This window comes from Oryctolagus cuniculus, chromosome 1 (assembly GCF_964237555.1).
Source record: "Oryctolagus cuniculus chromosome 1, mOryCun1.1, whole genome shotgun sequence".
Classification (NCBI taxonomy): Eukaryota; Metazoa; Chordata; class Mammalia; order Lagomorpha; family Leporidae; genus Oryctolagus; species Oryctolagus cuniculus.
The window spans coordinates 33140486-33428843 of record NC_091432.1 but is presented as its reverse complement, the minus strand read 5'-3'; the positions used below and the strand labels follow the sequence as shown (position 1 = coordinate 33428843).

Genomic DNA, 288358 nt, shown 5'->3' with positions numbered 1-288358 from the left:
AATGCAATTTGCTTAAGGTTTTCTTCATGAAAGGATATTATATTTTATCAAATGCTTTTTATGCATCTGAGATAATCATACATTTTTTGTTCTTCAGTTTGTTAATGTGATGTATCGAATTGATTGATTTGCAAATATTGAACCATTCCTGCATACCAGGAAAAATCTCACTTGATATGGGTGAATGATCTTTCTGATATGTTGTTGGATTTGATTAGCTTATATTTTGCTGATGATTTTTTTTTTTTTTGACAGACAGAGTGGACAGTGAGAGAGAGAGAGAGAGACAGAGAGAAAGGTCTTCCTTTACTGTTGGTTCACGCTGCAATGGCCGCTGTGGCCGGGGCACTGTGGCCTGTGCACTGCGCTGATCCGAAACCAGGAGCCAGGTGCTTCTCCTGGTCTCCCATGCAGGTGCAGGGCCCAAGCACTTGGGCCATCCTCCACTGTACTCCCGGGCCACAGCAGAGAGCTGGCCTGGAAGAGGGGCAACCGGGACAGAATCCGGTGCCCCAACCAGGACTAGAACCCGGTGTGCTGGCGCCACAGGTGGAGGATTAGCCTATTGAGCCGGGCGCTGGCCTATTGATGATTTTTACATCTATATTCATCCGGATGAACTATTACAAAAAAAAAAAAAACTAATAGATTTCTAATTAACAAACATGTTTCAATTCTATTTTCTATGACCTTTTTGAAGTCTTCACATAGGAACTAGATAGCTCAATCCAGAGTCAGGGAGATGGGAATGAAGATAGAAGTGAAACCTGGGGAGCTTTCCTAGATGCTTCATCCAGATGCCCAGATGGGTGCAAAGCCACAGTTCTGTGTGGGAGCACACAATAGAGGGTGCTGGGGGAGACTGGGCTGGAATGTAGAGTGCATGTGCAGGGAGCAGTGTCGTCTGAGTAGGTAAGATGAGGCCAGCTGGGACACCAGAGGCCCACAGGCAGGAGCCCTGTGAACAGGACAAGTAAACAGGTCTAGAGTTTGATGAACAAGCCTGCATCCTTGTAATCAGTATGACTCTCGGAGGCCTGGTAAGTTATTTTTGTTGTTCAGCCACCTGCTGAGGTATCAGTTTCAGCTCTGCTGCTTATTAGCTGCATGGCTTAGCAAAAATTATATATCCTCTCTGTTCTTTCATGTATTATCTGTAAAATGGAAATCATAATACATACACCATGCCATGGTTTGGATATGGTTTAGGTTTGTCTTCAAGTCCTCTTGTGGTGAGAGTGTGGTCCTGAGTGTGGCAATGTTAAGAGGCGGTAGCAGAGGGGGATGTCATCAAGTCATCGGGGCATGCTTTTTTTTCTTATTGAAAGATTTTTATGGTTAATTTTATGTTGATTTGACAAATCATAATAGTATACTTTTATGGAGTATGTGGTGATATGTTTGTGATACATGATGATTAAGTCAAGCTGATTAATGTGTCTGCCACCTCGCTTGCCTATCACTTTTTTCCCCCACCTTCCATGAACTTATTTTTTACTTGTATATATCTTATAAATACAACATTAGGAACATAGTAATTCTTCCCACCCACTCCCCCACCCCATGATTATCTTTTTTTAGAAAACTTTTATGTAATAAATATAAATTTCAAAAGTACAACTTTTGGATTATAGTGGTTTTTCCCCCATAACCAGCCTCCCCGGGGTATGCTTTGTAAGGGATCAATATGGCTCTCAAGAGACCCTACTTGTTCTCTGGTTTCCTGTCTCACCATGGCCTCTTTGCCCAGTAGTGATTACTGGGCCAATGTCTTTATACGAGCAAATGCCCTTCTTCAGTTCTTGTCATTCTAACTGTTGGCTTTGAATCCACCCACCATTCTTCCCCTGTGATGTGCATTATTTTAACAACTGTACTAATGATGAAGGAATAAAAAGATAGGAGGGGCCAGCGTTGTGGTGCAGCAGTTTAAGCCATTGCCTTCAATGCCTGCATCCCATATCAGAGTGCCATTTTGAGTCCCACTGCTCTGCTTCCAATCCAGCTTCCTGAAAATTACTCCTGGGAAAGCAGCAGATGATGGCCCCTGTGCCCCTCTACCCATGTGGGAAACCCACATGGAGTTCCTGGCTTTGGCCTGGCCCAGCTCTGGCTCTGGCAGAAAAGAGGTTAATTGTGACCCACGGTTCTGGAGGTGCAAAGTGTTAGCTGGTGATGGTCTTTGTACAATACAGAAGATCACATGGAAAGAGACAAGGAGTGCACACATGTATGACTGCTTATAAAGCCATCAGGATTAATCACAGGGCCCCACCCTAATGACTTTGTCTAGTCATGGTCACATCTTTAAGGCCCTACCTCTAAACGCCATGGCCCAATTAAGTTTCCATCCTCTTCATATTTTATAATGGGGATTAAATTCCAACACATGAAGCCTTAGGGAACACTTCTTGCACTTTACTAAACCCCAGCACCATTTGCGTTAGGATTTTTAAGTTCCTGAACCTCTCAAGCTTTTTCTGATTATCATTTCCTAGGCTAATTTCTCACCACTCCTACCCCACATGAAATCCACAGATGCCCAAGTCGCCTGTGGCCTGATGACGGTCAGGCCATCACCACTAATGGGCTGAATGCAGCTTTCACAGTGAGCTGTGCAGGAGCAGTGGTTCTCTGTTGCTGCCACTTTCTGAGACCCTCCATGAGCTCAGGTCTCTTCCCAGTCCTCAGGTTACTGAGCTCCTGGGCGCCTTGGACCTCTTGGCCATTTCAGTTCCTCTAGCTTGGCAAAATAGAAAAACTGGAGGTCAAGCTTATCTCTCAAATAACTTTTCAATGTGTCAGGAGACTTACATGCATCCTTATCACTTATGTGTTCTTATCTTGGTTATAAGTCAGGGTCACTGTGAATGTTTTAGGCAGTATTTGAGAGGGGAAAGGCAGTTGATCATTGTGGGAATAGAAGACTGAGCTGTACCTAAAAGCAGATGTCTTTTCTCATTAATGTAGGAAGTTCTGTGTGCCCAGATCTACTCGTCATTGCTTGGGAGGTGGGTAAGAGATTTCGGTTCACCATCATTCACTGATTTACACAGCAGAGGTTAAGTGCCCTTGCTTATGTTAATCTCACTTAATCCTCAAAGCACAGCGAGAGGTGATCTTACAGGAAGGGAAAATGAGGCTCAGAGAATGGAAGCAAATCACCCAAGGCCACACCACCTGTGAGAGGCAAGCACCAGCCTTCAAACCCCAGACTGATGGGGCTTCTCTTTCCAGCTCAAGTACAAGCTCCTAATGTAAGCAGGTGATGAAGCAGTCTCTAAGCCCAGGGCAAGGCAAAGGTGACCGGACAAGAAAGGTCCATGTGGGAGAGCTTCCACCTTTGACTAGGAGATGATGCTCTCAGTTGCCAGGAGAAAGTGGGTAAGCATTTTATTCAGTACCTAAAAGATGCGATAATGGGGATGGGGATTTTCCTTTTTCCATTTGCTCAAGAGAGTGACCAAATCCACCCTCATCATTCAGACACACACGCGTGTGCAGGAGAGAACTAAAACACCAACTTTCAATGAATGCTTACTGCAGGAAGGCAGTATGTGAAGTGTTTTCCATAGATGATTTTTCTCTTAATTTTTGCTTCAACTCTGTGAGGCAAATATTAATATCTCCTCTATTTTACAAAAAAAGAAACTGAGTCCTTTAGGGTCTTTAAGTATCTCACCTTCAATGCACAAAGCTTATGAGAGGCTTCACCCAACTGGGCCAGAGCAGTGCTACCAGTTTCCTGCAGCTCAGTCCACACCATTTGAAAGAGTCTGTGGGGAGCAGCTCGGACTAGACTGTTACTGGAATTAAGACTTATTCTATGCATCTGCTCTCCCACAATATGGCGCTGGGAGAGAAGTAAACAGCTTCCGCACAGCTGCCTCCAGTTCAACCAATTAACTGTAGGACTTGCTCCTGATTGGAGAGCAGCGTACTCGGCGTGTGGGCAGCCGAGTTGGGATTGGCGGAGGAGGACTATAAAGGAGGAGAGAGACGGCATGCACCGGGAACATCTATGGGGAACATCTAGCTGAAGGAACACCCGTGCAGCCCCCGAGAGAGCCGGCCGGCGGTGTGCCGCTCCCCTGCGGAAGTGGGGAATGCGGCCAGGGGGAACTGCCCTTCCACGGAGGTGGAAGGGATAGTAGCCAACCCGGGAAGAACCAGCAGCAAACCCGGGGAGGGCCGAGCAGACGAAAGAACAGCGCAGGGTTCAGTGTCGTTCCTCCACGAAGAGGGGGAGCGACAGAGTCCTCTTGTAGAAGTGGATGCTCTCAATCTTCCCTCCTGGGTGAATAAGTTGACAACTTTCAGGCTGACACCTCGAACACTTTCAATCCAGTCATAAAATAGATACCTCTATTGGCTCAGGAATTTCACTTCCAGTGGCTTTTCCTAAGGAAGTTATCTGGTACATGTGTGCCAAGGTTAATGTGTACATTATGTTTTGCGCATATTAGTTGTTATCATTTTTTGAAGATTTATTTATTTATTTGAAAGGTGGAGTTAAAGAGAGTTGGCAGGGGTGAGGGGGTTGGGGAGAGGGAAAGTCTTCCATCCACTGGTTCACTTCACAAATGGCTGCAATAGCCAGAGCAGGACAGATCTGAAGCCAGGAGCCAGGAGCTTCTTCCGGGTCTCCCATGCAGGTGCAGGGGTCCAAACACTTGCACCATCTTCTGCTGCTTTCCCAGCCATAATAGAGAGCTGGATTGGAAATGGAGCAGCCGGAACTCAAACCTGGTGCCCAGATGGGATGCTGGCACTGCAGGTGGCGGCTCTACCCACTACACCACAGCGCCAGTCTCGTTGTTATCAATTTTTTAATGTTATGTAAGCTAGACAGGCTAGATGCATTATGGTACATCCATACTAGAAATTCTGTGACATCATGAAACATGTTATAGAAGAATATTTGGTAGCAAGGGGACACTAATATGACACATGATGTGAACAGAAGCAGATGATATCCTGATTGTGTAATGAACATACAGGGTAAACAATATGTATTGGAAAATATTAAAAGAAATGCACTAAACCATGTTTAATTTGCTTCAAGGCTGACAACAGACCTTCTTCAGCCAGAGGTTCCCTGCAGGGTATTCGTGAGGTTCCATAGGGACCCTGTCATCCTGTTGCACACTGAACAATGATCAGACTTCTGAATCTGGGCAGCAAATCCCAAAATTATGCTGGTCTTCTGACCACGTATGCACCTTGGCATTGCTCATCACACTTCACCCACACAAGTCCTTTTATGTTCTTCACTTGTACCCACTCAACCCTGACCCTACTCCTATGCAAGGCCTTTACATGTGTGACTCTTCTGCCTGGAATATCTCCCCCCCACCATGACTGTCTCTTTTCTTCAGGTCTCAGCTTAAATGTCCCATCTTGAGGGGCTCCTTCCATGACTGCCAGCTGTAATGTTGCCAGCCCCTTTTATTCTCTCACATCCTGCCTTTCTTCCTTTTCAGCACTCATCATGATTTGCCATGATACAGTCATGTGTGTTTGACTTGTTCAGTGTACAGTTTCCTATAGCATCTAAGCCCCATGAGGGTAAAATTCACACCTATTTTATTCACCCTGGTTTACCAGGTGCCTACTGAAAAGCTATTCATGGTAGGTGTTCAACAAATATGTGATGGATGAATGAATGAATGAATGAATGAACAAGGTCAACAGAAAACTATTATTCCTCTACCTAGAATAGTGCCGTGCAGGTTTAGAAGCTTGTTGGAGAAGGAAGACAGGGGCCAGGCAGAAGGTGACTATAATCAGAATAGCATACAGTGCATGCATGATTCATATAAGGAAATACTTCACTTATCTCCAAGACATTGTCTAAGAATGGCTCATTGGGTTTGAACTGTGTCCTACATCCTTCAAATAATATGACCTGAAGAAAAATATCACTGAGCACAGGTCCCCCATTATTCTAAGGGTGTCTGGGGCCAGGGATGTGGGTCAGTCTGGAGCCAGCAATGCTGCTCTCTCAGCAAATTTTTTTAAAAAAGATTTATTTGTTTATTTGAAAGGCAGAAAAACACACACACAGAGAGAAAGAGGGTGGGTGGAGAGAGAGAGGGAGAGAATCTTCCATCCAGTGGTTTACTCCCCAAGTGCCTGCAATGGCCAGGGCTGGGCCAGGCCAAAGCCAGGAGCCCGGAGCTTCACCCAGGTCTCTCATGTGGGTGCAGGGGCCTAAATCATCTTCTGCTGCTTTCCCAGGCATGTTAGCGGGGAGCTGGGTCAGAAGTGGAGCTGCTGGAACTCAAACTGATGTCCATATAGGATGCTGGTGCTGCAGGCGGAGAGTTAATCTTCTACACCACAGTGCTGCCCTATCTCAGCAAATTTTGACTTTCTTCATTGAGCAAGAGGAGAGAAACTGCTCTGCTATGGTCCCGGGACTTCTCCAGAATCTTCCAGGGAGTAGTTCTCAAGGAGAGCTCATCATGTCGCCTGAAGGACTGAATGAAAGACTAAAATGAGGGAAAAGGGAATGAAAGAACAAATCACTTTCATGCTAGAGGAGAAACCTTGGGGGGTGGGTGTTTGCCCTGGTAGTTAAGATGCTGGGTTGGGTGCCTGCATCCCATACTGGAGTACATGTGTTGAAGTCCCAGCTCTGGTCCCAATTTCAGCTTCCTGCTAATGAGCACCCTGGGAGGCAGCAGGTGATGGCTCAAGTAGTTGGCTCCCTGCTTCCACATGGGAAACCCTGATTGAGTTCCTGGGTCTTGGTTTCAGCCTGGCCAGCCTCAGCAGTTACAGGCATTTAAGGAGTGAACTACCAGATGGGAGAACTCTCTCTCTCCCCCACCCCCTTCCCCCATCTCTCTCTCTTCCTACCTCTCAAAAAAAAAAAAAAGTTATGAAAAAACAATAGAAACTGAGACTGGTGCAGTGACATACTGAGTTAAGCCCCAGCCATTGGTGCTGGCATCCTATATGGGTGCCAGTGGGAGTCCTGGCTGCTCCACTTCCAATCCAGCTCCCTGCTAATGCACCTGGGAAATCAGCAGAAGATGGCCCAAGTATTTGGGCCTCTGCCACCCATATAGGAGACGCGGACGAAGCTCCTGGATCTTAGCTTCAGCCTGGTCCAACCCTGGTGGTTGAGACCATTTGGTGAGTGAATCAGTGGATGGACAATCTCTCTCTCTCTAACTCTGCCTTTCAAATAAATAAATCTTTTAAAAAAGCCAGAAACCATAAGTAAACTCCCATAGCAGCTTTTAGAGCAATTATGAAGAAAGAAAACATAATGCTATACATTAAGTTAATGATTTTTTTCCCTGCAGATTGGAAAAATGGCAACCATATCTGATTCTGGAAGCAGAACATGTACTGCTAATTCAAGACCCATTAGTATGCCTAGGGAGTGTTTGCAGGCATGATACTGGGCATGCGAGGTGGGATCAGGGATGGCATAAATATTTTCCAAGCTCCATTCAAACAGCAACTTCTGTCTCCAACCAGGCACTCTGTGCTATCAGTTTTTCCAACAGTTGATGGCAAATTCACCTCATAAATCAATCTGTACAAGAGGTCAGAGGCCAGCCACAGCCAATTAAAACCTCTCTGTAATAATTCATCCAAGATCTGAGTACGGATTTTTTTTCAAGTCCTAGGAGGCTCTTGTTTATTCTGATCAGATCAGTAGAGGAAGAACTAAATTGGGTAGAGCCGCATTTTTCTCTTATCCCAGAGTACAAACTGAAATATTTTTATAAGGGAAGGAAGAGGAAAAGGAAAGGATAGAAGAAATGGAGGCACTTTTTTTTTAGATGTATTTTATTTATTTGAAAGACAAAAGTTATATAGAGAGAAGGAGAGACAGAGAGATCTTCCATCTGCTAGTTCACTCCCCAGATGGCCATATGGCCCAGGCTAGGCCACACTGAAGCCAGGAGCCAGAAGCTTCAACCGGATCTCCAGTAGTTGCAAGAGCTCAAGTACTTGGGTCCTCTTCCCCTACTTTCCCAGGCAATTAGCAGGGAGCAGAACTGGAGCAGCCGGGACTCTAACTGGGCATCGCAGATTGTGGATTTTCCCACTGTGCTACAATGCTGGCCTCTGGAGGCACTTTCTGTACATGGAGTCAGGCTACTAAAGCTCTCCCCACAGAGAGACATGCATCTAACTGCTGTATCTTTGGAGAAGTTCCAGTCGCACCTGTTTGTGAGCTGAGTCCTGTCAGTGTTGTGTCCAAAACATACTACTCAACTACTATTAAGTGTGTGTCTGTGACACATAAGACACTGTGGAAGGTTGGAATGAGTCCAGGAAGGTTGTTGCTTTTTAGCAGACTTCAGATTAGAGGTTGCCCAGGTGTGAGGGAGTGCTGGAAAAGCTGAGACTCGGTAATGCCTGCTCTAAGTATGCCAACATCCTGCTCTACACACGCCTAGTCCGAGGGGCTCAATAGGCCCCAGCACTCTCCGGGTTGCATATTAGCAAGGTCCTGATTTAATCTCTCCTCCAGACAACCTCAGGCACACAAGCAGGACTTCCTGCTACTTTTTAAAATGAAATGTGAGGCAGGTCTTCGGGCTAGTGATTAAGATACTGGTTCAAGTACTTGGGTTCGAGTCCCAGTTCCACTCCTGATTCTAGCTTCCTGCTAGTGCAGACTTGGGTCCCTACCACACACAGGGCAGAACTAGATGGGGTTCCTGACTCCCTAGCTCAGATTTGGTTGTTGGGGCATTTAGGAGTGAACCAGCACGCCCTCCTTTCCTCCCTCCCTCCCTGTTTTTCTATCTCTCAAATAAAAATTAAAATACTGAATTTTCCCCTAATTATATGTATTACACAGAGACATATGTAATATACTATATGACTTTAACGATATACACTCTCTTATTTGCTAGAGACTTGTGTTGATCATGGGCAATTTACTTTCTAAAAGTCTTTCTCATCTGTAAGATGGGTGCTAATCATAGTCCCAACTCAGTATTATGTGGCAACCTAAATGAGATGTTTGCCAACTCCTAGTGTGCCCTCCAGCCCCAGAGTGCCCGCTTGGTGCTGGCTGTGACTTAACCTGAGACTCTAGGCCCACTGCAGCACTCTCTGGTTGTCAGCTCACTGGGTGTCCAGCTCCGCCTCCCAGCCCCAGGATGGGCAGATTCTGACTGATCGCTCCTGGTGCCTGCAGTGACAAGAGCTGGAGGTTGGAGCTGAGGAATTGCAGGCTCCTGCAGGGGAGTAGCCAACAGCTGGGCCTAGCCTCTTCTGTGGGGCAGTGCAGCCCAATGAGTAGCTTCTACCATCTCCAAGGAGTTCCATATGGCACCACTTACTCCTCCCTGATCAATAAGTCTATGATTTAACCCCTCTGTTAGACGGTTTTGGGCACATAAGCAGACCTCCCAGCCTCAAAATGCTTTATTCCTAATAATAAATATGAAATATTTTTATACCCTTATAAATATATTTATTATAACTATCTGAACAGATAGGAGATGTGTAAAGGAAAAATTGGGGGCTGGCATCATGGTATACTGCTGCTTGCTATGCCGGCATCTCATTGGAGCACAGGTATTAGTCCTGGCTGCTCTGCTGCCAATTTGGCTTTCTGATAATGCACATGAGAAAGCAGCAAAAGATGGCCCAAGTACTTGGGCCCCTGCTACTCATATGGAAGACCCAGATGGTGTTCCTTGCTGCTGTCTTTAGCCTGGCCCAGCCCTGGCTGTTGCATTTACAGCCATTTGGGGAGTAAAGCAGCAGGAGGAAGATTGTTTCCCCATTTCCAACACACTCTCACACACACATGTTCTGCCTTTCAAATAAGTACACCTTTATAAAAAGAAAACAATTATAACAATTTGAACAGATTTGGGAAGTACAAAGAAAAAGGTTAACAGCCTCTGTATCTCCACCCTTTTTCCTATTTCCCAACTCTACATACCCATCCTATGAGCCAGCCATTGGCCATTGGCTTTGTGATTATCCTTCCATGACATAAAAGCAGTTGACTCTTGATATCCACATATTTCATATCTGTACATTCAACCAACTAAACATATAAAATGTTTTTTTAATTCTAGAAAATTCCAAAAAGCAAAAACTTGAATCTGCTGCATGCCAAATACTATCCTGAATCCCCCTGAATGAAGGGATGTATTGAGTATTAAAAGTAATCCACAAATAATTTAAAGGGAGAAGGCAAGTGTTTGGTGCTATAGGTTAAGTCCACCCTTGAGATACCTGCATCCCCCATCAGGGGGCTTGGGTTTGAGTTCCAGCTCTGCCCTCCATTCCAGCTTCCTGATAGTGCCTATCCTGGAAGGCAACAGGTGATGGCTCAAGTACTTGGGTCCCTGCCACCAACATGGAAGACCTAGATTGAGTTCTAGGCTCCTGGCTTTGGCTTGTTCCAGCCCTGGCTGTTGTGGACACCTGGGAATTAAACCAGTGAATCCGAGATTACTCTTTCACTCTGTCTCTCCGCCTTTCAAACCAATCAGTAAAAGTTAAAGTACAAGGGAGGATGCACATATGTAATATGCAAATCTATGCCATTTTATTCAATCTCCCATGGATACTAAGGGATAACTCTACTTAAAAGCATGAGCACATGCAATCATACAGACCTATCACCAGTAGTACTCTATTCTTTGCTTTCTATTCCACTATGGTCCAAAGGACTAGGGGGAAATTTTTCCTAGCTATTATTTAAAATCTCTAAAGAAATCTGTGAAGTCTTTACCCTAGTTCTATAGGACAGTCTGTGAAATGTAGTAGCATTGTCTTCCTTGCTGTTACCTTCTTTGCAGTTTCATCCCAGGAGGTCCAAGGCTTTAGATTCTGAAACCTTGTTTGGGATGAGGAATGTTATCAAAGAACTCATAACCCATTTCTGTCTCATAGGAAATTCTTGTCTTCAGTTTTTCCCTAGGTTTTGAGGCATGCTCAAAGGAAAGCTGGTAGCAAGAGACTCTCTCCCTCTCTGGGATATCTCCATGACCACCAACCACATGGCCCTATCTGGGAATGAGGAAATGTGTGCCATTGTGCAAATTTTGCCCAGAAAACTCCATAGTTGCTGTGTGTAAGAGAACCAGTTCCTGAGCTACATCCTTCTGAAAGCACCTCACAATAGCCAGGCACACCCAAGACACTGAGCTGTTGGAACAGCTGTCATTTAAATGAAACTGGCTGGGGCTGGCACTATGGTATAGCTGATAAAGCCGCCACCTGCAGTGCCGGCATCCCATATGGGCACTGGTTCGAGTCCCGGCTGCTCCACTTTGATCCAGCTCTCTGCTATGGCCTGAGTAAGCAGGCCTTGGGCCTTGGGCCCCTGCACCCACATTGGAGACCTGGAAGAAGCTCCTGGCTCCTAGCTTCAGATCGGCTCAGCTCCGGCCATTGCAGCTATCTTGGAAGTGAACCAGCAGTTGGAAGACCTCTCTCTCTCTCTCTCCCTCCCTCCATCCCTCCCTCTCCTTCTCCCTTTCCCCCCTCCCTCTGCCTCTCCTCTCTCTGTGTAGCTCTGACTTTCAAGTAAATAAATAAATCTTAAAAAAAGGGCTGGATGAGTCCAAGAGGAGGCTTAGAAGTCACTTTTCTCATTAAGTTCTAGAGAGTTCCTGAGAAAATAAACACAAAAGGGAATCCTGTCCTATACACAGGCCTCTAGAGAGGAGGGAAGCAGGGAAGTGCCTCCTTGGTCATGGCCAACCCATTGTCCTCTCTTTTTGTTCTATGTGAATCACCTACATCATAGGCGAATAACCATCCAGAGAGATGAGGATGTTCTTGGAAGAAGGGATTGTCTCAGCTCTGCTAGGGATACCAGATCCCAGCACATCCTCACCTCTGCCTTGTGCTGGTGCAAGAGTATGAAGGGACAGAGCTGAGTGATTCAAGATAAGCAGTAAGAAGAAGCGATGCATCTTGGGAGAGAAGAGTGCTGTGACACCAAGTTGAAGCCCCCAAATCCTGCCTGGCACTAACAAGGATGAGGAGGTTCCTTCCAGCTAGAGACAGAACAGCCTTCACAGAGTTATTTATCACTTGCCCCCTGTGTTTATCATCGTGTGAGAGCTGTGCTTATGGAGGCAAAAGAGAAATCGGAACACTTTGCGTGGGATTTGTAAGCGTTCTGGAGTCTGAAGAGGACTACAAAGCGGAAGTGGCATGGCGTGGAGACCCTCACTGGCAAACACACATTCGTATTCTCTAGTCACATTCTGCATGTGCTTATCTGTTAGGTTGGGAGCTTCTGAAAGACAAGGTGGCATCTTCTTCCCTGTGTGTCCCGTCCCAGCTGTCTTCTAACAGGAAGTGAGATTTATGAAGCAGAAGTTCAATAAATATTGGTGAAATGAACTCAGTCAGAGAACAGAATCAGTAACAACACAATAATCTTCAAATAATTTTATCTGGAGTCTAGGAACTAGACTAGCCAGGTACGAGGGAGAGCAGAGCAGAAGTTAAAGGGGAGGTTCCTGCCTGTGGTCACCCCAGTGGGTGGGGCAGGGTAGCCACCTGCTGTCGCCAAATGCGTGCCCACCTATTTTTTTTTTTTTTTTTGGACAGGCAGAGTGGACAGTGAGAGAGAGAGACAGAGAGAAAGGTCTTCCTTTGCCGTTGGTTCACCCTCCAATGGCCGCCGCGGCCGGCGCACTGCAGCCGGCACACGCGCTGATCCGATGGCAGGAGCCAGGAGCCAGGTGCTTCTCCTGGTCTCCCATGGGGTGCAGGGCCCAAGCACCTGGGCCATCCTCCACTGCACTCCCTGGCCACAGCAGAGAGCTGGCCTGGAAGAGGGGCAACCGGGACAGAATCCGGCGCCCCAACCGGGACTAGAACCCAGTGTGCCGGCGCCGCTAGGCGGAGGATTAGCCTAGTGAGCTGCGGCGCCGGCCCGCCTCCACCTATTTAAAAAGTTTCTCACCAAAATGTTTCTAGCATGGTGGCCAAATATTATCCATTCCCCATGTTAGACATGAGATTTGAAATATACACACACATACATTCACATACATGAGGGAATCTTTAGACAATTTGTGGAAAGTAAGTATTGCAAAAAAAACAACTATATACATTTTCAGGATTTTTTGGGGGGGACCAATTCTGTTTTTCCATAAATTTTCAAAACATTTTTATGTATTTGAGAGACAGAGGTAGAAATCTCTCATCTGCTAGTTCACTCTCCTAAATGCTTGCAATGGCCAGTGCTAGACCAGGCTAAAGCTGCGAGCCAGGAACTCAATTCAGGTCTCCCATGTGGGCGGCAGGAGTTCAATTATTTGAACCATCACCACTGATTCCCAGAGACTGCATTCGCAGGAATTTAGAATTGAGAGCCAGAGCTGAAGATGAAGCCACTGTCCTCCAGTACGGCATGGAGGCACCTTAACTGGCATCTTTTTATTGTATTTAATATTTATTTATTATTTTATTTTATTTTGGATTTATTTATTGATTTGAAAGTCACACACACAGAGAGAGGGAGGGATGGAGGGAGGGGTGGAGGGAGGGAGGGAGGGAGAGAGAAAGTCTTCCATTATCCACTGGTTCATTTCTCAGATGGCTGTTTCATATCATCCAGGGCTGGGCCAGGCCAAACCCAGGAGCCAGGAGCTTCCTCCATGTCCCCCACATGGGTGCAGGGGCCCAAGCACTTGAACCATTCTCTGCTGCTTTCCCAGGCGCATTAGTAGGGAGCTGGATTGGAAGAAGAGCAGCCAGGACTCAAACTGACACCCATATGGGATATCAGTGCTGCAGACGGCAGCTTAATCTACTACACCACAGGGCCAGCCTTGTAACTCTGTATCAGAATTTTATAAAATGAGGCCAGCGCTATGTCATAGTAGGCTTAGCTTCTGCCTGTGGCGCCGGCATCCCATATGGTTGCCAGTTTGAGTCCTGGCTGCTCCTCTTCTAATCAAACTCCCTGCTATGGCCTGGGAAAGCAGTGGAAGATGGCCCAAGTCCTTGGGCCCCTGCACCTGCATGGAAGAAGCTCCTGGCTCCTGGCTTCAGATAGGCCCAGCTTGGGCCATTGTGGCCATTTGAGGAGTGAACCAGCAGATGGAAGACCTTTCTGTCTGTCTGTAACTCTGCCTCTCAAATAAATAAATAAAAATCTTTAAAAAGTTGATAAAATTTATTTATTTTTGTTTGAAAGACAGACAGAGACAGGGAGAGACATTCCATATGCTGGTTCATTTCCCAGGTGCCTACAGCAGCTGAGTCTGGGCTAAGCCAAAGCAAATATCCTAGAATTCAATCTGGGTTTCCTGCATGGACGGCAAGGACCCAGGTATGTGAGCCAACGTCTGCTGCCTCCCAGGGAGGGTGTTAGCAGCAGGGGTTGGAAGCAGAGTCAGGACTTGAACCCACACAGTCCAGTGTAGGATGTAGGCATCCGAGTGAGCTGCATCTTAACCACCAGACCAAATGCCTGCCCCTCTATAGTATATGCTGCTATTGTGATAATGTGTCTAATACTTCATTTCCCTGCTTTAAAAAAGAAAATAGGTTTACAGGCTTCATGAAGAATCCTATGCTTGCTTTCTCTGAACATGACCTAGAAAAAAATAACAATGGGAAGTCCCACAGTAGTAGATAACCGAAAGAGATAAAACTTCTCTGATCCTCCAACCACAGCCCCATATTTGAACAACGAAATTTAAATTCTTTGAAAACTTCAACACTTTGTCACCAGTTCTGGCATTTCCAGGGGCGGGGGCGGGGAGTGCACCACTTGATAATGTGCGATGATTAAATGTGTTCTTTTGTTCAACTCTGCCGTGGGATATGGGAAATGAAGACTCCTGAGGTTCCTCAGAAATAGAGAGACGTAGGTTGGGGAAACAGTCTGAGGAACGGCTCTGCTTTTTGGCCAGTGCTGAGCTCTGCTATGGGCATGAGGAAGTCCTTGAGAAGTCTGACCCACTCTGCATTTCTCAAATTTGTGCAAAATTCCTTGGAGAGACTGATTGAAAAGACACGGGTTTCAGTGAGAAATGCCCAGGGGAGACTCCGAGGTCCTTTCCCTCTGATTTACTCTGGTTCTGTTCATAATGGATCTTGGAGGATTTTGCTTTCCATTGCTTTGCTTCACCTCACTACCGTGATTGCTTTTAGAATCTCGGGATGCTTATTCGGGTATTAATCAGCTCTTTTTTTCCCAAATTAGAATCACTTCAGAAGGTTTTCCTCCCGGCTTTATTGAGGTGTAGCTGACAAATAAAATTATATAGATTTAAGTTGTAGAACATGATGATTTGGTATGCTACAATGGTTAAATCATCAACAGAGTCAAATTAGTTACATCTATCACCTCATATAGTTAGCATTTTGTATATGGACACGTAAGACCAATTCTCAGTGAATTTTAAGTAAACCATATATTAACTGTTTTGCCAAGCACTGTGTCATAAACCAATTTTTTTTTTTGGTCAGGCAGAGTGAACAGTGAGAGAGAGAGACAGAGAGAAAGGTCTTCCTTTGCTGTTGGTTCACCCTCCAATGGCCGCCACGGCCTGCACGCTGCAGCCAGCACACCGCGCTGATCTGAAGACAGGAGCCAGGTGCTTATCCTGGTCTCCCATGGGGTGCAGGGCCCAAGGACTTGGACCATCCTCCACTGCACTCCCTGGCCACAGCAGAGAGCTGGCCTGGAAGAGGGGCAACCAGGACAGAATCCAGCGCCCCGACCGGGACTAGAACCCAGTGTGCCAGCGCCGCAAGGCGGAGGATTAGCCTAGTGAGCCGCGGTGCCAGCTTCATAAACCAAATTTTAAGATGAGTGACAGGGCTGGCGCTGTGGCATAGCTGGTAAAGCTGCCACCTGTAGCGCCAGCATCCCATATGTGCGCTGGTCGAGTCCTGGCTGCTCTACTTCTGATCCAGCTCTCTGCTATGGCCTGGGAAAGCAGTGGAAGATGCCCCAAGTGCTTGGGCCCCTGCACCCACATGGGAGACCTGGAAGAAGCTCCTGGCTCCTGCTTTTGGATCAGTGCAGCTCCAGCCATTGCAGCAAACTGGGGAGTGAACCAGCGGATGGAAGATCTCTCTCTCTCTCACTTGCTCTGCCTTTCCTTCTCTCTCTCTGTAACTCTGACTTTCAAATAAATAAATAAATCTTACAAAAAAGATTAGTGACAATCACAGTGGGGCTGGCATTGTGGCACAGCATGTGACAGCACCACCTGCAATGCTGGCTTCCCATGTGAGCAACAGTTGCAGTCCTGGCTGCTCCACTTCCAATCCAGCTTCCTGCTCATGGCCTGGGAAAAGCAGTGGGAAATGGCCCAAGAGTTTGGGCCCCTGCTACCCAATGGGAGAGCTGAGTGGAGCTCCAGGTTCCTGTCTTTGCCTTGACGAGGCCTGGGGAGTTGTGGCCATTTGGGAAGTGAGCCAGTGGCTGCAAGATCTCGCTCATTATTATTGTGCCTTTCAAATAAAACAAATTACATAAAAGTATAGAGGGAACTTAAAGTGGATTGTAAACACTGTTAAATAAATAACATAATCCCACAGAAGGGATGGAAATGAAAAAGAATTGACTGATCATAGAAAACAGTGTCTCGATGGGCTGCTGTCAGACTATGGAGAGAAAGAACTATGCGTAAAAGTTAGACTTCATAGTCAAGGTGTTTCTCACTAAGTATTTACTAGAATTGAACAAGTAAGAAAATAGGTGGCAGATAATCACAGTCAGATTTCTCACCGTTGCAGACAGTTGCAAATTAGGAAAGGAAAAAGGTTAAAGTGAACTCTGGTGTCGGATAGGAATTGGAATTGAAGCTATCAATATGGATATTGACATATAACAATACACAATATGTGTATTGTTATACACACGTGTATGCATATAGAGAGAAGTGTAGATGGGACTGATGGTGGATATACATGCTTTGTGGATAAGTAATTTTGCAGCTGTATCATCAGGGAGGGCCTAGAAGCAATGATACCCCATCTCAGTAGGTGCAACTGGTGTCCAGATCCTGGTTTCTAAACACTATTGCCAGAACTGGCACTGTGGCATAGTGTGTAAAGCCGATGCTGTGACTCCAGCATCCCATAAAGGAACCGTTTTGTGTCTTGGCTGCTCTACTTCCAATCCAGCTCCCTGTTAATGGCCTGGGAAAAGCAGCAGAAGATTGCCCAGGCCCCTGCCACCCAGATGTGAGACCTGGATGAAACACCAGACTCCTGGTATCAGCCTGGCATCAGCCTGGCCCAGCCCTGGCTTTGTGACCATTTGGGGAGAGAACCAGCAGATGCCTGCTGTGCCACAGCACCAGACAGTTGAAAATTCTCTTCTCTCTCTCTAACTCTGTCTTTCAAACAGATAATTAAAAAAAAAAAAACACTAGTCCCAATAAAATGAAACAAGGCTCCTTAGAGAATTGGCAAGGTTAAGGGTAGAGAAAATTTGAGGGTAATTTCAAAGGTTTATGGAAAAAGGAATCTAAAGAGAAGTTTATTTTGGTACAAAAATTTAAATCCATACATATGAGGATTTAATGTAAAATATACATTATGAAACAACTATACATGGATTTCAAAATTTCTGCACCAAAAATTGTTTTTAACTTTAAAAATAAATACATAAAATAAAAAAGAGAGATTTATTTGTTTGTCAAGCTGAGTGACAGAAAAAGAAGAGGGGGGCTGGTGCCACGACTCACTAGGCTAATCCTCAGCCTGAGGCCCCAGCACCCCGGGTTCTAGTCCCAGTCAGGGCGCTAGATTCTGTCCCGGTCGCTCCTCTTCCTGTCCAGCTCTCTGCTGTGGCCCGGGAGTGCAGTGGAAGATGGCCCAAGTGCTTGGGCCCTGCACCCACATGGGAGACCAGGAGAAGCACCTGGCTCCTGGCTTCGGATCAGCGCGGTGTACCAGCTGCAGTGCGCCAGCTGCAGCGGCCATTGTGGGGTGAACCAACAGCAAAGGAAGACCTTTCTCTCTGTCTCTCTCTCTCTCACTGTCCACTCTGCCTGTCCAAAAAAAAAAAAAAAAAAAAAGAGGGGAAGAGAGAGAAAAAGAGAGGGAGAGAGAGCTTTCATCTGCTGGTTCACTCCCCCCAAATGGCTGTAAAGACCAGGGCTGGGCCAGGCTGAAACCAGGAGCCAAGAGCTTCTTCCGGGTTGCCCATGTGGGTGGCAGAGACCCAAGTACCTGAGCCACCTTCAGTTGCTTTCCCAGGTGCATTAGCAGGAAGCTGGATCAGAAGCAGTCCAGGACTGGGACCAGTGCTGTGATATGGTATGGCACCATGTGTCACAAGCAGAGGTTTAGCTTACTACATCACATTGCCAGCTCCAACAGCTAACTTTATCAAAGAAAAGGCTTATATTAGCTCCTGGTTATGGAGCTTTATTGTCAGAGGTCAGGCAGGCATCACTGGTTTGGCATTTAGGGATGGCATTCTTTCTGGCAGTGTGCCAAGGCAGCACAGGGCGTCATGGGAAGGGGAGCATGTGTGTCTTGTTTTTGTGTCCATGTGGGCTCTTAAAAGTCACCATGATTTAGTCATGGGATCTACCCAAATGATCCAAGCCAGTCTACTCTCCTCTCAGATGCTGTACCTCCAAACACCATCACTGGATTAGCTTTCAACCTTCTTAATAACATTAACATAAGACTTTGGGGACCAAACTCCTGAGTCTTGGGGATAGACATACAAACTATAACAGTTCTATTACTTTTCTGGAAAGTAATTTGGCCCTATATATCAATATTCTAATGATGAAATTGGGGTGTTGAATTCCTCCGTTACTATTGTGTTAGATTCTATGTTTCCCTTTAGATCCATTATATTTCTTTTAAATAGTTAGATACCCTGTAATTGGGTGCAAATACATTTATTATTGTTGCATCTTCCTGTTGTATTGATCCCTTAATCATTACATAGTGCCTTTCTTTGTCTCTTTTAACAGTTTTTGTTAAAGTATGTTTTGTCTAATGTTAGGATGGCTACTCCCACCCTTTTTTTGCTTTCTACTAGCATGAATATCTTTTTCCATCCTTTCACTATCAGTCTGCATGTTTCTTTGTTGATGAACTGTTTTTCTTATTGGCAGCAAATAGGTGGGTCTTGTTTTTTAATCCATTCAGGGCCGGCGCAGCAGCTCACTAGGCTAATCCTCCGCCTAGCGGCGCCGGCACACCGGGTTCTAGTCCCGGTCGGGGCACCGGATTCTGTCCCGGTTGCCCCTCTTCCAGGCCAGCCCTCTGCTGTGGCCAGGGAGTGCAGTGGAGGATGGCCCAGGTGCTTGGGCCCTGCACCCCATGGGAGACCAGGAGAAGCACCTGGCTCCTGGCTCCTGCCATCGGATCAGCGCGGTGCGCCGGCCGCAGCGCGCCGGCCGCGGCGGCCATTGGAGGGTGAACCAACGGCAAAGGAAGACCTTTCTCTCTGTCTCTCTCTCTCTCACTGTCCACTCTGCCTGTCAAAAAAATAAAAAAAAAAAAATAAAATAATCCATTCAGTCTGTATCTTTCAACTGGAGAGTTGAGACCATTTACATTCAAGGTTACTGTTGATAAGTAATGACTTGACCCTGCCATTTTTCCATAAATATTCCTGTTGTTTGCTCTGGATTTTCTTTGTACTTTTACTGGGAGATTTTCTGCCTTCATATTCTTTCATAATGGTGACTATCTTCCTGTGTGTAGCACATCCTTAAGCATCTTTTGTAAGGCTAGATGGGTGGTGACAAATTTTTTCAATTTCTCTTTATTATGGAAGGTCGCTATTTCACCTTTATTCATAAATGAGAGCTTTGCAGGGTACAGTATTCTGGGTTGACAGTTTTTTTTCTCCTAAGATTTAGACTGTGTCTCTTCATTTTCTCCTAGCCTGTAGAGGTTCTGATGAGAAGTCAGCTGTGAGTCTAATTGGAGATCTTCTGAAATTAATCTGGCATTTCTCTCATGCACGTTTTAGAACCTTTTCTTTATGTTTTCCTGTTGTTAGTTTGACTTCAATGTGTGGTGGTGAAGATCTTTTCTGTCATGTCTATATTGAATTCTATGTGTCTTGTGTACTTGGATGTTCCTTTCTTTCTTCTAATTAGGGAAATTGTCTATAATTTTTTCACTGAATAGGTTTTCAAATCCATTCTTTGTTTCCATACCTTCAAGAACTCCTAAGACCTGTATGTTGGATCATTTGATATTATCCCATAAATCTCTAACACTGTTTTTAATTAAAATTTTCTAATTTCTATTTGTCTGAGAAACTTTCAAAAATTTGTCTTCTAGCTTTGATATTCTTTCTTTTGCCTCAGCAAGTCTGTTAAGTCCTTCTGCTGTATTTTTTACATGACAAATTCTTCATTTCTAATATTTCATTTTGATTTTTCTTCAAAATCTCAATTTAATGGAAAAATTTTTCATTCATGTCATGTATGGATTTCTTTAATTCAAGAATTTGCTTCTCATTGCTTCTGAGTAATCCTATGATTAATCTTTTGAATTCTGTTTCAGGCATTTCATCAATCTCTTTATCTTTACATTCTAATATTGAAGTGTTGTGTTCCTTCTTTGTGGGGGGGGGGGTCATGTTGTCTTCCCTATTCTTGTTTTTTCAATTTTTGCATTTATGTTGAGGCATTTGTGGATATACTTGTTTTTTTTTTTTTCCTTTGATAGCTTTTATCTTTGGACTATGCCTCTGTGGCTTAGTGGAGTGTCTGCTCTTTGAGTGAATACCCAGAAGTTGTGTGCTGGGTATGGCCGGGGAGCACTGGTCCATGCCCCAGGGTGGACAAGTGTCCAGGGTGACAACCAGGTTGGATGTGGGAAATCTCATCTTGTTACCAGAAAAGAGGGTATTATCACCTCTGTCAATGTAATCACACCCTCACCTCCTCTCTTCCAAGGAATAAATTTTATTTTGAAACTTATCTCCAGTATTACCAGGGTAAAACTAAGTGGATACAAGATCTAAATGTAACAAATAAAACAAGAGAATCAGTACAAGGAAAATGGAAAAATCCCTTTATAATCTATAGGAAAAAACCTTTCTAACTAATGCCCAGAAGCAATAAAGCATGATAAACCTGAATGGATTAAAAATCTGTGGAGAAAAAACTGTAAGCAAATGACAACAACAACATAAGACAAATGGTGCAAAAAAAAAAAAAAAAAGACAAATGGTGGTGGTTGGGGGGGTACTATGGGTTGGATGTGCGTTGTCCCCCAAAGCTTTATGTACTGGAAGCTTGGTCCCTGGTGTGGCAGTGTGTCAACATGGTGGAACCTTTAAGAGGTCAGGTCTCACAGAAGGTAGCTAAGTCATGGGGTACCACCCTTGGAGGGGATTGATGGCAGACTCCCAGGGAAGGTTGTTGTAAGTGCACAAAACAACGTTGCAGAGCAAATCTCTGGAACTTTACTTTACACCCATTGGCTAGAAGCTTCCCACTTCCCCTCCCCCACACCCCATCTTTAATAGCTCCACTGAGCCTTCACAGAACACCAGCGATCCAAGATCTCTAGTCTGCTCCTTGTGATAAGTCCTGTCCTACCAAAAACTGCCAGAAATCGAAAAACTTTGGTATTGCTTTATCCCCAGAATTAATCAAGGGAGTAAAAATTCCAGAGAAATGTTCCTGGTAGAGTACTCTCAACTTCTCATAAGCAAGAGAAAAATAAATATCAAAGAGTTAAGCATTCTCCTATAAGAATAAAAATGTTTAGTATATAGCTATTCACTGATATTTTAATTGAATATAATCTTTAGTTGAACTTCTAGGAAACTTTTTGACAAAGCGGCTGTCAGCTCACACACATATATATGATGTAAAGCAAATGACTGTAGACTTTTATGTAAGCTTTCCAGTAGAGGCTACATAAGGAAATGTCCTGCAAAGGAAGATGTGCAGAAATCTTCTGCTACATTCTTTTGTTTGGATGCAATTACATTTTGTTACCATTATTCATGGTGTCCAGTGTGTGTGTGTGTGTGTGTGTGTGTGTGTACAGGCAATAGAAAGAATGGCCTTGTTCCTGGCACTGTGTCATTTCATTTCTGGATGCTCATTCATTCCTTCACTTGCTTGGTTCACATTTATTAAGCTTCTGCTGTGTGCCTGGCACAGGACCAGGCCCTGAAAGTGTTGGGCAGCACTGTGTTGCCCAGCAGGGGAGATGCTTTGGTTAAAAGTGTGGTTGGCATTAGTCTAAGACTTGCTCCCAGGAAACCTCTGCCCCCAGCTGCTTGTGAGCACAGGAGACCCACGGGCAGGGGTCCAGAGACAGAAGCTGGAACGATCAGGGAACGGCGAGCTTTGTCTGAAATCTAGGGTTCCCAGGACTGTCATGCTGTTGGCTTATGCAGTTTTCTTTTAATTTATTTTTATTTATTTGAACTAATTTCAGATTTATTTATTTTCTTCTTATGCCTTTCCTGCCATAGCCAGGTGTGTGGTTTGTAGCTAGGGGCGGTGTGAAAGTGCTCTGAGTGGACTGGCTGTTAAGATGGCCACATCCCACAGCCCAGATCTTCCTGGGAAAGATCAGATGGGCGTCTCTGCAAGTCAGTGCTGTTTTTCCATCACCCAGGGGACTGCTGCGGAACGCCGCCCCCAGAGTTCATTATCTCAGCACTTCATGTTTTGTTTTTGTTTTTTCAAAATACAGAAAAGTAATTAGAAGACATCATAGGCAATAACCTCTGTGCCAAATTACCTTGTTTTAATTTGATGATGCTTTTGAATTGTTCAAGCTCAGATAATTAGTTTAAAAACTGCCAGTCTCTTGATAGGATTTTTTTTTTTTTTTTGGAATGTGCATGCCAAGTATTATAAGGAGTGTTTTCCACAGTAAAATGTTAACCCCCAAAGACACACAGCGACCACTGGACCACTGATCTGCTTCAAGTATTCGAAAGATAATAAGCCATGAGGAGGGAATTATTGCCTGGCCAGCCTCTAGCACTCAAGGTTTCTTTAGTGACATTTATAAAACCCCATTGCTTTAATCAGACCATAAGAAGACCGAATCAGGTTTCAGATGCGTTGGGAGTTGATAATTGAGCTCATTCCTGAAGGGCCTCAGGAGCACGAAAGCACTGAAGTGCAACCATGGAAATTAGGGATTTGAATAGGAGAATCATGAACTTTGGTAAAGAAAACATTCCCCACCAGGGGTGCTCATAGAACAGCTTTGCCGAAACCTAGTAAGATTAACGAGGCCAAAACTAAGGAAAACACCGAGAGTCTGGCTTCCTATGGGAAGAAAGAAGGAAAAGGCAGGGGAAAGACCAACCTCATTTACTGCCTTGTCTATGTCCTTAGCAACCCCCGTGGAGGGGCCCGGCACTGCCTCCCTTCTGGACAACAGAATGCGGCGTCCAATTCTTCCTCTGCTGATGGTAGGGTTTGCTGTGAATAGTTGGCCTCTCTAAATGAAACCAGAACGAAATTCCTGGCCATCTTTTGTAAATGTTTGTTCTCCACAAGGGCAGGGTGGCTTCCTAAGGGCCAAGCTGGCTGCAGTTCTGAGCTAGCTTAGAAAAGTCAGCCCTGCCCTTGAACTCACACAGCCACTACAGCAGCACACACACAGCACATGGCCCACCCCAGCCTGGGGCCCTGCGGTGCAGCCCAAGCGGTCCCTGCGCATTATAAGCAGTGGCCTCTGTGTCGCTCTAAGTCTCGGCCACGTGTGAGGGCAAATAGCACGGGGAGACGGTTAAAATCTACTTTTTGCTGATGTAACCTTAGAGGATGACCTCATGACCCATAGGCACCACAGTTAGGTGAAGGAGTGGCCAAGTGTTAATCTTATCTGCCTGACAGTTGAAAGCCTCTGGGGCATTTCATGGAAGATGGATCTGTAAGCCCTGTGGATTCTGCTAATGTTTCAGACTACTCATTTATATTTTAGATTTAACGTGTTCCTGGCATGCCATGGGTACTCAGATGGTGCTTGTTAAAAACATAGATTTGGTTTTGGGTTTCATGAATATGCACCTTCGTCCCAGTACTCCATCTCTTCTCGAATGGTACCCATGTTTTAGAGTCCAGATCAGGTATGGTAAATAAGATTTTTGCCTTTGAAAATTGTTTGTTGTAACAGTTGGGGCTCCCTATAGGAATTTCAATAGTCCCAAGGCTTTGAGGCAACATAGAAATGGGATAGAAAATATTGGTTCATATTTGGGTATTGGTGCTATTGCCCCAAACCTGAGGTCTTTGTAAGAAAATTATATAAACTTTTTACTTGTAGTTCTCTATTCCATTGTGTGATCATTTTATTCTAGTATGGGATTCAGAAAACTTACACATGTTACTTTCCAAAATCATAACAACATTTGCAGAGTTGAATGTATGTGATGGATCAGGGAGAATGGACCGAGGGTCTCTGTTCACTTCTTTAGAGCTCCCTCAGGACTTGCCCTTTGGTCTAAATTCTGGTCCATTTTGCAGATTAGTGTGGATGCTCCTGTGACCTCTCAAGACCTCTTGCAATTGTGAACTGAGTTTTGTCAGTTTTCATGCCAGATGTAAGAATAGTTTAAATTTTTTAAAGATTTATTTATTTATTTAAAAGTCAGAATTACAGAGAGAGAGGGTGGGGGAGTGGAGCTTCCATCCACTGGTTCACTCCCCAAGTGGTAGCAATGGCCAGCACTGCGCCAGGCCAAAGCCAAGAACCAGGAGCTTCTTCCAGGTGTCCCAAGTATGTACAGGGGCCCAAGCACTTGGACTATCCTCCACTGCTTTCCTAGGTGCATTAGCAGGGAAATGGATTGGAAGTGGAGCAGCCAGGACTTGAACTGGCGCCCATATGGGATGCCAGCACTGCAAACAGTGGCTTAACCCATGACATCACAACACCGGCCCCAAGAATAGCTTCATTTTAAAAGCACCTCAGGAGCCAGCACTGTGGTGCAGTGGGTTAAGCTACTGCTTGTGATGCAAGCATCCCACATCAGAGTGGCAGCTGGAGTCCTGGATGCTCTGCTTCCAGTCCAGCTCCCTGTTGAATGTGCCTTGGGAAGCAGCAGCAGATTGCCCAGTGCTTGGGCCCCTACTATCCATGTGGGAGACAAGGATGGAGTTCCTGTGTCCTGGCTTCAGCCTGGTCCAGACCTGGCTGTTGGAGCCATTTGGGAAGTGAACCGGTAGATGGAAGATGAGTCAGTCAGTCAGTCAGTCTCTCTCTCTCTCTCTCTCTCTCTCTGTCACCTTCTCTCTCTGTCACTCTGCCTTCCAAATAAATAAGTCTTAACAAATTATAAGTAAGCACCTCAGTAAGATGCTACAGTCCTCTTATCCTTGGTTTATGTGTTTAACAGTCTCACTTTCTTAACTCGTTATCAATATTTGGCTTTGTCCGCTCTGCATTGCCAAACCTACCAATTTTTTGTCGTGCTTAGACTGCCTTTGCATTCTATTGATTCTACATTTTCAGTTGATAGAGGCACGAACGTATTCCAGAGCTGACTGCATTGTTGTCCATCTTTTCTGTTCATCTTAATGAATTCAGAGAAAGCTAAGTTGAAGTGGCCCTTGCTGGTTTGATGGTTTAGGAGTCTTTCCTGGTCCTCGGATCCCCCAGCCTGTCCCTGGCCGTATCACTGAGCACGCTGAGCAGTTTCCCGGGATGTGGACAAATCCCCTCCTGCAGGGTGGCCTGTTACTCCCAGTGGAGTCCAGCTGAGCTGTAGAGACTCACCCGAGCTGTAGATGCCGGGGAAGGACCGTCAGAGGTGACTGAAGACCACATGCACAGGAGTGAGAATCCCATAAGCACAGGTCCTAGGTGCAAAGATGACGTATGTGTATGAAAAACAGAAAAAGCAACACCAAAGCTTGTGTATGGTGAATTGGAGGTCATATGGAATACACCAGTGTCAGTAGGCTTTAGTTGTAATATGCAAGTCTGTCCTGCACAGCTTGCTACAAATGATGGCATCAGCGATGACAGAACCAAAAACTCCATACTCGCGCGAGGGTTCCCCAAGATAGGAGATGAGGTCAAATCCTATTTCTGGACTTCCTAGACTGACTAATCCTTGCCTGGTGGTGTTTAAATAAGGTTTCTCCACCCTTGGTGTATCCCTTCACATCCTAACATCTGCCTTCCCCTTCCTACCCTTGGACAACTTGGCTTCCAGCATCCCTAGGAGAGGTTCGCTCTCCAGAAACTTCCAGGTCAGTTGCTACCTCTCTCATGACCTCTAGACTTTTGATTTAAGACCTAGAGAGTCAACCTCCTGACTGTTCCCTCTCCTCCTCCCTGCTACCTGCTCCTTTCTTGCTTTATCCCACGTCCACGCCTGCCTCATGCTCTCTCCATAGTCCGCGTGCTCCAAGCTGCTTCCAGATGCTCCGCACCTGTGTCGGGGCACCAAGCTCACAGCGCATTTCCTCACCGTGAGGACCAGGCATATGGCAGGGTGCTCAGAGAACCACTGTTGGCTTGGAAGCACTGTGGGAATTAGAGCTGCAAAATCCACACATGTTCTCAGGAACAACCTGCACGATATTTGGTGGTTTTTAAATTTGCTTAAAGGCAAGATCTGTGTAAGTCAGAGACATCCTGGCCGAGTGGCCCAGAAGGGGGCTCCCAGAGAGGCAGATCTGAAGGGGCTGCTGGTAGCAGGGTTTTTAAGCACAGTTTGGGGGAATATAAAAACTTGACAATGAGGTTGCCAGTCTGTTACAAGGCAAGGACAAAACCCAGCAAAAGACCTGACCTGTATTCTTATTTGCCGAGGGGTGAGATAGGTACCTTGTTTTTACAGTAAACTCTGAGCTCAGAATGATGGAATCATCACTCCCTTGCTATTCTAGTGGTACAACTGGAAGCTCTCAAGGAGTGGGACCAGCACTTTTGACCTTGCTAAAGATAACTTCTGTGGGGGAGCAAGCATTTTGTACCCTCAATTTCCACTGGGACCAACCTGACTGCCTGTTAAGCAGCCTGACTCCTCATAGCCCCTCCCCGCAGAAGAATGGATCCTAACTTCTATGAAGGGGCATAATATTTGTTGGCAAATAAACACCAACCACCTCTGTGGTAGTCCAATCAGTTTCTTCTCAGAACACCACCTCCTTATTTCTGAGCCATGCAACTCAATATGATGTTATATCACTTTGTGTTACTTTTTGCCTCATGAATATTTTACTATTCCACCCCCAAAGAGTTTTAAAATTCTTGAGGAGCAAGAATAGTGTTTTGCATTTCCTTGATAAATGTGGCCAGTTTCCCAAGAGTGTTGCACACATGTCCAGTTAGTGCTGTGGGTTTTTAGCACTAGGGCAGAGGGTATGGAAGGTGTCTCTTTGTTGATTGGTTTGTGGCACTGGAGCTAAATGCTACCTCTGAAGTTGTGGCTGAAGTTAGAAAGCCAGGAGGCTGAGCAGGACAGCACTCCCACGTCCCTGGAAGGCACCCAATTTCACAATTCTGGACAAAAGGGCAGCCCTTCCTGCCTGATGAGATAATTAGACTGCTCGCTCATTTGTTAATTTGGTGAATTATTTTTGAGTCCTGAGTACATCCTCTGTGTGAGGAAATGTATTCTACATTATCGAGGACACACAAAAACTTTGAAACACAAAACCTGGGGTGCTCTCGCCTAAATTACCATTGGATAAAATCCTCAGGGAAGCGCCCCGGGTTCTAGTCCCGGTCGGGGCGCCGGATTCTGTCCCAGTTGCCCCTCTTCCAGGCCAGCTCTCTGCTATGGCCCGGGAGTGCAGTGGAGGATGGCCCAAGTACTTGGGTCCTGCACCCCATGGGAGACCAGGAGAAGCACCTGGCTCCTGCCATCAGATCAGCGTGGTGCGCCGGCCGCAGCGGCCACTGGAGGGTGAACCAACGGCAAAAGGAGGACCTTTCTCTCTGTTTCTCTCTCTCACTGTCCACTCTGCCTGTCAAAAAAAAAATCCTCAGGGAAGAAACTTGTGGGGAGGATTTGCAAACAAAGGGCACCCCGAGTCAGTACCCGGACTGCTGGCACAGGCCCCTGGCCTTCAGGCAGGGATGAGCTGTTCTGGTGGAAGAAGTCCAAGATGAGGCCCTTAGAACCGGGACTGCAGAACTCCCCTCTTCATTTTGTAGCGAGATGTCCAAGTGTTTTAATAAACCAGGAGAAAGTGGGAGGAGTGGGGGGAAAATTATGTACTTGCTGCTATTGTCTGAGCATGGCTTGTCCTCTCGGAAGCTTGTGTTGGAGTCGAATCCCTGTTGCAAGGGAGGAAACTGAACCTGACTGTGTAGAAGTCAGATTAATCTGGGGTGTAGACGTGGAGTCTTTGGAAGGTGGTGAGGATTAGCTGAAGTCTTCAGGGTGGGCCTCCCTGTGATGAGTGCTGGTGGCTTTCTTCCAAGAGGGATACAGACTGGCATATAGGTACCTGTGTGTGTGTGTGCTTTCTGTCCCACTATGTGGTCCCTCCTCCCACCAGGAGGCCATAAACCAGGAGGCACAGTAGCCAGGGAACCCTCAGCCTCTAAGGCCATGAATAGCTAAGTCTCTTTTCTCTGTGGCATCCAGCCTCAGGCATTTCATTGTACTAATGAGAAATGAAGTGATATCTCATGTATTCAGACCCCTATCCTAAACTTATTAATTTTACCAATGATCACAAATCTCATAAAAAAAAGACTTAAAAAAAATCTCTCTCACTATCCCATATATGCCAATAAGTCAGCTGCTGGGAGTGTTGCCCACTTCAGCCATGGTGGGAAATAGATGTTTTATCCATTCTTTTGTTCATTGGCTTGCTCTTTCACATAACCATTTGTTTAACACATGTTTAATGAATATATTCTATATGCCAGGCACTGGGCTAGGACCTATGGGTGATATGAAAATGAGGTACAGCCTCTGGCATCAGAGCCAAGCTTCCGGAGCCAGGAATTCAATCCAGGTCTCCTAATGGGTAACGAGGATCCGACTACATAAGCGTCACTGATGCCTCCTAGGGTTGCATTAACAGGAAGCTAGAGTTGGGAGTTGAGCCGGGACTCAAACCTGGCTGAATATGGGATGTGGGTACCCCAACTGGCATTCTAACAACTTGGTCAAATTCCTGCCCCTAGACTATACTTAAAAAAATGTTCACAGGGCATTTGGTGCTGTATTTAAAATGCCATTTGGAATGCCCACACCCTGTAACACAGCCTCTATTCAAGTCCTGCTTCATTTCTAATTCCGGCTTCCTGCTGAAGCATACCCTGGGAGGCAGCAGGTGATGACTGACGTACTTAGGTCCCGTCCCCCGTGTGGGAGACCCAGGTTGAGTTTGCAGCTTATGGATTTGGCCTGGTCCAGCCCCAGCTGGTGCAGACACTGGAGGAATGAACCAGCAGACTGAAGAGTTCTCTGTCTCTCTCTCTCTCTCTCTCTCTCTGCCTGTCAGAGTGGTTGACATTAAATGGGAGATGTTATCAATTCATTTATCTTATTCAGTGGGCAGAGAAATACAGAGAACATTCATCTACTGGTTCACCTCCAAATGCCTACAGCAGGCGGGGCTGAGCCAGGCCAAAGCTAGGAGATGAGAGTTCAGTCCAGGTCCCCGACATGGATGGCAAGGACTGCAGTCCCTGGGCCATCACCTGCCCCACACAGTGTGCACAGTAGCAGGAAATTAGAATCAGGAGCAGGGCCAACACTGACCCCAGGCACTTCCCTGTGGGACACGGGCATTTTAGGCCGAAACCTACTCCATCAATTTTTATTTTTAAAAATGAAACAGAAATATTAATTGTAATCAGTTCATAAAATGTCTTTTAAGACAACTTTATTGGGGTATAATTTACCTACAGTAAAAGCACCCATTTTAAATGTACATGAGTCAATAAGTTCTGACATATGTGTACACGTGTCATCAACAATACAATTATGCCACCGTAGGTTTATATCACCAAAAATTCCTTCCTGCCCGCTGTAGTCAGACTAGTCACCCTCTGGGCACTGGAGCCACAGAAGTATCGGTTTGCTTCCTCTTCCTGTAGGAATGTTTCATCTGTTCTCGAACTTGACAGAAATGGAATTGTACAGGTTATAGTCTTCTGGATTCAGCTTCTTTCGTTCACCATCACACACTGAGATGTTTCATGTAGTCATTCATTCCACTAGTTCTTTTTGTTGCTGAGTCATATTCCGTTGTGTGGCTATACCCCAAGTTTTTATTCATTATTTTCCAGCTTGGGGGCAGTTCTAACTAAAGCTTCTATGACTATCATGTACAAGCTTTGTGTTGACAGATGTCTTCATTTCTTTTGGATAATATCTAGGAGCAGAAAGGCTGGATCAAGTGGAAAATGAAAATTTAACTTCTTAAGAAACTGTCCAACTGTCTTGCCAAGTATCTGTATTATCTTATACCTGCATACCAGCAGTGTATAAGAGCTGTAATTGCTTCATATGTATTCACACTTGGCATTGTGAATCTTTCTCAGCCATTTTAATAGGTATGTGTTATTCTCTAAATGTGGTTTTAATTTGCTTTTCCTCTGATAACTATAGACATTGAGTATTTTTTCATATGTTTGTTGGTCACTAAAGTATCTTCTCTTAAATATTTTTTAAAATTCGAGAGAGATGTGGCTGGAGCTGTGGTGTGGTAGGCTAAGCCTCCACCTGCAGCACTGGCATCCCATATGGACACTGGTTCATGTCCTAGCTGTTCCTCCCGATCCAGCTCTCTGCTGTGGCCTGGGAAGGCAGCGGAGGATGGCCCAAGTGCTTGGGCCTTTGCACACACGTGGGAGACCCGGGAGAAGCTCCTGGCTCCTGGCTTCGGATCGGCCCAGCTCTGGCATTTGTGGCCATCTGGGGAGTGAACCAGCAGATGGAAGACCTTTCACTCTGTCTCTCCCTCCTTCTGTCTGTAACTCTGCCTCTCAAGTAAATAAATAAAATCCTTTAAAAATTTTTTGAAAGAGAGAGAGAGATACAGAGACAGAACACATCCACTGGTTCACTCCCTAAATGCCTACAATAGCTGGGGCTGGGCCTGGGACAGAGCAAGGCCAGGGCCAAGCCAGGAACACAATGGGTCTCACATGTGGGTAGCAGCAACCCAATCACTTGAGCCGATGCCTCCTCGAACCTGCACTCAGGAAGCTGGAGTCAGGAGCTGGAGCCAGGAATCAAACCCAAGCACTCTGATGGGGATACAGTAGTCTTAACTGTTAGTTAAACACCCACTTCTGCATATCCTCTTTAGTAAGGTTCCTATTCAAATATTTTACCCATTTTCATCTTTTTTTGTCTTATGTGTGGGTCTGTTTCTGGATACATATTTTATTCTATTGATCTATATATCCATCATTATGTGAAACCTACACTGCCCAGTTAATGTAGTTCCATCACAAGTCTTTAAGTTAGGTAATGTCTCCAATGTTTTCTTCTTGGTAAACTGAGAAAGTCCTATACGACTTGGTTTGATGGCAATTCTGTTGGTCAAAAGCAATATCACAGCTGCCACAGATGCATGCACACTACATCCACACTTTTCTACAATTAAATTCCCAGTTTAATACGAGAATTATTTCTACTTCAATATTGTGTTCTACAGGTATGATCATCAGAAATATAAATAATTTTGTATGCAGTTTAAAAAACTGACTTTACAATATTCACAATGATAGCATGGGTTTCATCTTTGACCAAATGAACTTTCAGATATTTTACTCTGATTTCATGAGTTGAATTAAAAAGTGAAGCAATTATTTTGGGAGAATGGACATTTTGATGATGTTGATTCTTCCAATCCATGAGCATGGAAGATTTTTCCATTTTTTGGTATCCTCTTCTATTTCTTTCTTTAAGGTTTTGTAATTTTCATCGTAGAGATCTTTAACGTCCTTGGTTAAGTTTATTCCAAGGTATTTGATTGTTTTTGTAGCTATTGTGAATGGGATTGATCTTAGCAGCTCTTTCTCAGTCATGGCATTGCTTGTGTATACAAAGGCTGTTGATTTTTGTGCATTGATTTTATATCCTGCCACTTTGCCAAACTCCTCTATGAGTTCCAATAGTCTCTTAGTAGAGTTCTTTGGATCCTCTAAGTACAGAATCATATCGTCTGCAAAGAGGGATAGTTTGACTTCTTCCTTCTTGATTTGTATTCCTTTGATTTCTTTTTCTTGTCTGATGGCTCTGGCTAAAACTTCCAGAACTATGTTAAATAGCAGTGGTGAGAGTGGGCATCCCTGCCTGGTGCCAGATTTCAGTGGAAATGCTTCCAACTTTTCCCCATTCAATAGGATGCTGGCTGTGGGTTTTTTATAAATTGCTTTGATTATATTGAGGAATGTTCCTTCTATACCCAATTTGCTTAGAGTTTTCATCATGAAAGGGTGTTGAATTTTATCAAATGCTTTCTCTGCATCAATTGAGATAATCATATGGTTTTTCTTCTGCAGTCTGTTAATGTGGTGAATCACATTGATTGATTTGCGAATGTTGAACCATCCCTGCATACCAGGGATGAATCCCACTTGGTCTGGGTGGATGATTTTCCTGATGTGTTGTTGTATTCTATTGGCCAGAATTTTATTGAGGATTTTTGCGTCTATGTTCATCAGGGATATTGGTCTGTAATTTTCTTTCAGTGCTGCATCTTTCTCTGGCTTAGGGATTAAGGTGATGCTGGCTTCATAGAAAGAATTTGGGAGGATTCCCTCTTTTTCGATTGTTCTGAGTGAGATCCCAGTGGAAAGAACAGGTCTTCAAAGAGGGAGGTGCCTTTCTCTGAAGGGAGGAGAGAACCTCCACTTTGACTATGACCGTGTCTAAACAAGATAAGAGTCGGAGAACTCAAGGGGCTTCCATAGCCTTGGAAACTCATAACTGGTGCATAGGGAGATTACTGATGCCATAAACAGGAGTGTCAATTGGTAAAGTCAACAACAGGAGTCACTGTGCACTTACTCCTCATGTAGGATCTCTGTCCTTAACGTGCTGTACACTGAGGCTTAATGCTATAACGAGTACTCAAACAGTATATTTCACTTTGTGTTTCTATGGGGGTGCAAACGACTGAAATCTTTACTTAATGTACACTAAACTGATCTTCTGTAAAAAAAAAAAAAAAAGAAAGAAATTATCAATTCCCAACTTGACTCTCACTGGGATTAAACATGACAATAGGTCTGATCTGATTTCATCATCATTTAAAAAAAATCATCTATTATTTTTCACTTTATGTTTCTGTGTGGGAGCAAACTGTTGAAATCCTTACTTAAGGTATACTAAGCTGATCTTCTGTATATTAAGATAATCGAAAATGAATCTTGATGTGAATGGAAGGGGAGAGGGAGTGGGAAAGGGGAGGGTTGTGGGTGGGAGGGACGGTATGGGGGGGAAGCCATTGTAACACATGAGTCGTACTTTGGAAATTTATATTCATTAAATAAAAGATTAAAAAAAAAGTGAAGCAATTATTAAAATGAATTTGAGTTTCTATTCTATTGCTTAATTATTTGTTTGGAAGGCAGAGAGAGAGGAGAGAGAGATATCTTTCATCTACTGCTGCGGTTACCAATGTTGCCTTCTAGGGGCACACAATATTTTAAAATAGCTACAAACTTAATGCTTCTTTAGCAGATTTCCATCTCTAGGTTTTAGTCAATGATATCATTATGGGTCTAATAATAGGAAATGTTCACAAACATTGAAATACAGAAACTCAGTATTTAATTTTTTCATCAACCCAACCTTCCTGTCTCCCTCCCTCCTTCCTTCTCTTCCTCCTTCTTCCTTCTTACTCTGTAGTGAACTCTCTGTTATACTGTCCCTGTTCCCCTCTGTAGAACTGGGGCACAGTTCCCCCGGCTGCTGGGAGTGTTGGCTGTGCTCACACGGTTGCTTCTGTCTCCAGGAATTTCCTGGCTGAAGCAAGCTGCCTTCTTCCAGATCACACGCCCTCCGTGGGGCAGCCTGCAGGCAGGGGTGGGGAGCCTTTTTTCTGCCAAGGGCCATTTGGATGTTTAGAACATCATTCGTGGGCCATACAAAATGATCAACTTAAAAATTAGCCTGCTATAGATTTATTGAATTCCGAGTCCCGCCTGCAATTGTGTTGGCAGGGCCAGACCAGATGACTTCGTGGGCCTTCTACAGCCTGTGTGCCAGACGTGCCCCACCTGTGCCGAATGGCAGATTGTGATGAAATAAAAAGATCCCACTTGCTTCATTTCAGAGCAACCCTGCAAGACCTTCCCAGCTCCAGGACCCCCTCATGGGATCAGTAGAGGCCTCCGCTGTGTACCCAAGTCACAGTTCAATTTCTCTCCCTGTCCAATCCACTTCCCTCCCTGCTCATAAGTGTTGTTCCCAAGAGCACTCCCCAGTAAAATTCTTGTAGCCACTTCCACTTCAGAGTCTATTTCTTAGAAATCCAATCTAAGAAATCTAAGATAGCTTTGGGACTCATTGCAACATTTAAAAAAAACATTGCCAAACAATGAAAAAAATATGCTATTTTCAGTATGCAGTAAATGGTAACACTTCGGTGTTAAGAGTGTTCAGATAAGACTCAATACTGTTTGGTTGCACTGCTCAGCCTGTGTTTCCTGTACATGTACATGTGATCTGGAGCTTCCCCATTTTCCTCTAACCCAGTCTGTGGGTGGTCTGACAGACACAATGGAAGGCCAACAGGCTCACTGCAGGTAGAAGAAATTTGCTGTTGCCAGCTGATTCTGTCCAAGGTGGTTTTGCTTTTGGTCAGCAAGCACTCTGCACGCTGTCCAGGGAAGGAAGGTGCTGACTGCTTTGCATCTTGAAAAGATCCAGTAAAGAGAAGAGGGTTAGCTTCCAGAGTCTACCATGTACTAACATCAAGGTTACATCCATTGCCCATACAGTATAGCTCACAATGAAGCTGGATGTTCAAAGTGGAGGTGTGCCCAAACCAACCCCGTTTTTCATTCCACTGTTAATAAAAATATGCCCTGAGCAATGAATGAAACATCTGGCACAAATGCTGGTTGAGAAGCTAGGAAAATTGACATAAACTGAGTGTCCAGAGCAAATGAATACACGTGGCCACCCTAATTTAGAGATAATGGAATGTCACTGAGGCTGAGTGCTCAAGAATGTTCTTTTGGGGCCAGTGTTTGGTGGTATAACGGGTTAAGCTGCCGCCTGGGACACAGGCACCCCGTATGGGCACTGGTTTGAGTCCTAGCTGCTCCACTTCCTCTCTAGCTCCATGCTAGTGGCCTGGGAAGGGTGGCAGAGGATGGCCTAAGTGCTTGGGCCCCTGCATGCACGTGAGAGACCTGAAGGAGGATCCTAGCTTCTGGCTTTGGTCTGGCCCAGCCCCGGCCAGTACAGCCATCTGGGAGTGAACCAGCAAATGGAAGATCTCTGTCTCTCCACTCTCCCCTGTCTCTCTGTAGCTCTTTCAAGTGAATAAATAAGTATTAAGAAAAATGTTCTTTTATACCTGTAATCATGAAGGGAAGCAGGACTGCCCTTGGTCACACCAGTAGAAACCAGAAGCTCAAAAGGAAACTAAAATGCCCTGCTCTGTAAAATGCCCTTGAGCTATCATGGAAGTTATTGACACCCCATAGCACAGTCCTGGTAACTATTCTGTGGGTGGAGATCTCTACTGATGTAGGGTGTATAATAACCAAGGCCTGAATGATGCACCAGCTGTGCAAACTGCCCAGGGTCACCTGTCAACTCCCAGCCTTTGCATGATTTGCACAAGTGAGCATTGCCTGTCTGCAAGTTACAGGTGATAACATCCATGGCCAGTGTGAGCAGACTCAGGCTTAAAAGGGGAAAGCATCCATTTTAGGAAAAGTAGATGTAGAGCCGGCGCCGTGGCTCAATAGGCTAATCCTCCACCTTGCGGCGCCGGCACACCGGGTTCTAGTCCCGGTCGGGGCGCCGGATTCTGTCCCGGTTGCCCCTCTTCCAGGCCAGCTCTCTGCTATGGCCAGGGAGTGCAGTGGAGGATGGCCCAGGTGCTTGGGCCCTGCACCCCATGGGAGACCAGGAAAAAGCACCTGGATCCTGGCTCCTGCCATCGGATCAGCGCGGTGCGCCGGCTGCAGCGGCGGCCATTGGAGGGTGAACCAACGGCAAGAGAAGACCTTTCTCTCTCTGTCTCTCTCTCTCACTGTCCACTCTGCCTATCAAAAAAAAAAAAAAAAAAAAAAAAAAAAAAAAAAAAGTAGATGTAATCGAAGCGGGAAATGTGTCTGGGGGAGTCCTATCTATGTTAGGAAAAAAGGAAAAACTTTAATGTGGGAAATCAAGCTGCGTGTGGTTTGTCAACACAGGTTTTGGGCCTCTGTTCTACACATTTTAATTGCTGGCTGCTATGGTTTCAATACAGTTTGAGTTTGTCCCCCAGACGCTCATTGCACTCAAAGGTTGGTGCCTAGCATGGTGATGTTAGGAGGTGGTGGAATCTGTAAGAGGCGAGGTCTGGTAGAAGCTGGAGTGGGCATTGTGGGGCATCAACCCTGGAAGAGACGGCTGCTGGCTGGTCTTTTGGAGTGAGCTGGTTCTCACAAGGGCAGGTTGTGGTCAAGTGAGACCGTCGTGTTTCCTTGCGCCTCTCCTGCATGTGGGCTTCTCCCCTTGCATTTCTGCACCGTGTTGTGACGGAGCCCCTACCACAGGCTGTCAGATGGGACTGCTCATTGACTTTGAGCCTCCCAAACTGGGAGCTAAATAAACCTCTTTTCTTTAAAGTGATCTTAGGCATTTTGTTACAGAAACGGAAACTGGGGGAATACAATTGTTTAAAATCAAAAGCTTCGTGCTCGCTTCGGCAGCACATATATACTAAAATCAAAAACCTCGGTAGCCACCTCTAAGTTGTACTCTCAGAAGGCTAGGGAGTAATGTTATTTCACAGTCTCAATTAAGTTTAGAGAGTTAGCAACTAAATCTTTTAACCATAATAGATACAGATTTGCATGTTTGTGCAAGAGCCTTACACGTTTTTCATCTTTATAGCAGCCATATGGTGTTGAAAGAATTAAGTAATATACACAGATACAGAGAATACAGGGGTGCTTGAGAGCCGACACCTATAATTTGCTGTTAGGGTCTGTATTTGGAAGCACCAGACATAGTTATGACATTTCAGAAGTGCACACAGTTCACTGGAAAATTTTTAAGCAACCATTCAGACATCTGTTCGGGACTTGCCTATTTGTTATTCGCTTACTCAGTAAGCATTTGTTAAATGTCTACTATTTTAACTCTTCTGACTGAGGCTGGCCAACATTATTTAATCACACCAACAAATGATCAATACAATTCTGTTGTTGCATCTGGCTCCTTCGAGCAATCTTAACTGAGTTGGAGAAACCATATAGTAATAAAAACAAAAGAAGAAATTAGTTTTTAGATTAAGTGAATTCATTCCAATGTTCAATTTCCAGATAGTAATTGCCATTCAGAAATGCCGGCAGGACACAAGAAGCTGTAGAGTCAGAGAAATGTGAACATTAGCACCACAGCCAGGTCAGTTATGATGTCATTAAATAAAACCCACACTCACAGAACCCGAAGCCAAAGAGACCGTAAAACAGCTGAGTCCTTCCCCGTACAAAGACCAACTGCATCTGCCTTCAGAATGAGCACTGGTTTTACCAATGAGAGCGTATCACGGGTGTATTCCAGATTACAGGAGTATAATCGGAAGTTCTAGGGTTTCGTAGAATATATTTCATGCATGTATTAATATAAAATAGTGTTAGCAAATAGAAGCATTAATGAAGGAGTGTAGAAATAAAAACATCTCGATGTTCACAACCCTTTCTGAGTATAGTGGGTTCAAGACGATGTATATTGTAATCCCCAAAGTGAAAGAGTAATGATTAATAGTCATTTGATAAGTGTTGGTGAAAGCTTTGGGTTTATGTCTCAGCCACTGGGAAAGCAAATTACACCACTAGCCGAAGCACAAGTTCTCTCGCAAAATTGAAAGAGGTTATAATCTAGCTGTGAGTTCACAGGAACATTTAAAAAATCCTTGATGCTACATAATTCTGTGATGTTAATGCATATTTTGAAAGGAGTTCAAACTACTGGTTATGATTACCCTAACAAGACTTTTGAGACTTCTCAGGGATTAGATACAAAAGAGAAATTGAGATAGAATTACTGAAGAAACCCTGTTACAACCTAGTGGAAGTAATATTCCTCCATGGACATATAAATCCATTTAACATGTATTGATTTTTTCATTGTAGGGTTGAGCTGCCTTCTTTGCCTGGGGTCCTGTGTTTTACCCCCTTTCTGCCCAGCTTGTCTCTCACCTGCCTGATGTCGCTGGATCAGTTGGCGAGGAAGGGAGCTGTCTTCTCCCTTCTGTAGAGGGAGTGGCTGGAAGTAAGGTCTGGGGCTTGGCCAGGAACCACCAGAGTTGCGCAGCTGCAGAAGCCGGAGCTCTGGCCTCTTCAGCTGAGCTTCTCTGTGACGCTGCACCTCCATCGTACCCCTGTCTTGGTCTTCAAGGGGCAGTGGGCTGTGGAAACAGAGTTGGGGCAGGATCCTTTGCTGCAAGCATAGAGGGCCCTGTCTTCTGGGTTCCCTCAGGCCATCTTTGGGGTCCTTGTCCCCCTGGGCACCCCCTTTCTGCCCAGCTTGTCTCTCACCTGCCTGATGTCGCTGGATCAGTTGGCGAGGAAGGGAGCTGTCTTCTCCCTTCTGTAGAGGGAGTGGCTGGAAGTAAGGTCTGGGGCTTGGCCAGGAACCACCAGAGTTGCGCAGCTGCAGAAGCCGGAGCTCTGGCCTCTTCAGCTGAGCTTCTCTGTGACGCTGCACCTCCATCGTACCCCTGTCTTGGTCTTCAAGGGGCAGTGGGCTGTGCAAGCAGAGTTGGGGCAGGATCCTTTGCTGCAAGCATGGAGGGCCCTGTCTTCTGGGTTCCCTCAGGCCATCTTTGGGGTCCTTGTCCCCCTGGGCATCCCAGCTGGCCCTTACCTTTGATGACTCTCATCACAGAAGCCCGGGCTCACTTTTGGTTTTTGATCTCTTAGTAGAAACAATAGAGAGAAACTAGGAAGAGGGAATTCCGTTTGCTTGGGTTAGGTGGGGGAAAAGATTTCTTTTTGAAAAAACTTAAAAATACTTTAAAGATATTTTAAAAAGAGAAGTAGCCATTTTCAGTGATCACTGGATTGTCTGAATTTCCCAAACCTTTCTCTTTTTTCCCAGTACCTTGTTTTTATGTTAACGTAATATTAATATAAGGAGAACAGATTTAGTGTAGTTCATAGATACAGTTCTAGAATATACTGCTATTTCCTTCCTCTTCCTTAGCCTTCCCTTCCCACCATCCCTTTCCTTTCCTTCCTTCTTTTTTCATTTTTGAGATAACATATATTTAATTTACATTACAGCCAAGGGCTTAATGCTCCACTAAATGATCAACCAGTAAAAAATGAAAAGACCCTAGTTCAGCGGGTGCATAGGCAAGGCTATAAACAATAATCAAATGGAATTATGACCATTCCACCCATGTACTGTACATTTTTAAATAATCACAGATAATGAAAGCTATAGTAGGATAACATTCTTTACTTTTTAAAAAATAATTTGTGTATTTGAAGGAATTAGAGAGAGAGAGAGAGAGAGGTCTTTTATCCACTGGTTCACTCCCCAAATGGACACAACAGCCAGGGCTGGGCCAGGTTGAAGCCAGGAACCAGGAGCCTCATCCAGTTCTCCCATGTGGGTGCAGGGTCCCAAGCACTTGGGCCATCCTTTGCTGCTTTCCCAGGTGCATTAGCAGGGAGCTGGATAGGAAGTGGAACCAGCACCCATAAGGGAGGCTGGCACTGCAAACAGTCACTTAACCCACTGTGCTACAGTGCTGGCCCCAGATACAATATTCTTAAACATTTGTTTGACAAAGATATAAAACAGAGTTTGACAAAACTGTATTTGTGCAGTACTGATACATACAATCAATTCTTTCTTTTTCATTTGTTTTTGTTTTTTTAAATTTTAGTTACCACATATAAGGGAGAACATGCAGTATTGTCTTCCTGTGTCCAATGCAGTATTTGTTTTTCTGTGTCTAACTTGTCTCACTTAACATGATATAGTTCAGTTGTTCCATTTTGATGCAAATGATAGAATTTCATTCCTTTTTATAGCTGAATAATATTCCCATGTGTGTGTGTGTCTATGACATTTACTTTATTCATCTGATAATGGACACCTTGGTTGACTCCATATTTTGGCTTTTGTGAACAGTGCTGCTGTGAACATGGTGGTGCAGGTACCTCTTTGATACCTTGTGCTCTAGTCTTTTGGGCATATACCCAGGGATTGCTGGATCATATGGCAAGTTTATTTCTAGTTTTTAAAGAAATTCCCATACGTTTTCCACAGTGGTGCACTAATTTACATTCCCTCCGGCAGGGTATGAGTTTCCCTTTCTCCCAATCCCCATTTGTTACTCTCTGTCTCTTGGACAGTAGCCGTTCTGACAGGGGCGAGGTGCCGTCTCATTGTGGTTTTGATTTGCATTCCCTGACAGCTAATGATGTTGAGCATTTTTTTCATATATTTGTTGGACATTCATATTTCTTCTTTCAAGAACTATTTATTGAAGTCCTTTCCCCATTTCTTAACTATATTGGTTGTTTTTTGTTGTTGAATTTTTTGAGTTGTTGATATATTCTGGATATTATTCCTTTTTTGGAAAGGTAGCTCACAAATATTTTTTCTCATTATCTTGGATGTTTCTTTACTCTATTGATCATTTCCTTTGCTGTGCAGAAGCTTCTGAGCTTCATATAGTCCCATTTGTATAGTTTTGCTTTTGTTGCCTGTGCTTTGGGGGCCTTGTCCAAGAAGTCAAACCTTACTCCAATCTCTTGGAGTGTTTCCCTTATGTTTTCTTCCAACAGCCTGATAGTCCCAAGTCTTAAATTTAAGTCTGTGATCCATCTTGCATTGATTTTTGTACATGGTAAGAGGTATGTCTCTAACTTCATTCTTCTATATATGCACATCCAATCTTGCCAGCATCATTTATTAAAGAGATTATTCTTACTCTAATGTATGGTCTGGGCACTTTTGTCAAAAGTCAGTTGGCTTCCTACATCCATGGATTAATTTATGGGTTCTCTATTCTGTTCCATTGATCCATGTGTTGGTTTTTATGTCTGTTTTAATTACTATATCTTTGTAGTATGCTTTGAAGTCAGGCATTGTGTTCCCTTCAGCTTTTTCTTTTCTTTTCTTTTTCTTCCTTTCTTTTTTTCGGGGGGGGGGGTCAGGATCACTTTCACTATTCTGGGTCTTTTGTGATTCCATATGAATTTCAGGATTGATTTTTCTAATTCTGTAAAGAATGTTGTTGGTGTTTTGATAAGGATTGCATTGAACGTGTAGACTGCTTTAGGTAGTGTAGGTGATTTTAATGATATCAATTTTTCCAATCTATGAGCAAGGAATATCTTTCCATTTTTTGTGTGCCCTTGCTGATTTCTTTCATCAATATTTTATAATTTTCGTTGTAGATATATTTTACTTCTTTGGTTAAATAAATGATTATTTTTCTGGCTAATGTGAATGGGATTTCTTTCTTGATTTCTCCTTCAGTAAGTGCATCATTAGTATATAAAAAGCTATTTTTTTATTTTGTAACCTGCAACTTCACTGAGTTGGTTTGTCAGTTCTAATTTTGGTGTTTAGGCTTTTCCGTCTACAACATCACGTCATCTGCAAACACGGACATATTGAATTCCTCCTTTTCAGTTTTGATGCCCTTTCTTTCCTTCTCCTTCCTAATTGCTCTTGCTAATACTTCCAGCACTATATTGAATAAGAGTGAGAGTGGACATCCTTGTCTGTTCTAGACCTGAGGTGAAGTGCTTGTAGCTTTTCCCTGTTCAGTTTGATTTTGGCTGTTGGTTTGTCATATATCACCTTTATAATTTTGAGGTATGTTCCTTCTATACCTATTTTTTAGAAGGTTTTTATCAAGAAACTTTATAATTATTATTTATCAAAAATATGTTTTATAATCTTAAAAGTTATTTGAGAGACAATCTCTCTCTCTCTCTCTCTCTCTCTCTCACACACACACACACACACACACAGAAAGAGAGAAATTCCTGTCTATTGGTTCACTTATCCTGTGGTTGGTGGCTGGAAATTTTCCCATGTGGGTGGCAGGGACTCAACCATTTGCACCATCACCTTCTGTCTCTCAGGGTTGCATTGGCAGGAAGCTGGAATTAGGAACACGAACTGGGAATTGAATCCAGGCACTGTGATTTGGAAAGTGGAAGTCCCAAGCAACATCTTAATTGCTAGGCCAAGTGGCCACCCCTATTTTATTACCTTCTGGTTAATTCTGTACTATAATATACTATGTAATTGTAATGAAAACTTAGTCCAGAACAAAGCTTGTACTTTAAAATTACAATTTTTTTCTATTTAAAAAATTTAAAGATATATTTATTTATGGGGACGGCGCTGTGGCGCAGTGGGTTAATGCCCTGGCCTGAAATGCCGGCATCCCATATGAGCGCTGGTTCAAGACCCAGCTGCTCCACTTCCTGTCCAGCTCTCTGCTATGGCCCGGGAAAGCAGTAGAAGATGGCTCAAGTCCTTGGGCCCCTGCACCCACGTGGGAGACCTGGAGGAAGCTCCTGGCTTCGGATGGGCACAGCTCCAGCCATTGCGGCCATCTGGGGAGTGGACCATCGGATGGAAGACCTCCCTCTCTGTCTCTGCCTTTCCTCTCTCTGTTTAACTCTGACTTTCAAATAAATAAATAAATCTTTAAAAAAGAATTTTAAAAAAGATTTATTTATTTATTTGAAAGGTAGAATTACAGAGAGGCAGAGACAGAGAGAGAGAGAGAATCTTCCATCTGCTGATTTACTCCCCAGACAGCCACAATGGCTGGAACTGGGCCAATCTGAAGCCAGGAGCCAGGAACCCCTTATAGGCCTCCCCACACAGGTGCAGGGTCAAGCACTTGGGCCATCTTCCACTGCTTTCCCAAGCCATAAGCATAGAACTGGATCAGAAGAGGAGCAGCCGGTACATGAAATGGCACCCATACAGAATGCAGGCACTGCAGGTGGAGTCTCAATCAACTATGCCACTACACCGACTCCTCTATTTAAATTTATTTATGTATTGTGGTGTAGTGGGTTAAGCAGCTGACAGTGACGCCAATGCCAGCATTCCATATGGGCATTGGTTTGAGAGCTGGTTGTTCCATTTCCATTACAGGTCCCTTCTAATATTCCTGAGAAAGCAGTAGAAGATGGCCCAAGTCCCTGTGCCTCTGTATCCATTTGGGAGACCTGGAAGAAGCTCCTGGCTCCTACCTTCAGCCTGGTACAACCTCAGATATTGCAGTCATTTGGGTAGTGAAGCAGTGGATGGAAGATTCTCTCTCTCTCTCTCTGATAGTCTTTCAACTAAATAAAGAATTTTTTAAAAAGAGGAGACAGAAATGATACAAAATTTCTGACTATTAAGGAAGAGTGAATTTATGTGTTCTTTAAAATGATAATGGAAGCACACGATGCAACATTCCACTTACACAGGATGAGTAACTTCTGGAGATCTAATGTATAGCCTGGCAACTCCAGTTAAGGGTACTGTATTGCACATTGGAAATTTGCTAAGAGGATAGAACTTAAATATTCTCTCCACACACATACACACACACACACACACACACACACACGGGTGATGTGATGGATGTATTAAATAGCTTGGTTGTGGTTAACAGTTTCACACTGTCTATGTATTTCAAAATATCACATTGTACACCTTAAATCTACACAAATTTAAAATTCTACTTCCACGAAAGTGTACCTTACTTATACCTCCATAAAGCTCAGAGGAAAGAAAAGAATGAGGGAGGGTATAAAATTATTGATGTATCTAAATTCCATTGGATACATTTAAAAGGGTGATATAAGAGATTTATTATCTTTATTATGTTTTCTTTTTATTTAAAAGGCAGACAGAGACTGTGGGCGGGAGATGTGCCATCTGCTGATTCACTCCCAAATGCCAGCAACAGCTTGAGCTGGGCCAGTGAAAGTCAGGAGCTGGGAACGCAATGCAGGTCTCCCCCTTGGGTGGCAGGGACCCAACCACCAGAACCATTGCCAGAGGCTGCCTTAGCGGGAAGCTGGAACGGGGAGTCAGAGCTGGGACTTAACCCCAGGCACTCAAATATGGGGTGCAGCTGTCCCAAGGGGCATCTTAAAAGGAAAGAAAATTGCTTATTCAAAAGGCAGAGAAGCAGAGAGAGACACAGAGAGATATCCCATCTATTGGCTCACTACCCTGTAATAGTTGAGGGCAGACCAGACCAAAGCGAGGAACCAGGAACTCAGTGAAAGTCTCCCACAGAAGGGGCAGGGACCTAAGTACTTGAACCATCCCATGCTGCCTCCCGGGCTGCTCACTGACAGGAAGCCGGAATCAGAAGTAGAGCTAGCACTCAATTGCAGGCATTCTGTGATGGGATGTGGACAATATAAGCAGGATTTCAAACACTGTGCTACCTGCCTGTTCCAAGAGTTTTATTTTAGTTGTCAGTGTTTATAATAAACCAGAAGTTATATCCTGTAACTATGTAAACTTATGATAACACTTTGTGATGATTCAGCATAAATTGTACAAGGGAATACATAGTTTTTCAAAATAAGGGGTTATTTTGCTTATTTGTAAGGCAGAGATACAGAGAGAGAGAGAGAGAGAGAGAGAGAGAGAGAGAGAGAGAGATCTTCAATCTGCTGTTCACTCCCCAAGTGACCACAACAGCTGTGGCTAAGCCAGACTGAAGCCAGCAGCCTGGAACTCCATCCGAGACTCTGACACAGATGTAGAAGCCCAAGCACTTGGGTCATCTTCTGCTGCTTTCCCAGGCACATTAGGAGGGGTTGGATCAGATTAAAGCAGCTGGGACTAGAACAGAAGCCCACAGGGATTGCTGGCATTGCAGGCTGACCCTTAACCCATGGCACCACGATGCTGGTGCCTCGAAATAAGTTTGATAGGCATGAGAATAAAGACACTGAGAGATCCCTGCTGTGCAATGTCACATCCATATACAAAAAGATGAAGTAGCACTGCCAGGAAAAGGGGTTGGGGGCTGGGTGACCTGTGTAGGGCATGAGCAAAGACTGAGACACCTGGGAGAGGCTGTTAAGGGAGAGATCCAGCAGATAGCAGAAGCCCTGGTAGTTGACTGATGCTGGGGGTGAAATGTTAGGAGAAGCAGTGCCTTGCCTCTAAAGATGGATCTTAGAGCCATAGGTGAGAGGATGCCCTCAGGCCAGGATGGTGTCCAACTAGGAGTGAGAGCAGGGAAGGGAAATCATGAGAGCCAAGGGGAGAAAGTTTCAGAAAAGGGAACTGACAACGGTGCCCACTGGATATAAAGGTAAAAGACTGCTGGTGAATGTGGGTAACTGTGGGGAGCAACTCGGACTAGACTAAGTTACTGGAATTAAGACTTATTCTATGCATCTGCTCTCCCACAATATGGCGCTGGGAGAGGAGGCAACAGCTTCTACCCAGCTGCCTCTCACCAACTTGACAAGCTGCAGGAGCTGCTCCTGATTGGAGGAGAGCAGCGTACTCGGCATGTGGGTAGCAGAGTTGGGATTGGTGGAAGAGGACTATAAAGGAGGAGAGAGACAACATGCACCAGGAACATCTAAGGGGAACATCTATCTGAAGGAACACCTGTGCAGCCCCCGAGAGAGCCGGCCGGCGGTGTGCCGCTCCCCTGCGGAAGTGGGGAAAGTGGCCAGGGGGAACCGCCCTTCCACGGAGGTGGAAGGGACAGTAGCCAACCCGGGAAGAACCAGCAGCAAACCCGGGGAGGGCCGAGCAGACAAAAGAACAGTGCAGGGTCCTGTGTCGTTCCTCCACGAAGACGGGGAGCGACAGGTAACAAGCCTCAGATGGCAGCTGAAGCAAGAGAAGTGGTAGCTTAGAAAGTCAGAGGGGGGGGCCGGTGCCATGGCACTGTGGCTCACTGGGTTATTCCTCCACCTGCAGCAGCGGCATCCCATGTGGGCGCCGGTTCTAGTCCCAGTTGCTCCTCTTCCAGTCCAGCTCTCTGCTGTGGGCTGGAAAAGCAGTGGAGGATGGCCCAAGTGCTTGGACCCCTGCACCCGCATGGGAGACCAGGAGGAAGCACCTGGCTGCTGGCTTCGGGTTGGCACAGCGCCGGTCGTGGGGGCCATTTGGGGAGTGAACCAACAGAGGGAATACATTTCTCTCTGTCTCTCTCTCTCTCTCACTGTCTGGAACTCTGTCAAATAAAAAAAAGTCAGAGGAAGAGCCAAACACCCACATAAGCAAGATAGCAGCAGGAACTTGTGCAGTAGCCCTGCAGGAACTTGTTCCTTGATGCACTGGCATTCTGCAGCTCAGCTCGAACCACCCCAGTCTCCCTATTTCCACCCAAATCCCAAACTTCTGGGAGACAGGTCCAGCTGTGGGTTGGGTGCCTACTCTTGAATCATTAGCCATTGCCGTGTGGAATATAACACAGTGCAGAAATGGCCAAGGTGGGCCTTATCCTGGAAGAGGGAATTATTGTGTGAGCAGGGAGTCCCGCACGGGGGTCTGCTGCAGGCCCTTGGCAAGAGAAGAGATAGGGACAGAAGGCAAACCGCTTGCTCAAAGAAGGAGTGGGAAGTGAGAAAGGGGCTGTTTTGTTTTGTTTTTTATTTTGTTTGAGGAATACAACTTCATGAATTTAATATAATCAGACTTGGGAACATGATGATTTTTCCCCCCGCCCACATACTCCTGCCTTTCTTCCTCCTCCGTCTTCTTTGCATTCTTATTTTTTACAGAAATCAATTTTCAGTTAATTTTTATACACATAAGATTAACCCTACACCAAGTAGAGTTAACCAATTAGTATGAAGAAAAAAAAGAAGAAGAAGAAATAACGAAACCAAACAAGAAACACATTGTTCCTCGATGGTCAAGGCAAGGGCTGTTCAAAATCATTGCATCTCAAACTGTCAGTTTTGCTCCTATAGATTACATTTTAAATACTATGATAGTTACTACAGATCAGAGACCATATGGTATTTGTCTTTTTGTGACTGGCTTCTTTAACTAAGTATAATGGTTTCTAATTGCTTCCATTTTGTTGCAAATAACAGGATTTGATTTTTGCTTTACTGCTGTGTAATGTTCCAAAGTGTATATATATATATATATATATATATACCATAATTTCTTTATTCAAGTCTTCAGTTGATGGAGATCTGGGTGATTCCATATCTTAGCTATTGTAAATTGAACTAAAATGAACATGGGGGTACCAATCACTCTTTCATATGCTGATTTCATTTTCTTTAGATAAATTCCCAGTAGTGGGATTGCTGGGTCATATTGGTAGGTCTATATGCAGTTTTCTGAGGGATCTCCATAGTGTCTTCCACAGTGGCTGTACCAGTTTACATTCTCACCAACAGTGGATTAGGGTACCTCTTTCCCCACATCCTCACCAGCATTTGTTGTTTGTTGATTTCTGTATGAGAGCCATTCTAATGGGGAAACCTCATTGTGGTTTTGATTTGCTTTCCTTGATGGCTAGTGATCCTGACACATTTTTTCATATGTCTGTTGGCCATTTGAATTTCCAGTCTTGAAAAACGCCTGTTCAAGTCCTTTGCCATTTCTTAATTGAATTGTTTGTTTTCTTGTTGTTGCTCTATATATCTGTTTTTGTGCCAGTACCAAGCTGTTTTGATTATAACTGCCCTGTTGTACCTATTGAGGTCTGGCTTTGTGATGCCTCCAGCTTTGCTCTTATTGTTTAAGACTGCTTTAGCTATTCAGGGTCTCTTGTATTTCCATATGAATTTGGGCATCATTTTTTCTATATCTGGTATTGCATTGAATCTATAAATTGCTTTTGGTAGTATGGACATTTTGAACATGTTGATTCTTAAAATCCATGAACATGGGAGATTTTTCCACTTTTTTATGTCTTATTCTACTTCTTTCTTTAATGTTTTATAATTAGCATTGTAGAGATCTTTCATGTCCTTGGTTAAGTTTATTCCAAGGTATTTAAATTTTTTTGTAGGTATTGTGAATGAGATTGATCTTAGAAGGTCTTTCTCAACTATGGCATTGTCTGTGTATGCAAAGGCTATTGATTTTTGTGTGTTGATTTTCTATCCTGTTACTTCACCAAACTCTTTTATGAGTTCCAATAGTCTCTTTGTGGAGTCTTTGGGTTCCCTATATATAGAATCATGTCATCAGCAAATAGGGATAGTTTGACTTCCTCCTTCCCTATTTTTATCCCTTTGATTTATTTTTCTTACCTGAGGTCTCTGGATAAAACTTCCAGGACTATATTAAATAGGAACGGTGAGAGTGGGCATCTTTGGTTCTGGATCTTAAGGGGCATGCCTCCAATTTTTCCCCGTTCAGTAGGATGATGGCTGTGGGTCTATTTAAATTGCCTATATTATGTTAAGGAATGTTCCTTATACATCCAATCTGCTTAAGGTTTTCATCATAGAAGGGTATTGAATTTTGTCAAATGCTTTCTTTGCATCAATTGAGATAATCATATGGCTTCTGATCTTCAGTTTGTTAATGTGGTTTATCACATCTATTGATTTTCAGATGTTGAACCATCCCTGCATATTAGGGATAAATCCCACTTGGTCTGGGTTAGTGACCTCTCTGATGTGTGGTTGGATTGCCTAGTATTTTGTTGAGCATTTTTTCATCTATGTTCATCTGAGAAATTGGTCTGTAGTTCTCTTTCTCTGCCATATCTTTTTCTGGCTTAGGAATTAAGGTGCTGTAGGATTCATAGAAGGAGTTTAGGAGGATTCCCTCCCTTTGAATTATTTTGAATAGCTTGAGAAGAATTGGAATTAGTTCTTCTTTAAATGTCTGATAGAATTCAGTAGTGAAGATATTGGGACCTGGGCTTTTCTTTGTTGGAAGAGTCTTTATTGCTGATTCAATCTCCATCATGGTCATTGGTGTGTTTAGGTTTTCTATGTCTTCATGACTCAATTTAGGTAGGTTGTACATGTCCAGGAGTCCATCCATTTCTTCTAGGTTTCCTGGTTTGTTTGCATAAAATTCTCTGTAGTAATTCCTAATGATTCTTTTTATTTCTGTGTGTTATCTATTTCTATATTTCCTTTTTCATCCTTGATTTTATTGATTTGGGTCTTCTTTCTCCTTTTTTTGGTTAGTTGAACTAATGGTTTGTCAATTTGTTTATTTTTTCAAAAAACTAGCTCTTCATTTCATGACTTTTTGTATTTTTTTTGTTTCAAATAGGTTTACTTCTTCCTTAATTTTAATTAATTTTTTCCTTTTATTAATTTGGGATTTGGTTTGTTGTGGTTTTTCTAATTCCTTGATATGCATCAACAGCACACTTATTTTGTGACTTTCCATTTTCTTGATGCAGACTCTAATTATATAAACTTCCCTCTTCACACTGCTTTTTCTGTCTCCCATCAATTTGATATGAGATATCAGAATCAGATATCATTTTTCATCTTCATTTGTTTCCAGACTTTTTTATTTCTCTTTTGATTTATGACCACTGTTCATTTAGTAGCATGTTGTTCAGTATCCATGTATTTGCATATGTTCTGAGATTCTTGAGTGGTAGGTTTTGAGCTTCAATTATTGTGATCAGAGAAGGTATATGATTTGATTTTGATTTTTTTGAAATTGCTGAGACTTGTTGTGTGGTCTGTTCTGGGGAAAGTTCCATGTAATGCTGAGAAGAATGTGTATTCTATCACTGTGGGATAAAAAGTTCTGTAGATATCAGTTAGGTCCATTTGGTCCATAGTGTTGATTAGTTCTGTTGTTTCTTTGTTGATATCTGTCTGCTTGATCTATCCATTGATGAAAGTGGGGTGTTGAAGTCTCCCATTACTATTGTATTGGAGTCTCCCTTCAGATCCATTAACAGGTTTTTCTAAATAGCCAGGCACCCTGTAATTGGCTGCATATACATTTAATATCATCATGTCTTCCTGATGTATTGATCCCTTAATCATTACACAATGTCCTTCTCTGTCTTTTCTAACAGTTTTTGTGTTAAAGACTTTTTTGTCTGATATTAGGATGGCCATGCCTGCCCTTTTTCCCCCCATTAGCATGGAATTACTTTTTCTATCCTTTCACTTTCAGTCTATGTGTATCTTTGTTGGTACAATGTGTTTCTTATAGGCAACAGATAATTGGGTCTTGTTTTTTTAATCCATTTGGCCAGTCTGTATTTTTTTTTTTGATAGGCAGAGTTAGACAGTGAGAGAGAGAGAGAGAGAGAGAGAGAGAGAGAGAAAGGTCTTCCTTCCATTGGTTCACTCCCCCCGCCAAATAGCTGCTACGGCCAGTGTGCTGCGCTGATCCAAAGCTAAGAGCCAGGAGCTTCCTCCTGGTCTCCCATGTGGGTGCAGGGCCCAAGCACTTGGGCCATCCTCCACTGCCTTCCTGGGCTACAGCAGAGAGCTGAACTGGAAGAGGAGCAACCGGGACAGAATCCTCACCCTAACCAGGACTAGAACCCAGGGTGCTGGCACCGCAGGCAGAGGATTAGCCCAGTGAGCCGTGGCACTAGCCCAGTCTGTATCTTTTAACTGGAGTATTGAGGCCATTTACATTCAAGGTAACTATTGATAAGTAACGACTTGGCCCTGCCATTTTCCCATGAATATTCCTATTGTTTACTTTGGATTTCTTTTGTACTTTTACTGGGAGATTTTCTGTGTTTGCATTCTTTCATGATGATGGCTTTCTTTCTGTGTTTCTGTGTGTAGCGCATCCTTTAGCATCTTTTGTAGGGCTGAACACATGGTGACAAATTCTTTCAATTTCTGTTTGTTATAGAAGGTCTTTATTTCACCTTCATTCATAAATGAGAGCTTTGCAGGGTACAGTATTCTGGGTTGACAGTTTTTTTTTCCTCTTAAGATATGGACTATACCTTGCCATTTTCTACTAGCCTGTAGGGTATCTGATGAGAAGTCAGCTGTGAGTCTAATTGGAGATCTTCTGAGAGTAATCTGGCATTTCTCTCATGTGCATTTTGGAATCTTTTCTTTATGTTTTACTATGAAGAGTTTGACTACAATGTGTCAAAGTGAAGATCTTTTCTGGTCATATCTGTTAGGAAATCTATCTGCTTCCTGTATTAGGACATGCCTTCTTTCTCAAATTAGAGAAGTTTCTGTAATTATTTCTCTAAGGAGGTCTTCCAGTCTCTTCTCTCTTTCCACACCTTCAGGCACTCCTAATACCTGTGTGTTGAGTCATTTGAGAGTATCCCATAAATCTCCAACATTGTTTTAAAGTTTTCCTATTTCTTCTTCTTGTTTTTGGCCTGACTGTAAAATTTCCAGAGATTTGTCTTCTAATTCAGATATTTGTTTTCCTGCCTCACCAAGTCAGTTGTTAAGGCTTTCCACTGCATTTTTGTTTGATCTATTGAATTCTTCATTTCTAATATTTCATTTTGATTTCTCTTTAAAATCTCAATTTCATGGATAAAAATTTCATTCATATCATATATGGGTTTCTTTAGTTTTTCGATTTGCTTCTGATTGCTTTTGAGTAATCCTATAATTAATTTTTTAAATTCCATTTCCTGCATTTCCTCAGTCTCTCAATCTTCACATTCTAATATTGAAATGTTGTTGTGTTCCTTTGGGGGAGTCATAGCATCTTCCTTATTCTCATGTCTTGGATTTCTGCATTTATTTTTAGGTATTTGTAGAATTTTTTTTCCTCTTGGCTTTTATCTTTGAACTATACTACTCTGTGGCTTAATAGAATGTCTATATCTTCAATGAATATCAAGAGATGTGTCGTGGATGTGGCCATGGAGCTCTGGATGGGGCGAATATCCAGGGTAACACTTAAGTTGGGCATGGTATTTCTCCTCTGGTTACCCAGATGGAGAGGAATGGTCACCTCTGTTGGTGCAACCACCCCTCACCTCCTCCAAGCCGGGGAATGCCCAGGAGTTAGCCCCCAGTGTGTTCAATACTCACCTGCGCTGCTATATGAACCACACATATCATCTGCACAGTCCTTCCTGTGAGCTCAGTTCCCTCTGCTGTGAGCTGCCCTAGGCAACCAAGGAGCTCTGAGAGTGTGCAGCAGCACTCTGATTGCCCAGAACCCAGCCACACCCTGCCTCCTCTCACAGTCACAGTGTTTCTCAGTCTCAGCTCTCAGGGTCAAGGAGAGATGGGGCAGTGGCCAGTGGGGCCACTCTGCCCTGCTAGCCCGTTCTCTCTGTAAGGAGACTGAGGTGTTCCCAGAGCCACTGCCTGTGTGTGTTCCAGCCTGCTGATTCAAGTCTGGTCTTCCCAACCAGATTCCATGTCAGTGGGGAACAGGGTTTTTCTCTCTGTCAAGACCTAATAGTTTACAGATGTGCAAAATATCCACCAGCCACACCATGCTTGCTTCACGATTATTCTGGGTGCATAGGAGAGTCCCACAGGCAGCACTTCCCTTCCGTAGGGATGACTCCCCCTCCTCTCCTATTGCAGGGTGTGTGCAGCTGGCACAGTGGAGACTGTCTTCTTTGGTTGCCCTTGAACTGCTGTGGTTGCCCCCCTGACTGGGTGGAGGGCAAGCCCAATACTCCTGGGTGCGCACACACGAGCTGGAGTAGCCGCTACCTGCCTGTGTCCAAAAATGGCGCCAGTCCTCCCACCGCTGGCTGCAGGTCGCTGTTGTAGCAGGGAGAGGGAAGAAAGGTAGACATGCTGCTTTTTGGATGAACAGTCACCCTGCTGTCCTGAGGGATCTCAGTTGGACTCAGAAAGGTGCCCTCCCGCTGTATCAGCAATGGCGTGGGCCAGCGCAATCTGATCCCACCTGAATTGCTGGGGCAGGTGCCTTCTTCCCCATCCAAGGTGCACCTTGCTGTGTGTTTGCACCTTCTACACAGGTCTGGGCCATTTCTACCGCTTTTGCAGGATCTCCCACTGCAGCTTTACCCTGAGAGCGTACTTTCTCCACTTGTTTTATGTTACTTTTGCCCAGCTTAAATCAGACCACCTTGTCACTATTCTGCCATCTTGGAACCCCCCTGAGAAAGTGGCTTTGAAGACCTTGGCCATGATGGGGCTGAGGAGTCAAGGCGGTGAACAGATGGAAGGACTGCATTGAGGGAAGGTGTCAGCTTTGACCACCAATGGAACATTCTGTATCCATCCAGTGTTCCTCCTTGCCTTCCCGCAACTTAACGATTTGGTCTTAAAATTTACCTATAAAGTTTATTAAAATATTTGTATTTATTTTCATCTACTTGAAAGGCGGGGGGGAAGGGTGGTCTTCCATCTGCTGGTTTACTGCTCAAATGCCCACAAGAAACAGGACTGGGCCAGAATGAATCCAGGAGCCAGGAACTCTATGTGGGTGGCAGGGGCCCAAGCACTTGAGCCGTCATCTTCTGCCTCCCAGGATGCATTAGCAGGAAGCTGGATGGGAAAGAGAAGAGCCAGGACTCAAACTGGCACTCTGACACCCACTGAGCTGGAACACCTGCCCTATCTAAGGTTTCTGACCTATAAAATAGAGGCCATAAGGTGATGGAGGGGAAAGAGCATATACTTTAGAAGTCTATGATGTGGGGCCGGCGCCATGGCTCAATAGGCTAATCCTCCGCCTAGCGGCGCCAGCACACCAGGTTCTAGTCCCAGTCGGGGTGCCGGATTCTGTCCCGGTTGCCCCTCTTCCAGGCCAGCTCTCTGCTGTGGCCCGGGAGTGCAGCGGAGGATGGCCCAAGTCCTTGGGCCCTGCACCCCATGGGAGCCCAGGAGAAGCACCTGGCTCCTGCCATCGGATCAGTGCGATGCGCGGGCTGCAGCACGCTGGTCACGGAAGCCATTGGAGGGTGAACCAACGGCAAAAGGAAGACCTTTCTCTCTGTCTCTCTCTCTCTCTCTCTCACTGTCCACTCTGCCTGTCAAAAAAAAAAAAAAAGTCTATGACATGGGATTGGGCCTAGACTCTGCTCCTTAAGAGATGTGTGACTTTGAGCAAGTCATTTAATTTCTAGAAGCCTCAGGTTTCTTATATGTGCATTGAGAGTACTTAGAATTGTGGAATGGTCTGATTATAAAACATGTGTAATATTTAAACTGTAAAGATCCAAACAAACAGCATGTTGTAACATTCACAATAAAGATACTAATTAGAGTTGGCACAGAAAGCAACAGCAGCAGCATTCCCACCCAGAAGGAAATTCTATGTACCTGTTAGTCTAATATTTTTGTTTTGGAGAGCCTAAAGCTTTGGAACTAGAACATAAGTAATGATAATCTAATCAAGCTCTCCTATTAAAAAGCAACTGATGCTCAGAGACAGTTAGTAACTCATCCGAGGTCACACAGCTAGGAAGTGACAGGATCAGGACTGACCCAAGCTTTCTTGACTGTAATCTTATCCTCATTCCTCTTAGCATGCTACTTCTATCTGATTTATATACTTGAACTATAGCATGCTATTTCTGGTATAACGTGATATTTTCTCCATCCTTTCCATTACAGTGAAATCTACTTCTTTGCAGTACAAAGAGGTATTGTAGTCTCAAATGGGAAGAGAAATTCCTGTTAGATCAGAGTCCTGGTGCACATGTTTGGCACAGTGGGTAAGATACCGCTTGGGACACCCACATCCCATATTTGAGGCTCTGGGTTCAAGTTCTAGTTCCACCTCTGATTCTAGCTTCCTGCTAATGCACACCCTGGAAGGAAGCAATGATGGCACAAGTACTTGAGTCTCTGACACCCACATGGGAGAGCGAAACTGAAACCCCAGTTCCTGGCTTTGGCCTGGCCCAACCCCAGCTATTGTGGCCATTTGGGAAGTAAACAAATGGAGGGAAGAGCTCTGTTTGTCTCTGTCTCTCTACCTTTCAAGTAAAATGAAGATAAACAGGTTAAAAATTGAAAAGAAGGATTACGGAGCCCTTGACTTCCAGTTGTGGGGATAAAAAAGGCACATGGCTACCGCTAAAAGGAATGGTTGCTCAAGGCAAACAGCAACCTCAGAATCTGAGGCCTTTTTGGGAGCACAGGTCTGACTCTTGGCAGGGTCAACATGAGAGCTTAACCTTTTAAGACAGATAAATTGACTTCTTGGAATGCCCCTGTTTAGTGGACCCATAGGGGTCTTTTGGATGAGCCCCTTGCAAAGTGAAGCTCGGTCTGCTTTGTTTCAATTCTACACGGTCTCAAGATAACCTCAGACTGGATCGCCGTAAAGCCAAAGCCAGCAATAGAAAACTCCGGCTGTCAGCTCTTTGACTTGGGAGAAATAGCTGTCATGTTCATTGCAACATTACTCGTACTTATTGTAGTGAAGTTTGGAGTGGACTGCATATGTAAAAATTAAGGAGCATTTGAAATAAATTATGATTCATTTATAGGAAGAAATATTGTGCATCCAATGAATGTGATGCTTTCTTAGAATCCAGGCATCTTATATGACTAATTTTTAAAGTGACATATTTTTTGATGAATGTTGGCACAGTATTGGCACAGCCTCAGTGAGATCTTGCATTGGTCCCTTCACCGTGTTTCCATTTATCAGGCAGCCTAGCCGGTCCATCCTGTGGTCTCTTAACCATGACTGCTGCAGAAAACTGGGTTCCAACAGAATTCATGGGGATTTGGGGCAGGAGGAGGGGTATAACTCTAGAAGTCAGTTGCAATTCCTTTTTAAAAGTTTATATATATATATTTATATTTTTATATATATGTGTATATATATTAATTTGAAAGGCAGACACACACACACACACACACACACACACAGAGAGAGGTATCGCCCACTACTGATTCACTCCTGAAATGTCTGTCTCAGCCAAGGCTGGGCCAGGTCAAATCCAGAAGCCTGGGACTCCATCTGGCTCTTATATATTGGTAGCAGGGACTCAAGTACTTGAGCCAGCATCTGCTCTCTCCTAGGATGCCCAGATTGGAAGTGGAGGAGCCAGGACTCAAACCAGTCACCTGAAGCTGGGACTTAAAAAGTTGCCCCCAAGATTTCAATTCTTTAAGTATACCCAAAGATGTGACAATTCTTGAAGGGTCAAGAGAGCTATATCTCTATATGTACCTTTTGTAGGCTAATTAACTAATTTTTCCAGTCTATGCTTTTTCAGCTTCTAATTCTGAGACTGTAACAATGGTACTAATAAACTCAGAGAAGCTGTAGTCAAAATGATGGTAATAACAAGTTTTATTAAGGATGTGGGGAAATTTGTGCCCTCATACATCGCTTATGGGACTGTAAAATGGTGCAAGTCATGAATAAACAAGCACAATATGGTGAATCCATACAGTGGAAGATTACTTAGCCATAAAAAGAAATGAATCCCTGCTGCTCCTCTTCTGACCCAGCTCTCTGCTATGGCCTGGGAAAGCAGTAGAAGATGGCCCAGGTCCTTGGGCCCCTGCACCTGTGTGGGAGACCTGGAGGAAGCTCCTGGTTCCTGGCTTCAGATCAGTGCAGCTCTGGCCATTGCAGCCAATTGGGGGGTGAACCAGAGGGTGGAAGACCTCTCTCTCTGCCTCTCCTTCTCTCTCTGTGTAACTGTGACTTTCCAGTAAAATAAATAAATCTTTAAAAGAAAAAAAGAAATGAAGTATTGACATATGCTCCAACATGAAAGAACCTTGAAAAGATGATGCACAATGAAAGGAACCAGTGAAAAAGGCCACCTGTTGTATTGCTTCATCTGTGTGAAACATCCAGAACAGGCAATCTATAGAAACAGAAAACAGATCAATGTAGGGTGGGGATATTGGGGGGAATGGGAACACTGCTAGTGGGTATAGAGTTTCTTTTGGGGATTATGAACTGTTCAAAATTGATTGAGATGATAGTTCCACAACTCTGAAAATACTAAAAACCACAGAATTCTGTGCTTTAAATAAGAGAATTGTATGGTATATGCTTTACATCTCATAAAGCTGTTAAGAACTAAACTCAGACTGAAGTACTTCCAATCAAATGCAAGGTCACATACATTGGGAAAGGGAGTACTTGTTTCTTTACTGAATTTGAAAGGTTTGAGGTGCCTTAAAGTCAACAATTCAAATGAATGCAAAAAACCATATATGGAGCCACCAACAAATAGGAAAAAAACTGAACCTCAACTTAGGTTAGAAGTACAATACACCTAGACTGATTTTTAAGACACCATCAAACAGTGGGAGAGCAAGTAAGTATAATTAATTAAGCTAAATATAAGCCAAAGAAAAATAATTTAAACTATCACAGGTCAATGGGACACCATAATTTTTGTGGTGTTTACTGAAACCAGCTCTGAGATTGCCTTAACCAATTGATCCTAATTGCCTATCAGAAGTGGATGCAGTTTTGATATATCTTTTGCTTTAGTTAGGAGAAGGAAGACATTCCCACAGAATAATCACATCCTTTTAAAAATTGAAAACGTATGTTCTAACCACGGTGGTCCTATAAAAATATAAACTCTTACAGGATTTCTTGATTCATTGTCACCCTTCGTTTGTTCCCTGAATAAGCAGAGTCTTCCCAGCCTATGCAATGACTGATAGCTTTTTCATAAAAGGATATTTCATAAAATATTGAAATGTAGCCTATTCTTACCTGATAAATGCCTGAACCTCTAAACTTTGAACCCTCATTGGCCTTTGTTGCTTGTGACCTTGTTTAAATGATTAATGTTCTTTTAACAACTGCAAGCTTTGGAAGGCAGAATACATTCACTGTGTGTAGATCCTTTATGTGAGGCCAATGAAATTGTCCAAATGCGAAACTGCTAATAATATGTTCCCATGTACCCAGTTGGATTATTTTTTTTAATTTCAGATACCCTGCTAAAGGCCAGGGATTTGTAAGTTATATATTTTTGAGACTCAGGCTTTTTATTTTAAAAAATTGTAAGGATTCCGTTTGTTTTTCAGTTTCTGAAAAAAGTCTGAACACTATGCTGACACAACTTATATACATCTTTAAACTCAAGGTCAATGAAAAATTAGAATTACCTTATCACACGTTTCAATTGTTACTTTATTAATGTTGTGTAGCAATTTGTGATATTTTGCTGTTACCATCAACATTGGTGAGTTATATCATTATTGAGCTATATGAAGTCTCAGTGCCTCCCACCCCAACTCCATTCATTACCAAAATTCCCAACTTAAATATAAGAGGCCTGCATTTCCCAGGAGTCAATAAAATTAATTTCAGGGACTAGATAGACAAGTGGACTGGATCTTTCTTGAATTATATCCTCTAGGAATGGTGAAGACATAACATTTTTTTCTCATTAATTCTTTTTTAAAATTTTTTAAAAGATTTTTTTTTATTTATTTGAAAGACAGAGTTATGGAGAGAGATAGAGCCAGACAGAGAGAGGTCTTCAATTCTGCTGGTTCACTCCCCAAACGACCACAACGGCCAGAACTGAGCTGATATGAAGCCAGGAGCAGCCAAGAGTTTCCTCCTGGTCACCACGTGGGTGCAGGGGCCCAAGGACTTGGGCCATCTTGTACTGATTTCCCAGGCCGTAGCAAAGAGCTGGATGGGAAGTGGAACAGCTGGGACTGGAACCAGTGCCAACATGGGATGCTGGTGCTACAGGCTGGGGCTTTAACTTGCTGCACCACAGTGCCGGCTCCTCTCATTAACTTTATATCAGCTTTGAAAACATAAACCAAAGGGGCCTGCACAGCAGGTTAACACCCTGTCCTGCAGTGCTGGCATCCCATATGGGTGCCGATTCTAGTCCCGACTGCTCCTTCTTCTAATCTAGCTCTCTGCTATGGACTGGGAAAGCAGTACAAGATGGCCCAAGTCCTTGGGCCCCTGCACCCACGTGGGAGACCCAGAGGAAGCTCCTGGCTCCTGGCTTTGGATTGGCACAGCTCCGGCCATGCGGCCAATTGGGGAGTAAACCAGTAGATGGAAGACATCTCTCTCTCTCTCTCTCTCTCTCTCTCTCTCTCTCTGTAACTCTTTCTTTCTTTCTTTCTTTCTTTCTTTCTTTCTTTCTTTCTTTTTTTTTTTTTTCAGGCAGAGTTAGACAGTGAGAGAGAGAGAGACAGAGAGAAAAGTCTTCCTTTTCCATCGGTTCATCCCCTAAATGGCCACTGCAGCCAGCGTGCTAAGCCAATCCGAAGCCAGGAGCCAGGTGCTTCCTCCAGTCTCCCATGCAGGCACGGGGCCCAAGCACCTGGGCCATCCTCCACTGCCTTCCCAGGCCACAGCAGAGAGCTGGACTGGGAGAGGAGCAACCAGGACAGAATCTGGCTCCCCAACTGGGACTAGAACCCAGGGTGCTGGCACCACAGGTGGAGGATTAGCCACATAAGTCGTGGCGCCAGCCTCTAACTTTCAAATAAATAAATAAATCTAAAAAAAAAAAAAAAAAAAAACAACACCAGAAAAGAAAACATAAACCAAAGAAGAAGAGAAGGAAACAAGGAAGAAAGGATGGAAGAAAAATTAGTTCTGTTGGCCTACAAAATATTTTATGAGCCCAGTGTTCCCTGAAAATGTTCATAGCAAACAAGTTAAATTAAGTCTTTAGCAACTTGCTTGATATACATCATTACTCCTAGTGGGTAAAGAACTATTTGCAATTCTGAAAATGAATGTGTTTGGTAAAAGTACATTTTCTTATGGTTATGGTTAAAAAAAGATGCTTCTCTTTATGGATAAGAAGGAGCTGGGCTTATCAGAATTGGGGAGCACAGCCTGATTGTGAAAAGCTTGTCCCCCAGGAAATCCACGAGTGATTATATCAGCACCACTAAGCATCCCCACCTCACTAGGATCCACATCACTGCGTGTAAGGTTTTTGTTCAGCAATTCACAAAAAACTATTACTGGAGGTAAGTTTCTTTTTCTTAATGGCTCCAAGGTTAAAGTTGAAAATACCAACTTGATGTTGTGCAGAGATGTGGACATATTGAATGTCATTTCCACGTTTTCCAGTAAATCATTTCATTATCCATAATAATAATCTTCACTGGCTTCACAAATAATTGCTTTGCTAAACTTAAAGGAAGTCTGATTTTAATTTGCTATCTACATCTACATTCTCATATTCTTTTTATAGATTTTTTTAACAAGTTATCAGTAGAATCTTCCTTCACTCAAACATAAGTGAAAGTTTTATCTATCTTGAGATATCGCCAAAATAATTTATTGCTGAGGAAACAAAACCTTTTGTCTCAAAATATATTTCTTCCCGACAGCTGTGGTATTTCAGGGAAAGCAGCAAAGCTATGATGGCCTGGACTGCAATCAACTGTTCTTAATAGGAAATTTTACAGACTTTTAATAAGATATCCTCAAATAATTTATGGAGAGAGGTTTTGAAGTGAAGAGGCATTGTTTGGCAATATGTTCTTCCTCTAATCTCAGGAAATTTAAATAAAAGAGAACTCATTTCCTCTGAACTCAGCAGTTCTCCTGAAGAGAAAAAAAAAAAAAGATTAAGGAAAACACCTGCTACAACAATCCAAAGACATGGGTTACTTGTTTCAGACCAAATTGTGCTGGGACAAACAAGCAGACAGATACTCCAGGTCTCCAGTGCTCTTGTAGACTCCCTGATCTGGGACAGGTTAGGAATGTCCACTAAGGAATCCGCACGGACAGGCTTGTTTGAAAATCATCAGAGAGATGTCCTCCGTTTACCACATGTGAGCCTTAATCCCCAGGCACTGTCCTCCCCTTGGACTGGTGGTTTCCGGTGTGTCCCCTAAGACGAGCCTCACCCACTATCTAGCAGTTTTCTTGACATTCTCTTAATGCTATTCTTAGTTCCACCCCCATTTAAAGCTTCTGTGTTCATCATCTTTGAGGTCCTGTCATTTTGATGGGGGCTTTGCTTGCTTATATTGGTTTTCGTTTACAATGTTGTTGTTCTCGCGCTTAACGGTGGAACCTGAAGCTCCCTTTACCCGTGTTTGTAACGAAAATCTCATCATCATCCTGTCATCACATTCATTCCATTTCTTTCCTACATGGGACAGCTGATGGACTAGATCTGTGTCTCTCATGCTCTAGTGTACAACGTACACACAAATCATTTGGGCCTCCTGCTTTAAACGTGGCTCTATCTTAGTAGGTCAGATTTGGGGCCCGAAGTTCTGCATCCCCAGCAAGCTCCTGGATGATGCCAAAGCTGTTGGTCCCTGGCTCACACTTTGAGTAGCAAGGACAGATGATATCTTCCAGCTTTAGATACCATATCCTGGGGTTCCAATCGAGAGCCAGAGAATGGTCCAAAATTCTGATTGAAGAAACTTAAAAAAATTTGATAGCCACATTTGAAGGTGCTACAAAAACTTTTTGGAAAAAAATTGAATTAAAAGAAAAAATTGAGATCTATTCATTTATTTGAAAGGCAGAGTTACAAAGAGAGAGGGAGAGAGACAGAGACAGAGAGATTGAGAGATTGCTTGCTTGCTTGCTTGCTTGATTGATTGATTTTTCAACTATTGGTTCACTCCCCAAATGGCCACAACAGCCAGTCAGGGCTGGGCCAGACTGAAGCCAGAAGCCTGGAACTCCAGATGGGTCTCCCATGTGGGTTCTGGGACCCAGGGACTTGGGCCATCCTCTGCTGCTTTGCCCTGCTCCACGTCCATTAGCAGGGAGTTAGATTGGAAGCAGAGCAGAAGGGATTTGAACCAGCGTCTGTATGGGATGCGGGCACTGCAGGTGGCAGCTTAACCTGCTGTACCACAGCACCAGCCCTCCAGGCCCAGCAAAACATTTTTGAAATCCATACATAATTTTTTCATAATATGGATCTTTCCACAGACTTTTTGAAGTGTCATTATGTATTGCCCTTCTTCAGGAAATGCAATCAAGAAAAAAAAAAACCTAATAGCAATTGTTAGCAATGAGTCTGTTGTTAAACATGTTTTTGCCCTAGGTTAAGAGAAGATTGTTTTGCTCCTTTTTATGCCATCTCGTTCTTTCCCTCTCTCTCTTTTACAATAACCTTGACCCTTCTCCTCCACACATTGGTTGGTCAGCTCCTGTACTTACATAAATTTTGCCTTCATTCATCAACTATCATTCAGAAACTCACAGCCATACTGTTAAGAGAAAAGAAAACTAGATACCAAGCTGTGCCTTTGATAAGACGTACAGAAATGTACTCAAATAGCTGTCTCCTCAAAAAAAGATGAGAGGCAGTGTAGATTCAGTGTGTATGTTCCCCTGTTCTGAGGCTTTAGCTACCAAGCCAGGAGAGACCAGTACCGACTCATTCCTACATCATTCATAGAGTATCTGTACCTAGAGTTGGATGATTCTGAAACCTTCAGCTAAATCATGAATCAAAAATTTCTCCCAAGTTTAAATATAATTGACTAGCTTAGAATCCGTTGTTGTGGGTTAGGATTTATGGCTTTTTTTTTTTTTTTTTTTTTTTGACAGGCAGAGTGGACAGTGAGAGACAGAGAGAAAGGTCTTCCTTTGCCATTGGTTCACCCTCCAATGGCTGCCACGGCTGGCGTGCTGTGGCCGGTACATTGTGCTGATCCTAAGCCAGGAGCCAGGTGCTTCTCCTGGTCTCCCATGGGGTGCAGGGACCAAGCACTTGGGCCATCCTCCACTGCACTCCCAGGCCATAGCAGAGAGCTGGCCTGGAAGAGGGGCAACTGGGACAGAATCCGGCGCCCCGACCGGGACTAGAACCCGGTGTGCCGGTGCCGCTAGGTGGAGGATTAGCCTATTGAGCCACGGCGCCGGCCAGATTTATGGCTTTTAATTCTTTAAAGTAAGAGCTCCACTAATTTAGAAAGGTGGAGGGAGCGGGCATGTAGCACTGAGCTGAGGCATCCTCGCCTCCTATCAGAGTGCCTGAGCCTGCATCCTGCTGCCACTTCCGGTTCAGCTTCCTGCTGTTAGGCACCCTGGGAGGCACCAGATGATGGCTACGTATTTGAGTCACTACCGCCCGTGTGGGAGACCTGGATGGAGTTCGGAGCTCCTGACTTTGGCCTAGCCCAGCTCCGGCTGTTGCAGGCATTTGGGGAGTGAACCAGCTGATAGATAGATCTCTGTCTTTTGCCTCTCAAATAAAATGAAAAAAAAAAAAATAAACAAAAATAAATGGAAAGGTGGGAAACTGATAGCTCAGTTTTCTGACATCTCTGTTCTGTTTTCGGTAGTTCTCAAAGGCCAGATGAAGGACATTGACCCCTGTTTCCCTCTGTAGAGGAATACCCAGTTTAATGCAAGATTTCAAGAACGTTCATGTTACACTTGGTAAATGGAAGTGGAAAGAATTTTAAGATCTTTCAAGAAATTACTTTCTGTAAGATTTCCAAACCCATTTGCATAAGCCTGAGGTCAGATTGTTTGAACTACTCAAGACCAAGGGTGGTTTCCGTAGTATAGTGGTTAGCATGTTCGCCTCACTCAGAGACCAAAACAGCTAAGGTCTGGCATAAGCTCCAAAGCCTTCCATAGGTACAAAAAAGCAAAGACAAAGACGGGGAATGGGCAGTGGGGGAAGGTGAGGCTAGGGCTGAAAGTTGTTGTCTCTTTCTAGGGAGGTTCCCTTCGGAGGAAGAATCAGAGCGCTGAAGGAGAAAGGCAGTAATCTGCCTCCCAGTGCAGCCCATCCAGTGGGGCAGCAGGGTAGCTGATGGTACAGACAGGTGGCCCTCAGTCTGTTCTTTCTTGGGCAAAACAAGCGGTCCTGAAATTTGTGACTTAAAATGATCGTTCATGTTTGTATTCTGTCTGTTTTGTGGGTCAGATGTTTGATCAGGGCTTCATTGTTCCATTGCAGGTGTGCAGTTAGTGGATGGGCCCATCTGTAGGGTCCAAGGGGCCTTCGCACACCTGTGTGCTGACTTGCCTGTCTGGGTGACTGTAAGGCTAAGCTCCACTTGGCTTGTCAACCAGAATGGCTTCAAGAGTCTCCTGCAAGGGTGGCTCGAAGGCTTGGATTTTAGATGAGCCAATGTGATCACCTAGCTTTGTTGTGTCTAAGTAGTTACAAGCCTGTCATATTTAAAGGGCGGGGAGAGGCTGGTGCTGTGGTGCAGCAGATTAAGCCACCACCTGGGACGCTAACATCCCATAAGGAGGGCCTGTTGGAGTCCAGGCCGTTCCACTTCTGACCAGCTCCCTGCTAATGTTCCTGGGAAAGCAGTGGAAGATGGCCCAGGAGCTTGGGGCCCTGCCACCCATGTAGAAGCTCCAGCTGGAATTCAGGCTTCAGGCTTTGGCCCTGACTGAGCCTCAGCCATTGGGGCCATTTGGGGAGTGAACCAGTGAATGGAAAATATTTCTGTGTGTGTGTGTGTGTGTGCCACTCTGCCTTTCAAATAAACAAATCTTTCAAAGAATAATAAATAAAAGGAGGGAACATAGACTCCCACCTCTTGATGGAAGAAGTATCAAAAAGTTGTCATCATTAAGATGATCACAACAGAAAATCCATGAAATACTTCTGGAGAGGTGGAGTTCAGCAGTTAACTACCAGCCACTATCGTGACGGCAACTCAAGGGAATCTACCTGGTTTTCCTCAGTGCCTGGGAAAAAGGATGAATTTGAAATAAAAGCTGCCTACCCTTAGTCACGTTATAGTCAGATGCAGAAAATCAGTCCTTTAAGACTTTATTATGGCAGGTGCCACGGCTCACTAGGCTAATCCTCCGCCTGTGGCGCCGGCACCCCGGGTTCTAGTCCCGGTCAAGGCGCCAGATTCTGTCCCGCTTTGTTCTCTCCTTATGTAAGATTGTAACCATCAGAGGAAATAGGACACAGGATCTCTCTGTGCTGGTTTTGCAACTTCCTTGTGTATTTACCATTTCAAAACAGAACAATTTTTAAAAGATAATTCATGGCCAGTGCCTCGGCTCAGGCTAATCCTCTGCCTGCGGCGCTGGCACACCAGCTCCTAGTCCTGGTTGGGGCGCCAGTTCTGTCCCGGTTGCTCCTCTTCCAGGCCAGCTCTCTGCTATGGCCCGGGAGTGCAGTGGAGGATGGCCCAAGTGCTTGGGCCCTGCACCCCATGGGAGACCAGGAGAAGCACCTGGCTCCTGGCTTCGGATCAGCGCGGTACACCGGCCGCAGTTCACCGGCCACAGCGGCCATTGGAGGGTGAACCAACGGAAAAAGGAAGACCTTTCTCTCTGTCTCTCTCTCTCACTGTCCACTCTGCCTGTCAAAAAAAAAAAAAAAAAGACTTTATTATTCAATTTGGCAAAAAAATTCAGTTACTTTTTAAAGATTACTCGCTGCTAGTATTTTATTCCATTGCCACCTACTTTATGAAGAATGCAAATATTGGTATCCGCTGTCAGTGACATGACAATAGTGGACCTCTTGCTAATAGCACTATGCTGTTAGCTTATAGTAAAGTACTTTCCACATTATATTTTTATTCAGTTCCCTGAAGAACAGATAATGATTGGACTGCAAAGCCTTTTGTTGTCTGTGATCTTACATATTACTGGCAGCACAAATTATTATTTTTAATAGCAGAAGTCATAGTTTGTTTAGTGGTTTTGTCTCAGATATCATCTTCAATCCTTTGCTTACCATTCCCCAAATCCTGTGCGCAGCTTTACAAGTAGATTACTATGTTATTATTATTAGCTAGTACAATAAATGACGGTCCGTGGAAAGTGTGTTGAAAGGAAATGATAGAAAATGAGATCCTCACCGTCCAGTTTTTTCTTTTCTACTTGGCAGCAGCTGAGATTTGCATGAATTAATAAAAGTAAAATTGGGAACAATTTGTAAGATTGAGGGCCTGGGACAGGTTGTCTCGTAAAGAAAATGCACTGTTGCACCATTTTATGGGTGCATCTTAAGCACTTGATTCTCATAGGTAACGTATGCCCAGATAACCTCTCTCTAGGCTTTTATATGTATGTCAATTAAATATAAGTGCACTTAGTGAATGCCAATAGGAATGGGGTTTCTTCTGGAGTGGTGAAAATATTCTGGAGTTAGATAGTTCTGATGGTTGTCCAACTTTCTGGAAAAAAGTACTGAATTGTACACTTTGAAAAGATGAATTTAATAGTATGCAGGTTATACGTTAATAGAAATAGAAATATACTTTTAATAATGTGTGATCCTTATAGGAAATGATTTAACAACTGAAAACCTTTAAAAATATTTTAATTAGCAAATGAAGTTCTTACCTGCAGTATGTTGTCACACACCATCTAATTTATATTTTCTACCACATGTGTTGACGGTACCAGCAACAGTGGGTATTAAATTCTGCAGTCAGGAAAAATTAATGGTGAGTTAATCTTTGCCACTTGTCCCCACTTACTGTCACCTCACTGAGCCACACTCCCTAAACTGCTCATTAAAATGTCATGGAAAGAATGTGACTGGACCTCTTTGGCCTCGCTCTAATAAGACTATCAGCACTACCAAATCAATATGTAAACTCGCATTTTACATTTTTATTGACTGCTCAAAGTAATGTTAGCTTGGAAACTCATTTGAAGTCATAACACCAAAAAACCCACTAAACTGAAAATTACCACTCATGGGTATTAGGATTTGTTTGCTTGCCTAATATGTGTAGCTTATTTTTTTTTATCTTTTCTCCCTTTGAATGGTTTTATCCATATTGAGGCTCACATTATGTTGAAATACAGGGTTTTTGTTTTTTTTTTTCCTAAATATCAGACTTGTCATTGAAAAAGGCCACACTAGAATGCCTGCCACTAACGAGTGCTTGGAGCATATGACAAGCAACTAAAGTACTGAGACGGTATACACGGAATTTAAATTCCAGGCATCCATTTGTAAATAAAAGTCCATGAATTAGGTCATCAAAAATAGATCATCAAGGTCACCCCAGAGTTACAGCTGTAATTGAGTAGCCCCCAGCATACTCTTCCACAGGGCAGTACATTTTGCCAGTGGAGATCATAAATGCTGGATTTGCCTGGGGAACTGCTCAGAACACTGAGAGAGTAGGTCCAGGTCCTCATGCAGGACAGCAGCAAGCACCTTGCTGTGGGAGTGGGGACCAGGCGGTAGAGTTCATCTGGGCCCTGCTGTTGCTTATGAGGCTTCCTCCCTTGTTCTCAGGCCTCCAATGTGTGCCTGCACTCACACTGTCACCTCTGGCCATGCCCTCTGCTCCCAAATTAGTCCTCCCATATCTTGCCATCAAAGCTCCGGTTTCCTCCATGACCCCTCTCCAGAGAGGTCAGAAAAGTGATATGGAATTTGTACATCGCATTGCTTTGAGAACTGCCCAGCTCTATGCAAATGACCTTTGTTATTGTAACGCCATGTCAGTATCCACATGGTTTATGTGCTGAATAAGAGGCTGCCTGTGATGCTGCCTTGACCCGTGGAGTGGCTCTGTAATGGCGCAGTGGAAAGAGGGAGGAAGGATTTGGGGAAGTAGAGGGTTCCCTGCCAGCCAGCCGTAAACCCCATGGTACAGGTGCTATCTGTCCTGTGGTGTTGTCAAACATAATCCTGATTTCATTAATTTGTAGTGAGAGACTAAACTTTGCATCTTTAATGCTAAACTGCTTACACGGGATGGAAGCTATCCATCTAGCATAGAAAATGCTGACATTTCACTTCAGTGAGTTTGCATTAAGAGTTCGTTACACCGGGATGTTTGTCATCCAGACGTATCCTTTCTACCCTGGCTCTTGAAATCATCCACCCCACCAGGCGCGGCACCCTAGCTCTTCCTGAAAGGAAGCCACCAGCAGTAGGAGCCTCTGAGACTCCCTCATCTCTTGTGTGACCATTCTGTGGCCTCGGGTTCTAAGCTCCATGTTCCTACTTCAGCAGATGCTACGCCCCCTTCTGTGGGAAGAGCCACCTGCCATGTTCCCCTCTGGCCTCTGAACTTCGGGTTTTCACAAGGTTCTAAACTCTGCTCCTTCTTCCGAGTTTGGAATCCCACTTAGTTTCAGATGGGAAACTCCATGCCCGTAGAATTCTACAGGGACCAGCAGCCCAGTCTCTCAGCAAAGCGGTGAGAGAATCACAAAGGAAGAACCTTGCCTTCAACACCAGTCATTGTTATCCAAGATAGTAATTTACTTTATAATAACTTACTTAATTTTGTTTTGCTGGGACAACTGAGGCAAATGCTTCTTCATTTTCTAAGACTTTAAACTCCATTGAAGTAAACGTGTAGGATGCTGGGAACGTGACACATCTTCGCGTGTCTTACACAGGATGCACATTCCATACTGGGGACTGGATGCCTCACATTTAACTTCAGGGAGCGATTGTCATGTACCATCGAAGCCCAGTGTGCAGGCAGCAGTGAAAATAAAGAATGTCCACGATGTCTTCTACAGAAGATACCTCTGGATGCTTCGTCAATCAAGGTAAACACGGGCAATCCAATGTCTTTCCAAAAAGAGGACATTGCTACTGCTATTGTGCATTGTGTGTGCATGGCTGGGGGCCGTTCATTTACAGGGGTTACGCATGGACACTAGAGCCAGTTCACCAAACAGAAATGCTGAGAAGAAATCTTTCTTCTACCCTAATCCGTGTAGCCTCCAATTTTCAGATGGTTAGCAAGGTGGGTTAGCACTCAGCCTCTATCCAGCCTCCTTCCAGTGGTGTCCTTGTGCAGCAAGGGGTAGAAAGCTGAAATGACACTTCCTAGGGTCGCTTCAAACCAAGTGTATCGTGTCCTAAGGTTGCCACAAGAAATCACCAAAAATTACCTGGCTTAAAACAATGGAGGTGTGTTCTCTCACAATTCTGTAAGGCAAAAGTCAAAAAGCAAAAGGATATCGGCAGCAAAGCTGAGCTCCCTCTGGGGGCTCCAAAGGAGAAACTTCCCAGGCCTCCTCCAGCTCTGGTGGCTCCAGGCATTCCTTAGTCTGTGGCTATATCACTCCAGTTTCTGCCTCTGTCTGCATGGCCCTCTCTGCTCTGAGTCTTCCCCTCTGGTGTCTCTTAGAGGATACCTGTCACTGGATTTAGGGCTCACTGGGTAATCTAGAATGACCTCTTCTTGAGATCCTTCACACATACACATCTGCAAAGACCTTTTTATTGTGAAGTCACATTTGCAGGTTTCAGGTGAGCATGGCTGTGGGGGAGCTACCGTTCACCCGCAACACTAGGCTTTCTGGATTTAAACCAGGTTGAGTCCATTAGGGGGCCCCATAGGGAAGCTGCAAGGCAGAAGTGAGAAGGGTCCATCTTTTCTCCATCCTGGCTGAAGCTGTTGGCAGTCTCCGTTAGGAAGACCTGGGGATTTACTGAAGCAACTTAGCAGGGAGCATCCTCACATCTGTGAAGGCTGAAGGAAGACCCAGGGCTGTGCAGTGGCTTCTTGAAGTCACCAGGAGCCTTGTACCTGAAGTCACCAGGAGCCTTCCGATTCCCACTATTCTGAGTCTGCTCTTTGCTGGTGTTCCAGAAGTTACTCTGGAACCTACAATTTGAGTATTTCACTCTCTGTATTCCATCATCTTATGCTTAAAATAATAAGCCAGTTCTGTTTCCTGTAACTGAACCTTGGCAGTACTTTCCCCCTTCACAGCTGAAAATAAATTTTTAATATTTGAGATAGTATCATTTAAGATAGTATCAATAAATTTTTATTTATTTCCATTTTATTTGAAATGCAGAGAGATAGAGAGATATCTTACATCTGCTGGTTCACTCCCCAAATCCAGAACTCAGTCTGGGTCTACTGTGTGAATGGCAGGGACCCAAGCACTTGAGCCATTATCCAGTGCCTGCCCGAGTGTACCAGCAAGAAGTTGTATTGGAAATAGGGGAGCCAGAGCCGGCGCCGTGGCTCAATAGGCTAATCCTCCACCTTGCGGCGCCGGCACACCGGGTTCTAGTCCCGGTTGGGGCGCCGGATTCTGTCCCGGTTGCCCCTCTTCCAGGCCAGCTCTCTGCTATGGCCAGGGAGTGCAGTGGAGGATGGCCCAGGTGCTTGGGCCCTGCACCCCATGGGAGACCAGGAAAAGCACCTGGCTCCTGGCTCCTGCCAGGATCAGCGCGGTGCGCCGGCTGCAGCGGCGGCCATTGGAGGGTGAACCAACGGCAAAAGGAAGACCTTTCTCTCTGTCTCTCTCTCTCACTGTCCACTCTGCCTGTCAAAAAAAAAAAAAAAAAAAAAAAAAAAAAAAAGGAAATAGGGGAGCCAGGACTCAAATCAGGCACTCTGATACAGGATGTAGGCATCCCCAACGGTGACTTAACCACTGCACCAAATGCTGCCCCTGAAATAGTGTACCATTTCAGATTGAGCTTCGTCCTAAGTCCTATTTGGCTCATGGTGACTAGACCCCAAAAAATCATTTGAACAACAACGCACTATATGTATGTAATGAGTATCTGTATGATATAGTCATAGTGAATGAATGTTGCTATACATTTGTCAAAACCCACACAATTTTACAGCACAAAGAGTGAACCTTAGTGTATGCAAATTTTTAAAAACTCATCCAGGAGGTGGAGGGATCCTCCAGCAGAATGTAACTGAATAACAGAACTCATTACAACTGTCTGGAATTAAGCAGTGCAGTGAAAGGTGCCAACTAAGTCACCTTGAAAATGAGTATATTCTGAAAAATCAAAGACAAAGGAACACTTTTAAATGTCATCTAAAATTTCCTTTGAAGTAAATATTGTTCTTCTTCATTCTCATCTGAGACATTCAATGTAGAAGATAGAGAATCCTGCTCTTTTCTCATAAATAAACTACATATTCTCAAAAATGTTAACTTTGTTCCTAAGCTAATGCAACAGTTTTTAAATGGTGGCTCAAAGGCCCAGCTTAATCTACAGATGCATTTTGTTTAATCTGCCCAGAATTCTTTTAAGAATATTGGAATTAGTTGTTTATCTGTTTAGATCAGAGGATTACATATGAGAGATAGGGATTTCCAGGTTTTTTTTGAAAATAAAAAGCTCTAACAAGATTAAGCTCAGATTGGCTAACAACATGCATGGCAAGCAAGCATTGCTGAGCCAAGCAGGCAATGTGTTGGCCCCTTTGGGCAGGGCTCGCTATCAGTCTTCAGCAAGCCCACAGCACTCAGGTAGGTAGTCTGCATGCCCCTGTAGACATCTGAATTTGCAACCCCTTAGATAATAGGAACATGTAGGGTGATCCTATGAATGGCTGTGGAGAGAAGGGAGCCTGGGGCTGGTGCTGTGGTGTAGCGGGTAAAGCTACTGCCTGCAATGCCAGCATCCCATATGGGCACTGGTTCAAGACCTGGCTGCTCCTTTTCTGCTCCTGCTCTCTGCTATAGCCTGGGAAAGCAGTGGAAGATGACCCAAGTCCTTGGTCCCCTGTACTCTCAAGGGAGACCCAGAAGAAGCTCCTGGCTCCTGGCTTCGGATTGGCCCAGCTCCAGCCAGTGTGGCCAGTTGGGGAGTGAACCAGTGCATGGAAGACCTCTCACTCTCTTTCCTCTGCCTCTCTGTAACTCTGCCTTTCAAATAAATAAATCCTTAAAATAGAGAGAGAGAGAGAGAGAGAGAGAGAGAGAGAGAGAAAGGGACACTCTCCTCAGTCTCCTTTCAGCACCCCTTCCCCATCTTTCCACTTCACCTTAACCCTGTTTCCCAAAGCTTCCTAACTTGTTTCCTGTTTTCCCAGAAAAAAAAAGCATTGTGTGACTTAACATGGCAGCCTTCTCATCTGCAGAGAAAAGTCTAGAAAAAATGATGTGACAAAGAGCAGCAGCCCATCCTTCCTGACATCCTGGGCCCCACAAGGCGTGCTCTGGGCGACGTGAATTCACGTCCCTCCTCTCCCTACCCACTGGCTGGGTCTCAGGTGCCTTCTCAGTAGGCAAGCTTGAGAGAGGCATCTTTGATTCAGAATGGAGTCTTTCTTTCTTCTCATGGACAGAGTGATAGTGAAACCTACCAACTAAGGAGCCTCAAGTGTTGAAAACTGCCCGTTAAATTTATTGGTTCTTTGATGTCCCAATTCATGGCAGACTCTCATGGTTATTTTGCCAGAGGAAGTCAAGGTCATCAAGTTGTGTGTTTTTTAATGGGGATTGATACACTTTTATGAAAGGAACTTTGTGGAATTTTTAAAGAACATCCATCCCTCTTCTTCGTAAGTGCAGTGACCTCGCCTTGGCCCCTGGAGGCTGCTCTACGCCAGGGTGAATCTGCTGCTCTCATGAATTGCACAACCCAGCTGACAAAGTATTCTGACTTCTTCACCTAACTATCAAAAACTGTCATTTATCCAAGAGAAGAAAACATCATTATCAGCAGCCTTTCTCATCCTGATTCTATGGAAACCGCTGACCATATATAGGAGAAATAACAGGCAGCCGAGGTTTCGATGGGGGCATTCATCTTTGCTTGGTGATAAAAAGTTAGCTGTGGCTTGGGAACTCACTACACGCTTCATTGGCAGAAAAGCTCTCTTTCTGCTTGAGAGCGTGGGTACTTCTCCTGTGCCTCCCCTTGCTAGGATGAGCAAAAACAATATCATTTTCCCTGATAGCTGCTGAGTTGGAAGTGAAGGATTATTTATTTAAACTTTTGAAGCATGAAGCAAAATGCAGCCAGTGTGTTCTGCGTCTGTCTGAGAAACCATAAGTCACAGAGAGGAGTTTACGAAGCGTTAGGTCAGCAGGCTGATTCCCACTTTCTCATGTAAACCCCGCAGCGGAAGGGTGCAGCGCCCGCCTCTGAATCCTCATTAGGAAGCGAGTTTCAGCGCCTTCGTTCCCACCACTGCACACTTCTGTTACCGCTCCTCTCTTCACAGCACTACGTTTTGAATTATTCCACCACCAACTGTTGGTGCAAAGCTCTTTATTTAAGTGCTCATAGTCACTGTTGTTACCAAGAACAGTGGATCTGAAAATCTTTGCCCCACACCCATTCCACTACAGATGCCACACAGCCAGCCAAGCGTTTGCCAAGTCCCAATGCAGGAATATGTCATTGCTCCTGTGTTTCGCACCTGCCTTACCAAGCATGGCTACCTGCTATCAGACCTACCTCCTGCAGGGGACCCTCCTGTCTCCAGAGCTGCTTGAGCCCAAGTTCAAGTTGCTGAAACACGTGAAAGGTGAAATGCAATACCTGCCCTATTCCCTAGTCCCTCTACTTTCTCAGATCTGCACACGAGTCCTTCACCAAGTCCCAGTAGCCGTCTAACTCTCCTCATTTCTTGTTTTCTGTTGCACTCTACAGTAGATGGCCCTACCTCCTGCCTTGCATTTTAGGATGCGGTTCTGTATTCATGTCCTATTGGTGCTCTCACAAATTACCATAAATACAATGACTGAAAACAGCAGAAATGTATTCTCTTACATTTTTGAAAGACAGAGTTCAAAATCTGTCTTCAATTCAAGGGCTGGCAGAGCTGGTTCTTTCTGAAGGTTCCGGGGAGAATCTACTCCATGCCTCCTGCAACTTCTGATGGCTGTGAGCATTCTTGGATCTGTGGTCACTTCCCTTTCTGCTACCAGGGTCACGTTGCCTTCTCTGATGTGGCCAAATCTGCCTGTAACCCTTTCCTAAGGATACTTGAGATGGCTTTAATGGTTAGTATGGCTAACCCAGGGTCATTTGCCCATCTCAAGGTCTTTAAGTTAATCACATCTGCAAAAAAAAAAATTTTTTTTTTGGTCAAATAAGGTGGCATTCACAAGTTCTAGGGAATAAGATGTAGACATCTTTTTTGCAGGAGCCAGGGGCACACATTTGGCATATCACCAGTGCCAAGTGTACATCAATGGTATTACTTATTTCCTTCTTGGTAATAGATTTTAAAATTGGATGTTCTAAGAAGACAGTGCCTTGTCACAGCGAGAGTTCCGTAAGAGAAAAGTTTTCAGGAATCTAAATGGGTGATGTTCTTGACAGTCAAGGATCTTGATATATGTAGCTAGAAAAAAAAAAAAACTTTCAAATTCAGAGATGTCCTGTTGCCTCTAGTTCTCAGATGAGTTGCGTCTAAAATGACCCAAATTTCCTTAGAGAAATGGCCGGTTCCAGGAGTAAGAAAGAAGGTCTACAAGATCAGCTTAACACTTTTTTCTATAAAAGCTGGATTTCCTTCAAAGGTTTCTGAGGTCTCTTAAAAAGACTCAAAGGACAACCCACAAAAGCTCCTGCTGGCCAACAATCACAGTGTTTGCAATCTATCAAGTATGTAGAAACCCAGGAGTCGAAACTCATATTTAGAAGCACCTCCCTTCTCCTCTGTGGAGAACCAGCTCACTGCACTACTTTAAAATCTGTCACATACAGGGAAGGAATCCTAGTTCTGTTTTTTTTTTTAAGGTTTTATTTATTTTATTTGAAAGACAGAGTTAGAGAGAGAGAGAGAGAGAGAGAGAGAGAGAGAGAGAGAGAAACAAGCCTTCCATTTGCTGGTTCTCTCCCCAAATGGCCACAATGGCTAGGACTGGGCCAGACCAAAGCTAGGAGCTTCTTCCAGGTCTCCGATGTGGGTGCAGGGGTCCAAGTATTTGGGCCATCTGCCGCTGCTTTCCCAGGTATGTTAGCAGAGAGCTGGATTGGAAGTGGAGCAGATGGTTCCAGTGCCTATTTGGGATGCTGGCATTGCAGGTGACAGCTTAACCCACTATGCCATAGTGCCGTTCCCAGAGTCCTACTTATTAAAAAATAAGCTAGACCCTAGAATTTCTCTTTATAGAGTTATTTCAGCTGACAAATAACAGAGCTCTAGAACTAGAACTAGGTAATCCCTTATCAATTAGTGTATCTAGATAATGAGGAGCCTTGGCAGCTAATATCACAAAAATTATACAACCAGGCACAGGTGCCTACTGATAGAAGGACATGCTGGTACGCCACCGCCTATACAAAATCTGTCCAAAATGAACTTGATCAAAACTCTAGACCTAAAATAATTAATGTATAGAAAATATAGAGGAGAAAGGAACATGGCAAACATGTGGTTTGTAAGAGTCACACTTGAAGTATTCTACAGAACCAAAATTGTGTGAAAGAAAGAGAAGGAGGAATCAAACACTGACACATAGTCAGTCACAAGATAGATTTCTACTTGCATCTTTAATCAAACGATCATAAAAACCTAACAAAAGACAACCAGGAAAATAGAAATTGTGACTAGATACTTGATGATGTTAAGGCAATATGATACATTTTTTAAAGACTTATTTTTTTTAGAGTGGTTCATAGGTTTACAGAAAAATTGAGAGGAAGGTACAGAACTTCCCCATACACCCCCTGTTCCCACACATGGGTAGTAGAGCCTGCCTCATTATCAGAATCCTCCACCAGAGAGGTTCATTTGTTACAACTGGTTTACTCAAACAGACACATCAGTCCCTGGCTTCCATTAGGGTTCACTGGGGATGTCGTGCATTCTGTGGGACAGCTGTAAAGTGTAATGACATGTACCCCTCATTGTAGTAGCACACAGACTTCACTGCCTTCAGTCCTCTGTGCTCCTCGCCAGACCCTGCCAACCTCTAACCTTTTGACAGTCTCTGTAGTTTTTTCTTCTCTAGAATGTCAATAGTTGTAATCATATAGTGTGTAGTTTCCCAGAGTGACTCTTTATTAAACTGGACAATTACCATGTCTTCTTTTTTAAAAAAAAATTATTTATTTGAGAGGTAAAGTTACAAAGAGAATGAGAGACAGAGAGAAAGGTCCTCTATCTGCTGGTTCACTCCCCAGTTTGCTGCAAAGGCTGGAGCAGGGCTGATCCAAAGTCAGGAGCCAGGAGCTTCTTCCAGGTCTCCCACACAGGTACAGGGACACAAGCACTTGGGCCATCTTCTACTGCTTTTCCAGACATAGTAGAGAGCTGGATCAGAAGAGGAGCAGTCGGGATATGAACCAGTGCCCGTATGAAATGCCGGTGCCTTAGGCGGAGGCTTAGCCCACTACGCCACAGTGCCGGTCCCCAGATTGACTTTTTTCAGTTGGTAACATGCATTTAAGTTTCCTCCATGTCTTTTCATGCCTTAATAGTATGTTGCTTTTTAGCACTTTAAAGTACTCCATTGTTTGAACATAACATTGCTTATTTATCTTATCTAGTCACCTATTAAAGGACATATTGGCTGGTTCCAAGTTTTTGGCAATTATGAATAAAGCTGCTGTAAACATCTGTGCTCAGGTATTTGTGAGACCGTAAGTCTTCAGTTCATTTGGATACATAATCCTGAGGAGGTCATAGCTGGCTGGTTCATGGTAGCAATATGGTTAGTGTTGCAAGAAAACACCAAACTGTCTTCCAGAATGTACCATTTTGTCTTCTCACCAGTGATAAATGAGAGTTCTGTTGCTCCACATCCTCACCAGCATTTGGTGTTGTCAGTGTTCTGATTTTGGCCACTCATACATGTGTCGCGGTATCTCATTGTTGCTTAAATCTGCATTGCCCCGATGATATATGACTTGAAGCATCTTTTCGTATACTTATTTGCCATCTGTACATCCTCTCTGGTGACATGTCTATTAAGATCTGTATAAAAAGTTTATCTGTTTTAAAGTCAGATTACAGAGAGAGGGAGAGACAGAGAGATCTTCCATCCACTGGTTCACTCCTCAGATGGGTACAATGGTCAGGATTAAGCCAAGCCAAAGCAAGGAGCCAGGAGTTTCTCCAGGTCTTCCACACGGATGGCAGGAGCTCCAAACACTTGGGCCATCTAATTTGTCTGCTTTCCCAGGCCATTAGCAGGGAGCTAGATCAGAAGTGGAGCAGGCAGGACTTGAACTGGTGCTCATATGGGATGCAAGTGTTGCAGGCAGCAACTTTAACTGCTACGCTATTACACCAGCTCCATGTTAAGATCTTTGACCCATATTTGAAATAAGGTTGTTTGTTTTGTTCATATCATTGAATTTTATGATTAATGTTTTAGGTGTGATAAGTTTAAAAAGGAATCCTTATCCTTTAGAACTGTATACAAAAATATTTCTAGCAAATGATACCATGTTTGGGATTTGTTTCAAAATAATTTGGAATGGAGTGAAAATCAATGGATGAAACAAAATTGGACATCAGTTAGTAACTGTTGATGCTGAATGATAACTACATAGGAATTCATTATATAATTCTCTTCAGTTTTATATATATATTCATATATATGTGTATACACACATATACACACACTTGGGTTTTTTATATTTGTTTTGCATTTAACTTAAACCTAATACCAATTATACAACAATACCAACACAGATCATTCAGGACATTTTATTTTCAGCTATACTAAGTTAAATCTCATTAGCAGGGCTGGAGCTGTGGCATAGCATGTAAAGCCACCACAACCCATATGGGTGCTGGTTTGAGTCCTGGCTGTTCCACTTCCAATCCAGCTCCCTGCTATGGCCTGGGAAAGCAATAGAAAATGGCCCAAGTCCTTGGGCCCCTGAACCTACATGGGAGGCCTGGAAAAGCTTCTGGCTCCTGGCTTTGGATTGGCCCAGCTCTAGCCGTTGCACCCATGTGAGAAGTGAACCAGCGGATGGAAGATTTCTCTCTCTCTGCCTCTCTGTAACTCTGCCTTTCAAATAAATAAATAAATCTTTAAAAAAATCTCATTAGCTGCAGTACATTAGTAGTCCGAAAATTCTCCATGGAATTGTTAGTAGGGAACATAAGATCCCAAGTTCAGACATTAGAACACTAGCTAACTATTTCATACACCTTATATTCTACATGAATTTTACTTGAATGTCCCACTGTGCTTTGTTATATATTAGGTCTAGACATAAGATTTAAGCATGTTATAAATCTTATCAAGTTCATAGATTGCTCTTATTACCTGTTCTCAAGTAACTTGATAATATTTGAGACCATAAATCTCATATTGGTTCAGGCCCTCTTGTTTCTTGGCATTGAAGAGAAAATTTCAAGTGAAATTCAGTCTATCCTCCTGATACAGACTTTTGTTAGGAAGAAAGGCCAAAAGGTATAAACAGTGTTCAGGATAATAGCATGCTTATTAAGCTGTAATGATCCTCCAGCTAGGGCGGGAGCAGTCCCCTAGTAGGCACATCACTCTCTCAGTAAACCAGACTCAACACCTTGGAGTCAGTGTTAATGTAAGCCCTGTGATCTTTTGGTTAGATATATTTAAAATCTTGTTGTTGTTGTTTTGAGATAGAGAATTCCCATGCACTTGTTTACCCCCATCCCCCAAAATGCTTGCAATGCCAGGGCTGACCTGAAACAGAACCAGGAGCTCAGAATTCAGCCCAGGTCTCCTGCAGGGAGCAGGGATCCAATTACTTGAGCCATCACTGCTGCCTCCTAAGACCTTCATTAGCAGGAAGCTGGAGTCAGGAGCCAGAGCTTGGATTTGAACCCAGGTACTCTGCTGTGGGATGCAGGAGTCTTAACTACTAGGCCAAATGCCTGCTCCTTGGTAAATATTTACTGAGTGATTAATCTGTGTTGGCAATGAGGGAATATAACACATTCCTGTCTGAAAATAGCATAAAAAAATATCTAGCAGTCATTTGATCAAAATGCTCATGGGGAAATATTGATCAAAAGGTAGAAGCTTTCAGTTACAAGATGAACAAATGCTAGGGATCTGCTATATGGGATGTGTAGTGATTGATGTGTTAACTTAGTAGTGATAGTCATTATACAATATATATGTACAGCAAATAATCACACTGTACACCTGGAATATAAACACTCTTTGTCAAGTATTTTTAAACAAAACTTGCTTTAAAAAAGAAAATATCTGGGACTGGTGCTATGGCATAGCAGATAAAGCTGCGGTCTGCAGTGCAGGCATCCAATATAGGCACTTGTTAGAGACCCAGCTTCTCCATTTCTGATCCAGCTCCCTGCTGATGGCCTGGGAAAACAGTAGAAGATGTCTCAAGTGCTTGGGCCCCTGCACCTGCATGGGAGACCCGGAAGAAGCTCCTGGCTCCTGGCTTTGGATTGGCCCAGCTCCAGCCATTGCAGCCATTTGGGGAGTGAACCAAGGCATGGAAGACCTCTGTTTCTGTCTCTTCCTCTCTCTGTCTGTACCTCTGCCTCATAAATAAATGAATCTTGAGAAACAAAGGAAGGGAGGGAGGGAAGGAGGGAGGGAGGGAGGAAGGAAGGAAGGAAGGAAGAAGGAAGGAAGGAAGGAAGAAGGAAGGAAGGAAGGAGGAAGGAGGAAGGAAGGAATCTGGTCGATGCTCAATGGATGACCCCCTAGTTCTCTGGCTTTTGCATGTCTTTGTTACCTTAATCTAATTCTCTTTATCTGAACCACCATCCTGCATGGCTGCAGGCGACTCTGCCCCTCTCCAAGAGACATGGGTGTGCAACAACAGTCCGGGGCACAGACATGGGCACCCATCTGCATGTCTTGGCTCCTTACTCCCAGAGGGGAGGTTTTGAAAGTTCTGAGCTGCTGTTTCCTTCCCTGTAAACGGGACAATCATCGAATCTCATAAGGTTGTTCCTACGCTTAGAGTCAGTATCTGCAGCAGTCTCAAAAAAGTAGCTGATATAAGAAGGACCACATGTGTGTTTACTGTTGTCACTGCTATTTTTGTGGGAACCCCACACCCATCCCCGTCATTGCTCATCGCCCCTTACTTTCCACAGCTCCCTTCTGTCTTATCCACCTCTGCAGGCTGCCGCCGCCTCCATCTCAGGCTGCTGCACAATTGCTTCCTTTAATTCCCTGGAGCCTGGCTAATGCACAGCTCTGGTGTTCACGAAAACACGGCTAGAGTCCATCCAGGACACTTTTCAGGAAGTCACCTAGAGGACGTCTCTCTGCCCAGCCCTCCACCTTCTGTCGGGTTACAGGAGATCCCTGCGTCCTCCCCAGTCCCCAACCCCAGTGAAGTGCACCAAAGTCTCCCCACTGGCCCCAGCAAGTGAAAACCCTGTTTAAAGAATGTTGTCTACAGCAATATCCCCTGTCCACATTAAGATTGCCTTTTCCAGCCCTGGCCATTGCATCCATTTGGGGAGTTAACCCAAATGGATGGAAGATTCTCTCTCTCTCTCTCTCTCTCTCTCTCTCTCACTTTCAAATAAAATGAACAAACCTTAAAAAAAAAAAAAAAAAAAAAGATTGCCTTTTCCATTGTTAGGCAAATCCATTCCACAATTCATGCTGACCTGCGCTATCCCAAAGCAAAATGCTGTGGTTTGTTTAAAATAAGGCATTAACTTTTGGAAAGACGGAGTGCATAATGCAAGCTAGTATGAAATAAAGCCTTCTATCTGGTAAAATGTTGTCCTGTTTCCTCTTTCTCCCTCCCTCATCAGAGGGAGTGGAAGGACAGCTGTGTTTTTTAGCAAATCATCAATTCCTTCAGGCACGTTCCATGGCTTTCTTGTTTTATAAGGAATCTCGGCTCCTGTAGTCTCTTCCCCTGCCGTGTCTGGCGTTTTCCCCTTGGATTGGATTGTATGTCCACGGACTTGGGTTTTCTTTGGATATGAACTTGCTTTCCTTTCCTGGAGGCATTGCACCTCTCCTGGCATTGCTTTTTCTATTTTCCATAAAACACCCCTTGGTGTGAGGGCAGCACAGTGTCAAAACAGGCTTTCGGGACATTAACGCATGATCGGGTTTTGTTCTTCTGGGGAGACGGGAATGGGGAGGTTCACCTACTTCTCTCCGTGATTCTTTGTCCTTTCCTAAACCCATCTTCCCAAACACAGCACAGCTGAAATAACAAGAGCACCAGCTTGCATTTTTACAGTACCATCTACTTTTCAAAGCGTTGTCATATGTCTTATCTCGCTTATTTCTCACCAGAGTCCTATGAGGTAAGTAGAGCAGATAGGGGTCGTCTTCCTTGATAGATGGTAAAACAGAGGAAGAGAGAGGTTAAGTGACTTGCCCAGTCTCTCACCACTCCAGTCCATCTGCCAGAATTATCTTCCTCAAAATAAATATAAACATGTCATTCCCCTGCATAAAATCATCAACAGGACTCTGGCTGTCTGCGGGCTAAAGTGCAAGCTCCTTAGTGGGGCGTGTGCGCCCCTTCACGTCCTGGCCCCCTGTCCTCAGCAGCTTCATCTTGTGCCGCTTCATCCCTCACTCCCTGCTCTCCCCCGGCCACACAGAACTCCTGCCCGCCCTCACCCGCCATCAGCTCTCAGCCTCTGGAAATGAGGCTTCCTCTGAGCCTGGACGCCCTTCAGGGTCCACTGCCACCTTCCAGCCCGAGAAATCCCTTCCCAGTCCCCTAGCAGTGGGCCAGATGGAACCTCCCCTCCGGTCTCAGGTCTGGTTTCCCCTTTGCTGGGGAAGTTGGCCTCCAGGACAAGTCAGCAGTCCCTACGCTGCTCTCCCACTTTGCATGGGATTTGTCACTATGATTTGCTAGTTTAATCAGTCATCTTGTTTCATTTCCCTCTGCTGGGACAGAAGCCTCATGTGGGCAGGGACCTTGGGCAGGTTGTCTCACTAGTACATCCCAAGCGCCTGGAACCGTGTCTGAGACATAGGAAGTGTGCGGGTCATGAGAAAAATATGAAGTGAGCAACAGCAGTTCTGTACCCAGGCTACATGGATAAAGCACAGTCCCTTTGGAGAGAGAGAGAGAGAGAGAGAGAGAGAGAGAGAGAGAAATTAAAGTAAAGCATGACAACCCACAGTGTGTCAAATGCAGCCAGAGAGGAGTTCCCTGAAGCCTGCAAAAGCTGAGAACACAGACAAAGAGATGCAGCCAGGACAGGGGCTGGGAGAAAGCAGCAGACGAGAAAGGCTGAGGCTCTATCTGGAGGCCGATACACGAAGAGAGCCTTGACAGCTGCGTGCAAGGCATCCAAGTTCAGAAGGAGGTGGGGAGAATCTTCGCATTCACTGTTTTATAGTTTGATTATGGAGTGCTTATGGGAGTAGGTTCTAAAACCAGAGAGGTGATATCTGTCTATGTGTGCATTCAGAAAGGACCACGTAAAATGTGTGAGTAACTTGGTGGTTTCTGTCTCCAAAAAGACTACCCTTTAGAATCCCCTTTCTTTGTCAGGAAAACCTGCAGGAATGATGAACCCTGACGGTCCTTGTGTAGAGACGGTCCTTGTGTCCGGGGCTGGGGCATTTCACCTTGATCCCTGGGACTTCAGAAGAGGCTCCCGGAGCACATGTCTTGAGATATTAACCCTGCTCACTCAGGAAGCTTCTGGATCAGCAGAAATTTGATCTGTTTTCCTTTATGAAAGCCCTTGCTTGTGCCCTTTCTTGGTTTGGAAAGAATTTTCATGGCTAGAGGTCTATTCAGCTAGAGGTGAATTGTGGTATTTGGCTTCATCTCAAGAGAGTAATATTTTTGTTCTTTGACTGGCTCAATGTTTAGAAACCCTTAATGAGTATCAAGCGCTATGCTAGGCTCCTTGCTACAAAGACAAGGAACTGCAGGCTGTGGTTGCTAACCAGCTTGTAGATGGGTAGGGAGAGGCAGACATATGAGGGGGCTCCCAAGAAAATGTGTTGTGCAAAAATTCTGCATGGATTTCCCAAATGTTCCGCACCCAAATAAATGGATCTTCTGGTTCCATTTTCCATAAACTTTTTGAAATCCCATGGAATAATAGTGTTGTTGAGCTCACCTGCAGAAGTTTGGGTAGGTTGTAGGAGCCAGAAAAGCAAGTGGTGCTTTGTTCGTCTGAGCGAGGGTGACAGGGAGGTGGGCATGGGGTAGTTTGAGCTGAGTTGTGGAAGTGTGTCCATCAGCAGAATGAACACAGCAAATAAAGTGAGAGGGGAGCTTGAGCAAGGACTTCAGGATCTGAAATAGGCTGATGTGTTCAAGGAAATGCAAACTGCACAGTAAGGCTGAACTTGTACATGTGTATGTGTGTGGGTTGTGCTTGTTCTATATGTATGAGTGTGTACATGTATGCATGTATGCATGTATGCAGCCACTAAGGAACTTGAGAGTTTTTTATACAATGCTAAAGAGCTGTAATTTTATTCAGTAGGCCAATATTTCTCAAATTGTGATCCAAGGAGCACTTGCATTAGATTAATTTAAAGCTTTCTCATTGGGGAAGTGGCACAGTGAGTTAAGCACCACTTGCAACAACAGCATCCCATATCAGAGCCCCGGTTCATGACCCAGCTGCTCAACTTCCTGTCCAGTTTCCTGCTAATGTGCCTGGGAAGGCAGTAGAAGATGGCCCATGTGCTTGGGGCCCTGCCACCCATGGGGGAGACCAGGATGGAGTTCCTGGCTCCTGGCTTTGGTCTCACCAAGCCCTAGATGTTGTGGCCATTTGGAGAGTAAATCAGTAAATGGAAGATCCCTCTCCTTCTCTTTCTGTTGCTCCTCTTTTCAAATAAATACATCTTTTTAACAGCCATGCCACAATGCCAGTCCCATAAATACATCTTTTTTAAAAACCAAAAGCTTCCTCGTTGAAAGTACAAAACCCAGGGTGCAATGGGGGTGGCCAAGTGCATACGATGCTGAGTTGGGACATCCATGTCCTACATCAGAGTACGTAGGTGCAAGTCCCAGCTCTGCTCCCAATTCCAGCTTCCTGTGAGTGGGCATCCTGGGAGGCTGCAGTGATGGCTCAAGTAATTGGGCTCCTGCCACCTGCCTGGGAACCTGGGTTGAGTTTGCAGCTCCTAGCTTTTGTGCCAGCCCAGCCACAGTCACTGAAAACATTTGGGGAGTGAGCCAGCAGATGGGAGCTCTTTCTCTCTGTCTCTGAAATAATTTTTAAAGAAAAATGCAGATCCCTGATGTTTCAGAAACACAAGAAGAGAATCTCCTTTTAAGAAGAGACTTTGAATGGATGAGGTTGTAAAAATAAAAATAACCTACAAAGCTCGCTAGGTGGTTCCTCTAGAGAATAAATTTGAGGACTGCTGTTATATGCAATAGGCAGCCATGCAAATGTTTTAAACAAAGGAAAAACAAATTTGCTTCTACAAAGATTTTTTTCTTTGTAGTGGTATTGCATGAAATGCTAAGCTCAGATGCTTACAGGGTCATGGTTTGCAATATAAATCACTAAACAGGCATGTGTGATCCAGCTGGGAGTGGTAGGGACTGTGGCAAACCAAGGAGCACGTACTTTGGCTAAAGGAAGCAACCACCTTGTGGCTTCAACTGATTGTTGACTAGCGGGCATTCCAGTCAACACTGTCAGACTGTTCAACTTTTCAAAATAAACTGGTCATCCATATTTTAAAGTAACATCTCCTGGTATTTAAACTATATCATAAATTTCTTAGTTGTAAGGAACAGAATCTGATTTTGGGTGATTAGACAGAAAATATATTTATTAGAAAGTTACTTATCTTTTTAAAACTATAGAAAAGTGTTTGGAAAACATATATACTGTATGTACCAATGACCTCATCCTTTGACATATACCTAACTATGATGCATAGTCATGTTCCCCAGAAAATAAGTACTAGAGTAGTCATATCAATGCTGTGAATCTTAGAAAAAGTGGAAAATACCCAAATGCACATTAGTACCAGAAGGGATAATATACTATAATACATTTTTTAAGATTTATTTATTTACTTGAGAGATAGCATTACAGAGAGATTGGGAGACAGAGAGAAGTCTTCCATCTGCTGGTTAACTCCCCAAATGGCCACAATAGCCAGAGCTGGGCTGATCTGAAGCCAGAAGCAAGGAGCTTGTTCCAGGTCTCTTACATGGGTGCAGAGGCCCAAGCACTTAGGACATCTTCTACTGATTTTCCAGGCCATCAGCAGGGAGCTGGATAGGAAGTGGAGCAGCCAGGACTCAAACCAGCTTCTATATGAGATGCCAACACTGCAGGCAGATGCTTAACTTACTATGCCACAGTGCTGGCCCCACTATAATAAATGTATATAATGGAATTGATAGGGACTCAAGGAATCCCTGAGGAGGAAAGAGAAAAAAAAAAGGGGGACATATATGATTTAATCCTCCAGGAGCCCTGAAGGTGGAGACAGGAAAACATACAATCAATCTTCAGATATTATTGTATCTGCTGAAGGGAGCTGATTGTGTACAAAACAGCTACTCCAATGTCAGTCCCCTGACTGGTTCATATAGAATGCTAATTAGCATACAACTCGACCATTCCTTTAGAAACACATAAAAATCCTGAGCCAGGCAGGCCAGCTGGGCAGTGCATTCAGGGCCGCCCTCCTGGGAGCCAGGAGGCTTTCTCTGCCTTCTTCAATAATTGTCCTTCACTTGGGTCACTTCTTGTCCATGTGCCTCATTTGTTGTGGTTGTGAGACAAGAAACCCAGCAGAGAAGAGAAGCTGTAACCCACAAGCCTGCACATTCCTTGAAGGATCCAGCAGAGAGGAGGAACTGTAGCACAGAAGATGGTAACACTCAATGAACACAGCAGGGAGGAGAGAACTGTGGCCCTGCTGGGTAAGAGAGGTTGTAATACTGAGAGCTGTAACACAAAGGGCTCTAACACCAGAGCGTGCTGTTCCTGAAGAATCAGGCAACATGCAGAATCGGGGACGAGACACAGACCCAAGTGGTTGGAGCTGCAGACTCCTCCTGCCACTGTGCTACAACACCAACACCAAAGTCCTGCAACGGAATGGCCACACAATGAGAATGAATGATCTGGGGCCGGTGCCGTGGCGCAGTGAGTTAATGCCCTGGCCTGAAGCACCGGCATCCCATATGCGCGCTGGTTTGAGACCCAGCTGCTCCACTTCCGATCCAGCTCTCTGCTATGGTCTGGGAAAGCAGTAGAAGATGGCCCAAGTCCTGGGGCCCCTGCACCCACGTGGTAGACCCAGAAGAAGCTCCTGGCTCCTGGCTTCAGATCGGCACAGCTCCAGCCATTGCAGCCATCTGGGGGAGTGAACCATTGAATGGAAGACCTTTCTCTCTCTCTCTCTCTCTCTCTCTCTCTCTCTCTCTCTGCCTCTCCTCTCTCTGTGTAACTCTGACTTCAAATAAATAAATAAATCTTTTTTAAAAAAATGAATGATATAGCTCCATACGGAGATTCTGATGAATCTCACAAACATGATGTTGAGCAAAAGAAGCTAGAAATATGAAGGCATTTCAAAAGCTTGTGGAAAATGAAATGAAAAGATAGTTATTTTGCTACAAAATGTTTTCAAAATCTCTGCATAGGTTTTTCATGATATGCATTTTCAATGCACTTTTTTTTTTTTTTTTTTTGACAGGCAGAGTGGACAGTGAGAGAGAGAAAGACAGAGAGAAAGGTCTTCCTTTGCCGTTGGTTCACCCTCCAATGGCCGCCGCGGCCGGCGCACCGCGCTGATCCGATGGCAGGAGCCAGGAGCCAGGTGCTTTTCCTGGTCTCCCATGGGGTGCAGGGCCCAAGCACCTGGGCCATCCTCCACTGCACTCCCTGGCCACAGCAGAGAGCTGGCCTGGAAGACAGGCAACCGGGACAGAATCCGGCGCCCCAACCGGGACTAGAACCCGGTGTGCTGGCGCCGCTAGGCGGAGGGTTAGCCTAGTGAGCCGCGGCGCCGGCCTCAACGCACTTTTTGAAGACCCCCTTGTATGTGTGGATTGCAAAATGAATTTATCTTTTGCACCAAAATGACTTTATCTTTTGATTCCATTTTCCATGAACTTTTTTGAAGTTCTTCATAAAAGTACAGATTTTATGATTTCTTTTTCTTTTTTAACATAAAAAATAGGCAAAATTTATCCATGTTGTTAGAAGTTGGAGTAGTGGTTACTCTGGGAGAGGATTGTTGCAATCGGAGAGAAACACAATGGGGTATTTTGGGGGTCCTATAATATTGTACTTGATTTGATACAATGGTGTCTTCAGTTTGTGCATATTTATTGGACTGTATATGATAAAGTGCAGGATTCACTTTTAACATCTTCCTCTTTTATTATTTTCCATATTGCAAGAAAAAGTTCATAGAAAATTTGAATTAAAAGACAATTTACAGGGTGGGCATTGTGGCTCAGTGGTTAAAGTACCACTTGGGTGCCTACATCCCATATCAGAGTGCCTGGGTTTCATTTCTGCCTCTGCTTCTGACCAGCTTCCTGCTGATGCTCACCAGGAGGCAATAGGTGATTACTCAAGTACTTGAGTCCCTGCCACCCATGTAGAAGACCTGGATGGAGTTTCTTGGCTTTGGCCTGGCTGAGTCCCAGATATTGTCGCCATTTGGGGAGTGAAGCAATGGATGGAAGATCTTGCTTTCTAGGTCCCTCTCTGTTATACTGCCTTTCAAATAAAAATAAACATTTGACAAATTTATTTAAGTGCAAAAAATTTAGATTCATGTATTGAGGAGGTCTTCAAAAATTCATGAAAATGCAAGTTATGAAAAAAAATATGCACAGTAGGATACTTTCTGGCCATGCTGTTCCCAGTCAGCCAAACAATCATAAACTGAAAATAACCGAGAAACTACCATGTACTGTGTTGCTAAGCTATAGTGTCCTGTAGATTATTAGGTGCATTCAATATATTTTAGAATTAATGATATTTCAACGTACAATGGGTTTGTTGGACTGTAACACCATTGGAAGCACCATACCATTGGGAGACTATTTTCTATGGGTCTCCTGTACCTCTGCATATCTTGTGAGCAGAATCACTGTCTGTTCTTCGCTTCAGATTATCTTTTCAAGGATGTTTGTACAGCAGACGGCCTAGGAAGATAGACATTGTGTTTTGAAATCAAGCAAAGAGCACAGACACACCATTAAACTGTGCATTCTGAAATATTTGGGTTCCCTAACGTGGTTCCTCACCTGTAATGCACCCCACAGTGTGCTGACACATATCTCAGCCCATCCACATCCACACAGCCCCTAGGGAACTGAGGGTAAGGGAAACAGATGCGAATATGCCGTAGTGTTCATGCTGCTTCCTCTGCTGTGAATAATAACATCCTTTGTCTCTGAGTCATGAATCTTATGTCTTCTACCAATGTCCATGAAGCTGTGGCAGGCTGATTTGTTAGCATGCAAGTAGGATAAAATCTTAGAGCCTTCACAGTTCTTGACATAACTTCTCCACAATATGGAAAACATCCTCTCTATTTCATGCAGGAGGAGCTGCGGTCAAAGATCTTTCTCAGGGTCTTTAAATCCTTCCTTCTACTCACTAGATAATGTCTTCTTCATTATCCCAGCCTTTAGATGAGCAGTTTTTGAGACACATCTGAAAACAGTAGGCTTTGTGGGAAGAGCCTAGATTCTAATCTGCATCAGTAGGTTCTGATGTATTCCTGGCTGAGAGTGCCTCATGGGAGATTCTTTAGAAAGGCCTGAGGCTCCTTTTTATCCACTTGCTGTAGCAAATCTTACCAGTGTCAACCCAGAAGGCAAAAATCCACACTTCAGCTTGCAAGGTTCCAAAACTTGGGGTTCTCCATCAGCAGAGACAGGAGGAGAGAGTGGCTCTCAGCCTGACTATAGTACTGTTCTGTTCACGAAGTAGCTGGCTCTCATTTGAGTTTACCTCTCTCCTTTGGGACTTTGCTGAAAATGACAAGAAGTAACCAGTATCTGTCAACATAAATTATATCTACTCTTTCCCCTAATAGCAACATAAAACATTGTGGTTTATGTCCCAAGAAACTAATGGAGACAGGTTTCTATGGAGAATGTTTTGACATCGTATAACAAGGGTCAGACTCTTTGCAGCCTGCGAAATCAGTGTCCTCATTGTCAAAGCCTTGCTTCTTTCACTAAGCCAGTGCCATATTTTAGGGTCTGATACTTGAGGCTCTCCACTCCTGGCACCAAATCTGTTGGTTTAGGTTGACTGAAAGCAAGTAAAATTGACAGGTAGTGACTTGGACCAATAAGGGGCATATTTTCTTTACAAGTCTGGAGGTAAGTTCCCCGTGGTGGACAAGATGGTTAACTAATGAACCAGGATCCAGATTTCTTTTCGCTCTTTGCTGCATCCCTTTAGTTTGTGGAATTCATCCTCAGCTTGATACACCTTGGGAATGCAAGAGAGTTGTCCAACTTTGAGCTTCAAGTTTATATCCAAGATAGGAAGAAGGGGAAAGGCAAAAGGATAAAGGCTCCTAAGTATGCCTCCATTGAAAGAATTTTCCAGAGAGCCCCACATAGCTACTTTTCTTTTATCAGCCAAAAAACATTGTAACCCCACCTCCAGCCACCAAAGAGTCTGGGAAATGTAACTCTATAGCTGGGCATGGTGCGCCCCTGAACAAAAGCAGATTCCTGCTAATAAACAGAGCACCAGAGTGGATGTTTACCCTTGTGGTTGAGACACTCACATCCCACATTGGAATGCCTGGGTTCACTTCCTGCATGTGGCTCCTGACTCCAGCTTCCTGCCACTGCAGACCCTGGGAGGCTTGCTGGGAGGCAGCAGCGATGACTCAAGTAACTGGGTTCCTGTCACTCTTACAGGAGACCTGGATTAGAGCTCCCAGTTCCTGGCTTCAGCACTGGTCCAGCCCTCGCTGTTGTGGACATCTGGGGAGTAACCAGTGGATGAGAGTGCTCTGTCTTTGTCTGTCTCTGTCTATGAGTTTCTGCCTATTAGATAAACACATATTTTTTTCTATTAAAGATTTATTTTATTTGAAAGGCAGAGGTTCAGAGAGACACAGAAAAGAGAGAGAGAGAGAGAGAGAGAGATATGCAATAATAGCCAGGGCTGGTCCAGGCTGAAGTTAGGAGCCAGGAGCCTCATCCAGGTCTCCCACATGGGTGCAGGAGTCCAGTCACTTGGGCCGTCTTCCACTGCTTTCCCAGGTGCATTAGCAGGGAGCTGGATTGGAACCGGAGCAGCCAGGACACGAACTGGCACTGATATGGAATGTTGGCATCACAGGCAATGGCTTAACCCGTTATACCACAGTGCCAGCCCCATAAAGATTTGTTTTATAGGAAGAGATGACACACATATATTGGATAAGTTACCAGCAGTAGCTGCCACAGAAATTAATTCAAAAAGATTTTCAAATGCTATACAGAATAAACAAAATACACCTTTAATTTCTGTCTACTCTGAAGGTCCTCTGAGCACAGTCTCAGAAAATGAGGAGCAAGGAAGAGACCATGAAGACAGGGGAACAAGAAGGAGACAACTTCAACAGTTGATTCAAGAAATGCTAAGGATCTGAATGGCAGTGTGAAGGAAAAATGCAGAGGAATAGTTCCAGCCCTGCTGTGTCTCCTTCCAGGTAAGGGAGCTCTGTAAATTGTCCATTTTGAGACTTTCTGAACTCTCTGTTGTCTTATCCCAGTGGAGCAGTGGAGCAATTTATCAAATCTTCCCACACGCATAGGAAGAGGGCTGGGGCAGGCTCACTTCCGGTCCAGCATTTTCCACTGCAGAGCAGGCCTCCTGTGAAGAGCAGCTTTGTGCTGGGAAACTGGAGGTGCTCCTGCTGGCCCTGCAGAGCGGGGAGGCTGCCTGCCCTTTGTCCTCTTGAGCACACTGACCACAGAGAGCCAGAGTGAACGGCCCTCCATGGTATAGGTCTTGCCACAGTGGAGGCCTCCCTATCCAGCCTTGCCTGTGCCTAATTCTGGGGGTGAGGATTACCCAGCATATTTGACACTGGTTAAGATGCCTGTGTCTCATGTCGGAGTGCCTGCCTTCAATCTCTGACTCTGATCCCTGACTCCGACTTCCTGCCAATGTGCACCCCGGGAGGTAGCAGGTGATAGCTTGAGTTGCTGGGTCCCTGCCACCCATGTAGAAGACCTGGACTGAGTTCCCGGCTTCAGTCTGGTCTTGGCTTTTGTAGGCATTCGGGGAGTGAGCCAGCAGATAGACGCTCTCTCTCTGTCTGTCTGTCTCTCTCTGCCTCTCAAGCAAAAACAAAAATAAAACAAAGCAGTCACTATCAGTAATGAAGATTCTTTTTTTTTTTTTTTTTTTTTTGACAGGCAGAGTGGACAGTGAGAGAGAGAGACAGAGAGAAAGGTTTTCCTTTGCCGTTGGTTCACCCTCCAATGGCCGCCGCGGCCAGCGCACCGCGCTGATCCGATGGCAGGAGCCAGGTACTTATCCTGGTCTCCCATGGGGTGCAGGGCCCAAGCACCTGGGCCATCCTCCACTGCACTCCCTGGCCACAGCAGAGAGCTGGTCTGGAAGAGGGGCAACCGGGACAGAATCCGGCGCCCTGACTGGGACTAGAACCCGGTGTGCTGGCGCCGCAAGGTGGAGGATTAGCCTAGTGAGCCGTGGCGCTGGCCTAAGATGCTCTTTGTCTCTAATCTGCTTCTCCCGTGCCTCTTGTATTTCTTTCTTGAAAACGGTTTTATTCATGTACCTCGCCATACCATATGCATCCAGTTAAAGTGTACAATTCCATGGTTTTGGAGGTTTTTGTATAGTTAGGCAGCCCTTACAACAGTCATGTTGGGAACATTCTCATCACCCCATAAATAAACTTCTTACCCTTTGGTCATCCGTCCCCCATATTTTAAAGATGTATTTATCTATTTGAAAGGCACGGTTACACACAGAGAGAAGGAGAGACAGAGAGAGAGAGGGCCTTCATCTGCTGGTTCACTACCCAATTGGACGCAATGGCCAGAGCTGTGCCAATCTAAAGCCAGGAGCCTCTTCCAGTCTCCCGTATGGGTGCAGGGGCCCAAGGACTTGGGCCATCTTCTCCTGCTTTCCCAGGCCACAGCAGAGAGCTATGGGATGCTGGCACTGCAGGCGGTGGCTTTACCCACTACTCCACAGCACCGGCCCCTCCCCATTCTTTTTTTTTTTAATTTATTTATTTATTTGAAAGGCAGAGGGGGAGGGAAAGAGAGAGAGGGAGGGTGGGAAGGGGGGCAGACTATATCTTGCATGTGCTGGTTCACTCCCCCAAATGCCCACAGCCGGGGCTGGGCCAGATGAAAGCCGGGCAATTATTTGAGCCACCACCTGCTGTTTCCCAGAGTATGCCTTAGTAGAAAACTGGAATTGGAAGCCAAGCTGAGACTCAAACCCAGGCATTCCAAAATAGGATGTGGGCATCCCAAGCGGTATCTTAACCACTGCCCTAAATGCCCACCCCATCCCCACCCATTTTTGCTTATCAATCAAGGCCCTCTCCATCTCTGCCCAATGCAATCATATGATATGTGTTGTTTTGGACTTCTGCCACTTAACTCTGGTTTTCAGGGTTCGTTCATGTTCTAGCGTATATCAGTCCATCATTCCTTTTTATTACAAAATAATATTACATTGTGGAACTATGACAGGTTTTGTTTCATCAGTCATTGGATACTTGGCTATTAAGAGTGATGCTGCTGCCGACGCTGCAACTCGCTAGGCTAATCCTCTGCCTGCGGCGCCAGCACTCCCGGTTCTAGTCCCAGTCGGGGCGCTGGATTCTGTCCCGGTCGCTCCTCTTCCAGTCCAGCTCTCTGCTGTGGCCCGAGAGTGCAATGGAGGATGGCCCAAGTGCTTGGGCCCTGCACTCTCATGAAAGACCAGGAGGAAGCACCTGGCTCCTGGCTTCAGATCTGTGCAGCGCACTGGCTGAGGCGGCCATTTGCGGGGTGAACCAATGGAAGGAAGACCTTCTCTCACTGTCCACTCTGCCTGTCAAAAAAAAAAAAAAAAGAAAGAAAGAAAGAAAGAAAGAAAGAGAAACTAAAACAAAACAAAACAAAAACAAAACAAAAAAAAACCAAAAAAACAAAAAAAAAAAAAAGAATGATGCTGCTATGAACATTCCTGTGTAAAAGTGTCCCCTTATCTGAGGGGGATGTGATGCCCGCCAGAGAAGGCCTGGAACTGTGGATAGTACTAAACTCTGCAGGTACTGTGTTCTTTCCTATATGTATATACCTGCAATACAGTTTAATGTATCAAGTAAGCCCAGTAAGAGATGAACAACAATAACCAATATTAAAATACAGCAATGATGACTGTATACTGTCATAAAAGTTATATGAATGTGGTTCTGACAGAAAATATCTTACACTGTACTCATCCTTCTTCTTGTAATGATGCTTCGTTGCCTACATGCTGAGAGGAAGTGATGTGAATAATGCAGGCCTTGTGACGTAGTGTTAAGAAGTATGTAAGGGACCTGGGGGTGCAACAGTCAATCAGACCATTGAGATGGCTATGTGACTCACAGGCAAGAGGTGTGTACAGTGTGGAGACACTGGATGAGGGATGGTTCATATCATGCCATTCAGAATGGCACACAATTTAAAATATGAGTTGTTTATTTACGGAACTTTATTGCTTCTCAGCCTTTTGGCTAAGATCAAGTATATTTTTGGTTCTTTCCATATACTATTTTCACACCATAGTTGACTCAGGTAATTTAAACTGAAGAAAGTGAACTATGGACAAGGACTACTGGGATATGTTTTTAAATGGACATATATTTTCAGTTCTGCTGGGTACATACAGGATAGAATTGCTGGGTCATATAAACTCTGTGTTTTGTGTTTTGAGAAATTGCTAAACTGTTGTCCAAAGTAGATGTATAATTTTTTATTTTTTATTTTTTTTTAGTTTTTGACAGGCAGAGTTAGACAATGAGAGAGAGAAAGACAGAGAGAAAGGTCTTCCTTCCATTGGTTCACCTCCCAAATGGCCGATATGGCTGGCACGCTGTGCTGATCTGAAGCCAGGAGCCAGGTGCTTCCTCCTGGTCTCCCATGCGGGTGCAGGGCCCAAGGACTTGGGCCATCCTCCACTGCCCTCCCGGGCCACAGCAGAGAGCTGGACTGGAAGAGGAGCAACTGGGACTAGGACCTGGTGGCCATATGGGATGCTGGCGCCGCAGGCGGAGGATTAACCAAGTGAGCCACGGCACCAGCCAATAGCTGTATAATTTTACATTCCCACCATCTGTACGTGAGAGTCCCAAATTCTCCACATCTCTAACGATATGTGATATTGTCTTTTTATTACAGTCATTCTAGTGGATGAAGTGGTATCTGACTGTGATTTTCATTTTTGTTTACCTGATTGCTAATGAATTTTTTTTTACCTAACCCAGATGATGGATGTGTGTGTTCTCTGTGATAACTCAGCAAGTGTACATATAGGATTTGTGCATTTTTCTGAATGCAAGTCACAGTTCTATACAAAAGTTTATTTTAAAAGCACATATTAAATCAGGTAAAGAATTCTTACATCCCATTTATAAAATGAAATCACTACCAACAAAAAAGACAAGCAGTGGCTTGCAAGTAAGACAGTCCTGGACAAGGAATCCTTGCTGACCAATGCTCTGGGCCTCCTGACAGCAGAGCTGCCCAACTCCTCTGAGCCTATGTTGCTGCATCTTAAATAAAGTAAAAATAATACTTCATAGTGTGGTGGTTAGTGTGACAGACATAGGAGTTCAAAATCATAAGGTTTTCTTCCTCTAAAAACATAAAAATTATTAGCTCATAAAACTACTCTTGCATTTGCATTGTTTGCCATTGATAAGCCCCTTCCTTGACTAGTGCATTAAGTTGTCGCTTCCAGTGTGAGTATGCCTTTCTGAAGTCATTATAAAAACATGAATGATGAATATGTCTTCCTTGGATTCAACAGATTTATGAATGTTTCAATAACCAGCTTTGTCACGTGAAGTGAAGAGATTAACCTTATGAATTTTCTCTTACTGCAAAGCCTAACAGAAAGATTAATGCTTTCTAATGGTCAAAGTATTTGACAGTTGAGGTACTGTATTAGTTCTGCTGCTTTGTCTGCAGCTCAGATGCAATATATTTGAGTATGGCACCAATCAACTGGTTTAAACATTATCTATTTCACCTATAAAGTCACTATAATCATATTGCATCATTAGTATAAAATTTAATTATTAGCTATAAATCTCTGAGATCCTAGGGTGATAGTAGCTTTGTAGATTCAGTGTTACACTCCAAGATTCCCACCATAAATATGCACTATAAAAATTTGCTAACTTAGACTTATATAAAATTTTATTTACAAAATTGTGACTTCCAACTTTTCTGTGTCAATCAAGATTGGATCCATCTGTATATAAGAGGAGACCAATATAATAATTCATTAAACAAGGTGGAATATTGTTTTTCTCTTATGTCAAGACAGGTTCAGAAGTAGGCAATCTTTCTTCTCCAACATAAAGGCTTGCACCTTCAAGGTCATATCTTTGGTTTCAGTTTGTTTGCTGCAGCTCCAACCACCAAGTTCACATTTTAGGCAGCAAACAGGAAGAAGGGGCAAGGACAAAAGAGTCAGTTTCCAGTACAAGTTGGATCCTTTTAAAGAGTTTTCCCGGGGCTGGCATTGTGGTGTTGGAGCAAAGCCTTGTGTAGTGGGTAAAGCCGCCAACATCCCATATGGGCACTGGTTTGAGTCCTGGCTGATCCACTTCCCATCCATCTCTCTCTAATGGCCTGGGCAAAGCAGCAGAAAATGGCCCAAGCACTTGGGCCCCTGCACCCATGTGGGAGACCCAGATGAAACTCCTGGCTCTTGGCTTCAGGTCAGCCCAGCTTTGGCCATTGAAGCCATCTGGGGAGTAAACCAGCAGATGGAAGATCTCTCTCTCTCTCTCTCTTTCTCTCTCTCTCTCTCTCCCCCACCCTGTCTCTAACTCTGACTTTCAAGTAAATAAATAAACCTAAAAAAAAAAGAGAGTTTTCCTCAAAGCCCCTCTCAAAATTTCCAAATAATTTCACTGGCAACATCCAGCTATAATACGGTTGATAAATTTCATTTCATAGCAGGCCACAAGGCTTCTACTGCCGCACACTAGTTCTGCTACTGAGGAATAAGAAGATGGATATCAGATTGACAACTTGCAGTATTTGCCATACTTAAAAAAATCCAATGTGTTTCCAGAATGTTGTCTTCATTCATTTTCATTCAAAATTAAAATTTAAAGCAATCATTAGAGATTTGTCATGAATCAATGCAATGAGTTCACTTTCACGTATCACTCACTAGTACAACAGATCCTGATGCACCGTCTCAGTATTAGGCACTCCGAAAGAGTCATGGGGCCAGCGCTGCGGCTCACCAGGCTAATCCTCCACCTGTGGCGCTGGCACCCTGGGTTCTAGTCCCAGTTGGGGCACCAGATTCTGTCCCGGTTGCTCCTCTTCCAGTCCAGCTCTCTGCTGTGGCCTGGTGGGGGGGGGGGGGCAGCGGAGGATGGCCCAAGTTCTTGGGCCCTGCACCCACATGGGAGACCAGGAGGAAGAACCTGGCTCCTAGCTTCAGATCAGCACAGCGCGCCGACCGCAACGTGCTGGCCATAGTGGCCACTTGGGGGGTGAACCAACGGAAAAAGGAAGACCTCTCTCTCTCTCTCTCTCTCTCTCTCTCACTGTTTAACTCCGCCTGTAAAAAAAAAAAAAAAAAAAAAAAAAAAAAAAAAAAAAGAGTCATGGGATCCACCTTTTCCGAGTTTAGTTTATTGATACTGTGAAAGGTCGTGTAATGATTACTACAAACAATGCGTGTTTGGGATGGGCTCTCCTCTGCTATGATTCTTATATGTTTGTCCCCCAAGGTTCATGTGCTGGAAGCTTGGGCCCCAGGGTGGCAGTATGGAGGTGGTAAAACCTTTAAGAGTGGGGCCTTGTGGAAGGCAGTTAGATCTTGGGTGCTCCACCCTAATGAATGAAGTTTCTCAGGGGTAAGCCAGGTCTTCTGGGATTGGATTGTTGCCACTAGGAGTCTTACTTCTCACGAAGCCCCTGTGCACCTGCCTCACTCACCGCTCTTCCCCGTGCTCTCCTGCCACTGTAATGCCTTCTGTCATGAGACCATCAGCAGAGCTGAGCACATGCCAGCAACAAGGCCCTGAACCTCTTTGCTCTATAAACCACCCAGCCTTAGTGATTGTATTACAGCAGCCAAAACAGACCCAACTTCTCTAGAGAGCATAGTTAATCAACTGCATGTACCATTTTCACATAAAATAGATTTTCACTTATTGGATGAATCATTACATGGTTTTTGAGATGCTTGATCTGGACTTGAAGACAAATATTAAATGTGCAATGCATTCTCCTTATAAAAACAACTGAATTATGTTCCAATAATAAAATAAATAATAAAATTCAGAGTGGCTATGTTAATATGGACTTTCTAAACAAAACAAAATATATAGTTAAAAATATAGCTAAATCCTGGACTGGGCATTTGGTGCAGTGGCTAAGATGCCATTTGGGATATATGCATTGCATATCAGAGTGCCTGGGTTCAAGTCCTGGCCTGGCTTTTGATTTCAGTTTCCTTCTTTTTTTTTTTATTTTATTTTATTTTTTTTTATTTTTTGACAGGCAGAGTGGACAGTGAGAGAGAGAGACAGAGAGAAAGGTCTTCCTTTGCCGTTGGTTCACCCTCCAATGGCCGCCGCGGCCGGCGCGCTGCAGCCGGCGCACCGCGCTGATCCGATGGCAGGAGCCAGGAGCCAGGTGCTTTTCCTGGTCTCCCATGGGGTGCAGGGCCCAAGCACCTGGGCCATCCTCCACTGCACTCCCTGGCCACAGCAGAGGGCTGGCCTGGAAGAGGGGCAACCGGGACAGAATCCGGCGCCCCGACCGGGACTAGAACCCGGTGTGCCGGCACCGCTAGGTGGAGGATTAGCCTAGTGAGCCGCGGCGCCGGCCTGATTTCAGTTTCCTTCTAATGCATACCCTAGGAGGCACTGGCTAATGGTTCAAGTAGTTGGGGTCCCTACAACCACATGCAATTGGTGATTGAGTTTCTAGCTCCCGACTTTTGCTGCACCCCTTCTACCCCCCACCCCCGCAAAAGCTACTGCAGAATTTGGGGAATGAACCAGCAGTGGAAGTCTCTCTCTTGTTCTCTCTTTCTCTCAAATAAATAGAAGTGAATAATTTTTTTTAATGTATAACTAAATCCCGATTTTCCAGAATTTTAAATTTGAACAAGGAGATAACAGAATGAAAGCAGATAAGTAATAACAATAAAACCTATAAATATGCATATTTGGTTGTATTTTTTTCAGGTTAAAAAGTCAGTTAAAAGAGCCAGCATTGTGGCATGATGGCTAAAGCCGCTGCCTGAGATGCCAGCATCACATATGGGCGCTGGTTCATGTCCCGGCTGCTCCACTTGTGATACAGCTCCCTGTTGATGACCTGGGAAAAGCAGAAGATGGCCCAGGTGTTTGGGTCCTTGCTACCCACATGGGAGACCCAGATAAAACCCCTGGTTCCAGACTTTGGCCTGGCCAAGCCCTAGCCATTGTGGCCATCTGGGGAGTGAGCCAGTAGATGAAAGGTCTGTCTCTCTGTCCCTCCCCCTCACTCTATAGCTCTGACTTTCAAGTAAAGAAATAAATATTTTTTGGGGAAAAAAAAGCCAGTTACAGGAATATTGTTTTGTAGATGACTAGGACTTTGCTCAACTTCCTGGGAATTCTTTTCTGGAAAGTTCCTAGATATGTTTTTAAGGAACTTTAAAGAAGAATATGATACAATAATATCAGGTTGCTATCATAGAGGTATAAATGACAGTTATTTTATTAGCTTTAACACACCAGGGACCTATATTTTATTTCAGGCAAGAATCAAGTTGGAATTGGCCAACTCCAATTTCAACTGGCTCCACATTTCTTCCACTGGCTCCACATTTCTTTACCTACAACATTTGGAATTTTTCATGCCAAATAGAGAATAGACAGTATTCCTTGCACCCTTTGAGTTAAGGGAGATTAGGTGGAAAAAAAAAAAAAAAAAAAACTCAGGCCACAGAGTATTCATTTCATTTAATAAAAATAAAGCTTTGAATTGTTTGATTCATTTACAAGTAAATTTGACCTGAGATATCATTAAAAATGAATATAAAGGATTGGAGTACATACCCCATGTTTCCCCCTTTTTCCCTACCCAGCAGCTATTGAGAAGGGAATCTGAGGCAGGTACTTAGTATAGCAGTTAAGACACAGCTTGGGGGGCTGGCTCTGTGGCACAGCGGGTTAATGCTCTGGCCTGAGGCACCAGCATCCCATATGGGCTCCTGTTCAAGACCCGGCTGTTCCACTTCCAATCCAGCTCTCTGCTGTGGCCTGGGAAAGCAGTGGAAGATGGCCCAAGTCCTTGGGCCCCTGCACTTGCATGAGAGACCCAGAAAAAGCTCCTGGCTCCTGGCTTCAGATCGGCGCATTGCGGCCAGAGTGAACCATCAGATGGAAGACCTCTATTTCTCTATTTCTCTCTGCCTCTCCTCTCTCTGTGTAACTCTGACTTTCAAATAAATAAATACATCTTCAAAAAAAAAAATTAGCTTCCTGCTAATGTGCGCCTTGGGAGGCACAGGAAGATGGCTGAAGTCCTTGGATCCCTGCCACCCACAAGGGAAAACCAGGTGTAGTTCCTAGCTCCTGGCTTCAGCTTGGTCTGGCCTCAGTTGCTGTTGGCATCTGGGGAGTCAACCAGCAGATAAAGATCTATCTGTCGGCCGGCGCCTCGGCTCACTAGGCTAATCCTCCGCCTTGCGGCGCCGGCACACCGGGTTCTAGTCCCGGTCAGGGCGCCGGATTCTGTCCTGGTTGCCCCTCTTCCAGGCCAGCTCTCTGCTGTGGCCAGGGAGTGCAGTGGAGGATGGCCCAAGTACTTGGGCCCTGCACCCCATGGGAGACCAGGAGAAGTACCTGGGTCTTGCCATCGGATCAGCGCGGTGCGCTGGCCACAGCGCGCCAACCACGGCGGCCATTGGAGGGTGAACCAACGGCAAAGGAAGACCTTTCTCTCTGTCTCTCTCTCTCACTGTCCACTCTGCCTGTCAAAAAAATAAAAAATAAATAAATTAATTAAATAAAATAAAAAGATCTGTCTCTCACTCTGTCTCCTGTCTCTTTGCTTTAAAAAAAAATTGAACCCAATCTTCTGCATTCTGAGAATTAGAAGTTTAGAAAATACATTTAATGCTGTGCTTATAGGCATCTCATAGACTCCATTCAAAGGTATTCATTTACTTTGTTCCCTTTGTTCTCAAGTGCTTAGAACAGTGCCTGGCACATCACATTGACAAATATTTTGGATAGATGAATGAAAGTTTAAACTTCCACTCTCCGCTTGATTGCCACGCACCACCATAATGGACACGAGTCAAGGGCAGGCCGTGAAGCAGGCCAGATTCACCACAGTGAGTGGGAAAACCTGCTCACACACGTGTGTGGAATTCATGGACGACAGGAGCCACTCCATTATCTGCCAAGAGGAAGGCCACTGCGCAAGGGCAACAGCTTACCCTGCTGGAATCAGAGCAAGATGCTGGGAGGCTGCGCTGAACTGGCCGCCGGGTCTCGAATACCCTATTTACCTGGCCCAAAGATGACCTGAGACTGTTATATAAAGCACTTGTGTTGCACGTTTAAAAAAAAAGTTTCAAATGGTGTTCTCCCTGTCCTCTCAACATGCTTTTATTTCACGAGACCCTTAAAATGAAGCCAAATGGTTAAAAAGGAAAAAAAAGACAAAATTTGTAACTATTCAATGAGATACATGCATTTTTTAGCTTATTTTCCTAGCACTTCACAGTAGTAAAGTCCTTTGAGGAACTGCTTAGGGATCATTTCTTTTGTGCCAACAGAGCTGTAGGGAGTGTCTACCAGGCACTGGGCACTGAGGTACTGCAGGAAATGCAGAGTGAACAGCACACTGGAGTTCCCCGCCTTCAGGTCACTGTGCATTTTAAGCTGTGCAATTTAAAACTTTTAGAATTTGTTATGAAGTATTTTCACATATTTGAAAGGCAGAGAGAGAGAGAGATCTTCTGCCCACTGGTTCATTCCCCAAGTGCTCACAATAGCCAGAGTTGGACTCGGCCAAAGCCAGGAGAGCCCAGAACTCAATCCAGATCTCCCACAAGGGTGTCAGGGACCCAGGTACTTGAGCCATTACCTGCTTCCACCTGCAACAAACTGGAATCAGGAGTGGAGCCTACACGCAAACCCAGGTACTCCAATATGGGTTGTGTGTATTTCAAGCAGTGCCTTAACCTCTGCACCAAACACCTGTCCTGTACAACTTGATAAATGTTGTATACGTCTACAACTGTGACACCATAACTGCAAACAAAATAATTAACATATCCATAACCCCTCAAGGTTCCCTTATGCACCTTTGTAATCTGTCTCTCCTACTACTCTTTGCCCAGACTCCATACTGGAGGCAACAATAATCCACAGTGCTGCCAGTATAGATTAGTTTGCATTTTCTTGAGTTTTATATGAATGGAATTATACTAATGTCTGCCTTCTTTGACATGGCAAAAAATATTTTGAGATTCATCTATGTTATTGCATGTTGCTCTGATTTGAATGGTTTCCCCAAAGTTCATGTGTTGAAACCTAATCTCCAATGTGATAGTGTTGGGAGGTGGGGTCTGTTGGGAGAGGTTTGGTCGTGAAGGTTCTGCCCTCATGAATGAATTAATGTTGTTATCACAGGTTTGTTGTCAGAGCAAATTCAAACCATGCTTGCCCTCTGCAGCTCACAGATGTTTTCTGCCATATTATGATGTAGTCAGAGGCTGTCCCTAGACGTGGCACCTTGACCTGGGACTTCCAAGCCTCCAAACCGTGAGCCATATAAACTTTTATTGTTTGTAAGTTACCCAGTGTGTGGTATTCTCTAGCAGCACAAGACCAGGACACATGATCAATAATCATTCTTTATTTTAGAGTAGTATTCCTTTACATGGATACAAGACTATATACATTCTATTCACTTATGGATGAGCATTTAGGTTGTTTTCCTATTTGGGGCTCTAAAATAAAGCAGGGGCTGGTGTCATGGCTAAGTGGGTTCAGCCATTGCCTGTGACTCCAGCATCCCATATGAGTGCCAGTTTGAATGCCAGCTGCTCCACTTCCAATCCAGCTCCTTGCTAATGCACATGGGAAAGCAGTGTAAGATGGCCCAAATCCCTGGGCTCCTGAACCCATGTGGGAGACCCAGATGAAGCTCCTGGCTCCTGGTTTTGGCCTGACCTAGCACAGGCCATTGTGGCCATCTGGGGAGTGAACCAATGGATGGAAGATCTCTGTCTCTCCTTCTCTCTCTGTAACTCTGCCTTTAAAAAAAAAAAGCTAAACAAAGTTACATATGACCCAGCGATTCCACCCCTAGGTGTATAATCAAAGGAAATATAAACATATGTCCACACAAACTCTTGTACATGAATCTTCATAGAGGCATTATTCATAATAGCCTAATGTCAATAACCCAAATGTCCACCAAATGATAGGAACAATTGAATTGCAGACTTGAAATGGGTGTATTTTATTTTATGAACTTCAGCTCAATGAAGCTGTTACTTTATTTTTATTTATTTGAGATGCAGAGTATGTGTGCAGGGGACTGGACCAGGCTGAAGCCAGGAGCCATACCTCAATTGAGGCTACCACGTGGATGGCAGGAACCCAGACACTTGAGCCATTACTGCTGCCTCCTAGTGTCTGCATTAGTAAGAAGTAGGCACTGAAAATTGAGCCAAGGTACTCCAACATGGGACATTCACCCCAAGCTGTTATTTTTCAAAATGTCCAATGAACATTCATGTTCAAGTCTTTTGTATGGACAAACACTTTGCTTTCTCTTAGGTAAATATTTACTAGAATAACTGAGTCATTTGACGGGCTATATTGAACTTTTTTTTTAAAGATTTATTTATTTATTTGAAATTCAGAGTTACACAAAGGAGAGGCAGAAAGAGAGAGAGAGAGGTCTTCTATCCAATGGTTCACTCCCCAACTGGATGCAATGGCTGGAGCTGTGCCAATCTGAAGCCAGGAGCTAGGAGCCTCCTCCTAGCCTCCCACATGGGTGCAGGGGCCCAAGGACTTGGGCCATCCTCTACTGCTTTCCCAGGCCATAGCAGAGAGCTGGACAGGAAGTGGAGCAGCTGGGTCTCAAACCTGCACCCATATGGGATGCTGGAGCTTTAGGCCAGGGCATTAACCCACTGCGCCACAGCACTGGCCCTATAATGAACTTTGTAAAAAGGATTTATTTATTTGAGAGAGCTCTTCCTTCCCCTGGTTCACTCCCACATAGCCACAACAGTCAGGTGGCTGCCCTGGGTGGAAGCCAGGAGCTTCTTCCAGGTATCCCAGGTGGGTGCAGGAGCCTAAGAATTTGGGTCATCCTCCATGCTTTCCAAAGTACATTAGCAGGGAATGGGATTGGAAGTGGAGCATCTGGGATACCAACCGGCACCCATATGGGATGCTGGCATTGCAGGTGACAGCTTAACCTGCTATGCCACAATCCTAGCCCCTATTTTGAACTTTTTAAGAAATGCCACTGTTCTGCAAGATGATGAAATCATTTTACAGTCCCAGTTGTGGTAAATGAGCATTCCAGTTCCTAAATCCACCAACACTTGGCTTGTTCATTTAAAAATTGTAGACATTCCAGTAGGTATGAAGGCTCCTTCACTATAGCTTTAATTTATGCTTCCCTAATAACTAATGGTGTTGGTATCTTTCCTTGTGCTTATTGGATATCTAAATATATTCTTTGGTGAAGTCTTTCAAACTTTTTTCCCACTTTTTTATTGCGTTGTTTTCTTATTATTGAGTTTCTGAAGTTCTTTATTCTGGATCCAATTCGTTATCAGAAATGTAGTTTGCCAGTATTATTTTTCCCAGTCCATGACTTATCTTGTCAGTCTCTTTTTTTTATGAATTATTTTTTATTTAGTAAATATAAACTTCCAAAGTACAGTTTATGGATTACAATGGCTTCCCCCCACCCATAATTTCCCTCCCACTCGCACCCCTCCCATCTCCCACTCCCTTTCCTCTCCCATTCCATTCACATCAAGATTCATTTTCAATTATCTTTATATATAGAGATTGATTTAGTATATATTAAGTAAAGATTTCATCAGTTTGCACCCACACAGAAACACAAAGTGTAAAAATACTGTTTCAGTACTAGTTATAGCATTACTTCACATTGGACAACACATTAAGGACAGATCCCACATGAGAAGTAAGTACACAGTGACTCCTGTTGTTGACTTAACAATTTGACACTCTTGTTTATGGCGTCAGTAATCTCCCTAGGCTCTAGTCATGAGTTGCCAAGACTATGGAAGCTTTTTGAGTTCGCCGACTTCGATCTTATTCCGACAGGGTCATAGTCAAAGTGGAAATTCTCTCCTCCTTTCAGAGAAAGGTACCTCCTTCTTTGATGGCCCCGTTCTTTCTACTGGGATCTCACTCACAGAGATCTTTCATTTAGGTCTTCTTCTTTTTTCTTCTTCTTTTTTTTTTCCCAGAGTGTCTTGGCTTTCCATGCCTAAAATACTCTCATGGGCTCTTCAGCCAGATCTGAATGCCTTAAGGGCTAATTCTGAGGCCAAAGTGCTATTTAGGACATCTGCCATTCTATGAGTCTGCTGTGTATCCCACTTCCCATGATGGATTGTTCTCTCCCTTTTGGATTCTATCAGTTAGTATTAGCAGACACTAGTCTTGTTTGTGTGATCCCTTTTGTCAGTCTCTTAACATTGTCTTTCAAAGAGCAGGGATTCTTAATTTTCAAAATAAGATTTATTTGAAAGGCAGGGTGAAAGAGAGGAAAAAACAGATATATAATCTTCCATCTACTGGAATCTACTCCCCAAATTGCCACAAAAGCCAGGGTTGGGCCAGGCCGAAGCCAGGAACCAGGAACTCCATCCAGGTCTCCAACATGGGTGACAGGAGCCATCTTCTGCTGCTTTCCCAGGTGCATTAGCAGAAAGCTGGATGGAAAGTAAAGTAGCAGAGACTCAAAGCATCATTCCAATATGGGATGGCAGGATTACAAACAGTGGCCACAATGCCAGCACCAGTTCCTAATTTTAATGAAGTCCAATTTACCAATTTTTAAATCATGCTTTCAGAGATGTATCTTTAAAATCTTTACCCAACCCAAACATACAAAATTTTTTCTATGTGTTCTTCTGGAAGTATAGCATTTCTGATTTTATACTTAAGCCTAAGGTTTTTAAGGTAAATTTTCCATACCTTACAAGGTATGGATTCCAGTTTCCCTTGTCTCACATATTGATATTTAATTGTTCCAGCACCATTCCTTGCAAAGATTAAACTGTCTTTGAATCTTGGTCAGAAATCAGTTAACTATGTTTTCATTTATCTCGGTGCTATGTTGTTCCTTTGACCTAGGATCCATATGCCAACATCACACTGTCTTGATTTCTGCTACCAATTTGCATTCCCATAAGCAATTTATTAGAGTTCTAGTTGCTCCCCATCTTCGACAGATCTTAATATTGCTAGTTAAAATTTTTCTTTGTAGCTATTCTATAACTGTGTAGTTGTATCTCATCATGGTTTGAATAAGTTGCACACTGACTTGTTTACTTACCACAGAGTTTTGCACCACTTTTTCATGACTGAATTTTCGATAGTCTCTTTAAAAAAACAAGCAACAACACTGTCTCAGGTGTGTCATCAATGCCTCCTTATGTTTTCTTGCCTTTCCAGATAAGAGTAAGGCTTGCAATCAATGTAAGTAGTTTGCTCCCAAATATTACAATGCAGGGACTTAAATTCAGGACAAACCTTTGGGGTCACCTTGACTTCCTCTTTCTCTCACACTCCATATCTGATCTGTTCGCAAATCTTACCAGTTTCACCAATACAAAAAAAATCCATAATCCAATCAATTTCCCATTCGCACTCCACCATCCACTCTTGCCTGGCTTTCTGCAATACTTTCCTAACTGGTCCCTCTGCTGATCCACTTTAAGTCAGTTTCCAACATGCTTGCCAGAGTGATCGTTTATCAGAGTTATCCCTTACCAAGAAAAAAAATTAATCACCTCACACCAACCAAAATCCATCAGAAGCTTCCCGATTCCTTAAGAGCTAAGGCTTAAACTTTTACTGTGACCTACAAGCGCCTCCACCCCACCTGTCAATGATTAAGTCATCTCCTATCGCTCTCCCCTTACTCAAACCGTGCCCACAGGTCTCCTGGCACCTGCCTCAGGCCCTTTGCCTTGCTTTCTTTTACATGAAAGCTTCCCTGAAGATCTGTCATTACTTTTTCATTTCCTTCAAGTCACAATACATTTGAGTCATTTTGATTACTCTAGCTAAAAAGGCGCGAGTGGCTGTGTGCGTGGGCACACCCACCTACCTGCACACCTTTTCTGTGTTTATCTTTTTTTTTTTTTTTTTTTTTTTTTTGACAGGCAGAGTGGACAGTGAGAGAGACAGAGAGAAAGGTCTTCCTTTGCTGTTGGTTCACCCTCCAATGGCCGCCGCGGCCGGCACTCTGCGGCGGGCGTACCGTGCTGAACCGATGGCAGGAGCCAGGTGCTTCTCCTGGTCTCCCATGGGGTGCAGGGCCCAAGCACTTGGGCCATCCTCCACTGCACTCCCTGGCCACAGCAGAGAGCTGGCCTGGAAGAGGGGCAACCGGGACAGAATCCGGCGCCCCGACCAGGACTAGAACCTGGTGTGCCGGCGCCGCAAGGTGGAGGATCAGCCTGTTGAGCTGTGGCGCTGGCCTCTGTGTTTATCTTAATAGCGCTACGTAACGTGTCCCACACAGTATTATTTAATAAGAGCTAATACCGTGCTCACCTGTTCTAAGTGCTTTCTACTTTAATTTGCTTATTCCTCACAACCCCATGAAGTTGTCAAATTGAGCAGTGTGACCTGAGGATGGCCCCTCTCCTCCAGGCCTCATAAGAGGAACTGCCAAAGGACTACGTGAAAGACTTTAGTACACTCTTACACCAATCGAAACTGAGCGTCAGGCAATGTCAGGTGATCACCTAACACCAATAAAGCAAAGCACCTAGCTGTTGCCAATCAAGGCGTCTGTCCCTCATTTCCGTTCTCTGACCATAAATGCTGCCGGACCGAGCTACAGGCCAGAGCTGTTCTGGTTCTGAGGGCTGCTAAGTTTCCAAATCGTTCGTTGCTCAGCGAAACTGTTAAGCTGAACCTGTCTTAGGGTTTTTTCCTTCGAACCAGGTAAGTACCCAAAGGGAAACGCAAACCCGGAAGTTTATAGGCAGTGGCCCTCGAGCGATGCAGCTGGGATTCCATCGCTTGAGTCCTTGCTGTAAAAGCACGATGCACCCTGGGCTGCCTTCCGAATTCCTTGTTAGCGGTTTGCGTTCCGTGTGTGCCTTCAAATGAGAGTGGCCTGCGCGAAGGCTGTCTTGGGGCCGCCCAGAGCGGGTTCCACAGCCTGGGCGGTGTGGACACCGAGGCAGGGCCCCGCAGCTGCTCCTGGCAGTTCTTGTTCTCGCACAAGTCATTTTCACTGCCCAATAGGCTTACACTTGCAGGGCTCAGGATGGTGACACCGCAGGGAGGAATCCCGGATACGAAGCCCAGCAGGTCCCGCCCACGAGCCCCGCCCAGCGCGTCCGCCACGCCCCCAAGCCTCAGCTGTCGTACGCCCTGGGATTGGCTTCCGCGGCCCTGCCCCACTAGGACCCGGGCCCGCTGACCCGGAAGCAGTTTGCGGAGCCGCCGCGCGGCTTTGCTCCCTTTTCCGGTCGGCGTGGTTTGCGAGTGGAGCGTCCGCGGTTCCCGGGCCTTCGCCATGAGCGTCCCGGCCTTCATCGACATCAGTGAGGAAGACCAGGTGTGCTCCCGGGCGCCGCGGGTGCCGCCGGGGTGGAGTGGGGGGGGGACGTCTCGGGCGTGAGGGACCGCGGCCGAGCTGGGGCCGGGCGGACGCGACGCCGCCCTGCGGAGCCCACTCCGGGGCGCCCGTCGCGTAGGTGCAGGCGTAGAGAGGCGGCGAGGCAGGCGGGGACACGCGTCCCGGGGCTGCTGGCCGGCGAGGCCCGCCAGCCCGCTTCCTGGTCGGCGTCGGGACTCTGCTAGCCTGCTGTCGGACGGCCGAGAAGTTTCTGACGAGGAACGGTGTCTGCTTCCGTCTTCCGAGTGCAGCAGCCGCCGCCGCTGTGGGAGGTGGCGAGTCGGTAGCCCACAGGAGCAGTCCGGCAAAGGTCATCGCGTGGTGACGATCAGAATGCATTTGGGGTTGTGCAGTCACAGAGGCAGGGCTGGCCCGTGTGTTTTCACTCGTCCTTGTGCACGAGTGGGAATTGTTCTGTAACCCTGTGCAAGTGTCCGCTCCATAGCGCTTAGTGGGCGATTCTGATATTTTTAAATTGACTGGAGTTTGCTCTTTGATGTGCAGAGCCGATGTTTACAATTTCCCCCGTAATAAAAGTTTAGTTGGTGGGAATTAAACCCAACATGCCATTACATAGTCTTTAATTTTTTATAGCTAACAACTCTGTGAAGTAGTATAAGCTTGTCATTTTTTTCTACTACTAGAATGTGGAAATTTTGTTTTTCATAGCTTCATTCTGATCTAACATCTAGAATTGTAGGTAGGACTTTTTTTTCCTCTCATGGTAGGAATGCAGTCCTACACCTCTGAAAAGTAAGAAGGGGATAGATAAAGCAACGAGAAATGCCAAGGGTAAGGAGGGAGGTGAGCACAGAAAGGAAAATGAAAGACCAAAAAAACCAAGCATTTTGCCAACAATCGGCTGTTAAGTTCCTGAAAAAGAAGTTACATACATACTGTAAGGAACCTGATGGAGGAAGTTCTTGTCATTGATCTTATTTTAAGTGGCCCTTTTTAAGGCTCTGCTACTGTTCTTAGAACGCATCCGTTTCACACCAGCTGTTCCTTTCAGGAAAATACCAATTCCTTCCAGAGTTCAACTGCTCAAATTTTCAGCTTGGTTAGAGTTGAAAAATGGGCAGTTCTTTCCCTGTACTTGCTTTCCGTTGCTTGTACTGGTCCATAACCACTTGTTAGCTAGTGAGGATAGCATAAAAACAGTAAACTGTTCAATAGTTCTCGGAAAGTTTGCTTTTTTTTTTTTTTAAGATTTATTTCTTTATTTGAAAATCAGAGTTACACAGAGAGAGGAGAGGCAGAGAGAGAGGTCGTCCTCCATCCGCTGGTTCACTCCCCAATTGGCCACGACGGCCGGAGCTGTGCTGATACAAAGCCAGGAGCTTCTTCCAGGTGTCCCACATGGGTACAGGGGCCCAAGGACCTGGGCCATCTTCTACTGCTTTCCCAGGCCATAGCAGAGAGCTAGATGGGAGGTGGAACAGCTGGGACTCAAACTGGCACCCATATGGGATGGCAGCACTGCAGGTCGGCGTTAACCCGCTGTGCCACAGTGCTGGCCTGGGAGAGTTTGCTTTCTGTCTACAAATTAGGAAGTGAACAAATGCCTTTAATTTTATTTCAATCAAATTGTATGTTTCCTTCATGAAGAAGCATGCATTCTAGTATTTAAAAAGTTACTTTATTTGAACTGTGCAGAGGGAGGCAGAGATACTCTGTCTATTCACTCCCGGAATGCCTGCAACAGCTAGGACTGGCCTAGGTCAAAGACAGGAGCCTGGAGCACAATCCAGGTTTTCTAGCTGCCAGGGTGCCATAGACTGCAGCCATCTCCTGCTACTTTACACAGGGAGCACGCCAGCAGGCAGCTGGGCCAGAAGTGCAGTCGCTGGGACTCACAGGCACTCTGGATGTGGGTGTCCTGACTGTTGGGGAGCGTGCCTGGCTGTTCAGTCATATTTTTGTTGTCTCTGATAATGGTGATACTTGTTTTGAATCTTGCTTGTAATACAACTCTTATGTTAAAGGATAGCACTATTGGATCTACAGTTTTAATGTATTTTTGTGGGGTTTCTAAACGTACTTATGGGGTTTAAAAATCATGGTCTCCCCCTGTTTGTGTGTGTAATCTAGAAAATGTGATACTTGCACATTTACAGGTGGTATTCTTTCATCTGCCTGTTTGACTTCTTCATTTTTGTTATCTTAAAAGCCATCTGAGGCCGGCACTGCAGCTCAATAGGCTAATCCTCCGCCTTGCGGCGCCAGCACACCGGGTTCTAGTCCCGGTCAGGGCGCTGGATTCTGTCCCAGTTGCCCCTCTTCCAGGGAGTGCAGTGGAGGATGGCCCAAGTCCTTGGGCCCTGCACCCCATGGGAGACCAGGATAAGTACCTGGCTCCTGGCTTCGGATCAGCGTGGTGCGCTGGCTGCGGTGCGCAGCGCGCCGGCTGGGGCAGCCATTGGAGGGTGAACCAATGGCAAAAGGAAGACCTTTCTCTCTCTCTCTCTCTCTCTCACTATCCACTCTGCCTGTCAAAAAAAAAAAAAAAAAAAAAAAAAGCCATCTGGATTCCTGTTTGGCAACAGTAAACACCAAGCTCTCAAAGGAAGGCATTGGTAGAGATGTGTAGGTACTATGTCTGGATGACGTCATGTGGTATGGGACCTGTGCCTTTAATATATACAAAGGGGCTTTCTGGCCTGGGCCTGCATTTGGCATTTGTTTCATAGATGTAATTCGACACAAATATTGTATTCAAGGCAACATTCACAAGCATTATCTTTTTATATCCCCCAAAATGCTTTATCTTGAATAGATTCTCAGTACTCAACATATCATTACCCTCTTGCTTAGAAAATGTCTATAATTTTTCTAGTACCTGTGTTTACATATACACTTGAACAATAAAAGATTCATTACTTTCCAGAAAAGTTGAATTTACCAAGTCACATTGGTTTCTTCTCTCTAGTCCTCCCCCCTCCCCCCGGAAAAAAAACCTGGATTATATAAAGGCTTTTGATCTATACTGGAGGTCCGGCAAGGTGCAGGTGAGACCAAAGAACCTGGGGAGGTGATCCCTGTTGGCTGCAGGGTGTCTGTGGAGCCCTGGGCCTGGTGGAGGAGGAGCCCTTCACTCTAGCCTGAAGTGAGGTGGTAGTTAAAAGTACAATTTGTGCATTTTAGTTGTCCACATGTAGGAGAGACTTGGTTTGAGCTTTTGGTGGTCATAATCAGGTTTCTAGATACACACATTGTATATTTCCTTCTTAAAGGCTGTACAGAGTAATACAGCCCTGCTTGATTCCACAGGCTGCTGAACTCCGTGCTTACCTGAAATCTAAAGGAGCTGAGATCTCGGAAGAGAACTCAGAAGGTGGACTTCATGTGGATTTAGCCCAAATTATTGAAGCCTGTGATGTGTGTTTGAAGGAAGATGATAAAGGTTTGTTTCTTAACTTCCTTGTATCTCTTACTAATCATAACCTAGTTTTCAGATTTTCTTAGAATTTGTGTCTTGTGTTTCAGATTTTAAACTAGTTTTATCTTTGCATATGCAAAGATATCTGTTAGACCCACGAAGGAAGCCTATTTTGGAAAACCTCTTAACATTTCTGTGTCATTAATTACACACATTAAATCTTGACAGTTTCAAACTGTTTGTCCTGCTCACAAGGTTTAGATCAGTATCGAATGGGATTTAATTTCAAGGAATCCTAAAGCCCTTTAATTATTGGGTGGATTCCCTATTTATGAGAAATTTTGAAAATTCTGAATCTTGAAATTAAAACTGGCATATTGAGTAATGTCTCTAATACTTGAAAATGAATGACCAAATTAGAAAGTTGACAGCTTTCATTTGTAAATAATTTTCTGTATGTAGGACAAAGTTCATCAGCTGAGACAGCATCCCCCGATAAAACCTCACCGCTAACTTCCAGATGACTGAATGTAATGCCACTGAAAGTGTGTGTATAGACATGTAAACCAGTAATCTGCCTCACTGGTTGGAAAGCAAATTTTAGATTACAGTTCTCTTTAGTATAATGCACAAAAATGCTTTCCTTAGCTTAACTATGTAATGGAAGTAGGTTAATTTGAATTCATGTGTACTATATTTTTGCTGTTCTCTATTGAAGGAAATGTGGGCTCTAGAACTGTCTGGCAGTAGCCACATTCCATCTTTTTAAAGTGTCTTACATTTAATAATCTTCATTGCATTGAAACACTGGAAATAACATTTTTAACTGGATACATTGGATATTATAGCATCACTGCTGACTGTGTTTTCAATACTTGGGTAGATGTGGAAAGTGTGATGAACAGCGTGGTATCCCTGCTTTTGATCCTGGAACCAGACAAGCAAGAAGCTTTGATTGAAAGCCTGTGTGAAAAGCTGGTCAAGTTTCGGGAAGGGGAACGCCCGTCTCTGAGACTGCAGCTGTGAGTTAACTAAAAGCGGCTTGGCTCTTCAGGGGAGTATCTTCATGTCATTGCCTTTGGAAATGATTAGGTGCAGGAAGTGTTGGAGCTTGACTGTCAGCGGTGGCTCTTAGCTGTGACCTTGGGCAAGCCTCAGTGTGTTTCCATGCCCCAGTTCCCTTCTCTGTAATGTGGAATTACTAATAGTACCTGTCCCAGGTTTGTTGTGGTGGCAGGTAACTCATCTAAAAACCGAGGTTGATCTCAGACATTGGTTTACTTCTTGTTTACCAGGCTAAGCAACCTTTTCCATGGAATGGATAAGAATACTCCTGTAAGATACACGGTGTATTGCAGCCTCATTAAAGTGGCAGCGTCTTGTGGGGCCATCCAGTACATTCCAACTGAGCTGGATCAGGTGAGTGAGTGACTGTGGGATAGTTGTTCTGCTGTAAGAAACAGTTGTATAGCTAAAATAGGCAGCAAATACGTATGTGTATTCTGAATGTTTGAAATTGCACGAATAAGTTCATTGGTTACTAAATGTTCTCCCTTTGTGAACCTTGTCACAGGTTAGAAAATGGATTTCTGACTGGAATCTCACCACTGAGAAGAAACACACCCTTTTAAGGCTTCTTTATGAGGCACTCGTGGATTGTAAGAAAAGGTACTCAGAAGCAATGAACTCACAACCTCACAGGCAGTATAAGTAGGTGCAGTTGGTTTTGAAAGACAAGTAGGGCCAGTAATTTTACTCTACTTTGTTCTCCAGAGTTGCTATAAATCTGTTTCTGTAAACTTCACCTGCTAAGTTAAAGATAGCTGCAAAGATTAAAGTAGTTTCTCCTGTCTTCAAACTTTTTAAAAAGCAAAACGTGCTTTTGCTTTAAAAATAGCACAGTTCTTAATCCCAAAGCTGTATATAGCATTAGGCTAAGTTATTTCATGTTGCTTTGATGTCTTAGTACAGGGTAGTGCTAGCCCTTCTGCTTAAGGTGGGGAGTTGCCATCAATCAAGTTACCACAGTCAAAGTCTTGTGTAAACAGGGCCCGAGACGAGACCATGCAGATTGGACTACATGAGTGCCTTCTGTTCTTGTGCATTGTCTTGGGTTTCTAAGGCTCATATTCACCCAACAAAGTTTATGCCCCAAATTACTCAGTTTTAGGATGCCTGCCAGATAGTAGGTTTGATAGTTTATAGAATTAATACTGTTTCTTTTTTTGAAAGAACATCCTGGCTTTTCATATAGCTGTTTAATTTTTTTCACATAGTGGTGAACTACTTTTAGAATCAGTCTTCAGTTGTTTCACACAAATTTTATACTGGCTTTTATAGCTAGAACGTTTAATATATTAGGATCAGCAAGATTAATTATATATAGACATATTAAAGATTAGTTTATTTGAAATGCAGAATAACAGACGTCTTGCATTGTTTCACTCCCCATATGCCTTCTACAGTCAAATCTGGGCCATACAGGAGCCAGGAGCCAGGAACTCCAGGTCTCCTGTGAGGGTGGCAGGAACCCAAATACCTGGGCCATCTCCTCCCGCACATGTAAACAGGAGGCTGAATCTGAAGTGCGGTAGTCAGGACTCAAGCCAGCACCCTGATAGGGGATGCTGGCATCACAAGTGGCATCTTTTTTTTTTAAGATTTATTTTTGAATGGCAGAGAGAGAGGTCTTCCATCTGCTGGTTCACTCCCCAAATGGCCGTAACGGCCAGGGCTGGGCCGTTCCGAAGCCAGGAGCCTGGAGCTTCTTTCTGTCTCCCATGCAGATATAGAGGCCTAGGGACTTGGGCCGTCTTCCACTGCTTTCCCACACCATAGCAGAGAGCTGGATCAGAAGTGGAGCAGCTGGGATGTGAACCGCCATCCATATGGGATGCCGGCACTGTAGGCAGCAGCTTTACCCACTACACCACAGCACTTGGTCCCTCACAAGCAGCATCTTAACATGCTGCGCCACAACACCAGCCTCAGTATGATTCTGTTTTGCTACATGATGTAAGATTTTGTGCACCACTGCATACAGTAGGAAATGTTCAGATTTGTTAGAACGTTTTGTCATAAAGAAGTTGGGGTTCTTGCCTATCTCTGCAGCAGTGGATACTGTATGTTAGGTGTGGACATACTTGTGTAACAGCATTCCTGCCAGGTTGAGTAAAAGTAAGTTTATAACAAAGACCATTTCTAATGGAGGACATAAAAAATAGTTCAGGAAGAATTCATAATTTAATCCAGACTTTAAATATGCAGGCTGTGGAGTCAGTACTGGGATTCATATCTTGTGTTTTCTACATGTCTGTACCTTAGTTTCCAACTTCAAAGTGGAAACAGCAGTACTTACTCAGGGTTGTTGAAAATTTTATAGGAAATATAAGGGATACATTGTAGTAGTCCTCTAATACCGTGGGGAATACATTCCAAGACCCCTGAAACTGGGTAATGCTGAATTCTGTTCAAAGGCACTTCAAAAAGTTTGTGGAAAAATGTAATTAAAACTGTGCAGTGAAATCACTTCTTGGGTTTCCTGCATCGCATATTGGAGTCACAGGTTCTCTGCCTGCAGTCTAACTTCCCTTACTACTCAGGGAGGCAGTAGATAACGGCTTGAGTACTTGGGTCTCTGCTTACCTTGTGGGAGACCTGGATTGAGTTCAGGCTCTTGGGTTTGGGCTAGTGACTGTTGCAGACATTTGGAGCATGAACTGATTGAAAGCCAGAGATTAATCATCCATCTAATTTAAAAGAAAAATAAAAATTGTGTAAAGTATTAGTTTATTTTGGTGCAAAAAATGTTAAAATCCATGCATAGTTTTTTCAAAATAACAATTTTCAATGTTTTATGAAAAGTTGTGTACCAAGATAAACAAATTCAATGCTAGATTTTTTTCACTAATTTATTTATTTTTTCCCAAGATTTATTTATTTGAAAGTCAGACTTATTCAGAGACAAGAGAGAGAGAGAGAGAGAGGGGTCTTCCATCCGATGGTTCACTCCCCAGTTGGCCACAACAACAGCCGGTGCTGCACCCATCCAAAGCCAGGAGCTTCCTCCGGGTCTCCCACACGGGTGCAGGGGCCCAAGGACCTGGGCCATCCTCCACTGCTTTCCTAGGCCACAGCAGAGAGCTGGATTGGAAGTGGAGCAGCTGAGTCTCAAACCGGTGCCCCTATGGGATGCTGGTGCTTCAGGCCAGGGCTTTAACCTGCTGCACCACAGTACCCACCCCCACTAATTTCTTGAAGTGCCCTTTTATGGACTTTTTTCCTATACATACACACCTATGAAAATGTTAATTTATAAATTAAGCTCCATAAGAGATTAACACAAATAAAAAAAAAGGCAGTTATAACAATATACCATAGCAAGAGTTAAGTGAATGGTCTCTCAAAAGCACTATACTGACTCCTTATTGGTGGTTCTTACCCACAAGTTGCAGAAAGGAAGTAACTAACATTCTAAAGCTACTTCTCAAACCAAGATAGGGTTTGAGTATGCATATGGACTGTAATAGACGTCCTGATGGTAACACACTAGCAAATATTTGCAGCGTTTATCACAGAAGATTACTCTTCCTTTTTGAAACACTTTCTTCAGTTGGCTAGTGTGACTTTTCTCCTGTCTACCTCATCCACAGCTCATTTGTGGGTTCCTCCTCATCTTCCCTGACTCTTACCCTCCCATATTACATTTCTTCTGCATTACTGTTTTGTGTAGAATTTTGGGGGTGTCTTATGATTTTTGGGGAGGCTGAGGGCCATGTGCACTTTGGATGGGCTATTTCTTTGTGTTGTTAGACACTTTGCATCCATGCCATCACATGCTAAAAAATGCTGGTGGTGCTTCCCAGTCTTGCAGCTCAACAGTTCATCTACACTTCTTCCCAGTGGTCTGGAGGCGCTCAGTGCTATCACAGTGAGCTCATTCAGTCTCATGCCTTGGGATAGCATATGTATGTTGATGGTTTTCAGGTTTTTAAAAAATATTTATTCATTTGAAAGGCAGTTACAGAGAGAAGGGGAGCGAGGGAGGTGGGAAAATAGAGAGAGAGGCATCTTTTGTCTGCTGATTCACTCCACAGTGGGTGGGACTGGACCAGGCTGAAGGAGCCAGGAGCTTCATCCGGGTCTCCCACATAGGTGCAGGGGCTCAAGGATTTGGGCCATCTTCCACTGCTTTTCGCTGGCCAATAGCAGAGAGGTGGATGGGAAGTGGAGCAGATCTCCCACTTTGAATCCATCAGCAAATCTGTCAGTTCTAAATAAATCTGAAGTCAGGCCAACTTTTCACTATTTGTGTTGTGATCATATGGTTTAAGCCACCATCATTTCTTACGATGAATACAAAAGTAGCTTCTTATCCAGTCCCTGTTTGAGTCTTTGTCGCCAAACCATTTATTATTGTAATATTTATTTATTTATTTATTTGAAAGGCAGAGAAAGAAATAGGTCATCCATCTGCTGGTTCACTCCCCAGATGGCCCAGATGGTGGGCGGAGCTGCACTGATCCAAAGCTAAGAGCCAGGAGCTGCTTCTGGGTCTTCCACGAAGGTGCAGGGGCCCAAGGATTTGGGCCTCTTCCACTGCTTTCCCAGGCCATAGCAGAGAGCTGGATTGGAAATGGAGCAGCTGGGACTCAAACCAGCACCCATATGGGATGCCACAGTGCTGACCCCCAAACCATTTGTATTAAATTGCTAGAAAGTTGTTTCATATGGAAGATCAGTTTATGCCTCCCTCTACTCAGAACCCTCTAGTGGTTTCATTCACAATAAAAAGGAAAGCCAGCCAGCTTCAGCCTTAGCACTGGTGGTAGATTTTGTTTTTTGATTTTTTTAAGATATTTATATATTTGAAAGGCAGAGTTACAGAGAGAAAAAGAGGAGAAAGAGCTCTTCCATCTTATGGTTCACTCTCCGAATGGCTGCAGTGGCCAGAGTTCTACCACATGGTGTAGGGCCCAAGCACTTGGGCCATCTGCTGCTGCTTTCCCAAGCACATTAGTGGAGTGCTGGATCAGAAGTGGAGTAGCTGGGACTCGAACTGGTGCTTCTTTTGAATACTTCTCCCAGGCATCTGCATTTCTCCCTTTCTGCTCTATCATTTCATCAGAAAGGCCTTCCTTTGCTGCCCTGCATAGACGGCAGTGCCCCCACTCCCTTGTTTTTCTCATCTGTGTTTTATTATTTCCCTTTTGCATTTATTAACAGACATGTACATACCATTTGGTATCTCTGCCCACTAGTATGAAAGTTTAATGACATCAGGGATTTTGCTCTTACTGGAACAATATCTAACACTGCTAGGCGTGTGAATGTTCCTAAATGTGACTGATTTTTCTTTTAAAGAAAGCAAGCTCCTGGAAAATAATATGGGGACTAAAGGAAGTTCGTGGAAGGGGTGGGTTGGTGTAGTGGTTAAGACAGGGCCTTTCTACATGGTCTGTCTTCTGCTTAGAAAGTCATTTTATTTATCCCCTCTTCCCACTTCCACTTCTTTTCATGACCAGGAAGAGGATGCAAAAGGTGTTAAATTCTTTAGGTCTCAGCGTACGCGCTTTCTCTTGAAAGCTCGTTATATATAAACTAGCCACCTCCTTTCTATGTTTAGCCCTTTTTTTTTTTTTTTTTTTTTTTTTTTTTTTGACAGGCAGAGTGGACAGTGAGAGAGACAGACAGAGAGAAAGGTCTTCCTTTTGCCGTTGGTTCACCCTCCAATGGCCGCTGCGGCCGGCGCGCTGTGGCCGGTGCACCGCGCTGATCCGATGGCAGGAGCCAGGAGCCAGGTGCTTCTCCTGGTCTCCCATGGGGTGCAGGGCCCAAGCACTTGGGCCATCCTCCACTGCACTCCCTGGCCACAGCAGAGAGCTGGCCTGGAAGAGGGGCAACCGGGACAGAATCCGGCGCCCCAACCGGGACTAGAACCTAGTGTGTCGGCGCCGCTAGGCGGAGGATTAGCCTAGTGAGCCGCGGCGCCGGCCTAGCCCTCATTTCACTATTCATTTCCTTCACAGGATTTATTCATCAGTTATTTTTTCTTAGTGTTTTTTTTTGTTTGTTTTTGTTTTTGTTTTTTTTCCCAGGGAAATTCCATAATTTTTTAAAGCATGGTGACTATTTCTCTTGGTCACCATAAAATATAACATGTATCATCGGCACAGTACCTGACATTTAGTAAATGTTTTTAAATGAATGAGTGATGGTAACAGTATTTTCAAACTTCTAAAGCATTATTTCTTTTTAGTGATGCTGCTTCAAAAGTCATGGTGGAATTACTTGGAAGTTACACAGAGGATAATGCTTCCCAGGCTCGAGTTGATGCCCACAGGTAACGGTAAACATTGCTCTAATGAAGAGATGAGCTATGGAATTTAGTTACATAGCTAACGTCATGTTTGCAACCACTAGTGAGCTGCAGGCATTTGATTCACTGTGTTCCCTGGTGATTCTGATGTAGGTATGAAAATTCAAGATTTGACATTGGAAGAACCATAGATTGCATGAGAAATAGCCATGGGATATTTATAGTTTGAGTTACTATATGGATTACTGTTGGTATGGGGATAATAATCCCAACCTAAGAAGTAAACCTCACTAGGCCAGGATTAAAGTATGTAGGTGGTGAAAAGTTGGTGACCTGCTAAAAATCAAGTCATTGCTAAAGACAGTGAGGACTGTAACAGTCGTGGATCTTTACTAGTAACGATAAGAATAGAATCTGAAATGGCAACTGCCTCACGCAGACCTATATGTGATAGGAGTTATATAGAGAGGCTGGTGGTGGTGGTGGTCTTGGACTTCAGGCTTCCTCTGCCTCCTTAATAAGCACTTGCTATTAGGCAAGTGAATTGTTCCTTCTAAACACGTTTCATCATTGGTAAATGTTCATAAGAATGCTGAGTTGTAAGGGATATTGAAGTATAATGCACACAAAGCTGTTAGTGTCTGGCATATGGTAAGGTGCTGTCGCTGTTTGATTACCTTAGTGTTTTCTCTCCAGCTCAAGTTTTTCTTTAAAGCTATTTCATTTTGTATATTGTACCTGATAGATTTATTGGCCTGTTTTAACCCCATTTTGTGGCTTGTTATATGCCGTGTATATAATTCAGTAAAATATCTTTTTTGATTTGCAAAATGTCAGTTAAGAGCCAGGATTTCAAGTATCTGAGATTTTTTGTTTGTTTTCTGATTAAGGTGTATTGTACGAGCACTGAAAGACCCAAATGCATTTCTTTTTGACCATCTTCTTACTTTGAAACCAGTCAAGTTTTTGGAAGGCGAGCTTATTCATGATGTAAGTAGTTTAGCTTCCGATGTGACAAATGTTTGTTTTCCTAAATCTTACTGAAGTTGTACTCCTTCTGCATTAATAAACAGGACTGTTGGAGAGATCTGGAAAGATAAGAACTACTTATGCTTTCTGTATTAAGAACAGATTGTAGTAGGACCAGCTTTTCTCGACATAGTCCTTTTCTTTCATGTCCTTATTTGCCTGGCCGTTATGGACTTAGATGATACACAGAGTTCTTGTAGTTACTTAATGTCGCTAGCTGGGGCAGGCATTTAGTGTAACACATGAAATGCCACTTGAGAAACCTCTGTCCCCTAGGTACATGGGCCCCAGCTCCCCCTCCCGCTTCCAGCTTCCTGCTCTTGGGAAGCAGCAGGTAATGGCTCAGGTGGTTGGGTTCCTGCCATCCATATGGGAGACCCAGATGGAGTTCCTGGCTCTGGTCTGGACCAGACCCCAGCTTCTAAGAACATTTTGGGGAATGAACCAGCAGATGGGAGATCTTTGCCTGACACTGTCAAATAAAATGTTTAGAAAGAACACACTATTCAAGTAAAAGTATAAATTATTTTCCATTTGAACTATGCCATTATTTACCATCTTTTGTGTGGATACAAAACATTTTTTTTTTAAAGATTTATTTACTTTGGGCCGGCGCCGCGGCTCACTAGGCTAATCCTCCGCCTAGCGGCGCCGACACACTAGGTTCTAGTCCCGGTCGGGGCGCCGGATTCTGTCCCGGTTGCCCCTCTTCCAGGCCAGCCCTCTGCTGTGGCCAGGGAGTGCAGTGGAGGATGGCCCAGGTGCTTGGGCCCTGCACCCCATGGGAGACCAGGAAAAGCACCTGGCTCCTGGCTCCTGCCATCGGATCAGCGCGGTGCGCCGGCCGCAGCGCGCCGACCGCGGCGGCCATTGGAGGGTGAACCAATGGCAATGGAAGACCTTTCTCTCTGTCTCTCTCTCTCACTGTCCACTCTGCCTGTCAAAAAAAAAAAAAAAAAAATTATTTACTTTAAAGTCAGTTACACAGAGACTGGAGAGGCAAAGAGAGAAGTCTTCCATCCGCTGATTCACTCCCCAATTGGCCGCAATGGCCGGAGCTGTGCTGATCAGAAGCCAGGAGTCAGGAGCCTCCTCCAGGTCTTCCCACACAGGTGCAGTGGCCCAAGGACTTGGGCCATCTTCCACTGCCTTCCCAGGCCATAGCAGAGAGCAGATCAGAAATGGAGCAGCCGGGTCTTGAACCGGTACCCGTGTGGGATGCCAGCACTGCAGGCGACAGCTTTACCCACTGTGCCACAGCGCCGGCCCCCATTTTATTTTTTGGAAGAGTTGTAGATAGAGGGAGAAACAGAGATTGATCGATCCCCTCTCTGCTGGTTCACTCCCCAGATGGCTGCAATGGCCAGCACTGGGGCAGGCCAAAGCCAGGAATTTCACCTGGGTCTCACACGTGGTGTCAGGGGCCCGAACACCTGGGCCATCTTTGGCTTTTTCCAGGCCATCAGTAGGGAGCTGGATCAGAAGTTGAATAGCCAGGACAGGAACCAGTGCCAGCCCCTGCTGATTTCAATTTTAAAGTGAGTCATGTGAGATCAAATAGTTTTGAGTAGTAATTTGATGAAACATATTGGTATTTCTGCATGAAAAGAAATGTAGTTGTATTATTTTAGTGCCTTAGTATTTTGAGTATAAATGTTTTGTATATTGATGGTATCTTTTTTTCTTATTTAGCTTTTAACCATTTTTGTCAGTGCTAAATTGGCATCATATGTCAAGTTCTATCAGAATAATAAAGACTTCATTGATTCACTTGGTAAGTTTGGGGTTTATTCTTTTAGGGCTAGAGAGATGGGAACATGCTATTCTAGAACAATTATGAACTGTGAGATCCAGTAAATATGGTTGTGGCTTTATTTGGAGATTATCATGAGTGGTATATGGTAGAAGTGGCAAACATAGGTGGACAGGTTGAAAGATTAATGTGAATTGGACATCAGAAAGCAGGAAGGTGCAGGTGGTGGCATTTGTGATAAACAGAGGGTAAAACTAGTCAGATGACCTGTTGTGCCTTTTTATCCCTCCAAAACAGCTTGTTGAACCTTCCAGTTCTACTATATCATAATTCTCTGTGGTACAGTTATTTTGATCATTATTTTGATCATAATGGTGACTCTTGGAGTGCTTTTTTTTCTATGGTAGGATGAGTGGAGGCACTCTGTGAAGCTATTTACAAAATTGTTTCTTTGTAGAAGATCATATCCCTTACATGCATGGTGATTTTTATTTTCAGTGCCACTGCTCCCTTTATTTCAAAGATCTTACAAAGATTTTCTATTCTGATAGTATATTTTATGGTTGGGAGATGCATGCCTTCCCCCAGATTTAACAGGTTATAGAATATACAGCTACAGCTTTGCTAAATAAGATCCAAGGGGATTTGAAATGGATAGTATCATGATACTAGAAACTTTCCTAACTTCAGTTTATGTGAGACGGCATGAATTTTGTCTAGTGCATCTGAGTTCAGTAAATGTTTGCCAAATTAAATTGAATCTCACTCATCCTGATTGTACAAACTCCATGTATGTTCAGTATTTTAATTTCCTTCTGGAGCATGTTTTTCACATACTAAAATTACAAAGAGAAAACTTAGAAAATCTGCAGTTAAAACTAAAGTGCTCTGTTTCCCTGCTAAGCAATAATCAAAGTACATTAAAGTGTAATTGTTAGTCTACATGGTTGAGATAAGTGAGTATAATTGTAATCTACTTTGGTTATATTCAGTCCTTATTTGGGCAGTCACTAATTCCTGTCACCTGTAAATTCTGTGCAGTCACTAGAATTGGGGAAGATTGAAGTATTCTGAACATAAGGCATTTGAAGTACACCAAGATACAGCAGATAGTGTCTGCAGAATGCTTTGCCAGGTGCACTAGACCCCAGAAAGCCACATTCTGTCCCAGTTAATTTGCTTTGTGGCATGAGCTGTGTGATGGAATGTTAATGTCAGCAACCTCTTTATTTACGCACCAAGGAAAGAGGAGTAGTAATTAACACTCTGACACTCCCCCATTGATGTGTAATTGACTGTTTCAAAGGAGCACCAGTTCATAAGCTATTGCATGCATTAAAATTGCGTTTTCTATATTGCAGCATTTTAAGACAAGGGTCAGTGACAATGCAGAAATTGCTCAATGATGCACATTTTTTTATTACTGCATTAAGGTTTTGACATATTAGTAATGAATAAATGTTTCCATAAAATTAGATTTTTTATAACTTTAAAATTGAAGTATGACACTGTGACTTCATCTTTGAAGGTTTAGTCTAGTTTTATGAAACAAAGCACCCACTGCCTTCAGATCTTTAACTCATACTTCACTGGCTTAAGAGTTTAATTTTCAGAGTTTGAAAGGCTTCTGGTTTATTTCAGTAGTGATTTTAAATATGAAATTGAAGTGTTTTTAGAGGCAAATTTCAACATGTAAAATAGATTGAGGGTCTTCATAAAAAACGTGCATGAATTTCAGAAATGCACCAAAATAAACACTGCATTCTGGCTTTCCATGAACATTTTGAAGTAACCTCACATGTGCCCACAGAAACTGGGAATGTTACAGAATTTTTGAAATGTTTAATGCCTGTTCTCTGGTAGGGGAAAAAATTTCCTAACATTGCATTTTGCCAACGGGGAATCAAGTTCCTTAATTTGCTTTTTTGTTTCTTGAGCATCTGTGCAAATTAATGTTGAATTAGAAATTTGTTTATGTAAGAGGCTTTTGGGAGGTAGTGTTGGTTTTAGATATTATTAGACATTTATTGCAGCTCAAAGTCTGGTTACAAATGTCCAGATTCCACAGGTGGTGTCAGTTTGTAGAAGCATTTTTTTATTAACACTGACAACTTAGGCCAACAGTAGCATTATCTTGTGTCAAGTGAATTGCCCTAACATGTCCACATGCAATCTGGTGTTACTCAGTTGCTACCTTCTTGCTTCAGAAAGTTAATCAGCATCTAATTTGCATTTGTTAATTAGGGTTAATGTGCACTAATTGATTTTTTGATGCTTGTAGATTTCCATTAAACCAGTTAGCAATACCTACTTGTGTACCTCATTCATTTGAGTTATGATGATCATGTTTTTGTTGAATCTGTGCCAAATAGGAAGCCTGCATCATAATTACAGCTAATTAACATGATCATGCACTATATTAATGGCTTCCCTAATCTTCCACTAATATATTATAAATTTCAAATTTTATAGAGTGCTTAGGGAGATAACTTTTAACAAAACAAGTTTGAGGCTCTGAATTTCTACAGGGTCATAATTGATCATATGCTGAGTTTTACATTAACTTGAAACTTCAGAGAAAAGAGTGTAAAATTCTAGATTCATTTTATCAGTCTTTTGATAGCAATTTATTACTTATAAAAACAAGCATGTTAAAATTCTGCTTCTGTTTAGGGCCATGTTGTAATTTGGATATTTAGGATTTATAAATTTCTTTTTCTAGCCATTTATTTACTAAGTGAACCTGTATTCTAGGCCTGCATTACTACTTTGTGACTATAAATCAGTGATGTAATCTCTTTACTCAGTTTTATTTTGAAAGAATCTAGAACTAGGTAATTGGTTAAGTTTCCTTCTAAGACAGATAATTGTTTGTGAACTAAATAATTGTAACAGTATGTTCCATTTCAAATTCTAAGGGAGAATTGGAGTTACTTGTGTAATTTTCTACCTTTGCCTTATAAAGAACAATCGCTGTTAATGATCCTGTTCATCTAGTACAAAACATTTACTGGCCTGTAAGTGTTAAGTGGTAAATACACTTGGACGGTTTTAATTTGCAGGTACTAGGTCTGAAGTAACCTGAAGGGAAATGGAAAAATTTTATGGAAATATTTTAAAGCTTCACATTTACTAGTAATAGTGACACAGAACCAGTAGTGGATTGGTGAGGAATCATTTGCATTTAAAAGAACAGCTCTGAGTGAAGACCAACTCAGCTAAACAGCAAATGTTCTTATGAAAGAAATGTTGTAGATTTAATTTCCTAAAATTATATGTTCTTATATAAAGTTTTAGGGTCTAAAAACATCATTTACAAAGCTCATTCTGTGACCAGTGGCACTACACTTTTTTTTTTTTTTTTTTTTTTTTTGGACAGGCAGAGTTAGAAACAGAAAGGTCTTCCTTTTCCATTGGTTCATCCCCCAATGGCTGCTGCAGCTGGCACACCGCGCTGATCCGAACCCAGGAGCCAGGTGCTTCTCCTGGTCTCCCATGCAGGTGCAGGGCCCAAGCACTTGGGCCATCCTCCACTGTCTTCCCAGGCCACAGCAGAGAGCTGGAATGGAAGAGGAGCATCCGGGAGAGAATCCGGCGCCCCAACCGGGACTAGAACCCCGGGTGCCGGCACCACAGGCAGAGGATTAGCCTAGTGAGCCGCGGAGTGGGCCACTACACTAATTTTTAAAAAATAGTTCTGGCCGGTGCCACGGCTCACTAGGCTAATCCTCCGCCTTGCGGCGCCGGCACACCGGGTTCTAGTCCCAGTCGGGGCACCGGATTCTGTCCCGGTTGCCCCTCTTCCAGGCCAGCCCTCTGCTGTGGCCAGGGAGTGCAGTGGAGGATGGCCCAAGTGCTTGGGCCCTGCACCCTATGGGAGACCAGGAGAAGCATCTGGCTCCTGCCATCGGATCAGCGCGGTGCGCCGGCCGCGGCGGCCATTGGAGGGTGAACCAACGGCAAAGGAAGACCTTTCTCTCTCTCACTGTCCACTCTGCCTGTCAAAAAAAAAAGTTCTGTTGGCCGGCTCTCTGCTGTGGCCCAGGAGTGCAGTGGAGGATGGTCTAGGACCTTGGGCCCTGCATCTGCATGGGAGACCAGGAGAGGCACCTGTCTCTTGGCTTCCGATTCAGTGCCATGCGCTGGCTGCAGCGGCCATTGGGGAGTGAACCAATGGAAAAAGGAAGACCTTTCTGTCTCTCTCACTGTCCACTCTGCCTGTCTAAAAATTTTTTAATTTATTTTTTAAGTAGTTCTAGAAAAGTGGTTTTATATAGTCCATAACTTATGTTAGCTTCAGTTTATAGCCTGAAAATATAAGTTTTGTCAAAATTATTCTATATAAGTGCTCAAACAATCATATCCACGGTTTAACTCGAGTTGCCATTATGTGGGTCTTAACTATGGGTATTCATCAGGCACCACTGTTTTTTTTTGTTTGTTTGTTTTTGTTTATTCAGGGCTATTACACGAACAGAATATGGCAAAAATGAGACTACTTACTTTTATGGGAATGGCAGTAGAAAATAAGGAAATTTCTTTTGATACAATGCAGCAAGAACTCCAGATTGGAGCTGATGATGTTGAAGCATTTGTTATTGATGGTAAGGAAATTAGAACATTTTTATTTCTAGAATTCCTCTTGCGTGTGTGAACATAGTATTTTTAAGAATTCTTTGAAAGGCAGACACAGCAAGCTCCCATTCACTGTTTCTCTCTCCATATGATACCACCAGCTGGTGCTTTGCCCCAACCAGGCACTCCAAGCTTCCCACGTAGGTGACAGTACACAACTGCTTGAACCATCACTTGCTGCCTCCCAAGGTTTGCATTGACAAGAAGCTGGCATTAGGAGCTTCAGGAATGGCATTTCTATAGGGGACCACGGGTGTGTTGACCACAAAACGCCCTCCCCAAAACCTACAATTTTTACGTTGAAATAGGTCTTATGCTACAAAACAAGATTCTTTATTTGTAGTAAGTGAAAATTCCATGGAAATACACATTGCTATGTATATTTGGTGACTTTTCTATTCCTTGAGATGACATAGAAGAAGGCCTACAGTCAGTCTGCCATAGTGGTGAAGAGCATAGATCTTAGTGTTGGCCCTGGGTTTGAGACCAGGCCTTCCTCTGTGAAACAGGAATGTAGTTCATTGGTGCTTGTGAGGATTAAAGGAGTGAGTACAGGTGGAGCACAGTGTCTGACACTCAGTAAATCTGCAGATGTTAACCGCTAGCAATTTATGATTAGTTCAGAAATGGAACCTTTCCCCAGAGATTGCATTATACAGTGATTTTAACCATTAAAAAAATTTTTTTTTTTCGGTTTGAAAGAGTATGTGGGGGTAGGGTGGGGATTGTACAGTTAAGATTAGTAAGCTGTCCTGTTTCTTGTTAATGAACCTTAAGATTCCAACAGCCTTATGAAGTAGTAATAGCTTATTGGGAAGAATACCTGTAACTCTAATAAAAACTATATATTAATAGATTGGCCCACCAGCTCTGGGACATACATGACCTTGTTTAGATCATATTGCATTGCTTTATTAGCCAGCCAGTTTGCAAAATGTTGTCAACAGTGTGAGGTTTTGCTTGGAAATTTTCTACATGTACAACATCTTTTTTTCAGCGGTAAGAACTAAAATGGTCTACTGCAAAATTGATCAGACTCAGAGAAAAGTAGTTGTCAGGTAAGCATTTAATACTACCCAGCGTTTTGTAGAACAGTTGAGTTGGTTCTGGCTCTTTCCCTTAAATGTTTAGAGAACTAGAGTATTGTTATCCACTGCTTGTAGTTAAATAGTTGCTATTTATCATAATTTTATTAAAGTTCAGACTGAATGTGATTAGCTTATTTAATGAAAGAGTCCTATTTTCCAGCACATTTCATTTAATGGCTGAGCACTGGCTAGAATACTAATGACTTCTGACTGCTTTATATAGTTGTTCCGGAGAAGGACGGTTTAGGATCAACAGAGTAGAGAGCTTTAAGAAGTAGCATCTGCATCTGACTCTTAAATTACCTTATAATTCTAAATTACATATTTTTATATATTTATCTTTGCTTATTTAGCTAGATTCAATTGTGTAATACTATAAAGGAATGCCAGGATAAAAGGTTGACTAACACTTTGTTTTTAATTTTTCAACTTTCAGTCATAGCACACATCGGACATTCGGAAAACAGCAGTGGCAACAGCTGTATGATACACTTAATGCCTGGAAACAAAACTTGAACAAAGTGAAAAACAGCCTTTTGAGTCTTTCTGATACCTGATTTTTTATGCATATAATTTTGTTCTGTTGGGGGAGAAAACCTAAATCATAGTAAAACATTATAAACTAAAATTTGACTAGTCTGGGCATTTATTAAATCACCAACTGCAGAGGCTAGAAAGTAGATTGTCTGAAATAACACTTGAGTTCTATTCTGTGAGGAAGGATACTGAAGGAGCAACACACACTTGGGAAAAGGATAAAAGAGAAAGCCTGCAAATTCAAAGAACTCTTTTCAGTGACAGAGTAGATGTATGATTTCATCGCACCGGACAGAATGCAGAAGTGAGGGCCTGTAGAGCTGTAGGTGGCTTTTCATTCATAAAGGCTACCTCAGATTTGTTACTACAGCATTTCGCCACTGGAAGTCTTACCAGCATTATTTTTTAATCTGTTGTAATTTCTATCAGCTCTTCTGCTTTTCTTTTTTTAGGCTGACTGTCATTTTCTAAGCCAAGGAACTTCTCAATTTCATTGATTTGATTTGTTACCAGGCTCTGCCACTTATCTTCACCAGAAGCAGCAGCGAAGTCAGTGGGGTCTTTACTCTCGATTGCCTGCAAATGGCTTAGTAGCAGAGCTGAACTCAGAGGCTTTGTGTTCACCTAGGAAAGATCAAGTAGTCTTAAGCACGAAATTATAACACAAAAGGCTGGCTTCACAGGAACTATTCAGTCTCTGCAACCTTGGGCAGGTGATAATGCGGCCAATTTCTTAGCTGATTCCCAGTAACTGCTTTCCTCTGGCACCAGAAAACTGTACAGTATGAATTTGTAGGCTTCCATAGAAGCTCTTCAAGATCTAATATATTCCAGGGATACCATAAATGTTTTCTAGAAGGTCTTGACCTTGCATTAAAAGATATTTAAAACAATGCAGATAAAATAGTTTGTCGTCTTTACCCTTCCCGTTCCATGCATGTCTGTGTTTTGTATCTTCTATCAAAACTAGGGGAAATTAAAATTTCTAAACTATAAAAACTGCCTTTTACTCATGCTTCCGCTAATGCTTCAGCGCACCATTGTTAAAGAAACAGGAAAGAGTAGTGAGGTATTTGGAAGTTGGCGTTCGTCCAGGGTGCTGCCTTGGGTCATACTTGCATGTTTAAAAAAACCACCTTTTTCATTTTAAGGTAGTAAAATACTGGAACTTTAGAGAATAAAAGTATACAACAATTTACAGTCACAGACCTGTCAGTATTTTGATACTACTGCTGCTAGTCTGTTTTTTATTTTTAGCCTATTTGAGTATTCTTTAAAACTTTGTATCTTGCCTTTTCCTCTGAATGATTTCCTAGGTCATTAGTTTTCATAAACAATTGCCAGCAGCTTACAAAATACTCCCTTTAATGGATGTGTGTGATTTAACTATCTCTTACTAGTGAATGTTTTTAGTGTATCCCTATCAAAAAGAAAACTGGATCCATGAAAAAAAATCCTTGATGGTCTGCAAATAGAGCCCAGATAAAATCTTCCCTTCCATGGAGATAAACTGATTTAAAATAACAATGGTGGTGTTTCTTAGTTGGAAAGGAAATAACATGGCCTTCAGCATATGGAGCAAGATAAGAACTACATTAAGATCACCAACATTCCAACCACAAACATCTCTATATTATGTCAATTTCAATGTGGAATCATGTAATTTATTAAAATGAGCTTAAATGTTCAGAACTTAATGATTGTTCCCTAAGGATTCCTCTGTTTGGCTCCCCAAATCCTACAGTCAGCCACCAGTTCCCTCTGTCTCCTGCTCATACTGTCTGACTGCCTGTTTTTTCAAAAGTGTCAGCAGAGATCTTCAGCAAGTTATTAACCTGTGGGCTTCAGTTTCCCCATCAACTCCTCTAGCTCCCAGATACTGTAAGAGAAGCAAGATAATGGATGACTGTGCCTAAATATGCATTCCATCATACCTCTCTGAGCTCCTAAGACCCAAAGGGGATTCTAAGTAATTAATGCAGTACACCAAGAAGGGGAGAAATAGGTCAATGTAAGCCTCAGTTATTAATTTTCAGGTGAAAGGATTGAACATCTAACTTAATGGTCTTATTTTGCCATCAAAATGCTTGGTGTATTTGGCATCCAAGTACAAATCAGCAATTTCCTCAAATCCTGATTCTTTGACCTTTAGTCTATTGATAGGAAGGAGACATGCATATACCTGCTTTTATCTCCCCTTAACTACCCATGTGCTGGGAGGAGTGAGTAGAGTTGGCTTAGAGAAGATACAATACAGATAGCTAAGGTTTGCATTTCAACCTTGCCCTGGTGAGCTGCACTGAGGTTCCTGCAGCCTACTGCACCTATTTTGGTTCCAGCTGTTGTCAGCTTGCCACACAGCTTTGCTCCTTCCTTTCTGATCACTTTAGACATTTATCAGCTCTGCTTTCCACCCCACTTAGATATTTTTGGCCTAAAATTTTCTCTAGCTTGGTATCTGTTTATTTCAGTCTGGGGTTGTACTTGAAAATGTAATTTTGAACCTCATTCATTGTGTAAAATAAGTGGTCTGCTTTGCTTACTCTGGGCCCTCTCCTGTGTTCATTCCTGGATAGTCAACATTGTAGCAGGTCAGCAACCTGATTCCCTCCAAAACAAGCAAAAAACTTGCACTGTATTTTTTTTTTTTTTAGTGTATATGCTGCCGAACGAGTTTTTGTTTTGTTTTGTTTTTTCTTTTTTTATTTTATTTTTTTTATTTTTATTTTTTTGACAGGCAGAGTGGACAGTGAGAGAGAGAGACAGAGAGAAAGGTCTTCCTTTGCCGTTGGTTCACCCTCCAATGGCCGCCGCGGCCAGCGCGCTGCGGCCGGCGCACCGCGCTGATCCGATGGCAGGAGCCAGGAGCCAGGTGCTTTTCCTGGTCTCCCATGGGGTGCAGGGCCCAAGCACCTGGGCCATCCTCCACTGCACTCCCTGGCCACAGCAGAGGGCTGGCCTGGAAGAGGGGCAACCGGGACAGAATCCGGCGCCCCGACCGGGACTAGAACCCGGTGTGCCGGCGCCGCTAGGCGGAGGATTAGCCTATTGAGCCGCGGCGCCGGCCTTGTTTTGTTTTTGACAGGCAGAGTTAGAGAGAAAGGTCTTCCTTCCATTGGTTCACCTCCCAAATGGCTGTTAACGGCTGGCGCGCTGCGCCAATCCGAAACCAAAAGCCAGGTGCTTCCTCCTGGTCTCCCATGCGGGTGCAGGACCCAAGGACCTGGGCCATCCTCCACTGTGCTCCCAGGCCACGGCAGAGAGCTAGACTGGAAGAGGAGCAACCGGGACAGAACCCGGGGTGCCGGTGCCGCACACGGAGGATTAGCCAAGTGAGCCATGACACCAGCCACACTGTATTTTCAAGTTGCTATGAATCCATAAGGAGAATGGATTGGCACCCAATACCTGCCCTGAGTTTTTTCTGGCTACAAGTCATCACAAAAATTCATTTACAGCAGTGTTGGCAACTTCTGTGAAGAGCCAGTAAAATATTTTCAGGTTTGGGGACCTCTCAGAACTGTTTAATTCTGTCATTGCAAGCACAAAAGCAGCCATATACAATATGTAAAGGAATGGGTATGGCTTTGAACATAAAGCTGTACTTGCAGATCTACTTTGGAATTTGGCCCACATTACATGATTGTTGGTAATTAAGCTCCAGCTTGACAATGTGCACTAAGCTTGGAACGCTTGGCAGAGTGTAGTAAGCACTTAGAAAATGAGCCAGCAGTTTGTTGTCTGTGAACCAGCATTTGGAGGAAGAAACATCCTATTATTTAAGTTGAGCTAGTGTAATATAGCATTTGATTAAGGACCAAGACGTCTAGTCCAGGTCCACTGCAGACTGTGTCTTAATGACCTTGGAAAATAATTTCACATTTGCGTTACTTTCCTCTTGAAAATTATTTACCTTACAACATGTGGGAAGGCTTCTTTGAAAAACTAAATTCTATAAATTCTTAAAAATATTAATTGCAGAAATAACACTAGGAATTAGATACAAAGAACTTCCCTTATTTATCAAGATGGGGTGTTTGAGGGGAAAATATTCATCATGCTCTTAAACTGAAAATAAGACTTAAAAGTGTAAGCATTCAACCTAACTAAAAACGGGTGTCTACTTTTGATGCTCTCAAGCTTCCTTTTTGCTTTTATCTTATGACTTATCCAGTGGCCAAGGTCAGAACTTACATTTTCCAATCCAAATTTACTGCTCTTTAGTTACCCTATTTTAAAGATACACATTTGTGTACACCAAGTTGAAACTCTACTGCTGCTCTTAGGAAAATATGGAAAGTGTAGATTTTTGTTTTAGTTCCCCAGAAAAGAAAGACACCATCTTGCTTAAGGTTTCCCAATTTAAAAAATAAATAATACTGTTAAAAGCTTTATTCTTTGTTAAGGATGTGTTGGTATAATTTGAACTTCGTATATGCTAAGGAGGAAGCTGTTCAATGTGGAGGTCTAAAAGTTAAAATACAGAAAGTTAGTAGTAGTTGTAAGCTTTTCTAACCTTTTCAGGTCTCATTTTAGCAATTACACCTACAACTGTTTTTGTAGACTTCAAGCACTAGCTATCTTTTTTGTTTTTGCTAAAGTTCCGCCTACTCAGATGCAAAACTTAAAAATTGAGCCAAATAATCTGTCAGATGTAGTTACTAAATGTACTCCTGGGAGCCATCTAATCTCCATGCAGACTAATTTTATATATGATTATATATGTATTGTATTTACTATCTACTAAATATATATATTTACTATATTGAATATATACTTACTATGTAATATGTACTTACTATATATTATATACTTAACTATCATATCACATTGTGGGTGTTTGATCCTTTCACATCATTGTGTTCTAATAGAGATAAACCATTTCTTCTCTTTTCTGTCCCCAAAAATCATATAAATTAAGCATTATTAAAAACTGGGCTTATTAGGAAAATCTTTATTACCTATAAAAAATTAAAATGCTCAAATGCTACTATTTCTAAATTTAGGTGACTAAAACATAAAAGTATATAACATGATGTCTCACACTCTCCTTTCCCAGACAGGCTGGATTATATCTATATGATTTATACACTGTGACTTTTTCCTGCTGTTTTCTATCAACCTTAATTGTGAAAAATGGTGCCATGTTGCCCTCTTGATATTATTTTGGAGATCAGTTAGGTCTTAAAGCATCCAGATGCGTACAGTTCTACACATATCTGTAGAATTAACTCACTAAGGTCTGCTCGGCAATATTTTTAATTGACTTACATGTTCTGTGGGAAAAGAAGAATCATAAAAAGTCTTTGCGATTGCATTCCTCTCTTCACTGGGTCCTCCCTTGGGATCTGGATGGATACTCCAGTTATTCAGAGTGTCAGCAACTCTGTTCATGCTGGTAGTATCTGATTGACAAAGGGGAAATGGCAACAACTGAATTTTATTCTCCAGGTACTCCTTTTAGTGATTGAATTTGTTTCTCCCTGATTGTGTGCTTTTGTATTTAAAAAGCGACAATTTTTTTTGAGTATTATAGTTTTCCTAGACTTTGTTCTCAATATTAGGCATTTTATTTCAAAAAATGAGGTTCTATTATTCTACTTTCTTAAACTTGTAGATTACTATAATTTTACATTAAAAGGAGTAAAATAAATCTTAAGAGCAAACAAGATAACTCATGTTTAATATTATGCTTATCTCCCTGCTTACTGCGTTGCCCAAACATAAACTTTTAACATGATGAACATTTTACCAATTCAAACTAATGGAAAAGTCTAAACCAACTAAATGCCAGATTTATTTATAAGTTATATCTGAAGAAACTGGCCACAGTAGTAAACCTAACAAAGGGTTGTTTGGAAGGGCTCATTGGGCATTAATAAATAGATAAAAATGATTTGCAGAACATGTCCACTATAAAGGTTAAAATGTACTGTATGAGAATTTTACAAGTTGAATTTCTACAAAATTGTAGACACCTCCAAAATACAATTTACCTTAGAAGAAAGGGCTCTAGGAAAACAGTAAATGAACCAGCTCCTGAAACTGCACCTGACCAACTCAATTAATGAAATCTGAAGTAATATAGTTTGGTAAGTGAGGTTATACAATATTTCAGTTTCTTCTGTTTTCCCTTATATTAGTGCTAGTGAACAATATTTGTTTTGATTCTTGAATATTTCTTTTTCAAGTTTTTAAATTTCCCTTTGAAAAGAAGCCTGTGAAATCTGAGGACACACAAAACTGCAGGTAATCCCTATTTCTTTAATGAGCTTAAATGCATTTATTAAACATAAATGTAAAGCATATTAAACCTTAATGCACCATCACCCAACTTCAACAGCCATCCGTGTTGTCATATATATTTCACTGATTTTCCTTTTTCCCCTTGCATATTTTAAAGCGAAATATGAACATTGTTACTTCACATGATAATTCTTAAAAGAGAACCTCGATTCTCTAAAATATGTAACATTTCAGTGTATTTACAGAAGTGCATAATTATAAAGGGGCTCAAAGTATCCCCAAAGTGACAAACTACTCATTTGTTCTAAAAAGGAAAAAAGAAATCAGACTAGGTAGTTACTCAATTAAAATTAATGACCCAGATCTATTGTTTTGCCGTTTGATGACAAAGTTTTTGTTTTCATTTCTAAAATGCAATTATATGTATTGCTTATTCTGCCCCAGAGTTAAGTAAAAAGAAATCTACTTTTCCACATTTACATAAAGATATATATATGTACTGCTTTAGGTTTGGACAAAAGACCATTACTGTAAACATTTTCATTTTAAATACAATCTATTTGGAGACTTTAAAAATCAAGAATTGTAAGAAAAACACATTTTAAGAATTAAAATTATTGCTTTCTTACCTGGTTCTATATCCTTTTTAATATCATCCACATTTTTCCCAAGAGTCACTGAAATGATCTTTTTGTGTTCTGATGGACCTAGTGGTCTCTCCTTCAGTAAAACAGGAATGCTAGATGTTGAAGTGCTCACTGTTTGACTTTCAATTTGATTTACTTTGGACCAAGGACTAGGATTTAAAAAATTCGTGTATACTGGTGTTTTCTCAGGTTTTTTATCTGAAGTTGGAAGATCAAAGGCTGACCTTCCACTTGTGTTTACTAAATCTCCAGATGGCTTTATGGGAAATGAATGGGATTCTTCCAGCTGTCCTTCACTGTACATTCTTCCTGAAACGATGTCATTTAATGACTCTGTTGTCTCTGTGTTATTTAACAATGTGTGCTGCCTTTCATTAACATTCACAAAAAGGAAGTGGTTGGGTTTTGTGGCTTCAGTTATCTGATTCTCATCAATCTGCCTATTGAGAAACTGTGTTTCTGTAGAAGTTTTCCTGCGAGCATCAGTTTTCACATCTCCAGTTTGTGAAGCATGACTACTGTCATCATTGACCTGAAGATGAGAAATGGTCACATGACTGTTTTCTAGATATTCCAAGCAGTTCTTTAGTTGACTGTTTTTCATATCACTCATACTTTTCCACATAGTTCCTTCCTCAGGGCCTGCGTTTGGTTTAACCAACACAGGCATAATATTAATATTTTTGTCTGAATTCTTAAGAGGTACTTTCAAATTATCAAGGAAAGCGGCAGATGAAATGGGGTGGTTGATTACTGTATCACAGGGAACAGTTAGTTCAGGTATCTCTGGGTTATCACTACAGACTGGCTGAAAATATGAAGTTTGTTTAAAAGGTAATATGCTGTACTCACTGTTTTCCTTTAACAGTTGTATTTGTTTTATTTTACATCGTTTATCATCTGACATAACACTACTTGAATCTTGTAAACTGTATTTCTGACAGTGAACAGAATTCTTTTTTACATCTAGAGATGAATCTAAAGCTGCTTTTGTCTGGTCACTATTAGTAATTTCATTCTTTGTAGCATTTTCTTCAGTTCCCAGAAGCAATCTGAACTGTTTGAATGGTTCACTTTCAGAACCATCTTTATTCTGACTTGTATTGTGAACCATGTCATTTAAAATACTATTAAATAATGTTCTGTTCTTTTCAGCCTCCAGATGTGCATCTGCATGGGCAAGGTCAGTTATTTCTAGGTGTACCTTTTCTGTTTCTTCTGCAGGATCTACCACTAATGAAGGATTATTTGGCAGTTTATCTTCTGTACAAACATTGTCTTTTTCCAAGCACATCTTGTCTTTTATTTCTGTAGTAACTGATTTTCTACAGTCAGTAACATTCAAGGTTTTTTCTAGACTAATTACTTTTTTATCTATGTAGAGAGTGTTGGTTAAGGAGATTTCACTTGGAGTTTCATCCTGAGACACTGCTGTATCAATTTTCTTGAAGTTTTTCTCAAAAAGTTGTAAATCTGTCATGATGAGAAAACAGTAAAGTTTTATATTGCACTCTGAAGTTTGCTTTTAGAAAACATACTTGTATCACCTATTTTTACAAAAAAAAAAAAACTTAGCCTTAAATATTTTATTGGCCAATAATTATACAAACCTAATAATATAAATTTTACCTAAAAATGTTCTTTTTAATCATAATAAGCATATACTCAGGTGCTAAATCTTTGGCTCTACCTATATTTTTTATTCATATCAGCAAAGGTATTTTTTTGGCTTGAAGAGAGGAAAGTAAGTTGGAATATTACAAAATGGTTTTATTTCTCTAGCCTTAATTCCATATAAACACATGGCTGATAAAATTAATTTACCTTGCCAGATTACACTCTAAATTCATATTACTACCCAGGTCCACCAATGTCCTGGATTGCTAGCTGGCTTCTTCAAGACTGAAAATCACCACTTTTTTATTCACTGCCCTGAGAATATTTTTCAACTCTGAGATAGTTTGGGGTAAATAATATTTCCATTTAATAAAGATACTAATTTTATTCATCTGTGTTCTACCACAGATTTCAAATTTTCAGTGTAGTTAAGATAATCTAGAATACAAATTTCAGGTCTTGAAGGCTTTCTTAGCCCAATCATTCTCTCTACAACATCTCCACCAAGTGGCTGTTCAGCCTAGCTTTGAAAATCTTCAGCCAGCACCATGTTCATGCAACTCTTTCAAAAATCAGTAAATTACTTTGATGGTTACAGAAGTGTCATTGGAATTATGAAAACTGCTGTAGGTCTGCTCAGAAGGCTACTGGTGACCCAAAGAATGCTGTCAGCCAAGTAGTGAAGGCAAAAACCAGAATGTAAAGTCAAGGAATAAGTGATGAGAAAGAAGCAACAATGCAGTTCTCCCCGGCCCCCAAAATACTGATTGTGAATATTGACTGTGGAAGAACAGCTTGAAGGATGCTTTTTTCGTTGACATATGAAGATACTTAAAGAGGTGCATGGGAAATGCAATTGAGAGCAGTGTCAGGCACAGCAGCTAAGATGCTGCTGGAGATGCCCGCATACTAGATCAGAAGGCCTGGGTTGTGTCTTGGCTCCTCTGCCTTCTCATCCAGCTTCCTGCTAATGCATCGAGGAGGTAGCAGATGGCTCGTGTACTTGATCCCTGCCACTCAAGTGGGACACCTCGACTGAATTCTGAGCTCCAGGCTTCGGCCTGGCCAGCCCTGGCTGTTGTAGGCATCTGGGGAGTGAATCAGCACATGGAAGATCTCTTTCAAATAAAATGAAAATAAATAAAAAATTTAAAAAAGAAAAACAGAATAAAGACAGTTATTTTGATGTAAAAAATTTTTGAAATTCATGGATTTTTTATACACATTTTCCATGAACTTGTTGAAGACTTTTTCTTTGCATGCATTTCCAAATTTTTTTTGCAGCAAAATAAATATTTTCTATGAACTTTGGAGTAACCTTGTATACAAATGAAAAGGTAGCTGCTTTTCCATCTACAATATAATGACTTCAAATCAAAGACAGTAACCGGTATTCCCCTCAATTGCACAGAAGGTCCAGCACAGCACTTTGGCAGAATCTTTATCTGTGAAAAAAAATACCTTACAAGTTAGAGAAGTTACCAATACAATTTTATGGTTACCTTTTATGACAGTTTCTTCTATCGGCAGGCATTTTTTCTTTTCCTGCTGTGTTTCTTTGTCACCAGCATATGAAGAAAAACTCTCAGTATTTTCTTCCCTTTTTTCTTGCTCAAAATTATATTTCTGTATGATGGTGTTTTCTGATTTTTCAGTTAGCATTTCACAGTTTTCATTATTTACTTCTGGAGCATTCTAGTGTAAAAGAGAAAATATTTATTTAACACAAAAGAAATTTAAAATAATAAAACAGCTCAACAAACTTGTCTGACAAAAACAGGATCCATGTTTCAATTTAAGCATTAACAATTTCTATCTGAGGGGCCCTGTCTTGTGGCACAGTGTGTAAAGCTACTGCCTGCAATGCTGGTATCCCACATCAGCACCAGTTTGAGTCCAAGCTGCTCTGTTTCCTATCAAGTTCCCTGCTAATGGCCTGGAAAAAGCAGTGGAAGACAGCACAAGTGTTTGGGTCCCTGCCAGGCACATGGGAGACCAGATGAAGCTCCTGGCTTCTGGCTTTGGGCTGGCCCCGCACTGGATATTGTAGCCATCCGGGGAATGAACCAGCAGAATGAAGAGCTCTCCCTCTCTCTCCCCATTTTTCTTTCAAATAAGAGAACTATTTATTTATTCAAAAGATAGAGTTAGAGAGGCAGAGGCAGAGAGAGAGAGAGAGTGTCTTCATCTGCTGGTTCACTCCCCAAATGGCCACAACAGCTAGAGCTGGGCTGATCCGAAGCCAGGAGATTCCTCTGGGTCTCTCACACGGGTGCAGGTCCCAAGGACTTGGGCCACCTTCTACTGCTTTCCCAGGCCATAGCAGAGAGCTGGATTGGAAGTAGAGAAGCTGGGACTTGAACTGGTGCCTATATGGGATGCTGGCACTGCAGGCAGCAACTTTACATGCTACACCATAGAACTGGCCCCACTAATTTTTTTTTCTTTCTTTCTTTTTTTTTTTTTTTTTTTTTTTTGACAGGCAGAGTGGACAGTGAGGGAGAGAGAGACAGAGAGAAAGGTCTTCCTTTTGCCATTGGTTCACCCTTCAGTGGACACCGCGGCCGGCGTGCTGCAGCCAGCGCACTGCACTGATCGGAAGGCAGGAGCCAGGTACTTATCCTGGTCTCCCATGGGGTGCAGGGCCCAAGCACTTCGGCCATCCTCCACTGCACTCCCTGGCCACAGCAGAGAGCTGGCCTGGAAGAGGGGCAACCAGGACAGAATCCGGCGCCCCGACCGGGACTAGAACCTGGTGTGCCAGCGCCGCAAGGCAGAGGATTAGCCTATTGAGCCACGGCGCCGGCCATGGCCCCACTAATTTTTAAAACACTACTTTTAGTAGTAAGATAGCTAAGTTCATTTCATATAGTCTTATATTTAAATAAAATGGAGACCCTTACAACATCTACACATTATCACATTATACATTATACAAGGGAACTTCAAAAAGTTTGTGGAAAAATGGTATTGAGAGGTTTATCTTGGTGTCATAAACCCTGAAATCAACATTTTCCCTCATATACATATTTTCCATGAACTTTTTGAAATATTCGCATATATGATAGAAAAACCACTCTATGAAAAACATAGGAGAATAGCAGGTGAACTGTTTTAAGCGATATTGCTATATATCCTTAAAACAGAATCAGTTCAGTACCCTTCCCTACCCCCCACTTACTGAGTACATGTACACATGAAGCATTGGGATAATGAACAAAATGCAATCCCATTCCTTAAAAAACTCACAAGCCTAGTATGAAGACAGTAAAATATTTAACAGGCAACTTTGTGTGTGTATGTGCTAAGATTTGTTTATTTGAAAGGCAGAATTACAGCAGGAAAGAAGAGTGAAACAGAGATCCTCCATCTACTGATTCATTCTCCAAACAGCTGCAACAGCGGTAGCTGCGCTGATCCGAAGCCAAGAGCTTCTTCTGGGTCTCCCAGTGGGTGCAGGGACCTAAGGACTTGGGCCATCTTCCAATGCTTTCCTAGGCGCATTAGCAGAAAGCTGGACCAGGAACAGAGCAGCCGGGACTTGAACCGGCTGTCCATATGGGATGCCGGCATTGCAGGCAGTGGCTTTACCTGCTATGCCACAGCGCCAGCTCCAATGGCAACTTCTATTAAAAAAAATGCACATTTCATAATGATAAAAATGTCAATTAGAAAGTCATGAAATAATAAATGTACTCTAACAATCATAAATTGTATAACTGATAATAAGGCTTAAAAACACATGAAAAAAATCAAGAGAACGGAAAAAAGATAAATTCCCAGTTACAAATTTTCAACTTTCTTCTACCCCTGACAGAACAAGCACCTACACACACACTCACAATCAGAAAGTACAGAGAAGACATGAACAATATAATCAACCAATCTGACCTACTGACATTCATAAAGCACTCCTCAAATCAACCACAGAATATGTATTATTTTCAAGGGCACAGGAACTATTCTCCAAGATGGACCACACACTTGACAAAAGAACAAGTGGTAATATAGCTGAAAAGATGAAAGTCTAAGCTAGAAGGTTCTCTGACTATAACCAAATTATATTTAAATCATTAATAGAAAGGCATTTGGAAATTTTTTAAATATTTGGAAACTGAACAACATATTTTCAGTAGGCCATACCCATACCCTTACCCATGGGTTACAGAAGATCTCACAAAAGAAATCTTAAAATATTCTATCTGAAGAAAATCAAAGCATATCACAATTTGTGGAATGCAGTTAAAGCAGTGCTTACAGGAATATTTATAACTTTGAATACTTAAGAAAGAAAAATAATCAGTGTTCTAAGATTCTAACTTGGGGTTGGCCTTGTGGCAAAGCAGATAGTCACTGCCTGTAAGGCAGGCATCCCATATGGGCACCAGTTTGTGTTCCAGCTGCTCAACCTCCCATCTAGCTCCCTGCTAGTGGCCTTGGAAAAGCAGAAGATGGTCCAAGCGTTTGGGCCTCTATCACCCTTGTGGGAGACCTAAATGAAGCTCCTGGCATCAGTCTGGCCTAGCTGTGGTCATTGTGGCCATCTGGAAAATGAACCAGCAGATGGAAGATTTCTCTCTCCATGTCTTCTCTAACTCTCCCTTTCAAATAAATCTTCAAAAAAAAAAAAAAAAAAAAAGGAGGGGATTCAAAACTTAAATATCCAGGAAAAAAAATAAACCCAAAGTAAGTAGAATGAGGAAAATAAGAACGTTAATAGCAAAAAAAAAAAAAAAATTAATGAAATGAACAAACATAACAAGGAAATCATAAAGTCCACACCTGGTTCTTTGAAAAGATAAATAAAACTGAAAAACTTCTAACTACACTGTAGGGGGTAGGTGGGTGAACAGGAATCATAAATATCATGAATAAAAGAGGGATATCAATACATATCCTACAGAGGAACATGAGGAGGAGGAGGGATTATTATGAGCAACTCTAAGCCTATAAATATGAAAATTTATGAAAAGTAAAAGTTCCTTGAAAGAAAAGTCACCCAAACTGGAGGGGCACCTAGTCTAGCAGTTTAGATGCTAAGAATGTGGGTTTCATTTCTGGCTTTGGCTCTGACTCCTAACTCCAGCTTCCAGCTAATGCAGAGGCAAAAGTGATAGCTCAAGCAACTGGATTCCTGCCATCTATGTGGGAGACCTAGATTACATTCTTGGTTCTAGCCCCAGCCCTGCCCTACCTGTTGAGAGCATTTGAGGAGTGAACCAATGGATGAAGATGTGCTCCTTCTTTCCTTCTCTGTCCCTCCCAATCCCTCTCAAATAAATTTTTTAAAAAATTTATCCAAATCCATGATTCATTTATTTGGGGGATCCATATGGCTCAATTTACAGTCACTCTTGGTAAGATTATTACAGCAAAAGGATGTAAAACAAAACAGGCAAAGGAAAAAGCACAGGAGGTGAAGTTATGAGGAAACCAGGTACAAGCTTCTATAAGTTATCTCCCAATGGATTCACTTAGGACATGCTAATTCCTGCAGCATCTGACATCAAGTGAATTGCTGTCTACAGGAAGTTCATTAGAGACTCACTGCCAAGGTTTTTGGGAGACTAGTCATGCAGGCACTATCTGCCTAGCATATTTTTGAACTCCAGATTCCCAGAACAAAATTAGACATTCAGAATAAACTGCATTTTTTCGACTAACAGTTTAGGCACTGTAAGCCACTCTTGTCACTTAGGAGATAGTAGGAACCCTCCTCAACTCTGAGTTTCCAGACATCAGCCAAAGACCAAGTTTACTTATAAGTAAGCCTTTCTAAGGGTAGCAGTTACAGACCTGCCATGTTAATTCTTTTCTCCAAATCAACAAAAGTAGAAACTGAGAATCTGTACAGCTCTGTAAATAATTTAAATACTAACTTAGTTATTAAAAATATTTTCACAAAGAAAAAGCCCAGATAGCTTCACAGGTGAATTCTAATATTTAATTTAATAAACATCTAATAAAGAACTAACACCAATTCTACACAAACTCTTCCAGGAAATATAGGAGGAAGGAACATACTGCAACTCAGTTTATGAGACTAGTATAATTAGTGACACAGAGATCAGATTGAAAAAAATACAAAGAAAAAACAAACAAAATTTACAGATCCATATTCTTCAGCAATGCAAAATCCTTAACAATACATTAGCAATTAAAATTCAGTCATGGGGCCAGCGCTGTGGCATAGTGGGTAAAGCCACCAATTCCAGTGCAGGCATCCCATATGAGTGCCAGTTTGAGTTCTGGCTGCTTCACTTCCGATCCAGCTCTCTGCTATGGCCTGGGAAAGTAGTAGAAGATGGCCCAAGTCCTTGGGCGCCTGCACTCATGAGTGAGTCCAAGAAGAAGCTCCTGGCTCCTGGCTTTGGATCAGCACAACTCTGGAGAGTGAGACCATCTGGGGAGTGAACCAGTGGATGGAAGACCTCTCTCTCTCTCTCTCTCTCTCTGTAACTCTTTCAAATAAATAAATAAAAATTTAAAAAAAAAATTCAGTCATATAAAAAAAGGATAATACACATCAAGATCAATTGGTGTTTATTCCAGGAATCCAAGCTTACTTAAACATTTGGAAATCAATAAATCTAATTAATATTGACATAATAAAGGAAATGCAATGAATTTAATAGATACAGGAAAAGTGTCTAACAAAATTTAATACCCATTCATGATTTTTTAAAGCTTTTATTTAATGAATGCAAATATCATAGGTACAGCTTTAGGAATATAGTGGTTCTTCTCCCAATTCCCACCCTCCTAACCCCCACTCCCATCCCTCCTCCTACTCCTTTTCCCATCCCATTCTTCATTAAGATTCATTTTTTAATTAACTTTATATACCCATTCATGATAAAAATTCATTCACAGGGCTGGTTTTGTGGCATAGCAGGCTGAGCCACCACCTGCAATGCCAGCATTCCATATGGACACCGGTTTGAGTCCTTGCTGCTCCACTTCCAATCCAGCTCCCTGCTAATGTGCCTGGGAAAGCAGAGAAAGATGGCCCAAGTCCTTGGGCCCCTGCACCTACGTGGGAGACCTGAATGAGGCTCCTGGCTTCATCCTGGTCCACTACCAGCTGTTGCAGCCATCTGGAGAGTGAACCAGTAGATGAAAGATCTATCTTTCCCTCGCTCTCTCAGTAACTCTGCCTTTCAAATAAATAAAATAAATATTTAAAAAAACTCATTCATGATAAAAGCTCAGCAAGTAAGGAATAGAAAGAAACTTTCTCAATCTGATTAAGAGTATTAATAAAAAGCCTGCAGCTAATATAATATGAAAGAGTGAAAGACTAAATATTCTCCACCTGAGATGAGAAACAAGACAAGCATGCCTACTGTCACAATGTTTTTTCAACATTGTATTACAGGACCCTAGCTAGTGCTTAGTTTACTAAGAAATAAAATGTATACCACATTTTAGAAAAAAAGAAGTAAAACTGCCCTGAATTCACAGACATTGTGCTCATATATATGTATATATATATCCCAACAGTTCAACCAGAAAAATTGCTATAATAATGAGTTAATTTATTTTTAAAGATTTATTTATTTATTTGAAAGGCAGAGCTACAGAGAGAAAGAGAGAGAGGGAGAGAGGCCTTCCATCCACTGGTTTACTCTCCAGATGGCCGTAATGACCAGAGCTAAGCCAACCCGAAGCCAGGAGCCAGGAGCTTCTTCTGGGTCTCCCATGTGGGTTCCAGGCCCCAAACACTTAGGCCATCTTCTACTGCTTTCCCAGGCCATAGCAGAGAGTTGGATTGGAAGGGGAGCAGCTGGAACTCAAACTGGTGCCCATATGGGATCTTGGCACTGCAGGCGGTGGCTTTACACACTACACCACAATGCTGGCCCCATATGAGTTACTTTTAAAATGAACTGATAGACATTTAGCCTAGTAGTTAAGATGCCCACATCCCATATTAGAGTGGCTGGGTCCAATACCTACCTCTGGCTCCCAATTCTAGCTTTCCACTAATGCAAACCTTGAGATGATGGCTCAAGTAATTAGGTTCCTGCTTTTTACATGGGAGTCCTGGATGGAGTTCTTGGCTCCTAGTTTCAGCCCTTGAGCCAGGGCCATTAAGGGCATGTACTGAGTGAAACAGTAGATGGGAGAACATGCTTGCTTGCTTGCTCTTGCACTTTCCCTTCTCTCTCTCTCAAATAAATAAAGTTATTGTATAAAAATCAATTGTTCTATATATGAGAAAGGAACAATTAATTAAATTTAGGGACTAGCACTGTGGCATAGTGAGTAAGGCCACTGTATGTGATGCCAGCATCCCATATGGGCACCAGTTTGAGTTCCAGCTGCTCCACTTCTGATCCAACTCCCTGCTAATGTGCCTGGGAAAAGCAGTGGAGGATGGCCCATGTGCTTGGGTTCCTGCATCCATGTTAGAGATCCAGAGAAAGCTCCTGGTTCCTGACTTCAGTCTGGTCCAACCCTGGCTGTCGAGGCCATTTGGGGAGTAAACCAGTGGATGGGAGATTTCTCTTTCTCTATTTCTCCCTCTTTCTCTGTAACTCTTTCAAATAAATAAAATAAATCTTTTATTTAAAAGTTAAATTAAAAAATACTGTTTAAAAGGGAATCTAGAACATTAAATATTAAGGGATAAATTAATACAATATTTGCAAGACCTGTACAATAAAAACATCAAAATATTTCTAAGAGATATTTTACATATCCAAATAAATAGATAGTAAAAAGCTATACCATGTTCATGGACTAAGCAACTTAATATTATAAAAATGTCAATTCTTTGCAAATTACTCTATAGACTCAACACAACCACAATCAAAATTCCACATGCTTTTTAGAAATTGAAAAACTAATTCTAAAAATGATATTGTGGTGTGGAGCACCTGGCATGGCAAGCAGAAGTTCTGAAAGCAACAAAACTGAAGGACTATATTTTAAGAAAATCTGCGTGAGTGAGATCTCAGCTGAAAGAATGGGCCATCAGAGAAGGCAGTACCTTTCTCTGAAGGGAGGAGAGAACTTCCACTTTGACTATGGCCTTGTCTAAATAAGATAAGAGTTGGTGAACTCAAGAGGCTTCCATAGCCTTGGCAGTTCATGACAAGAACGTTGGGTGATTACTTATGTCATAAATAAGAGTGTCAATCGTTGAATCAACAACGGGAATCACTGTGCACCTGCTCCCCATGTAGGACCTCTGTCCTTAATGTGTTGTACTATGCGAATTTAAGGTAAAACTACTACCCAAACAGTACTCTATACTTTGTGTGTCTTGATGAGTGCAGTCTGTTGAAATCTTTACTTAGTATAGTTGATCTTCTGTATATAAAGATAACTGAAAATGAATCGTGATGATGGCCAGCACCACAGCTCACTTGGCTAATCCTCTGCCTACAGCGCTGGCATCCCAGGTTCTAGTCCCTGTAGGGGCACCGGATTCTGTCCTGGTTGCTCCTCTTCTAGTCTAGCTCTCTGCTGTGGTCCGGGAAGGCAGTGGAGGATGGCCCAAGTGCTTGGGCCCTGCACCCGCATGGGAGACCAGAAAGAAACATCTGGCTCCTGGCTTCGGATCGGCACAGTGCGCCAGCCATAGCAGCCATTTAGAGGGTGAACCAATGGAAGGAAGACCTTTCTCTCTGTCTCTCAGACTGTCTAACTTTGCCTATCAAAAAAAAAAAAAAAAAAAGAAAGAAAAAAAAAAGAAAATGAATCATGATGAAGAATGGGGTGGGAGAGGGAGTGGGAGATGGGATGGTTGCAGGTGGGAGGGAGGTTATGGGGGGAAAAGCCACTATAATTCAAAAGTTGTACTTTGGAAATTTATATTTATTAAATAAAAGTTGAAAAAATTCTTACAAAGATACACTAATAAAGATAGTGTAGTATTACTTAAATATATATATATACATACATATATTTATATATATATATATACACTTAAGTATACATGGAATGTAATGCAATAATAATGTATGGAATGTAATAAAGAATCCAGCTGACACATACTTGGTCAACTGATTTTCAAAGACAGTATCACAGTCCAGGAAAAGAAAGAATAGTTTTTTTTCAACAAAACTGTGTGCTGGAACGATTATGAATCCATTTCCAAATAAACAGCCCTTTAGCCCTTTATCCTTATATTATACTGCATATGAAAATTAACTAAAATGTATCACAGACCACATACTAATATTCATTTCTTAAAATGTAGGAAATGTGACATACAGAACAAGGAGAAAATCATCAATGATCATTCTAATTACTACACCAGTTTGTATCCCCCCAATATACTCTAATTTTACCTGAAACTTCTTGTCTTCCTCAAACTTTCTCTGTTCACAAAATTTGTTGTGATGTTCTTGTAGCTTAATATGAGTTTCTTTAAGTAATGATAATTCATTTTTGACCTCATTAATTTCTTCAGTAAGTTCTTCAACCTATTACAACATTTAATAAAGATGAGCAAGTATATATCTTGTCTGAAAATACTTTATTAACATACACTGTGATGTAGTATCACAAATTACGAATATTGAGAGCCATAATTTATTGAAACTCCTTACACAAATCCTATAAATATGTATAATATTTCTTACAGAGGCCAGTAGATATAAACATATAGCTTTCTCTTCATCTTATCCATTTTAAAATATCTTTTAATCTATCTCTGCAAAATACTTGTTTTCCAAAGCTAAATTTTCCATGTGTTCTTTATCATCTCCTATCTCCCTAGATTTAGTAATTGTCTCCTCCTCTGCCTATTCTCAGTCTCTCATACTGCAATAGCATCTTCTCGGCCCACAAATATGCTCTATTCACTTCCTAATGTTGTTCTTCTTTATCCAGTTACTCTGTTTCTCTCAATTCTTAAATAGTCCACATTTGCTACTTTCAAATTCTAATATTTCATCATTTAAAAAATTTTTGAGTGACAGGAGAGGTGAGAGGGGGAGACAGAGAGGAAGATCTCATCATTCTTTAACCCTGACTTTTCCCTTCATTGCTCTATTTTCTCAAATACCACCTCATATTGGCAGAATTATTTTTTTCTGAAGACTCACACAATTTATCAGCTCTGTCACATTTGGTTATGTTGACTACTGTGTTCTTCAAAGAGCCTCCTCTCTTGGCTGTGTGGTTCTATTCTCTATCTTTCTACTTTTTCCCCACTGTTCTTATCAGTCCCCAGCTTCTTTCCCTCCTGCCTCAATATACACACACACACACCCCAAACACAAAATGATGGTATTCCCCAAGGTTTGTTTGTTGTTGTTGTTGTTGTTGTTGTTGTTTTTTTTTGGACAGGCAGAGTTAGACAGAGAGACAGAGAAACAGAGAGAAAGGTCTTCCTTCCATTGGTTCACCCCCAAAATGGCCGCTACTATGTGCTGTGCTGATCCGAAGCCAGGAGCCAGGTGCTTCCTCCTGGTCTCCCATGGGGTGCAGGGCCCAAGTACTTGGGCCATCCTCCACTGCCTTCCCGGGCCACAGCAGAGAGCTGGACTGAAAGAGGAGCAACCGGGACAGAATCCGGCACCCCACCGGGACTAGAACCCGGGGTGCCAGCGCCACAGGCGGAGGATTAGCCCAGTGAGCCGCGGCGCAGGCCCCCCAAGGCTCTTTAGTCCTTCTTCTCTTCAGTTAATGCCACAATATTTTGGTTAATTCTAGAGTTATCTTTCCTTTGAGAGTGTGTACTCTTTGGTAATTGTATTTTAGCCACCTGTGAAAATCCAGTGCTTATAATAATGCCTAACACATAGCATTATGCTTAATAAATGTTAGAAATTGAATTTCTTTTGTGACCCCCCCCTTCCTTAAATAATTTCTGAATATCCTTTTTTGTCTATACATATGCATTAGCTATGTAATTAGTTACCTCAAAACAGACATATAACACTATAATTTATAACATTTCAATACATTTTAATAACATCTAAAATATATAGTAAGTTGTATTAGGATAGCATTTTCACTATTCATTTTTTGAATGATCAAATATAATAGTTTATATGGTTCCAACTTACTTTTGTCAGTATCTTTATTATTTTTTAAAAACCCATCTTTATCTCAGTAGCTATACTATTACTGTCCTTCACTCAAGAATAGTGAAAAATTTAGAGATAATACAATTAAAGAGCAGATCTAATCTCCCATTCAAGAAAACTTCAGCATTTTTTCTTATTCCACTACATTCTGTTAAGTACTAATGTATTTTGGCAGTGAAATCATTGTAGAAACTAAAAATTCCAAGATATAACCAGTGTTATCCAAATTTATAGACTGAGGCCTCATCAGTGAAACTCCCTATTTTTTAAAGGTTTACTGATTTATTTTGAAAGGCATAGTTACAGCAAGGCAGAGATAGCTGTCTTCTATCCGCTGGTTAACCCCCCAAAATGGCTGCAACTGCTGGACCTGCGCTGATTCAAAGCCAGGAGCCAGGAGCTTCCTCCAGTTCTCCCATGCGGGCGCAGGGGCCCAAAGACATGGGCCATCTTCTACTGCTTTCCCAGGCCACAGCAGAGAGCTGGATGGGAAGTGGAGCAGCAGGGACTTGAACTAGCACCCATATGGGATGCCGGCACTGCAGGTGGCAGCTTTACCTGCTACGCCACAGCGCCAGCCCTCCAATTTTTCTTGATTCAACTTTTTCTTGGGAGAGGAGCATGGTTGTAACGTAATCAAAGAAAATGAATATTCAATTCTCTTAACTCAATTGATCTCCTTCTTTGTGTGTAGCACACTTGGCATATATAATTTTATATGACTTTTTAACTTTATCATTTTCCTTATCATGACAGTACCATTTCCATGATCTTTTAAACAATGAGGATAAGAAGGAGGTATGGGATACAATGTAGGTAAAATGAAGATTAATATGCTTACTGCTTAATGATACTTTACACTATAGAAATTATTAAACATTTTTTAGTACCCTGATATAACTAAGCACAATCTTCTTAGATTTGAGTTAAATGCTTCAAAATCATCAGTGAATAACTGAATACTCCAAACTATAAATCCAAAAAATATTAGCTGAAAATGAACAGAGTTACTTATATAACAATTTAAATAAAATCATCTGGCCAGCGCCGCGGCTCACTAGGCTAATCCTCTGCCTGCGGTGCCAGCACCCTGGGTTCTAGTCCCGGTTGGGGTGCCGGTTCTGTCCCGGTTGCTCCTTTTCCAGTTCAGCTCTCTGCTGTGGCCCGGGAAGGCAGTGGAGGATAGCCCAAGTCCTTGGGCCCTGCACCCGCATGGAAGACCAGGAGGAAGCACCTGGCTCCTGGCTTCGGATAGGTGCAGCACTGGCCATGGCGGCCATTTGGGGGATGAACCAACAGAAGGAAGACTTTTCTCTCTGTCTTTCTCTCTCTCATTGTCTAACTCTGCCTGTCAAAAAAAATCATCTACAGAAAATGTTTTCTAGTTGGAATTTACATAAAAATTAAATAATATTAATATAGCAATATACTACAATTAGTATTGGTCAGGCTTTTCTAAACTATAACTTCAGAAACTCATAAGTACTGACTTCCTACTCCATTAATTCTTTAATAAGAATAAAAAGGGCAATTAAAACTGACATTAAAACAGAGTAATCAGTTTTGGGACTTTACAATCTTGAAAGTGAACCTTATATTGTACAACTTAAGGTTATATCCTTTTATATTATTTTATTACCTACTACATGGAAATTAAAATTCAGTATAAAGTAAATATACAAAAACAGCCATATCCATAATCTATCAACTCTCATGATAAATTACTACTACTATAGAACTCAATTTTCTGTATACATATTCTAAACATAGCTCTAATACATCTCAACCAAAGTGCTGAAGAAAGCAAAATAGGTAAGCTAATAATAGTAGTACACACATAATTCTTTATTTAATCATTTACTAGGGGCCAGCATTGTGACATAATAGGTAAGCCTGCCACCTGCAATTCTGGCATCCCATATGGATACCAGTTTGACTTCCAGCTGCTTCACTTCTGATGCAGCTCCTTACTAATGGCCCACATGTTTGGGCCCCTGCTACTCATATGGGAGACCTGGAAGAAGCTCCTGGCTCCTGGCTTTGGCCTGGCCCAGCCATGGCCATTGTGGCCATTTGGGGAGTGAACCATTCTGTCTCTTCCTCTCTCTCTTTCAAATAAAAAAAAAAAATCTTAAAAAAAAAAAATGTGGCATAGTGGGTAAAGCCACTGCCTGTGACACTAGTATCCTATACTGGCGCTGGCTTGAGCTCTAGCTGCTTCACTTTTTTTTTTTTTAAGATTTATTTATTTATTTGAAAGTCAGAGTTACACAGAGAGAAGAGAGGTAGAGAGGTAGAGAGGTAGAGAGAGAGAGAGAGAGGTCTTCCATCTGCTGGTTCACTCCCCAGATGGCCACAATGGCCAGAACTGCACTGATCCAAAGCCAGGAGCCAGGAGCTTCCTCCAGTTCTCCCATGCGGGTGCAGGGGCCCAAGGACTTGTGCCATCTTCTACTGCTCTCCCAGGCCGTAGCAGAGAGCTAGATTGGAAGTGGAGCAGCCGGGTCTTGAACTGGCACCCATATGGGATGCCAGCACTCCAGGCCAGGGCATTAACCTGCTGTGCCACATTGCCGGCCCCCAGCTGCTCTACTTCTGATCCAGCTTCCTGCTAATGCAGCACTTGGGAAAGCATCAGAAGATGGCCAAGGTGCTTGGGTCCCTCCACCCATGTGGGAGACCTGGAAGAAGCCCCTGACTCCTGGCTTTGGTCTGGTCTAGCCCCTGCCATTGTGGCCATTTGGGGAGTGAACCAACAGATGGAAGATATCTCTCTCTCTCTCTCTCTCTCTTCCTCTCTCTATATAACTCTGACTTTCAAGTAAATAAATCATTTTTTAATCATTTACTAAAATACTATGCAAAGGTTTTATTAAAAGGTAAATCAATTTTAATCACAAGTGGAAGGTTATTCAGCTTGTATTCTCTCTCACTCTTTCTTTCTCATACACATACACACACATACACCCCCATATATGTGTGGTCTTCCATGCATGAAAATATTTCAGGGAACGTTATTAAATTTAGCTTTTAAAAAGCATTCACATTTTGACATATGAGTGCAATAAGAAAATATGTCTGACTTTATTTGTGTATTACTTTTATGATATTTTCTTAGCATTTAATAGTTATTTAAAATATCTACAACTACTTAAAATATTTTAATATTTTATTATTTAATGAACTTACATGTCTCTTCCAAGTTCCTAGTGCTTTTTCATGCTCATTTTGAAGATTAAGGAACTTTTCTTCATTTTCTTTTACCTTCTCCCTTTGCAGCTCATTATCTCTTTCAAGGGTCTGCAATAAAATTAATTATCCAAAAAATAATCAATACCACATTAATGAATTTTGATGTGTTTTATGTTGCTTGGACCTTTACTTTGAACATGCTGAAAGTGCCATACAGACCAGTGATAATGTGCTATCTCAACAATAATTTTAATAAATTAACACAAAGGTGCTTATAGTTTAGCTAACAGAAAATAGGGGGAGGTTATGATAAAGAAATGGCTATAAAAGGGTATAAAAACATTGCCATTATTCAGTTTCACTGCATAAGTTTTAATGTACTGAAAAAGTAATATAAAGTACAGCACTGAAAAGTATGAAATGTAGCATAATCCAGCCTAACACTACTAAAAAATTTAACTACCACACATTTTTTTCAGACCTGTGTATTTCAGAAATTAACTGGCTAGAAACCCTTAAATACAATTTTAATTTCTAATTAACATTTTAGAATAAGTTAAATATTTATATTAACACTTACTTCATCAAATTGATATGAGAACTGTCACCACACTGCCCCCCACAAACACTTTTAAAAAGTAAAAATACTACCATATCTTTTCTAAGACTAGGATTTTAAAAATATTAATTCAGTGTCACCAATATTATTAAATTTCTTCAATGTCTGCTGATGACCCAGGTAAAATTCTGTGAATGCAAGCAGTAAGAACTCTTACCTACAAATCCAATACACGAGAAATGTTCAAGCTCTTTTGTTCATCCTTATTAAAGCTATGCACACTCAGGGTAAAAACAACAAGACATGCAAAAGGAAATAATCAGGAAAGTTATCCTCCATCAACTCTTCTTTCCAGAAATAATCACTTCAGCAATTTTTATGTATTCTTCCAGAAATTAGAAGCATATAAGTATCTTGTTAAACACATAAGATATCTTTTTAAACACAGATGAGACCATATAATATGTACATCAATATGTAATCTGCCTTTCTGAAAACACAGTACGCCTTGCTTTCTTCCCATATTACTATATAGAGGGACGTCTCATTTTAAAGGTTTCAGAAGAATCCCATCTAAAGATACTCCATCTCAATTACATCTGAAATATCAACATCCAAAGATAAAATTATGGCAGTTTATCTAATAAAAACATTTTGCAGTTTTGACATGAAGATTCTCCTCTATCTCACAAGGAAATATATCTTTGAGAGCATCCAAAATGAATGCCTGTTCATTCCATTTGAAGGTATTATAATTATCATTAGTAAGAGTTAACATTTCCTTAATTCACAGATGCTTATAACAACACGGAAGTTTCTAAATATTTACAGTAGTATGTTAATAAACTAACATATATTAACAAATTCATTTCCTTCAGCCCGGGTACCTTTTTGAATTGGTTCTATGATCACTACTTCTCCCTCCATTTTCTCTGTACTCTGTGAAAGTCACCAATCCTCAGATCAATCCTGAGATTGATCCCCTAATTTTCTTTTTCCCGTTTTCCATCTTCTTGTCTTTTGATTCTTCTTTCTAGAAGACCACTTCAACATGAATCTTCCAACATTTCCAGTGTATTTTTATGCTTGCTGATTTATTTATGGCTCTCTTTCACTCTACGAATGCTTCTTTATGGACTCCTAATTCTTCTTGTGTGGATTAACAAATATAAATCTTCTTAATTTCTATAAGATTTTTTTCATTCTCATTTTGTTTTGTATTTTTCATATGACAGGCTTTCTTCAAATGTATTGTAATCCTTACCTACATGTGTATGTTTAAGAATGAGCTATTAAAAAGCTGATTGAAAAGTTCCATCAAATGGTGGATTTCACTGTAGGTTGATCTGACTGAGCAATTTGTATTGGGAGAGTTTAACTGCAGGAGCTATAGTGTTCTCTTTTGGGCAAGTTAGTTTTCCCCAGAAAACAAATCTTTCATTATCCTTCATCCCTGGATATTAGGCTAGCTGTCCCCTAACTGGGGAATCTGGGCTTGGAGTTTCCGACCTTCAGTGTTCAGACTTTCCATCCTGTCTTCAATAAAATACTCCTAGTAGTATACTGATGAACTAGCTCTCAAAACAAAACAAAACCCTGCAGCATTGGCCATTTTCATTAATGTTATATATGCCCAACATGGCCAATTTCTTTCTTTTTTTTTTTTTTTTTTTTTGACAGGCAGAGTGGACAGTGAGAGAGAGAGACAGACAGAGAGAAAGGTCTTCCTTTTGCTGTTGGTTCACCCTCCAATGGCCGGCGCACCGCGCTGAAACAATGGCAGAAGCCAGGTACTTATCCTGGTCTCCCATGAGGTGCAGGGCCCAAGCACTTGGGCCATCCTCCACTGCACTCCCTGGCCACAGCAGAGAGCTGGCCTGGAAGAGGGGCAACCGGGACAGAATCCGGTGCCCCGACTGGGACTAGAACCCGGTGTGCCAGCGCCGCAAGGCGGAGGATTAGCCTAGTGAGCCGCGGCGCCGGCCAACATGGCCAATTTCAAGATATCATTGTTTTAAGAACCAGTTCACAAAATTTCTTAATATCTAACAACCAGCTCTCACTGCTACAAGTTGGCTCCAGCACACCGTTGGATGTTCCCAATCTCAGCTATATTTAAAACTACACAATGTATTTGGTATTTGTCCCTTTGGGACTGGCTTATTTCACTCAGCATAATGCTTTCCAGATTCCTAACAGGGATCACTTTTCAGTTAAAATTTAAACACCTAAGAATAATTGTGTGTTAATTACAGAGTTCAAATACTGTATGTTCTCCCTGATCAGTGACAACTAACTGAGCACCAAAAAGGAAACCTGTTAAAGTGAAATGAACACTATGAGAAACGGTGACTTGATCAGTCCTTGCCCTGACTGATGATGAACAACTTAATATGTTATCCCTCTTAGTATTTTTTTGTTTATTTATTCTACTTAATACTTTTGGTTGAATACTGTAATCAATACACAGTTATTCTCAAGTTTTGAAACTTAACTGAAAAGTTGATCGCTGTTAAATATAAGAGTGGGAATAAGAGAAGGAAGAGATGTGCTATTTGGGACATGCTCAAGCTGACCTAACTCAAATGGTAGAGTTAGAAACATACCAGGGGATTCCAATTCAATCCCATCAAGGTGGCATGTACCAATGTCATCTCACTAGACCCAGTGATCAATTTCTGTTCACAATTGATCATAATGATAGGACTAAGAGCCAAAGGGATCACATAAACAAGACTAGTGTCTGCAAATACTAGCTGATAGAATAAAAAAGGGAGAGAACGATCCAACATGGGAAGCGAGATACACAGCAGACCCATAGAATGGCAGATGTCCTAAACAGCACTCTGGCCTCAGAATCAGCCCGTAAGGCACGTGGCTCTGGCTGAAAAGCCCATGAGAGTATTTTAGGCATGGAAAGCCAAAACACTCTGGCAAAAAAACAAACAAACAAACAAACAAACAAAAAAACACCACCACCACCCTACATGAAAGATCTCTGCGAGTGAGATCCCAGTGGAAAGAATGGGTCATCAAAGAAGGAGGTACCTTTCTCTGAAGGGAGGAGAGAACTTCCACTTTGACTACGACCTTGTCTAAAAATGATCAGAGTTGGTGAACTCAAAAGGCTTCCATAGCCTTGGCGACTCATGACAAGAGCCTAGGGTGATTACTGACGCCATAAACAAGAGTGTCAATTTGTTAAGTCAACAACAGGAGTCACTGTGCACTTACTCCTCATGTAGGATCTCTGTCCTTAATGTGCTGTACATTGTGATTTAATGCTATAACTAATACTCAAACAGTATTTTACACTTTGTGTTTCTATGTGGGTGCAAACTGCTGAAATCTTTACTTAATAGATGCTAAACTGATCTTCTGTATATAAAGAGAATTGAAAATGAATCTTGATGTGAATGGAAGCGGGGAGGGAGAGGAAAAGGGGAGGGTTGCGGGTGGGAGGGAAGTTATGGGGGGGGAGCCATTGTAATCCATAAGCTGTACTTTGGAAATTTATATTCATTAAATAAAAGTTAAAAAAAAAACTACACAATGTAAATCTCTATCTCTGCCAAGTAGGAGAGGGGTAGTGCCTACTTGTGCAAGATGGGGGAAAAATCTGGAGGTGCAACAGCCTCTTAAATACATCTTCTATCTTGGACTTCAATTGCAACTCAGTTCCAGAAGCACACAACAATTGCAATTTCTGACCACTTTGCATCTTTGAGTTGGGTTTCTACTTATCATGTGCTAATAAGCAAATTACCAATTGTCCATCTGGTTCTCACTTTGGTTTATTTAGAAAGAGAGAAAATATGCTCCTATCCACTAGTACACTCGCCAGAGCACCTGCAGTGGCAGGAAATGGGCTGGGATGAGCTGAAGCTAGGAATTCAATCCAGGTCCTCCATGTGGGTGGCAGGAACCAAATTACTTGAGTCATCACCACTGCATCCCAGGGTCTACACTGGCTAAAGCAAGGGGTGTTAACTGGATATTAACTGGAAGCTAAAGCAAGGGGTCTTAACTGGATATTAAACCCAGGTATTCCAATGTGAGACATGGGTTACCTGTATCTTCGTTAAAGGCCCAGCCCTGGTTCCCACATGAAAAAAAAAAAATCGGGGGCTGAGTGGTTTCCTACTTTTACTTCTTTGCCCTTGTAGAATTATTCAGGTTATTTTAAGGCATTTTCAGAAGAAAGTAGAAGCAAATGTGGGTTCAATTCAATATATTTAAACAGAAGCTCTAGGCAATATCCAAAATTTGGAAGAAAACAAGTTTATTTACTGTTCACCATTCATTCAATAAAATTTTAATAAATTCTTACTACCTGCCAGATAGAGTTTTATGTTCTTATGCTACAACAGTGAAAACATTTCTGTTCTAATAGAGTTTATAGTCTATCAGGAAATATTTGGTCTTATTTAACAAGTTTAAAAATGGATATTGTGAAGGTGAAAAGAAAACCACCTCCTAAGGCTTTACCCAATCAAAAAAATAAGCAAATTATCCTAGTTAATACTGTTAATACTAGACCATAGGAGCAAAGGAAGTAAATGGTTATTTTTAATACTATGACTAGGAACACATCTGCTTTTAACTGGATTATTTGAGTAGAAAATATTTTCTATCATGAGAATTTAGGTCTCTGTGCAGTAAAATTTATTACTAAAAAAGAAAGACAAATGACAGCATGATTGCAGAGCACTGAAAAACAGTTGGCCATTATCAAGAGTAATGATCCCTTTTAGTGCAGGTAGAATTAGAATGCTCCTCAAGAAAACACTTGAGATATCTATGCAGCATAATCCTTAGCAACAGTTCAACATTAATATTTTGTTACGCTATATATCAGTAGTTCAGACACCAATCTGCAGAAAAGTACTGATCCATGACAAAATTTTCACTAGTCCATGGCAAAAAATGTCAATATAAGGTCATCAAATGTCTTTTTGTACAGAAAACCGTCCTTTATCTTGATATTATGTTCTTAATATACTTTTGATGTTAAAATGTTCTTTTGTAAAATGACAGTGATTATAGATGGTGGGTTTCTTTTTGTCATTACTTACCAAAATAAAAAGCTAAAATTTCTACCCAGTTCCTAACAATTCTTTGAAAAATTACTGTATAAAACCTAGTTTGTCCACATACTACCAGGCCCAGGTATTGACTGTGACAACTAAATAGAAAGACGTTGGATTATTTTAGATATCATACCTGTAGTTAAAAGGTTCTGTAGCTACATTTATAGTCATTTTTAATTTTTTAAAAATATATGAAAGAGTTACAGAGAGAGGTAGAGACAGAAAGAGAGAAAGGTCTTCCTTCCACTTGTTCACTCCCCAGATGGCTGCAAAGGTTGGAGCTGAGCTGATCTAAAGCCAGGAACTTTTTTCATGTCTCCCCTGTGGGTTCCGGGGCCCAAAGGCTTGGGCCATCCTCCACGGTTTTCCAAGGTGCATTAGCAGGGAACTGGATCAGAAATATAACAGCCGGGACTCGAACCGACACTTCTACGGGATGGTGCTGCTGCAGGCCGGGGCTTTAACTTGCGGCGCCAAAGCACTGGCCCCTATAGTCATTATTAATTCAAAACAAAACATAATTATTTATGTATGAATAGCTGCTGCCTGCCACACCAGCATCCCATATGAGTACGAGTTTGAGTCCTGGCTGTTCCACCTCCAATGCCAATGCGCCTGTGAAAGTAGCCCAAGTGCTTGGGCTCTGCACCCCACTAGGAGACTCAGATGAACCTCCTGGCTCCTGGCTTCGGCCTGGTCCAGCCCTGGCCATTGCAGCCATTTGGGGAGTAAACCAGTGGATGGACAGTCTCTCTGCCTGTCCCTCTCTCTGTAACTTTGCCTTTTAAACAAAATAAAGTCTATTCTATATAACATTCTTTAAAAAAAGAATTGTGGCTTTAACATTACTAACAAAATTGGCAGTTCTCATAGAATTAGGAATAAATCTTAACAGTATAATGTTGTAGAAATAATGCAGGGAGGGCCAGAACTGTGGCATAGCAGGTAAAGATACCACCTGCAGTTCCGGCATCCTGTATGGATGCCAGTTCGAGTCTTGGCTGCTCCACTTCCGATCCAGCTCTCTGCTATGATCTGGAAGAGCAGTAGAAGATGACCTAAGTCCTTGTGTCCCTGTACCCAGGTGGGAGAACCAGAAGAAGCTCCTGGCTCCTGGCTATGAATCAGCTCACGTCCAGCCATTGTGGTGGAAGCCCCACTCCCCCTCTGCCTCTCTGTAACTCTGCCTTTCAAATAGATAAATAAAACATTAAAAGAAAAAAAAAAGAAATAGTGCTGGGTTAGTATCAAGACAAAGATTTAATCCTGGTTTTGTTTAATCATGAGACTTAAATGTTCTAGGTGTATATTTCATCATGAAATGGTTGAGTTAGTGCCCATTTGGGATGCCAGCACTGTAGGCAGTGGCTTAACCCACTATGCCACAGAGCTGGCCCCCTCTCTGCTTTTGAAAGAGGAAGAGGAAGAGAGAGAGAGAGAAAGTATTCAAGGCACTAAAGTAGAAAATATCTCCTTTTCTTCTTAGCCTCTCTCACTCTCAATCTGTCATGGTGTTACTCATTTTTATTTAATGTCATGGTCTACTGAGCAGGGAAATACTCACAAGGCAAACGCAGACTCTCATAGGTACCTAAGGGCCTCATTACCCTTAGCATGAGAATGACCCATCACAACTGCCAGGTTCCCCTTCTTGCCAGCTGCTGTACACATGTTATCACTTTGGCCAGAAAAGGGGGAGTCAATTTTCCCATGGGCCCTCCATCTTCCATGGCAGATAGGTAACTCCTAGGAGACTGCAACTGCCTGGCAGGGATGCAGTCAGTACCTGGACTAGGAGCTCACTCCTTGTCCCTACTAGTCATCTGTCTAACATGCCAAGTCACTGCCAACCTGAAACAGGATAGCTGCTTCTATGCCTGACTCCAAGACTCCCTGCTTATGTCCCCACCAAGAGGTCAGCAGCACAACACAAGCCTTTCCCCGCAAATGTGACATGGTCAACCCACAGTTATCACGCAAATAAACAAGGAGGGAGTGGCTAGGCAGGGCACAGGGCATGTCACTAGAAAGATGAAAAGTCAACAGCCAAGAACCAGTCCTGGGAGGCAAGGGAGACAAGACAATGCTTGAGCTGGGCTCTAAACTCCCAGCATATAATCCATTGTCCTGGAAAACATAATTTATAAAATGCAAATTCAAAGATAAAAATTGATAAAAACATTAAGACAGTGACCACAAAACATTAAACCTGAAGCAGGAGGCCCTTTTGAGTGTGAGTCCTTAAGCAACTGGTCACATATGCAAGAAATTGGCCCTGGCTTTAACTGACAATGGTGTCCACATGAAAGATGACTGTAGTTTTCATGGGAAATGTTCAGCTTCACCCTGTGTTCTTTGCTACCAAGAACGTTTAGGGTAGGGGGAGGAACAGAAATATCTTCTAACAGCCTCCCCAGTGGAATATGACCCAGATCCTAACTTGAGTTGGACATTTCAACACTTGCCCCAGTGGTACCTGGGGCAGTTCCTGGTCCTCCACCACATTCTTTCATGTATAACCCAAACACCACCAAGGTTTCCTTTTGTGTGCCCTTCCAGGATCACACAGTGTTAGAACAAGCATAATCTTCAATCCCCAGTGGCAAACATTACTCCAAAAACTTTCCTCTTTGCAATTTCTAGACCAGAACTGGGTTTCAATCTGTACGCTCTTTAAAAAACCCATGTCAAGCTCTTCCACAGTACTTACCATATTTTATTCTAATGACAATATCAAAATAGACTTTCAGGTTTCTATTATGGTAAGCATCTGTCATATGAACAAGATGACATCTTCCTTTTCTTGTACCCCTGAACTTAAATATTTTTAATTAATTAATTAATTTATTTATTTGAGAGACTAGGAGGCAGAGAGCACTGGTTCACTCCCCAAATGCCTTCAATGGCTGGGTCTGGGCTGGGCCAAAGCCAGGAGCCAGGAACTCCATCCAAAAGCACAGTAACCAGGACTGAACCAAGCACTCATGGGATATAGAAGTCCAAAGTGGCAGCTCAACCCACTGGGCCACAATGTTCATCCCTCATCTTTTACTTTCAGTTTTGGACCTTGGCTACAATTTTAAGACAAAGAAGAATCCCATCTGTTTTGTTATAAAATAAAGCCATATATTTGATAAAATCTAAAAATTAGTAACTTAAATATTGGGGAAAAAATTTCATTACTAAAGACACTAATATCAAGTTGATGAAGGAAACCAATACCTGACTCCCAAAATTCAAAATGATCTCAGTAAAACTGATGCAACTAGACAGATGAATGCTGTTACATAGGGGAGGTTCATTAAGTGAAAATACACCATAACATAGATAAATAGATAGATAACCTGGTTATTTTCTTTAAGTATCTTAAATTCTGCTTCAATTTCAGTATTAGCTTGAATTTGTTGCTGAAGTAACTGCTGCATATGTTGGAAAGAAATGATGATACCCTTCAAAAATATATAAACATGGTATTACCAATTTTTAGAAATGTTAAGACAGTGCAATGTTTCTAAAGCATTCTCCAAATATATTTTCTAGTTTCTTAATCCCTTATATTTTAATTTCAATACCTTGAATAGTGTACGACTTAATTATCTAAAATAATTTTTATTACATGATTTCCTACAAAGTTAGTTGTAAACTTAAAGTTAGTGTTTAAACTTACTGTTTAAACTAATTGATAACTACTTGAAATGGACTGTGGATCCAAAGACACTATTCAAAAATTTTGTTGGCTTGGTCATCTCCATAATAAATGTGTCTCTTCTAAACTGTTTGAGGACTATAATATTATAAATTATAACACAAATATTATAAAATATCATAATGAACACAGGGGTAAGGATCTCTTTCCTGGCAAGAACAATTTGTATTTTATAACATCATTCATGAGCCATACAAAATTATCAACTTAAAAATTAGCCTGCTATAGATTTATTGAATTTCTAGTCCTACCTGCAGTTGCCTTGGAAAGGCCAAACTAATGATTCCTTGGGCCTTAAACAGCCTGTGTGCTGAATGACCCCTAACCCTGGGAATGCCATGGCATTCATTCAGAATCAAAAGGTGGAAAACCAGAGGAGAAAAAATAAACAAATGGATGTTTCATTCACATTATTAAATATAAGAATCATAAGTAGCAAATAGATTCATATGGGAACATAATGTCCTGAGAAAGCATGCATTAAGTATACATACATTTCATTATTACCTGCTAGGGGACCACTGGTCTACACTATCAAGGGAAAAATGATGATTTATATTTTAATGTGGATATATTTGAATATATTTAATGTGGATACATTTGATATATATTAAAAAGGTGTGCATGTACTATTCATTATACATTAACTGAGTGCATACTATATGCTATGCGTTAACCTAGGCATGTTTCCATTAATTATTTAATTGGTTTATTTTTCACACTGTATCTGATCTTTTAAATATTTATTGGCTTCAAAACATCTTATGATTGCTTACCTGTTTTTCTTCTTGAATGTAGGTAATCTCTTCATTAATCTTCTTATTTAATTCTAATTCCTTTAAAAGTTTAAATAATTTTAAGGTTATGATATAAATTTAGCAAACTCTACATTAAATTCAGTGCACAACAAATTTAGGAGCATCATGATCTACTGATCAGAGTACCCACATTTGGGGTTGAAACAGTGACCCCAGTTAATTGAAGAAGGTATTAGAAACCCAGTATAGGCTGTTGTAAACTATAAATGTTAAAAACTACAAATTTCTCTTCTCCAAAGCCGTTCTGGATACACTATTATAACACAACACTATCTGAAACCACATTAAGTGGAAGTAAAAGAGTTATAAATTTTATTGTCCTAATGGCATGCTAATGCCAAAAATTATCTGATTTTAAAAACCAGAGTCATAATACCTTAGTTTTTATTATGAATATTAACCTTAAAAAGAAAGAATACTGTGTACTATACTACTGAAGTTGACATACATTTTATTAAAAATACTGGTTTTATAAACTTGAATAATCAAATACCACGTTCAGTCGTTCTTCCAGTTCTTCAAACTTTTGTTCTTTAATTGTTAGGTTGATGTTTTCTTCTTCCATCTTATATTGACATGTGACCTTGGACTTTATCAAGTCTGAGGATACTCTTTTAAGTTCCTTAACAGAAAAAAATTCAGAAAATTCAGTACACATATTTCATCATAGGAAAGCAATATCATGTTTTCTTTTTTAAAGATGTACTTATTTATTTGCAAGGCAGAGTTAGAGAGAGGCAGAAGCAGAGGCAGAGGCAGAGGCAGAGAGAGAGAGAGAAAGAGAGAGAGGTCCTCCATCCACTGGTTCACTTCCCAAGTGGCTGCAACAGCAGGAGCTGGGCCAATCCAAAGCCAGGCGCCAGCAGCTTTCTCCGGGTCTCCCATGCAGGTGCAGGAGCCCAAACACTTGGGCTACCTTCCACTGCTTTCCCAGGACATAGCAGAGAGCTGGATCGGAAGTGGAGCAGCCAGGACTTGAACTGGTGCCCATATGGGATGCTGGCAATGCAGGCAGAGGCTTTACCCACTATGCCACAATGCCGGCCCCAGTGATATCATCTTGATGTATAAATATAATTTGCTGTATTTCATACATCAAGATGATAATATTTGTTCATCAAGGCCTGTTTTTCCTGGTTCCCTTGCAAGATTATCCAGTGTAGGAATGCAATCTGTGACTATGGAACAGGCAAGGTTAACAACATAGTGATAGTATGTATGACCCTGGATCTTAAAAAGAGCATAGTAACTAAAAGAACTTAAAAAATCAAAAGCAGAATATTTTTACTCGTTACTTATTCAACCAACATCTTCTGAGATATGATGATAATAAAGGATAGTCAACTCCCACATGCATTAGCATCCAGGAAGAAAAAATTATGTAAGGAATAATTATAATGTGATGCATACTATCTGAGTATTACAGGAATGTATACAAAACATAAAGAAGGAAATAGTTTGATTAAGGGCATTAAAAGGGATTTCTCAGGGATATGTGTTCATTACAGCAGTTAAGATACTCTTGGAGCAGTCACAGCCCATACTGGAGTGCCTGGGTTTGATCCTGGCTCTTCTCAAACCCACTTCCTACTAATGTGCACCTGGGAGCCAGCAGGTGATAACTCAAATATTTGGGTTCCTGCCACTCACATGGGACACCTGGATTGAGATCCTAGTTCCAATCTGGCCTATCCTGGCTTTTGCAGGCATTTGGGGTATGACAGTGGATGGGAGATCTCTCTGTCTACCTTTCAAATAAATTTTAAAAATAAAAAAGGAATTACTCATAAAGGTAGTATCTGAACTTTAAAGATAAATTCACAAAGTGGGCCAAAAAGGGGGTAAATATTCCTTACAAAAGGTTCCATACACATAAAGGCAAACAAACATGAAAGAGCACATTATTGTTCAAGGAAATCAGATATGAGTGAAGCTAATATACCATCAAAGGGGGAGAGGTAAAATTTTGGTAGTTGTAGCTAGAAATCTGATAGGATACAAACATTGAGAGAGATTTGTATACCAAGCTAAGGAGTTTTAATTTTATCCTATAAAAAGGAATTAACTGCTGCTGGATTTTGAGAGGAAAATGACACAAAATTAGCATTTTACAAAAATGGCAGTGCTACGGATTAAGGGATTTAAAAGGGATTTAAAAGCAGTCTTCACTTGTAAGGTTACAAGTCCACTGAGTTTAGCAGATAGCATTCAGACACATTGAAGTCCTGAATTAAGTTCTGAATTGGTGTGCAACTGACTGTACTGCTGTTCTGTCTGTATGTTGTCTCTACTAAATGTCAATGATCTGATTCTTACAGTACTGATGATACAACACCTGAATTCCCATTGTATTGAGAAGAACTCTAGAGAGCCCACTGCCCACCAGAGATGCCAAAAATGCCAGGCTCTGCTATGGGATGAACCTGTCTTAGATACTGGACAATGGATCAGAACCTAGTATTACCAAGAAGGACTATTACAAATCCATCTGGGAGACCCTGGTAGTAACTTTCAGCTTCTATTGGCAACAACCATAGCACTGAAGCAGTAGCAGCATTCACTACAGTCAATAGAGATGATACAGGCTGTAGTACGTTATTCAGCAATGGATGTTGTTTGTTTGTTTAATTATAAATACCAGTCATTACTTGGAAGAGAGAGGAAGTGAGTTTTTTTAAAGGTTTATTTTTATTTATTTGAAGAGTTGGAGAGAGAGAGAGAGAAGGAAGGAAGGAGAAAGAGAGAGAAACTTCCATCCACTGGTTCACTCCTTAAATGGACACAATGACTTGGGGCTGGATCAGGATGCAGCCAGGAACCTGGAACTTCCTCCAGGTCTCCCATGTGGGTGCAGGGGCTCAAGGACTTGAGCCATCATCCACTGCTTTCCAAGGCCCATTATAAGGAAGCTGGATTGGAAATGGAGCAGCAGGGACTTAATCTGGCATCCATATGGGATGCTGGCATCACAGGTAGTGGCTTAACCTCCTATGCCACAACCCAGACCCTGTATGTTGGTTTTAACCTATGGTGGTGGGTCCTGTACAGACTCCCTTGTTTTTAAACTATTTTCAAGTCTGAGATGGCCATATCCTTCCAAAACATTTCTCTGCTTACTAAATCAGCCTGTTATTAAAAATCAGGACTAATATTTCAATTTTTGAAGGTTTTAAGAACGATGTTAATGAACAATTCTTGAGTAGAAAAAAAGTTTTTGAAACATTAAGTCTGTAAGAGCACAATTTTTATCTTTATTGTACTCACTATAATTTTCCATTTCCTTAAAAAACCCACATTTCTTATGCAGTTTTCAAAACAGTATTAAAAGCTATAGAAGTAGGTTCACTTAGAGAGTTAATAGAGGACAGAAGATGAAAAAGACTGAATCTTAAGGAACTCCAACATTCACAGGTTAGAGAAGCAATTGGTATAGAGGACTAAGAAGTAGTCAAAGGGGGGGGGCAAGAGCAGGGCATCTAGGAAGCTGAAAGAGAAGCCCCCAGGAAACAGGCTGCCAGCACCTCCAGAGTTCCACATGTTAACTCTTTTAGTCACCTAGACAGAAACTCACCCAAATCTATCTTAACCTTAAGTTTAAAATCTGGAAGAGGATTCGCTGGTCTCAGCTCACATACCAACTTTAGATATGTGTACTACATAAAATGACTACTAAAGTAATGTGGGTCAAGAGACACAGCTCTGTTCTCAGGAAAGCAGGCAGGCAAAATAATATCTATGTCTAGCACAAAGAGAACATCAGCATGTACCACAGTAATTAAAGTTTCGATGAAGGAGGTAGGCCTAGAGCAGGACACATAAGAATAAATACTACACTGACTATTCTCTTTGTGTCCCTTCTGATTCATTTTATATTCTTTCTCTACCACATTGGTCTGTGCCCTATGTGGCTGATCTCTGTGGGTACAGAAAATCCCCTAGCCTCTCTGACTCCCTGTTGGGTGCACTCTGTAGGAGATGGTAGCAGTTCAAGTAGACTAGGAAGAGAAAGAAACATTATTTCTCTAGCCCTGTCCCTATCTGACCATAACTGGGCAATGGCTCTGTGCCATCATGAAGGCTCACGGCTCGACTTTTGAGCTTTCTTCTATACCTACAGCTACAGTTCTCCCCAGCTTCCAGGATCTGGTTTATTCCCCTGCTCCTTCAGGTATAGGAGTGGTTCATCATCCCCCTACTACTGTTATCCTCTGCATGCTTCACCATCCCTTGTTGGCTCCCCTTAACTCTATCCACAACTATGTAAACACCTTTTTCATTAAGATTTTCTCAACCACCCATTTCAGTGTACCATCTTTTCCTGCTTCAACTCTATTTAATACAAATAAACTGACAGAAGGTATTTTACATGTGGAGAGGGGATATGGAGAAAAGTAAAAATGCGGAAAGAACTAAAAATTAATCTAATGGCAACAAAGATTTAGGTTTAAATAGAATGGAAGATACCTGTCAGGAAGCAATAGGAAATGATGCTGAATATGTAAAATGGGCCAAGCCCTGGAACTCTGGAAAACCAATTAAAAGAAGTTTGGATGGGAAACAGTCCTCACAGCAAACTCATAGAATGACAATTGCTTTAAGTAACACTCTGACCTCAGAATCAGCCCTTAAGGCATTCAGATGTGGCTGAAAAGCCCATGAGAGCATTTCAGGCATGGAAAACCAACACACTGTGGCAAAAATATCCTACATGAAGGATCTCTGTGAGTGAGACCCCAGTGGAAAGAGAGGTCATCAAAGAAGGATGTACTTTTCTCTGAAGGGAAGACAGAACTTCTACTTTGCTCACAGCCTTGTCTAAATACTGATGGAGTCTGTGGTCACAAAAGGCTTCCATAGCCTTGGCAGCTCATGATAACAGCATCGAGTGATCACTGACATCATAAATAAGAGTGTTAATTGTTAAATTAACAGAAGTCACTGTGCACCTACTCCCCATGTTGGACCTCTGTACTATGAGAACTGTACTATGAGAATTACTGCAAAACTTGTTCTCAAAATGTACTTTATACTCTGTGTGTGTTTGAAAATTGTTTAAATCCTTACTTAGTATAGAGGTGGTCTTCTGTATATAAAGTTAATTAAAAATGAACCTTAATGAAGAATGGGATGAGAGAGGGAGTAGGAGGTGAGACAGGAATGGGGGTGGGAGGGTGAGTATGGGGGGAAGAATCCCTATATTCCTAAAGCTGTACCTATGAAATCTGCATTCATTAAATAAGCTTTTTTTAAAAAAAGTTTAGGGCATCGCCTTTGAGGCATAGTCACCTGTGATCATAGCATCACATATGGGCACCAGTTCGAGTCCACGTCTTGTATTAGAATCCCTGTGTTTGACCTCTAGTGCTGTCGTAGATCCTGATGCAGTGCCTGGGAGACAGTATTGATGGCTCATGTAATTACCCAATTACCTGACACCCCCATGGGAAACCTGGATTATTATATTACTGCAAGCATTTGGGTAGTGAGCCAGCAGATGGCAGCGCTTCTGTGTTCTCTCTGGCCCTCTCTCTGCTTCTCAAATAAATATTAAAAAATATTTTCAACTAGACAATGTAACACTGGCTGAGATTATTGTACAGTATTAATCCAGGCATGAAATCAGTGCATACACTACTGAAAAAGGGAAAATATAAAATATGCAACATTCTAAAAGAGAATAAAATAGACTGAACAAAGTAGATGAATAAAAAAAGATAATTCAGATTAGAGATTTTTAAAAAAGATAATTCAGACTATTCTAGGTAAAGCTAGAAGAAATAAAAACGCATACCAAAAAAATGTGAAAGACAAACATCAAAATGAAAAGGAAGTAGAAACTCTGTTTTTCCTGATTACTGAGATGAAAAAATGTATTTAAGACTACATAGGATGGCCGGCGCCATGGCTCACTAGGCTAATCCTCCGCCTAGCGGCGCCGGCACACTGGGTTCTAGTCCCGGTCGGGGCGCCGGATTCTGTCCCAGTTGCCCCTCTTCCAGGCCAGCCCTCTGCTGTGGCCAGGGAGTGCAGTGGAGGATGGCCCAGGTGCTTGGGCCCTGCACCCCATGGGAGACCAGGAAAAGCACCTGGCTCCTGGCTCCTGCCATCGGATCGGCGCGGTGCGCCGGCCGCAGCGCGCCGGCCGCGGCGGCCATTGGAGGGTGAACCAACGGCAAAAGGAAGACCTTTCTCTCTGTCTGTCTCTCTCTCTCACTGTCCACTCTGCCTGTCAAAAAAAAAAAAAACAAAAAAAAAACAAAAAAAAAAAAAACATAGGAGCAAGCATTTAGCCAAACCTAGGCTGTTTTCTCTAGAAGGAAGTATGGTATAAATCTCAGCTCTAGTTGCTTATAGTTTATGGAGTCAAAGGAAAAAAGGGTGTCACTGTCATCTAGCTACTTCCTGTGACATTGGAGCTTTGAACCTTAAAGGGTTTTAAACAGGGAATGAAAGAATTTTAAGGATTAGAGAGCCTGCTTCTGTGGAGGGGAAAGTTCTTGGAGTCAGAAGCTCTGGCTGACAGTTTCTTGGCTACAAAAGAAAAAGATAGGAAAATGCAGAAATTAGGGACCACTATGAAGATGAAAATGAACAAGTGAGGGGCAACAATTTCCCAGCCTTCTTCTCTGGTTAACAGCTTTTCACATCAACCAGCCTTTTTTTTTTTTTTTTTTTTTTTTTTTTTTTTGACAGGCAGAGTTAGAGAGAGAGAGAGAGTTTTTTTCCCGTTGGTTCACCCCTCAAATGGCCGCTACAGCCAGTGTGTTGCGGCCAGTGTGCTGCGCCAAGCCGAAGCCAGGAGCCAGGTGCTTCCTCCTGGTCTCCCATGTGGGTGCAGGGCCCAAGCACCTGGGCCATCCTCCATTGCCTTCCCAGGCCACAGCAGAGAGCTGGACTGGAAGAGGAGCAACCAGGACAGAATCCGGCACCCCAACCAGGACTAGAACCTGGGGTGCCGGCGCCGCAGGCGGAGGATGAGCCTAGTGAGCCACGGCACCAGCCCAATCATTCTTGATACAGGGATTGTCAATCTACTTAGATCAACTCCCTGAAGGCAACTTTCATCTTCATTTCTCCTTGGTATGTCCCAGTATGATTTAATTTGCAGGAAAATGCAAAAGAAAGGAGGACAGAGGCTCATTTAACAAACATCTGTGGAGTTCCCACATGGGTAAAAATGGAGTTCATAACTGGACTTAAGAGTTGCTTTTTTTTTTTTTTTTTTTTTGACAGGCAGAGTGGACAGTGAGAAAGAGAGAGACAGAGAGAAAGGTCTTCCTTTTGCCATTGGTTCACTCTCCAATGGTTGCTGCAGCCGGCGCGCTGCAGCCGGCGCACTGTGGCCGGCGCACCGCGCTGATCCGATGGCAGGAGCCAGGTGCTTCTCCTGGTCTCCCATGGGGTGCAGGGCCCAAGTACTTGGGTCATCCTCCACTGCACTCCCGGGCCACAGCAGAGAGCTGGACTGGAAGAGGGGCAACTGGGACAGAATCCGGCACCCCGACCAGGACTAGAACCTAGTGTGCTGGTGCCGCAAGCAGAGGATTAGCCTAGTGAGCCGCGGTGCTGGCCAAGAGTTGCTTTTAAGAAATGGAATTAAATAACACATAGAAGTGTTTAATCCAGTGGTTCTAGAATGTAGTGGGCCATTATATTTACCTGTGGATCTTCAATATATCCTGATGCCCGGCTACAGCTTACAACCAATTAAATAATAACGTGTAGGTGAAGTTCTTGGTATTCTGGGTTCAAGAATCAATGCCTTAGAACACTGCTTCACATCAGAAGATGGTCTATTCATATTATCTGTTGTTACTATCATCTTTTACAATTATTTTAAAAACTTTTATTATAAATTAACTATAAATTGTTTTATTTTTTGTATATATTTAATTTTAATAAATTAGTTATTTAAAAAACCATAAAACTGGGACCTATTGTTGTAGCTAAGAAGGCAAAGTTGCTGCATGCAAAACCAGCATCCCATGTGGACAATGGTTCGTGTCTCAGCTGCTCTACTTCTGATCCAGCTCCCTGCTAATGGCCTTGAAAAGCAGTGGATGACGGCCCAATTACTTGGACCCCTGCCAACCATGTGGGAGACCCAGCTGAGGCTCCTGGCTCCTGGCTCCAGCCTGGCTCAGCCCCAGCTATTGTGGCCATAAGGGGAGTGAACCAGCAGGTAGAAGATGTCTCTCCTCTCAATATAAGTCTTTCAAATAAATAAATATTTTTAAAAAGACCACAGAAAACAAGAGATAGAAAATGTTTTGACCAGATTCATAAGAAAGTCAAAATGCACAAATCATTAAGCTGGAGCTACAGTTACTATTTTCAAAAAAAACTTTCATTTATATTTTTCAAATCATAAAAGGCTGCATATGATGAATTCCCCCAAAGTTATAGTGTGCCAGTGATGATTCACCTTCATAGGCAGTAAGATGGTTACTTATGAAAGGAGAGCTGTACGAATTTTTTTTCAAGGATGAGAGAGTGAAGAATCCAACTGTGACCTGTTAACCCTCCAAGTTATAGTAAATCACAAAGTTGAAAATAAAGAGAAATACGAGAATATATATAATGTGTGTATATATATGCATATATATAAAGTGATCTGCAAGAAGCTCATTGAAAGAGAGAGTATAATACAAGAAAGACTATGATACTAGGGCCAGCGCCTGTGGAATCGTGGGTCAAGTCTCCACCTGAGGTGCTGGCATCCCATAAGAGTGCTGGTTTGTGTCCCAGATGCTCCTTTTCCAATCCAGCTCTCTGCTAATGAGCCTGGGAAAGCAGTGGAAGATGGCCCAAGTGCTTGGGACCTTGCATTCATGTGGGAGACCCAGAAGAAGCTCTTGGCTCCTGGTTTGGGATCAGCCCAGCTCTGGCCATTACAGCCATTTGGTGAGTGAACCTGGGGATGGAACACCTCTCTGCCTCTCAAATAAATAAATAAATCTTTAAAAAAAAAAAAAAGACTATGATAAATGAATAACAGAGACCTCAGGAAAGAATTTTGGAGCAATGAGAGGAAAGAAACATTATCAGGGAGCCAGAGGAATTTATAATCTTGCTAGACCTTTAAAAAGTGAACTATCAGAATAAGACTTTGGTGCAACAGTTAAGATACTGGTTGGGATGCCCTTATCCCATATTGGAAGTTCTGGATTTAAGTCCAAGTTCTTCTTCTGTTTCCAGACTCCTGCTAATGCACACCATACCATGGGAGGCAACAAATGATGGCTCAAGTATTTGGGTCCCTGCCATCCACATGGGAGACTCAGACTGGGTTCTGGCTCTCAGCTTTGGCCTGGCCCAGACCATGCTGTTGCAGGGATCTGGCTAGTAAATCAGTGGATAGGAGATCTCTGTCAGCCTATTTCTGTCTCTCTGCTTCTTAAATAAATAAAGTGAACCATCACATACATCTCATAAACGTAACTCATTTTGTTTTAAATGCTTATTGTTTTGTACAAAACACAATATCCTATAATGAAAATCACAAATCAGAGTATCAGTTAGTGTACTTGGTTATAACTATCAGAAAACAAGAACTAAATCACCAAATGAGGAAATTTACTCTCACATAAAAGGCAGCCCAAAATTAGGTGGGTTTTTGGTTGATTTAGATAGTCCATGTATGTTATGAAAGACTACTCATTTCTTTGCTTTCCATTATTAAAATTCTTCTTTCTAAGTAAAATGGGGATAATAAACTTTATTTATTTATTTTTTTGACAGATAGAGTTAGACAGTGAGAGAGACAGAAAGGTCTCCCTTCCGTTGTTTCGCCCCCCAAATGGCCGCTACAGCGGCGCTGCACCGATCCAGAGCCAGGAGCCAGGCGCTTCCTCCTGGTCTCCCATGTGGGTGCAGGGGCCCAAGCACGTGGGCCATCCTCCATTGCCTTCCTGGGCCACAGCAGAGAGCTGGACTGGAAGAGGAGCAACCGAGACAGAACCGGCACCCCAACCGGGACTAGAACCCAGGGTACCGGTGCCGCAGGCAGAGGATTAGCCTAGTGAGCCCCGGCGCCAGCCGATAATAAACTTTAAAAAGCCCTTCACATTTAATAATCCATGTAACAAGCACTAAGCATCTACTATGTCTTAGATACTGTTTCCTATTTTTTAAAGATTTGTTTCCTATTATAATTATTAAGCTGAGTCCCAGACATCTTATGATTCTACAGCTGCAATAAGATAGCAGAATTATTTTTCCTACATTTAAAATAAAGTGCTCTGAATTCTTAATAAGTGGCATAAATAAGTCTAATTTTCTTTGTTTAAAGAATTAAATTCACTCTCTCAAAGCTGATAAAAATGACTTTTCCTGTAGATTATAAACTTCTCCAGAAAGATACAGGCTTCATACATAGTTTTTATCCCACAGCAACTTAATAGATACAGAAATCTAACAGGAAGTAAAAATTGTAATGAACATAAGTAGAAAAGAATAATGAACACACTATGAAGAAAAATGTGACTAAAATAAATAAATGACAAAAATATTTGATGACAGCAGCCAATGTCAACTGGACTACTGTTAAAAACACAATAGTTCATAGCTGGTAAGGTTACTTAGAAATTGATAGGCATTAGCATAGTACAGAGAGTTTAACTTCCGTTTTTATTTTTTTGTTGTTTTTGTTTGTTTGTTTTTGGACAGGCAGAGTTACAGACAGTGAGAAAGAGAGAGAGAGAGAGAGAGAGAGAGAGAGAAAGGTCTTCCTTCCACTGGTTCACTCCCCAAATGGCCACCACGGCCGGCATGTTGTGCCAATCTGAAGCCAGGAGCCAGGCACTTCCTCCTGGTCTCCCATGCGGGTGCAGGGCCCAAGCACCTGGGCCATCCTCCACTGCCCTCTTGGGCCACAGCAGAGAACTGGACTGGAAGAGGAGCAGCCAGGACTAGAACCCAGCACCCACATGGGATGTTGGTGCTGCAGGTGGAGGATTAACCAAGTGAGCCACAGCGTTGGCCCCTAACTTCTGTTTTAACAAGCTAGCTTTACTCCAATCACATTAACAACCCTGGTTTAAATGTGAACAGAGCAATGCAGTTTTACTACCAATCCTGGAAAAATAAAGCTTAGATTAGTCATTAGTATAATGTTAACTGTAAAAGAATAGCATATTTTATTGCTAGAAAATAACTTTAACTGCTATCAACAACTATAAACTGTGAGTTTAAAGTAGGTTAATTCTGCATTAAATTCAGATATGAGAATTCACTAAGAAACAACAACCACAGAAATAAGGTGGTATAATAAATCATTGTTCTAGTCCTAGGTCAAATAGTCTTTGACTTAACATATTCAACAAAAGAACTTATTGATGTCATTATTTCATCCAAGGATAAATATTCAAAAACATGGGATAACAATTAAAATGACTATGTCTGCTAAAGGATGTAAAAATAAATCTAGTTATTTCAGTAACTAATTTAACTTCTTAAAGTTTTGTGAAATTAATTCAAAGGTAAAATCTGCTAGGGCATCCTGAAGTTTTTTTTTTTTTTTAACAGGCAGAGTGGACAGTGAGAGAGACAGAGAGAAAGGTCTTTCTTTGCCATTGGTTCACCCTCCAATGGCTGCCGCAGCTGGTGCGCTGCGGCCGGTGCACCGAGCTGATCTGAAGCCAGGAGCCAGGTGCTTCCTCCTGGTCTCCCATGCGGGTGCAGGGCCCAAGCACTTGGGCCATCCTCCACTGCCTTCCCAGGCCATAGCAAAGAGCTGGCCTGGAAGAGGGGCAACCCGGACAGAATCCGGCGCCCCGACCGGGACTAGGACCTGGTGTGCCGGTGCCGCTAGATGGAGGATTAGCCTATTAAGCCTCGGCGCCAGCCATCCTGAAGTTTGTTTGTTTGTTTTTTCTTTTGACAGGCAGAGTGGACAGTGAGAGAGAGAGAGACAGAGAGAAAGGTCTTCCTTTGCCATTGGTTCACCCTCCAATGGCCGCCGCGGCCAGCACTCTGCGGCCGGCGCACCTCACTGATCCGATGGCAGGAGCCAGGTACTTAGCCTGGTGTCCCATGGGGTGCAGGGCCCAAGCACTTGCGCCATCCTCCACTGCACTCCCTGGCCACAGCAGAGAGCTGGCCTGGAAGAGGGGCAACTGGGACAGAATCCGGCGCCCGGACCGGAACTAGAACCCGGTGTGCCGGTGCCGCAAGGCGGAGGATTAGCCTAGTGAGCCGCGGCACCGGCCCATCCTGAAGTTTTAATCTCAACTCAGATCTACTGGGTTTCTGACTACTATCTACACCCTATAGTGCAGTATTTAGTTAAACATCATGAGTATTTAAAAGAAATCTCTGTACTTAACTTATTCAATTTAAAAAAAAAAAAAAGGCCCAGTGATACAGGTTTTGTAACCAAGAGTACAGAATTTAGGCAAAAGGCAGGGAACACTGGAATATGGACAGAGAATCAGAACATCTTGTTTATTTTTCAGAGAATGCTCCAGCTCAATTTATCTTGCAACACTGTACCCAGAGGCAGCCATACAACTACAAACAAGGAGCAGTTTTTACAGCCACAAGAAACCACTTTGAATAAGCTGAACTTTTCTTATTGTACAAAGTATTAAATTCTCTACCTATGGCAGGAGATTGCTGCCATTTTCTGAACATACAATGGATGAAGAAGCATGGAGATGTATATTGCTTATACTATATGATCAAAAAGGGCCTTTCCCCTCCTCTTTTACTCCATCTTAGATATTCCTGTGACATCTGCTATAAAAGCCCTAGAAAGGGGCCGACGCTGTGGCATAGTAGGCTAAGCCTCTACCTGCAGTGCCAGCATCCGATATGGGTGCCAGTTCGTGTCCTTGCTGTTCCTCTTCTAACCCAGCTCTCTGCTTACGGCATGGGAGAGCAGTGGAGGATGGTCCCAGTGCTTGGGACCCTGCACCTACATGGGAGACCTGGAGGAAGCTCTTGGTTCCTAGCTTTGGATCCCCCAGCTCCGACCATTGTGGCTATTTGGGGAGTCAATCAGTGGATGGAAGACCTATCTCTCTGTCTCTCCTTCTATAACTCTACCTCTCAAACAAAAAAGAAAATCTTAAAAAAAAAAAAAAAAAGCCCAAGAAAACTGCTTTTCTGAGACTACTTTCTCATTGTGTCCTGTACTTGTCATAAGTAAATAAAACTTTCCTCTGAACCACTCCTATTTAACATTAACTATTCAGTGACACCGTAAGCAAACAGGAGGCCCTTTGCCTCTGTTAACAAAGTCGGCTGACACAGATGGGACTGTCTCTAGTCTAGGATCAGGGCATTCGAGAACCAAGAGTGAAGCAATTGGCTGCAGCAGCTCACCTGTGCTTACTCATCACTCTCTGGGAAGGGCTTACTCCCTCTCACCAGGATGGGAAGTTTCCCTTGGTGTCTGGCACTCCTGACTTGCTGACTCAAGATCCAAGAGATGAAATGGACACCAGGACCCCTTTCTTTCCTTTTTTTTTTTCTTTTAAGATTTATTTCTTTATTGATTTGAAAGGCAGAGAAGACAGAAAGAGTGAGCGATGCGGAGGAGAGAGAGGAGGGAGATTCCTTCCTTCCTTCCTATAGTTCACTCCTAATGGTCTGCAAGCAATGCGTTTTTTGTGCCTGTCTAGTTGGAAAAAATCTCTTTTCCTCATGTATAGTGGGGTGCCACTGCTGGACTTTAGTAAACTTCCTCCAAAGGGCACCAGCCTTATCTCAGTGGTAGGTGCAGTTTTCTGTGCCTTTATGATCTGGCGTTTTGCTTGTCTCATGATGAAGAAAAAAAAATAAGAAATATGTTTCTGAAAATTCCTTGATGGAGAAAAATAGCTTGAAAGAGAAAATACACTTCCCCCCAATACTATTCCCCTGACTCCATGGCCAACCCTCTATCCACAGGAACAGGAGTAGCTTGGCTTGTAACATAAACATCCCTTCCTGATGACCCAGCATGGGACTTTCTACCTATAAGCCTGGGGTAGGCATGTTTTGCCCTGTCAGGTTCCAGATGGGGAAGAGGGATTGCGAAATGTGCATGTGCCATTTATCTCCTATGACTTGGATAACTAAAGGCCCATTTTAAAGGCTTGAAAGCCAACCTTGAGGAATTAGTGCACTGCTAAGGGATATTTTACAACTCATAACCTTACCTGGCAGATATTTGAGCTTTTATGACTACCCTTCTGACAGTGTGGGAAAAGTCATCTTTTCTAGCAATGGCCAGGAAGGAAGCTGACAAGCAGCTGTCAGTTAACCTGCTAACTGTGTGTGGAGGCCAGTTGAGGAGCAAGTCTCAATGATGGCCCCAAATGGCATCCCAATCCAAAGAGCATAAAAGATTAGAGCATCATAAGAATATGCTGCTAACAGGTAGGAGCAAGCAGGCCCCCTGCAAACTGGAGCAAGCCAAGAGAGATAACAGCAGGAATCAGGAGAAACCCCTCCACCTTCTCTGAAAAGAAGAGTTCTCCTTCAAGGTAACAACACAGAAGACTTCTGCATTTTTCTATATTTTTCAACAACTGAAAATGTGGAACTGTTAGAATCAACTAAGCCTTGTAGGAGATATCCTAAAATACATTTCCTTTTTCAATATTTGTTATGAAACTACAGGGAGTTGAAAGAGAAGGGCAGAGATGGAAAACCAGCATATGACTCACAAAAGTAAGAACTAATAATTTCTTACATCTTTTCTTCTTATATGGTAATTACTTAATCTTAGGAGAATAAATTAAAATCAAAGACCTCTATGAAATGATTTTCCACTGAAAAATGTTTTTTGAATTTTATAGCCTGTAAGCTTGTAAGCAATCTGAACTTCCAGTACATTGACTGTTTTCTAACCATTTATTCAAAGCTGCTAGTACAGCAAATAAACAGCACATGCTTTGATCTCATTAAATTACAACTTATAGTCCCTAGAGTCATAAATACAATGCTGCTGTCTCCTTCACCCCTCCTTTTCTGGCACGGGGGTAGTCTGTTTAATATCACTATCTCCTTGAGTGCTCTGACGTTTACTCAGACAAACAACAGAAGTTATGAATGCAGCTCATAGATAATATCGGGAATTCTTCAGGACTGCTGTAACAGTGAACCCAGCGTGCAGAACTGGAATACCTTGCTTTATCTAACAACAAAGCTTGGTCTGCTTCACTTTGCTTAAAACACACACACCAAGAAAGAAAGAAAGAAATTCCATCTTATCACAAACCAGTAACTTAACTGCTCTGGACAAAATCATAGAACAGTATAAAAGAAAAATGAAAATTATCTTTGGGAAAATTAATGATTGCAAGTTTTAAATGAGTGATATATCTAATGTCATTAGATTTGATTAGTGTCTGTACAGAAGTCTAAAAATAAAAAGTTGCTCTTAAAGTTAAAAACTAAACCACATAAAATATAAAATTAGTATTAGAATGTATAAAATACTAAAAATTGTCCCTTAAAATACATTTTAAGTTTTTTTTAAAAGATTTATTAATTTGAGAGTTAGAGTTACAGACAGTGAGAGGGAGAGACAGAGAGAAAGGTCTTCCTTCTGTTGGTTCACTCCTCAAATGGCTGCAATGGCCGGAGCTGCACCAACTCGAAGCCAGGAGCCAGGAGCTTCTTCCGGGTCTCCCATGTGGTTGCAGAGGCCCACGCATTTGGGCCATCTTCTACTGCTTTCCCAGGCCATAGCAGAGAGCTGGATTGGAAGAGGAGCAGCTGGGACTAGAACTGGCGCCCATATGGGATGCCAGCGCCGTAGGCGGAGGATTAACCTACTGCGCCATAGCACCGGACCCACATTTTAAGTTTCTTACCCTTTCTGTTATTCAGATTTCAAAATCTTAAAGATAATAAAATTCTCTTTACTCTTCCATATATTATTTCCAAAGAACAATTTGGAATCATGGACATTGATAACAATGCTTTCTAAAGTGACAGCCTACTTAAAAAAAAAAAAAAAAGTACTTCTTCCTCACGTATCAACTGCATTTTATCAGCTGAGAAATTTTTAGATGCAAATAACAGAAAACTGAAATGGCTGTAATGAAACTGGGTGAAGTAATAATGTGGACTAATGACTCTAATAACTGGAAAGTAAAGGTAGGACAAGATGCAGGGTTGGTTGATTCAGGTTCTCAACAATGTCATAAATGAACAGCTATGTTATGCTACAACCAATCTGGCATTCACATTGTCAAATTCCTCCTTTTTGGCTTTGCTCATGGATGTGGGATGACTGCAACGCACAGCTGCGGAAGTTACATTCTTCCTAGTTTATAATCAGAAGCTAAGATAATTTTCCATTGCTGAAACAATGGTTGTTATCCAAAGAGACATATGTTTATGGCCTTCTCTGTCAAATTAGGGCTTTACATTGTAAACATCAAAACAAAAATTTAAATAAGGTTAGGAAGGAGAAACAGGGATACTGTTCTTCAGTAACAAATCCAGAAAAATGTTCAATGCACCCCTTCATTCATAATGCTTTAGCCATACCAGATTTTTTCTAGTTCTTCAAATATACTAAACACTTTCCTACTTCAAGACTTTTGAGCATGCTATTCCCCTCCCCTGAAACATTACTCCCCTCCCTCCTCCACCCTTTTATCCCCAATCTAATGGAGTCACTTTATAATAATGTCATCACATCCTTTATCTTCAGATCACTTAAAAATTTGTCAATTATTTGATCTGTGTAATTATCTTATACCCAACTCCTCCATTAGACTGTAAACTTCATAAAAGTTGGAATACTTTTTATTTTCTGCTTATCTATATCCTAAGTAACACTGATACATAAAAGTAACTCAATAAATATTGGATGAATGAATAATGAAGTTTGCATACAGTGAATACTTAATAGTTATTCATATCAGGATAAAAATGCATGCTACTGTTCACAAGTCAAAGACAACATTTTGAATGGATCGGGACAAATTGATTCTTTATATTAGTACAGTCATAATTCAAAATTCATGAATCTATATTAAAACATTCTTTTCCTTTTGCCAAAGAAGTACCCAACTGCTTCTAGTACTATTCCATAAAACTATTTAGACTTTTACTTTGTAGTGTAGAATACATCAATCATACCTTTTTTAAACTGCATATTTCAGACTCCTGTTTTTTATTTAAAGCTGAAAGTCTTTTATTTACTTGTATTGCTTCCTGTACTGCAAAATGAAAGATACTTAAGAAAACATTATATTCACTATACATTTAAAAGCAAGTATCACTAATGTGAACTGGGAAAACAGTCCCAACGCAATGCACATGGTTACATTTAATTTAGTATTCATTAAACTACCATTTACTATTACTAGTATCAGATAAATTCAATTTAATCATGATAAATAAAGTCTATTTAAATATTCCCCACTGAATTATGAAAGTTTAAATAAGATAGTGCTTACCATTTTGTTCCAACTTTTCATGATTCTCCTTTACCAATCCAAATTGACCTGTTATTGCAGTATAGTATTTCTCAATTTCATTCAGTTGCTTATGATAATCTTCTTTAGCCAAAAGATGTAACTGAACCTTTTGTTCCTATTTTGGAGAGTCATTGTAAATATTATACATGTAACATACTCAAAAACATATAAAAAGCATACTGTGGAAAACTGTTGCTAATAATGTCCCATAAATAAATGTCAACAGAAAGTATTCTCTGAGTATACCATAGGGAAGAAATGTTAGGAGGTACTTCTAAAACCACATAAAACTAAAGCAAGCATTTTTTTCCCCTGTAACAAAATAGCCACTTCAGGTTATGTGTCCCTTGTTTATAATATCTTTTTTCAAAAATAAACTTGCTATTTCATTTTATTTTTTTTTTAAGATTTATTTATTTATTTGAAAGGCAGAGCTGCAGACAGGCAGAGGCAGAGAGAGAAAGAGAAGTCTTCCATCCCCGGGCTCACTCCCTAAACGGCCACTACAGCTGGAGCTGGGCCCATCCAAAGCCAGGAGCCAGGAGCTACTTCTGGGTTTCCTGTGTGGGTGCAGGGGCCCAAGGAGTTGGGCCATCTTATACTGATTTCCCAGGCCATAACAGAAAGCTGGATAGAATAGGAGCAGCCGGGACTAGAACCAGCACCCATGTGGGATGCTGACACTGCAGGCGGTGACTTAACCTGCTAAGCCACAGTGCCAACCCCTGCTATTTCATTTATGAAAGATCAATCAAGGGTCAGCACTGTGGTGTAGCAGGTAAAGCCACACTTGGCAGTGCCAACATTCCATAAAGACACCAGTTTGAGCCTCGGCTTCTCTACTTCCAATCCAGCTTCCTGCTAATGCACCTGGAAAAGCAATGAAGAATGGCCCAAGTGCTTGGGCCCCTGCACCCAAGTGAGAGATCTGGAAGAAGCTCCTGGATCCTGGCTTTGGCCTCGCCCAGGCCTGACCAATACAGCCATATAAAGATCAATTAGTCTGGCACTAAACACAGTGTGGGGGAAATTAAAGCAATAGTGTTAGTAATCTAGGAAATAATTTTTTTGTTTCGGTACATTATTGGAATAATCAGGTCCCAACTAGATAGTATTTTGATTCTTTGTCCTTTTAGTTTGCTAGCATACTTTTGATATGCATGATCAACCCACAGATAATTTTTTCTGAGATTAAATTTAATAAATATAGTTCCTTTTCATTGCATCAAAAAATGAAATGACAAGGCAAATATCTCACAGTCACAGCGATGCAATAAACTACTTAATCTGGAGACATAATTAGTAAACATTAGACCTCCAATGCTTGCAGCCTAAGGAGCTACCTTTGCCATACTGCACACTATAATTTTAATGCTTAAAAAGAAATATGTTAATAGAATCCATAACATTTTAAAAGTTTTACCCACACTTGACATTAGCAGAGTCACTGACTCTCACTTTAAAACTTTCATCTATTTTTTCAACTATCCTCAGTTCCCATAATGACCAATGCTAAACAAAGAACAAAGTAGATCCATCAAGTGGCACTCCATATTGTTTTCTAAACCAATTATTACTGTTCTATAGACTTCCAACAACGGAAATCTGTTTGATTTCCCTACCATACATTTCACTTATCCAACTGCACTACAGTTTACTTCATTAAAAATATTCCTTCTTATGGCCGGCACCATGGCATAGCAGGTAGAGCCACGGCCAATGGTGCTGGCATCTCATATGGGCACCAGTTCAAGTCCCAGCTGCTCCACTTCTGATCCAACTCCCTGTTAAATACCTTGGAAAGCAGCGGAGATGACCCAACCACTTGGGCTTCCACACCCATGTGGGAGATCTGGAAAAAACTCCTGGCTCCTGGCTTTGGACTGGTCCAGCTCCAGCCATTGTGGCCATTTGGGGAGTGAACCAGCAAATGGTAGATCTCACTGTCTCTGTCTCTCTCACTCTCTAACTCTGCCTTTCAAATAAATAAATAAATAAACTTTTTAAAATATTTATTTATTTATTTTAAAGTCAGAATTACACAGAGAGAGGAGAGGCAGAGAGAGGCAGAGAGAGAGAGAGAAGTCTTCCATCTGATGGTTCAGTCCCCAATTGGCCGCAACGGCCAGAGCTGCGCCGATCCGAAGCCGATCCGAGCTATGTCGATCTGAGCTTCTTCTGGGTCTCCCATGCGGGTACAAGGGCCCAAGGACTTGGGCCATCTTCTACTACTTTCCCAGGCCACAGCAGAGAGCTGGATCGGAAAAGGAGCAGCCGGGACTAGAACTGGCACCCATATGGGATGCTGGCGCTTCAGGCCAGGGTGTTAACCCGTTGTACCCCAATAAATAAACCTTTAAAAAAAGTACTCTTTCCAGGGGGCCAGCATTGTATTATAGTGGGTTAAGCTTTTGTCCACAGCACCAGCATCCCATATGGGCACCAGTTTGAGTCTTGACTGCTCCACTTCCGATCCAGTTCCTTGCTATTATGCCTGGCTTATGGATTCCACCTGGCCCAGTCCCAACTGGACCATTGTAGCCATGTGGGGAATGAACCAGCAAATGGAAGACCTCTCTCCTTCCCTAATTTTTTGAAATAAAAAAGAAATACTTCTTCATTGTATTCTCATAGGACTAAAATTCAGAGAACCTACTTTCCCTACTAAATGGCAAGACATATAGCCCAAAATAAGACAATTTCTATCCTGGAATTCGAATTTTGAGCAAAGTTCAGTTAAGTCATATACTGGTTTACACACTCTATAATTCACTCTGGTCTCTGTTCATTCCAAAATTCATCCTTCACTCTCTAATCAATTGAGAATGCCTCTATTAAATTTCCTTTTGTGTAAGTTAACAGTCATTTCACATTGCTTAAAAGCAAACTATAGGCAAGACAGCACAGTAATCAAAAAGCAGTCTGACTAACCCTGTCTCTCAGATCACTCACTGTGACCTTAGGCAAACTGCCTACCCTATCTTTAGAATGGAGATTATGAGACTGGCTCCCTTACAGGGTTGCTGGAAGGATAAAATAAATTCATACCTAAGCAATAAGAATGAAATCCATCACATAACAATCACAAAATAATTTATTATTATTCTTTAACAGATAAAAGTATCTTCAATACTTTTATTGACTTCAATTTAGAATAGGAGCAGCTTTCTCTAATATTAACAGAGCACACATTACAATTTAAGCTATACCTAACTATATTATCCTGGCAAGTCAGGTAGTATTCACATTTTCAAAGTTAATTTCTAATGATTTTTAAGCAAAATGATAACATAATTGATAGTGATTATGATAAATGAAAGTTTCTGTGAGATTTACAAATTCATTTAGTCATTTTTATTAATTGTGTAACATTTATAAATGTAAACAAGATTACAAATGGGCTTAGCTCCAGAGATCTTATACCTACATGGGTAATTACTATTATCTTTAACAATGAATAATAATGAGCTATATTCCTTTTAAAAAATCATTCAATTCTTCATCTAGAGAATATACTCTCTCAACAGATGTATATAAACCTAAAATGATCCCACTGAAAATAGGTTTAATGGAATTTTTTCAATTCAAGGAATTTTTAAATTTTTTGTTTCAAATATTTACATAGTCTTTATGACAAATTAATATACTAGAATTGTATATTGTAGTCTACTACAAATTAATATATGATCCCACAAAAGCATTTTTAATCTCTAAGCTAAAAAGTAATGATAAAATAGGCAGGCAAAGCAGTAAAGATTAACAATCCTGTTAAGTAAAAATGCAAAAGAAATCAAAGAGATTTTATAATTATTCTCCATGCATAGAGCTCTATGTACATTTGAGTAATCTGTGATATACCCTATTCCAAGATCCTTTGCTTGAGGGCAAAATTGAATTCAATGCAAACAAAGCTTCATTTGTTTGCATGACATAATTTTTATTTCAAATAGATTAGGCTGTTCAATGGCCATGACGCATACTATAGTAAGACGTCCAAGTCACGTGATCACCTACAGTTCATTAAACCATGGAAGCCTATATGAGCCTAGCTGGCTACCTTCTTTTGATATTGAGATGAAGAGGTCACTTGTCAAGTTTTCCACCAATTGTAGTACTGTCAATGAATGGTTTAAATTCTTCGAGAAGCAACAGAAAGTGGTGGGTAATAACTGCCTGAGAGATCTAAGAACATGGTAAAGAACTATACAAATAAATTGATATAACATTAAAACTTCAGTATTACATGTTAAATGAAATATGCCAAATACAGAAGGATGAGTACCACGTGATCTCACTCATATGTGGAATCTAAAAAAAGTGGATCTCATGTAAGTTAAAATTATAATGATGGGGCCAGCGCTGTGGCACAGCAGGTTAAAGTCCCAGTCCGCAGCGCTGGCATCCCATATGGCTGCTGGTTCGAGTCCCTGCTGCTCCTCTTCCAATACAGTTTTCTGCTATGGCCTGGGAAAGCCGTAGAAGATGGCCAAAGTGCTTGGGCCCCTGCACCTGAGTGGGAGATCCGGCAGAAGCTCCTGGCTCCAGAACAGCTCAGCTCTGACTGTTGCAGTCATTTGGGGAGTGAACCAGTGGAATGAAAGACTTCTCTCTCTCTCTGGCTCTAACTCTCTCTGTAACTCTGTCTTTCAAATAAAAAAAATAATTCTTTTTAAAAAAGTATAATGATGGTTATCAGAGACTGGGGAGAATAATGAGGAAAAGGATATAGAGAGGTAGCTTAACGAGTACCAAGTTATACTTAGGAGTAGAAGTTCCAGCATTCCATTACACAATAGATATCTAAATAGAAGGTACTCTATACTTCTCTATTTAAAAAAAGAAAAGAATTCTAATGTTTTCACCATAAAGTAATGTTAAATGTTTAAGGAAATAATTAGGTTTACTCCAATTGTACATTATTTTCAATGTATACACATACCAAAACATCACATAGTATCCCATAAACATGTATAATTTTTATGTGTCATTTAAAAATGTTTTAAATGTTTAAACTTTAATATTGCATATTATACATAATAGTGAATAAACTTTTTTTGTTCTTTTTACATTTATGAAGTGATTCAAATTACTTTTTTTTATACAATTTCACTACTAAATGCAAAGACTTAATAGAGAAATAATACCAAGATTCACTGCTCTCTACATATATGTGTACCTCATTTTGAACAAATCTGGTCTATGAAAATCAAGATTAGAGAAAAAAGGACACACATAACCGTGTGTGTGTATGTGCAGCTTTAAGGCCTACTTTAACACCAGCATTCAAAGTAGGAATAATTTAAAAATAATATTCACACACAAGTGTTTAAAAATACATTTACCAACAAAATGCATAAATGCACATTTCCCCCTTTTCCTTTTTATTTAGGGAGAGTACTTTGCAAACTTCTAGAGGTAAAATTAATTTCTCTTTAAATAATTAGTTTATGAGTAAATTTCAGAGGAAAAGATCAAAGTCCAAAAATAAACATTATTTACAATTTTACAACTTAACTTTTTCAATATGACACAAAATTGAATAATGGAGTTATAAAATTCAAAGTTTTAAAAATCTATGACATCTTTCTTAAGATATCTTTACCTTTTTAGTAAAAAACAAAAAATAGGTATAAACTACCTAAAAAACCTAGTTATCAGGCAGGCATTTGGCACATCAGTTAAGATGACGCTTGAGTCACCTGCATCCTGTGATGCTTGGTTGGAATCAGAGTTCCTCTTCTGATCCAGCTTCCTGCTAATGAGCACCTGAGAAGCAGTAGGTGATGAGTCAAGTACTTGGGTCCCTGCCACCCATGTCAGAGACCTACTCTGAACTCCAGGCTCCTGGCTTCAGGCTAATCCAGACCTAATTGTTAAAAGTATATGGGCAGTGAACTAGTAGATGGAAGTTCTAACACTGTCTCTCTCTTTCAAATAAAACAAAAATAAATAAAAATTCAGACAGAAACAATTTACCCAACATAGCTCAAGATTTTTAAAAACTTGGAAAACCAATCTAAAGTTACATAGCTAATGTATGTGAATATATATATATTCATACACACACACACACACACACACACACACATATATATATAAAATCATGAAACGACTTCCAGACAAGTCTTCAATCTAAAAAACATTCCACTCTGAAAGAAAATAACATAGTTGTTCCCAGCCATATCAAAACCTTCTGGGGCCAACGCTATGGTGTAGCAGGTAAAGCCGTTGCCTGAAGTGTTGGTATCCCATATGGGTGCCAGTTTGAATACCAGCTGCTCTATTTCCAATCCAGCTCCTTGCTATGACTGGGAAAGGAGTGGAGGATGACCAGAGTGCTTGAGCCCCTGCACCTGCATGACGACCTGGAGGAAGCTCCTGGCTCCTGACTTTGGATAGGTGCAACTCTGGCCGTTGCAGCCATCTGGGGAGTGAAATAGCAGATAGAAGACACCTCTCTCTCTCTCTCTGCCTCTGCCTCTCTGTAACCGTATCTTTCAAATAAATAATCTTTAAAAAAAAAAAATCCTTCTGTATTGAAACTCTGCTTCAACAAAGAAAAAAAAGTCTTATAAGTCTTTTCTTTAAAAGAAAGTAATAACAGAAAAAAACAAAAATAGAAATGAAACACTACTTTAAATATTAAATATAGTTGATAAGTTTTTACTTTATTCATTAAGCTGTTTTAGCTACTCAGTTATACAACACAGTTGCTATAAATTCAATTATACAACACAGGCATTTATATAGTAGCCACTGAATACAACAGGAAAGATTTTCCTCAATGACCAATCACAATTATGGTTAATTTAATGATCTAAAGTAAAGCATCTTTAACATGTTTTACTGCATCCTTTTTATGGGTAATGACTGTGATTTTTTTTTCTAAGGAGAGGTTTCGGTGTTTTAGAAATAAACAAATCTTTTGATAAATGACTATGTCAGTTTATCTAGGGATATATCACCAACTCTATACAAAATCAGCTTATTAAATTCCTAGAAGACTGAAACTGACCAGTTATTAACAACTCAGTTATACAAGATTATGAAATTCTTTAAAAGCTTCTTATTATTGTGTTTTAAAAAAACTATTTCTTTCAGGATATTTAATTTTATTGCTCCCCAAATTCTTCCTTGACACCACTGTAGGAATTATCTTATTTTTAGTCTTGCCCATAGAGTCAAATAACAAAAAAAGAATAATGTACTGCTTTAAATAAGATTAAATGATTTGCTGAATGCTGTGCAGGCCTTAGAATACAGAAAGGTCATTTGAATAAATAATAATTATAATAATGTAAGATAAATGTAAGAAAGTTTAGAAAAACATTTTTTAGCTTTTAAATCAAAAATATAAATAGTACGCTACAGTGGACATTAAGAATAATATGTCATTATAAAAATGTACATGTCAATATATAAAATTATGATAATGCTTTGAACTGTCAAAAACACTTACTGAAACTCAAATATCAATTTAATAGGTTAAGAGGTTGTAATTCACAGTAACAAAAGGCTCAGAAGTGACAAAAAACTAGGATATTACATGTTTTCACTTTTTTTAAAGATTACAAGTCTTTTAAAGTAGAATAAAATAAAACACATTTTATGTTGCCTTTGATCTTTAACTTGTAGCCTTATTTCTCAGGCCAAAGGGCACATTATTCAATTTCACTATATTTTGTGTAAAATCACTGTAGCGTTGAAGATGACTTTCAGTACAAATGTCATGGTACTTAAAGCTAAACCAAGATCTAGTTTTTCAGCTTCTCAATTAAAATTACAGTTTAAAATAGTCTGACAACATTATCTTTATTCTTTCCAGTTCAACAGCAACAGAATTTTCACATCTTATTCAATCAAGCTTGGCATTCTGTGTATGCTTCTTTCATTTTCTAAAACACCAAAACAATTTCAAGAAGCAAAATACTTTATATTTTATATTTACTGTCACAGTGATTTCTCATTTTTTATATAAAAAGTCAAACTCAAAAATTAATTTTACTTTACTGCAGCAAAGAATGAAGACTGAAGAGCATAAGTACATCCAAGAAACCCTCTAAAGATTTAAATGGATATGGGAGAATTTTGCTCCATCAAAAATACAAAAAAAAAATACCCTTCTGAATCAAATAAGGATAGAAAGAGACACTATCAAAGTAATATTCTATAAAATATTATATAAACCCAGAACTATTAATTTTAATATAAGAGAATACACGACAAATAAATACTTCACTAATAAAGAACAAATATCATATCCAAAATGTGACTTCTATTTCAATATTTCAGGCTATAACTAATAAGAACATCATTTAAAAATAGGTTTTAGAGTTTTGTAACTTGTTTTTAATGTAAGATCCTTACCAATACTTTATTAACTATGTGAAAATTATTTTATAAAATATAAGCACTATGTAATCTGGAAATATATTTGTGAAATAATTCATTAAAGCCATATTGTATTTAAAGTTGTAAGTCAGGCTTAAAGATGATAAAATATCCAGTTTCAACTATTCCTATTTTTTATTTCACACTTATATTCATGAAAATACTAGGCACCCATGTAGTAATATAGATGGGGAGAATATATACTGTGTAATTTCCTTACCATTTCACTCATTTTCTTCTGTAAAGAATAATTAGAAACCTTGAAAAAATGTGAAAGAAAAAAATCATTAAGATTCTTTACTAGAAATTAAGATTACATGCTATAAAATGTGGCCTTTGTTGTCAATGCATCACTTTTTAGGGATTTTCTTCAAAATTTTATTTACAACTCTCATCCTTATTACAAAAGCAAAACATTCACATACTTACTAAAAACATATTTTGAGAACCTACTATATTAGATTAGCTATATCCCAGGTTCCTGGGATGCAGCAGTAAATACAACAAAGTCTTGGTCCTTCAGAATTTTCTTTCTAATTCAAGATAGTGGTAGTCCAAGACAGTTGTTAGTCCATATAAGCACTTTATTGAAGAACATAAAAATAAAAACTGTTTTAAAGAAACAAATCATTTCAAAACCCAGAGATTAACAGTCATAAACACTTTGGTTCTTCCAGCTCATTTGCTGAGGTTTTATATACTTATAAAATAGAGCCAGTGGGAAGTGATAAGAATAAATAAACTATTTTGTAGCCAATTCTTACTTAATATAAAAGAAAAACATTTTGAATCTTAATGAAAAATGGGATGGGAGAGGGAGTAGGTAGTGGGACAGTTTGGGGGTGGGAGGGCTGGTATAGAGGGAAGAACCGCTATAACCCAAAAGCTGTACTTATGAAATTTATATTTATTAAATAAAAGCTTTCTTAAAAAAAAGAAAAACATTTCCTTTCCATGACAATTCAATATACAACATAATTTTTTAGTCACTATGCAGTCCACTATTTAGTTTACCATAGTATACCCAATCACTTTCATTTTTATAGGTTTATCCAATTTTCAGTTTTCATTATTCATTTTAGCAGCATAAATAATAAGCAGAATTACTAAAATTCTTTCATTTTTATAGGCTTGTTACACAATGTGCCAGAAGACTGACCATGTTAAACTCCAACTACCCACATATGAGTGCCTATTTTCTTTTCTTTTCTTTTCTTTTTTTTTTAAAGGGAGAGGGTGTATTTATTTGAAGGAGAGAGAGAGAGAGAGAATCTTCCATCTGCTGGTTCACTCCCCAAATGGCCAAAATGCCTGGGACTGGGCCCAAAGTCAGGAGTTTCTTCAAGGTCTCTCTTCCAGGACTCTCAAGTAGATGCAAAGGTCCAAGCACTTGGGGCATCCACCATTGCTTTCCCAGGCACATTAGCAAGGAGTTGGATTGGAAGTGGAGCTGCCAGGACTTGAACCAGCACCCACATGGGATGCTGATGCTGCAGGCCGTGGCTTTAACCCACTGTACCACACAGTGCTGGGCCCTTCTGTTTTATTGATAATAGCCAATATAATTGGACTGATATATTTCACTCTCTATGCCACAGAGTTGGCCCCTTGATATGATATTTCATTGTAGTTGATTTGCATTTCCCTGATAATTAGTGATCATGACCATTTTTTTATGTACCTGTTGACCATTTGTATGTCTTCCTTCGAGAAACATCTGTCTATATCTGCTGCACATTTAGAAAAAAATTTTTCATTTATTTAAAGGCAATGAGCGAGAGTGAGAGATTGAGATTAAACAGGAGAAAAAGAGATCTTTGTCCTTTGGTTCACTCCCCAAATGACTACAAAGGCCTGGGCTGAACAGGCCAAAGCCAGGAACCAGAAAATCCATCCTGGTCTCCTACATGGGTGGCGGAGGCACAAGTTCTGGGACCATTTTTCACTGCCTTCCCAGGGGCATTAGCAGGAAGCTGGATTGGAAGCAGAGAAGCCAGAGCTTGAACTAGCACTCCGATGTGAGATGCTAGTGTAGTAAGTAGCAGGTTAGCCTGCTGTGCCACAACGCCAGCTCCCTAGTGTCCATTTTTAAATTGGATTATTTATTTACTTTTTGCTACAGATTTGAGTTCTTTTTATATTCTGGATATTAACCCCTTGAAGGATGCATAGATTGCAAATATTTTCTCCTATCCTGTAGTTCTCTTCACCCTGCTGATTGTTTCCTCTACTGTGCAGAGGTTCATTGTTTTGAAATCCCACTTATCTGTTTTCACTTTTATGTTCTGAGCTTTGGGGGATCAGATCTAGAACATCTTTGCCCTTTCAGTGTCCTGATGTGTTTTGTGTTCTTCCACAAGTTTCAAGTCTCACACTTAGATCTTCAATTCATTTTGAGTTGATTTTTGCACATGGTGAGAGAAAGGTATTTAGTTTCATTCTTCTTTAAGTGGATATCCAAGTTTCCCAACACCTTTTATTAAAAAAAAAGACTATTGTTTTTCCAGTGCATATTGTTAGCACCTTTTTCAAAGGTCAATTGGCTATACATATTTGGGTTTACTTTTGTGATCTCTTACCTATTCCACTGGCTTATAGATCTGTATGTATGCCACCACCATACTGTGTGTTTTTTTTTTTTTTTTGACAGGTAGAGTTATAGACAGTGAGAGAGAGAGAGACAGAGAGAAAGGTCTTCCTCCCGTTGGTTTACCCCCCCCCCCAATGGCTGCCGCAGCCGGCACTCTGCGCCAATCCAAAACCAGGAGCCAGATGCTTCTTCCTAGTCTCCCATGCAGGTGCAGGGGCCCCCGCACTTGGGCCATCCTCCACTGCCTTCCTGGGCCACAGCAGAGAGCTGGACTGGAAGAGGAGCAAGCGGGACTAGAACCCGGTGCCCATATGGGATGCTGGTGCCACAGGCGTAGGATTAACCAAGTGAGCCACGGCACCAGCACCCATACTGTTTTAATTACCGTAGCTTTGTAATGTATTTTAAGGTTGAGTAGTATAACGTTTCTGTCTTGTTTTTTTTTCCTCAAGATCAGTTTGGTTATTTGGAGTCTTTCGTGGTTCTGTACAAATTTTAGTAGTGTTTTTACTAGTTCTGTGAAAAATGTCATTGGAATTCCAATTTCCAATTGGAGATAATATTTATGTTCTATGTATTCTATTATTTAAAAAAAGAGGATAGAATTTTGGATACTTTCACTATAATGTTGAATGTTTAAAAGATAAATATACCTACCATAATTTGATATTGCACAACATATACTTGTAATAAAACATGTTCCACTTACATGCAAATTTTATGTCTGTTAAAATTTTTAAAGAGAACATGGGTAAATTCCATTATAACCTTTAAGTAATGAATGCCTGTGTATCATAACTAAAACTCCAAAAGCCATAAAAGAAAAGAAAGCAGTCAGCATGGTGGTGCAATGGGTTAAGCCATTGCTTGCAATGCCAGCATCCCATATGGCTGCTCCATTTCCAACGCAACTCCCTGCTAATGTGACTGGGAAAGCAGCAGAGAATGGCCCAAGTCCTTGGGACCCTGCATTCACATGGGAGAACAGGACAAAGCTCTTGGCTCCTGGCTTTAGTCTGGCCCAGCCCCAGCCATTGCAGCCATTTGGGGAGTGACCAGAGGATGGAAAATCTCTTTCTGATTCCCTTTAACTCTGACCTCTGACATTCCGGGGAAAAAAATAAAACCTCTCCTCCCCACCCTCCTGTAACTTTGCCTTTCAAATAAATAAATATATCTTTAAAAAAAATAAATTAATTCATGGCAGAAATTAGCTGAACAATAAAAAATGAAGACTATTTAAAGTCCAAATCACTACTAAGAGGCCTTATTTCTATGAAAATTTAAAAACACAGAAATAGGGGTCAAAACACCAATACAAAACAAAAATAATCATTAACAAGTATTTCGCAGAAAAATACAAACGGCATCTTAAAAACATTGACTCATAATCAATAAGCATGATGTATTTCACCATTCTTTTAGATCTCCTTTAGTTTATCTGAGCAATGTTTTTATAGCATTGGTATAAAAGTGTGACATATTGTTAAATTCATTCCTGAATATCCCTTTACCTTTTTTTTTTTTTTTTTTTTTGACAGGCAGAGTGGACAGTGAGAGAGACAGAGAGAGAAAGGTCTTCCTTTGCCGTTGGTTCACCCTCCAATGGCTGCCGCGGCCGGCGCAACACGCTGATCCGAAGCAAGGAGCCAGGTGCTTCTTCTGGTCTCCCATGGGGTGCAGGGCCCAAGCACTTGGGCCATCCTCCACTGCACTCCCTGGCCACAGCAGAGAGCTGGCCTGGAAGAGGGGCAACCGGGACAGAATCTGGCACCCCGACGGGGACTAGAACCCGGTGTGCTGGCGCCGCAAGGCGGAGGATTAGCCTAGTGAGCCGCGGCGCCAGCCATTCCTTTACCTTTAATGTTGTCATAAACTGTATCAGGACTGTATTTCATTTTCTGATTTGCATTATAATAGAAATACACTTGCTTTCTGTATACTAACCCTATATCCTATGACCATGCTAAACTCACTTTTTAGCTTTAGAAGCTTCTTTGTGGGTGCTACCAGATTTTACATTTTTATATTCTGTCTGCAATGAAAGATAATTTTGCTTTTTACTTTCAATCTGTATATCTTTTATTACTTTTTATTGCTTTTTTATAGAATTCTATATTGGGGGCCGGCGCTGTGGCATAGTAGGTAAAGCCGCCACCTGCAGTGCTGGCAACTCCAAGCTGCTCCACTTCCAATCCAGCTCTCTGGATCATCTTAAATTAAGAAAGGAAGCAGAGTAGGTATTTAGCCTTATGGTTAAGATGCCTACATCTCCACATCAGAGTCCCTGTGTTTCATTCCCAGCCCTAGCTCCTAACTACAGCTTCATGCAAAGAAAGACCTTGGGAGGTGATAGGGATAGCTTAAGTGGTTGGGTTTCTGCTGCTCTCATAGGGATTACTGTGTTCAGGGTACCCAGCTTTCCTGGCTGATGGGGTATGTGGAAAGTGAATCAGCAGTTGAGAATGCTCCTTCTCACTCTTAAATACATAAATAAACCTTTTTTTAAAAGAAAAGAAGGAACTAAACCCCCTATAATTTCTTTCAATAGTCAGATAACCATTATGACTTTCTCAACAAGAAAGATATTAGTAAAATATTATATATTATCTTTGTCAAGTTTAAATACTTTCAGGGCCGGCACTGTGGCATGTCAGATAAAGTTGCCACCTGCACTGCCGGCATCCAGTATGGGCTCCAATTCAGCCCTGGCTGCTCCTCTTCCAATCCAGCTCTCTGCTAATGCACCTGGGAAATCAGTAGAAGATGGCCCAAGTCCTTGGGCCCCTGGCACCTGCCTGGAAGGCCTGGAAGAAGCTCCTGGCTCCTGGTTTCGATGGGCCCAGTTTCAGCCATTGTGGCCATGTGGGGAGTAAACCAGTGGATGGAAGACCTCTCTCTCTGTCTCTCCCTCTGCCTCTCTGTAACTCTGCCTTTCAAATAAATACATACATTTTTTTTAATGTTTAATGCTTTTTATCTTTATGGCATATCCATTTCCATTAGGATTTCAAGATGCTACATCACTATCACAGAAGAACTTCATTTTCATGATCGCACCCTAATAATTGCACTTTTAATCAGCTCTTTAGTTCTTCACATTGTTTCACTAATAAGTGTACTCACACAAGTACCATAAACACTCAAAATGTAGAAACAGTGTAAACTTTTTTATGTGCATAATCTTTTTTTAAAGATTTATATTATTTATTTGAAAGACAGAATTACAGAGAGAGTAGAGAAATGTCTGCCATCCACTGGTTCACTTCCCAAATGACCCCAACAATCAGGGCTGAACCAGGCTGAAGCCAGGAGCCAGGAGCTTCCTCTGGGTTTCCCATGTGGGTGCAGGGGCCCAAGGACTTCAGCCATCCTCCATTTTTCCCCAGGCACATTTAGCAGGGACAGCTGGATCAGAGGAGCAGCCAGGACTCAAACCAGCACCCATATGGCATGCCGGCACTACAGGCTGGGGCTTTTACCCACTGGGACACAGCGCTGGCCTCCTACATAACATTTTAATCTTAACTGTCTTACCTTTACAAATTCTGCATATAATAGATAAAATAATCCTTCTCTAACTGTAAAAACTACAGGGCATCAATAATATTCAAGCTATAAATACACAGATTATGAAGATTTAAATTTTGACTCATCCAAGCAACAGACCTCAATCCAGGAGAGCTATGATTACTTGAAGTAGATATTCGAGTAGTTTTAGCCATAGAAATACCAATTTGCAACTAATTTCATTGAAATATGTACTAAAGTGATAGGTCTTCCATCATTATGCTGAAAAACAGACAAAATTCCAGGATTTTTAAATCAAGCAACCCTTATATCCACTTGCCCAGGCCTATGTTATAGCCAGTGCTCAAAAAGCTGTAGATCTCACCATAACTTTGTACCTATTGTATTTTGAATTAGGACCTAAAACATTTGAAATATTTTGGAAACTAAAACACTGTGAAAACTAAAACATTCTGAAAACTGATCATTACAGTATCATTGTGAAGTTAAGCATCATTAACCTTCTAAGTTAAAGATTAACAATGCCAATCCCTTCACAATGATATGTCACAACTATATATATCAATGATTTATTATTATCTCAATAGTTCTAGTACTATTTAATTTCAACTAAAAGTTTCAAAACTGCACTTATTCCATAAGCCTTGCACCAAAGAGTACTAAAACATCTAAACACAAAACTGAGAAAAACAAGAAATAAAAATTTATTCACATCTTTCATTGCCTCTATAATAACAGAACTACCTGTTGTTATAGTAATGATCTTACTCTCAAACACTGTATTTTTAATACCAATCATATATCCTTTATAAATTGAAAGATATTCTCAGATCAGGAAAACTAGGAAAATCTATCACCAATGGATCTTGTTTAAAGGACTGCTAAAAGAATTTCTTCAGACAAAAAGGAATTGATATCAGAAGGGGAATGAAAAAATGAGAACTCTGGGTAAATATAAAAGGCTATTCTCTTGACTTTTTAAAATTATGTTTGACAAACTGTAACATGTCTGCTGTGATGTTTAATGTACAGAAGTAATATTAAAACATGAAGTAGAGAGAGTAAGGACCTAAATGGTAGTAGGGTTTCTGCACTCCACTTATAATAGTAAAATGCTGATATAAATAGACTGTGACCAGTTAAATGTGTGCATGTGTATATATAAATAAACATAAAAATACATATTTTTATCCCTAGTATAACCACTATAAAAATTATAAAAGAAATATACCAAAAAAATACACCTCCAAGTCCTTATTCATACTCATTCTACTAAGAGTGATTTTTGGGGCCAGTGTTAGGGCATAGCAGTAAAGCTATTGTCTGCAATGCCAGTATCCCATATGGGTGCTGGTTCATGTCCCAGCTGCTCATTTCTGATCCAGCTCCCTGAAAATGACCTGGGAAAGACAGCGGAGAATGGCCCAAGTGTTTGGGCCCCTGTACCCATATGTGAGACCCAGATGATGCTCCTGGCTTCTGGCTTCAGCCTGGCTCTGTCCTGGTTGTTGCCAGCAGGTGAAGATATTTGTTTCTATCTCCCTCTGTCTCCCCCCTCCCTCTCTCCTTCTCTGTAGCTTTCAAATTAATGAATAAATCTTTTTTTTTAAAAAGAGTGATCTTTTCAAGCCTTTCTTTGATTCACTAATTTTTCACATTTTCCCCACTTTCGTTTCTTTGTTTATATATACACACTCTTCTCCTCCCCAACCATATGACAATAAGTTAGTAACCATCAGAAAACTTTGCCCCTAAATACTTCTTACATTTTCTAAGAATAAGGATTTCCTTCTATATAATCATAATACCAGCATTATACCCATATAAATTTAAATTTAAATATTTAAACTTCCCCAATTGTACTCTCAATTTTTTTGTTTTGTTTTGTTTTTAAATGCTGGCAAAGTTTTTCCTTCACCCAGTATCCAAGGAAGTTTCAAGTTCACATTTGGCTATTGTTATCCCTCTATTATTTTTTAAATCAAAACCAGCTTCCCTTTCTTTCTTTCTTTCTTTTTTTTTTTTTCTTTTTGGTGGGGTGGGGCAGAGGAGAACTGGGTTTCTTTTTCAGGACAGTGAAGCTTGAATAGATCAGGACTGTTGCTTTATAGAATGTCCCATATTATAATTTTGTCTCAACATTTCTTCAGAATTAGATTTGGGTTAATATTTTTGGCAAGAAGATTAGGTAACCGAAGTTATGTATCCCTCATTGCAGTGGATCCACTGAAAGGCTAAATCATTGACACTGCTAGATTCGATTATTTGACTAAGGAATATTTTGTAAAAATATATTTTGTTCTTCATAATGTATTATACTTTGAAATTATGAGAATATCTTCTACCCCCAAAATCTTTTACTTTTTATTTCATTTTGTTTGTAAGTTCCAAATGGGCATATATTTATCTTTTTTATTCAGTGCTATATTGCCCAAGGCTGAAAAAGTGTTTGATATAGAGTAGAGCTTCAATAAATACATATTCAATTAATCATCATTAGTTGAATAACTGTATTCTCAGTGCAAAAGTTCTATTTTCCTAGTCTCTGTATATGTGGAAAATCAGTGTAGTTACTGGCACATAGTACAATTTGATTAATGCTCTTTTAATTTTTAAAGATCAAGGGTAAATCAATTATAATAAATAACCCTCATTTGTTTGCCTCATGTATAATGTATTAAAAACTATATTTAATTATATAAGAAATAATATGTGGGGTAGGGGCTGCAGCATAGCAAGTAAAGCCATTGCCTGTACTGTTGGCATCTCATACGGGCGCTGGTTCAAGACCCGGCTGCTCCACTTCCAATCTAGGTCTCTGCTGCGGCCTAGGAAAGCAGTGGAAGATGGTCCAAATCCTTGGGCCCCTGTACCCACATGGAAGACCCAGAAGAAGCTCCTGGCTCCTGGCTTTGGATGGGCCAAACTCTGGCCATTGTGGCCATTTGGGGAGTGAACCAGCAGACTGAAAACATTTCTCTCTCTCTCTCTCTCTCTCTGCCTCTCTGTGATTCTGCCTTTCAAATAAATATTTTTTAAAAATAAATGAGTTGGGAGGCGGCACCGTGGCTCACTTGGTTAATCCTCTGCCTTGCGACGCTGGCATACCATATGGGTGCCGGGTTCTAGTCCCGGTTGCTCCTCTTCCAGTCCAGCTCTCTGCTGTAGCCCAGGAAGGCAGTGGAGGATGGCTCAAGTGTTTGGGCCCCTGTGCCCACATGGGAGACCAGGAGGAAGCACCTGGCTCCCAGCTTTGGATCAGCGCAGCGCCGGCCATAGCAGCCATTTTGGGGGGTGAACCAAAGGACGACCTTTCTATCTCTCTCACTATCTATCTGTCAAATAAATAATAATAATAAATAAGTTACTTTAATATTTCTTTTTAAACCAAAAGATGAAGCAAAACTTGACACTTGAATTTGAAAGACTCCCAGAGAAAATGTACTTGTATTAAGGCATGGAATATATCATATGTAAATTTTTGTCAGCTTTGCTTTCGTAGCTTATATGTTTAATAGCATTTAACTAATATGATGCTAAAATATCAAATTCTTCTTTAAGCAACACTAAGCTACTTTACCTGCAATGTTTTCAATGTCTCCTTCAATCCTTCTATTTCTTTTTCTTTTATTTCTGTAGCAAGTTGAAATTTTCCCTTTAAGTAAAAAAGTATATTTCAATACTTTCTAATGCAAACAATATCACATAAAGGTAAAATGTAAGAGCTCAGGAGCCAAAAATCTTTATCTTAAATCCAGTATTTTACAGGCTTTAAACCAGTATCTGTACTACAAAGTATATTTATGATACAGGACCAGTAGAACCAACTGTATTTTAACTAGTAAGATACAGGTGCATTTGTCTTTTGACTATAAGGATATGGGAGAATTTTTAAACATCTTTTGCTAAAAATAGAGACTATAGATTATGTTATACATAGAATATTCATTGATATAATATATATTAATTATTAAATAACTAGAGAAAATAGTTAGTGCCAGATAAATAGCTGGGTTCATTAGATGTATCTCCTCTGCACCCACATACAGACCAAGTCATTTCAGTATTTTTTTTATTCAAGAATATAATTACATTGAAATAGCACTTAAAACATACAGTTAATAGAAACACTGCAGTACAGGAGAAAGAACATTTATGTGAGGCTCAAGAGGTATGGGTTCTAGTTCCACCTTTGCCATGGCAAGTCATTTTATCCTGTTAGGCTTCGTTATTGTCAACTGTAAAATGACAGAAGTCAAGCTGGGTACTTTCTATTTCCAGGATTGTAAGCATTCAATGGTCTTCACTGGTTTATTACCAATGCTCTTTTTACTATGGTGAACAATTTAATCAAATCCAATTAGCTATGATTAAATTTTTTAAAAAATTAATACATACCTTTTCTTCTTCCAAGGCACACATCTTCATTTGAAACTGATATATAATTTTTAAAAGTAAAACACAGGTTAGTAAACTGTTAACAGTGATTTACACTGGTTAATGAGACTAAAGAAACATTTAGATGTCTATGTTATTTGAACTTAATATAATGTGAATAAGCTACTTCCACATTCAGAAAAATATAAAAGGAAAAGACCAGTGACCAGAGTAAATGAACAATTTAATCACATTGTTTAGAGATACTGATAGTTTTACCCTACAGAAGTTTTTTCCTAAATGTCTGAATATTTTATCATCTACTCCTAAATAATAGCATGTATCATTTTCTGAAGGTACAATTTTATGAAATCAGTATCATTTATATTTATATTGGTAGTATTTGATATGAAAAAAATTTAGATGTATTTGACAGTCTAATAAGTAATGAATTCTCAAAATGACATTTTAAAACAGGAAAATGAAACCACATGTGGCCAAAGGAGAATAATTTAATATTGTAAGCATCACAGAAAATGAACAAAATTGTCAAGAAGTAAAATTCTCTTTGGCACTGGCACCCTGGATTCTAGTCCCGGTTGGGGCGCCAGATTCTGTCCCGGATGCTCCTCTTCCAGTCCAGCTCTCTGCTGTGGCCCGGTAAGGCAGTGGAGGATGGCCCAAGTGCTTGGGCCCTGCACCCATATGGGAGACCAGGAGGAAGCACCTGGCTCCTGGCTTTGGATCAGTGCAGCGCACCAGCCATGGTGGCCATTTTGCGGGGTGAACCAAAGGAAAAAGGAAGACTTTTCTCTCTGTCTCTCTCACTGTCTAACTCTGCCTGTCAAAAAATTTCCCAAATTCCTCACTTACTTATTCCTCACAAGAGCCCTGAAAAACAAATTTAAAAAAAGGACATAACAGCACTTTCTCCATTACCTGTCAGGTAACTGAGAATTCTTACCTTGACCAAAGTCCCTTGTGATGGCAAAGACTAGATTTGCTCTCTCCAAGAGAATACTATGCCCCATTATTGACTTCTGCTTCCTACCTTTCAATTAAACCCACAACTTTGGGCCTATTTCAAATTAAGGGATGAAAATTCATCATTTGTTTTAAAAAATTCATACTAAGCTATCAATAACCTTAACCTACAAGTGATTTAAATTATATAGGTTTAACTCTATATGTGTATTTTTTTTTCTAAACACACATACTTGCATGAAGATGAGACAAAGAGAGGAAAGGAAAAAGAAAAATAAAGATGGTGGGATAGATGAAAAGAAAAAACTTCCAGAGGATATTTTTGCATCAGCACATTTTCTTAAACCAATGTTTTCTAAATACAGACTGAAGAGAAATTTGAGACAGTCAAAAGAGCTATAGAATTTAAATAAACTGAATGTATTGTTATTCATTTCCTTTAAATTTTTTTTATTTTTTTCCATTTTTCTACAGGTATTTCTTCATTACTGCCAACTGATATTTATGGAGGCTTCAGCATGTGATACTACCTCTCCTCATCCTTTACACCTGCCTGGCTGCATCTCAGCTGTTCATCAGTATTAGGACTCAGTAGGGAAGGTAAGATGCTAGTAAAAGTGAAGAGAGAAAGGGAAAAGGGAAAAGAAGCAATGAGCACACACAAATCCTATTAACCTAAGTTATTTAAAGGACAAATGAGAACATGTTTTCCCATGTCCATGAAAACAGTTTTACTCACTTCCTTTATACTATCATCAGTTATGACTCAAAGTATCTGTATTCATTTCCTACATACCAAAATACCCATTTTTCCCTTTTGTTTTCTGTGGGCATGAAGAACAGCTTGTCATAATATTCATAAGAGGGAAAGGAAATATAATATTTAAAATTGAAGTGTTTGTCTATCCTTATGAAATTACCTGCTTTTTAAAAACTGCCATTGCTTCCTTGTGTTGCTTTACTAATGTTTCCTTCTGATTCTGAAGAGATTCCTATTTTAAAAATTATGAGAAGTTAAAATATAAGTTCTAGCAACTCATTTTTAAATCTTAATCAGGCTTACAATTTAAATGAGAGTTAAACATTTATTGAATATATTACTTTATGCTCTGGAAATGCAACTCTACACCAATTATTTAAAAATATTTTGCCATGAAATTTTCATACAAAAATTCTGCTTCCAACTGCTTCTCCAAGACAAAAAAATCATTACTTTTTAAACATCTAAACTCTTGGCTTGCTCCAAAACTTTGTTCAAGAACATACATTTTGGCCAGCGCTGCAGCTTACTTGGTTAATCCTCTGCCTGTGGCACTGGCACCCTGGATTCTAGTCCCGGTTGGGGCGCCAGATTCTGTCCCGGATGCTCCTCTTCCAGTCCAGCTCTCTGCTGTGGCCCGGTAAGGCAGTGGAGGATGGCCCAAGTGCTTGGGCCCTGCACCCATATGGGAGACCAGGAGGAAGCACCTGGCTCCTGGCTTTGGATCAGTGCAGCGCACCAGCCATGGTGGCCATTTTGCGGGGTGAACCAAAGGAAAAAGGAAGACTTTTCTCTCTGTCTCTCTCACTGTCTAACTCTGCCTGTCAAAAAAAAAAAAAAAACATATATTTTAATCAAAAGTTATTAAAAATTAGTAGCCCCAGTACACAAGCACACTATAGTCCTAAGCTTTCCAGGGAAATCCGTTTTATTATGTAAGACATATGTCACCTGTCAACATATACATCCTTAACTTCATTGAAATAAGTTTTTTGCAAAATCAAAACCACCACAGAGCATTTCTGTAAAACATGTACATAGCAATTACATTTCTCTCTCTCTCCCACTTTTAGTGGAATTGTATGTTCTATTTTTTACATTCAAGATAACTTTGAAGCTGTTCTTTGGGGGTCAGAATTGTGGTGCAGCGGGTTAAACCACCGCCCACAATGCCAGCATCCCATATGGGCACCTAATGTGCCTGGAAAAGCAGAAGATGGTCCAAGTCTTAGGCCCCTGCCACCCACGTGGGAGACCCAGATGAAGTCCCTGATTCATGGCTTCTGCCTGGCCCAGCCCTGGTCATCGCAGCCATCTGGGAAGTGAACCAGCAGATGAAAGATCATTTTCTCTCTCTCTCTTCTGTATCTCTACCTTTCAAATAAATAAATCTTAAAAAAAAAAAAGCTTCTCTATTATAATTTTCATTACTAAAAATGCCTTAGGTCTAAAAATGGCAGACACTCAAATTTTTCTGTTATTTGCCTCTAGATTTCTAATTATATTTACTCAGTAATAGCCTCTTATGACAACAGTTGCAAATTAAATACTCTTACCCCATATCTCCTCCTATTCTTTCAACAGTTATATCAAAATTATAGCTTTAATCAATAATCATAACATGGATTATATATTATATATTATATATTTATATATTATGATTATGTATTATTCAGTGCTGAATCACATATTACCCCATGATTGCATTTTTTAATCTGCTAAACTGTTCATTTTTCTGAGGTCAGTAATTACTTTAAAGCATTTTAATTCTCATAGCTAATTTAAAAATATAACACTCAGGGCAAGATGCCTGTGTCCCACATCAGAGTAGATGAGTTTGATTCCCAGCTCCAGCTCCTGACTCCAGCTTCCTGCTAAGGTAATCCTGAAAGACAGCAACGATGGCTCTAGTAATTGAATTCCTGCCACCCAAATGGGAGACCTGGATTGGGTTGCCAGTTCTCAGCTTCAACCCATACCAGTTCTGGCTGTTGTGGGTATTTGGAGAGTACACACCACTGGATGGGAGCTTGCTCACTCTCTCTCAAGTAATTTTTAAAAATATAAATATAATATTGCCTCTCTCCAGATCTATCAATTGGTTCAAATACTCAGATGCAAAAAAAAAAAAAAAAAAAAAAAAAAAAACACACCAAGTAAACAAACAAAAAAATGGAGAAGGTAAAGTGAGAAGATCCCAAGAATTATATACAAAGTCCCAAACTGCACAGGAAATCAGATATATTTTAGAAAAGTTGTGGAGAAGGCTATCTCCAGCATTTTTCCTGTGAAAATAAAATAGTTTATAATCCAGTCCTACAAGCAAGGAAGGAAAAGAGTAAGTTCACAGAAGACTTCAATGAGAGGTTCTTTGAAGAGTAAATTCTGAAGATGTGACTTCTACCTCTCTATTCATTTTTTTTTTTTTTTTGACAGGCAGAGTGGACAGTGAGAGAGACAGACAGAGAGAAAGGTCTTCCTTTGCCGTTGGTTCACCCTCCAATGGCCGCCGTGGCCAGCACGCTGCGGCCAGCGCACCGCGCTGATCCAATGGCAGGAGCCAGGTACTTATCCTGGTCTCCCATGGGGTGCAGGGCCCAAGCACTTGGGCCATCCTCCACTGCACTCCCTGGCCACAGCAGAGAGCTGGCCTGGAAGAGGGGCAACCGGGACAGAATCCAGCGCCCCGACAGGGACTAGAACCCGGTGTGCCGACGCCGCAAGGCGGAGGATTAGCCTAGTGAGCCACGGCGCTGACCTCTATTCACTTTTTGTGAACAGCCCTAAATCCAAAAATAGGATATTTTAATATGCAACGAAATTGGAATCTATTACCAGATCTCCAAAATAGGCTTAAAAAGGCAGAATAAACTTACAGATTAAACAACAAAATGCTCCTATTATACTCATCAAGCACCAAAAGAGAGAGCCTCTTAGTAAAGACATCTGCTATGAGCAGAAGAAAATGGAAAAAAAAAAAAAATGAGCAAATCAATGGCACTACTGTGGTAAGAAAACATGCACTCAATTTCTTATTTTATCCTCAAACTTGTAAAGAGAGATTTCTCAAAAGAGTAAAAAGACTGACTCCTTCAGGTCAGTGAACTACTTAGACAGTGGGCACCTCTAATAATCCATAGGAACTCTTCCTGTTTCAGCCTGTGAGTGTTACTATTGGGTTTCCATGTGAGAAGTAGTTTTTCCTTTTTTATCATACCCACTAACTTATTAGATAGGTAAGTATTACATAATAAGAATTGCAAAATTAAGCTCTCTCCTGGTATTTTTTAAGATCTGTGGGGGCTTACATATTCATAATCTTATCATAGCTAATTTGGACACTGACTTACTGATACCTTGTGAACGATCAAGCCAAATTGAAGATGATGAAGTGACATTCTTTGTAGAAAGTGTTCCTGATGTTGACAAGAGGGTTCAGACTGACCCATCTAAAGCTGTACCTACCTTTACAAAATACCTTAGAACCAGAAGCCAAAGAAGATTAAAGCCAATAGTCCAACAGCCTTAAAAGAATCCTACCTTATGCCAGTCTTTAAACATTGTAGTTCCCCAATTAAGAAACCCAAGGTGTAAAGAAAAAGATTTGTTTGGATCTTGAGGTCATAAATAAAATAACCGTTTTAGCAACTTCTTTGTGGTACTGAGCTCAAACCCTTTTATATTCAGTGTTACCCTAAAATACATTACTTTAAGAGGCAGCGTTGTGTGTAGTGGGTAAAGCAACCACCTGAAATCCCAGCACTCCATAAGAGCACTAGCTCAAGTTCCCTGCTAATGAGCCTGAGAAAGCAGCAGAGGATGACAAGGTGCTTGGGTCCCTGCACCCACATGGGAGACCTAGAATAAGTTCTGGCTCCTGGCTTCAGCCTGGCCCAGAGGGAGTGAACCAACAGATGGAAGATCTCTCTCTCACTTGCTCGCTCGCTCTGTAACACTGCCTTTCAAATAAATAAATTAAAAAAATACATTATTTGGAACCAGAGCTATGGTGCAGTGGGTTAAAGCCCCAGCCTGCAGAGCCAGAATCCCATGTGGGTGCTGGTTCAAGTCTCAGCTACTCCTCTTCCAATCCAGCTCTCTGCTATGGCCTGGGAAAGCAGAAGATGGCCCAGCATCAGAGACCTGGAAGAAGCTCCTGGCTCCTGGCTTCGGATCAGCTCAGCTCTGGCCATTGCAGTCATTTGGGGAGTGAACTAGCAGAATGGAAGACCTCTCTCTGGCTCTAACTCTTTCAAATAAATAAAATAATTCTTTAAAAAATATATTACTTTACCACTACAGACACATGTCCTACTGTCTATAGTGTCCAATTAGATCAAGATAGTTAACATCTATTTTTTTCTGGGAAAGTTAATTCACCTTGTCATAGTTGTGCTTAAGCACTTACTAAAGATCCTTAGAGACCTAAAATTTGCCTAAACTACACCTACATAATATGTGAACAATGGAGTGGGCTTTGTACTAGTGGTTAAGAAGCCAGTTAAGATACCTGAGACCTCTACAGAGCTCCCTGGTTTGATACCCAGCTCTGACTCTCAATTCCAGCCTTTTTTTTTTTTTTTTTTTTTTTTTTTTTGGACAGGCAGAGTGGAGAGTGAGAGAGAGAGACAGAGAGAAAGGTCTTCCTTTGCCGTTGGTTCACCCTCCGGCTGGCACGCTGTGGCCGGCGCACCGCGCTGATCCGAAGCCAGGAGCCAGGTGCTTCTCCTGGACTCCCATGGGGTGCAGGGCCCAAGCACTTGGGCCATCCTCCACTGCACTCCCTGGCCACAGCAGAGAGCTGGCCTGGAAGAGGGGCAACTGGGACAGAATCCAGCGCCCCGACAGGGACTAGAACCCGGTGTGCCGGCACCGCTAGGCGGAGGATTAGCCTAGTGAGCCGCGGTGCCGGCCAATTCCAGCCTCTTGCTAATGGAGACCCTAGGAAGCAGCAGGTGATGGCTCAAGAAACCCACTTAGGTTCCTATTACCTACACAGGAGACCTGGATTGAGGTCCCAGCTTCTGTACTCCACCTGGCTGTTGTGAGTATTTAGCAGGGGTGGGGATGAACCAAAAGTTGGGAGGGATTTCTCTCTAATAATAATAAAATTTAAAGAACAAAACAATACTTGGACAAGTTTTAGCTAAGTTCTTTTTTTTTAATTTTGACAGGCAGAGTTAGACAGTGAGAGAGAGAGAGACAGAGAGAAAGGTCTTCCTTTCATTGGTTCACCCCCCAAATGGCTGCTACGGCTGGCAATCAGAAGCCAGGATCCAGGTGCCTCCTCCTGGTCTCCCATGCGAGTCCATCCTCCACTGCCTTCCCGGGCCACAGCAGAGAGCTGGACTGGAAGAGGAGTATCCGGGACAGAATCCGGCGCCCCAACTGGGACTAGAACCCGGTGCCGCAGGCGGAGGATTAGCCTAGTGAGCCGTGGCGTGACTAGCTAAGTTCTAAAGATGAGAAGAGCTCAAAGACTAACTCTATTATTATTATTTTTAAAAAGTTTATTTGAAAGACAGAGAGAGAGAGATAGGAAGAGACAGAGAGTGAGCTTCCATCTGCTGGTTTGTTCCCCAGATGGCCACAATGGCCGGGGCTGGGCCAGGCCAAAGCCAGGAGCTTCTTCTGGGTCTCCCGCGTGGGTGCAGGGGCCCAAGCACTTGGACCATCTTCTGCTGCTTTCCTAGGCACATTAGCAGGGAACTGGATCAGAAGTGGAGCCACTGGGACGGGATGCTGACAATGCAGATGGTGATTTAACCCACTGTGCCACAGCACCAGGGGCCTTCCTAATTGTCTTTAAGCTTTCTACCTATTTGTACTTCCCTTAATACTCTAACAGAATTCTACAGAAATCATCAGGGTCCAACTCTTTCTGTCTTAACCTCAGATTCAGTGGCAAAAGCCACTTTCTGATCAAAGGACAATATTAACAAAAGCCAAACTATGAGAGGCTTCCACTGATTTGGTTTAAAGATTGGGTTTAAACTTGATGATTCTTCATACTGTACAATCCTTGTTGCTCATTGAAAATATGTTTCTCAGCAATCAAGTTCACCCCTATGAACTTCTGTTATGGGAAGCAGGTTTCTCAAGCAGTGTCTTAACTGCTGTACCAAATGCCCACCCGAAGTTCTTTATATATATATATATATATATATATATATATATTTTTTTTTTTTTTTTTGGACAGGCAGAGTGGACAGTAAGAGAGAGACAGACAGAAAGGTCTTCCTTTTTCCATTGATTCATCCCCCAATGGCCGCTGTGGCCGGCGCACCACACTGATCCGAAGCCAAGAGCCACGTGCTTCCTCCTGGTCTCCCATATGGGTGCAGGGCCCAAGCACTTGGGCCATCCTCCACTGCCTTCCCAGGCCACAGCAGAGAGCTGGACTGGAAGAGGAGTATCCGGGACAGAATCTGGCGCCCCGACCGGGACTAGAACCTGGGGTACCGGCGCTGCAGGCGGATTAGCCTATTGAGCCGTGGCTCCGGCCTTTATATTTTTTAAACTCTTTCTTTTCCTCAAAAAAGGAGAAATCCATAATGAGCTAGTTACTGAGCAATGAATGTGTCTCAAACAAATTGATTAGAAACTCTCCCTAAATTAAATCTATGTTTAATCTTATTTGTTTCTAGGTCAGACTTTGAAACTGAAATGGGAAAAATATTAGGCAGGATACACTGCAACAGCCTTAACTGACCCCTAAATTAACACTCATTACCAGAGGTAAAAGAAACCCAGATGACAGAACTCATCCTACTCAGCAAAGCTTGCCAATTGTTAAGAGACAAGAGAATTAAATTAACCCTAATAGCAGCTATGCCTTTGGAATACTGTAGAGACAATGAGAGTTCCCAGCCTCACCAGAAGTCCCAATTTCAAATTGTCAACAATCTTAAGGGCTCCAAAGCTTGCTAAGGAGGTGGCTATCATAAACCTACACTAAAAAAAAAATAAAAGATAAAGGAATTGTCCTAATCTCATGACACACTGTCCTGGCCCCCATGATACCCCAAAATCCAAAATTTTGGAAAGATCTAAAAAGGCTATTTTGGAATACCCAAAACTGGCTCCAAATTCCACAAAGAAAACAATGTAAATTACACAAAGAAAATCTCTTGCAGGACACTTTCAGGACAGACACTTGGTGGCACCAGAGGACCTCAATGGAACTTTGCAAAACTTACTTGAAATTACCAACTGAATGAGGACAAATGACACTACACTCAACTGGCACTGGTGAGATATTTTATTGAGATGCTGAGTATCTAATCTGTCATCAACACCATCCCAGTGAGATTGTCACTCTTGTAAATTCAAGCCCCAGGATGCCTATACACACCTACAAATGGATTTTCTAAAAGTAACTCCTGCAAAGCGTTCTGAATATATTCTTAACACTGCTTACTTCTCCTCAAGATGGACTGAAACTTTTTCTTGCCAGAGAGCTACAGTTCTTCGGCAAAGAAAAATTGCTTGATTTTGTGTTCCCAACCCGAGTCTCCCCGGGAAAGGCTTTCATTTTTATTGCAACTATTTCCAAAGCTTTGTCATTTATTTAGAAAATTCACTGCCCTCAACATCCTCAATCTTGAGGGAAAGGGGCACACTAAGTCTAACACTTTTAAAACTCATATAAACAGGGGGAAGGAGGGAGGACAGGGGCAGCACTGTGGAGTAGCAGGTAAAGCTACCGCTTGAGGTGTCAGCATCCCATATAGGCACCGGTTCAGGACCCAGATGCTCCACTTCCAATCTAGCTCCCTATTAATGCACCAGGGAAAGCAGCAGAGGATGGCCAAATACTTGGGCCCCTGCACCCACATGGGATACCTGGAAGAAGCTCCTGGTTCCTAGTTCAGATCAGCCCAGCTCCAGCCATTGTGGCCATTTGGGGAATGAATCAGCAGATGAAGATCTCTATTTGTATGTCTCTCTAACTCTGCCTTTCACATAATAAAAATAAAAGCCTGCCTCCTTAGCACAGCAGGCAATGCATTAGTCTCATAAAAATAAATATATAAAAAAAAACTCATATGACCAAAAATATTACCTCCCAACTTCCAAGACCATGAAGTCTATGCTCTCCTATATTTAGTGGCTGTCACCATACAAACTTGTTAGACACTGCCCTATGAAGTTGGCTTTTGGACATTTCGTTACTTTAGACAAACCTAGTAAAGTATTCCAAGGGACTCATGCAATTATATTTTAGCTTTATTTCACCAACAGATAGAAGCTGCCTTTCCTCTACATATCCTAAAACTCAGAGACAGTGTCTTCTGGAATGGAACAGTGAGACAGAGAAACACACACACATGCACACACCTGGAAATCATGCTGAACACAATCCTATAAAGTACTCTGACTGCTAAACTCTAGGGCATAGATCCTTGGATTCATGTCTCCTGGATAAACAGATACTAGGTTTCCTTCTCCAATACCTGGACTGCCATTCCAACAAGAGATTTTAAACTAAGAAATCTTAAGAAAACTTCATCATTCAAGCTTTCTAAATCAAGAAGGAAACTACATGATATAGACAAGCCTCTACCCAAGTCTACAAAATAAGATTTAGAAAAGAGGTCAACAAAGTTGGACCTAGGGGCCAAATGTAGCTGGCTGTTTTTGTACAGCTTGTGAGCTGAGAATAGATTTTACATTTTTTTAAGTTGCTAAAACACAACAAATATTTCAAGTCCCCTGAAAATTCCATAAAGTGAAATTTCAGAGTCCAAAATAAAGTTTTATTGGAGCACTACCACATTAATTCATTTAAGTACTTTCCATAGCTGCTTTCACACAACCAGCCATTTCACGGTTGGGACAGAGACCAAATGGCCCAAAAAGCCTGAAATATTTACTGTATGACTTTGAAGAAAAACCTTGCCAACCTCCAATCTAGATAACCAGAGCAATAGACTACAGTGCTTTGGCTTGCAGGCCTTTGTCCTTTATTTTCCTAAATATTTGTTTTCCTTTTTGTTAACAACCCAGAAACTCAAGGCTGGTGCTGTGGCATAGCGGGTTAACGCCCTGGCCGGAAGCACCAGCATCTCATATGGGTGCTGATTCGAGATGGGAAATGCAGCAAGGACTTTCTATGAAAGTTCCTGTTTTTCTACAAGTTTGTAAAGGTAGGAATCTGGCTTTAGTTACCCTTAGATGGAATGCAGCTCTAAAACATTTGTTAAATAATGTATTCTTCCTCAGCAATTTGAAAGCTATCTTTACCATTCACTAAATTAGACATCTAAATCTATTTCTAGACATTTACGTTCCACTAAATAACTAGTCATGTACATTACTAATAACTGTAATTATTGCTTTATAACATAGTATGCTTTATTATTATTGCTTTATATTGTTCTATATCATAGTATATTAAGAACTGAATATGGCTATTTCACCCTCATCTTTTTCAAAAACTTTCCAGCCATTCTTTTTTTTTTTAAAAAAAAAAAAGGATTTATTTGACAGGTAGAGTTACAGATAGTGAGAGGGAGAAACAGAGAGAAAGGTCTTCCTTCTGTTGGTTCACTCCCCAATGGCTACAACAGTTGGAGATGTGCCGATCCAGAGCCAGGAGCCAGGAGCTTCTTCTGGGTCTCCCATGTGGATGCAGGGGCCCAAGGACTTGGGCCATATTCTACTGGCTTTCCCAGGCCATAGTAGAGAACTGGATTGGAAGAGCAGAAGCTGGGACTAGAACCAGTGCTCACATGGGATGCCGGCACCACAGGCGGAGTATTAATCCACTGCACCACAGTGCTGGTCCCTGTGGCCACTCTGATGTGTTTATTTCTACACAAGCCATAGAACCAGTTTAAGGAGTCCAAACACACTCGTGATATTGTATTATATTAAACTTACTGATTAAATGAAGGATTCTGATAACTTTATGGTGTTGACATTTTGAAATTGGTTTGAGCTTCAGTTTATATATAATATTTACCTGTTCTTTCTCCTCACACAGGTCCATCACTCATATAATCAAAACCTGGGTACACTCTAATATTCTGCACAATGTTGCAGATCCAGCTGGCACCAAAATTCCAATCATTTCTGGTGATGCATTCTCTGTCACCTGAATACTGATGTTATTTCTAAGTACTTGTTTTCAATATTGCCAGATAATGAGAAGAGGGACTAACATTAAGCTTTAATTTTTAGTTTTACTTTGGTGAAAAGGCATAGGAAGCACTGTGTTATAAATGCTTCAATACAGTTAAAGCTAGAGAGAAAGAGCTGAACTATTTTTTCCTATTTGGTTACAATATGTAACACACTGGGAAAATATTGTACTGGTTCTGAGTTCTTTAAAAATATTCTCACTCCCTTATAATACAAAATATTTCTCAGATGTAAAATAGTTCATAGTTGTTTTCAGAGTTACCTCTCTATGTTAATATTGAAGAGAATAAAACAAAAGTTTCATTCTCAGTTTTCTGAAGGCCAAAAGTAATGAACAGTTTTAGTTGGAGTTTCCATGAGACTTTGTTTAAAATAATGCACTCTCTCACCAAATATATTTATGAAATTTAAAAGTTAACTTTGAAATATGGATTACAACATATTTTTAAATTAATGTTCATCTGGGGTTAAAAAAATACTCACCTTTTGCCATTTGAGTTCTTGTATTTCCACAATAATTTTGCCGATTTGTTCTTCATATTGAGTCTCTGCTTCCTATGAAAATGAGAAGTTTTAAGACTGTCAGTTTCAGCTCTTTCTAGAGATAGAAAGTTATCTTCTCACCCTTATAATGAAAAAAAGCTGAACAAATTGCAAATTAAATGGATAAATCCTCAGGGAACTGAGGTCTCAGAACAATCAAGTAACTCAAAATCTGAATAGACACATGCCTGCAGGAAAAAAATGGAACCCTAGCGTCTACTTACACCTTCATAAGGGCTGCTGTAAGCACAGGGGTACCTTGAGAAGCCTTGAAAGAGGGAAGTTTCTACCCTCTGGAAGACTTTTCTTTAAGGAAAATCACCAGGTTCTTTCAAGAAAGTGGGGCAGAGTGCTGAGAACCTTTCCCCTGCAGTACTGACTGTGGAGAGGAACAGCAAACACAAGCCATCTTTCCTGGCTCCTCTCCAGTCCAGCGCCCATAATCTGTAGGGATCAGAGCAACAAAAACTATAGCTAAGGCCACTAGTGGAAACCTCTGCAGCTTGGAAAGGGGAACAACACTCACCACTGAACTCTATCTAGACAGATCTGTCATCCTTTTCTCCCAGAAGGAAAGAAAAAAGAAAGCCTTAATCTATGAGGGCAGGCCAATAAAAACTACAACCTGAGAATGTTTGTGAAAACCCACTGCAGCTGCACTGAGGAGTGGACAAACAGAATAGCTCTATTGTAAGGAGAGGCAGGAATACGCCAGTTTTTTTTAAAAAGATTTATTTTATTTATTTGAAAGACAGAGTTACAGAGTGGTAGAGACAGAGAGAGAGGTCTTCCATCCACTGGTTCACTCCCCAAGATGGCTGCAACAGCCGGAGCTGTGCCGATCTGAAGCCAGGAGCCAAGAGCTTCTTTCGGGTCTCCCACGTGGGTGCAGGGGCCCAAGCACTTGGGCCATCTTCTACTGCTATCTCAGGCCATAACAGAGAGCTGGATGGGAAGTGGAGCAGCAGAGACTTGAACTGGCGCCCATATGGGATGCTGGCACTTCAGGCCAGGGCTTTAACCCACTGCACCACCATGCCGGCCCCAGGAATACTCCAGTTAACAATACTAAGCATCATGTTAGGAAGAGGGACCAGAACACTTATGAAGATCTCATCCTGAGGCTGAGGTTTACCTAAGACTGCAGCATTTAAGAAAAAGAGGAATGAGAGAGGGACGAGGACGAGGGGTGGGAGTATGGGGGGGAGAGGCATGGTGGGAAGAATCACCATGTTCCTAATATTGTAATTATGAAGTGTATGAAGTTTGTAACTGTAAAGATGTATAGTTCTGCATATATTCCTATGGACTTACTTCTAAGAGTACAACTTAAAAACTTGCCATGGACCCTAAATCCCCTTAAGCTGGTTGGTAATAATAACATCTTTTTTTTTTTAAAGATTTGTTTATTTGAAAGTCAGAGTTACATAGAGAGGGGAGAGACAGACAGAGAGAGAGAGGTCTTCCATCCGCTGAATTGGGTTCACTCCCCAACTGGCCCAACGGTCGGAGCTGCGCCGACCTGAAGCCAGAAGCCAGGAGCCTCCTCTGGGTCTCCCACATGGGTGCAGGAGCCCAAGGACTTGGGCCATCTTCTACTGCTTTCTCAGGCCATAGCAGAGAGCTGGATGGGAAGTGGAGCAGCTGGGTCTCGAACTGGCACCTATATGAGATGCTGGTGCTTCAGACCAGGGCATTAACCTGCTGTGCCACAGCACCGGCCCCAATAATATCTTAAGTGTTAAAATGATCATATGGATAGGATTAAATATTAAAGGGATCATATAAATGGATTAGCTGCCTTTCTAATAATAATAGATACAATTAAAAGGGAGTGAGTCCAACATGGTAAGCAGTCTACACAGCAGACTCATAGAATGACGATCACTTTATTTATTTATTTTTTTGACAGGCAGAGTGGACAGAGAGAAAGGTCTTCCTTTTTGCCGTTGGTTCACCCTCCAACCAGAACATCACCCAGCTGCTGGAGGTGTGCTGTGTCAGCCATCACCATTGCCTGGTGTTGGGGATGGCAGAAAGGGGCGACCTCTGTCAGCACATGAAGGGCTAGGACGGCATGCTTCAGCCCGAGGCCATGGCCATATTTGACCATATCCTGGCAGCCATGGACCATTGCCATGCATAACGCATGGTGCACAGGGACCTCAAGCTGGAGAACCTGCTTCTGGAGTGGACCTGAACGTCAAGCTGGTGGACTCTGGGCTCAGCTGCCAAGTGGCCAAGGACGTGCTGGTGTACGGCTTCTGCAGGACCCCAGAGTACAGCGTCCTGGCGGTGTTCCAGCCGGAGGCCTAGGACGCCTTTGTGGCAGATATCTGGAGTCTGGGCATGATCCTCTTCACCCTGATGGCGGGGGCCATGACCTTCATCAGGGGGGACCTGGCAGAGCTGCAGGACTGCATCCATAGGGGATGCTATGAGCTGCCCTGTGTGGTCAGCCCGGCCCTGGAGGAGCTCCTGAGCTTGCTGCTAAGCCTGGACCAGTGTCAGAGGCCTACAACAGAACTGGCTCCGCATCACTGGACTACCAGTGGTCCTCCCCCACCCCCCTTTACAGAAAGAAGCTGAGGGTAAGGAGGTGGTGCAGCCCTTAGGAGTTCCCAAGGACCCAGAGGCCCAGGAGTACCTGAGGGCCTGGGTCTGCTGCCAGGCACCGGAGCTGCAATGCCATCTGGCTCTGGCCGCCCCAAACCCATGTTTCTGCTGTTCCTTCAGGCAGAATCTGAAGCAGGTACAGCCCTGTAGGCACAGCGCACATTGGGCAGGGGCCTCGCCACACAGCCCCGCAGTTATGTGGGGTATACCTGCGTACACATCCTCAAGGGAGGTCCAGTGTATGCCTGCCCTTGTCACCTCTGAGTCCCTATCACCTCAGGGCCACAGGGAACCCAAGCCAGAGCCAGAGCCTGATGCCGCTACCGCAGCCTCCCTGCTTGCCTCTCCCCTCCCTGGACAGCTGCAAGAGCAGAGGAGTCCTGATGCCAGCCCAGGCCTGGAACCTGTCCCTGTGGCCACACCCTCCAGCCCCTGCCCCAGCAGCAGTGGGGACCCTGTGGTGCCAAAGGTCCCAGCAGCTGAGCCTGAGGAAGCTTCACTGCCTGTGTCTCAAGCAAGGGCTGGCAGGGCTCAGCAGGACGACTGGCAGGAGGGTCATCAGGTTCCTCTTGCAGGCCTGCTGCATCCTGCCAGCCCCAGCCAGTGGCCCTGGACCCCGCAGGCAAAGTGGCCCCCGGGTAGCCTACCTCAAGGCATGTCAAGAACAGGGGTCTGCCAGCTGAGCTGCCTGAGGGTTTTCACTTGCTTGAGACTTTTGTGTGCTTCTCATAAATAAAAATCATAACTGTATAAAAAAAACTAAGTACTATTCTCATAAAAAATGCAGTAGGCTCGTTTGTTAGTAAACTAAGTCTATAAACGATATAATCTAATTTTCCATTTTTATTATTGGTATGTTTTCCTTGAACTAGTCATCTTCCCTGTGTTTCTGATTCTATAATGATCAAATATATTGTACTATATGCATATATATCCTAAATTTGACTTATCAAAAATGCTAATGCTTCTATAAAAGTTTTAAATAAATACTAAATGTTAATCACAAATATAGCAGAAATAATAAAGTATCTCTGAATCATCCAAACAAACAAAAGAGAGAGAGAGAACAGGGAAGGAGACACGGCTGGGAGAATGGTAAAGACAGATTCTCTGGAAAGTGACATAAATGGAAGACCCAAAATCAAGATGGGAGATCCATAGTCAAGCAGGAAGCAGTCAGTCAGAAAAGCCCCCTGGTTGTGTTTAAAACAATGACATATTCTTGAATTACCCCACACCTAAACATAAGGTATCACAACAGGAACCTGAAGCTGCTGCTGAAAACTTCCACAGGCAGAGCTCAAAACTGCATGACTGAGTTTTTTGATAATGAGGACTCTTCTGCAAAGAAAAGATTATTTTTTCTCTTTTGGTTCTAGTTGTTTAAGGAAATCTCTCTTGAATCTCTAGTTGATCCCTAAACTAATAGGACAGCAACTGCAGTGGCCAAACACAACAAAGAATATACACTTTGCAAATCAATTAAGAAAAGTCAGGAAATAAATGATGACAACTAGCAGCAATCCTAGGAAGGGGGAAAGAATTGATTTCCAGAGTTGCCAAATACCCAAAACATATAGTTTTCAATAACAACAAAAAAATAATTACAAGGCAAGCAAAGAAACACTAAAGGCTACCTGTACATAAAAGGAAGAAAAAAATGTTGATAGAAACTGTCCCCAAAGAAGCCCAAACATTGGATTTACTTCACAGACTTCAAATCAACTCTTTTACATATGCTCAAAGAGCTAAAGAAACTATGTCTGGCATTGTGGCATGGCACAGCATATAAAGCTGCCGCCTGCAAACTAGCATCCCATCTGAGTCCTAGCTGCTCCACTTCTGATCCAGCTCTCTGCTAATGCACCTGGGAAAGCAGTGGAAGATGGCCCAAGTACTTGGGACCCTGCACCCATGTGGGAGACCTGGATGAGGCTCATGGCCCCTGGTTTCAGATCAGCCCAGCTCCCGCTGTTACAGCCATTTTGGGAATGAACCAACAGATGGAAGATCTGTCTCTCCCTCTCCCTTGCTGAAAACTCTGCCTTTAAAATAAAAAAAAAAATTTTTTAAAAAGAGCTAAAAGAAACCTTGTACAAAAATACTCCAACTATTAAAAAAAAAAAATGAGGGAATGCTACATACAAGTTTATACTCATAAATTTGACAACTTATAGAGGTGGATCAATTCCTCAAAAACCACAAGCTACCAAAACCCAACCAAGATAATACAATCTGACTAGCCCTGTAACTATTAAAGAAGTAGAACTTGTAATTTAAAAGGTTGCCTAAAAGAAATCTCCATATCCAGATGGCTTCACTGGAGAAAGCTGGCAAACATTTAAGAATGCATTAACACTACATTCCATTCTCTTCCAGAAAAATAAAAGAGGAGTAACCATATTCCAACTCATTTTATAAGGTCTGTTTACCAAGACACCAAAACCAAATAAAAAAATAAGAAAGAAAATTCAGACAAATATCTCTCGCAAAATTTTTTTTTTTCAATTATTTGAAAGTCAGAGAGAATGCGATCCTATATCTGCTGGCTCATTCCCCAAATGGCCACAATGGCCAGGGCTGGGCTGGGCCCAAGCCAGGAGCCTGGAGCCTCATTTGGGTTGAGCCATCCTCCGCTGCCCTCCCAGGCATATCAGTAGGGAGCTGGATAGGAAGTAGAGTAACCAGGACACAAATGGCAACAATATAGGATTCTGGTGTGGCAGATGGTGGCTTAACTCTTGCTACACTACAGATTCGGCCTCTCTCACAGATTTTGATGCAAAACATCAATGTAGTAGCAAATAAAATACAATAATGTACTTAAAATAAAAAAGAAAGAAATACAATAACCAGGTAGAATTAGTCCAGGTATGAAAGTTGGTTCAACAAATGAAAATCAGTGTCATTTATCACAACAATAAGCTAAAGAAAAATTTTATCATCCAATTTACACACAAAAAAAGCATTTAACAAAATCCAACCACCTGTTCATGATTAAGAAAAAATTAGGAATAGCAAAAATTATCTTTACTTTTTGTAAAAACCACTTACAAAATCTCTACATATATTATATTTAATGGTGAAAGATTGAATACTGTCATTTTAAGTTCAAGAACAAGGCAGAGATTTCTGCTGTCCTTGTTCTTATTCAACATAGCAGTGAAAGTTCTAGCCATTGCAAGAAGGCATAAATAAACAGATTGGAGAGGAACAAAACTGTCTCTATTTGTAGGTGACATGATTTCATACTTTAAAAAAAATCCTAAGAAACCTATAAAAAAAAAGTTCCAGCATTAACAAGTGAGTTCAACAAGGTCATAGGACACAGATCAACACAGAAAGAAAAAAAATCATATTTCTAAATAATAACAATGAACACGCAGAAATAAAACTATAATATAATTATACAACAAAAAATAAAATAAATAATAAAAAGTATATACTTCAAAATGTACAGGATCTAGGGGTGGGCATCATGGCACAGTGAGTTAAGGAATGTGGGATGCCTGCATTCAAAATTGGAGTTCTTAGTTCAAGTCCTGGGACTACTCCAGACTTCTAATACACCTTCCTGCTAATGTGCATGGAGGCAACAGATGAATGGCCCAAGTACTAGGTTCTTGCCACCTATTTGGGAGATGTGGATAAAGTTTCTGGCTCTTGGCTTCAGACTGCCTGGTCCTGGTTGTTGTAAGCATTTGAGGAGTAAACCAGAGAGTAAATGCTCGCTCACTCACTCAGTCACTCACTCTTTCAAATAAATAAATAAATATTTTTTTAAAATGTACAGGATCGGGGCCGGTGCTGTGGCGCAGCAAGTAATGCCCTGGCCTGAAGCACTGGTTCGAGTCCTGGCTGCTCCACTGCCCATCCAGCTCTCTGCTATGGCCTGGGATAGCAGAAGATGGCCCAAGTCCTTGGGCCCCTGCACCTGCGTGGGAGACCCAGAATACACTCCAGGCTCCTGGCTCCTGGCTCTGGATTGGCACGGTTCCGGCTATTGCAGCCAATTGGGGAATGAACCATCGGATGGAAGACCTCTCTCTCTCTCTACCTTTCCTCTCTCTCTGTGTAACTCTGACTCTCAAGTAAAATAAATAAATCATTAAGGCCGGCGCCATGGCTCAATAGGCTAGTCCTCCGCTTTGCGGTGCCGGCACACCGGGTTCTAGTCCCGGTTGGGGCGCCGGATTCTGTCCCAGCTGCCCCTCTTCCAGGCCAGCTCTCTGCTGTGGCCAGGGAGTGCAGTGGAGGATGGCCCAAGTACTTGGGCCCTGCACCCCATGGGAGACCAGGATAAGCACCTGGCTCCTGGTTTCAGATCAGTACAGTGCGCCGGCCGCGGCGGCCATTGGAGGGTGAACCAACAGCAAAGGAAGACATTTCTCTCTCTCTCTCTCTCTCACTGTCCACTCTGCCTGTCCAAAAAAAGTAAATAAAATAAATCATTAAAAAAAAAGTACAGGATCTATGCTAATAAAGTCAACAACATAAATTAAAAACATGCTAAACATATTCTTATCTAAAATAGTATGTAATATATGATTTCATTAATATGAAATGTTAGAATAATCAAAACTCATTGAATGTAGAAGGAAATTAAATGTGCGGTTACCTATTGGGGTGAGAATGGGACGGAACTGGCCTCAGAATAGGTACACTGGAGGCCGGCGCCATGGCTCACTAGGCTAATCCTCCGCCTAGCGGCGCCGGCACACTGGGTTCTAGTCCCGGTTGGGGCGCCGGATTCTGTCCCGGTTGCCCCTCTTCCAGGCCAGCTCTCTGCTGTGGCCAGGGAGTGCAGTGGAGGATGGCCCAGGTGCTTGGGCCCTGCACCCCATGGGAGACCAGGAAAAGCACCTGGCTCCTGGCTCCTGCCATTGGATCAGCGCGGTGCGCCGGCCGCGGCAGCCATTGGAGGGTGAACCAACGGCAAAGGAAGACCTTTCTCTCTGTCTGTCTCTCTCACTGTCCACTCCGCCTGTCAAAAAAAAAAAAAAAAAAAAAAAAGAATAGGTACACTGGAACTTCCTACATTGACGTAAACACTTTATATCTTGATAAGGATTTGCATTATATAGATATATGCATCTGTGAAAACACACTGACTGAACACTTAAGATTATACATTTTACATTGTATGTAAATTAGTGTAAAGAAGGAAGCTGTAAAAAAATTAATGAACTCCACTTAATGATATGCATTTTGAAGTATTTAGGGGGAAGTGTAATGATGTCTGCAATTTACTTTGAAATCATCAAGTAATAAAGTCAAAAAGGGACAGATATATAAGGATAGTAAAATGTTAATTGTATATGAGTGTTCATTATAAAATTATTATAATTTTGCTGTATGTCTGATGATTTTCATAACAAAATGCTGGAGAGAATCAGAAAGTAGTATTAACAAATGAAGTATTTGCCTTTGTTATGAAATATTTTCCTTAGGTGTATTATTTATTATACATCCAAACACATACAAATACACAAACACACAAACACATTTATGCTATGTTACTCAATGACAGACATTCATGAAAGTTGTTTCAATAGAATTTTGTTTTCACCAACAAGTAACAACAAAACCCAACTCACAATAGCCAGGGGAGTTACTCCCCATAAAAAGAGCTATAAAAGTTAAGTGTATCTATAAGTGATTATTTCAGTGGCTCACTCAACAATAACATCAACAATTACGATTCTTCCCACCTATCTACTCTGTCATTATCAAAGTGATTTTCTTTAAACTTTCTACTCGCTGTGGTTAGTAAACCCGCTATTTAACTACAGATGTTAAGGACAGACAAGAGTACCTTGTAGTAGAAAAAGTGTATTCTCTTAAAGAGCAATAAAAAACTTCCCAGAAAAGCTTTCCAACAGACATCCCCTAATGTCTCACTGGCCAAAACTGAGTTACATACCCACTCCAAAGTCAGTAACTGACACAGGAGAACAATGGGTCTTCATAAGTGTTTAAGACCAGTGAGGACCCACCTGAGTCACATTGGTGAGAAGTGAAACCTAAGACACAGTCAGGGTTCTTCTAACAGGAAAGAAGGGAGGAAATGCATACTAACAGTTAAAGCTACATGACAACTGAAGAGAGGAAACATTAGAATCTCCTGCAATATCTGTAGCCAGAACTTCTGAAAGAGGAAATAAGCTTATATGCATTTATTCTGGGAGGGAAGGTATATATAACATGCATCTCTTTCCAAAGCAGCTGGATTGAAAATGTGCAAGATACTGCTTTTCATCTTCTAGGTTTGGTTATAAGCTACTTTTTTGTGGTTACTGTGGGTTCTGATATCTTACCATGATCTAGATATTGTTCTAAGTAACTTCTATGTATTTATTAATTTAATCCTGGGTATAATTCATAAGGTAGATACTCTGTCTTTATTTTACAAACGAGGAAACTTATGAAACAAAAGTATAATAAGCCATACAGCAGGTAAATATAGCTAGTATTTGAACCCAGATGGTCTCTTAAATACATGATACTACCTTTAAAAGACTGTGGATGCTATAGGACTGTAGAGATTGTTATGATATACTCACCTTCAGAAACTTCAAACACCATCCAAACGTGTTTTACCTTTGTTAAATATGCAAGTGCATTGTGATTTTTGGCAGAACATTTTAAAGTAAAAACTAGATACAAAACTGAACAAAAAATAAAAAGAATTTAGGAATTGCTACGAATGTTTTAACATTTATATTTTTCTATGTCAGAATTTTTTGTAGTAAATTAATTTGATGTGGAAAAAGTGGTTGACACAGTTATGAGGAAGAGAATTTAAAAAAAATACATAGAATGTCGAGGTCATCCCATGAATGCTAGAGATATTTATGTTGAATTTTTTTTAGCTAATCAGATGAAGAAACTATTTGGAAGAATTATTAGTATTTTGTTAGACATAAGAAACTGAATTGGGTAATTTCGTAGGAGGTGGATTATGAGTTTGAAAAGGAGAGCAAAAGTCCCAGTAACAGTTTTGGAGGCTTGGACATGTGCCTACTGCTTGTACTATGTCCCTAAATCTGTTCAGGGTCAAGAATTGAAGAGATCTGACCAATACACAGCCCATCTTGTAAAACTACAGCCTGAAGCAAGCACTTTGAAAAACATGACACTTTCTAAAGGTTATAAAGAGTAAATAAACCATCAAATTACTCCTCTTTTATTGTTTTTGTAAAAACACTTAAATCCTTGTAGTCCTAAGGCATCTAATAAAAAATAAATACTTCCTCCAAGGTTCTATATTCTAGATACTTTATTGAAGTTAGAGATAGGATTTTATTTTTACTGAATATATTTTTCTCATTTCTCTTAACTTTTAAAAACTGCTTGAAGAATACATAGAAGAAAAAAATGAAATTTCCAATAAAAATAATTTTTAATGGAAAGCATGAAATTAAAATCCTTATATAGTAAAAACCTAATACTATTTTTCAAAAATGTGGCTAACACTATTTTTATCAATTTTCCATGTAGCATAAAGATATATATTCTACAAATTATAATGATAAGAGGTATGAACTCATAGCATAATTAATTTTACAGGGCACTAAATGTTGCTTATTGTTATTTGCCACATTTTATATTCCTACTTAGCCATTTTTTTCTCACAATTTTCTGGCAAATCACTGTTACTTTAGACTAACAGAAACTCCAATAACTTTGATTGTTTAATTAAAATTCCAGGACTTAGTCCCGTTTGGCAATTAACAAACTTGATATGGCTGTTCTCTAAAGTACTGTAATACTTTGTTCATAACTTTATTTTGATAAATAATACATAGTTATAATGATAGAAATTTCACATGGTATAATGTACCCTTAAATCTTCAATTATCCTAAGCCATAAACTGAGAAACAGTTTGGAAAAGGTTATCAAATCAATGCATATCTTAAAAGTCTAAAAGCTTTATGGTAGAACTCCTTTATTCCCATTTTACAGATTATTTGGATCAGAAAACAGTTTCAGGGGGTGAGAATTGGGCTTGACAGGTAAGATTCTTGTTAGGTCATCATGATGTCCATGTCCCACATCAGAGTGCCTGGGTTCAATACTGGGATTGGCTCCTGATTCCAGCTTTTTGTTAAGGTGCATCCTGGAAGCTAGCAGGTGATGACCCAAGAAGTTAGGTCCCTGTCACCATCATGAGAGACTCAATGAGTTCCCAATTCCTGGCTAATGCAGGGATCTGGGGAGTGGGCCAATGGATTAGAGAAGGCTCTTTCTCTCCTTCTCTTTCAAATAACAAAAAAATTTTGAAAATTTTTAAATAATTTTCAATTGTTCTAGTATTCTAGTTATAGTGTACTAAAGACTAAACATTTATTTCCTTCATTATTTGTACAAGATTACAGGAAGGAAAAACAAGGAAATTTTGAGGAAAAATGGGTAATTAAGAGTATAAAATAATGTTTCACAAATATTTTAACATCACAGAGCAATCAGACCCTTAGCACTGCTTTTAAAATATTTTATCTTTTCTGAAAGGCAGAGAGACAGAACAGAAGAGAGAGGTGGGGAAAGAAAGAGATCTTCCAGCTGCTGCTTTACTCCCCAAATGCACACAAAAGCCAGGGCTGGGCCAAACTGAACCCAAGAGCCAGGATTTCAATCTACGTGGGTGCCAGGAACCCAAGTACCTGGCCCATCACCTGCTGTCTTTCGGAAGGCAGAGCTGACACTTGAACCCAGACAATTCAATGTGGAATGAAGATCCCATCTTAACTGCTGCACCAGTTGCCCCATTCCTACCACTGATTTTTAAAATCCTTTTTCATAGCTTCAGCTTGGTGGGTCATTTTTATAGTTTCTCACTACCATGGAGAGAACGTTCTGCATTGCAAACATCTACCATGTTAGTATATACATACCTACCTCATTCTTTTAAGTAGCTACATAATAGTCCACATATCTGATTCAGTAATCTAATTCTGCGTTATCTGTGGCCATTTAAAATGACAGCTTATTAAGTGCCACAATTCTGTATATTGATTGAGCTCAGCTGGGCAGTTCTGTCACTGCTGTGGATAAGGTCATTCATGCACACATTCACACAAGTAAGATATTTTGGCTGGGGCTGGAATAACCATGACATTCTCCCATACTCCAGTGTCTCTCCCTATGTGGCTTCTCATCATTAAATAATCTGAGCTCTATGATGTGGCAGCCGGCTTCCAAGAAGGTGTGTTCTAAGAGAATAAGCCTCAGTGTGCAAGAACTTACCAAGTGAGGATCAACATGCAGGTAGGGGGCCTCTATAGTTTGCAAATGTCCCAAAAGCCAAATAAATCCTACATACAGTCTAAGGCTAATATAGGAGTGATCTATTCAAGAGCATGAAGTATGGCTCACTGAAAGCCACAAATATAACAGTATAATTTATTTACTACCTATTGACAGATATTTAGATTGCTTATAACTTTTCCCATCTCAACAAAATAGTAAATATCACTGTGGAAAAATCTTTACCCAACTTAACCTACACAAGACATTACCCTAAATTAAAATATAAATTATTCATATTTAGTGATCACGAAGTTCTAAATTCTAATTTAAACAAATAAAGCCAAAATTCCGTTCAGTATCTGTATTAATTAACCTCAGCAGGGAAAGGAGATATCAGTACTCATTCCAGAAGACTTTTGGCAACACTGGGAGTTACTAATTTTTAAAATATTATTCCAGGGGCCAGCGCTGTGACATAGTAAGTTAAGCCTTCATCTGCAGACCTGGCATCCCATATGGGCACCAGTTTTCAAGTCCTGGCTGTTTCACTTCTGATCCAGTTCTCTGCTAAGGGACTGGGAAAGCAGTGGAACATGGTCCATGTTCTTGGGCCCCCGCATCCACGTAGGAGACCTGGATAAAGCTTCTGGCTCCTGCCTTCACATCTGCTCAGTTCTGACCACTATGGCCATTTGAGGAGTGAACCAGCAGATGGGAGACCTCTCTTTCTGTCTTTTCCTCTGTTACTCTGCTTTTCAAATAAATAAATAAATCTTTAAAAAAACATGATTCCAGAATAAGAAGCAAATAATATCTCATTTTTGTTCTAATTTCTATTTATTTTATTAGTAAAGATAGGGATATTTTTATGCTTTATGATTACTTGCATTTCTTTCCTCTATGCAGTTTTCCACTGAGTTACTCATCCTGATTTGCAGAAATATTTCTTAGGTAAGTTTTTTTTTTTTTTTTTTTGACAGGCAGAGTGGACAGTGAGAGAGAGAGACAGAGAGAAAGGTCTTCCTTTGCCGTTGGTTCACCCCACAATGGCCACTGTGGCCGGCACACTGCTGCCGGCGCACTTCGCTGATCCGAAGCCGGGAGCCAGGTGCTTCTCCTGGTCTCCCACGCGGGTGCAGGGCCCAAGGACTTGGGCCATCCTCCACTGCACTCCCTGGCCACAGCAGAGAGCTGGCCTGGAAGAGGGGCAACCGGGACAGAATCCGGCGCCCCGACCGGGACTAGAACCCATTGTGCCGGCACCGCAAGGCAGAGGATTAGCCTAGTGAGCTGCGGCGCTGGCCAAAGTTTTCTCTTCCCTTCAGAGAAAGGTACCTCCTTCTTTGATGTCCCTTTCTTTCCACCAAGATCTCAACTCACAGAGATTTTTCATTTAGGTCATTTTTTGCTACAGTGTCTTGGCTTTGCATGCCTGAGAAACTCTCATGGGCTTTTTAGCCAAATCCAAATGCCAGAGAGCTGGCCTGGAAGAGGAGCAACCAGGACAGAATCCAGCGCCCCGACTGGGACTAGAACCCAGGGTGCCAGTGCCGCAAGAGGAGGATTAGGTTATTGAGCCGCGGCGCCAGCCCTTAGGTAAGATATTGATCTTACCATTTTCCATATCACAAATATTTCCTGTCACATTTATTTTTACTTTATGTATCATATCTAGTAATCTTTTCCTTCAAGAATAAAATCTGTACTGCTAAGAATAAAGAGAGATTTTTTTTTATTTCACAGATAGAGTTAGACAGGGAGAGAGAGAGAGAGAGGTCTTCCTTCCATTGGTTCACCCCTCAAATGGCTGCCATGGCTGGAGCTACGCCGATCCGAAGCCAGGAGCTTCTTTCTGGTCTCCCATGTGGGTGCAGCTGGGTGCACTGCCTTCCCGGGGCCACAGCAGAGAGCTGGACTGGAAGAGGAGCAACCGCAACTAGAACCCGGCGCCCATATGGGATGTCGGCGCCACAGGCAGAGGATTAACCTAGTGAGCCATGGCGCCGGCCAAGAGATTGTTTTATAATAAAGATTTATTTTATTTATTTGAAAGGCAGAGTTAGAGAGATGTTCTATCTGCTAGTTCACTCCCTAAACAGCTGCCAACCCAAGGCTAGGCCAGGCCAAAAGCAGGAGCCAGGAGATTCCTCCAGGTCTTCCATGTGGGTGCAGGGGCACAAGGACTTGGGCTATCTTCCACTGCTTTCCCAGGCACATTAGCAGGGAGCTGGATTGGAGGTGGAACATCCAGGCCTCAAATTGGTGTCTACATGGGATGCCAGGGTCGCAGATGGTGACTTAACCCAATACGCCACAATACTAGACCCAAAAATGATTGCTTCATAATAGCCATAGCTGGGCCAGGCCATAGCCAGGAGTCTGGAAATCCATTCAGGTCTCCCATGTGGGTGGCAGGGACCCAAAGACTTGGGCCATCCTCTGCTGCATTCTCAGGTTCATTAGCATGAAGCTGAATTGGAAGTGGAGCAGCCAGGACTTGAACCTGCACTCATATGGCATGCCCATGTCATAAGTGGCAGCTTAACCTGTTGTGCCACAATGCCAGCCCTAATGAAAACTTTCCATGACTATTCTCATACATTCCTTTTTTTAAATTTTTTTTGAAAGGCAGAGTTAGACAGCGAGAGAGAGAGACAGAGAGAAAGGTCTTCCTTCTGTTGGTTCACCCCGCCAAATGGCTGCTACGGCTGGTGCACTGTGCCGATCCGAAGCCAGGAGCCAGGTGCTTCTTCCTGGTCTCCCATGCGGGTGCAGGGCCCAAGCACTTGGGCCATCCTCCACTGCCTTTCCAGGCCACAGCAGAGAGCTGGACTGGAAGAGGAGCAACTGGTACAGAATCCGGTGCCCCAGCTGGGACTAGAGCCCAGGGTGCCGGCGCCATAGCAGAGGATTAGCCAAGTGAGCCGCAGCGCTGGCCACATTCCTTTCTTACAGATATAATTTTAGGGTTATTTTGAACAGTTCAGAAAAACATCACATTGGGTTTTGATTGGATTATTACAATTTCAGATCCTTTGATGGAACCTCTAGAAATGAAAAATATAATAATTGAGATTAAAGATACTAAACAGAAGGGCAGAGTGGGATGGTGGCTAAAATGCTCCAGTAATCATCTCCCCAAGGGACACCAATCTGAACAGCTGTTCAGACACCAAGCCACCTTCACAAGAGCTAAAGAAACCAAGTGAGGGACCACAGTGCTATAGAGAAATCCAGAGTCCTGCCCCCAGGCCAGTACCTGCAAACTCTAAGCCTTTGGACTCTCCTAGCCAGACTGCCAAAACACTGCTTATACCAAACTTTTTCCAACCTCTGGTAGACAATGGAACAAGACTCCAGCCTTTAGGGTAAAGGCAGGAAAGTAAGCTTATAATTTTCCCTTGAAGCTCAGTGCCAGACCTGGTACAATGAGACATAGGACCAGATAAAGCCAAATACCTGTATGCCAGGCCAGTGCTTGGAGACATGAGCTTCTAGATTTTCTCTGGTATCAGGAAGAGACCAGTTGGATGGATTCACCTCAGGCTATATCACCACCAACCTCATGCAGGCCTAATATGAACCACTGAAACAGAACAGAGCTCAAGGACTTTTAAGACCCATGTGTGAACCAACTTAGTGCCACCCTGGGCAACCAAATCACTGCCTCCACCAACCCTCCCCCCAACCTCTAGCAGACAGCAGGGATTAAGAATTCAGTCACAGGGGAATAGCAAAGGAAAAATAAATTCAGGGTTTTACCTAGAAGCTCAGTACCAGTCCTACTACTGTGAGACTCAGCACCAGACACAGCCCAAAAGCCCCTATTCCCAGGCCAGAACTTACAGACAGACCCTTCAGACATACCTTGGCATCATGTGGAGACCTGCACCCTGGTAGGACAAACTTGTATTTCAGTGTGCAATACCCTTCAGCCTCACTTAGTCTCAGCACACACCTCTGCAAGACAGTACAGGGCTGCAAAACTCAGGTGGAACCCAACTTAATGAAAAGAGATTGCCTTCAATACTTATCCTCCTTGGGCAACCTTGGACAGAGAGCCAGGAATGAGATTCTAGCCACTGAGGAGGAGTAGGGGAACAAAGCACAGGATAATACCTTGTAATTCAGTGCCAGTGTGGTAAAACTCAGCAATGGTCAGATTTTAGTAATCCCTAAACCCAGGCTAGTACCTCTGAACAAAGCCTCCAGACCTCCCCCAGTGCCAAGCAGAGTCAATAGGACTCTCAACTACCATCACTAGTGGCTAGTGGCAGCACTTGGTCTTGGTGGTGGACCATGGGGCAGGCCTGGGATCATGAAGGTGCTGGCCTTCCATCTATGGTGAGTGGGGTTGTGGGAGCATTTGTCTAGAATCCTGGACTTGTTTCTTGGGTCCCTGTGGTGACAAGGACATAGTCACAGTCATGGAATTACCAGATGGGGATGCATGAGTCCCTCTAGCAACAGCCTCAGGTTTCTATGGAGTGTCCTGGTACCCACCTACCTTTTCTTCCACAAAGCAATTTCTCTCTTCATGTTTGTTGCTTGGAGGAGTGGCATGGGGAGGATGGAATGGGAAATCCTATGGTCACCAGCACCACAATGTTAGGTCACACCTGGAGCCTATGCCCTGCCAAAACCTGTACAGCATATGCGTTAGGGCCAAGGCTTACACTGTTGTGGGCTGCCTGCTGCTGAGGTAGACTTGTAGCCTGAGGATGCATCATACTTCTGCATGCAGAGATTCAGTTTTCCCAGCACCATTTGTTGAAGAGACTGTCCTTGCTCCAGGGAGTGATTTCAGTTCCTTTGTCAAAGACAGGTCACTGTAGATGTATAGGTTGATTTCAAGAGTTACTATTCTGTTCCACTGGTCTATCCATCTGTTTTTGTACCAGTACTAAGCTGTTTTGATAATAACTTCCCCATAGTATGTTGAAATCAGGTATTAGGTCACCTCTGGCTTTGTTTTAATTGTATAAGATTGTTTTAGCTATGTCGGATCTCTTGTGTTTCCATACGAATTTCAGAATCAATTTTCTATATTGGAGAAGAATGTCCTTGGTATTCTGATTGGTAACACATTGAATGTAAATTGCTTTTGGAAGTATGGACATTTTGATGATATTGATTCTTCCAATCCATGAACATGGAAGATATTTCCATTTTTTGTGTCTTCTATTTCTTTCTTTAATGTTTTATAATTCTCATCATAGAGATCTTTGATGTTCTTGGTTAAATTTATTCCAAGGTATTTGATTTTTTTGGTAGCTATTGTGAATAGGATTGATCTTAGAAGCTCAATCTCAGCCTTGGCATTGTCTGTGTATACAAAGGCTGTTGATTTTTGTGTATTGACTTTATATCCTACCACTTTATCAAACTCTTCTATGACTTCCAATAGTTTCTTAGTGGGGTCTTTTGTATCCCCTATATATAAAATCATGTCATCTGCAAATAGGGATAGTGTGACTTCCTCCTTCCCAACTTGTATCCCTTTGATTTCTTTTTCTTACCTAATGACTCTGGCTAAAACTTCCAGGACTATATTGAATAGCAGTGGTGGGAGTGGGCATCCCTGTCTGGTACCAGATATCAATGCGAATGCTTCCAACTTTTCCCAATTCAATATGATGCTAGCCATCAGTTTGTCATTAATTGCCTTGATTGTATTGAGGAATGTTCCTTTCATACCCAATTTGCTTAGAGTTTTCATCATGAAAGGGTGTTATATTTTATCAAATGTTTTCTCTACATCAATTGAGATAATCATATGGTTTTTGTTTAGCAGTTTAATGTGGTGTATCACACTGACAGATTTGCGAATACTGAACCATCCCTGCATACCAGAGATAAATCCCACTTGATCTGGGTAGATGATCTTTCTGATGTGTTGTTGAATTCAATTGGCTAGAATTTTGTTGAGGATTTTTGTGTCTATGTTCATCAGAGAAATTGGTCTGTAATTCTCTTTCTCTGTTGCATATTTTCCGAGTTTAGGAATTAAGGTGATATTGGCTTCATAGTAAGGATTTGGGAGGATTCCCTCCCTTTTCAATTGTTTTCAATAACTTGAGAAGAATTGGAGTTAGTTCTTCTTTAAATGTCTGGTAGAATTCAGCAATGGAGCTATCTAGTCATGGGGCTTTTCTTTGTTGGGAGGGTCTTTATTATTGATTCAATTTCCATCTTTGCTATTGGTCTATTTAGGTTTATGTATTCATGACTCAATTTAGGTAGGTTGAATGTGTCCAGGAATCTATCCATTTCTTCTAGATTTTCTGACTCATTAGCATATAGCTTCTTTTCATAAGTTTTGAATATTATACCCTGCAAAGCTCTTTTATGAATGAAGGTGAAATAAAGACCTTCCATAACAAACAGAAATTGAAAGAATTTGTCACCACTTATCCAGCCTCATACACAGAAACACACAAAATAGCCATCATTACAAAAGAATATGAAGGCAAATAATCCCCCAGTAAAAGTATCAAAGGAATACATAGTAAACACTAGGAATATTTATGGAAAAATGGCAGCCATGTCATTACTTATCAATAGTCACCTTGAATGTAAATGGCCTAAACTCTCCAATTAAAAGATACAGGTTGGGTGAATGGATTAAAAAACAAGACCCATCTATTTTCTGCCTACAAGAAACACATCTCACCAACAAAGATACATACAGACTGAAAGTGAAAGGATGGAAAAAGATATTCCAATGCTAATGGAAAGCAAAAAAGGGCAGGTGTTGCCATCTTAATATCAGACAAAATAGACTTTAACATAAAAACTGTTAAAAGAGACAAAGAAAGGCACTGTGTAATGATTAAGGGATCAATTTAACAGGAAGATGTGAATATAATAAATGTATATGTGCCCTTTTCTCTCTCCTCACCTTGTGGTGAGGAGATGAGCAAAGCAGAGTTATGAGCAGATGAGCAAAGCAGGATGAGCAAAGCAGAGTTATGAGATGATTCAACTATAGGTAGTTCTATAGCCATTCCCCTGGATACACCCCTAGGATATATGCTTAGAAATTGCAAAACTCTTAAGCTAGATGGTATTACTAAAGAAAAGTTTGATTTCTCTCTACAATACTGTGTGGCCTAGATATAGATTGGGAAATGAGGAAACAGGGCCAATAAATGGGATTCTTATTCTAATATCATTTTGGAACTTGACCTGTATTGCAGAAAAGAGCAAAAATAGCCAACATTGCTTATGTAAGGCATTTATGGCATAACATCGATGTTATAATCCCAAAAAGAGTGTTGTACTACACACCCTGCCCCTACTATCTGTGAGAAAAAGGAACAGTCAAGAGACATAATTGATGATCCGTTACTGACTGGTTCTTAGCTACCAGTTTCAACCTGCTGTGACACCAGAGTCATCTCAAAAGAGTGTCTTCAGAGCCTGACTTTTCCCCTACCACCCAAGGCCTCCACCTTTTAACCCTTCCTGCCCCCCCACCAGAGGATAGCCCTACTGGAGTTACGGTGGAGCCTCCTATCAGTAGACAACGGGGATGCTCTGTCCTTTGAGAGAAGTAACCAGCAGAACAGAGACCATTAGGGTACATGTACCTTTCATCCTACCTAAACCCATTGTAAACAAAAGCTGGGGAGATTTTCAGAAAATCCTACTAGATTTACTGAGGAATTTCAGGCCCTAACCTTAGCTTATGACCTTAACTGGAATGACATACATCTTTTTTTATCTGCTTCTTGTACAGCTGAAGAAAAGCAGCATATTTGGATAGAAGCTCAGAAATATGCTGATGAGATGTCAGTTCAGTATCTTGACAGTTTCGCTGTGGGGGCCTCAGCAGTCCCAATTAATGCACCTGATTGGAATTACCAAAAGGGGCATTCAGGTTCACAGCTATGAGACTATATGGTCTCATGCCTACTGGCAGGGATAAGGAAATATATTATGAAAACCTGTAAACTATGAAAAGATGAAAGAAGTAGCACAGGGTCCAGATGAGAATCCAGCTATCATACAGGGACAATTAGTAGAAGCAATAAAAAAAAAAAAAAACAAAAATGCCAATAGAGATCCTGAATCTCCAGGAGAGCAGATTTATCTTGGTACTCATTTCACTGCACAATCAGCAGCAGATATTAGAAAAAAGCTTCAAAAACCTGCCATGGAATCCTAAATCCCCATGAACAGTATGGGAAAAGTATAGCATTTTATTTTTTTTAAAGATTTTATTTATTTTATTTGAGAGGTAGAGTTACAGACAGTGAGAGACAGACAGAAGGTCTTCCTTCCATTAGTTCACTCTCCAAATGGCCGCAACAGCTGGAACTGTGCCGATCCGAAGCCAGGAGTTTCTTCTGGGTCTCCCACATGGGTGCAGGGGCCCAAGGACTTGGACCATCTCCTACTGCTTTCCCAGACCACAGCAGTGAGCTGAATTGGAAGTGGAGCAACCAGGACTAGAACTGACGCCCAACTGGGATGCCAGCACTGCAAGTGGAGGATTAACCTACTGCACCATGGCACCGGCCCCAAAAGTAGCATTTTAAGTGTTTAGTAATAATATAGACAGGTTGAAGAGGAAAAAATGCTCCAACATGGGAAGCAGCCCATATAGCAGATTCATAGAATGGCAAAGTAATACTCAGTGGCCTCAGATTCAGCGCATAAGGCATTTTGGTCTGGCTAAAAAGCACATGAGAGTTTCAGGTATGGAAATCCAGGACACTAGTGCAAACAGCGTCTCTCCATGAAGGACCTCTGTGGTCCAGGCCCCACTGGAAAGAAGTGGTCATCAAAGAAGGATGTATACTTCTCTCAAGGGAGGAAAGGACTTCCACTTTGTTCATGGTCTTCTCTGAAGACTGATGGGGTTTGTGGATTCAAGAGGCTTCCACAGTCTAGGTATCTCATGTCAAGAGCCTTGAGTGATCAATGACATCATACATAAGAATGTTAATTGTTAAATTAACAACAGGAGTCACTGTGTATTAAGTTCCCATGCAGGATTTCTATCCTCAAAGAGTTGTATTATTAGAGTTAATAGTAAAGCTTGCTCTCAATTTTGTTTTCTTTTAGTGTGCTAAATGGAGGATATTCTAATCTCTCATTAAGTTTTAGCTATGTCTAAGTGTCCAATACCATTGCTTGGGAGAGACTTGTTATCATTCTTACGTGCTTCCTTAAGTTAATTAAGTTTCTCAAACATGGACTCTTTTCTTTTCCAGAGAAACCTTTTATTTAAGGAATATAAACTTCATGCATTTCATAAGTACAACTTTGGGAATATATGATTCTTCCCACCATGCCCACCCTCCTACTCACATTCCTACCCCTCTTCTTCCTCTCTCTCCTTTTCCCAGTCTTATTTTATACTAAGATCTATTTTCAATTAACTTTATACACAGTAGATTAATTCTACAGTAACAGTTCATCAACTTGTATGAAAAAAAGAAAAATATTTTTAAATAAAGAAAAAAAAACTTTTCAACAGTTGAGATAAGGGCTGTTCAAAGTCATTGCATCTCGAAGTTAATTTTACTTTTTTTGAGAAATTTAATTAACTTAGAAGAAGCACCCAAGAATGATATATCATTTATGATCACTTAGACCTAACTATAGCTTATGAGACATTAGAATATCCTCCACTTAATATATTAAAAGAAAGTAATTCTTTGGGAACAAGTTTTTTGTTTTTGTTTTTGTTTTTATTTATTTATTTTTTATTTTTTGACAGGCAGAGTGGACAGTGAGAGAGAGAGACAGAGAGAAAGGTCTTCCTTTTGCCGTTGGTTCACCCTCCAATGGCCGCAGCGACCGGCGCGCTGCGGCCGGCGCACCGCGCTGACCCGATGGCAGGAGCCAGGATGTGGGGAGCAACCCGGACTGGACTGAGTTACTGGAATTAAGACTTATTCTATGCATCTGCTCTCCCACAATATGGCGCTGGGAGAGGAGAAAACAGCTTCTACACAGCTGCCTCTTGCCAACTTGAGTGATGACCTCCAGGAGCTGATCCTGCTCCTGATTGGAGGAGAGCAGCGTACTCGGCGTGTGGGCAGCCGAGTTAGGATTGGCGGAGGAGGACTATAAAGGAGGAGAGAGACGGCATGCACCAGGAACATCTAAGGGGAACATCTGAAGGAACACCTGTGCAGCCCCCGAGAGAGCCGGCCGGCGGTGTGCCGCTCCCCTGCGAAAGTGGGGAAAGTGGCCAGGGGGAACCGCCCTTCCACGGAGGTGGAAGGGACAGTAGCCAACCCAGGAAGAACCAGCAGCAAACCCGGGGAGGGCCGAGCAGACGAAAGAACAGCGCAGGGTCCTGTGTCGTTCCTCCACGAAGAGGGGGAGCGACACCAGGAGCCAGGTGCTTTTCCTGGTCTCCCACGCGGGTGCAGGGCCCAAGCACCTGGGCCATCCTCCACTGCACTCCCTGGCCACAGCAGAGAGCTGGCCTGGAAGAGGGGCAACCGGGACAGAATCCGGCGCCCCGACCGGGACTAGAACCCGGTGTGCCGGCGCCGCTAGGTGGAGGATTAGCCTAGTGAGCCGCGGCACCGGCCCTGTTTTTTTTTTTTTTTTTTTTTTTTTTTTTTCCACAGACAGAGTAGACAGTAAGAGAGAGAAACAGAGAGAAAGGTCTTCCTTTTGCCGTTGGTTCACCCTCCAATGGCCGCCGCGGCTGGCGCGCTGCGGCCGGTGCACTGTGCTGATCCGAAGCCAGGAGCCAGGTGCTTCTCCCGGTCTCCCATGGGGTGCAGGGCCCAAGCACTTGGGCCATCCTCCACTGCCTTCCTGGGCCACAGCAGAGAGCTGGCCTGGAAGAGGGGCCCCTGACCAGGACCAGAATCCGATATGCCGACGCCGCTAGGCGGAGGATTAGCCCACTGAGCCGCGGCGCCAGCCAGGGAACAAGTTTTATCATTAATTAAAGCACCTAAGTAAATAAGCAATGGAGTTGGACACTTTAGCATAGCTAAAACTTTGAGACTTAAGTATACGTTCCACTTAATACATTAAAATGGAATAATCTTTGAAAACAAGTTTTATTCTAACTCTCATACAACAATTCTTTGAAGGCGGAAGTCCTGCATAGGAAGTTAGTGCCCAGTGACTCCTGTCAAACATGGACTTTGATTCCATGTCAGTCTCCCTGTAATATTCCTACCTTGCCTGTTTTACAGTCAAATGTAAAGTATAGAATTGTTCAAGGCCTCAGGGCTATAAAGCAGACAGCTGTTCCAATGAACCTTATAGTGTTAAACCCTTTCCTAAAGGATGTTTTCTGCTGCATCCCATTAAACCCAGAATCTAGCAAAAGGAGGAGAGATACAGAGTTTCCACAACAAAAGCCCAGTTTTCTAAACAAAAGGTAGATTACCTGGGATATATGGATGACCCCAGGAAACCATGCTCTTTCATTCAAGAGAAAGGAACTATTCTATGTATAGTATCACGATAGACAAAAAAGCTGTTAAGGACATTTCTGGGGATGGCAGGATTCTGTAGAATATGAATTCCAGAATTTGGGTTAGTAGCCAAACATCTATATGAAGCTTTAAAAGGTCCTGACACAGACATTTAACAGCATTAGGAATCCCTAACCTGAGTAAGCCATTCACTTTGTTTATAGCACAGAATCAGGGGGTTGCTCTAGGAGTACTGACTCAGAAATTGGGTCCACTTCCACAATCAGTGGCCTATTTTTCTAAACAGCCAGATTCAGCGGCTACAGGATGGTCTGCATTCTTAAAGGTTGTTGCTACTACAGCTCTCTTGGAGGAACCACCAAGCTGAATTTGGGTCAGCCACTTGAAGTTCAAACTCCACACCATGTGCAAGGGGTAATGGAAATCAAAGGACATCAATGGCTAACAGGAGGAATCTACTGTTAGACTCACCTGAGATAACTCTTAAAGTGCAAAGTCCTCAATCAGCGACTCTGTTGCCACCTGAGTGTACTGAAGAGTTAACTCACTAATGTGTAGAAACTATAGAACAAGTGTATTCAAGTAGACCTGACCTACGAGATGAGCCTCTAGAGAATCCAGATGTTGAATGGTTTACTGATGACAGTAGCTACATGAAGGAAGGAATTAGAAAGGCAGGTTATGCTACAGTGGATCTTACCCAAGTAACAGAAGCTCAAGCACTGCCAAGTAATACTTCAGCTCAAAAGGCTGACTTAATTGTATTAGCTAGAGCCTTGCAATTAGGAAAGGCCAGCAAGTTAATATCTATGCAGATTCCAAATATGCTTTCCTTGTGTTACATGTGCATGCACCAAAATGGAGAGAAAGAGGTTTACTGATTGCAAAGAATTCCTCTGTTAAATATGGAAAAGGAGATATTAGCTCTACTTCAGGCAGTACCGGAACCTTCAGAACTGGCTGTCATTCACTCTAAAGGACATCAGAAGGAAGACAACTATGTTATCAGGGGAAATGTGCCTGCAGATAAGGCAGCAAAAAGAGCTGCTGCACAGGAAGCTCTGGAAATGGCTCTAATACCTCAGCCTGTAGTAATGACTGAGGAGCCTCACGATATTGAGTCTGAGATCAAATGGGCCCAACAACAAGGTTATACTAAAGATGCTAGTGGATGGTGGACTTTAGATCATAAGGTTATGCTCCCAATGGCCTCTCAATGGAAAATTATTAAAGAAATACATGACACTACCCATCTGGGAAGAGGAGCTTTAATGCAAATAGTCTCTCTAGTGTTTGGAGGGAAAGGACTAAGTGCTGTCACAAGAGAAGTAACTCGTCCTTGACCACTGTGTTTACAAAATAACCCTGGTGGTCATGTAAAGCCACCTCCTTTGCTGACTCTTGTGCAAAGGAGTGAAACATGCTCAGGTGAAGACTGGCAGATTGACTTTACCAATATGCCTCCAATGAATAATTACAAATATCTTCTAGTTTTTATTGATACTTTCACAGGATGAATAGAAGCTCTTCCAACTTGAACAGAAAAGGCACAACCTAACTTGAGTCATGAAGACACAGAAAACCTAAATAGACCAAAGCCAAGACTGAAACCAAACCAGTGATAAAGACCTTCCTGGGACCAGCACTGTGCATAGCCATAAGTGTGCCGGTTTGAGTCCTGGCTCTCACTTCCGGTCCAGCTCTCTGCTATGGCCTGGGAAAGCAGTGAAAGATGGCTCAAGTCCTTGGACCCTTGCACCCATGTGGGAGACCCAGAGGAAGCTCCTGGCTCCTGGCTTTGAATTGGCGCAGCTCTAACTGTTGTGGCCATATGGGGAGTTAACCATCAGATGGAAGACTCTCTCCCTCTCTTTCTCTCTGCCTCTGACTCTCTGAAACTCTGCCTTTTAAATAAATAAATCAATCAAAAAAAAAAAGAGAGAGAGACTCTCCTAACAAAGAAAATCCCAGGACTGGACGGCTTCACTGCTGAATTCTACCAAAACATTCAAGCAAGAACTAACTCCAATTCTTCTCAAGCTATTCAAAACAACTAAAAGGGAGGGAATCACTCCAAACTCCTTCCATGAAGCTTGCATCACCTTAATTCCTAAGCCAGAAAAAAATACAACAGAAAAAGAGAATTACAGACCAACATCTCTGATGAACATAAATGCAAAAAAAAAAAAAAAAAAAAAAAACTTCAACAAAACATTAGCTATTCGAATCAATACATCAGAAAGATCATTCCTCCAGACCAGGTGAGATTTATCCCTGGTATACAGGGATGGTTCAACATTTGCAAATCAATAAATGTGATAGATCACATTAACAAACTGAACAACAAAAACCACATGATTATCTCAATAGATGCAGAGAAAGCATTTGATAAAATCTAACACCCTTTCATGATGAAAACCTTAAGCAAACTGGGTATAGAAAGAACATTCCTCAACACAATCAAGGCAACTTATGACAAACCCATGGCCAGCATCCTATCAAATAGGGAAAAGCTGGAAGCATTCCCACTAAGATTTGGAAACAGACAAGGATGCCCACTCTTACCACTGCTATTTAATATAGTCCTAGAAGTTTTAGCCAGAGCCATTAGGTAAGAAAAAAATCAAAGGGATACAAATTGGAAAGAAGGAAGTCAAAACTTTACCTATTTACAGATGACATGATTCTATATATAGGAGATTCAAAAGATTCCACTGAGAGACTACTGGAACTCATAAAAAATTTGATGAAATGAGGCCGGCGCCGCAGCTCACTAGGCTAATCCTCCGCCTAGCGGCGCTGGCACACCGGGTTCTAGTCCCGGTTGGGGTGCCGGATTCTGTCCCGGTTGCCCCTCTTCCAGGCCAGCTCTCTGCTGTGGCCAGGGAGTGCAGTGGAGGATGGCCCAGGTGCTTGGGCCCTGCACCCCATGGGAGACCAGGAAAAGCACCTGGCTCCTGGCTCCTGCCATCGGATCAGCGCGGTGCGCCGGCCGCAGCCCGCCGGCCGCTGCAGCCATTGGAGGGTGAACCAATGGCAAAAGGAAGACCTTTCTCTCTGTCTCTCTCTCTCACTGTCCACTCTGCTTGTCAAAAAAAAATTTTTTTTTTGATGAAATGGCAGGATATAAAATCAACACAGAAAAATCAATAGCTTTTGCATACACAGACAATGTCATGGCTAAAGAAGACTTTTAAGATCAGCCCCATTCACAGTAGCTCAAAAAGAATTAAATACCTTGGAATAAATTTAACCAAGAACGTCAAAGATCCCTATGATGAATATTACAATACACTAAAGAAAGAAATAGAAGATGACATTTAAAAAATAGAAAAAATCTTTCATGTTCATAAATGGGAAGAATCAACATCATGAAAACGTCCATACTACCAAAAGTAATTTACAGATTCAATCCGATCCCAACCAAAATACCCACAACATTCTTGGAAAATCTAGAAAAAAATGCTAAAATTCATATGGAAACACAAGAGACCCCAAGTAGTTAGCTAAAGCAATTTTATACAATGAAAACAAAGTGTGAGGCATCACAATACCTGATTTCAATATATATAACAGGGCAATTATAATCAAAACAGCCCAGTACCAGCACAAAAAGAGACTTGTAGACCAATGGAACAGAATAGAAACTCCAGAAATCAGTCTACACATCTACAACCAACTTATCTTTGACTAAGGAGCTGAAATTAATCCCTGGAACAAGGACAGTCTCTTCAAGCAATGGTGCTGGAAAACTGGTTCTCCACATGCAGAATATGAAGCAAGAACCTACCTTACACCTTATACAAAAATCCACTCAAAATGGATCAAAGACCTACATCTACAATGCAATACCATCAAATTAGAGAATACTGGGGAAACCCTGCAAGACAATGGCATAGGCAAAGAGTTCTTAGAAAAGACCCCACTGGCACAGGAAATAAAAGCCAAAATTGACATGTGGGATTACACCAAGCTGAGAACCTTCTGTACTGCAAAAGAAACACTCAGAAAATGAAGAGGCAACTGACAAAATGGGACAAAATATTTGAAAATTATGCAACTGATAAAGGATTAATAACCAGAATATATAAAGAGATCAAGAAACTTAACAACAAAACAAACAACCCAGTTAAGAAATGGGCAAAGGTCTTAAACAGGCATTTTTAAAGAGAGGAAATTCAGATGACAAACAGACACTTGAGAAAATGCTCAGGATCAAGGAAATGCAAATCAAAACCAAGGGTGAGTTTTCACCTCACTCCAATTAAGAATGGCTCTCCTACAGAAATCAACAAATGACAAACAGTGATGAGGATGTGGGGAAAAAGGTATGCTGGTCCACTGTTGGTGGAAATGTAAACCTGTGCAGGGACTGTGGAAGACAGTATGGAGATATCTCAGAAATCTAAATATAGACAGACATTCCACTCATGAGAATTTGTACAAACCAAAAGAAATCAGCATATGAAAGTTATCTGTACCCCCATGTTCACTGCAGCAAAATTCACAATAGTTAAGATATGGAATTAACCCAGATGTCCATCAGCTGTTGATTTCCACACTATGGAGTAATACTCAGCTGTGTAAAAAAAAAAAATGCAATTCTGTGTTTTGCAACAAGATGGATGCAACTTGAAACCATTATGCTTAGTGAAATAAGCCAGTCCCAAAGAGACAGATATCATATGCTTTCTATGATCTGAGCTAACAGACAACCTGGAATATAATGTATTTGAGTGAAACAGACATTTTCAGAATTGATTATTGTTTACAGCCCTTGTCTCCTTTGTTGAGGAACAGTGTGTATTTTTTTCTTCAAACTCTTTGTTAAACCTTTACTTAGTGTAAACTATATGATCATGAACTAAACTGAAAATAGTTCTTGGTAAAAATTAAGAGCGGGAATATGAGGAGGAGGAAGTGTTGGAACATGGGCAAGAGGGAGGGTAGGGGAGGAAGTGTCACTATGTTCCTAAATTTGTATACATGAAATACATGAAACTTGTATAATTTAAATAAAATTTTTAAAAAATGTTAGTGGGGCCTACTGTGGTTCCATTTGCACTAAATGTGTCCACTACAGGATTAAGCATGCTTTTTTTTTTTTTTTAAGATTTATTTACTTATTTGAAAGAGTTACAAAGAAAGAGAAGAAGAAAGAGAGAAAGATTTTCTCCACTGGTTCACTCCCCAAATGGCCACAATGGCCAAAACTAGGAGCCTGGAACTCCATCTAGGTCTCTACCATCAGTACAGGGGCCCAAGTACCTGAAATATTGTTTGCTGCTTTTCCAGGCACTTTAGCAGGGAACTGAATCAAAACTAGAACAGCCGGGACATGAATCAGCACACACAAGGAATGCCAGCACCATAGGCAACAGCTTAACTCACAGTACCACAACGCCGGCCCTAAGCATGCTTTCTTAATTGAGGAGCAGAAAATCATTGTGAAAGTGTTGAAGACACAAGCATAGAGTCAAAAAGTTAAATTAAAAAATGAAGGGTTTTTCAATAAGAAAGGAAAAGGGGGGGAATGATTCCCTTGCTAACCCTAAAGAAAACATTTTTCAAATCAGAAATATAAACAGATGAAAATATAATGTTTGAAATATAATAAAACAGAATACAAAGTGTTAAATATTCACAATGACTTAAGTTGACCTAAAGTTGTTTCACTTACAAAAGATAACATTATAAGCTAATTTTACAAGAGTTTATAATGCTTTTTTGATGACTAATTTTTAGGTATCAAGTTGATTACAAAAAGGAACACTTAGAAACCTGGAAAAAACATTATTTTGGGTGTGTCTTTGAGTGCTTCCAAAAGAGATTAGCAGATGAGTCTTTGACTAGGTGGGAGGACTTAGCCTTGATGTGAGTGGGCAATAACATCTGGCTGAAGATACAGAAAGAATAAATAAAGATAAACTGGTCTCACACTGAGAGGTGGGTGTTCTCCTGTCTCTGACATCAGAATTCTAGCCTTGTTTGCCTTTGGACTCCCAGACTTATAACAGCAGCCCCCTTACCAGTACTCAAGCTTTCAGTCTCAAACTAATAGTTACATCGTTGGCTTTCCTGGTTCTGAGGTCATTAGCCTTGAACTGAGTCACAATTCCAGCCTACAGACCACATGTCATGGGATTTCTCAGCTGCCATAATTGCATGAACAATTCCCCTAAAAAAATCCTCTTTGATTTATCTATATGCACACAGCCTTTTGATTGATTCCTCTATAGAATCCTGAATAATACATGTTTTTAAAGCAGAATTTTTTCTTAAACGGATTTTTGTTACAGTAATAAGTAGCCTTACATAGGGTGAACACTATACCATTTAGACTTTATTATAGTAACATTTCAACATTTTTATTTTTAAACAACATATGTAGGGTGGGTATTGAAGTACAGGTTAAGCAACAACTTGAAATGCTGATATCCCAAATAAAGTACTTTTGCTTCCAATCCAGCTTCTTGCTAATGTACCTGGGAGGTAATTAATGATGGACCAAGTACCTAGGTTCCTGCCACCCATGTGGGAAACCTAGATGGAGGTTCCTGGTTCCTGGCTTCAGCCTGCCCCAGCCCAGCTGTTATTGGCATCTGGGAAATGAATCAGCAAATGGACCAGCTCTCTTTCCCCGCCCCCCCTCCCCCTCTCTCTGTGGCTCTGCTTTTCAAATAAATAAATTAAATTTTAAAAAAATTGGGTGCCAGCACTGTGGCACAGTAGGCTAAGCCTCTGCCTGTGGCACTGGCTTCATATGGGTACCAGTTTGAGTCCCAGCTGCTCCACTTCCAATCCAGCTCTCTGCTAATGTGCCTGGGAAAGCACTGGGGGATGGTCCAAGTCTTTGGACCTCTGCACCCACTTGGGAGACCCAGAGGAAGTACCTGGCTCCTGGCTTCAGATCAGCTCAGCTCCAGCCATTGCGGCCATTTGGGGAGTGAACCAGAGTATGGAAGACCTTTCTTTCTGTTTCCATCTCTCTCTGTAACTCTGCCTTTCAAGTAAATAAATAAAATCCTTTAAAAAAAAAGTATGTGTATGTGTAAGTGGCCCCTCTACTTTTATTTTTATTTATTTTCACTTTATTTGAAAGAGAGACAGAGAGAGATCTTCCACCCACTGGCTCACTTCCCAAATGCCCACATTTGCCCAGGCTAGGCCAGATCAAACCTATGAGCCAGAAACTCAAAATAGGTCTACCATGTAGTTTTCAGGGATCCAAGTACATGAGCCATCATCTGTTGCAATACAGTATATACATTAGCAAAAAGCTAGATCCAAAACTGACTTGAACGAGGCACTTAATATATATATATATAGAACCCGGGGTGCTGGCGCCACAGGCAGAGGATTAGCCAAGTGAGCCACGGCGCCGGCTGACGAGGCACTTAATATTTCAATGTTTTTCAGAATAAGGTTAGTGTATGTATGTATGTATGTATGTATATATGTGTGTGTATGTATATACATATATACATATATATGAAATATTAAGATTCCCAGCTACACCTCTTTCAATCCAGCTCGCTGCTATTGCCTGGGAAAGCAGCACAAGATGGCCCAAGTCCTTGGGCCTCTGCACCCATGTGGGAGACCTGGAAGAAGGTTTTGGCTCCTAGCTTCAGATCAGCATTGCTCCAACTGGGGAGTGAACCAGCGGATGGTAGACCTCTCTCTCTGCCTCTCCTCTCTCTGTGTAACTCTGACTCTCAAATAAATAAATCTTGAAAAAAAAAAAATAAAAATGCTGTTTCAGATTTCTCTCACTTAAAACCTATCCTCAGCTTACAACTGGTTGTTTTCCTCTCCCTTATAGCATGTTTTTAAGAAGAATCAACTACTACTGATTCTTATTTCTACCTCTTCTGTTCTGCCTTCATAGTCATATGTAAGTGCTAGTGCACTTAGCTCTATATCGTTACTGCAATAATTTTATAAATTACTTTCTCCTCTTCAGAGTCTTACCAACTCCAATCTATCCTATACATAATTAACAAGATGCTCCTTGAATGTGACACTACAATCTCAGAAATAAAATGCTTTTTATGGGGATTTGTACAATATACATCATTTGCTGAAACCATCTTTATGATGTTATACTAAATATCTTGTTTTCAAAAATTTCAGAGTTAGCACTATTAAAATTAAGCATAGCTGTTTTTTTTGCCCCTTAATCATGTGCTTATTTTATTATTTAATCATTTCGTAGATATCTACCTTATAACCAAAAAAAGAAAACAAAACAAGAACAAAAAACAAGCCACGTAATTTTCCCAAGGGCAGCTCCTTTTCAGCAAACCATGGTGTTTCTCTATAGAGCTATCTAGTACTCCCTGAAATGCAATAAATAACTAGTACACTTATCAAATATTTAACACTCTGAATATCTCTTTAATTTTTTGTTTAGTTTTCAAATTTTTATTTCCTATTCCCTAATCATTGACTTAGTCTTTCTTTTTTTTCTCTTATTTCATTATTTAGACTATGTGTGTGTTTTATTTCTAAACAAGAGATTACCTTGTCAGTTCTTTTTTTTTTTTTCTTTAAAAAATAGGCTAGGAAAAACATCAAGTTATCATATTTAAAAAAGCATTTTGGGGCTGGCGCTATGGCGTAGTGAGTAAACCACTGCCTGCAGTGTCTGCATCCCACATGGGTGCCGGTTCGAGTCCCGGCTGCTCCACTTCCAATCCAGTTCTCTGCTATGTCCTGGGAAAGCAGAAGATGGCCCAAGTCTTTGGGCCCCTGCACCCACATGGGAGCCCCGAAAGAATATCCTGACTCCTGGCTTCGGATTGGCACAGCTCCAGCTGTTGTAGCCAACTGGGGAGTGAACCAGTGGATGGACGACCTCTCTCTTTCTCTCTCTCTCTGCCTCTACTTCTGTGTAACTCTGACTTTCAAATAAATAATAAATAAACCTTTTTTTAAAGAAAAAAAAGCATTTTAAAAAGGACCTTACTGTTGGGAATGGGTGGCACTGCAAGTCACGCAACTCTGACATCCCAAATCAAAGTGTTGATTCAAGTCCTGGCTGCTCTGCTTCCAATATAGCTTCCTGCTAATGTGCTTGGGAATGCATCAGAGGATGGCCCAAGTATTTGGGCCCCTCCCACCCACCTGAGAGACCAAGATGGAGTTCCTGGTGCCTGGCTTTGGCATAACCCAGTCCTGGCTGTTGAGACCCTTTGAGGAATGAACAGGGAATGGAAGAACTCTTCCTCTGTCTTTCCCTATCTCTCAATTGCTCTGCCTTTCAAAGAAGTAAATAAATACATCTTTAAAAAAGGAGCTTACCCTTCTCATACGCAATTCTTCTAATGCTTCCAGGAAGCTTGTTTTGAAATCTAGCAGTTGAATAGAAAACAATGTCTCTGACGAACTCTGAAGAGGAAAGACAGATGATGACTCAGTGTTGAGATCATTCTCCATGTTAACATTTATTTCCTATAATATAAAAAAATTCAATTAAAATCATTTATCTACATTTTGCAAGTAGTTACCATAACAATATAACTTGTATCCCATAATCCACCAGGTTCAGCACTATTTAAACAGTTTAAACAGTTGTTATATAGTTACTCCCACACTAGCCTTGATATAAAAGACATTAGCCAGTGGACTGATTCTGTTTCTCTATGACTGAGTCTTCTTCTAATACCTGAGTATCCTGGGGGATTAAATTTTCTGCCCCTAAGTATAAGTCTCCTGAAAGGTAGGTTCTTATGTTGCAGACAAGGAATGACCCTTCACAAGCTACTTCATTCCAAGGCTGAGAAACACATTCTGCTTCTTAAACTTTGCACTGAAAAAATGCAGCAAGAATGATTTTGTTATCAAGTATATAGTATTCAGGCAAGAGGAAGGCACAGTTAATTCATCAGAGCTTGTTTTTCAGAGGATGTTCCAACTGGGGAGCCGTGAATTGGTTCTTGGGAAACATCAACAAAATTGACAAGCTAGACTGATCAGGGGACACAAGATTCAGATCATGAAAATTAAGGATGAATGGGGGCATATTAGTACCAACTTTCCAGAAATAAAAAGGGACAACAAAAGAATGTTATGACGACTTGTGTTCCATGTAACATAGATAAAATATGCAAATTCCTTGAAACAAACCACCAAAACTGACTCAAGACGAAATACAAAATTGGAAATGAACTTGTTAAGAGTAAAGAAATTAGGGGTCAGCGCTGTAGCACAGCGGCTTAACACCCTGGCCTAAACTGCCGGCATCCCTTATGGGTGCTCGTTCTAATCCCAGCTGCGCCTCTTCCGATCCAGCTCTCTGCTATGGCCTGGGAAAGCAGAAGATGGCCCAAGTCCTTGGGCCCCTGCACCCATGTGGGAGACCCATAAGAAGCTCCTGGCTTCAGACTGGCGCAATTCCGGCTATTGCGGCCAATTGGGGAGTGAACCTTTGGATGGAAGACCTCTCTCTCTCTCTCTCTCTCTCTCTCTCTCTCTCTCTTTCTGCCTCTCCTCTATCTGTGTAACTCTGAACTTTCAAATAAATAAATCTAAAAAAAAGAGTAAAGAAATTGAATAATTATACAATTTCTCCACAAAAAAAGCCTAGGACCACATGTCCCCACTGGTGAATTTTATCAAACATTTAAAGAAGCACTAGCACCAATCCTTCATAAAATTTTTCAAAAAAAAAAAAAACAGTAGAAAATAGAACATTTCCTAATTCATAAAATGAAATAATATTATCCTCATATCAAAGCTGAATATCTGACAAGAAAATAAAACCAAAACCCAATATCCCTTATAAATATGGACACAAAAACTCTCATCAAAATGTGACCAAATCCACAAACATATTTTAAAAATTATACATCATGACTAAGTAGGGTTTACCCCAGGAATGCAACTTGGCTTAATATATTAAAATCAGGGGAGATTCAAGATGGCTGAATAGGGAGAAGTTACACTATCTTTAACCACAGATACCAGAAAACTAGAAGAAGCACCATGTTCCCAGAGGACTGACTGAGGGAAAAAAATTTTTTTATTAAGATTTATTTTATTTGAAAGACAGAGTTACAGAGAGAGATAGAGACAGAGAGAAAGGTCTTCCATAAGCTGGTTCACTCCCCAGATGGCTGCAATGGCCGGAGCTGCGCTGATCAGAAGCCAGGAGCCAGGAGCTTCTTCCCGGTCTCCCATGCAGGTGCAGGGGCCCAACGACCTGGTCCATCTTCTACTGCTATCCCAGGCCATAGCAGAGAGCTGGATGAGAAGAGGAGCAGCCGGGACTTCAACTGGTGCCCATATGGGATACCAGCGCCTCAGGCCAGGGCTTTAACCTGCACCAGCCCCATGACTGAGGGAAACTTTCAGTGGAGAAAGAGAGATTTTGTGGAGCAGGGAGGACAGAAAACAAGACACACCGCTGCCTGCCGTAGATGTGCAGGCATATTAATCCTGCATATTAATGCTGGCACCTGGCTAGAAAATGCCCTCTTCTCAGGCAAAGTGAGAGGAGGCGCTCACAGCCTATGATACTAGCAGCTCTGACTGAGGAAGAATTCCTCAGTTCTCACTGGCTTTGAATCCAGCCTGGGAAACTGACGGGGGCTGAGCAACTACTTCACTCCATGAAGGGTAACCACATTGCTCCTCTCCCCTCCCTACACCAAAGCACCAGTCTCAAATTCCTGCAGTGGAGCTGCACCCATCTCTGTACTGACTTGGTGAACAGCAAGTAGCTGTCACCAGGGACAGGGCAGCTGGCATGAAAGAGAGCAGATCCCCTGAACCCTGTGACTGAGGGTTCTGTGCACAGGCCATGGACCTGAGAGGGACATGGCTTGTGGCTGGTTCCCGTACACCCATACAGTCGGTGGAAACTGGGAATTCCTGGTGTTCTGAGGACAGAGCTTACTAAGGTCTCAGCGGATACACCACAGAGTGGGTCAATATTCTGTATGGTATGTGTACCTGAGGGGTTGGGTGTATAAGCACCATGAGCTTACTCTAGATCATAAACCAGCTGGTTCACCTTAGCACAGAGAAGGGCTGGAATTGTGAACACACTAGCCAGCTCCAACATCCCCTCCCTCTAGTGACAGGGGTGCTACACCTTGCCCAACTTGGATGTCACTTTGGACTCTTCCCATCTACAGTGGTCCAAATTCCCTGGTGCCACCTAGAACACACCCCTGGAACTCCAGCACAAGTCTCAGGCATTCCAACAACTCAGAAAGACACATTTCTTAAAAAAAAAAAAAGAAAAAAAAAAAAAAAAAGGTCTGAGCTGGCACTGTGGTAAAGCTGTGGTGCCAGGTAATGCCTCTGGCACCAGCATCCCACATGGGCACTCGTTTGAGTCCCAGCTGCTCCACTTCCAATCCAGCTCCCTGCTGATCGCCTGGGAAAGCAATTGTAAAATGGCATAAGTGCTTGGACCCCTGGACTCATGTGGGAGACCTCAAAGAAACTCCTGGATCCTGGCTTTGGATTGGCCCAGCTCTGGCCGTTGCAGCCATCTGGGCAGTGAACCAGCGGATGGATGATTCATTCATTCCCTCCCTCCCTCCTTCTCTTTCTCTCTTCCTAACTCTGCCTTTCAAATAAATAAATCTTTTAATAAAAAGAAAAAAACTATACCCCAGAGGAGATAACAACAAATGATCCCCCAGATGCATAAAAACCAACATAGAAACATAAGAAACATGAATAAGGAAATCAATATGATGTCCCAGAAGAAATACAATAATATATTAATATTGGACTACGGGGGCCAGTGCTGTGGCGCAGCAGGTTAACCCTGGCCTAAAGCGCTGGCATCCCATATAGGCGCCAGTTCAAGTCCCGGCTGCTCCACTTCCTATCCAGCTTTCTGCTATGGCCTGGGAAAGCAGTGGAGGATGGCCCAAGTCCTTGGGCCCCTGCACCCACATGGGAGACCCAGAGGGAGCTCCTGGCTCTTTGCTTCAGCTCTGCGCAGCTCGGGTTGTTGCAGTCAATTGGGGAGTGAACCAGTGGACGGAGGACTTTTCTCTCTCTTTCTCTGTCTCTCCTTCCCTCTGTGTGTGTAACTCTGACTTTCAAATAAATAAATAAAACTTTAAAAAAAATATTGGACTATGAAGAAGGGGAAACAGATGAAATGCCTGGAAAAGAATGATTCTAAGTTTATTCAAGAACAAAGAGAAACAGTTACATAAAAAAGGAAATCTGGACATGAACTGGATGAGAAATTCTGCAAAGTGTTATGTTGATGAAAAATCAGAAATATTAGAAATGAAGTCTTCAATGAGTCAAACAAAAAAATATAGTCAAAATCCTTAACAACGTGAGGAAGCAAATATAAGAATATTTAATCTAGAAGACGGGTCTTTTGAAATAGAAGAAGAAAAAATTAGAAATACTGAAAACAGTGTTCAAGATCTATGAGATACCCTCAAATGGCAAAATATATGAGAACTTAGAAGTTTTTTTTTAAAGATTTATTTTATTTATTTGAAAGACAGAGTTACAGAGAGAGCGGCAGGGACAGAGAGAGTGATTTCTTCCATCCGCTGGTTCACTCCCCAGATGGCCACAATGGCCAGAGCTGAGCCAATCCGAAGGCAGGAGCCAGGAGCCAGGAGCTTCTTCCAGGTCTTCCGCATGGGCGCAGAGGCCTCAGGACTCAGGCCATTTTCTGCTTTCCCAGGCCATAGCAGAGAGCTGGATTGGAAGAGGAGCAGCCAGGATTGGAACTGGCACCCATGTGGGATGTCAGCCTTTCAGGTGGCCCCAAACTTAGAAGTTCTTGAAGGAATGGGGAAAAAAGAATGTGTTAGAAAGCCCACTCAGTGAAATAACAGGAAATTTCCCCAATTTGGAGAAAGATGTGGGCACCCAAATATGGGACACACAGAACCCCAAATAGGCAAGATCATAAAAGGTCCTCACTGTCACATATTATAGTGAAACTTTCAAAAGCAGAACATAAAGAGACCATCCTATATATTCAAGAGAGAATGGCCAGATCACCTTTAAAGGATCTCCCATAAGACTAACAACAGATTTTTCAACAGAAACCTACAGAACAGGAGAATGGAGAGTTATAGTGTACGTTCTAAAAGAAAAAAATGCCAACCCAGAATACTCGACACAGTGAAGCTCTCATTTATAAATGAACATGAAATAAAGACCTTCTAAGACAAGCAAAAATTGAAAGAATTTGTCACCACATGGCCAGTCGTACAAATAATACACACAAAAATAGAGAAAGACATTCAGCAAGAATGTGAAGACAGAAAACTTCCTATTAACAGAACAAAGAGATTCAAAACAAATATTCATGGAAAAAGAGCAGCACCAAGTCCTTACTTATCAATAATAACCTTGAATGCAAATGGACTAAATTCTCCAGTTAAAAAACATAGACTGGGGCCAGCGGCACTGTGGTATAGTAGGCTAACCTCTGCCCGTGGTGCCGGCATCCCATAGAGGTGCTGGTTTGTGTCCCAGCTGTTCCTCTTCTGATTCAGCTCTATGCTAATAACCTGGGAAAGCAGCTGAAGAAGGCCCATGTACCTGGGCCCCTGCACCCACGTGGGAGACCTGGTTGAAGGTTCTGGCTCCTGGCTTCGGATGGGCCCAGCTCCTGCCATTTTGGCCATTGTGGCCATTTGGAAAGTGAACCAGTGGATGGAAGACCTCTTTTTGCCTCCTGCTCTCTCTAACTCTGCTTCTCAAATAAATAAATCTTTAAAAAAAAATACAGACTGGCAGGATTAAAACACTACCTACAAGAAACATACTGCTCCAGTAAAGATGTACAGAGACTGAAAGAATGGAAAAAGATATTCCATGCCAAATGGAAATAAAAAAAATGAGTAGTTGTAGCTATTCTCATATCATACAAAATAGACTTTAAGACGAAAGTCAAAAAAGAGACAAAGAAGGTTATTATGTAATGACTAAGATTAAATCAAGAAGATACAACTACAATAAATATATCTGCACCCAATTCAAGGGCACTCAGTTTTATAAAACAAGTGTTAATGGATCTAAAGGGAGACATAAACACCAATACAATAATGGGGGGCTTCAACACTCCACTTTCATCAATGGACAGATTAGACAAAAATCAATATAGAAAAAAAACAGAACTAATCTACACTATAGACCAAATAGACCTAACAGATACCTATTAAAATATTTCATCCCACAGATACCTGCAGAATACATATTTTTTTTCATAGTGAATGGAACATTCTCTAAGAAAGACCATATACTACATCATAAAACAAGTCTCAACAAATTCCAAAGAACTGAAATCATAAATCATATCATGTATCTTTTCTTTTTTTTTTTTTTTAATTTTGACAGGCAGAGTGGACAGTGAGAGAGAGAGACAGAGAGAAAGGTCTTCCTTTGCCATTGGTTCACCCTCCAATGGCCACTGTGGCCGGCATGCTGCAGCCGGCGCACCACGCTGATCCAAAGCCGGGAGCCAGGTGCTTTTCCTGGTCTCCCACGCGGGTGCAGGGCCCAAGCACTTGGGCCATCCTCCACTGCACTCCCGGGCCACAGCAGAGAGCTGGCCTGGAAGATGGGCAACCAGCACAGAATCCAGTGCCCCAACAGGGACTAGAACCCACTGTGCCGGCGCCGCAAGGCAGAGGATTAGCCTATTGAGCTGCGGCGCCGGCCATCATGTATCTTTTCTGACCACAGTGGAATGAAGCTGGAAATTAACAACAAAAGAAAACACTAGAAAATATACAAACACATGGAGACCGAACAATATGCTACTGAATTAACAGTGGTCATGGAAGAAATCCAAAGGGAAATCAAAAAATTCCATGAAATGAATGATAATGAAAATACAATATATCAAAACTTATGAGATATAGCAAAAGTACTGTTAAGAATAAAGTTTATAGCAATAAGTGCCTATATCAAAAAATTGGAAAGGTATCAAATAAATGATGTAACAATGCATCTCAAGGACTTAAAAAAAAAAAAAAACCTAAACCCAAAAATACTAGGAGGAAAGAAATAATAAAAATTAGAGACAAAAATAAACAAAATAGAAATCAAACTATACAAAAGATCAGTGAAATGAAGAGCTGGTTTTTCATTATTGCTGTTGTTGTTTAAAGACTTATTTATTGATCTGAAAGTCAACAAAGAGGGAAGGAAAGACAGAGACAGAGATCTTTCATCTGCTGGTTCACTCCCCAAATGGTGGCAACAGCAGGAGCTGGACTGATCTGAAGCCAGGAACTTCTTCCGGGCAGGGGCCCAGGAACTTGGTTCATTTCCCACTGCTTTCTCAGGCACATTAGCAGGGAGCTGGATCAGAACTGATGCCCAAACAGGACGTTGGCATTGCAGACAGCAGCTTTACCTCTGCATGACAATGCAGGCCACAAAAAGCTGTTTTTTTGAAAAAATACATGAAACTTATGAACCACTGGCCCAACTAACACCAAAATAACCAAATCAGAGATGAAAAAGGAGATGCTATAATTGATACCACAGGAACACAAAGAATAACTAGGAATGATTACAAATAGTTATATGCCAACAAATTGTAAAATCTAGAAGAAATGGATAGCTTTCTGGACACATAAAATTTATCAAAATTGAGGCATACAGACATAGAAAACCTTAATAAACTAATAACCAAGACTGAGATTCAATCTGTAATAAAGAGCCTCCCTATTTATTTATTTATTGACACAGTGTCTTGGCTTTACATGCCTGAAATACTCTCATGGGCTTTTCAGCCGGATCCGAATGCCTTACGGGCTGATTCTGAGGCCAGAGTGCTGTTTAGGACATCTGCCATTCTACGAGTCTGCCGTGTATCCCACTTCCCATGTTGGATCGTTCTCTCCTTTTTAATTCTATCAGTTAGTATTAGCAGACACTAGTCTTGTTTATGTGATCTCTTTGACACTTAATCCTATCATTATGATCAATTATGAACTGAAACTGATCACTTTTGACTAGTGAGATGGCATTGGTACATGCCACCTTTTTTTTTTTTTTTTTAATGAACATAAATTTCCAAAGTACAGCTTATGGATTACAATAGCTTCCCCCCCCCATAATTTCCCTCCCACCCACAACACTCCCCTCTCCCACTCTCTCTCCCCTTCCATTCACATCAAGATTAATTTTCAATTAGATTTATATACAGATCAATTTAGCATATATTAAGTAAAGATTTCAACAGTTTGTACCCACACAGAAACACAAAGTGTAAAATACTATTTGAGTACTAGTTATAGCATTAATTAAACACCTAAGAGTAATTGTGTATTAATTACAGAGTTCAACCAATAGTTTTAAGTAGAACATAAAAAAAACTAAAAGGGTAATGTTAAGTTCTTTTTTTTCTTTTTTTGTTTTGTTATTTTTTTATTTAATAAATGTGAATTTACAAAGTGCAACTTTTGTATTGTTGTGGTTCCCCCCGCAACCTCCCTCCCTCCCGTGGCCCTCCCCTCTCCCACTCTCTCTCCCATCCCGCCCTTCATCGAGTTTCATTTTCAATTACCTTCATATACTGAAGATCAACTTAGTATATACTAAGCAAGGATTTCAACAGACTGCACCCACACAACCGCACAAGGTATAGGATATTGTTCGACTAGTAGTGTTGTTTTTAAGTTTCATAGTAAAACACATTAAGGACAGAGATCCTACGTGGGGAGCAGGTACATGCCACCTTGATGAGATTGAATTGGAATCCCCTGGCACGTTTCTAACTCTACCATTAGGGGTAAGTCCAATTGAGCATGTGCCAAACTGTACCTCTCCTCCCTCTCTTATTCCCACTCATATTTAACAGGGATCACTTTTCAGTTAATTTTAAACACCTAAGAATAACTGTGTGTTAATTAAAGAGTCCACCAACAAACAGATGGCTTCACTGCTCAATTCCACCAAACTTTTAAGGAAGAACTAATCCCAAGCTTCATAAATTATTTAAAAGAATTGACAACAGAGGCCATCATTGTTATACAGCAGGTTAAGCAGCTGCCTACAACACTGGCATCCCACATGGGTGCTGGTTCAAGACCTGGTTGCTCTACTTCCTATCAAGCCTCCTACTAATGTGCCTGGGAAAGTAGCAGAAGATGGTTCAAGTGCTTGAGCCCCTGTACCCATGTGGGAGATGTAGATGGAGTTCCAGGCTCCTGCCTTCAGCCTAGCCCAGTCCTGCTTGTTGCAGCCATTTGGGAAGTGAACCAGAGGATGGAAGAACTATCTCACTGTCTCTCCCTCTCTGTAACTGTGCCTTGAAATTTAAAAAAATTATAGTGGAAAACATGTGAATATTAAATGACACCAATTTATAAAACATTAATAGAAGTGTCCTGTGAAAATGAATATGAATGTTAGAATTAAAACACACGACAGAAGCATATAAAAATCAGAAGAGGAATGAAAGAAGTTAAATATAATATATATATATATATTCTGCAGAAAAAAATGGTAAAGGTTCTTACTAATGTAAATTAACTTTATATATCATAAGAACAGAAGTAATAGATATATTCCAAAGTGGCTGAAAAGAAAATGGAATGATGAAAAGTGGGTTTCCATTAACTCAAAAAAAGTCTAAAAAGGACGTAAAATGTAGAAAAGGTCATGTAGGAACCAAAATGGGAGTTAGGTAAAACACTCTTGAAACCACCTCCCCACAGAGACTAATTTGAACAACTATACACATATTATTTCACCTTCAGAAGAGCTTCAGAAGTTGGGGCTGGTGTTGTGGTTAGTTGGCTGAGCCTCTACCTATGGCACTAGCATCCCATATGGGCTCTGGTTAGTGTCCCTACTGCTCTTCTTCCCATCCAGCTCTCTGCAATGGTCTGGGAAAGCATTGGATGCAGACCCAAGTGTTGGAAGAAGCTCCTGGCTCCTGGCTTCAGATTAGGCCAGCTCTGGCTGCTGTGGCCATTTGAGGAGTGAACCAGCAGATGGAAGACCTCTCTGTCTCTCCCTCTCTGTATCTAACTCTCAAATAAATAAATAATCTTTAAAAAAAATAGAGTTCTAAGATGGCAGAATAGGGAGGGAGCTTACTGCTCTAGTCCAAGAGGAGACAGTTTAAAAATGGAGAGTGTGCAATCTCAGGGAAGAGTTAGGGAGAAAATGGCAGAGCACTCTAAGCAAATTAGAGGGACATGGTAGAATTACTTGGAGGCCATGGACACCCGCAACTCAGGACTCCAGTAGCCAAGAGCCTACACACCAGTGTTGGAAAGTAAGGTGAGACCAAGCCACAGCAGCCCAAACCACTGGCACTAAAGCTGCAGGAAAAGCCTAGAGAGAACCCAGCTCGGAGCCCCATGGGGGACAGTGCAACTGCCAAACTAGAGGTGAGGAGAAAAAAAAAGGGGGTGAGGGAAACGTTTCTCTCTCTCCAATCACTTTACAACATCCTATAACAAGCTGATGGAGCAGGTTCCATTTTGGACATATATAACAGCTGTGCCAGATGGTGTTTGCGACCAACATCCAGCCAGCTGAGTGGAGATCCTGACTCTGGTAGGGAGAACAAACAGGGGGTTGGGAGCTTGTAACTGTAGGAGGCTTCTGTGCCAGGACTGTGAAAAAAACTGCGGCTGTGTGGAAGGACTCACGATGTGGCTGGGACTTTGGACAGTCACTGTGGGAGGCTCCACATGCTCAGGGCTTCCAGGTTACCTGGTGAGGGACATTGCTGGGGAATCTGAACTTAAACTGAGGACTAAACAGATCCTTTGTGTGGTCATTGGGTCACAGCAGATGAAAATCTTAGCCACTGGGGCTAGCACTGAGGCACTGATCTCCTTTGAGAAGAGCAGCTCAGCTAAGCAGAATAAATTTCCCTTCTGAGAAAGAAAGAAGAGAAAGAAGAGAAAGGAAGGAAGGGAGGGGGGAGGGAGGGAGGGAGGGAGGGAAAGGGGGAGAGAGAGAGAGAGAAAGGGGGGAGGAAAGGAGGTGAGGAGAGTGGAAGGGAGGGGAGGGGAGGGGAGGAGAGGAGAGATTTACCACACCAAACCTGAGTGGGTCACCTTAGACATGCCCTTAACCCTGAAGAACTACACAGAGTTCCCTGGCCACACCCATTACAAGCCTCTAGATATTCACTGAAAACAGATACTTCACTTATCTACAGAAGCATAGTACAAAGATAAAAGCTAATACAGCAAAAAGACAAAGAGGAAACCAATGAGTATCTCCACAAATGCCAAACAACAAATGCACCAATTCTAGAAACAAGAATAAAGAAGACAATATGATGCCCCTAAAAGAATACAACACTTCAATATTAGATTGTGAAGATGATGAGATGGAAGAAATGCAAGAAATAGCATTCAAAAAATTGATCATAAGATTACACAGAAGAAATCAGAAGCAAATGCACAAACTACTGAAATCCATACAGGACATGAAAGAAAATTTCTCCCATAAAATAGAGAGCTTAAAGAGAAATCAAAATGAAATGAAAAAGTCAATAGAAAAAAATAAAACATGCAGTGGAAAGCCTTAACAACAGAATCAATGAAGCAGAAGAAAGAATATCAGACTTAGAAGACAATGCACAGGAAATTATACAGTCAAAACAAAAACAAGAGGAGGAAATTAGAAAACTAAAAAACATTGTTGGGAATCTAAAAGATACTATCAAGTGACCCAACATACAAGTTCTAGAAGTTCCTGAAGGCATGGAAAGAAAGGATTAGAAGGCCTTTTTAGTAAAATAATATCAAAAAAAACTTCCTTAATTTGGAGAAAGAAAGGGACATCCAAGTACAGGAAGCATATAGAACTTTTAATAGACATGACCAGAAAAGATCTTCACTATGACACATTGTAATCAAACTCACCACAGTAAAACATAAAGAAAAGATTCAAAAATGTGCAAAACAAAAATGCCAGATTACCTTCAGAGGAACTCCAATTAGACCCCAGCACACTTCTCATCAGAAACTGTACAGGGTAGGAGAGAATGGCAAGATATATTCCATGTCTTACGAGAAAAAAAAAAAATGTCAACCCAAAATACTGTACCCTGCAAAGCGCTCATTTATGAACAAAGGTGAAATAAAGACCTTCCATAACAAACAGAAAATGAAAGAATTTGTCACCACCTGTTCAGCCCGACAAAAGATGCTTAAGAATGTGCTACACACAGAAACAAGTCATAACTATCAAAGAAGGTAAAGGAAGAAAACTTTTCAGTAAAAGTTCAAATGAAATCCAAAGTAAAAAATAGGAATAGTTTTGGAAAAATGGCAGGGCAAAGTTGTTACTTATCAATAGTCACTTTGAATGTAAATAGCCTCAACTCTCCAGTTAAAGCACACAGACTAGCTGAACGGATTAAACAAACCCCCCCCCCTTTTTTGTTTCTGCCTACAAGAAACACATCTCATCAACAGATATTCACAGCCTGAAAGTGAAAGAATGGAAAAAGATATTCCATGCTAACAGAAACCAAAAAATAGCTGGTGTAGCCATCCTAGTATCAGACAAAATAGACTTTAACACAAAAATTGTTAAAAGCGACAAAGAAGGACACTATGTAATGATTAAGGGATCAATTAAAGAGGAAGATGTAACTATTATAAACATATATGCACTTAATTACAGGGCACTTGGGTATTTAAAAGAAATGTTAAGGGATCAAAAGGGAGACATAGACTCCAACACAATAGTAATGAGGGACTTCAACACCCCACTTTCAGCATGGACAGATCAACAGACAGAAAATCAAGTAACAGCAGATTTAATCAACAATACAGAGCAAACAGACCTAACAGATATCTGCAGAACTTTCCATTCTACAGTTGCAGAATACACATTCTTCTCACCAATGCATGAAACTTTCTCTAGTATTGAACACATGCTAGGCCATAAAGTAAGTCTCAGCAAACTTAAAAAAATTGAAATCATATCATGCATCTTTTTGGACCACTATGGAATGAAGCTGGAAATCAACAACTCAGGAATCTCTAGAACATATGCAAAGATGTGGAGACTGAACAACATGCTCCTGAATGAACAGTGCATCATAGAAGAAATCAAAAGAGAAATCAAAAAATTTTGGGAAACAAATGAAGATGACTATACAACATATCAAAGCTTATGAGATACAGCAAAAGCAGTGGTAAGAGAAAAGTTTATAGCAATTGGTGCCTACATCAAGAAAGTGGAAAGGCACCAAATAAATGAGCTATCAATGCATCTCAAGGATCTAGGAGAAAAAAAAAAAAACAGCAAACTAACCCCAAAACTAGTAAGAGAAAAGAAATAATTAAATTAGAGAAGAAATCAATAAAATTGAAACCAAAGAAACAATACAAAAGATCAGCAAAATGAAGAGCTGTTTTTTTTGAAAAAATAAACAAAACTGACACACCATTGGCTCAATCAACCAAAAAAAGGAGAGAGAAGACCCAAATCAATAAAATTAGAGATGAAAAAGGAAATGTAACTGTCGCTCCCCGTCTTCGTGGAGGAACGACACAGGACTCTGCGCTGTTCTTTTGTCTGCTCGGCCCTCCCCGGGTTTGCTGCTGATTCTTCCCGGGTTGGCTACTGACCCTTCCACCTCCGTGGAAGGGCGGTTCCCCCTGCCACTTTCCCCACTTCCGCGGGGGAGCGGCACACCGCTGGCAGGCTCTCTCGGGGGCTGCACAGGTGTTCCTTCAGATAGATGTTCCCCTTAGATGTTCCTGGTGCATGTTGTCTCTCTCCTCCTTTATAGTCCTCTTCCACCAATCCCAACTCTGCTACCCACACGCCGAGTATGCTGCTCTCCTCCAATCAGGAGCAGGTCCTGCTGTTTATTGGTTGAACTGGAGGCAGCTGTGTAGAAGCTGTTTCCTCCTCTCCCAGCGCCATATTGTGGGAGAGCAGATGCACAGAATAAATCTTAATTCCAGTAACAGTCTAGTCCGAGTTGCTCCCCACAGATCCCCCTTTCTTTTTATTTTTTGGCGTTGATACGCGCCTGTCTTCGGTGCCCCACAGCACACACACTGCTCTGCTTGCTGAAGTTGCCCACAGGTGCTTACAAGCCCTACCAATCAGGCAAACCGAGTCCGGGTCCTCTCTTCACCATGTTGTGAGGAGGTTTTTAGGCGCTGATGCGTGCCTGTGTTCGGTGCCCTGCAGCGCATGCTCTGCTCTGCTAGAACTGCCTGCAGGTGCTTACAAGCCCTACCAATCAGGCAAACCGAATCCAAGCCTTCTCATTGCCGTATTGTGGGGAGACTTATTGGTGTTGATAACGTGCCTGTCTTCGGTGACCTGCAGCGGGTAAGCTGCTAGCTGCCAGCAGGTGCTTATCGTCTTACTAATCAGGCAGACCAAATCCAAGCTCTCTCATTGCCGTGTTGTGGGGAGGCCTTATTTTTCTCTATTTCTCTACCTCCGGGCATTCCTATTTCTCCTATTTTACTTCTATCTGCCAGCATTCCTATTACTCTCATTTTACTTCTATTCTGTTTCTCTTATCCCCGCGGTTTCCCGGCGCCCGCCCCAGGCGGCTTCTCGGCGCCTCGCCCCGCGGCGGCTTCCCGGCTTCGCGCTCCGCGGTCTCCGCGCCCCTTCGTGCCCGCACCACGGCCTTCGCACTTGCCCCGCGTTTCCTACTCGCGCCCCATGCGCTCTCCCCGTTTGTGCCCCACGCACTCTCTCTGCACGCGGCGGCTTCTGCGAATCACACAGCCTAGCTTACGTTTCTGCCACCGGTATTCAGTCTAAGTTCCCCGGGCTAACCTGGCGAATTCAACCTAGCTCACGTCTGCACCTTTCGGTTTGGCTTCCCGTCTTTTGCTCCCCGGGCTAATCTGACGGATTCCAACCTGGCCCACGTCTCCGCCTCTGGTTTTAGCTTTTCGCCTTTTGCTCCCCAGGCTGACTTGAAGAATTCCAACCTGGCTTACGTCTCCGCCTCAGCCTGCCCCCGTGGCTTCATTCTCCCTAACATATTTTTCTCTACCCGGTATGTTTCCCTAACTTTTCTTCCAACAACATTCCCCTCTCATTTCTCCTGGCTTCTCCCCACAGTCCGTATCCAAGTCTAAGTTTCTTCTAGGTTTCACTTTCGCTTTCAACCCTAACGTCCAATCCTAACTTCTTTCCCACAGTCCATATATCCGAGTCTATGCCTAGGCTTTCGATAGCTTCTTCCAGCACCTTTTCCGTCCGGCTTTTCCCTAGGCTCTTTGCTAGTCTCTCTCTCCGGTATTTTCCCACTTCTTCCCGCTTCTTCCCTCCTAGGTTTCCTATCTGAGTCACGGCACCATTATGTCGCTCCCCCTCTTCGCGGAGGAACGACACAAGACCCTGCCTAGGTTTCCTATCCGAGTCATGGCACCATTATGTCGCTCCCCGTCTTCGTGGAGGAGCGACACTGAACCCTGCCTAGGTTTCCTATCCGAGTCACGGCACCATTATGTCGCTCCCCCTCTTCGTGAAGGAACGACACTAAACCCTGCCTAGGCTTCATATCCGAGTCACGGCACCATTATGTCGCCCCCCGTCTTTGTGGAGGAACGACACTAAACCCTGCCTAGGCTTCATATCCGAGTCACGGCACCATTATGTCGCCCCCCGTCTTTGTGGAGGAACGACACAGGACCCTGTGCTGTTCTTTTGTCTGCTCGGCCCTCCCCGGGTTTGCTGCTGGTTCTTCCCGGGTTGGCTACTGACCCTTCCACCTCCGTGGAAGGGCGGTTCCCCCTGCCACTTTCCCCACTTCCGCGGGGGAGCGGCACACCGCTGGCAGGCTCTCTCGGGGGCTGCACAGGTGTTCCTTCAGATAGATGTTCCCCTTAGATGTTCCTGGTGCATGTTGTCTCTCTCCTCCTTTATAGTCCTTTTCCACCAATCCCAACTCTGCTACCCACACGCCGAGTACGCTGCTCTCCTCCAATCAGGAGCAGGTCCTGCTGTTTATTGGTTGAACTGGAGGCAGCTGTGTAGAGCTGTTTCCTCCTCTCCCAGCGCCATATTGTGGGAGAGCAGATGCATAGAATAAGTCTTAATTCCAGTAACAGTCTAGTCTGAGTTGCTCCCCACATGTAACAACAAACACCACAGAAATAAAAATAATCATCAGAAATTACTACAAAGAGCTGTCTGCCAACATATCATAGAAGAAACCTAGAAGAAATGGATAGATTCCTGGAAACATACAACCTACCTAACTTGAGTGATGAAGACACAGAAAACCTATTTATTAGAGAAATTTTATTAAATAAAAGCTTTCTTTAAAAAAAATTAGATAACCATAGCCATAGCCTAGGCAGCTCATGTCAAGAGCCTCATGTGGTCTTTGTTAATTTAACAATTAATAACAGGAGTCACTGTGCACTAACTTCTCTGTCCTCAAATAGTTGTATTATGAGAATTAATAGTAAAACTTTTTCTCAAAGAAAATAAATAAAATAAAAAATAGTTAATAAGCAGACATAGCAATTATCCAGCCTATAATTCTCCACTACTTCTTCCCATTGACAGCTACTTTCAGTTGCTTTGGCTGTGTCATATGATACTTACTAAATTACTTCTAAATAATGTAGTTATTCTATTATTTTTATTTTTTTATTTGTTTTATTTGAGAGGCAGAGAGAAAGGGAGAGATCTTCCATCTGCTAGTTCTCACCCCATATGCCCACAAAAACCAGGGAAGGGCCAGGCCAAATCCAGGAGCCTACAACTCATTCCAAGTCTGAAAGGTGAGTAGCAGGAACCCAAATGCTTGAGCCATCACCAGATGCCTTTGAGGGTACACATTAGCAGGAAGCTGAAAGGGAATCAGAGCCAGGACTTGAACCCAGAGACTACAGTATGGAATGCCAGCATCACAAGCAACATCTTAACCACTGGACCAAAGACCTGCCCTATCCTGTTATTCCTGAATATATATTTTGACTATATTCACTTCCTAGTAATTAATTTAACTATCTCATTCTCTCTCTCCTTCTCACAATAATTCACTTTTTGAATGGAAGTGTTCTTTGCTGTGATCCTGTCCCTGCCTCATCACTGCATATTGGATGTGTGAGAAGCAGCTAATTTTTTCAACTCACAGATCTCTGGATCAAGAGGAAATATATCTGACAAACTACTGCCAATTCACCTTCAACCACATTCAAACTGGATATGGATATAGATCAAGTGATCCTGGACTTTGAATCTGCAAGTGTTTTGGGTTGAGATTTTTGAAGTCTTGGGATGAGAGAGAGCATATTTTGCTGGTGTGAGAAATGTAAAACAGGTAAACTGGTAAATTGCTCAGTGGCAACAAATTCCACCTGTCATGCCATTTGAAATGTGATAAGGTCACCTTTCCAAAGGTGGAATCTATTTCTTCATTCCCCTCAGACTGGGATTACCTTAAGATTAGTTTTGAAGCCTTCCCTGGAATGCTGCTCTCAACCTGCCATGTCATGCCAATATAACACAAGGCAGATCAGAAAAAAAGACTACATGGAGAGAAGCTTCCCAGCCATGCCAAATGTTCCAGCTGAGCCCACTCCTCAGTCTACACATTTAACATGGTTGCAAAAATGAGCCTATGCAAGACAAGCAGTTAAACAACCCAACAAACTCTCAAAATTATGAGAAGTAAAATAATCACTGAGATGTTGCAAGCCATTGAGTTGGGGGTGATTTTTATGCAGTCATAGACTCAATTTTTTTGTTTTGATTTTTTTTCTGCTTTTCTGTACTAATACTATTCTATAAGTTTTTTTTTCCCTGTTCAGTTTTCTTCTGTTTCATGTTTTTTTCAAACGTCTGGTAATCTTGAGTGCTCTATTCTTAAAAGTAACACATTAGTATCATTTTTTATTGATTTTTCTTCTTTTTTATTTATAGAAATGGAACAGGGGCTGGCACTGTGAAACAGTAGGTTAGGCCTCCACCTGCAGTACCAGCATCCCATATGGGTGCTGTTTCATATCCCGGCTGCTCCACTTCCAATCCAGCTCCCTGCTGATGGTATGGAAAAGCAGTAGAGGATGGGACAAGTGCTTGGCCCCTGTACCCACATGGGAGATCCAGAGGAAGCTCCTGGCTCCTGGCTTCAGAAAGGCCCAGCTCCAGCATTTGCAGCCATTGGGTGAGTGAACCAGCCGATGGAAGACATCTCTCTGTCTCCCCTTCTCTGTAACTCTGCCTCTCAAATAAATAAATCTTAAAAAAAAAAAGGAAAAAAATTCATGCATTTCATATAGTTTTTTTTTTTTTTTTTTTTTGGACAGGCAGAGTGGACAGTGAGAGAGAGAGACAAAGGTCATCCTTTGCCGTTGGTTCACTCTCCAATGGCCACCGCGGCCAGCGTACCTCGCTGATCCGAAGGCAGGAGCCAGGTGCTTCTCCTGGTCTCCCATGGGGTGCAGGGCCCAAGCACTTGGGCCATCCTCCACTGCACTCCCTGGCCACAGCAGAGAGCTGGCCTGGAAGAGGGGCAACCGGGACAGAATCTGGCACCCTGACCGGGACTAGAACCCGGTGTGCCAGCGCCGCAAAGCAGAGGATTAGCCTATTGAGCCACGGCGCTGGCCTCATATATATAGTTTTAAGAGCATAATAGTAATTCCCATCCTACCCTCCCTCCTTCCTTTCTTATTTTTCTTTTAATTTTTATAGACTTTCAATTTACAATTTACATTATAATCACAAGATTAACCCTTCACTAAATAAAGAATTCAGTAAGTAGCAAGTTAAAAAAAAAAAAATGCTGTTCCTCAAGAGTATAGACAAGGGTTCTATCATTTTTTTAAGCCAGGATACTATTCCAGATTAAGGGACAACAAAAAGATATTACTTCAAATACAATGCATGAACTTTGAATAGGTCTAGACTTAAAAAAAATTAATAGCTATTTGCAGGACAAAGGGGAAAACCTGAATGTTCAGTAGGGTAGATTACATTCCCAAATCACTATCAGATTTCTTGGATGATTATGAAGGAGAATATCCCTGTCTTTATTGCTTTTAAGATGTATACTTACACATTTCAGAGTGAAATTTGATGTTTACGAATTATTTTCAACAGGTTCAATTTTTTAAAAAGATTTTTATTTATTTGAAAGGCAGAGATACAGAGAACCAGAGAGAGAGAGGTCTTTCATCTGCTGGTTCACTCCTCAAATGACCACCATGGCCAGAGCTGTGCCGATTCAAAGCCAGGAGCCTAGAGATTCTTCCAGGTCTCTCACATGGGTGCAGGGACCCGAGCAGTTGGGCCATCTTCTGCTGCTTTCCCAGGCCATAGCAGAGAGCTGGATTGGAAATGGAGCAGCTGGGCGAACCGGCACCCACATGGGATGCCAGCACTGTAAGTGGCGGCTTTACCCACTATGCCACAGTGCCAACCCATCAATGAGTTCAATTTTAAAAAACTATAGGCCGGCGCCGCAGCTCAATAGGCTAATCCTCCACCTTGCGGTGCCGGCACACCGGGTTCTAGTCCCGGTCGCCCCTCTTCCAGGCCAGCTCTCTGCTGTGGCCCGGGAAGGCAGTGGAGGATGGCCCAAGTGCTTGGGCCCTGCACCCCATGGGAGACCAGGAGAAGCACCTGGCGCCTGCCTTCGGATCAGCACGGTGCGCCAGCCGCAGTGCACCAGCCGTGGCGGCCATTGGAGGGTGAACCAATGGCAAAAGGAAGACCTTTCTCTCTGTCTCTCTCTCTCACTATCCACTCTGCCTGTCAAAAAAAAAAAAAAAAAAAAAAAAAAAAAAAAAACTATAGACAGGGGCCAGCACTGTGGCACAGCAGATTAAGCCAGCAGCTGCAGCTCCAACATCCCATATGGGTGCCAGTTTCAGTCCCAGCTGCTCCACTTCCAATCTAGGTCCCTGCTGATGTGCCTCAAAAAGCAACCAAAGATGGCCCTAGTGTGTGGGCCCCTGTATCCACATGGGAGACCTGGAAGAACCTCCTGGCTCCTGATTTCAGCCTGGCCCAGCCCTAGCTGTTGCAGCCATTTGGGGAGTGAACCAGCTGAAGATATTCTCTCTCCCTCCCCCCCCACCATGTGTGTATGTGTGTGTTTGTGTGTGTGTGTGTATCTCCCTCTCTCTCTGTAATCCTGACCTTCAAATAAGTAAATAAACCTTTAAAAAAAACTATAGAAAGACACAAAATAAATGGAGCTTATTTAGGTAATGATTATAAAGGTGTTGATTGTAGTAGTATTTGAATTCTTCTAATAAGTTTTGAAATTTTTCAAGGTAAGATATTGGAAAAATGGACTGACACACTATAATCAAAAAGACAGATACAAGAGGCTGGCGACTTGTGGCTCCTGCATCCTGCTACTTGGAAAGCTCACATGCCATATCCGAGTACCTGGTTCAAGTCATGCTTCAATCCAGCTTCTTAGTAAGGGCATCCTGGGAGCCAGCAGATGATATAGTCCAAGTGCCTGGACCCTGCCATGTGAGACCCACATGGAGTTCCAGTCTGCTGGCCCTTTTGCTCTATACAAATACTAATCAATTACCAATTAGAGCAATGCTGTAGTGCAAAGTGCACCAGATGCTGTGATATGTGACATCTCAATCCTACCAGCCTACCTCCCCAAAGGGCTCTCAGACCTGCTGACAGAATATTCTTCAGACAGCAGATTAGAAGTGTATTTTCTAGGGAATTTGACCAGGCTAAGAAAAAACGATACAAATAATGTGACAGCAAGAGTTTCTTCACAAGATTTTCTAGTCAGATAACCCAAAAATGACAACTAGAGTCAAAAAGTCCTCCCCATACACACACAGCTTCCAGTTTATTTTTTGATGCCCCATTCTTAAACACAGGACAGAGAGCTAAAGAACAACAGACATTTGAGTGAAAGTATCCAATTTCAAAGACCAAAGACAACCAAAACACAGGAAGCTAAGATTAAACAGAAGGAAATTTTTCCAAACGAAAAACCATGAACATTCCTAATAGTATATATTATATCTATGGGGAAAAAAAAAGATCTCACCATAAAAGATACACAGAAAGTTACTTTTTAAGATTTTGTTTTATTTTTTAATTTAAAAGAGTTACACAGAGAGAAAAGGTAGTTGGGAGGGAGTTGGAGGGGGAGGGGGGAAAGAGAGACAGAGATCTTTCATCCACTGTTTCACCCCAAAATGGCTGCAACAGCCTGGACTGGGCCAGGCTGCAGCTAGGAGCCAAGAGCTTCTTCTCCCACGTGGGTGCAGGGGCCCAAGGACTTGAACCATCCTCCGATGCTTTCCCAGGCACATTAGAAGGGAACTGGCTTGGAAGCGGAACAGCCAGAACACAAACCAGCACACATATAGGATGCCAGCACTGCAGATGGCAGCTTAACCCACTGTACCACAGCACTGGCCCCAGAAACAGTTATTTTAACAATTAAGATAGTAGAAATGAAAAATTCAATAGAAGGCTTGAAGACAAAGTTGCAATTTTGCAAAAAGAAACAAAATGCTTAAAAAAAAAAAAAAAAAAGGCCAAGGTTCTAGCTTTGTGATGTAGCAGATTAAAACTGCCTCCTACAACATCAGCATTCCCTATGGGTACCAGTTTGAGTCCAGGCAGCTCCCTCCCCAATCTAGGTCCCTGGGAAAGTGGTGGAACATGGCCCAGGTGCTTGAGCCCCTGTTTCTGGCTTCTGGCTTCAGCCTGGCCCAGCCCTGTCCCTTGCAGCCATCTGGAGGATGAACCAATGGATGGAAGATGTCTTTCCCTCTCTCTCTGTAACTCTGAATTTCAAATAAATAAATCTTTTATTTAAAAATTCAAATATAAAAGTCAAGAAAAATAATTAGAAAATTAGAGAACTAATCCAGAAGATCCAATAACTGTACCCTAGAAGGCCCAAAAAGAGTGAAAAGAGTAAGTAGACAAGAAATCAAAAATTTTCAAAGTCAATTTTCCCAGAACTAAGAAATATGACTGCATAGTAAAGAAGCCCTTCAGGTGCCATCACCAAGACAGATCATGTTAATAACTGGCGGAAGAGAGAGTGGGGTAGAATCACTATGTTCCTAAATTTGTATATATGAAATGCATGAAGTTTGTACACCTTAAATAAAATTTAAAAACACACACAAAGAAAAACAGAATCTATACAAAGTGATGTAGACAAGGGGGTAGATAGTAAGAAGATGCTTATTAGGTTACCAGGCCCACCTGTACCACCCAAATCCCCCCCTTTCCAAGGTAGTAGAAAACTGGAAAACTATAGCTCCTGTAAAACTACCACTTAGAACTAGCATCAGCCAAAAATAACCAATGACTGCCAGCTGTGTTCCCACAATGTCCTTTAGCTAACTATATCACTGTAATAATATTACAATGGCTCACACTCCTATTCCCATCATGCACCTGACACTACAACATTTCTGAGATTTCCAAAGAAGGGTCAAGGAAATGGGTGCTACTCAAACCCCAACCCAAACCCCACTCCCTGCGTATGAATCTCCAACTAAACTCCACCCCAGACACTACTCCTTGTACCTACAGATCACATCAAGGGACCATCCCATACCTTGCTGAATACAATTCACTCATGAGAATATCTACACTGCCTCTCAAGTATGTACTTTCACTTGACATGCAAATAAATATTGTTTCTCTGCATACCTTTACCTCCATCTCATCCTCAAATTTTTTCCTGTCTCAGAGACAAGAACGTGGACCCAGCCATCTAATGACATCATGATCCAGCAGTCCCAAAACATCAGGATCAAAATTTACACCAGAGCAATTTTTGGATTAATAAAAGGAAACTAAGTCCATAATTATTAGGGAAAATGATTACTGGGTTGGAATTTTACCAGTCATGACAAGTGTGAAGATAAAAGATATTTTCAGACACAAAGAATCCCAAAGAATTTACCTGGGCTAGTGTTGTGGAACAGCAGTTACGCCACTCACCTGGACACCCACATCCCATATAAGCACTGGTTCAAATATCTGCTGCTCCACTTCCAATTCAGCTCCCTGTTAATGCACCTAAGAAGGCAGCAAAAGATGGCCTGGGCCTGTGCCACCCACGTGGAAGACCTGGAAGAAGCTCCTGGCTGTGGCTGGCCCAGTTCTGGCCATTGCAGTCATTTAGGGAGTGAACCAGCAGATGGAAGATTGATCTCTCTCTCCCCTCTATCTCTGTGTCTTCCTCTCTCTGTGACTTTCAAATAAGCAAAATATTTTTTTAAAAAAAGGAATTTACCTTAAATGCACCCTTTCTAAGGGAGCTACCCAAGTATTTCTCGAAACAAGTGGAAGGCATGTGTTCCAGGAAATAGGGGATACTTGTCTAAGTCTATTCAGGCTGCTATAGCAAAATATCATAGACTAGGTCACTTATAAATAGCAGAAATTATTTTAAAAATAGAAATTTATTTCCCATAGTTCTGGAGGCTGAGAAGTCCTATATCAACGTGCTGGTAGATTTGGTGTCTGATGAGATACGAGTTCCTAGTTCACAGACAGCTATCTTTTTGCTGTATCCTCACATGGTATAAGAGGTGAGTGAGCTCTCTAGAATCTTTCTTATGAGGGCAATAATCTCATTCATGAGGGCTCAGCCCTCAAGACCTAATCAACTCTTAAAGGCCACACCTCCAAGTAACATCATATTGGCAATTAGGTTTTAACACATGAATTTTGGAGGGACACATTCTATATACAGTGATCCTACACAAAAAAAGAGAGGAAAGGAACCCTGGAATGGTGAGGGAGTATCCCAAGATGATACTTGAGCAGCAGAAAGAGGGAAATCAGTCCAGATTGGAATGTTTTAATGTGCTCTTGTAGCAATTTCCTCATTATGATGAAACTTTTATTTTATTAAGATTTATTTATTTATTTAAAAAGCAGAGTTGGGGGTGGGGGCAGATCCTCCATCTGTTGGTTCACTCTCCAAATGGCCACAATGGCCTGAGCTGAACCAGAAGGAAGCCAGGAGCTTCATCCAGGTCTCCCATATGGGTAGCAGGAACCCAAGCACTAGGGACATCTCTTTTTTTAGAAGATTTATTCATTTATTTATTTGAAAGGCAGAGTTACAGAGAGGAGAGGCAGAGAGAAAGAGACAGACAGACTTCCATCCAGTAGTTCACTCCCCAATTGGTTGCAATGGCTGGAGATGGGTCAATCTGAAGCCAGGAGCCAGGAGCTTCTTCTGGGTCTCCCATGCAGGTTCAAGGGCCCAAGCACTTGTGCCAACTTCTACTGATTTCCCTAGGCCACAGCAGAGATCTGGATTAGAAGAGGAACAGCCAGGACATGAACCAGTGCCCATATGGGATGATGGCACTGCATAGGGCCGCTTTACCCACTACACCACAGCACCACCCCTCAGGACATCTTTTGCTGCTTTCCCAGCTGGATCAGAAGTGGAGCATCTGGGGCCAGCATTGTGGCAAAGAGGGTTAAGCCACCACCTGAAACATAATGGCCTGGAAATAGCCCTGGTGGAAAATAGCCCTGGTTCTTGAGCCCCTGAAACCCATGTGAGAGGCCTGGAAAAAGCTACTGGCCCAGTCCTGACAGTTGTGGCCATTGGGGAATGAACCAGCAGATGGAAGATATCTCTCTCTGTCTCTCCCTCTAATTCTGCCTTTCAAATAACTAACTAAAAGAAGTGGAGCAGCTGGGACTCAAACTGGTGCTCATATGAGATGTTAGTGTCACGGGTGGCAGCTTAACCTGCTGCACCACAACACCAACTCCCCAACTATTTTTAACTAATAAGAGTTTTATACAAAAGTCTGAGTTGAATTAGTAATGAATACATTTAAAAACAGACAATGAGAAAAAAGACAATCTGAAGAGGTAAGTAATCATAGCAAACTACAATGATTCAGATGGAAATAGCATTTATATAGTCACAATCATATAACTAAACACTAAAACAATCAAGAGTATGATACAGCCGGCACCGTGTCTCAATAGGCTAATCCTCCGCCCGTGGTGCCGGCACACCGGGTTCTAGTCCCAGTCGGGGCACCGGATTCTATCCCAGTTGCTCCTCTTCCAGTCCAGCTCTCTGCTGTGGCCTGGGAGTGCAGTGGAGGATGGCACCTAGCTCCTGGCTTCGGATCAGTGTGGTGCGCCAGCAGCAGTGGCCATTGCGGGGTGAACCAATGGAAAAGGAAGACCTTTCTCTCTCTCTCTCTCTTTCTCACTGTCCACTCTGCCTGTCCAAAAAAAAAAAAAAAAAAAATTATGATATAATTATATGAGAATGGCAAATGATGAAAGAAAGCTAAATCCTCAATTTCAATTATAGAAAGCATTAGATAATGTGTAAAAATGAAAAATCAAGACCAATGATAAGCACATTATTTAGAGATGTGAAAGTAAATTTCTGAAAAATTAGCTAAAATAGTTTAATGTAGTTGCTCTGGAGAGGATGAAATAGCAGAATTCTTTGTTTTTCTGAGTAAGTCTTGTAAAACACGAAATAAGATTTTATCCCCTTCATTCTCCCTTTTTAAAAACATTTATTTATCTGAAAATCAGAATTACAGAGAAAGAAGAAGAGACAGAGATCTTCCATCTACTGGTTCAGTCCCCAGATGGCTGCCACAGCCAGGGATGGGCCAGGCCAAATGCAGGAGTCAGTAGCTTCATCAGGATCTCCTATATGGGTGGCATGGGCCCATCTTCCACTGCTTCTGCCAGGCCATTAGCAGGGAGCTGGATCAGAAGCAGAGCATCTGGGACTCAAACCAGTATTCCTGTATCACAGGTGGCAGCTTTACCCAGGATACCACAATGCAAGCCCCTCTATCTGCTTTTCTACCAAGTGTGTGTGTGTGTGTGTGTGTGTGTGTGTGTGTGTATAACTTTTAAAATGGAGAGGAAAACTAGCACGTTTTAAGTTGGTACAAAGCCCTTATACACATATGAAATCAAGTAAACTGTAAGTAGCATTTCTTATAGTGAAATACAACAGAACAGAGTAGATTAAATTAGAAAATAATAATTTCACAAATAGTGAATTTTATACATTTTTAAAATTTTATGTAAATGTAAATACATGTATGTATACTAAATCAAAACGTAAAATGTTATTTCTTACTGTGGGTCGCTGTCAAAAAATTTTTACAGGACAAGCATTTGGCCTAGCAGTTAAGATATTGGTTGAGAGGCTAGCATCTCATATTAAAATACCTTGGTTCAAGTTCAAGTCCCAGCTCTGACTCCCGATTCCAGTTTCTTGCTAAAGTGGACCATGGCAGGCAGCAGATAATGGCTTAAATTGTTGGATCTCTGTCATCTATGTGGGAGTCCTAGATTCAGTTTCCAGCTTTTGGTTTTTGCCTGGCTCAACATTGGCCATCATGGATCACTTAGGATAAACCAGTAGATGGAAACTTACTTCCTGTCTTGGCCTTTTTTTTTTTTTTTTTTTTTTCTTGACAGGTAGAGTTATAGCCAGTGAGAGAGACAGAAAGGTCTTCCTTCCACTGGTTCACTCCCCTAATGGCCGCTACGGACGGCGTTGCACCAATCTGAAGCCAAGAGCCAGGTACTTCCTCCTGGTCTCCCATGCGGGTGCAGGGCCTAAGCACTTGGGCCATCCTCCACAGCCCTCCCAGGCCACAGCAGAGAGCTGGACTGGAAGAGGAGCTACCGGGACTAGTACCTGGCACCCCAACCAGGACTAGAACCTGGGGTGCCCGCACCGCAGGCAGAGGATTAGCCAAGTGAGCCACGGAGCTGGCCTGTCTTGGCCTTTTAAAAAACAGTTGTTTTTAAAAAATAAAGAAAGATATATTTATTTATTTGAAAGGCAGAGTTACAGAGAGAGACTGACAGATCTTTCATCCACTAGCTTACTCCCCAAATGGCCACAATGGCCAAGGTAGGCCAGGTCAAAGCCAGAAGCCAGGAACTTTATCCAGGTCTCTCACATGGGTGGCAGGGTCCTAAATACTTGCGTCATCTTCCACTGCTTTCCCAAGTGCATTAGCAGGGAGCTAGACTGGAACTGGTGTCAGAAACTATGGCTTAATCTGCTGTACCACAATGCCAGTACCGCCCTCCCCTCCCAAATTCTACAATACTGTCAGAGATAGCTTGATAAAGTAAGAAATCCACTGGTTTTCAAGTTTTGCAGTGAAACACATTTTGTCATATGCTTTTGAAAAAGACATATGCATTTCTATAGACTGCTATAACAAAACCCAGAAGAGATGCTAATTAAAATTCTACCTCTTCTTACCAGCTGTGTGATCTCTCTGTATTTCAGTTTCCTGATCTATATGACAAGGATAACGATACTTATTTTACAGTATATGATGATTAAACAAGGTAATACATGAAAAGTCCCAGCTACAGTAGGAGTTCAAAGCCAGCAAAGAAGAAATCAGAATGCTTATATATATATAATGCAGACCATCTTGGTCATCTAAGAGACATGTTATTTTTAATTTGAAGCCTCCAAAAAATACATTTTACTGTATTTCAATATGAGTAATATATTGAAATATGTTGTTTTAATACTGCTTTTATTGTAGAAGTTTATTAAAATGTATATTCCTTTCCTTATTATGAACCATAATTTTAATAAACTCAATGATTCCATATAGGAAAGTAGCCATTAAAAAATGCTGACTACATTTTTAACATTTGATTTCAAATTGTTACTAATATACTCATGTAAATAATTTTATCCACAGTAACTCATAATAAAATTATAATTTTGACACTCATATTTATTTAAAATATGTGTTTTATATTTGTAATAATTATTTCAATTTAAAAAGAAAGCCAATATATTATGAAATGCTTAAAGCATTACCTCAACACTCAACATATTACTGATTTTATATTTTAAAGCAGTGCAGTTTCTTTTAAAAATGCTCTTTTCAAAAGCACATAATAAAAATCTGTATTTTACCACAATTTAAAAGCTATAAAGGCTTTTATATCTTTAAAGGTATTTATTAAAAATTACATCTTAAATACTTTACAATGGAAAGTAAGTTAGCCTATAATCCTGATAGGGGTCAGAGTAATAACACAGAATGGACAAATTACACTGTCATTCTACTTAAATTATTTAAGTTATTTAATTTGACCTGTAGATAGTCTCTTGTCTCCTCATCATGCCTGACTTTTAAGTGGGAGGTCTTCATTCATGATGATCCTTTAATGGAAGCAAAGCTTTCTCCATTTAACCCATGCTGTTATCAATCATGTACAGGGATAAATGAGCCTGTAAGATTTTGCCAGTATCACAAATGACACTGTGACCTGAGGCCAACATCTTTATTTGCTTCTCCAGTGATTCACTTCAGCAGATATTAACCAATTTTATAATCCATGAAAGGCAAAATTAAAGGACACCATCCATAAAACAGAATAATTCCTATCAGCAACAAAGTGATGTGTGTATTATCTTATAAATTATATGGCCATACAGTGTGGTAATGTAATGAAGTAAAGATGGTAATAATCAAATGCCTAGGGCAAACGCTAATATGCATTTAATCACACAGCATGAAGCCATTTGTCACTACAGTTGAATGCATGTGTACATAAAATACATGAGTCACATCCTTATTGTTATACTATAACAGCATCAATTTCACACTATCATTTCACATAATAACAATTGGTAGGCTTTGACATTAGCTAAAACATTCAAAGAATAAAAAAAATTGTCAATAGTAGCTTTACAAATATAAAAAACAATTTTATTTTTCAGTAATTAAAACATTTTCCCAAAAAAATCTGTTAAAGAACTATAATTCCATTTTTTTCGTAAGTTACTCTATAAGTTGGTTTCATCATATTGCCTATTATTCTGAGGAATACTCTTATAACTTGAACTGAATGCCAAGTCAGTCTTATAAGCATATCTTCTTCATATGTAATATGAATATGCTATTTAAATATTAAATTTGATAACAATAGGTCTGATCTGATTTCATCATCATTTAAAAAAATCATCTATTATTTTTCACTTTATGTTTCTGTGTGGGAGCAAACTGTTGAAATCCTTACTTAATGTATACTAAGCTGATCTTCTGTATATTAAGATAATCGAAAATGAATCTTGATGTGAATGGAAGGGGAGAGGGAGTGGGAAAGGGGAGGGTTGTGGGTGGGAGGGACGGTATGGGGGGGAAGCCATTGTAATCCATAAGTCGTACTTTGGAAATTTATATTCATTAAATAAAAGTTAAAAAAAAATAAATAAATATTAAATTTGAATGAAATCTGTTACAACAAAGTGAAGCTTTGTGCAAAACTACAGACACTAATTACATACAAGCTAGTATATGTGTAGACTGATAAAAGTTGAGAAAAAATTATAAAACATGATCTAAAAATATTTAATAGTAATGTTGAGATCTTAGAGCACTACAAGATCATTGGCAATCTCTGTTAACTCCATCAAAACTCCTTTTTTTAATTTTTTATTTATTTGATAGGTAGAGTTACAGATAGTGAGAGAGACAGAGAGAAAGGTCTTCCTTCCATTGGTTCACGCCCCAGATGGCTACTACGGCTGGCGCTGCACTGGTCCGAAGCCAGGATCCAGGTGCCTCTTCCTGATCTCCCATGCGAGTGCAGGGCCCAAGCGCTTGGGCCATCCTCCACTGCCCTCCCAGGCCACAAACAGAGAGCTAGACTGGAAGAGGAGGAACCGGGACTAGAACCTGGTGCCCATATGGGATGCCGGCACTGCAGGCGGAGGATTAACCAAGTGAGCCACAGCGCCAGCCCCGAAACTCCTTTTTTTAAAGATTTATTTATTTATTTTAAAGTCAGTTACGCAGAGAGAGGAGAGGCAGAGTGAGAGAGAGAGTCTTCCATCTGCTGGTTCACTCCCCAATTGGCTACAATGGCAGGAGCTGAGCTGATCCGAAGCCAGGAGCTCCTTCCGGGTCTCCCACGTGGGTACAGGGGCCCAAGGACTTGGGCCATCCTCTACTGCCTTCCCAGGCCACAGCAGAGAGCTGGACTGGAAGTGGAGCAGCCAGGTCTCGAACCAGCACCCATATGGGATGCCGGTGCTTCAGGCCAGGGCGTTAACTCACTGCGCCACAGCACTGGCCCCAAGACTCCTTGTAATCTGATAGTATTATCAATGTTACATTCCCTAAAGTTTACCCCCTCTAAAAACAAAGAATCAAAAGATCTTTTATGCCCACATATAGTACAAGTGCCAAAATTGTGATTATATTTGCACCCATATTCTGTGTTGTATTAGCAGTGTTGGCCTGGCCATTATATTTTAAGTTCATTACCAATAGCCAAGTTTTACTCCTTTTTGTATCCTCATATTGCCAAATATAATTTACAAGAGGCAAGCACTCAATATCTGCTGCACTGGCACTGCACTGATTGAATAGATCATTCATATTTTTGGGAAGAGATGGGAGAGAGATAGCTGGAAACCGTGAGTCAACAAAATTAGCATGTGCAATCAGAATATTTCCTGTTAACTGTGATAGATACCACAAATCTGGAAAAGACCAAGAAAGGTACAACTATATAATGAAGGATATGGAAAAGTGTCCACATATGTATTTTTTAAAAGTAGATTTCTTATATAGAGATAATAATGAGTATGGTAAAAGTAAATAATTTTTTCTGTTCAAGAAATTACCGGGGGCTGGCGCTGTGGCACAGTGGGTTAAGGCTCTGGACTAAAGCGCCGGCGTCCCTTATGGGCACCGGTTCTAGTCCTGGCTGCTCCACTTCCCATCCAGCTCTCTGCTATGGCCTGGGAAAGCAGTAGAAGATGGTCCAAGTGCTTGGGCCTCTGCACCCATGTGGGAGACCTAGAAGAAGCTCCTGGTTCCCGATCAGCTTAGCTCTGGCCATTGCGGCCATCTGGGGAGTGAACTAGTGGATGAAAGACCTCTCTGTCTTGACCTCCCTCTGTAACTCTTTCAAATAAATAAAATCTTATAAAAAAAGAAAGGAACTGCCAGGTGACACGAATTTGAGTTAATGGTCTTTACTCTTGAGGCATTTATAATTTAGAAAAGTGAATAAAGTATATATTCAAATAACTGTAATCCCAGACATGATAATATCTGATAATAAATAATAAAAGATGTATTAAACTACAAAAAAGGGTGCTCTAGGTGTTCAGAGTTCAAAGTTATAGTACCCAAACTTCATTTACTTCATTTATAAAATAAGGGTAAACTAAGTTTACTTATTTTATTGTTAACCTGTAAATATCTTGCTTCATCACAAAAACAGCTACAAGTGCAATAGCTTATTTCACTGAATGATGTCTAGTATAAATTCTAGCTATAAAATTTTTTGATTTATAGGGGCTAGGGTTGTGGCATAGTGGGTTAAGCCACTGCCTATGATGCAGTGATGCCTATGATGCCTATGATGCATCTCATATAGGCTCACAGTTCACGTCCCAGCTGCTCCACTTCAGATCTAGCTCCCTGCTAATGCACCTGGAAAAGCAACAGAAGATGACCCAAATGCATGGGCCCCTGTCATCCATATGGGAGATCCAGAAGTTCCTGTCTCCTGGCTTCAGCCCAGCCAAATCCCAGGGATTACAGTCATTCGGGGAATGAACCAGTAGATGGAAGACATCTCTCTGTCTCTCCCTTTCTCTAACTCTGCCTTTCAAATAAATAAATATTTTTAAAAATCTGATTTGTAATTAACTGGTGGAGAAGAGATTTTATGCTATTAAGGAGTTCAGAAAACAACAGTTCATGAAGAAGGACTTTGAAATAGACCCTGCGCCAGTGTCCCCAGTGTAATTATTTCCAAAAATAATAGATCCTGTCCTCAAAGAACTCCAGTAGATATGGATATACAAAAATAACTATAATATGATCATGTGCAATGGTAGAAATATGTAAAAAGTATGGTGATAGCATAAAGAAGTATTTTCCAATCAGCATGGAAAAATCTAGAACAAGTTGAGAAGGTCAGACTTCTGGGCTGAAACTTCAAAGTTAAGACATTAGTAAAAGTAAAAAATTAGGGAAGGGCATTTTAGAGTGCAAAATAGCATAAGCACGGACCAAGCATCAGCCTGAGGCACCAGTACCCCAGATAGGCATCCAGCTCCCTGCTGATGGCCTGGGAAAGCAGTAGAAGATGGCCCAAGTCCCTGGGCCCCTGCACCTGCGTGGAAAACCTGGCAGAAGCTCCTGGCTTCAGATTGGCTCAGCCTCAGCCAATGCAACCATTTGGGGAGTGAACCAGTAGATGGAAGACCTTTCTCTATGTCTCTCCCTCTCTAACAATGCCTCTCAAGTAAATAAATGAATCTTAAAAAAAAAAAAAAAAAAAACCAGCATAAGAGAAACACATACATGGACGAAACACCCTTTTAAATGAGAAACTAAAACCAGGTTAGGGAGATAGGAGTCTAACACATAAGGCTGAGAGAATGAGATGAGGCTTGAGAAGCAGGCAGGTCTTGGGGTCTTTTATGCCTTGTTAAGCAGTTTGAACTAATACCTTCACCCATTCTGTTCTCATACTGAATGCCTAATACCTTGCCCTATTTTTGAAGAAGACTTCAAAAAGTTCATGGAAAATGGGCTTAAAAGCTTATTTTCAAGAAAAAAATTTTGAAATGCATACACACAAGAGTTTTTCAATACATTTATGAACATACATACTGCAAAAAAATTTAAACTCATCCTTTAATTCAGTCCTTTCACCAACTTTGTAAAGTGCCCACACAGTTAAATATCAGATCAAGTTCCATACCCTCTATGAAGCTTTTTTTTTAATCCACCACACAATTCTCCTTTCTGAACTATATATACTGTCTGGATCATATGATTAGCACTTTATTGTATTTTGCAACTATTGCTCCATTTCTTATTAACTATTCCATATAATTCTATATTTATAATGCTACAATAAATGCTATTTTTCATAACTCTCATACCTGTCGGTTTATTAAGCCCTAATTGTGAAATTAGTGAACACTTTGACAAATATTGTATTAAATTATACAAAATTATTAGACATTTTTTCTTCTTTAAAAAATTATTTTTTAAAAGATTTATTATTTTACTTGAAAGTCACAGCTACACAGAGAGGGAGAGGCAGGGAGAGAGAGACAAAGAGACAGAGAGTCTTCCATCTGCTAGTTCACTCCCCAGATGGCTGCAACAGCCAGAGCTGCACCAATCCAAAGCCAGGAGCCAGGAGCTTCCTCCAGGTCTCACACGTGGGTGCAGGAGCCCAAGGACTTGGGCCATCTTCTACTGCTTTCCCAGGCCATAGCAGAGAGCTGGATGGGAAGTGGAGCAGCCAGGATTTGAACAGGCACCCATATGCGATGCTGGCACTGCAGGCAGCGGCTTTACCCCCTATGCCACAGTGCCCAACATTTTGTTTCTTGAAAGTATATATATACACACACACACACATACATATATATATGAAATATCCTCTATACACAGTAAAATTTCTCATTTTAATCAAAAGGGTGAAGATTTCACATGAGTTTTAGAAATTCAGAAATATTTTAGATACAAACTGGTGAGATGTATAAAGAAAACTATAAATTATCTCCATAAGGTGCATTTTGAAACTATAACGGCCGGCGCCGCGGCTCACTAGGCTAATTCTCCGCCTTGCAGCGCCGGCATACCGGGTTCTAGTCCCGGTCGGGGCGCCAGATTCTGTCCCGGTTGCCCCTCTTCCAGGCCAGCTCTCTGCTGTGGCCCGGGAGTGCAGTGGAGGATGGCCCAAGTCCTTGGGCCCTGCACCCCATGGGAGACCAGGAGAAGCACCTGGCTCCTGCCATCGGATCAGTGCGGTACGCCAGCTGCAGCGCACCGGCCACGGCGGCCATTGGAGAGTGAACCAACGGCAAAGGAAGACCTTTCTCTTTGTTTCTCTCACTGTCCACTCTGCCTGTCAAAAAAAAAAAAAAAAAAAGAAAGAAAGAAACTATAACATGAAATGAATTGTTAATGGTACAAGACTCAACTAATCTAAAGTAATACAATAGAGACCTGGATCAAGTACATAAACACTAATCTTGACCATAAAGAATATATAGGAAAATCTTTCAAAGATTTGTTGAAACACTTGCAACTTCCAAGTAAATTTCATATTTTTCCAAACATGAAATAAGACTAAATTATAAAACTGTATTAATAAAAACTGATTCTAACAAAACTAGAAATGTATTTTTCTTTGAACTTAAATTGAAAATGAAAGTTCTTATTTTATATGAAATTAATCAGTGCCAGAAAATTCCATAAAGGCTTTTGTTATTATTAAAAGAAAGCTTCCATGGGTCATAAGAAAACTAAGAAAGTTCAACAGCTTTCTGATGTAGTTCTCAGTCAATATTAGCAAATAAAATTAAGAAATTATGAAAATTACATGAATTACAATAAAATGTTCACTTATATGTACATTATAATGAAAACATTTCTCCCTTAATTATCTATATGATTACTTCCCAAAGTGTGTTTTAAGGGGCTCAAGATCTACAAAATATATTGCTAAAAACAGGCATAAATAAATCGGTAAATGTTTCATACTAACCCCACATCAGAGATTAATAGTCTTGTTAACATAGTTAGAACTTATTTAACTTTAACACGTAGTTTTCAAGTTTACATTGATGGTGGAACATTTTATTTCATAAATTCGTAATAATAGGCAAACCAAATCTGGGGAACATATAGTCCCCAGAAGACACGGTTTGGGAAATTCTAATCTACAAAATTATTCTATGCTCTTACTTCACTACTAGCCTGAATTATTACAAGGAATAATTTCCGGGGCAGGCACTGTGGCATAGCAGGTAAAGTCACCTCCTGCAGTGCTTGGGTCCCGGCACCCACGTGGGAGACCTGGAAGAAGCTCCATGTTCCTGGCTTTGGATCAGCTCAGCTCTGGCTATTGAGGCCATGTGGGGAGGGAACCAGCAGAAGATCTCCCTCTCCCCTCTCCCCTCTCCCCTCCCCCCTCTCCCCTCTCCCCCCTCCCTCTCCGCCCTCCCTCTCCCTCTTCGCCCTCCCCCTTCTTGTTCTGCCTCTGCCTCTTTGTTAACTCTACCTTTCAAATAAATAAATCTTAAAAAAAAAAAAGGAATAATTCCCCATTTAGAAAGTTTTCATTCAACTGTTAACAGAACTGATAGAACATCATAATCTGACACCAAAAATACATACCATGACATCCATGGCTTCCATCAACTATAGCCCTTACACAATTTCTTAAACTGTCTTCCATTAATAATTCACAAAAATATTAAAATCCATAGTCTAATGCAATAAACCTACAATACACTCTGTGATTTACTTGTGAGTCAAGAAATCAATGTGATAGGTCCTGACCAGGGATTTTTTTTTTTTTTTTTAATGAAAGCCTAGGTTAGATAAAACTAAAATACACAATATAAGAGCACATTGCTCATGGTAAAGTTTGAGTTGACTGCCTCATGTGTATTTTATCTCAGATGTATATGGATATATTTATACTGGCCTGTGTATAAAATATATTTCTTAATGTGAGCTGTAGTTTAAAAAGGTTAAGAATGCTATGAGTTCAAAAAGACATTGGGCTAAACATGTTCCTTTACTGCAGGACATTTTATCTTTAATGAATTCCAGGAGTATTTCTTGCCACAAGAACTCTTTTTTAAAAATTAAAGCATCTCGGGGCCGGCACTGTGGCACAGCGGTTTAGCGCCCTGGCCTGAAGCACCGGCATATCATGTAGGCGCCGGTTCTAGTCCCAGCTGCTCCTCTTCTGATCCAGCTCTCTGCTATGGCATGGGAAAGCAGTGGAGGATGGCCCAAGTCCTTGGGCCCCTGCACCCATGTGGGAGACCCGGAGGAGGCTCCTGGCTTCTGGCTTTGGATCGGCACAGCCAGCTGTTGCGGCCATCTGGGGATTGAACCATCGGACGGAAGACCTCTCTCTCTGCATCTCCTCTCTCTGTGTAACTCTGACTTTCAAATGGATAAATAAATAAATCTTAAAAAAAAAAAAATTTTAAGCATCTCAGAAGACTAGCACTCCCTGAAACAGAATATATGAAGTACTGCCTTTTGGAAACCATGTATTCCAAAACATCTTGAGGCACATGATGCAAAACCCCTGTTTAATTTTCACCTCCTTCAGAATACCCACAAGAAGATTTCTCATCTTAACTGCAGGCTCTTCACAATTTAGTCAAACTTACAAGAACTTTAATTTGGTTACCATTAAGTAGTAGGTAAGCACCTTGGTTTCAACTCACCTCTATCAGGTACTGGCTATGTAGTTATTGGCCTTGCATTCTTAAGAAATTTCTTTCCCATAGTTTCCTCATGTGGCATGCAAATAATGGGAATACCTATGCCTTAGGCTTTGGGGTTTGTTTTTTTAGGATTAAATTAGATAATGTGCATAAATCATTTAGTCCAGGTTCTAACATGTAACACGTATTTGACATATATATCTACTTATCAGAATAATACTATCACAGCACCAATACAATTAAGACAAACCAAAAACACTATGCTGCCGCCTAGTGGGCACTATGGTTTTTTTAAAAATATGCTTTTTATTTTTATCTACTTGAAATGCAGAGTGACAGACAGCAGGGAGACACACCCATATTGATCCACTGATTCACTCTCCAAACGCCCATAACAGCCAAGACTGGGCCAGATCGGACCGTGGAGCCAGGAACATCATTCAGGTTCTCCATGTAGGCGGCAAGGGCCCCAGTACTTGTGGCATTATTTGCTGCCTGCCAGGATGCATTAGCAGGAAGCAGGAAGGGAAGCAGAGTAGTCCAGACTCCACAAGGTGGCTTAGGCCACTATGCCATATTTAGGTTCCTTGCTGGCACACGGTATGAAGTAGTAAAAGGATTAAAATATTTCCTCACACTAAATTAGCACACTTTACAAATGGGAAATCCAGGTTTTTACAAAATTCGCTAACTACCACAAGCCGCACCTGAAATCAGGAAAGGTTATTCTGAACACTCTAATTGCTTAAGAAATGGCTAGAGAAAACTAAATTATAAAGCCGGCGCCGCGGCTCACTAGGCTAATCCTCCGCCTTGTGGCGCTGGCACACGGGGTTCTAGTCCTGGTCGGGGTGCCGGATTCTGTCCCGGTTGCCCCTCTTCCAGGCCAGCTCTCTGCTGTGGCCAGGGAGTGCAGTGGAGGATGGCCCAAGTCCTTGGGCCCTGCACCCCATGGGAGACCAGGAGAAGTACCTGGCTCCTGCCATCAGATCAGCGTGGTGCGCCGGCCGTGGCGGCCATTGGAGGGTGAACCAACGGCAAAGGAAGACCTTTCTCTTTGTCTCTCTCACTGTCCACTCTGCCTGTCAAAAAAAAAAAAAAAAAAACTAAATTATAGAGCAAATTCCACCCTCATAGAATCTGCTGGTTTTCAATCTAGAATAGTTCAGTAAGGGGTTTTTCTTTCGCAGCACCAAAGACAACCACAGGCATTTATTTACAACTGAGACAAACAGGAAATTATCAAGTTCGAGGATTTCAATTTATCTTCTAAGGGATTCTTAGTGGAATCTTTACATTTTCTTCCCAAATGGAAGCCAGCGATGATACAGGTTTCCGTAAATGCCTTAAGAGTTATCAGTGACTATTTCCAAAAGCAGTGTGAAGAGTGAAGCAATGCCATGAATGATTCAAATCAACAATTCGACACGGCTAATCCTGATGAGCAAATGAGTCACTTCATTCCCTGGAAAATTCCACTTTGCTTGTGCAAGGCACCTCACAGGGGACAAAGTTACCAGAATTTTTAAAAGGGAAGACATTTCCTTGGGGATTCACACACGTCGGCGACAGCTCATTGCGCTTTGAATGATTTTCGCCCTACACTGAAAACATTATGCAGAACAACATCCACTAAAGAAAGTCAATTACCCACAGCTGGAAATGCTGCACGCTTTGAGCGTCAGATTTGTTTGAAAATTCTGCCACAATGACCAATGTTACCACACTGCATCCATAACGCAAATACAGGGCTTAACAGAGACAAAAAACCAGGCACACAAGACGGTTGGTTGTAATGAAGAGCCAAGACCCACATTACTGACCCACAGCCTCCAGGAGAAGCGAAGGGAAGCCCAAGCAAAGGCTGAGGGCTAACCTCAAGTCAGCAACGTGGAAGATTCTAGACACAACTTGACAGCAGACTGGGGCAAGGCGGACCCCACATCAGCCAGAGCCAGAAACTAGGTTAGGCAGTCAGCGGCGCAGGACAAAATCCCATGGCGGAGAAATTAGGGCCGCTTCTGAAACAGACAACAAGAAGTTCGCAAACGCTCTGTTACCTCAGGGAAAGCCTCCGGCGCCTACCAGTACTTCCGGCTCACTATCGCCCGCGCCAGGGCACTTCCGGTTTTGAGGCTTCCGGACCGCAGTGGAATATGGGTGGCCAAACTTGAGAAGCAAGAGGAAGACAGGGTTGATACAAGCTCCTGGGAGGATATTTCTGGATGTTTCGTGTCTTTCTCTAAGTAAAACATTTATTGGCTTATATATGTGTTTCTTTTAAAAGTCCTTGAAAGGAATAAGGAAAAACTATGTTGTTATCTTTTGGGAGCAATGAGAAGTGTGATGAAAGGGACAGTAGAGAAATAAAGACTTTATTAAAACAAAAAAAAATAGAAAAAAAAAAGAAATAAAGACTTTATTTAATACTTTTCAGTATTCTGATGTTTGCGTCATGTGAATGTGTTATCTGCTCAAAAAGTTTAATGTTTTTTAGGTGAAAAAATGAAAGAAACCTGTGGTTCTAACCATGCCAATGAAAACACCTAATCCTAACAACCTAACAATCTGTTTCAGTATCTGTTGAATGTCTGTTAAATATGAATTCAGCATGTTTCAGGCCTATATGTTGTTTTTTTCAATGCTACCAAACTTGAAAGAGTGGTTCCTACCCTAAAAATTTTAGACGTAGTTTCAAATAAAGCTATGCCTGGGACGCACTCCTTAAAGCCTCTCCCTCTCTTCCTTAAAGCCTTTGCCCAAATGTCAGTATGTTAGGGAGCACAATCCTGACTACCCGACAGGAACACCCACACACACAACCTACTTTTTAACTTCTCCATAATGCAATCACCATCTAACCTGTTACCTTTATTGTCTGAGTCTTAGGACTCAAACTCCATGAAAGCAGAGATGAATTTTATTCACTTTTACAACCAGATTCTAGCACAATGTCTGGCGTTATCAATACCAAATAAATTGAGATAAATGATTGAATGAAATATGACCTTTCAATCTGGTGTGTACTAATTCCAACAGTTATACTCTAATAATAACTAATATTTATTGGTAATCTACTATGCACAAGACAATGAGCTAAGTGTTTTACATACATTATCTCATTTTAGTTTCCATGGCAACCCTCCTACTCTATGTACTTTACATATAAGGAAACTAAAATATGAAGTTGAACTTAAAAGACTTCTGAATCCACCTCTAACTTTATGCAGTTGTTCTAGTGATCAATGCTATGGCTCCAGTGTTTTTCCCCTCCAAAATTCAGATTGAAACTTAATCCTCAATGCAACAGAATTAAAAGGTGTGGCCTTAGGAAGTGATTGAGTCATAAGGGCAGAGCCCTCAAGAATGGGATTAGGTGGCTTTAAAAAAGGGTTTCATGGATGGTGTTCACCCTTTTTTGGCTTGGTTGTTTTTTGACCCTTAAATCCCTTCTACCATGAAAGGACACAGTGTTCCTCCTACCTGGAGGATTCAGGAGGAAAGCATCATTTTGGAAACGGAGAGCAGTCCTCAGCAGACATACATCTCGCAAGCACCTTGATCTTAAACTATCCAGCCTCCAGAACTGTAAGAAATATTTTTTGTTTATAAGTGATCCAGCGTACAGTATTTTGTTATACCAGCACAAAGATAATTGGTAAATGTAAATTATAGTTTGTCACTTAAAGGGAAATTTAAAATAATTTTCAGAATTGTTTTATTGCTTTTCTTATTGTGATTCTCCTTTTTTAATGCATTCATTTTAAGTATTTCTATTTCAATAGAAAACAAGATGCTAATGTTATTTTATTTAAAAGGCAGAGAGAGAAAAACAAGGCGGCAAGACTTCCATCGCTGGTTCACTCCATAAATGCCTGGAGCGGCCAGAATGGGCCATGCCAAAGCCAAGACCCCAGATTTCCCATCTGGGTGGCAGAGACAAGTACTTGAGCCATCACCCAGTACTTATCAGGGTGGACATTAGCAGGAAGCTGGAATCAGAGGGAAACCAAGACTGAAACCCAGGTACTCTGGGATGCAATGTGGGCGTCCAGGATGCACATGAGCAGGAAGCTAGAATCAGGAGTACAACCCAGGCATTCTGATACACAACATAGCCTTCCAAAGTGGCATCTTAACTGCTGCATCACCTGCCCACCCTAGAATCCCATTTTTGACATAATATTTCAAGGAGAAAAAAAATCAGATGCAGAGAGAAAAAGGAAATAACTTATACAAAGGTGTTTATAGAAGTGCTGCTTTTACATGTGAAAGTTTTGAAATAACCATTTTGAAAAAGTTTTCTATTTGGTAATTTATATTGAATATCACTAAATTCAAACCCTTCACAATCCTGGGAAAATAAACATACTGTTTCAATGCATAAAAACATAAGTAATCTCAAATTAAAGCCAGGGCCCAGCAAAAGGTTACACTGATTAAAACAGTAAATACTCACATAACTTTGAATTCTGAGAAGGATCAGGGAAACTCTAGAATGATATAACTGCTCATTTAAATTCATGGATTCATGTTTTTAATTGTTGAAGTATTTAACGATACTGGAGGGGCTGGCATTCTGGCATAGCCAGTAAAGCTGCTGTCTGCAAAGTCAGCATCCCATATGGCCACCAGTTCAAGTCCAAGCTGCTCCACTTCTGATCCAGCTCTCTGCTAATGGACTGGGGAAAGCAGCAGAGGATGGTTGAAGTGCCTGAGCCCCTGTCACACGCGTGAAAGACCCAGAAGAAGTTCCTGGGTCCTGGCTTTGCCCTGGCACAGCCCTGGCTGTTGTAGCCATCTGGTGATTAAACCCACAGATGGAAGATCTCTGTGTCTTTCCCTGACTCTCTGCAACTCTGACTTTCAAATAATAAATAAATAAATCTTTTTTTTTTTTTTTTTTTTTGCCAGGCAGAGTTAGTGAGAGAGACCGAGAGAGAGTCAGAGAGAAAGGTCTGCCTTCTGTTGGTTCACTCCCCTAATGGCCGTATGGCCAGCACTGCGCTGATCCAAAGCCAGGAGCTGGGTACTTCCTCCCGGTCTCCCATGTGGGCACTTGGGCCATCCTCCTCTGCCCTCCCGGGCCACAGCCGAGAGCTGGACTGGAAGAGGAGTAACCGGGACTAGAACCCAGGGTGCCAGCACTGCAGGCGGAGGATTAGCCAAGTGAGCCACGGCGCCAGCCCAAATAAATCTTTTTTTTTTTTTTAAAGACAATACTACATGAATTCTAAAGCTTTATGCTTTCAAGCTAAAACTTGTAGATTTGCCTTAAGCCACATTTGAAATATTTCTTTTATATAGAATGAGAGTATCCATGAAATGATGATCCTTATAGCTCCTCAAAGAATGACAAATCAAAATAAACATGCAGGGTTTTACTTGTTATATTAGCAAATCATCTTGTTGTATCATATGGAAGACTCAGTACTGGTAAAGAGGTGAGTCAGTTGGTCATGCATGAAAGCAATATGATAAAACATAAGACAAACTCTAAAGATGGTATTTTTTTTTCCTCTTACACCTGGGAATTTGTAATATGAGAAAAAAAAAAAACTACGTGTACAAAGATGTTTATTAAAGCATAATCTATAATAGAGAAAAGATTGGAAATACCCTAAATATCAAAATAAAAAATGAGTAAATGATAATGCATTAAAAGACACTTTAAAAATTACCCAAACACTGGGGCCAGCGCTGTGGCACAGTGGGTTAACGCCCTGGCCTCAAGCGCCGGCATCCCATATGGACGCCAGTTCAAGACCCGGCTGCTCCACTTCCCATCCAGCTCTCCTCTATGGCCTGGGAAAGCAGTAGAAGATGGCCCAAGTTCTTGGGCCCCTGCACCCGCATGGGAGACCCAGAAGAAGCTCCTGGCTCTTGGCTTCAGATCGGCGCAGCTTCGGCCATTGCAGCCAATTGGGGAGTGAACCATCAGATGGAAGACCTCTCTCTCTCTGTCTCTCTCTCTCTCTCTCTGCATAACTCTGACTTTCAAATAAATAAATCTTTAAAAAAATAAAAATTACCCAAACATAATGGGAAAATTGTGATAGAAAAAATCCTTTTTTTAAAAGGATTTATTTTATTTATTTGACAGAGTTACACAGAGAGATAGAGACAGAGGGAGAAGTCTTCCATCCTCTGGTTCACTCCCCAAATGGCCACAATGGCCAGAGCTGAGCTGATCAAAGGCAGAAACCAGAAGCTTCTTCTTAGTCTTCCACATGGGTGCAGGAGCCCAAGGACTCAGGCAATCCTCCACTGCTTTCCCAGACACATTAGCAGGGAGCTGGATTGGAAGCGGAACAGCAGGGATTCGAATTGGCATCCATTTAGGATGCTGGTGCCGGTCCCACAAATCCTTTTTATTTATTTAGTTACTTTTATTTAGATATTTGTGAGGCAGAGAGATACACAGAGTAGCAATAGAGAAAGAAAGTGAATTCCTACCCACTGGTTCATTCCTCAAATAACCCAATTACTTGGGCCATCATTGGCTGTCTTCCTGGATGCACATTAGCAGGAAGCTTGAATTGGGCCAGAGCTGGGCCAGGGCCAGGGCCAAAGCTAGGAGCTGAGAACACTATCCCATGTGAGTATCAGATACCCAATGACTTGAGCCATCACCACTACATTTCAGTTTGGGCATTGACAGTAAACTAGAGTCAGGAGCTGGAGCGGAGAACTTAACATAGGTCCTGCAGTCTGGGACATGAGCATCTTAACCTGTAATCCTAACATTGTTATTGTATAGAATTTTTGTTTCTCTTAGGATTATCTTATTGTCTTAATGGACTCATACTAGACACAGTGCTACCGATCCCTAGTCTCTGCCAGTGATTGGGAAAGAGGAGGGAAGGTCTAAAGACTAAAAGAGAAAAACCCTAAAGAAAGTCTTTGCTCCACCGGACTGCCCCCAGCCCAGGATCCTTAATCCTTAATGGACAGGCCTGTGACACTCAGAGGGCTTAGGTGAGGCCTCATTTTTAAGCTAGGTGCCCTCCCTAAGTAGAGATTTTTCTCTCAAGGTTTATGTAATCTTTACCACATAGACAGAAGCCTTAAGATTTCATTCTGTAATATATGTTTCCTACCTTGTTGTTCCCTCTCTGAACACCACGATGATGATTCTAGTAGCCAGATAAAAACTACCCAGTTTATCAATTTCTTCCAGTGTACCCAAAAGGTATTTTAATACAGGGTAATAAGTGCAAATTACATTTTTTAAATGTTCACAGGCACAATGACCTGAAAGTGATATCCCCAAAGTGAAAATAATGATTGGGAAACTCCTTTAATTTTTAATACTTTTATGAAAAGTTATTACATTTTATAGTAAATTCTATTTAGTGGAGCAACTGTTTCCTCTTTGAATAAGTAAGCCGACAGGAATGCCTATCAAAAAAAATAGAGGCCAGAGTTGTCGCACAGCAGGTTAAGCCACTGCTTGTGACACCCATGTCCCCTGTTAGAGTGCTGGCTTGAGTCCCAGCTGCTCTGATTCCCATCCAGCTTCTTGCTAATCCACCTGGGAGGGCAGCAGAGGATTACCCAAGCACTTGGGCCCCTGTCAACCATGTCAGAGACCAGGATGGATTTCCAAACTCCTGGCTTCAGCCTGATCCAACACTAGCTGTTGTGGCCATTTGGAAAGTGAAATAGTTCAGGAAGAGCTCTCTCTCTTTCTCTCTCTCTCACCCTCATCTTCCTCTACCTCCCTCCTTGTCAGCTTCTGTCCCCCTCTATCACTCTGTCTTTTAAATAAATAAATAAATAAATATTTTTTTAAAAAATACTATAAATGTCTGGAATTCCACACATCATCCACTTCCCTGGCATATCATTGCATTCCTCCTTTCCTTGTCCTCCCCTCCCAGAATCCCACCTCAACCTGCAGCTCCCTTAGCCTTTGCACACATGTTCTCACTACCTGGAATATTCTTTAGTGTCATTAAACTGCCTAAAAATACCTTCTCATCCTTTAAATTTCACTTCACAGTTCTCCTCTTTGAAATTTCATCAACTGTGTACTGCATTCCTTACGAGATACAAACATACTGCAAATCTTTATTGTAGTATTTATTATACTGCACTGCAATAATTTGCATACACTTCTTCTCTCCTAACAGACTATGAACTCCTTGAGGATGAGGTACCTGTTGTGTTTTCTTTTCCCAGAGGCTAGCACGGTGGATGGCACATAGCATAGGGGTTCAGAGCAAATGGCCTAACAAATCCTGACTCTGTGGTTTACTAACTGATAACCTTGGATAAGGCATTGGATCTCTCTGTGCCTCAAAATCCACATTGGTAAAATGGGAATAATGATAGTATCCACATCTAAGATATTAATATGATGGATAAGGAGCATAAAGTGTATACCATCGTACCTGGCAAATAGTAAGGATTCAATAAGTACTGGCTATTATTGTTGTGTTAATTGATTCAATGAATTAGTGACCAACATATTTTGGATGGCTACTCAAGCATCGAAATCCAAGCCTAAATAATGGTAAGTTCTGGAGCTGGTGCTGTGGCGTAGTCGGTTAAGCCATCATCTATAGCACCAGCATCCAATATGGGTGCCAGTTTGATTCCTATCTGCTCCACTTCCAATCTAGCTCCCTGCTAAGGCACCTGGGAAAGCAGTGGAAGATAACCCAAGTGCTTGCACCCCTCCACCCATGTGGGAGAACCAGAAGAAGCTCCTGACTCCTGGCTTTGGATCAGCCCAGGTTGGGCCCTTGTGGCCATCTGAGGAGTGAACCAGCAAATGGAAAATCTCTCTCTTTGTCTCTCCTCTCTCCCTCTCTCTCTGTAACTCTGCCTCCCAAATAAATTTTTTTAAAGATTTATTTATTTATTTGAGAGGCAGAGTTATGGATAGAGGGAGAGACACAGAGAGTTGTTCCATCTGCTGATTCCCTCCCCAAATGGCCACAACAGCTTGGGCTAAACCAAGAGGAAGCCAGAAGCGTCACTCAGGTCTCCCACATGGGTGGCAGGGGTCCAAGCACTTGGGCCATCTTCCACTGTTTTCCCAGGCCATCATCAGGGAGCTGGATTAGAAATAGAACAGCCGGGACTGAACCAGTGCCCACATGGGTTGCCAGTGCCACAGGCGGAGGCTTAACCTACTGCTCTACAGCGCCGACCCCTCAAATAAATTTTTAAAATTTATTTAAAAAAAAAAATAAGTCTTGGGGCCGGCACTGTGGCGCAGTGGGTTAAAGCCCTGCTCTGCAATGCTGGCATCCCATATGGGTGCTGGTTCAAGTCCCAGTTGCTCCACTTCTGATCCATCTCTGTTCTATGGATTGGAAAAGCAGAAGATGGCCCAAGTCTTTGGGCCCCTATGCCCACATAGGAGACCCAGAAGAAGCACCTGGCTCTTGGCTTTGGATCAATTGGCTCAGCCCTGGACATTACAGCCATTTGGGGAGTGAACCAGTGGATGGAAGACCTCTCTCTGGTTCTACCTCTCTCTGTAACTGTCTTTCAAATAAATAAAATAAATCTTAAAAAAAAAAGTAAGTCTTTAGGGGCTGGCATTGTGGCATAGTAGACTAAACCTCTGCCTGCAGTGCCAGCATCCCATACGGGCAACCGTTCAAGTCCCAGCTGCTTCTCTTCTGAGCCAGCTCTCTGCTTATGGCTGGAAAGCAGTGGAAGATTGCCCAAGCACTTGGGCCCCTGCACCAATGTGGGAGACTGGGAAGAAGCTCCTGGTTCCTGGCTTCAGATCAGCTCAGCACTGGCTGTTGCAGCCATTTGGGGAGTGAACCAATGGATGGAAAAGGTTTCTGTCTCTGCCTCTCTCTCTCTGTAACTCTACCTCTCAAATAAATAAATACAATCTTAAAAAATAAATAAATAAATTTTTTTTTAAATGATGGGAAGTTCTTC

At 41.9% G+C, this 288358-nt stretch overlaps 2 protein-coding genes across 14 annotated transcripts; one reads left to right on the top strand and one right to left on the bottom strand.

Moving 5' to 3' along the window:
• Window positions 1-107271: 107271 nt before the first annotated feature.
• On the top strand, window positions 107272-127370 carry EIF3M (eukaryotic translation initiation factor 3 subunit M). Its single transcript, XM_002709033.5, has 11 exons — window positions 107272-107480; window positions 110811-110943; window positions 111803-111941; window positions 112215-112338; window positions 112493-112587; window positions 118178-118261; window positions 119128-119227; window positions 120959-121040; window positions 125480-125623; window positions 126652-126712; window positions 127179-127370. Exons 1-11 carry the CDS (start codon window positions 107439-107441, stop codon window positions 127297-127299), a joined length of 1125 nt encoding a protein of 374 aa, XP_002709079.1. The 5' UTR covers window positions 107272-107438; the 3' UTR covers window positions 127300-127370.
• CCDC73 (coiled-coil domain containing 73) lies at window positions 127175-280578 on the bottom strand. 13 transcript variants are annotated; one of them, XM_051825570.2, is made up of 18 exons: window positions 280507-280578; window positions 242545-242631; window positions 209890-209961; window positions 199421-199492; window positions 197538-197573; window positions 196720-196794; window positions 187239-187277; window positions 178607-178742; window positions 178287-178366; window positions 161695-161823; window positions 161160-161219; window positions 160022-160126; window positions 151026-151136; window positions 146091-146225; window positions 137292-137484; window positions 134155-135645; window positions 132551-132684; window positions 127175-127903 (listed from the first exon to the last, which is right to left on the bottom strand). In XM_051825570.2, exons 2-18 carry the CDS (start codon window positions 242551-242553, stop codon window positions 127685-127687), a joined length of 3096 nt encoding a protein of 1031 aa, XP_051681530.1. In that variant the 5' UTR covers window positions 242554-242631; window positions 280507-280578; the 3' UTR covers window positions 127175-127684. The 13 variants fall into 13 exon arrangements, with proteins under 13 accessions (XP_051681530.1, XP_051681495.1, XP_017201246.1 ...); XM_051825535.2 differs by having other exon boundaries at window positions 242545-242694; window positions 280507-280554; XM_017345757.3 differs by lacking the exon at window positions 280507-280578 and adding an exon at window positions 280323-280497 and having other exon boundaries at window positions 242545-242694.
• Window positions 280579-288358: the final 7780 nt, after the last annotated feature.

What these genes read in the sequence shown, in the direction of transcription:
- EIF3M (XM_002709033.5), top strand. Translation starts at nt 107,439, where the DNA reads ATGAGCGTCCCGGCCTTCATCGACATCAGTGAGGAAGACCAG. An exon ending in AGACTTCATTGATTCACTTG is followed by an intron (nt 121,041 to 125,479) that starts GTAAGTTTGGGG and finishes TTGTTTATTCAG; the next exon opens with GGCTATTACACGAACAGAAT. An exon ending in CAGAGAAAAGTAGTTGTCAG is followed by an intron (nt 126,713 to 127,178) that starts GTAAGCATTTAA and finishes TTCAACTTTCAG; the next exon opens with TCATAGCACACATCGGACAT.
- CCDC73 (XM_051825535.2), bottom strand. Translation starts at nt 242,679, where the DNA reads ATGGAGAATGATCTCAACACTGAGTCATCATCTGTCTTTCCTCTTCAG. An exon ending in TGAAAAGTTGGAACAAAATG is followed by an intron (nt 178,367 to 178,606) that starts GTAAGCACTATC and finishes TTCATTTTGCAG; the next exon opens with TACAGGAAGCAATACAAGTA. An exon ending in TACTTAAAGAAAATAACCAG is followed by an intron (nt 151,137 to 160,021) that starts GTTATCTATCTA and finishes ATTTTATTGCAG; the next exon opens with ACCCTTGAAAGAGATAATGA.